The sequence below is a fragment of the Myripristis murdjan genome, chromosome 21 (genome assembly GCF_902150065.1).
Source record: "Myripristis murdjan chromosome 21, fMyrMur1.1, whole genome shotgun sequence".
NCBI classification, from domain to species: Eukaryota; Metazoa; Chordata; class Actinopteri; order Holocentriformes; family Holocentridae; genus Myripristis; species Myripristis murdjan.
In genome coordinates this window covers 15,481,439-15,741,914 of record NC_044000.1, presented here as the reverse complement: position 1 = coordinate 15,741,914, position 260,476 = coordinate 15,481,439, and the positions used below count along the sequence as shown (strand labels likewise).

General features: G+C 39.8%; 8 protein-coding genes across 12 annotated transcripts; 5 read left to right on the top strand and 3 right to left on the bottom strand.

Moving 5' to 3' along the window:
• The first annotated feature begins 19,408 nt into the window (after window positions 1-19,408).
• Window positions 19,409-43,005, top strand: csrnp3 (cysteine-serine-rich nuclear protein 3). The gene is made up of 6 exons (XM_030080733.1): window positions 19,409-19,628; window positions 20,776-20,816; window positions 35,404-35,572; window positions 38,455-38,714; window positions 38,907-39,203; window positions 39,499-43,005. Exons 3-6 carry the CDS (start codon window positions 35,410-35,412, stop codon window positions 40,648-40,650), a joined length of 1,872 nt encoding a protein of 623 aa, XP_029936593.1. The 5' UTR covers window positions 19,409-19,628; window positions 20,776-20,816; window positions 35,404-35,409; the 3' UTR covers window positions 40,651-43,005.
• A 175-nt stretch (window positions 43,006-43,180) lies between these two features.
• Window positions 43,181-52,824, bottom strand: galnt3 (UDP-N-acetyl-alpha-D-galactosamine:polypeptide N-acetylgalactosaminyltransferase 3 (GalNAc-T3)). The gene is made up of 12 exons (XM_030080732.1): window positions 52,705-52,824; window positions 51,803-52,085; window positions 50,925-51,464; window positions 50,021-50,193; window positions 49,168-49,317; window positions 48,655-48,889; window positions 48,399-48,516; window positions 48,034-48,234; window positions 45,488-45,619; window positions 45,113-45,214; window positions 44,861-45,013; window positions 43,181-44,748 (listed from the first exon to the last, which is right to left on the bottom strand). Exons 3-12 carry the CDS (start codon window positions 51,419-51,421, stop codon window positions 44,635-44,637), a joined length of 1,875 nt encoding a protein of 624 aa, XP_029936592.1. The 5' UTR covers window positions 51,422-51,464; window positions 51,803-52,085; window positions 52,705-52,824; the 3' UTR covers window positions 43,181-44,634.
• An 870-nt stretch (window positions 52,825-53,694) lies between these two features.
• ttc21b (tetratricopeptide repeat domain 21B) lies at window positions 53,695-65,461 on the bottom strand. Of its 2 annotated transcripts, none has more exons than XM_030080289.1 (29): window positions 65,208-65,461; window positions 64,674-64,803; window positions 64,448-64,558; window positions 64,166-64,332; window positions 63,884-64,006; window positions 63,281-63,438; window positions 62,446-62,530; window positions 62,196-62,294; window positions 61,861-62,053; window positions 61,653-61,750; window positions 61,019-61,219; window positions 60,493-60,622; window positions 60,246-60,403; window positions 59,767-59,991; window positions 59,389-59,627; window positions 58,262-58,334; window positions 57,887-57,997; window positions 57,661-57,799; window positions 57,243-57,349; window positions 56,936-57,124; window positions 56,549-56,659; window positions 56,386-56,467; window positions 56,088-56,238; window positions 55,835-55,996; window positions 55,488-55,683; window positions 54,478-54,702; window positions 54,194-54,314; window positions 54,026-54,093; window positions 53,695-53,908 (listed from the first exon to the last, which is right to left on the bottom strand). In XM_030080289.1, exons 1-29 carry the CDS (start codon window positions 65,229-65,231, stop codon window positions 53,831-53,833), a joined length of 3,954 nt encoding a protein of 1,317 aa, XP_029936149.1. In that variant the 5' UTR covers window positions 65,232-65,461; the 3' UTR covers window positions 53,695-53,830. The 2 variants fall into 2 exon arrangements, with proteins under 2 accessions (XP_029936149.1, XP_029936150.1); XM_030080290.1 differs by having other exon boundaries at window positions 54,478-54,699.
• Window positions 65,462-72,712: 7,251 nt separating this feature from the next.
• On the bottom strand, window positions 72,713-97,667 carry scn1laa (sodium channel, voltage-gated, type I-like, alpha). The gene is made up of 27 exons (XM_030081303.1): window positions 97,605-97,667; window positions 93,081-93,397; window positions 92,617-92,732; window positions 92,288-92,380; window positions 92,003-92,131; window positions 91,177-91,268; window positions 89,964-90,212; window positions 89,654-89,717; window positions 89,346-89,487; window positions 87,783-87,989; window positions 86,808-87,077; window positions 85,649-86,020; window positions 85,109-85,241; window positions 84,749-84,987; window positions 84,439-84,612; window positions 83,976-84,332; window positions 82,938-83,432; window positions 80,055-80,187; window positions 79,428-79,582; window positions 78,627-78,800; window positions 78,310-78,432; window positions 76,091-76,363; window positions 75,877-75,933; window positions 74,911-75,048; window positions 74,394-74,498; window positions 74,011-74,281; window positions 72,713-73,908 (listed from the first exon to the last, which is right to left on the bottom strand). The coding sequence occupies exons 2-27, from the start codon at window positions 93,342-93,344 to the stop codon at window positions 72,713-72,715; spliced, it is 6,021 nt and encodes a 2,006-aa protein (XP_029937163.1). The 5' UTR covers window positions 93,345-93,397; window positions 97,605-97,667.
• Window positions 97,668-99,253: 1,586 nt separating this feature from the next.
• Window positions 99,254-103,559, top strand: slc38a11 (solute carrier family 38 member 11). The gene is made up of 12 exons (XM_030081057.1): window positions 99,254-99,360; window positions 99,452-99,575; window positions 99,990-100,064; window positions 100,155-100,289; window positions 100,472-100,537; window positions 100,703-100,809; window positions 100,903-100,982; window positions 101,162-101,232; window positions 102,248-102,409; window positions 102,538-102,650; window positions 102,917-103,048; window positions 103,252-103,559. The coding sequence occupies exons 1-12, from the start codon at window positions 99,349-99,351 to the stop codon at window positions 103,489-103,491; spliced, it is 1,317 nt and encodes a 438-aa protein (XP_029936917.1). The 5' UTR covers window positions 99,254-99,348; the 3' UTR covers window positions 103,492-103,559.
• Window positions 103,560-104,000: 441 nt separating this feature from the next.
• cobll1b (cordon-bleu WH2 repeat protein-like 1b) lies at window positions 104,001-127,364 on the top strand. 2 transcript variants are annotated; one of them, XM_030080838.1, is made up of 14 exons: window positions 104,001-104,269; window positions 104,481-104,570; window positions 116,426-116,614; window positions 118,545-118,752; window positions 118,869-119,094; window positions 119,258-119,302; window positions 119,391-119,485; window positions 119,700-119,936; window positions 120,062-120,191; window positions 122,506-122,728; window positions 122,824-122,912; window positions 123,084-124,549; window positions 126,472-126,621; window positions 126,783-127,364. In XM_030080838.1, exons 1-14 carry the CDS (start codon window positions 104,229-104,231, stop codon window positions 126,831-126,833), a joined length of 3,240 nt encoding a protein of 1,079 aa, XP_029936698.1. In that variant the 5' UTR covers window positions 104,001-104,228; the 3' UTR covers window positions 126,834-127,364. The 2 variants fall into 2 exon arrangements, with proteins under 2 accessions (XP_029936698.1, XP_029936699.1); XM_030080839.1 differs by lacking the exons at window positions 104,001-104,269; window positions 104,481-104,570 and adding an exon at window positions 110,967-111,096.
• Window positions 127,365-127,572: 208 nt separating this feature from the next.
• Window positions 127,573-163,136, top strand: grb14 (growth factor receptor-bound protein 14). Of its 3 annotated transcripts, XM_030081399.1 has the most exons (15): window positions 127,573-127,637; window positions 134,521-134,735; window positions 136,162-136,291; window positions 150,464-150,620; window positions 153,413-153,534; window positions 153,698-153,772; window positions 153,906-154,043; window positions 156,124-156,234; window positions 156,423-156,518; window positions 157,035-157,097; window positions 158,276-158,392; window positions 159,172-159,241; window positions 159,336-159,423; window positions 161,309-161,402; window positions 161,586-163,136. In XM_030081399.1, exons 2-15 carry the CDS (start codon window positions 134,548-134,550, stop codon window positions 161,730-161,732), a joined length of 1,596 nt encoding a protein of 531 aa, XP_029937259.1. In that variant the 5' UTR covers window positions 127,573-127,637; window positions 134,521-134,547; the 3' UTR covers window positions 161,733-163,136. The 3 variants fall into 3 exon arrangements, with proteins under 3 accessions (XP_029937259.1, XP_029937261.1, XP_029937260.1); XM_030081401.1 differs by lacking the exons at window positions 127,573-127,637; window positions 134,521-134,735; window positions 136,162-136,291 and adding an exon at window positions 144,415-144,653; XM_030081400.1 differs by lacking the exons at window positions 127,573-127,637; window positions 134,521-134,735; window positions 136,162-136,291 and adding an exon at window positions 149,737-150,056.
• Window positions 163,137-236,121: 72,985 nt separating this feature from the next.
• Window positions 236,122-238,358, top strand: fign (fidgetin). Its single transcript, XM_030081149.1, has one exon. It carries the CDS (start codon window positions 236,130-236,132, stop codon window positions 238,356-238,358), a length of 2,229 nt encoding a protein of 742 aa, XP_029937009.1. The 5' UTR covers window positions 236,122-236,129.
• Window positions 238,359-260,476: the final 22,118 nt, after the last annotated feature.

Sequence of the window (260,476 nt, the reverse complement as noted above, 5' to 3'; positions counted from 1 at the left end):
ACAAAGCTAGGTCTTTATCCAACTGAATGTAATATCAACAATGATGTCAGCAAAAAGGCTGCTAGACTGCGGACGTGAATTTTCACTTCTGTATGATGATAAATGGCAACAAAGTGCAGATTTAATCATTTCATATCCTTTTTCAAAGTATTAAAAATTCAGTGAAGAACTAAGTCAATTAAATATGCCAAATCAAATCAAAGCACACCATTTTTTAATCAGTACTTTGAGTTGCAGATAAAGGTGATAAGCTATTCAAAAATACAGCGAAAAGTAGGTGTAAGAATGATTAACTTTTGTTTTCCAAATATCCTGGTCAAATTAATTTTTATTGTGACCACTGCTGCCATGTTCCATATGCCTGCAAACTGCTTTCCACTGGCATATCTCATTATTTTCCCTGCCTGCTGCTTTTGATTTGTAGCTTACCAGACTACTGAAAGGGATCTATTTTAGCCAAGGAAGAATGATGGGTATGTTTGTGTAAACCAATCAGTCCATGAAGATGGATGAGGGACAACCAGTCTTTGAAAATGTGTCAATTTTAACTTACTCTAAAATCTTGACTTTAGCACAGAAACATCATCGTTGGAAAATTCTGCACTGTAACAGCATATTCCTTTTGGTCTTTGTGGACATATATATGCTGTAAATGTTTGGCTAAGACTTGAAATTTGTAGCCAACAAATGTGTCAACAGTCTGGGGCTATCTCATGACATGTTAGGATGGGTTGAGAGCTCACATAACAAGAAAGTGGAGGAAACTAGGCGCCAAGTACTTGCAAAAAATAAATCAAGCCTATTTTAAACTTTGCCATGTAGACTCGTATTTCTCTGTGAAAGATGAAGAAAAGCTGGGGGGTCAAGGCTCTCCTTTCACAGCTGAAAATCCATTTCAACAACTCTTTGGCCAGCCCACACTGCATTGATAACCTTGTGTGGGTGTCTTTATTTCTAATTACTCTTCGGTATTCTTTATTTCATGTCTTGCTTGATGGTATGGGAGCAGAACAATAAAACACCTAGAGATATTGGCCTTGGTACAACAAATTCAGCAGCTCTGAGCTCCTATCTGGAATTAGTTGGGAACAGAATAAATATAATCTCTCCTCGAGCAAAACTTCCAAGTTCCACAGCTGACTTAATATTTTAGTCACAGATTATTTATCCACAGGCCTGACATATTATTTACATTTTGTCCCTGTATTCTGGGTGCAAGGACACTCGGTGTGAGGACAATGATAATAAATTTTAAGAGTGCAACAAAGACATTCTAATCACTGCCGAACTTCAAGGAAAATCTATGAATCCCTCTATCCTTTTCTCAGCAGACATTATAACTGGTGTTTACTAGTTGTATAACCAATCAATATCTTCCATGCACATTAAATTAATGCCTTATAAAGAGGCAGCCAGGCAGAATAAAAATTTTGGCAAACTCCAATTATGAGGCAGCAGGAACACATGCTTCTCTCACCTACCAGGTAAGCAGGTTAGTGAATAATTAAAATGTGAACTCAGTTGGTAGAATCCCACAGGACGGCCGCTGCACCCCTGGCCCGCAGGGTCTTTCCAAGCGAAAAGCAAATCCCAGTCAGTGTTGGAGACCAGCTCCAGTAGTGTGTGTTTACCTCTGTCCAACGAGCAGACAGTGGCAGCTGATTTTATTTTAGACCCCCCGCCCACTTGTAAAAGATGGGCCAGGACTGCTTTTTTTAGAGTGTGAGGCCTTCGTGCCTTCCATGTCAAGTCCCCAGAAAATCCACATGGAAATGCTTCCTGTGACTGCACTGCACTAATAAATCAGAACAGCCCAGTTTCATCATCACAGGTTATCAGAGTTCATTGTAAACTCTGCCACCAGCAGCTAATACTGCCTGCCCTGATATGCCAAGTCATAAGTATCCACATCACAACAAATGCCTCAAGAATTTCTCATTTTTTGGCCCTGCTAAAATCCCCTGTAGGCTGTGTAAAGTGGATGACAGAGAGGTGCAAATTTGAGTGACAGTAAATGCTCGAGAAACATGTCGGCCATGTGATATGCTTTGCAGCGGGTATGAAATGGGGTCAGTGATGTAATGCCATTTGGTGAGGAGGAGGGCTGCTGGGGGCTGTATACATGACAAGGGACACCTTGAAGTGTGGAGTGCCACTGTATCTAGCTTGTTCTGCTTGGCCCAGTTGGAGGCAGTGGCGCCAGCCTGACTCTGGTATCTTCCTGGAAGCTGGGCCAATGTTTGGGGACCAGACATGTCTGCAACGTGTGTAACTCATACCTGCCTTTCAAGAGGTCACCTGTCTTAAAGGGACTCTGTCAGATCCCCGCTCCAGCCTGCACAGAGGACTGAGATGCCAAAGGATCCTATTCAGCAGAGGTTCTTGGATGATTCCTCACAGATACAAAAAATAGATTAATATGGAAGAGATATGCACGCTGGAGAGTGTAATGTTCAGCTAGCTGGCATATTCAAGGAAGGTCTCTAGGGGTTTCCCATTAAATCTCAACAACTGCAAGATAGGATTATAAAGGAGTTGGAACTTTAGAGTCAGAAGTTTTGAGGTCTCATGTTCTTTTCATGGCACCCCTGCTTTATTCAGCTTGAAGTCAGCCCTCTGTGATCCATAACAGTGTTAAGCCATGCAAAGAGGGCAAAAGGCGGACATTTAATATGCATACACACATACACGCATACATGTACACAAAAGCCACACACACACACACACACACACACACACACACACACACACACACACACACACACACACACAGACCCACACACAGTCAGATGGGGGAGCCCTGACAGCACAGGAGATATGAACTGCCTTCCATCAGGCATGTAGAGCCTTTTACATATCAGCGGACACATGCCAAGCGTGCCAAGGAGCAGACAAGAGTAGTCTCACTCTCAGCCCAATAGGAATAATGTGCCAAAGATTTTATTGACAGAATCTTTCCACACTGCTTTGGCTGCAGAGGACAGCGACCTTGCTCTATTCTGTATGCCCCCAGACACAATGTCACAGTGAATTACTATTTCTACTGTATACTGGCAGCTTTACTATGCTCTCGCAGAGCCCTAGGTAGTATATTCAGCATAATAACGTGGGCCACAGTTGCCAAGTGAAAGTTTATTAGATACCATAAGTGTAAGTTTACTTGACAATTAGGAGAACGTAATAAACTTGTCATTTTCTGACACTGATGATAAGCCTTGGGATTTTGTGCAGGACTGAACGAAGCACATTTCCTTTTCTATGCATCTGACTGACACTCTAATCCAGAATGATTTATAATGAAGATGCTGCATAGGGTTTATATGTTGAGAAAGTAGTTTAGTTTTGAAGCTTGGAAGTGAATGCTCATTGCTCCCTCAGTAGCTTCCACCAACATGCCTTCGAGCAAGGACTGAACCCCCAACTACACAGTGCTCACCAACACTTCAGTAGCACTGGAGAGCTTTGAAGAGTGACTGTGTGTAAGTCTCTTTCTTTTGCAATGACTTGGTCAGGCTCTTGCTGTAAATATCAGCGAGTTCTTTGTCATTTAAATTAGGTTTTTAAAAATTAAAACGTATGCCGTTGAGTATGAGAGAGGCCAAGACAACATGCCTTTAAACTATTTAACATACACTGTGAATATACCATAGATTATAGCATAGCAAAGCTTTCAGAATTTCTGTAGATTTATGAAAAAAATGAGATATCACATTTGCTAATGATGACAGACATTTATACTTGATATATTTTGCTACTGATGAACAAAAAGTCTTCTGTCGATGCCAGAAGAAAAAGGAGCATACTGTATCTATCATGCAAGTGTATTTTATTGCCATGGGGGTCTTACTATGTACCATCAAAAGGCTGCAGCAAAATAAATCCTTATCCTGATAGCAGAATACCTAATATCAAAATATTAGAATGTAATTTTAGTACAAATATCTGCAATGATTGCATGGTCATAATGAATTGCCTTCTAAATTATGAATGCAAGAAAATTTACATCAAGCAGAATTTTCCACTGCAATAGTTTATTATGAGTGCAAATTAGATTCCCTGAGCAAAAACACATTTATTTGTTTAATGTATGTCAACAAGTACTCATTGTATTAGACTGAATGCGAACATTCACCCCTGCATCAATTACAATGTGTTCACCTCTACTGTTCTGCAAGGTACTTTAATCATCTTTGAATCATGCAGAACTTTGCTGCTGCTAATTAACAGCACTGCCATCAGTAACATGACATTTACTACCACAGCATTGCTCATTTAAACCCACAAAGGCAGTGAGTTGTAGCAGTCCCTGGGTGTCATCTCCTGTCCTATGTGATGCATGAACTACAACTACACAGCTGATGAAACACATGGGACTTTTACATAGGTTTCATCTGTATGGTTTCAGTCAAATTTATTGGATTGGTTGGATGCCATCCTTCCCCATTTTTGGAAATTCTGTAGAAGACACTACCAGCAGTGTAGTCATTTTGACTGTGCCCCCCAGAAGAGGCTTGGTGTAGCTCACTTCAGTGAGCACTGCATGCGAACCAGAGGCAGATAGCACCACGGGGTGCATGACAATGAGCCACATCTCTGCCAGATGCCATTAGAGGTGAGCCTATGAATCACAAGGATTCTTGGATTCATACACTTGCAGAGAGCAGCTTTTTGAGTCAGATTTTATTCTTTTTGATTCTATCACAGGTTTCGCATTTAGAGATTCTGATAGGCATGCATGTCCCTCAAAGCTAGGAATGACTATCTAACTACTGTAGCTTTCTGGCTCAATGGCTGGTACACTACACATTATATCAGGCCACTTTTTTATGTTTTCCACATGCATGATCCTGCTGGCATTTATGTACCCATTGCTTGTTATTTTGATTAATGTGAAACCCTATACATTAAATTTGTCTACGATGAATAATGAAAATGCATGAAAGAGCCAAACAAGTCTAATGGATACTGTCAGGTGTGAGAAGCCAATGATATGCTGTATTTTACGAAACAGCATGAGGCAGCTCCACACTGTCTGTGCACAGTGGCGTCATGCAGAGTAGCAGCAGCTTCTTTAGGCTTCTCGCGGTCACGGCTCTGTGTGTGGTGAGCTCTGTTATACACAGAGAGTATCACTATGCGCTCCCGAGGAGGCGCTGAACGCTGGCCACCCAGTCGCACTGAAAGGAGCTACACACTGACCCAGTGAGTGTCAAGCAGCTCTGTAAGCCTGGTAAAGATGACATGATTTATTTGTATAGAGAGATTTACAATGTGAACTGAGGAAGGGAACTTTACCTTTAGGTGTTATACATGAGCAAAATCCTCTGTTGAACATAACAAAAGTCAAAATGTGCCATTTTGGAACACTATGAGAAAATGGAAATTATGTGTTGCTTTGTTGATTAGTACAATTTCTATTAGTGTCAGAAGATTATGTTCCTGGAAACCAGATATAAGAGAGGACTATTTGTTCATCAGAATGGCCCACATTTGTGTGCACAAATGACAAGCTGGGCCTCCTGTGGTTCAAAGACACATTACAAAATGTGACATTTTCCAGCCTGCTCTTTGGTGATGATTCCTTCTACTGTATGTATGGAGAGAGACTGTGCAACTAAAGTGGCCAACAGGAAAAAAAGAAAAAAATCTGGCAGCGACACGGCCTTGTAGTTTCTAAAACCTGTTTTTTTTTTTTTTATGTGTTAGCCTCTTTCAATGACAAATTATACTTTAGTCTCATGTAATTCTTTTTTTTTTTTTTTTTGTATAGGTTTATTATACTTTCTAATCAATTTATTTTATTCACCACTGTCAGTTTGTGGGCCAAGATTAAATAATTATGCATTATATGCACAACTTATTATATCAAATGATTAGAATAATTTTAACATAATTCAAAGTTATAATAATTATGGTAGTACATGTTACAGTTGTAGCAGTAGTTATTTCTAAATTGTAAATGTTTCTGTCAAAAATGGGATATTTTTGTTCTGAGGCTATCTCTTAGCTGTGAGTCCTGTAGCTCATTTAAAATATATTCAGAGTAACAGTTCAGAGTAAAACAGAGAAACAATTTTAAAGTTGATTCTTTTGATTGGAAAAATTGGTAATTACACAATAAAGTGCACAAACAAAGTAAAACCAAAATACTCCTCTCCTGTTCTTACTGCTATTCACTGTGAAAGGCTCTATGTTTGTACCATGCAATGGATGTCATTGCAAATGTGATCAAATACAGCACTTGCACTAATAAAGGAGGCTGCTACAATTGAACTCACTGCTCTTCCACCCTTGGATGTACGGTGTGCACACAAAAACAAAAACATTCATCACTCTCAGAATCCCTGACTGCATTAGAGCTCGACCTTTACATGAATTCATGTGGCATGCAACTGAGGGCCAAGGTGACCCTGCAGCCACAAAACATCGACAAAAGTGTTCCATACTTTATGTGAGATTTTTGGAATAATTTTTATCATAAACGTTTGTTTGCTATTAAATTTCTATACAAAAAAAAAAAAAAAAAAAAAAAAAAGTGGCTGTCACATGGAAGGACGACAAAGGGCTTTATAATGCTCTTCACTGTGTTATCGCTATGGTAGACCCCTAAATATGACAAATGATTTTAAAGTGGCATGCAAGTTAAAACTATTGACAGCATATATTTGCCCCTGCATTTATATTTACATTTACAAATTTGAGATTACCTAATGCTGTAAACAATGAGTGAAGTCTTTCTCTACTCTAAACAAGCATGTTCATATATGTTTCAAGTGTTTCAGATCTGCACTCCTGCCATGAACAACCACAGAGACAGAGGGACAAATAAAAGATCAGACTTGCTTTTTGTCAGCCTGGCATCAGGTTGTATAATATGTGATGCCACATTACAACTGTTCCAAAAGGGGAAGAACATGCCCGTAAAAGAGAGGAGCGTCCTAATCACCATGACAGTGACATCATCAGTAAAAATACGCTTCTATCTTTTTATATACTGTACGTAAATACTCTCAGGGGGCAAGGGGAAGAAAGCAGTGAGGATATACTGCTTAGCTGCTAATCGGCACCACAGGGCTCAAAAATACCTCTCCTTTGGTTTTCAAATTGTTTGCAAATTAAATATTCCCCTGAAGGCGTTTCCCCAGAAGCCTCTCAGGGGAATTAAGACGTCTGTGATCGAGGCAGCGGCAACCTTGTGCTGGGAACCTGCGGCAAGGAAACCTGCATACAGAGAGCTCAAACCTCACAGTGGAACTCTGTAGGCTGAAATCCAAATCTTGCAAGATAAGGAATGCTAAACAGGCATCCGAGAGACTAGAAACAAAGCTGAAAGCCGAGCTCCTTAGGAGGCTTCTCCCACTGGATCAAATTATTGCTTTTCTAACTGTCTTCAAAATATCTATGCTTAGTTTCAAAATGTCTCAGCTGTGATCTTGTATCCCTCCCTCTACCGCTCACACAAAATAACACAGGTTGTCTTCCATTAGTGTGTGTTGTTGTTGCTTAGGGCATGAATACAGAAAACCTTTGCAAACTGTCATACTCACATGCCTGTATTTGACAGTACAGAGCTGCTGTGTACGGATTAGATATTCATTTTAGGCTGGAAGTAGTTTACAGCATTTAGAAGGCAGTTTAAGTCTGGGAATCATCAGCTTGCCCACCTCTATGTTTGTCCCTGATATATTTAGGCTGGTGTTGGGTCACTGCTACTGTGGAAAGGTGGTTTCCAGGACCATCACCTAATCTGACTACAAATGACATACACACAAAATAATAAACAAAAAATGATTATAATAGGCATTGAAAATTGTGAGGACAGGCTTGGTCCACTGTATACACTTTAAACTTTATGTGCTGTCTGGATAGAATATAATCACAGGTTGTGAACCATGACACAAAACTACTCTATTTTTAACACGATTATTGAGTTGATGTAGAAATTAGAAGTAAGCTTTTGCAACAGGCCATAAATGCGAAATATAATGCAAAAATATTTACCTTCACAAGTCATTTTTGTCTCATATTCAGTCCTGAAATCATGTTTTTTTTGTTTGTTTGTTTGTTTCTTGTTTTTTGAATTTCCTTGAATCAAGTGTCATTTTGTTGATACCAGTTGCATGATCTCATTTATCCTGTCTTGTTTCATATATATTAGTACTCCCAGAAAACTTCACCTCAAACTGCATTGGAAAGTGGGATTATATCATCCAACTGGCAGACATTTTCACTTATTTTATGAAAACAAGTTTTTTAAAGACTGGATATGAGACTAATAAGACTAAATGACATGTTAAGGTGGATATTTTTGCAGTGTGTCGAGCTCCTGGTTCACTTTCAGTGGGCCAGTCAAATAAACAAGCAAACAAAAGTAATCACATTACAGAGTCTCACACAGACGTCAGGAAGAACATTCTCCTCATGCACCAAGAATGTAAAGATTTGTCTGTCACTTATAAAGCGTGTGCCTCCAGATTTCCACTTGTCATTACTTATTTTCACACCAGCAGGCAGGGGCAAACTGTGTGTTTGTGGATGTTTGAGCCCCACAAGTGACTGAGAAAAGGAGGGATTTGTGTGAAAGCTTCAATCTCTGGCTCCCAGCTGTCCAAAGCTGGCCTTTAGGAAAAGCGTCATTTGAGAATGCTGATGGACAGAATGGAGGCAGCTCATGTGTGACTCTCTTGGAAAGGAATGCCTGATTTATATTGCAGCTCTCTCCCCTCTTTCATGTATCATTTTATGCATAATTAGCCCTTTATGCATAATGGCATGTTTTTTCTGGGTTGAGGTTTGTGTTTTGCTTTGAGTGTCTATCTCACTAACCACATGTGGCCGTGTAATTTTCTATAACAATAAAATTCAAATTTCAAACTTCAAATATCATTCAAAACTAATGATAGCAACACTTTTCTGAGACATTACATGCAGGGTGTGCTAGGTTAAAACTTGCAATACTGAGGAGAAAAACATAACTATCTGCATTGTACCATTAAGTGAATAAAATCAATGACCTACAGCATTTGCCAGTACAGCATGAAACATACACAGCAAGTATGAAAACAATCCAACAATGGTTTGCTGTTTTAAATTTTAATTCATATCGTCAATGCACACTGAATGCAGAAGATGCATCAAAGCGCGCGCGCGTGTGTGTGTGTGTGTGTGTGTGTGTGTGTGTGTGTGTGTGTGTGTGTTTATGTGTGTGTTGGGAGGAGGGAGGAGGGTGTAGGGCCTGCTTTTGCTCTCCAGGCAGTGGTTCAGTGTGTGTATGTGTGTGTACATATCCATAAGTGTGTGTGCACCCGTGTGTGTGATGGTAATTGGACACACACTTTGGTGCAGCTGTGTAGCTGATCATTCTTCATGACTGGAGTGAGGAGTAAGCAGCACAGGGAAAACGAGCTGGCTGCCTTCACCAAAACAGAGGCAGAGACACACACGCAAACACACGCACACACACACACACACACACACACACACACACACACACACACACACACACACACCAACAAACCTGCTGCAGTGCAACCAGATGCTGTGGTTTTGTAGCTGTTCAAGCATGGAATAGATGAACGTAGAGGATTCACAGACTGGCATGGTTTGTTCAGGATAAGGACTTTTGGGTGACTACCACTCAATGTGACACTTAATTTGGTCAGACGTATGCATTAACTGAGAAAGCACAACATTTTCTGTTGCTGAAAGCAATCACATAGTTGCTCAGCAAGGGCAGAGGCCATTCTAAAAGCAGGCAACCTTTAGTGCTATGCAGTAGATCTCCCGCATCTGATTATTATGTGTGCACTGAGTGAGCTACAATATTTTTTGCCCTCTGTGCAAAATGCATGTAATGGATGTAAATTACATCCTATGTTCTGGCTTAATATTTCAGACAATACTTATTCATTTGCAGAAAAACATTTTTGTGCTGTGTGATTCTGTGGCATTCGTGAACTGCTTAAGAATATGAGATGAATACAAAACTCAAATAAAGTGTGGTGAAGGCAAAAAGACAGGATGTAGAAATATGCAATAGGCAATTCACTGAGCTATTTTTGTACAAATAATTACTGTGATGATAATCAGTTCAATCATGAATTTCTATCATGTTGAAAAAATAAACCTCAAGGTTACTTTCACATTTATTCAAGATACCTGCTGATATCACTTTGCTATGGCAACAAATCATGCCCTCTATGAAAAGGGTAGAACTGAAAAGTTTTAAAAACCTGGAATCAATGGGAATTCACAATTAATATATAAAATGTTAAAAACACCAAATACAAAGCGTTTCCTTGAGAGTTACAAATCAAACCCTCGGTGCTGAAGGTTAACATATAACTGGAATGTATTGGAGTGTGTTAAATATTTCAACATGTTTATGGAATCTGGCCATGGGATTTGGGTGCAGTGACCCTAACCAAAGAGACGACAAAGTGCATTCAATAATACCTCAACAAAATGCCAAATGTTATGTTCACAATTTCTTTTGCTACTAAAAAGGAAATTGGTGGCTTTCATCCAGAGGTCAAATTGGGATATGTGAATTGTAATGCAGGCCTAATGTTAAAAGCATTATCATTAGTAACAGGAATTCAGAGCACACTTTAATAGAAAACATTTTTTTCTGAATTTAACCATCTCTTTCTTGAATACAAATAAAAACTATCTAGTCTCACAGCGCTGCAGTGTTTGTCTGAAAACTGTACCTTTAGTTGGAATAATTAATTCTGAGGCAAAGAGCATACAGCCAATACTGTTTGTAGCAGCCTTAGCTTTGCCAAGAAATAGATGTATTAAATGCTGCAATATGTTTTCAACTCAGTGATATTAATACAAACTATTTACTGAAAATAGCCAAAATAGCACTTGGACAACATGAGGAATGATGACTTTGGAATATCCCAGGATGGGCAGAATTACAGGCAGAGGGCTGGAATTATTTATGGACTGCATGTTTTATTCAAATAGTGCCAGGGGCTTGGAGGGTCAGTTTTGATAGGTCAGGATGTCTGCTTGGTCCCCATCTCTCCCACCCCCTCATTCCCCACAACCACCCCACCATTAATGATTGGCACCACATCATAGCAGGCTGGGATTCAGCTCACAAGAGAGAGAAGAATGGAGAACTAAGTCAAGTACAAACCATTTCTCACCTTAATTAGAACTGTGATATCCAAAAGTGGATTATACAGCATTAACAATTAAATGACCTGATTTCTTTAGAGGATTACTCCTTCGAATGATTAAAATGACACAAATAATATCCAGTGACTCAAACGGAGGTTTCTCTCCGGTGCTACACTGCTCCATACATTCCAACACTTTGCCATCAATTCAATCTCTGTGGGGGAGAGAATTTTGCAGAAATAAATATCACAACTTGCTTGCATCTGGGTCATCCTACCTTAGGAGGAGCATCATTAAAACGGAATGGCAGGTATGTGTTTCCTATAATCGTCATGCGGGACTGCAACAGATATATGGCTCCTGAGTGCCTCCACACACAGCTGTCCATCAGTGACGGTGCTGGGTTTCAGTAAAATAATCACTCCACACTTTTTACCCTGATCTCACAGAACTTTCAGAGCGGGTGCGGTTCTATGTAACCAACATGCTGAAGAAAGAATAAAAGGATGATGACAGGCTCAGGTTCAGAGCATGCAAGCCTGTCAAATCCTGCCTGAGGGAGGCATCTATCAAGGGTAGTGAATGTTGATACAAAGCGGTGACAGACCCTGTAAAGTGGCCCAGCATATCCCAAATATCTCATTCCATAGCTCAATATACCTGTAACAGCTCAAACACCTTTGATACAGAACATTACAAGATGTAAAATACAACAGTGGCCTCTGAGACAGCAGTGCAATCAATATGAGGGAAAAAAAGGCTAAGCATCACCCACATTCATAGCAACAGAGCATATATTTAGCCCCTGCTTGTCCTATGACATAGTCATGCCTGACACCCAATCTCGGCACCCAAAGCCACGACGGAAACTCAAAAAGAACCTAAAAATAGCGGTCTCAAGTGACAAAAGACTAAGAGCCATGACTCAAGGAAGGGTGACCTACATTACTGTCAATAAAATGATCAGTCTGGTCAACTGCAGTGACAAATTTATCTACTTTTATGTTGGTGTCTGTGTTTCTAAATAAGAACTGATAGATGCATTAGAAAATAAAATATAAAACAAAGTGAAAAACCAGATTTCAAAGGGTGTTGGCAAAAGCTGTTAGTGATGATGGTCAAATGACAATGGCAGACAAAAATAAGATGAGAGGACAAAACAAGGCCACACTGTAGGCACACAGAAGTATTAACAATGACAGCTTTACATATCTGCAACACCCTTAAGGTGGAGGATATAAAATAAACATGTCAATTTGGTTGATTTGTGTGCTCACTAATTATAACCTGTTACTGGTCAAAACTGTTACATCACTTGTGTTTGTCATTGTTAATGCTTCCATTCATAGATAATCCACAACCCACTCATTGCACCAAATTATGTCAGGCAACCATTAGGTTCATAGAATAATTATCCAATAATGATCCATTCCATTTAACATCAGGAAACCTGCTGTTCACCTACACAATTGTTACCAATCGTCTGCCCAAAAATATTCAGCCACTGTGACTTTGGGAAGAACTGATTGAGAATCTTTAAGTTATGACTATCTAGTCAACATAAAGCATTTGCCATTATACGTCACTGACCCGGAGCTCCTCAGCAATAATCTGTAAGCTTTATAAATTGTTCATAAAAGGTGTATGCCTACAGTAGTAACTATTCAGTTCAACACTATGCTACAAAACTGAAAGAACAGTCTTTTGTCACTGCAACTTATGCAATCAGTATTTCATCCACACAGCAATGTGAGAATTAAATTTTATCCTCTCATAATGGTCTGCTGCTTTATATAAATAGAATATGGTGTCATATAAAGCTACAGTGATACAGTAATAATGATGTAGTTAAAACACAAGGATCACTTAATAAGCCAACGATGATTGGTTTAATTTGGCTGGTGTCAAAACAGCAAGGGATTTCCATTAAAGTATAGTAGAGTAACTGAAATGAGCAAAACAGTGTATCATTTTTGAAGCTCTTAAATATCATCAAATCTGCAGACATTTGAGAGATTAATATGCATGCTACAACAATCAGGTACACATTTTCCTCAGGCCATGTTAGAAAAGATGAGCAGCCTCTACACACCACCAAGCACCAGGACAAGCCGCAGCAATTACAAAAAATCAAAATTCAAAACTCTGACCAACTGCACTGAATGGGCCGTCATCAGGGACTCTACGCTTCATAAAACTGTGGTAAACTTGTGGTTCACAGATATGGAGCTTAAGTCCATAAATACATAATATCAGATACACAATACATTATGTCACAATAATTAATGGGGCAGAAACTGTTTTTAACGCAACATTAAACCATTGATTACACGTTAGCAGTATGGGCATAATGATCTGAAGGTACACTAGCTGCAGCCGGCAGTCTGTGCAAGAGGAGGGCCCTCAGCTGTGATTTGGGGAATTCCAAGGATAACCACAAGATGAATTTTCCCCTATACACCAATTGTCACTGCCCATAGTGATTCATGCTACTGTAGCTGACATTTGTTTACTCAACACAGTGCCAATTATGCAAATTACACTGAGCTTAATTAAGCTCTGCTACAGTGGCAGTTCCTTGTAGTATAAGCATATCAAATCATGAGGCACATCAACTGGAACTCAAGTGCAAACACTGGTCAGCATCTCAGTGCAATGGTTTGGTTCTAGTGGTAGGACATAATGGAGTCAGTCGATTGGCATTGGAGTCATAAATCAACCAAAACAGCATATTCATACTGTATGTATGAATGTTTTATGGATGTTGCTTTTGCTGAACAACATATTTGAATTCAGTATATTTTATTAATAACCCATTGGCTAAATTCCCTCTTAATGGAACACAATACTGTACATTATGTTAGGCAGGTAATGCCAAGCCCCTGAAGCAAGTAGTTTCTAAATGGTACTTTGACAGTTATGACCACAAAGGGAACCAAATCATCCTCATAATCCTGTACATTTTCTACTGTACATTAAAATTTTTAAAGTAGGTTGAAATTGTGGGAATCAATTTAAAACTTGCATACCTATCTGGTGCTGTTAATGGCATCTTTTCTATTCCAGTAGTCACAGTATAACTCAAATAAATCAAAGAATGATCAAAGAGTCTCTCTCTTTCATAAGGTGGTCTTCAGAGTGTCAGTCAACAAAATATCCTTGTCCTGCAATGGCAAGGTCTCGTCATGATTTCTGTGAACACCTGACTGCCACCTTGTGGTAAAATACCACCATTACATAGAAGGAATTCTCTCATTTTCTACCCACTTAATCCTTTACACAGTTGTAGGGGGCTGCATGCAGACTTTCCCAGTACAAATTGGGTGGAAGGCAAGGACACAATCAGGACAGCCTAACACAGACAGACACACAATTGGGCCATCTAGACTCTCCAATCCACCTGACATGCATGCAAGGGCAAGAAAAGCAGAAAAATGGAGAGAAGATGCAAACCCCATACAGAAAGGATTGAGTATCACACTAGCATTCCTCTAGCTCGAGGTCACAGTGCTAACTACTGAGCCACTGAACACAGATATTGATCGCAGATTACAATCTTCAACCGCTCATCAAATTGCAGTTTTTATGCTAATAGGAAAGAGATTTCTGATTTCAAGGCAGTCCGTTCTTCATACATATCAGTTGTAATTTGCCATAGCCCCATAGTCTGACATAGAGTGGATTATGTGCATAAAGCAAACCAGCCTGATGAAGTAAAGTTATTTGCTGCTCCCACACAGCGCAATGCCTGCTCAGTATTTCAGATCCATAACTGGGAAATACTGTATGGGCACTTTGTGATGGGCCAACATGTCTGAAAGATGTCAGTCCAGGTAATAAGCTATATGTGCACGGCTCATTGGACATACAGTACATGCTGATTCCTTCGAACTAAACAAAGCTTTGCTAGAGCTCAGACATTCATTTGTTGTAGTTGTCATGGACACCCTGTCATTCAAATTCATCAGCAGTTCACAATGCTGGAACATGACATGATTGGCTCCCCCACACTAGTAATCATGCATTTCTGTATTCTGCCAGAATGCCTCTCTCAATTAAAATCATTCATGTTAGACTAATTGTTCTCACTGTTCTCCTCACAGTATAAATATATGTGAACGATAGCATGGAATGAGATGAGAATTCATTGCACTATTTGAAGCGAGAAGGAATATGCAGCTAAATTGTGTTAGCTCTAGTACACAGAACAAAGTAACGCTCTGACTTTACTCAAGGTACAAGGGTAATAAAGAAAGCGCTGTGAGCAAGATCAACCATCCTGTGCATCTAAAGCATCTTTGCCCTACACCACAGGCATGCTCATGGTTTAGACATGCCATTTATGCTTATAAAGTCTGCTTCCTTCAGAATATCCATCAGTCCAGAAAAAAAGCATGTTATTCTTAAAAACCTACAGTCCTATGCTGCTAAAAGTCCATCTGATTTCATTAAGTCAGGGCCAAGCCCCTTAGCAGTCCCTTAAATTTATTCCTGAGGGCGCTGCTCAACACGTAAATTCCTCTGATGTATTTATTACAGTATAGTACATGCATACTGTAACATGTAAGCATAGCATATCAAGGTACTGTATGTAAACCATCTCTTTGACCAAGGCAAGGCACTTGAATTACCCTTACTGGTACTAACATTGCAGAAGCCTTGCAACAATTTCTGCGACACACAACACTCAGCACTACTGTCACTGTACACTTGAGTTCACTTGACTTAATCAACACTGAATGAACAGACCATCAGTGTGTTTTGCTGTATAAAACGTGAGTAGTGCTGATAATATGGTGCATCCCTCATACCTGACTGTAATTTTCCGCTCCTGCAGCATCGCTGCATCCACAAACACACCAAGAATCAATAAATAAAGAAAAATGACAGGCAAAAAAAAAAAAACAAAACAAAACTTGTACTCACTATTTGTGACACTGTGACGTTAATGATCCTCTATCCAAACTTTTCAAATAGTGAAGCCTCTTTAATCCAGATGCATTTGAAGTTCCTCCTCAGATTAATTGATTGATTACCAGGGGAGCTGGAGAGGGAGACAAGTGGTTGCTGCTCACTCTAGTCCATCTCTTGATTGAATTTCCATTGTAGTGGAACTGTATCGCCCTGCTCCAGGTACACTGACTACGGGAGGGAGAGAAGGACACAGGTCACTACACTCGACAGGGTTCCACTTTCTATGCAGTTGAGAGGCCTCTATCAGCAGAGCTATGAAGTCAGGGAACTGACAGGCTCCAAACAAGAGCTTCTCTAACCCTTCCTAAAGAGAGACATGCTTAGTCATGCATGTACAATGTTTTATACAAACCACATACACAGGTACACACACAATTATTTATCATTAGTAACACAACTATGAATGTACCAATAATTTCAGCTTGATCAAACTGTGGAACAACTTCAAACGGCTTGTATGTAAAACAATGAATGAATTTAAATACAAAGGCTCACCTCTTTCTTTACGTTGTTTCAGTTCTAAACATCATCTGTGGGAAAAAAGAAAATAAGGAAAAGTGTTCACGATGGCTCTATCCAGTGTGGTGTGTTGAATGAAGGGACACCAGATATCCTCTGTTCACCTGAGAGGAATGCATAATTCAGGATCGGCAAAAGCGCAGTGTCACATAGAGCCTAGTCCTTTATCCATTCACAGCCATCAGGTTTCACTGATAGGGGGCAGCTGTCAGTTAGACCACTTTCCTCACAGTAAACTTTGGTTATTTTAGTAACACACTAAATAAATCTTAATGCCGTGGCGGTTGAGGGTTACCCTGAAAAACACTCCAAATTTCCAAAAATGACAAAGCTTAGCATTTTGTTTTAATCGAAATGTGAAATGTAAAGAGTGCTTTTATAATCATATGATTTCAGGGGCTATATTAACAGGCTCTACACAGACAACATTTCTCATTAGCACTAATGAGGATGCCAAAATAGAGTCACGCGGAACCAAACAGAAAGAGGATGCAGAAAAGCATTAAAATACATTTGGAATCCTGAAATAAAAGGCACTTGATGTCACAATAGTTTGTGTACTGTCAGCTGTCAGAATCCAATTTCTTGACAGTGTTTGCTTATTGTTTCCAGTAATGCAATAGTGGCTAATGCCTTCGAGAAAATCAGCCTGCAGTTTTGATGTAGCTTTATAATAGCTTGGCAACTATCTGATTAATTATGTATATTTGCCGAGACAAATAAAAACACAGAATCCTTCTGAGCTCTGTCTTCATTCTATAATTTGAAACAGTGTTTCTGGGGCTTAAATCCCTCTTAAATGATTTCCATTAATTAGGACAATTCCTTCTCACTTGATGTGAGAAATTACCAGTCACCACACAATGAAGAGGCGAACGAAAGAAACAGCCATTATAGCAGCATTCAGTACGTAATACACAAATACCCTCAAACCAATTGGATATAGTACATATAAACTGGTCATCTTCAGTCTTGTGTCATGATTGACATCTGTGCCCACACATGTATTTCTTGACTGACAGAAATTAGTATTGCATACAACATGGCTCCATGCCACATGGTACCCTTCAAAAGACGCAAAACAAATATTGGAGCAATGTGGACACCAGCCTTGAGAGTACAGCTGCCTTCTGCAGAGTTTATACAGTAAACTACGTCTGTTTACTTTATGTCTGTGTTTTCTTACTCAAAGGAATGCTGCTGGAAGGGAGCTGTTTGTGTTATAGCTGCTCATTCAGCATCATGCACTTCTGCAGGAGCAGTCTAGCATCATCTACTGTTAAGTGTAAGAAGCACAGGCACTCCTCCTATCGGATCCCAACCCAACCCTGTATCAGTGATTCAGCCATGTTATTCAGCCCTTTATGAGTAACCAGTGAAACACATGTGATAATTAAAAATGTGGATGTGATAACCAGGGTGGTGTTAGCCTAGAAGTTAGAGTAGTGGGCTTATAACTTGAAGGTCACCAGTTTGAGTCCCTTGAGCAAGCGGGAAAATGCAGGGTGGGGGAAATAGATGAGATGATGTGCCCTTGAGCAAGGCATGAATTCGCTGACTACAGCTGTGAAACTCTTCATTCCCTGACAACAGAAGAGTGTGGTTATACAGCTGGTTGGCAGATGCGGATATTTGTGACTGTGAAACATTTGTCCTTAAAAAATGATATACATGCTTAGTCACATTCCCCAGACAAATAAAGGTAATGAAATAACACTGGGAGTGATCAGTCATCAAACATCTGCTATAACCCATGCCTACAATAATTAACAAAACCATCACCAAAACAAATGTTGTACAGCAGGCTAAAGCATAATTCACTTTACTCTTAATATCAACAGGCTCAGAAACAGCCATTAGCAGGCAGCTTTTGCCAAGGAAACAAAGATGACGAGAGATAGTTGGTCAATGCAGAATGGTCTGGGCCTGCAGAACAACAGTAGATTCACACTGTATCCACTAGATGGCAGTGTGCCTCAGTTATATGTTTCATATGCGACCACTGGCATGGTACTGTAGGCCCTGAAAACCAAATGCATGTAAAAGTTTACCCTAGATATTCTGATTTGACTCAACAGAGAGGAGACAAAATAAATACACTTTGTCTTAATGTGTACTAACCAGACCAACATAAAAGAGCTCTATAATAATAAAGAGCTCCAGACTACAAGGGCTACACTGGACTGCAGGGCTTTTATAGTCAATAAATTAGTGATTAATTGCAGGCCAAGTGTTTAGTAAGGCTGCTGCTGTATTTCCTTTCTTAAGTGCTAGATTGATTTATCAGTTCCTCAATGTCATCGCAGTGTTGGACATGTTTGCTAAATCTATCCAAATTAATATCCCTTAAGTAATTAAATGGAAATTAAATTGCATTAAAATGTAAAAACAAATAGTAGCATACTGATGGCTACCGATATAACAGCAAAAATAAGCTCATTAAGGATTATTATAGTGGCTTAGAATAAAGGCACTGCAAATGGTATAGGATTGGTATAAGATTATAACTAGATTGTGGCGTTGCATATACTATAAATCCATATTGGATCATTATAGGAACGTTACATGAATCTCACCGTGATATTTTTTTTCTTTTAATTTAAGCCCACCTTCTCAGCCACATTAGCCGCACATGACACAGTGAGAGTTACATTCAAGCCCACAGTAGGCAGTGCTCTGCGGCTGATTCCTGGTCTATAAACACATGATTGGACAGAGGGAGTCACGTTGTCCGTGAAGCTGTCAGTCCGATGCTGCACCATTGTTCCCCCAGCAGCCGGAAGGAGTGTCTGTGACGGCACTGTGGATGCGACAATTGTGCCGGGTAGTCACACACTAATTGGGGGTCGAGCAGCATTGTTAATGATGTCTTTTTTCACAACAGCGGAGCCCTTCCATAGATGAAAAGCGTGACATGGTCTAGGGAGAAATTTGCAAGTTCATTGAGAGAGGGGCGTCATTGGCCGAGCATTGGTTACTGGTGATAGTAAACGAAATGAATGGTAAGTATGGCGATTCTGAGCATATACTGTTATATAGGCTGTATTTGTTTATCACATGCATATTGACTTGAATGAAAGCTATGTGATGTTTGCCTCCCATTTTTGCTGTGTTGTGTAAAGGAGATTTTTAGGTTAGTTTTATTCATATTCATATCCATATGTTCTTGGCCATTTTGGGTATATCACTTAATTGTCAATTTCTCAAGCTCTTTGGGGCACCATACTTATATTGCAACTCTGTGCTCTATCCTATTGCTGCAGATAAAGTGATCACTGAAGTTTGAATAGTATGCCAGTGCATCAGCATAATTATGTCTCTCTTCCATTCAAAACATTGAACATGGTTGTCATTTTGTTGATCAAGCACTTTGCTACAGAACAGAATGCAAAGTGTTTGTATATATATGTGTGTGTGTAATTGTGTGTGTGTGTGTGTGTGTGTGTGTGTGTGTGTGAGAGAGAGAGAGAGAGAGAGAGAGAGAGAGAGAGAGAGAGAGAGAGAAAGCCAAATAGATCAGGCTTGTTAGACTTCTCATGCCTTTGTGCATTTTTTTTTTTTTTTTTTTTTTGAGCATCCACATGTGTGTCATACTGGTCACTAGAAGCCAACTGACTGGTATGAAGCCAACTGGCTGAAAGCCTCCCATGCAGCCCACTTGGGAGCGGGGAGCCTGGTTCCCTGTAGAGGCTCCTGGAGAACAGGCAGCTGTGGCAGAGAGTGCCTACTCCCCCTCTGCCTCCCAGGAGACCTCTCCCCCTTTCTGCAAGAAAAAAAAAAAAAAGACTGTTTCACAAAGAGACTTAGAAACACCTCTGTCAGTCATCCATACATCATTACTGTTAATGTAAAGCCACACTTCCCTGACAGAGTCTTTACATTGCCATAGTGATAGCAATGGTGTTAGAAAATAATGACTTGATTTTGTGTGCGGTGCCAGTGCATCTTGTTGTGGAGCCTTGTACCAGCTGGTACATGAAACAAAGCACAACAAACAGCATGACAACAAAATCACTTCATGTCACCTTTTGTATGATCTCTTCTGCATCTAGAAATGACATGGTTGTTACATAGTCAGTTAAATACTCTGCTTTCCCGGCTGTAGAAATAACATATCATTTATCATTTATATTTCTCTACTCTTCACAGAACACAAGTGGATTGCTGCAGTGTAATATATTTTATTTAAGGTAAGACCACTTCTATCTCCTCCTTTTTTTGCAGTCTGAAATATCTTTGCATGACACTGGCAGTCTCAACAAAACACTACCATATTGAATTTATGACTACGAGATAGGTGGTGTTAAAAGCTCGCACAACTGTTGCCGCGCTGCCACAAAAGACCTTCTGATAAGGAGATATGATTTGATCTCAATGCAGACAACAATGTTCACTCAATACAGATAGCTGCTCCAGTCACACTGGATTACACCAGATACTAGATTCCTCTGATATGACAATGACAAAGAAAAAAAATCATTTTTTTTCCTAAAATATGATGGATTATATGCTTCATAGAGTATTTTGTCTTTTAGTCAACCAGTAGTCCAAATGAATGACTTTCAGGCCTTTGCAGTTTACAAGGCAGTAAAGAAACAAGTTGGCTTTTTGACTAAAGCCACAGAATGTTGACATCTATGTATGCTATCAAAAAAGATAGAACTGGCACTTTTTTGTAATATGCTGTCAAAATGATTGGGGTCATTGTTTAATTATATTTGAGTTGTTAAAAATAATTTGCACATATCGTATTACTTATAGACATCATATAATTTGGAGCGTTTGAGTTAATAATAACAATAAAAAATGCTGCTGCTGTGGCCTCGTGCATAAGCATGCAACTGCATACAAAAATGTAGTCCCTAATGGATTTTTTTTTTTTCGATGTTGCAATTTAAAGTAAATCAGTGTCTTGACCGTTGTTTAAAAAAGGCTACATTGCAAAGGTCATGTAATTTGATGTCAGTCTGTGGCGAGAGCAGGAGACCCACGCTGTGCCGCTGAAGTGGTAATATCAGGTTTGAATATGGCAGCATGTCTCATTATCCAGCACTGCCTTCTTTGTTGTTCCTCCACCAGCCTCTTTTGTCAAAAAAAAGGAAGGAGGCTCCAACAGTCCTGTGCTGTGCGCAGACACATTCATTCACTCGTGCACTCAAACATGAACGTGAACCACACACACACACACACACAACCCATTCCATCTTTGTGATTGAGATCTCAGAGGTGAGGAGGGTGGACGCTGTATGTGTGTGTGTTGTGTATGTGTTTGTGTGTGGTGGAGGTGCAGTGGGGGGGTACAAGGGGGGTGCAGGGGATAGGTCCCTCTGTCACTGTAGCTCTGTATTTTTCCTCCTCAATCCATCTGTTTCTCCAATCTATCAGCACTCAGTCCTCAGAGGAATAGGATTTAATTAGTACATGTGGCATAGAGTTAAAGGACACTGAAACATTAAGTAGATGTATTTACTGGTGCAAAGCAGGATCATTAAGCTGGCTTATTTGAATAAATGAATCGACCATGCTTTGGTATTACATACTGTAGCACAGATGGCTGAGGCTCTATAACAGTGAATGTGATCCATAAAAGATTCACGGGAAAGGTGGCATGGCTTAACAGCACTGAGAGGAGTCTCCCTGCATGACTCTGGCGTGGGTGAGTTGTCTTCACACAGAGGTTCACATTCACAGCCAAATCAATTTGGGTTTCCTTTCATGTGAGAATGACAAGGATCCACGGCTTTAAACTTGACCCGCAGGTCCAGCCAGATTCACTTGTAGAGTCATGCCAAAGGTCAAATTGTGAAGTTATTCTGGGGAGGATGAGCTGGATGGTGCTTTACATTATGGATTTGTGTCTTTTTGATCATTTGGGCTGTTCTGCTTGATATACAATGCCTACCCTCAGGGCCATTGAAGCTCAGACAAAACAGCAATTGGCCTTTTCCATGTTCCATATTTCATTTGTTTTTCAATAATTCCCATTGTGCATGTTTTAATTAGACTTTCTTTTTGCAGATACTGCGCTAAAAGCGTAAGCATCAATTAAATATAGGAATGTAGTGTGAACTAATATCAACCTTTTAGATTACAGAGCAACATTGTGTGTCTCAGTGGGACTCATCGCTCCCAATTTAGAAGCTTTTGATGTGACTCTTTTTGTGTCTTTGGCTCCATCCTGGCTGAGCTCTGGGCTTTCATGGTTTCATGGATCATGCTCTCTTGAGATGTTGCCATGACACCTATTTGGAATGTTCTGTCTGTCACCACCTAATTAACTGTAAAGAAAGAAGTACATATTTTTTCTATTTGAAGGGGGGGGGGGGGGGGGGGGGGGGGGGAATCCAGCCTAGAACACAGTAGCGCTGTTTAAAAACAGGAATTGGTGATTTACTTTACATTTCTGGTGCAGGTTTTTGTGTGTGTGTGTGTGTGTAGGTTGCAATTCCATTTTCTTTTTTTTTTTTAATCTTTTTGTGGTAAAATATGCAGACAGTGCATATAGAGAGCATCAGCAGTGTGCGACAGAGCTACAATGGAGCTTAATGTGTGAAAGAAGTGAGCCTTCCCTTGTCAATGCGGGATTTCTCCCTGTGTGTTTGTTGACTTTGGTGTAAACTGGTGAGTCTACAAAGAAACACTTGCTCCTATAATTTCAGGAGCTGGCATTGAAAGCTGACAGCTAATGTTTTTGCTTTGAATTGTTTGTTTGTTTTTGCTATTAAATGCCAATGTAGCTGTGCTGAGAATATCTCCTGATGACTTTACTGGATTCATCTCTGCCTAGTTAGCTGTGGAACAACAAAATATGCAGTACCAAACAAAATGAAACAAATGTAAATCACCAATCCCTGTTTTTACAGCGTTAACTGTGTGTTAGTCTGAATTTTTCCTTTAAATGAACTTGACCTATCAGCACCACTTATAAATGCACAGTATAGGCCACTGTAGCCTTCTGTTAACCTTTAAAGTGGTATAACTCCTCACCTTTCATCAGTGTTTATCATATTGGTGCCGTATTTTTAATTTTTTAATTTTATAGTTTATATAGTCAATCAATGATTCCCACAATTCATTCAGTTATAATGCCGCTGCTGCATTGTTATGGAAAGCTTCAGTGAAATGCAACAAAATCAAATTTGGATCAAATCATTAAAGACAAGATAAGTTACAGAATGGCCAGTACACAACAAAGGAGTGCGGTGCAAGCTACTTTGTACAAATGTCATTCAGCAGAGATGTTGGCGTAAGATTTTGCATAATACAAAAACAGAAAGGGATATTTAAAGAAGACATCCCCCTAAAAAGGATCTGAGAAAGGTCTGTAGTGTGGTTCTGCTGCAAACTTTTTGAAATCTGGGCCTCAGTTTTTTCCAATCTTTTTTTTTTTTTTTCTCCAGAAAAAGTGGCTAAGTGACAAACAATTTAGTGACGCAAATTATTTTATTATTTTGCCTGTGATGGTATAATAGAACCAAAATGATGGTAGTTCAGTGCTCCAGGCTGTCGAACTGAGAGAAAGCCTTGTAAAAAGTAATGATAGTTCATGAAATAATAAGTGAAAAAATATTAGGTTCAACAACATTATTCCTTGTGATTTGTACAGTTTTGTCACGGATGTTGCTGTTAAAGGATCCCAACATGGTTTTACAATCCCAATCCTTAATCCAAACATAATAAAATTCTGGTCAAATAAAGTCAAAATAAATAAATATTTTATCTTGAAATTGGTGATTGAGTGACAGACAGTTCATACATATTGCTTTATGTATCAGCCAAATACAGTGGCGGTTCTGCCCATGTTGCCGCCCTGGGCGAAATTACTGCCTTGCGCCCTTCCGTTCTAGCCGCGCGCGCGCGCGCGCGCGCGCGCGCGCAGCGAAAACTTCCAAGCGATAACTGCCGCTACCGGTGCCCCTCTGGCGGCTACACGCGCCCCTCCCAGAGCAGGGGCGCCAACACCTGCACAAATACCTTTTTTGGAAAAATACTTTTTATATGGACAAAATCTTGTTTGTATAAAAAAAAAAGCCACCGGTCAGCATCAGGCGGGCCGGCCGCGGCACCGGCTTGATGCTTACAGGTGCCGCGCCCACCCGGTCAGGTCTGTCGGATCTGACAGGTGAGCAGCACACACATACTGCCATCCTCTCATTATAAATCAACTTTTGTTCATACGCGGCTGCAGCAGCACAACGGACTGTGACACAGACAACATGGTTGATTATTGACTGCGCAATGCGGCCATTCGCCGGTAATTGCGGCATCAGGCGAGCCTACCTACTGGTTTATATGCAAGCACAATACATGTGTGTTTGCTTAGACCCCAATATTAGACGAGGGCGTTTTTTCAGGGCATTTTCAATGGAAAAAATATTGTCTTATATTCAGATAAATACGGTAATAGAAAACTGCTTTGCAGCGAGGATGATTTTTTTTTTTTTTTTTTTTTTTTTTTTTTTTTGCGCTCATGCCGCCCCCCACGTGACATGAAAATATGCCGCCCCGGGCGGCTGCCCGCTTCGCCCGTGCCTAAAACCGCTACTGGCCAAATATCATTTCTTAATTTTAAATGGTGCTATAAATACATGTGCCTTAGCACTGTTTTGGTACACTTTGGAATATAAAGGAGATTTAATTATTTTAACTCACAATAATGGAATCTAATAGCATAACCTTGGACAATATGAACAGAATATTACCTTTTTCACACATAATCTTGCTGCCTAAGTGTTACAGTAAAATTTAAAAAGGGCTTCTGTCAGAATATTTCAGACTCCAAAACATTATATTGGAATTATATACCATAATTATGAACCTTTGAAAAGGAGCCCTTGAATAACACCCTTACAGAATATTTTGTGTGTAATCTGAACCACCAATCATATTCATTTTTCTCTGGAAATGCTTTGTGTCACTTTGTTTTTTATATCAGTCTAATTCACCTTACGGTATAATCACATACAAGCCTGGCCTATTTCACAAATTTTCTCAGATAACAGCGCTGATGTTTTGCATATGAAAATGCGTCAAGATCTCAACAGATACTGGCTATATATAAATGATAAGGCTTGTCTGCAGAATATGAACCCCACATCCCACTGCTTTCCCAGCCTGTGTGAGAGATGAAAGCATCCCTGTCTCTATGAAATGCTTTGGCAGCTCTGTTTCTGCCAGCAAACCGGCTTCTGCGAACTTTCAGGTGGCATGGGAAAATGCAGTCATAAATAAAATATAGTGCCATGAATAATTCAGGTGAGCATTGTGATTGACATGAGGGTGAAAGTACCTGATTATGCCTCCACTGTGTGTGACTCGAATTACAGCAAATCAAAACAAAAGTTTTGAATGTGGAGCGAGTAAGTTCTATGTGTACTTATCTGCTGCGGTGTATTTTGATCATAGCTTATGACACCAAAGACTGTTGTCTTAAGAGAGAGACGTCGGATGAGATATTTGTGTTTGCTCTGAAAGATTAAACCCTGATTTAAGCGTGGAGCTGTATTTCATTCAGACACTGGTGATGCTGGTAGTGTAATGTGAAGGAATCAAAGAGCGATATCATCTCAGGGCGTGAATGACCTGCACCTGCAGCTCACAACAAGTTGATGTCAGCATATTCCATTATGAATATGCCTTAAAATGTATTTTTAATGGTGATTATCTCTAACCTTAGGTGGTGTACTCTGAGTCCAGGTACATATTTAGTCGTGGTGCTTTAATCCTTTTCCTTAGTCACCCTGGGCTCTGGACCCATATGGATAATAGTGAGCTGTGCTTCCTCTATTGTTCTAAGAGGAGGAAGAGGAGATCAGTGGTTCCCAGCACAAGGCTGTTCTCTAGCTGCAGGAGGGAGGCTGCAGCAGGCATCACCAGGCTGCAGCTCCTCCGTGTGCTGAGTGCTGAACAGTGGGCTGGACTCCCTCCCTCTCCTACCCTCTCCCTCCCTCCATCCCTCCATCCTCCCTCTCCCCCTCCCTCCCTCCCACCCTTTCATGTGTGTGGAGCAGATCTGTCTGCACCCTCAGGCAAGAGCAAGTTAACAAATGTACAGAGCGCATGTGAAGCCTCATTTGCATAAATCTGTAGATGTCGCTACATTTCCTTAAATGGATTCCTTTGTGTTTAATTGTAGAATGTTTTTTTTTTTGCCTTGCATATGTGTAATTCTCCCAAAGCTGACTGAAAATGAATATCACCATATTTGACAGTTGATGTTCTTTATTTCTGTAATTTGTCCATCTGATCTTTATTTCCCCGTATAATAGGAAAACAGCTTCACCAAATGGTTGTAAACAGTGCCAATTGAAGACATTACAGTTAGGTGTCTCTCCAGCTGACTCATTATAAAGAGTAACGACAGGCCGGTTTTTAATTTGGCTAGGAATTGACTACACTAGTGCTGAATGTTTTGATAAAGCATGCTATACCTTTCTGCAGGTTTTGCTCATGCACGAGCAAAACACTCTCTCCCGTGGGTAAGAGTATTTTGTTAATAATTAGTGATTCATGACAGTACAGCCATGTGCTTTATTGCATATTTTGCCGCTGCCATTTCTATTGTGCTCATTATATTTTTCTATTAGGGAGGTAGAAGTAATCCATAATGCTTTCATTTAAACCATCCTTTGCATTGATTTGTGTTTGGTGTGTGGTCCTTGTGGCTTCGCATCCCCCCGGGGACATGAGGATGCAAATCACTGTGTATATAGTGTTATCCCTGAACATGTGTGATGACGGCACACACGCTCAGTCAGAGAGTGTACTAGAGAGAATGCCTCCTGACCTCTCACCAAACATATTCTGCTGTGGCCTTTTCATGTATAATTTAGGAGTCTGTCTCAACCTGCGCTACAAAACAGTGTCATTGAATATGTGAGCAGTGTGTTTGTGTTCCCTTAGTGGCAGGGATCCTCCATTGACATCATCTGTAGCTGTATAATCATCCAGGCTGCAGCCTCTCCTCAGGGGAACCCAGCTGAGACCTCGCCTCTCTCTATCTCCCTCTGTCTTTCTCTCTATCGCTCTAACCCTCCCTCCCTCCCAAGGTTGCCGTTTATGGCTGAGTGTGACACCAGTGATGGATGAGGTTGAACACAACCTCAGACTGCCTGCATGGCCCAGGATCTTTTGTGGTTTCAGGGTTTGTCTTTGCTGTGTGATCCCATCACTTGGTTACACTGGAATGCACCCTCAGTGCTTAGACAGTCTGGGTGTACTGGCAAAAAAAAAAAAAATATTTCTGCCACTTCAAAAAAAAAAAAAAAAAAGGATCTGCCAAGCCATCTGGGCTGTATAAATGTGTGCTGCATCACTGTGGAAACACTAGTACTCTGTGATGGGACCAGCCATATTGAGTGGCATAGGCGTTTGGCAGAAGCAAATACAGATATAGAACAAGCAAAGAAAATTTCCTCTTGAGGACAATAAAATATCTATCTATACAGGTGGGTTTACTTTGGAGAAATCAAGGCATGGCTTGAAAATTGTGTCCTGGTTCACCTCTCTTCTGCTTAGTCGAGGATTTCTCTGCCAAAACCCTCTACCCACCGCACCGCCACCCTCCACATCTTCCTATAGGGCACCTGTGTCGCCAGTGTTACACCGTCAAGGGACCCTGGGAATAGCTATTGCAAGAAGTACCAAGCTTTTTATTAGGAAGGTCATGCATCAGAGTTCATGCTGCGTATAAGGCTGAATTTCTTAAATGATGCTTCTCTAGCTTTCACTTTGTTCATGCTCCCTGAAACACAAAACAAGTGCAAAGGCCAAATGAACATGTATTCATTGTTCTTTAAAATATTATGCGTGAAACGTTCACATTATCAGCATCCAGAGTGAGGACAATAACATCTGGTATTTGCTTTAAACAAAGGGATACTGTATTTGGAGATGTTATGATAAGCCATGTTTCAGAATTTCCCTTGATTTTCTTTTTTCAGTGGGAGTGGGGCAGATCATTTGCATATGACCTCAATACAACATCACAGCCTGGCCACACAAATGAAGTTTGATTAATTCTAAACCTTTTGTATGTTTATTTCTATGCTTGCTGTCTCCAATTTTCTTCATTGAAATAAGAAAGCCAGTTGAAAGTCAGAGCAAATATAGGTCACCATCACTGGCGCAATGGTGTTCTGTGTAACAAATGCCATCTCTCCAGCTTATGTTTTGCATTTTTATGTAATAGAGCTGTGTATGTGATGCTCATAGAAGAATCATAAAAGGAATGCAGATGAGGTCTTCCAGTAATACAAATGATTGTATCAAAGGTTCCCGAAGACGTGATGGAAACAACAGCCAGGTTGTGAAATTAGACTCATATGTAATGTGTATTGTCAGCATGCTTTGTTCTCCTGGTTACTATGTTCATGCAGCCCTCTGGAATCTGTACCATACTGGACTGACCCATTTTTGCCCTATTCACACAACCAAATGTTCAAATTTGAAGTCAAACGGTTGCTTGTCCAACGGAGTACAGCAGAGTTTAGTTTACTTTGCTTCAGTGAGTTTTTTTTTTTTTTTTTTTTTTTTTTTTAGCCCCTTCTTTTTTTTCTCCTAACCTAACCTAGTGACCTACACCTGTACCCTGTAGTGAGGTCTTGCAAGGACAGATTACCAAGGACAGATCAGGTTTCCTCCTAGTAAGGCCAAGTTGGTGGTTGGTAGTAATTTCAATTCAAACAGTGGAAGTTGGTGCCCGTTGCATTCAGCAAGGGGAGTGACACAGATTAGTAATATCAACAAACAGGTCCATCACAGTTTGATTAAAAAATGTGATACTTCACTGAGGGAATGCTTACATTGGAAAAAAAACAAAACAAAAAAAAAAACAGCATCTACATCTTCATTACTACCTGTAGGTAGCAGCTTGTTAAAGAAGTGGGCAAAATTGATAATAACCATCATCACTCAATAATCTTACAGAGCTCAGTGTAAAAAGTATACATCTATATGAATCATCCATTTAGATTTATATATCATTGCAGCTGCAGCAGTAATATTATCTTTACTTGTTCTGTGGCCCATCTGGTTCAGCTGTTGATTAACTCTAATCTTGTACTCAGCAGTGTCCGCCTGTGTTGTCATGGCTTTTGGACTTTGACTGGCTTCCTGTATGAAAATTGCATATTTAGAAGGAGGCATTTCAGTGGCCAAAGTAGCCTTAACCCTCGCTGAACTCAGCAGGCACAGAAACCCTTTAGTTCAACATAGATTATATAGTGCCTTGAAGAATTAGGAAACAGCCTTGTTCTTACTAAATACTCAATTCTGTCCATAGTAGTAATAATTTCACAGTAGTGACGTTTGGTTTAACAAAGCTGTGATTTAAATCTGTGATAATGTTTGAAGGCGGTGCTACCAACTGAACTCATTGCTGGTTGCTAATGAGGCTTTGAGGGTGGCTGGTGACTGAATGATGTTAATTATATCATACAGAGGTGGTATGAACAGTGTTAGGGAGAGGCGGCGTGGTAGTGGGATGGAGGAGGAAAGCAGTGCTGTCATCGAAGAGGTTCAGTGCGAATACTGGTGGCTGTTTTTACAGGAGCATAAATGAAAGGATACAAATGCCATTATATCAAACTTTTAATGAAAGGTGACTCTCTCAGACACTGCAACCATCTGCCTAAACCATAAGGTATTTAAATTATGCCCTTAATAGTCATGTTAAAACCTGCCAGTTTGTGCCATTGCCTCAAATTTTGCTTGGCAGTGGTGGAGGTGAAGTGCAGGCTGTAGTTGCCAAATAAGAAGTATAGTTGATTGACCTTTTCTTGCATGGGCCTGTCCCATAATTCTGGGTATGAGGTATTTATTTTAGGACTTTAGGAAATCATTTTCTACTCCATTGCATGTTGTGGTTGTGCTCAACAACTGTCATTTGTCTGTAATAACTGTAATATTGTGCTGGCCATAGAAAAGCCTGCAGGCTTAATGCTGTCCTGTATGAGGAAGTGCAGAGACTTTATGTTGATTCACTGTCCAATTGAGTGCAAGAATGATATCATGGCTCTTTGACTTCACAGGCTGGGGCCTCACTAACTCTCAGCAGAACTTCCTGGCATAGGAAGTGTTGGGCCCACAATCACCTCACTGCTGACAAATGCTATTGCCTGTGGTTGATTAGCACTAGCTTTGGCTGAGATTATGATTACATGAGATAGCATATATTGGTATTAGCTTATAGACCTTTAACAGGCGTATGCAATATGTTCAGATTTCCTTTTTTCTGTGCAAAGCTGCTCTGCAGCTGGCAGTGCTTCATTGCCAGTTTTGCGAACATTTTTTTTTTTTTGGAAGAACAATATGTAATGTTTTCTTCCTTGAGTTTTTGTTTCTAGTCGCTATATAAGACATTTTTGCACTTATTTTGTAGTTTTATGATTTGACCATTAATATAAGTGGCTTATTGTGTTGTTCTTGGCATCAGATGTTTCTCTCATTCCTGCTCCTTGCCCCAATCTCAACCCTTTCCACTTCCCCTCTTTCTGTGGTTCTCACTCCACCTCTCCCTCGTTCGCCCCCTCCCCCTTACTATTCCCCTCTGAATCCCCTCCTGTCTGCATCTCTCTGTTATACACCCCCCTTTTTTCCCTTGCCCTGCATCTCTCATACTCCCCCCCCTTATCTATTTCTCCACTATTCTCTGTGTCTCTCTCTCCTCCTGACCCCCCCATACCTCTGCCTCCTCCTCCTCCCTCCCCCTCTCCCTAGCTCATGTTGGTAAAAATATCTGCAGACAGCAGGAGCAGAGGCACGCCTGACTCTCTCTCTCTCTCCCTCTCAGACATCCCACCCATGTGATCTCACAGGCTGCCTCTGCTCTGCTCCACTCTGCTCCAGTCAGGCTCCTGCCTTTCAGCCGGCTGCAGCTAATGAGCCTTTGTGTGGCCACAGAGAGAGAGAGGGAGAGAGAGAGAGAAAGAGGGAGAGAGAGAGAGAAAGAGAGAGAGACAGACAGAGTTAAAGTGAGAGAGACTATCGTCATGCAACAATAAAGCATATGGTACCGGCAGTGGAGTCAGAGCTGGAAAATTACAAGTCTCTCCCACACTCCTGCACCCTTTTTCTCATGCCCCTTGAGTACAGGGGTCGCCGCAAGTCAGTGGACTGAAACAAAATGGGAACCTCTTCATTCATCATGTTTCACCTTTTTTGAGTAGCCACATTTATTATTGTTTGACTGTGCTACTGTGAGAAGAGGTGAAAGGAGTCGCAATCTGCCAGTGGACACAGGTCAGTTGTTCCTGTAAGGGCTGGCACACAGAGAAGTGTAATGTATTCATTGTAGGACTGATGTGTCATGACTTGCTCCAGATGCCATGGGCTTGTTGGCATCACTTGGAATGAGTGTTTGAGCCTTGTGTTGTCACATCAGTTTACTGTGATTGTGGGAACCATGTGAATGAAAGGGGGAAGAAAAAAAAATAATTGGATTCAGAATGCAAGTGTTGTAGAGTGCTGTGAATGCTGTTGATTAAGGACTGGAGTTGGTTTCCACAGTGCATGTGTGTGCTCAGAGAAGCCAACACAGGGAGGGGCTTTCCAAGCAGGCTTTTGCTGCATTATTTTCCCTGGGATTTTCTCTCTTGCACCATGGTGTATGCTGCCCAGCCATGATTAGTGGGGAAGCAACATTGAAGAAGACAAAGAAAGAGCTGTTGGAGAGGAGGAACAATCTCTGATCTCTGGTTTCTATTAAGCCCTGAGGATACAGGCTCAGCCTACATTACCCACAGTTCTGTTGCACGTGATGTCATACCCATCCAGTGTCAAGATTTTAACTTTTCATATTAGTTCAGTTATAGATATATCACTGAACTGACAACATTTAGATATAAATGAGCTAATAATGCATTAATTTGCTCTAATGTGAATGAATGCATAGATGAATTATTTTTATTCTAGTAGTATGTTCAGTTCATAAACATAATTAGTTTATAATATTTATTAAATACTAGATTTGCACTAACATTGATGCTGTAGTATGAAGGGCCTTCATATACAAAGTGTAACGCTGAATGCACTGTCAGATGGGAAATCACTAGTTGTGTGAGAGTACATTAGAATCTCCATGGAAACCACTTTTGGATATCAAAGCCTAGTGCAGCATCTGCTGAGGTCTAAGCATACGAATCGGTCTCCAACAATGGTATCTAATTAGGATCCTTGCTAGGAAATAGACAAAAATTGCACAGGTCTTTCCTTGTGGAAATTTCCACCCATGTTTGCTAGCAAATGAAGTATGCTAAAAAAAAAAAAAAAAAAGAAAAAAAAAAAAGAAAGAAAGAAAAAAAAAAGCAATTTGTTTTCTCTTTTCATTGTTTTGATGTGAGATTATTAGTTCTAGATATTTTAGATTATGAAAGACAGTTTTGACTAATTTAATATGTTTCAGGAATATATCCCTGCAGGATATTTTTGATGCCATTATGTCTCATCATGATCATTTAGAAGCTACAGTAAATACATGATCTGTCCCAGTTATTGCTTTCAGAGAATGTGGTAGCAGTTGTCCCAGCAGCTGTAGCTTAAGACAGAAGATGCTGATGTCCATTTGGAAGGCAAGTTTTTACAATGGGCTTGTCCTCACTGACTTCCTTCTCTTGCACTCTCTCCCATGTAAATGCCTCACATTCCTTAGTTGTAGGTAGAGCTGTTGACTCTGGAGGTTCTCCAAGTGCTAGCGGTGCCATGTCACAGCACTGAACAAGCACAGTCTCCTGGGAACAATGACCCTCTGGCTGGCAGCGCCAGTCCTCTCTTGGTTCCACCTCTTTCTCTCCGGCAGCATGTCTCTCAGGCAGCATTTGCATCTGTAATGAGTCGATAGCAGAGCCCAGATGAAACACTGTGGCTCTCTCTGAATGGAACTCCCCCACAAGCTGCTCTGGCAGATAGACAGACTAGGACTGGGTGAAGCTGTATGCTGTCTTTCCTGATTCCAGTTTCCAAGAGAAAAGGGAGTGAGGGGAAAGCTGCCAGTCATAGCACTCCTTGCCCTGCTACAGCGGCTGTGTTGTGGTTATGGTTTTATTTTAGAATATGACATGGCATTCCAACTACTGCTGTCACAAGAAGGGAGCACAAGGCTATGGCAAATATGAACTAAATACATTTATGGAAAATACTGAGACTATAAATTCATTGGTGTCTAATGTTATGAGCCCTAATCAACATCAAAATAAGTCCTGTTACATTACAAGCCATTACGACTCCAGAACGAGTGGCAGCATATTATTCAAAGAGAGAAGGCAGCAATCAAAATAATATATTGTTTGACAGTTACAATGCAGCACTTATTGGAGCTGGTTTCAGTATAATGGTGATTAGTATTAGGGTAGTTGACTGATGAGCTTGTTCTTGTTTATTTGTCTAATTGCATCATCAGTCAGAAGGAGTTAATGGCTCATCTCAATTGGTATTGAAGTGGTCTGCAACAATTTTGTTACAACACTCCCTGTATGAAGTGCTATAAACATTTATTTGCACCTTCACAGCCATAGAAGATTGTAGCACTTTATGGTAATATTATCGCTGCTAGGATGTGTAGCTGGGATAAGCTGATAGTTGTCTATTGGTCTTTTGTAGCTATTAGTTTTACCATGCTTTATAATACTTGACTTGATTATTGACTGCATCTGTAAAAGATTGGATGGCAGTGTAATAACCCAGCTAAATTATAGCCTGTCCTAGTATAGATTTTTACAGAGGTCTGCTCTGACAGCGGCTGCATTCAGCTGAGGCTTTTTGTTATTCTCTGTGGGAGAATTCTGACCCTTTCACTTTAGCAGGAGCTCTTCACAGACCTACAGGATGTCACTCATTATTTCCTGTCAACAGCTGCTTCTTCACCTGTTCCTCTTCTAATGCGGGATTATGTGATATATTTACAAAACATATTTTGTTTTGCAGATGCTTGCCAAACATATCATAATATAGTCATATAACGAGCCATATGTACAAGGAAATGCATAACATATGTGCACACATATACACTACATGCACATATATACACACACACACAAGCTCGCACATAGGTACACATTCCCACATGTAACTGTACCCCAAACATACACTCACACATTCACACAGAACAAAACATATGCACATTTGAATTCATTGCATTCCCTAGAACAAGCTGTGTTTTTTAATTTCCCATAAGATGCCAGTTAATTAATTTTGAAGCCAGTGGATATTTTCAATCAGTTTTTTGATGCATTGTGTATTTTTTTTAGGTGAAACAGCAATTAAGTGCAATCACATAATTCCTCTGTTTTGCTAGAGGCTGATATAAACCAGCTTAGGGCATACAACACAATTCAGCTGTTCCTTGTTCACAATTAACAAAATCTTAAGTGTTGCATGAAACAGTCAGCGAGTCTTATTTTATTTTTCTTCCTTTTTTATGATTGCCATGCTGACCTGTAGCAGTGCAAGACAAGTTGCTCAAGTCTCTTTTTTCTCTGGCCACTCAATCAAAGGCAGTGGAGTGAACTTCCTGTGAGGCAGACGTAGTATGCAATTAGCAGCTTTCTCCTTCCATCTCAGCTCCTTTGTGCCAAGGTGATCAATCGCCCAGGGGACGCCTGGGAGCTGGGATGGCGGTAGGGGAGGAGTGTGTGTGTGTGCATGTGTGCGTGCGTGTGTGTATGTGTGTGTGATAGGAGGGGGAGTGTGCGTCTCATAACTAATTGAGTGTATTGAGGATTGTGGAGGTCCTAAGCTGGATATTAGATAATGTGTGGCCCCTGTGCTGTCGTTCTGTTCCAGGTGCAGATGCGGAGGGCCATGAGTGGAATACTGAAGAGGAAGTTTGAGGAGGTGGAAGCCTCCTCCTCGCCGTGCTCTTCCTTGAGGGAGTCTGATGATGAGGTCTCCTGCAGTGAGAGTGGGGATAGCAGTGACAGTGTCAACCCCTCTGCCTCAGGCCCCTTCACCCGTGAGTACCCGTCTCCAAAATGCACACATTGTATTTTATACATCTAACACTTGCGCTGACACTGAAAACCAGTACGATAAATGTCATTATTTCATGTTGAGGAAAACAGTATGAGAGCATTGAACTGGTTTTTATTCAATGTGGGAATGATACCCAAAGCCAACCTAATTCTGTAACTCAAAATAAAAAGCAGCGGACAGGTAAGAAAAAAAAAGCAGCAAAACAAATCTGCATGTTTGTTGATAGAGGAGCTCTTATTATTACTGTGTGATATGAGGTTACAGTCATGGCTAAACAGAGGAGGAGAGGGGAGGAGAGGAGAGAAGAGCAGAGCAGAGCAGACCTGACTGACTGTAAGGGCCCAGTGCTGTAATAAAGGAGAAGGATGCGCAAGCAGCCTCTCTCATTAGGAACAGCGTCAGCATACAGGCCGAGCCAGATGAATGAGCTGATGCAGTCTCTGGCTGTGTGTGTGTGTGTGTGTGTGTGTGTGTGTGTGTGTGTGTGTGTGCTCAACATTGCTGGTACATGTACTATATGTAACTACTGTCTAAGAACATTTAGTACATTTACATATACCTGTGCTCTGCTGCTTTTTTTCAGGAGCTCCTTGCTAACCTGATGTCTTAGGTGACTGTTAGGAGCTGTTAGGAGGAACTAACCTTATTTTTTGGCACATGTCTTTATTGTATAAATAAAGAAAACATGACAAATACATGCATAAAATGAGGTGGGAGGCCATGGAGGGTAAAAATAAGAATACAAAATAATATTTAATTTAAGAAAAAAAGATTAAAGTAAGTAGCAGCAGTAGATGTGTTTACCTCGATTAAAGCTTTGAAAAAAAAACATTTGTGTGGGTTTACTTAAGTTCACTTAGGTCACAGCTGAAATTCTATGAAGCTTAGCAGTGCTACTTATTTTAATACACAAATGCCTCAAAAGTGGGGTGACAGCCAGAGTAATTTCATAGTAATTCCCATCTTGAAGTGACTTTGCATAAAAGAAAGCATTTTGTTACTGGTGATAAAACTACCACAAAAAGGATGTTTCCTCTGCAGGTTCAAAAGGACATTAGCGTCATCTCTGAGGAGCAGCACAGTGCATGTGGGAATCATAAGCTCAAAGAGATCAGACAGAATGCTAGTGAGACAGATTATAGAGAGGTGCTTTATTAATCCCTGGGGGGGAATTTTGGAGCATCTAGAGACTTGCCTCCAAACATCTCAATAATGGGATACTCATAAAACAAAAGACATGACTCATACTAGAGAATATGTGTGTGTGTGTGTGTGTGTGTGTGTGTGTGTGTGTGTGCGCGCGCACGTGTGTATGTGTGTGTGTGTGTGCGCACGTGTGTATGTGCAGTGCTTACATATCTTTCTTTGCATGTAGGTGCGTGACTTAGCTGTGGGATTTGTTTTTGGAAAATTCAATAATTGCCAAATACATCAATTCAAGCTATCACTTGAAAATAAATCAATTTAGGCTATTACTTGATGTCAAACACAGCTTTGCTGCAGTTTAAATTCAAGTCTTGAAGATGCTTTTTTTTCTGTGAGTGATGGGCACTTGGGTGACAGGGCCCCTCCCTGTAGAGAGGGGGCTTGGAGACATAAGTAGGGTGCTGCATCCCTAGGGGGCTGAGCTTGGCCTCTGTGTCAGCTGCAGTTGCTAGTAGCTGGGGGCTAGAGAAGGTCAGCTAAAAGGGACAAGGGAACGAAGACTGCACTCTGTAGTGAAGTGTCATGCATGCACACTAATTGATTGCCGTGGAAGAGATACGGATAATCAAGTCTTGGTTGGGCTTAAATTGTTGTTAGTAGAGGAGGAAATGTGATGTGTTTGGTTTAATGTCTTTGTTTTTTTTTTTTGTTTTTTTTACATCAACTGAAAGCCATTCAGGTCTGAGAGCTTTAATATAATGTTTCTTGGGTAAAGGAACATCTGCTGATATTAGCTTTCAAAATAGGAATATACCTGTGAGACCTTTTTCTTAAAAGCTTTAATATTAGACATGAGAGGTAGACGGGAAAAACATCCTCAAAAGATTATATAAAAGTAAACATATCCTTTTACTGTTTTGACACCTAAAACAGGCTGAGCGCTGTTTTACATTCCTTTTTGTGGATGAATAAAACTAGGTCCTGCTCGGCATCCTCCGACTGACAAGTTGATTTCTGTAATGAAATGCATTGTCCCTCTTGCATGGGGAGGAGAGCTGTTGGAACCAGATGGTTTCTATTTGTCCTGTCTGTCTGATATGGGGTGAACGCTGGGAACACTGCGTCTGTGAACCAGCACTCGACATCTCTGGGCCAGGCAGGGGATTATTTATGCTCCACCGTTGCCCTCCTCTCTGCCCCTCCCTTTTGTAGAACTGTCCTTAAAAAGACACACTGAGGACTTGCATGCCAAGTGGAAGCACAGAGACATGATGAAATCCTTCCGTACAAAGCTTTATTGAGTTAAAGATATGTGAAGGCTAGCTGTAATGCTGGCAAGAAGGAATCAGTCAGATTTCAGGCAATAAAGGACATTACCGTTAACAAATATGAATGCCTTTTTTGCCATATGATGCATCAATTGAATATCTTAATAGGCTTTATGTGGGTATATAAAGATATAAAATTGTACTGTTCCAGTATGAAAGAATATATTTATTTGACCATGAAAATGATTTAAAAAAAAAAATCTGGTATTCTGAAAGAGTTCTTAATGGAATCATCTGTTGTACAGAGATTTTATTCTTACCAAATGGAATTGATATGAAATTGCAAATGCTGATTATCAGGATCACACATTTTATTTTACTTTGGTTGATGCAGTCGGACTAAAACTATCCCATTGTTAACACTTCCACTGGTTATTTTCCTTTGCAGCTGACTCAATATTGAAGCGGGAGAAGCGCCTGCGGACAAGGAGGGTGCATTTTGAGAATGTGACAGTATACTACTTCAGCCGGCGGCAGGGCTTCACCAGTGTGCCCAGCCAGGGTGGCAGCACGCTGGGTATGTCCAACAGGCACAGCTGGGTGAGACAGTACTCCCTTGGAGAGTTTGCCCTGGAACAGGAGAGAATCCACAGAGACATGCTGAGAGACCACCTGAAAGAGGAGAAACTCAACTCAATCAGACTCAAGGTAAGTGTTTTTTAATCAGTGTCTGACTCTACCTCTTAAAACCTTAGTGTATTAGTCTTGCCAAAATTTTATACCCTTTTATATTATTTAATAGAAGCTAGTATCAAATGCATAATGGATTTGTGATTGGGCTGAGCTGTCTCCTTGCTTACCCTTCAAACTGGCTTGAATGTGATCCCTCCTTGTTTTCAGCTGACTAAGAATGGCACAGTGGAGTCGGAGGAAGCCAACACACTCACAGCCGAGGACATTTCTGACGATGACATCGATCTGGACAACACAGAGGTAGATGAATATTTCTTCCTGCAGCCCCTCACCACTAAGAAGCGGCGGGCACTGCTGCGCTCCTCTGGGGTAAAGAAGATTGACGTAGAAGAGAAACATGAACTGCGGGCCATCCGGATGTCTAGGGAGGACTGTGGCTGTGACTGCAGAGTCTTCTGTGACCCAGAGACCTGTGCCTGCAGCATAGCAGGAATCAAGTGCCAGGTAAATCCTATGACACTAACAGTATATCCTCATTTGGTGCTATGTCCTCTCCCTTGTAAACAGGAAGTATTCATAATATAACAGAAACAGGTGCTGCACACCAGCTCGCTAAAATTTAAAAAGAAAGGGCAGAAATTAAGAACTATTTGTATTGTAACCATACTAACACACATTATTTGTATGTTTTTTTAATCTATGGCTGCAGTCCATTTCATTCTTAGGGTATTGCAAAACTACATTGCCAGTCTGTTTAATACCAAAGGTATTGCACAGTAAAGTGTTATGTTTTCTTTAGGTGGATCGCATGTCATTTCCATGTGGCTGCACGAAGGAGGGCTGCAGCAATGCAGCTGGAAGAGTGGAGTTCAACCCCATCCGTGTTCGGACCCATTTCTTGCACACCATAATGAAGCTTGAGCTGGAGAAGAGTCGCGAGCAGCAGCAAGCCTCCCCCACCAACGGTTACCATAGTGAAACCAACGGCCTAGGAAACGCCAACTCTCTTGTGCAATCCCAGCACAGCTTGGAGTACTCCCTGTCAGACCCCGTCCCACAGACTACCATCATGCACCTGCAGACCGCAGACGAGATGGATGAGCCACTAGATGACGAAGAGGAGGACGAGGATGAGGAAGATGATGATGAGGAGGAGGACAATGAGGAAGATGAGGAAGACGAAGAGGACAGTAGCAGCGTTTGTAGCGGACTATCTGACTCCAGCACCCAGAGTTTAGCCAACAGCGACTCTGAGGACGAGGACGATGACGAGGACGATGAAGAGAAGTCGGAGAACTTTGAGGATGGGATGACGACCCCGCCCGTGTCCCATACCGAGGTGGTCCCCCTGTCTTCTGTGTTGTGTTACACCGATGGCACTGTGGCACACGATAACCATATGAATGGAACCTCTTATTTAATCACCCCCTCTTCAGCTGAGTACTATCAGTTGGAGAGCTCCAGTGCTGTCTCAGCCAATGGCCCAGCCAGCCAGCCCAGTGAACCCTATGGAGAGGCCTTAGCATTCCAAGACGCAGTCAGTACTACCAATGGAAACATGCCCCAAGGACCATTCAGTGTGGCAACTGAGCAGTACACAGAATACCCTACCCAGGCTGAGGAACAATACACAGCTAATCACCATTTCGCTCTGTCCAATGGCACGCCAGTCACCCCGCTGGCCTGCTGCACACCTGAACAGGAGAAGAAAGTCCTGTCCAAAGCGGCATTTGTGGAGCAGCCCGGGCCACAGAACCAGAACCAGACAGATTTCCAGAACTACCTGAACAATAACACACAGGATTCCTACAGCAGTAATAGCACTTGTTCAGTAGCAGAGCAGCCGCAGCAAAAGTCCAGCGTCAATGGCCATTCTGACATACGCTTATTAGCAAACAACGCGAAGAACCTCCCATTACCAGACCATTGCCCTGAGGTCACAGCCATTTAGTGGGCCTCACCTTCTTAAGTGTTCTTTCATTCTGTGTCTTTACTTGAGAACAAAGCCTGACCAAGTGGTATTTTAAGGGAACATATTCATGGCCTTTTACAGTATCTGACCTTAAATTTCAAAAGCAATTTACAGAACCATATTACATTTTCATCTGTAACTGTTAAGCCATAGGTTCATGATGGAAATGTCTCTTTGAGGATTTATCCGCTCTTGAGGTTGCTCCAGTACTGTAAACTGCAAGATGGAAAGATCAAAAACGTCGAAACAAAAATGTTATGCTGTGCAATGTACCTTGTAATTTCAGATGTAAAGTTCTAGTTTTAAGCAGATATTGTACTGTAGATGGAACTTTTCTATGTCTACTGTATGTGTCAAATGTGCAAAAAAAAAAAAAGGTTTATTGTCACAGTTTATTTATTGTTTCTGAATTATGTGTATACTTATATATTGTAAATGTTTTGATAACAATACGCATGCTGTTTGGGGGATCTCAGTGGCATTTATGAAAAATTGACCATTGTTTTATAAAAAAAACCCAACAAACAAAAAAAACATGTCAATATACATAATGTACATTTCTCTTCTTTTTGTCACTAATCCATGCTTTTCTATGGTTTTGAAAAGCATGAAATACCCTGACTTATACTTTGTATCTTTGGAATACAATGTCAATAGCATAAAAAGGTTTCAGACATGTCAAAAATCAATTCATAGCCTTTTGCACTTTTGTGTAGGGGTCCAATGGCATGCAGTTGTTTTTAAATGATACATACTTGAACAGTGGAATAATGTGCCCCCTCAGGTGGTTATGCTCCACTTTTTTATTGTTCACTCTTTTATTGTTGTCTCTTGGAATAATGTGGTTATGGGGTGTCACCACAAATGAAAGATTTACTCTTTTGAAGCATTCACTGATACAGGGATATTACTAAAGTAGCACTTTGACATATCTCCAAAAGTATACGATTCATTATGGGAACAACAGAATATAATTATCATAAGCAGTAAATTGGCACATGGGGCTTCCGTTGACAACAGTAACCAGTCTCTGTCAGAGAATATGTACTAGACATGATTTTATTGATGACCCAAACAAATATTAATTCCATAAATTAACTAGCGACAACTACTGCTTATGAATGCAGTATAAGATCAAAAACACACACATTCCTCTCAGTTACCGTTACGTTATTGATAATTGAGATGTTTATTTATGCAGATCTAATAATTATGCTGGTTTGTGCGATTCAAACGTTAAGTGCAATAGTTTGAGTGGCTTAAGGCTATTCAGTGGTTAACTCTCTCTTAGATGTGAAACCACCATAAAGCGAACTGAAAATGGGTATTGATGGAATATGATGTCAGAGTGCAGATGTCAGGGTACTCCAGTATTATACATGGAAGCACCATCCGTTTAGTGAAGAGACTGACCCACACTTTTGTCATTTATATGAAGAGAAGAAACATTCAAGGTTGACAATCAAAGCTTATTATCAAATTTCATTCATATCAGTACTTAATAACTATATGACTGAGTTCTTTGAGCCATTGAAAATGACTAAAGAGATAAAGGGAAAAAATATGATTTACCAAAAGTCTGTAAATAACCTTTTAACACCTCTTTATAAAATTACTGACATGAAAAGGAAACTGCTTGTGATATATTCAATGCCTCATATCAAAATTGCAATTGGGGGACTGCAATAATTTAGTGCATATATTTACTACTGTAATACCTTGCTGAAGTTCTCCACCTTGAGCTCTTTGCTCCTGCATGAATAAGGATATTTGCCCCTCTTCCAAGCTTGCAAATAATGCACCCCTCCATTGAAATCAGAAGGGTCAGTACTGAAATTGTGTGACTGTGCAGTCGCTGGGACCTCTCATGCCACCTCAGTGGTAAAGTGTACAGACTGCTTGCAGGCAATCAGTGCCATCAACATGGCCTATCATACAGAATAAGTGTGCCAAAGCATATGAGAAGGCTAGATACAGTGACATTGCATCCAGTTAAGTAATCCTGTGTTTGATTTTTTCAGTATTTATTATGAATGATATATTGAAATGTGTATTTATTGTGGTTTACTAAAGCAGTCTGTAATGAGTAAATTGCTTCTCTGTCTTAAAATTGTCCTATGTTTCATGCTGGTTGTGAGTTGTAAAGCTTCATGTGCCTGATTTCTTTATTTTGATTCTATTTCATATTCTGTGAAATGGCATAAGTTTTGCACAAAATGGTATAAATGTTTCAATGTGTTTGGTTTCTAACTGTAGATAAAGCCGACTTCACATTACAGTATGTTGAGTTGTGTCATTTTTAACATGATTTTGAAATAAACTGAATTGAAAGTCATTTCGATCTTTATCACTTGTGTGTTAAGTTTCTTATATTTATGCTAAATTAATTTCACACCATTGGGGAAGTCACTGATAACACCACCTTGTGTAGGTTATTCAACAGCATATTTGGTGAATTTCTTAGTAAAAAGCGCCCTCTGCAGAATACAGTGAGAAACAAGGCTCAAAGCACTAACAAATTAAATTTAATCACCTCAAAGATAGGCTTAATATCAAGGTACTCTCAGAGAGTGAAAAGCAGTAGACAATTATTCACACACATCAGATTTGTTTCTCACCCAGCCACAGATGTGAAGCAATTTACAACACTCTAGCCATTTAAACACTAGTGCCTGCACCAGAAATCATTTACTCCTATGTGTTAAAGGAGCTTTTCAGGCACTTCACTGTAAATCAAGGAACAATTTGATCAACAAATACCAACCCTTAATCATGTAACAGATGTTACAGAGAAAGCAAAATCCATTTGATAGCCACCAATCACACGACTTGTAACTATAGAGCCAAAAGTTGTTACATTTTATGGGTTAAAAGAGTGATTCATCTTACAAGTAACTTACAACTTTGTTAAATATTTTTAGTCAAGCAATTAAAGCAATCCAAAACTTATTTTAAATTTCAATAATGTCTTGTCTTGGTTTTGCACTAAAGTTTCTCTCTATTGTCATTAAGATCTGCACTGAACACCAGCTTAGCGTTCTGATTCATTACAAATAATTTCGCTCATCTGAGGCAGCATTGCAGCCTGCTCACTTTCAGTCTAACAAGAAATTATCATATCAACTGTTATTCACAAGATGATATAGCCTTCATTCTTAATATCTTTAGAGATGCGTTATTAAAGCCTCTGTATGGCAAAAGGTTGACAGGTTTCCAACAGAGAGAAAAAAAAAAAAAAAACACTGGAGAACTGTAACACAGAGGAACACTCCCCCCTAGTGGTAATTATGATTATGTCCAAGGCACTGGATGGTAAAAACAGAAGACCATTGCAAATAACAAACCAGTTATGCATAATATAAAAAAGGTAATTCTGCACAAGGAAATGTACATCACACTCATTTCTTTCAAGTTTTTGATTTCAGTGTCTTTGGTGCACAATGTTTGGGATTTTTTTGTGTCCAACTTGCACCTCATGGGTCTAATGTATAGCAATTTTATGATTTGCAAGAATTTTTGTGGCAATGTTTTGTTTTAGATTTCTACACAACTCTTGCCATATTATTCAGTATTATAAAAAAGAAACATATAATATACACCAAATACTGCATCTGTTGGTTGTATGGACTAAAAATAGTCACAATATCTCAAACACAAAAGAGGCACTTGTCAAGAGTGCATCTTCATTGTTCTGTGAAGCCGGATTCAGTCACCTTGCATGAAAGTATCCAATGGACTTGTTCTCAACCCAAATAAAAAACTTAGATAGCAAATGTAAAAAGTCTTTTAAAAAATCAGTTTGAATGCTTCCTTCCAGCAGTGGCACACAATATTTTCTCCAAAAGTCCAAACTTTCCAGCAGCAGTTCACTTCTTCTGTGTATAAAAATAAATTAAAATTCAATGCGTCGATAAATCTAAAAAATAGTGTGTTAATATCTTTGTGCACATGGTCCTGGTATATTCACATGAAGAACCAAAGCTGGTATCTGTCTGATGGGTTGCACGGGACCAGAGAGGGATGATCGTGACGGGCACTGAGACACATGCTCCACCCTGGGATGTAAAATAACTGGTTCTACATGGAGAGGACACAAACACAGTTATACTTCCCTAAAAGGAAGTGATGCCAAAGTATCTGAAACTCCAAATCAAAGCACGAGAGGAAAAATGCTGAAGACCATACTCACATCTTTTAACTCCCATTTTTGCTCTGCTCCCACAAAGGTATTCTTGCCTTTATACTGACAGTCCTCCAGCTTCACAGTCCCCTCTGCGCCATGCAAGCACAGCTCCTTCTGAATGTTGTGTCGAATCTCATGATGTGTGGAGTACTCAAAATACTATAGCACAAGAAACAGAAAAAAACTCATCATCCATGCCAATAAAAACCGATTCATATTTTTGCAAATCAGAGATTAGATGTACATTCTCTAACTTACCTGGTTTCCTCCTAGGCCATGACATGGGTACATAATCAGCTGTTTCCCACCCTCATTGTTCTCTCCAGCATCCAGACATGAGTCTTTACCAATATTTTTAATCTGCAAAGGGGTACGGGGTCGGAGTATGCCAGAGGGAGAGGAAACAAAAATAAAATGAGAAAAAAAAAGTAAAAACAACAACTACCATATAGTGCAAGCTGTTCAAACAACACCAGTCTCTCGAGTGCTTTCAGTGGTGTCAAACTGGAACTCTCAGTCCTAAGCCCACCTCAGAAGCCTCTAGAGATCCTAAGTGGAAACCCACAGTGGCTAGACAGTGCTCTGAGGTTTTGAGAGAGGAGGGGTGGCGGTAAAGGGGGTATGTGGTCTTACCGAGCCAAAGTGGAGCGGGTTGAGATCAGGCATGAAAACCTCTGGATAGACGTTCTTCAAATACCAGGAGAAGCTCTTGCACTGCAGCCGCTCCCGGAGGTCCACACGTCTCGAGACGTCTCCAAAGGTCCTCTATACAAACAATTCCAGGCCACCATTAAAACACAGGAACTTCCAGCCACGATGAGAGCAAAACAGAAACTTCTTTACCACATCCAGTGTAACATGGTGGCTATTGACAATGGGAGTCATACAGTTTAAATGGCACACTTCCATTAAACCCTGAACTGATTTTGGACTATCTGCAGAGGTACTAACTTAATACATTTACTTGTGTTATTGTTATTGAGTAGCTTTTTTGTGTACTTGCACTTTTGAGTTTTTTTTTTTTTTTTTTTTTTACAGCCAGTAGTTTTAATTTTACTTAAGTGCATTTTTGCTTGAGTTTTGGACTTCACTGCATTTTAAATCACATCCATGACAGAGAACAAATGATCAGTGACAGCTTGTGGAACTTTTCACAATGAACGCTCACTAAGCAAAGATGAGAAGAGGAATCTGGTTCTTCCTTGCTGGTGCACTTTTTGTCATTTCCAAATTTCAAATAAAAGGTGCACAATGAAAAACTACAGATGGTCTATGGAAGCGAGGACTATATGCATATTCTGCATTTGTCAGTTGAATCTACAGGGTCCTCACTTCAATCAGCCCTCAGCAGTTTTGCACAATGCCCCTCTAAAAGAATGTAGTTCTCTCCTCCATTTAAAACTGAATGGAAAAGATCACACAGAACAGTTACTGTTTTGAAAAAGTAACTCAGCACCTTTTACTCCAAGCATTTTAAATGAGCTAATTTATACTTTTACTTAAGTAGATTTTTACAGCCATACCTCTACTTCTACTTGACTAAAATATCAGCAAGGTAACAGTACATCTGCTTGAGTAACTATTTGTAGACCTTTTTCCACAACTAACTATTTGCACATTCAGAAAATAGCTTTAGTGAAGCAACATAAAGACAAAGAAACAGACATGCATGGACCTGAGGGGACGAGGGTTGGCAGTACGGTTGTCGAAAGTATCGATTGATACTAAAAATTTGGAATGGTAACATAACTGCTTTCCAACAGTATCGATATCCGCAGTGTTTTCTCTACAAAATAAAACTTTCCTCGCTCCACATGTGCCAGCCACACACATCTAATGACAGAACAAGTCACACACTCCAGCTTCAATGCAGTGTCGATGTAATGTGTCTTGCTCTACTCCTGTCTGGGGTTGAGCTAACTTACCTAAAACTAACAAGTCTGCCTGAGTTGGAAAAATATTGTTCACTAGTAAATACAGTGAGTGCTTGCTAACACACAACACACAACCTCTGTTTCTAACAAACCATTAATACACAAATATAAATAGCTACTCCAAAATTGTTAGATTAGGTAGCCTAGTTAAAGAAGTTTGTTTTTAAGCGTTATTTAAGAATAAGAAAACATCTTTGTGCCTGAGAAGTATTTTCTCTTCTAGTCCAAGATGAAATCCATTTTATGCCCATTTTTCCACAGTATCGAAAATCGCATTGAATATCGATATTTTCCTGGATAATATATCAAAATTAGACATTCTGGTATCAGGACAAGCCTACTCCACTATGAAAATATATAATTTTCTCATTTAATTTTCAGCGGACTACTTTAGGGGTTCTAACTGCAATGACTGTGTTCCAGTGCTCTAACGACCACTTTTTTAAACAAATGAAATAAATGAAACAATGAAACAGACAAGTGTTCAATCACTGCTCCTCTTTAAGTGCGAGGTGTAGCATGTTTAAATGGATTTGGGGCACTTCCAGCTCTTGAGTAATGAGAGCACTTACTATAATGACGAGGATGCTGTTAACACTAGCACGCACTGATAGCTACTACAGTGAATTCCTTGAAGCTGTTGAAGACGGTGTGTCTGTTTGAAGCCAGCAGGAGAGGGCCGGCCCAGCTCTCTGAGGTATAGCCCCAGGGGAACTGTTTATGGCACCTATGAGACCATGTGTTGGGAAATGCTGGCAGCCTGTGTCATTTACCAGAGCAGACTTCCTTTGGGCCTCTTTTCCTGCCGGTTAACAGCTTTCAGCCTCTAATAGCATCTAGCTGAGGGTTTTCAAGACAATCTATTTCTATTACTGTTTCAAAGAATGCATTTAATTTCCACAGATTTCATGCATTGAGAATTACAATGGTGAAATGCTATGGTTTTCCAAACTCCATGGTCTCCCCTGCAGGATGTGTTTCTACCTGCACCTCATGTTCAGACTTATGTTCAGACTTAGTGCTGACTGTATGTAATTCACAGACAGGAGCTGGAGTCGCCCAAACTTGCCTTATGGGGGGATAATGTAAAAAAAAATAAATAAATAAAATTAAACATACTTATGGTCGTGAGTGATGGAGCTGCAAGAAAAAAAATTCCAGAGCAAATTGCTACTGCTTGAAACTTAATGAAATCAACTTTTTTATGGATGGCAGTGGATAGTAACACACTGTATTTGTACATACATCTTTTGCCATTTGCGCAGCTTGTTGGTTACGACGGTAGAAGATCTCCTTGTAGTCATCCATCCAGACCTCGGCCAGGCGTACCTGGTTCCGGGCAATCACCTGCGTGCCCTTGGGGAAGGTGTGTGGGCTCTTGGTCCGGAAAACGTGGCCAACAATGGAGCAGGGGATGATCTCCAGCTGGCCTCCACACTGCCACACCTGCAGAAATCGGCAAACAATAGAAGCATATGAGTTAAGATGACATACAATTAGACACACCTGTACAGCTATGTTGATGGTGAACACATGCAACAAGCACAAAGCCTCAACAACAAAAGACAGGAATGCTGCACTTTCAGAATGACAGCTCAGTTATTTCTTACCCTGAAAGACATTTCAATATTCTCTCCACCCCAGATTTCCATTTCCTCATCATAGCTTCCAATGTGATAGAAATATTCCTTTGAGATTGAGAAGAGCCCTCCCGCAAATGTTGGTGTCCTGTAATGGAAGACAGTCTTTTAAGAGGCAGCATATTTCGTTCACTATTTTCAGATTTTTGATGATTTGCAATCTGAGCAATAAAAAATGGGTTCATGTAAAGTTCACATTGTACATTCATGAAAACTGCCTCCTTACTTTATAGGGTATGTTTCATCCTTCCTCCTTCGTTTCTCATGATCCGGTAGACTTTCCCAGCCGAAGGACAGGCCCCAGTCAAAGTTGCCCCGGTTGTGGTTCTGGCCATATGGAGACGGTTTCATGAACTCAAAGGTGTTGAGATCAATAGTGGTGATGTCAGGGCTGACTACTGCAGTGGAGTTCTCTGCTATCCTGGTCAACAGAGGCTCAAGCCAACCATTAAAGCATTCACCTGTTAAAACACAAAGCGCCTTATCATCAGCATCAACGATAACTACTATATGGCTAATCTTAAATAAAAACCAATATCATAAACAGTTGATAAAATCCTAAACTAAATACACTTAAATTTGATTGCTCTATTATTCAATTTTAAATAAACAGCCGCCATTGGTGCCAAAGTATTCACTGCATTGTAAAGGTGGGTGTGTAAGAACAGGTGTGTCTAGTGTTTAACTATTCAGAGTGTGTGAGTGACTCAGTAATTTGACGTCAGTGGCATTGACTAACAGTGGGCATCCAGAAAGGTGAGTGTGTCACCGGTGGCCACAGAGGCACCCAGCAGCCGCGCAGTGATGAGTCCTTTCCTTTCTCGCTGGCGGACAACCCGCACAATGTGGAGACGTTTCAAATACTCATCCAGCTCATCCTTCAACACATCTGAAAGTACAGGATATACAGTGGAATTACTTACAGACACATTATCTATCTATATTATTTAGCAATTTATATTGTTAATATCATGTTGTGACCATAAAACGTGATCATAAATGATGCACTATTTTGATGAGTTACAGCTCCAGAGGTTTAAGTTTGATGTGAAAAAATATCATCTCATGAAAAAAGCCATGACATGACGAGATTCATGGTTATTAAATTGATAAATACGAATTTCTCAGTAGCCTTCGGCATGGAAGGTAAGAAGAGAAAGCTGTCTGCTTTCCATTCTCAACATGGCTGGCTGTCAAGTCTGCCTGACCAGCTCCTGGACTACAGATCTAAGGAATTGTACTGCAGGGCTCTAATAGGGGCCTGCTCCCAACAAATAACAGTGTTTAGAGTATTAGGTAGACTGCATTCCCTGAACCCCCGCTCCTTTCCAGCATTTTGTTTCCCCTGCCTGGGACCTGTTTACAAGAGCTAACTCTGACTCATTTCTAAGCACAACCATCGCTAACTCCTCTTAGGAAAGTATTCACTAGCAGCCCCTTGCTTCCTGTTGTAACCCTCTTCATGAGCCACAGAGCTGGAGCTCCACTCCGCACATTTCATGGAACACCAAAGGGCTGCCCACTCAACAGGCTGCCTGAAATTAAATCCAAAAAGAGAGCTGGGTGGTCCTAGTGAGCCTGCTGTGCGTTACCGTCCACACTGGCGTCGTCCACTAGGATGATCTCTTTGAGGAGAATGGCAGGGGAGGTGTGGAGGACACTGTATACTGTCCTTAGCAGAGTGCTCCATGCTTCATTGTGGAACACAATTATGACACTGGTGGTCGGCAAAGGGGGGCATCGTTTGAAGGTTTGCTCAATACATCTGCAGAAAGCAAAAGAGCACAAAGATCTAGTGTCTATATAGTTCCTCAGTGGCACAATAGTCTAGTTATTACATCTGCAGGCAATCCCCTGTGGGGTGTCCATTTCAGCTGTGACACTGCATGCGCACCAGCCATATCAGAGCAGGAGAGACTTTGTAAATTACCCCAATAAAAAAAGTCGGGACACGGATAGACTTGTGTAATTAGCCAAACATAACTTAGCTTCTTCCTGAACTGGCCACATTAACTGGGCAGTCGTGCTGAAACAATGTTTCAGACAGAAAAATCATCCCTGTGGTTTTTGTGTCAATTTTCCCCCAGTTGCTAAAGACAAACATTGAGGATTTGTTTGGGTTAGACAGACATGTTTGCATTTAACAATCTATATCATATCACCATCTGTGTTTTTTCAGTATGTTACTGATTGTATTACAGGCCAGTAAGACAGCCATGGGGAACATGGGGGTTTTAATCCCTTCTCTACAGCAACAGAGATGGTTTTACCACCACTAGGTGGTGCAATTCAATTCATGAAGTGATTTTTCTAAGTCTACATAATTTTGAGAAGAAAATCTACATTATTTGTTCCACTGCGTTCACTGACATCATGATTCTCTTGTTCTAACTTGTTCATTTTAATCAAAGAATGTGGCTACTACAATGCATTTCTTTGAACGTGAGGCAAACATTGTCTTCTGCAGAGCCACAAAGACTTGACAAGATGACATACTCTGGTGGTCTTGTATCCGGACCCAGGTCTCTACTTAAGGAGATTCGGTCACTGGCGTACAGGTTAAAGCAGTGTTTCTCCTCCCCCCTCTCCTTCTCTTTCTGCTCAGCAGGGCTCAGAGAGTCTGTGTGAAAGGGCTTCCCAGAAGCCCCAGGAGCAAGAGGGTTCTGCGGTGGGCGCTCCAGAGCTGGCCTGAGCTCAGCCGCAGTATAGTGGCCTGGCAGACAGGACATGCCGTCTGCATTGTCCTGCTGGCGGACAGGGGCTCTGATCTGCATCTTTGGCATTGCATCCCTGAAGTTATTGACCGCTCCCATCACCATGCCCAGCACGGCATCCCGTTTTACTGCCATCTCCTTCAACCATGGCTCCTCCTGTGGGCTTTGGCTTCCAACCTCCCATTGTATGAAGAACACAAATGTGACAAAAACAAGGGCCACAATTGCCAGCTTAAGTGGGTGCAATCGCCTTCGGAGGACTCTTCGAAGAGTTGTCATGCTTTTTGAATGGAGTGAGGGTTGCTTCAGGATTGAATTTCACCTACAATAAAATGAAAACACTCAAGTCATTTAAGGAATCGTGTAACCAACAACATCAAGACCTTTGGTTTCAAAGAAAAAAATGGCCTTTAAGTAAAGTTAAAAAAAAAAAAAAAAAAAAAAAAAGTTTGACAATGAGAAATTACTTGCCATGCCACCAAACCAGCATTTTGCTGCTGAGAGCACAAATGAGACAGTTCTTTTTATACTGTAAGATGTATAAATTGATGTCTGTTAAGTTGCTTTTCACAAATATATGCATTAAAACACACGCAGCCTACATACACAAGATCAAACAACCTCTCTGCTCTGGATTACTTGGAGAAAATGATCACGTACCATTAGACTGGAGATTGTTGGAAGAGTTCTGTAAATTGTTTCTGTCCAAAGAATGGCATCGCGCTTTGACTTGAGCCACTTTCTGATTGTTTCGTGAATTCCAGACTAACTTCTCCTCGGAGAAGAAAAAAAATCCAGTCAGCACTTCCAGCCCGTGTCTCTGTGCGCGAGCTTTTCAGAACTTCCGTCTCGTTGGATCATCCAGGTGCGCTCCTTCAGGTAGAGGGAGGAGACCTGCTGGTGCGCTTGCGCAGAAAGGATCCAAGCGTGTCAAAATCCATATCTGGAATTCAAATGAGTAAACATTAACAGCTCCACAAACAAACTATTATAGATGATGCCTTGTTTGACATGCAACCTGACCTACTGCCTGTTTGACTCCGAGGTTGCATCTTGTCATTTAAAAACGCTTACACACTAAAAAGCAGTCGATTTGAAGTTTGATGAAAGGCCCGAAGTGGTACAGGATTACTTTGTTTAGAGCAGTTTTGGAAATGGTGTTTTCCGCGGAGTTCCTCTGATTCAATAATGGTGTCATTTCTTTAAGTAATAGGATTTGTTCAGCCAGCCATTCACTGGGACAGTTGCTGGGTTACAAATAGCGGAGGAACGCACTCTATACCCCTCGCATAGGCTACCGCATCCAATCAGGCTCCCTCGGACAAAATGCCACATCTCCCACCTAGCGACAAACAGAAATTAATGTTTGAGCCCGCCGGTATTACTCGTGAACATGAACACTGGGACATAAACTGAAAACAGCCTGACCTAGAAAAACTGTCAGCAGGATAAATTTTGATCGATCGTCTTTTCGGATGAATACTGTCATGGAAAAATATCCCCCCAAAAAGACAAAATGCCTCAACATGTGCGCTTCGGCTGTTATTGGAGAGTTCGCTTACCTGGTGAAGTTTATCCCATCCTCAGGTTTTCCAAGTTGCTCATAGCAGATGGTCCTAATAGAGATGAGATGCTTGTGAGTGTAAGGACGTGGACGCTGAAGCCATCCGGTGGGAGCCTGCTCTGCTGCCCAGTTTGAGCTCTTTCTTGTTAAGTATTGCAACCAAGATCGGACTTGCACAATGACTCCGTGTGCAGCGACTGTGTTCCCCATTCACTTTATTTTGCCCATCATGCTTAGAGGAGCTCAGTGTGTGTACATCTTCCCAGTCACGCCTGTGAATGCTTATGTGGCAAAAGTGACTGTGGGAATATTGATAGTAAAATTGTTCATTCAGATCGTGCATCCACTTCTGCCCTTGCGATTTCACGTTTGGCAGCATAATTGATTGCAACGTGATGTATTTAATTAAATCAATAGGAGACAATGCCTGGCCGTGCGACAAATCTAAGAACCACATTTATATTATTTTCAAATGTAATTCAAAATAAATCCGTTCAAATAAACGCAATTAATTCTAGACCCTCGTCGCAAAATGGTATTCATCACATCCATGTTTGTATACATGGGCTGTCATTTGAAGGGCAATATCCTTTATGTTATAAGGTAGACTAAAAGAGCTTTAATTGATTAGAGGAGCACAATTCTGTTCAGTAAGCTTTACAGACATGTAACACATATCAGATTGGACTCTGTTGTGCCCCTCTGCTAGATCCCTTGCATCCTTGTAAAGTTTGATTTTACACTCCTCTCCAAACTCATTTGAAATAAACATTTGGTGCCTGGTTAACAAAACAAAACAAAAAAAACTCTCAGTGGTTCATAACGTTTTAGCATTTTGATTTACATCAGAGTTGATGTTCTATATTCAGATGTAAGGCAGGTACAAAGTGTATTGGCAATGTGTATAAATCAATTTTGGAAAGAACTAATGTAAGTAAATGCACGTTCTGTCCAACTGAAATAAAAAAGAAGCACCGAGTCCAATGTGGTTCATAAATTTTATTGCAGAAACAGATGTTACATTTATTTGATTGGTCAATAAAAATGTTTACCCTGTCTGTCTCTTTCTTTCTCTCTCTCTCTCTCTCTCTCTCGTACACACACACACACACGCATCTCCAAATCTAAGATCTTAGGGCAGCACGTGCCTTGTCCAAAATGTCCTTTCTCATTCTTGGATAACTTGGATGAGCATCCAAAACCTATGAAAAAAGCAAAGAGCAAAGACAATACACAGTATAAGAAAAGATTAAAAAATGAGAGAAAGAGAGCCCTCTCAAAACTAATAACATAACTCATAACATCAAAATTTGTCTCACCTTATGACACACATCTATGGCATCAACATGCCTTTTGGCCTTTAAGTAGTTGAAAGCAAGCTTGTATCCTGGAATAAACACAGAGATGATGAGTTACACATCTATTACTAGTCATCTAAATTATTTTTTTCTCAACTGGAATTGGACATATGATTTTGGTTGATGTACCGATGGTAGGATTAGTCTGATTTCCATATTTCCAAGCCAGTTCATAGTTGAGTGCAGCGTCACGGAATGCCTGCTCTTTTTCCATTATGTAGCCCAAATATTCATAAGCTTTACAGCATGACTGGAGAAAAAGTGGAATTATTATCACCAAGTGCCAAAATACTTTACATAAAAGAGGGTTACGGCATCATAAACATCTATGAACTGCCAGCATACAAAAAATAAGCATAGATGGTTATACACAGATAATATTAGAACAGCGTTACAATATTTTCAGTACGGACCTTGTTATGACGGAGGCATCTCTTCAGGAGGTCCCCAGCCATGTCGTACTTCCCTGAATGGATGTAGATGTCTGCCAGGAGCAGCCAGCTCTTCTCAAACTCATCAGCGTCAGCAAAGGTCCAGTTCATCTTGGCTATGCGTTTGAGCTGGTTCCTGGCTCGAGGAGTTTGTTTTAGAATCATGTAAGCTGTCGCCATGGCCAAGAGCGCAGGCACGTGGTCCTTCTGAACCCAACCAAAGAATTCATGTTAGATGTGGTCTTACAAGACACACCTGGCATCACCTCCAGTCACTACCCAGTCCTTACACCTTTACCCCATACCAACTTTATGTCAGTTTATTAAGTTAAATGGGCAACGGTAATGTTTCATCAGGGTTCCCACACATTTTCTTAAATCAAATTCAAGCACTTTTCAAACACTTTCAAAATGCATATTCAAGCTTTTCAGAACCTTACAGCTGTTTACGGCTACTCAAAATGATTATTCTACTTCTTCATTAAACTAAATCAGCTGCTGATGCTATTGTGCTATAAACAAACAAAATTATGTTTAGTGAGAGCATTCTACAGAAGAGAGACAAATTACAAAGAGAACACAACAAAGTTTTGAGTTTTAAAATTTGTCACCGACCCATCTATTTACTATGAAAGTAATACAAATGCAGTTCCAAGCAGCTTCAAACATTTTATTCAAAATCCAAGCATTTTCGAATCTTGAACATATCACATTAAAAGTCAAGCTTTTTCAAGGATTTACCAGCACCAGTATGAACCCGGTTTCACTAACGAATGAAGTTCAATAAACTGACTACAAAAATAAAATAAAAAAAGAATTCCAACATACTCCAGCAAAATTTAGCAGGGCACAAAGTGCTGTACGGTTGTTAGCCAAATGGGAGGAGTAAAGCTAAGAGAGAGCCTGACATAATGCATATCTCCTGGTGAGGGTATATTTACATGGGAGGATGTGATGCAACTCATCATGTGCACCATCTGGAGTTTACTTACCTCACTGTTTGCAATCTCTGTGAAAACATTGAGGGCTTTCTCCACATTGGCCTTCTGTTTAGTAGCCAGGAAGCAGTAGTTCTCCAAGATGCGAAGCTGTAAGTGTCCGCTGGCTGTCTGGGGCTTTAACTCCTTCAGCAGCTTCTCTGCTGTTCTCACAGCAAGCTGCTCTGACTCCTGCTTCTCTGTGGAGTTGCTGGGGAGAGACAAAGACAAAGCATTTTAACATTTGAGGCAAGTCTGTCGACTGTGGGTTTTAAAATGCAAGATTATCTAAAAGGTCTAATATGGACTAATAAAGAAATGCTTTCTTTAGTGTGCTGCTACTGTGCAATATATCAACTCACCCGATGTCACCATCTAAATTCTCAAATACTTCTCCTCCAATAGTGTCATTATCAGGGTTGAGGCAGATTTCAATCATGTTGTACACAGCGTTCTGACCCCAAACATTGTCTTTCCGTGCCTTGTTAAAATGCCGCAGACCATCATTAGGTTCTCCCGTGTACCTGAACAGCAAGCACAACTTTAATTGGATAATGTCTAACAGCTGACATTGTAATCTTAAGGAACCAGTGTACTTTGATTCAGTGGCTTTACCAAAGATAAAGTCCTTTGCAGTAGTTAAAGCCAGGGTCAAACTTAGCCCTGGAAAAATGTTTTTCTGCCATATCAAGAAATCTGGGAACTTCTTCCAGCTTCCCAGCTCTCCTCAACAGGTCAATAAGATGTGTCAGTGTTGAGTAGTTGTCTGAGAACAAACAGATGTGAAAGTTGTTGCACTTTCTATTTAAAGAGGGTCAAATAGCAGTTCACATTTACATTCACCTCAAGTTTCCTTTGTAAACTCAGAGAGCTCTACTATTTCAAGTCTAAGGGAAACGGGGCCCTGTCACACCTGGTTTCCGCTCCAGAAGTTGCTGAAAGTGGAAAACAGCCTGTTCATAGTCCTGCTTCCTGAACATGAGGTCAGCCATCATCTAAGCAGAAATATAAGTGAGAAATTAAAGAGTTCAACAAAGTTTCTGTTAAAACTGAGATGGCATAATGAGAGAACAAACCAGTGTTGCTTCTTCATTAAACTGGTCATTCTTCAAAATGACGCTGCATTGCTCCTGGCAGGCATCCACCTCATCTAGGGTAAGGTACACCCGTGCCAATTCCAACATCACCTAAGAAAAGGGGGTGCATTCATTTAAATGAACTTAATTCTACAACTTTTTGGGGGGAATAATGGAAGGTAGAGTTTTTTGTTTTCTTTTGTTTAAATTCTACATGGTTTAAGTATAGTGCTGTGTGTAGTTGTGTGTGTGTAAACCTTTTGCCTACAGCAAAAAGTGAGACCAACACATTTTAAAAACACAGGGATGAGACTCTAAAAGATGCCAGGGCCTGTCAACTACAGCTGCAGTGAGTACACAGGACGTTTTTGATTCAGCTGCACTGACCTTGCGATCACTCTCACAATACACAAGAGCTTCTTTGTAGAATTTGACTGCTCTCTCATAGCCCTTCTGACTTGTGTAGTATTTAGCGATCTCAGCACAGATCTCAGCAGCAAGCTGCTTCTGCATGGGGACGGCGTCAGGCTGCTCCAACTGCACCCGTTTCAGTACCTTGGCCTGCACATCCCGAGCCTTTACACAGCAGAGACACAACCTCATATGCAATTCATTCACACAAAATTTTGATCCAAAATGTGAAGGGATAGTAATTTAAGGGCCCAAGAGAACCAGAAATACTGGAAACACTTACTTTTTGTAATGAAAGCAAAGCTTCTTCATTTTTGTCAACCTTATTCTGGACCTTTGCTAACAGAACCAGATAACGACAGTCATCTGTGAGCGCTGGCAATTCATTCACTGGGAAGATCAAAAGGAAAAAGTAACATTATGAGAACAACAAAACAATAAATTCACCATATCAAAACCAAACAGCAATGTGTTTCTTATTTGTATGTGTTTTGATCTGGTTTAGATATTCACACTAGTTTGGCTTGGAGGTAAACAGGATTTCCTATCATCTTTTAACATGTTTACATTACTGCACCACATAATATTTACATAATTATGTCTGTGCACAAATTATCTGCCCTCTCTTCTTTTATTTTATGCCAAGTCTGAAGTCAGGGAACCTAGTCCAGCATGAGGTATCCATAGTAGCTGCACTGTACCTGGGTCATGGGCCAGAGCTTCATGCAGAACTTTCTCACACCGCTCATACTGCTTCATCTTCATCAGCAGCTCAGCCAGGTCATAGCGCAGGAAGTTCTGCTGCTCGGTCTTCAGAGCAGCTTCATAGTAATTTATTGCCTGTGTAACAGAATCTCTGTGTCAACACTAGCTTGTCCCTCAGTGAGTCTTGAAGTGTTTATCTTTCACTTTGTGCGCACTACAAACCTTGCTGTAGTTATGAGTCTTGACGAGGGCTTTCCCAATCTTGCTGGCTAAAGCGCCGTCTTTGGGGTTTTTCTTCAGAGCCAGCTCATAGACCTCAATGGCTTTCTCTGGCTGAGGGTAAACACAATTTATCATAAGTGATGCAATCAAGATCATTATCTGCAATGGTAGTGTATTTTCCATGACATAAGATGATGTTTGTTGTCGCAGTTTTTCTAAATATTATTTTGATAATCCAATCCATTTAGATGAGTAACCCATAATGTAAACACACAGAAAACACCTTAAAAGCTATTCCAAGTTAACCAACATCTAAACAAAACATGTTATTAACCTGTTAGTAACCTAAAATGTTGAGTCTCATCTCTTACTTACTTCTTGAATGTTCATGTAAGCATCACCTAGTAAGAGATATGTGTGAGGGCTGGGCAACTTCTCCACCATTTCTCTGGAAAAAGACAGAGATATCACATTAAAGTTCAGTTATGGCACTTTATTATACAGATGTGTCTCTGCTCCTCTGAGGCAAAACAAGTGTAACACCAGAAATCAGGAGAGGACTATCAGCACCCTCCTGGAGCACTGGAGGCATCTTGGCTGCCTGAGCGGCTATAGTTAAGGTTTCCACTTCATTTACTTTGAGCTTGTGGCCTTCTAACCAAAGCCAAATGCTATGGGTAATACAGGCAAAATCAAATGTCATGATATCTTTGACCAAATACCTTGATCCTGATCTTGTGTTGATACTGTTTGGATGACTAATGGCACTTTCATATTTACTGTTATGACCCGGCTCAACAAAAATGGGAGACAAACCAAGAGGGAAGTTTAAGTATTAAGTATTATTTATTAAATTAAAGTAAATAACTCAAGAAAACCTAAGAAGTATGGGGTGTGGATGTCAGTGAAGTCAGTGATGTAGGTGTGCATGATTGAGAAATGAGTGCGTGTTGTAAGGTGTAAAAAGCATAAATCAACTTGGCATCACCGAATGACCAGGCACCTGTGGAGAGAAGCAAAGGAAGAGAGAGTGAAAGAGAGAGTGAGAGATTGGCAACAGCCAGGCTTTTATATCCCGGGAACACTGGGGCCCTCAGGTGTTCCCAGTTGAGCTGACAAACCACCTGTGGAACAAAGATGAGCCATGCCAAAACCAAACTGACCAGCAGGGGTCATCACATTATACACAGGAGATTTTTAAGAAACGAGCATGCGGAGTAATGTGGATATGATAACCAACCAGATAAAGGCAAATAATAACAGCTGCAACGTGTTAAATCAGTTACAAAAATGCATCCTTCTACTGAGAAAGCATCCTTTAAAACCAGAAAAAGATAAGACATATGCTGTACGAGGATATCACAATATCCAAAATCCAAGACAACATCAGCTAGTATCTTTGGTCACGTTACAATGTAATACTCCACAAACCTATTTCACAATTTTCTTTTATTATTATTTATTATTCATTATTTTCGTTTGGATCCATATTTACTGCTCACCTGTAACAGCTAGCATACAGACGTTTCTCCTTCCTGTGGTTGAGATATATGTCTGCCATTTTCTCCTTTGCTTGGACATAGTAGGGCTGCTCAGGGGTGATGTTTCTGAGCATGCTCAGTGCAAGCTCTGTGTCGCCACGCAGCAGGGCCAGGTCAGCATTGGCAATGGTGACACGAAGCTCCTCGGGGGTGCCCGAGAACTCGTTGATGGCATCCTGCATCACTTTGGCAGCTTCATGCTGAAATGTTAAGTCCATCAATTTATGTGCTTCCCTTCAAAGCCAGTCATATGTGGAAACACAAACGGCACTACTAGGGGTGAAAATTCAACAATACTCACTACCCTATGAAACAGCCATATAAAACATGTTTGTTTACCTGTTCGCCATTGAGCCAGAGGGCCTCGGCTAATTCCAAATAGACAGAGACGCAGTCAGCAGGGCTCAGCTCAGTCTTTTTGTTCTTAGACTTGGATGAGGATCCCACCCTGTGGACCCCTGGAAGGTTCATGGCCATCTGCAAGGTCTGGATGGCTCCGGGCAACTCACCCATCTTCTTTTGGGCCTGAGCCTTGATCAGGTGGTACATGGGGTGTTCTCGAATCTGGAACAGACAACACACCATAACCTTTTGGTAAGTCCAATCAATGTAGAGAGAATGCTTGAGAAATATGGTTACCCAGTATCATCATATATTGTCCTTTCTACATAATTCTGTTGTTGACTTCAAGATTCAAGTGAACACACACACACCACTAAAGATGCAGATTTATATCTACTGCCTTGGTTAAAATAAGATCCTGAATGCACACAGGCATTAGACTGCTGATAACATTGTCATCTGGAGTTTGATTGTACCTCAAAGTTATGGCTGAGACAGAGTTCAAGAGACTGGGAACACATTTTAAAATTCCCCTGCAGCAAGTGGATCTGTGCCATCAGCAGATGAGCATCTGCATGAGAAGGACACTGTTCCAAGCAATGATGTAGACTGCTCTGAGCGGCTTCAATATCACCTGAATAAAGACACCAGCAATCCAGTTAAAATTAGCAGTTGCAGAAAAGAAACAATGTAAATTTTCTAACATTTTAATATAACACACACCAGACTGGAATCTGACTTTGGCTGACAGAAAGACCCCTGGAAGGAGACCGGGCACAATTTTGACCACAGTATCCAACACAGAGGCACAGTGCTGGAGCTGTGGAGCAGGAGGCTGGCCCAGGGCTGGAGGCTGGATCATAGATAAATAACAGTTATTATCTACCGCACAGATTTGCAAACATTTTAATGGTGTCAGTATTATGCACACACTCACATTGAACCATGTGCACACGTACACACACCATCACCAAATGTAAAGCATAATCGAAAAGAAATAGCCTATAGGTTTGTGCTGCTGAAGTGTTTAGTGTTTTATTGCCACAAAAGTGGCCACATGGCTGGAATTTTCTAATTCAAATGAGTTTCCTTGCAGCACCTCAAGAGTTTATTTATGCACTGTATATTCACCTTTTCAAGATATTTCTAAATGTACTTGAGACATACCAAAATCTAGAATTTAGACAGACATTTTCAGACTTTCTATGGACCCACTAAGACCCTGTCAATGCTGAGTCTCAAGTCTTACCTTCGCAGGACACAGTACTAGGTACTCTCTGACGATTTCCAGCAGGAAGTCAGGATTGAATTTCTCAAAATACTCTACTCCCAGAGGTAGACCCTGCAGCGTAGAGAAATGTGTGTCCACTGCATCATTGAGCAGGTTGGTCACCTCTTCTTGGGGCCGGCGCTTTTTCACTGCTAGCACAGCACGCAGGTATAGAAGATCCTATTACGGTAGAAAGAAAAGAACAAAAAGAAAAAGATTAAATGGAGGTATAAGGGGAAGATGAAGAAAATCTGTGGCATGAAGAAAAGAAGTAAAGGTGGAGGGGAGTGAAACTTAATAAAGGTTTTCCCCTCAGAGAGAGGGATCTAAGACACAAATACAAAATGAAAAGATGAAAAGACTCCCAGGAAGAATGACTGAAGTCATAATACCGAAGACCTACAGGACCAGCTGTTGCTCATCCTGCCGGATACCACTAAGTGCTTAACAAAGAGTTTTTCAAAGTTGAGTAAATGATTTAGAGCCATGGTAACCCCATGGGTCATAAGCCTCTAGCTTCGTCATGCCTCATGTTGTCATTTGGTGGCTATTCATGATATAAAGAATCGTCCTCAAAATTGATTCAAAAGCAGAATTTAAATGTAGACTTTACCGCTGATTTTCCAATAGATTGTTGGATCTCAGTGAGGAATTCCAGCTGCTGTTCTGCATCCTCCAAGTGGCCCTCTATCAGCTGGCAACGAATAATACCTACAAGAGGGTGAAATTTTGTAACACACAAAATATTCGGAAATAAGAAAACATAAGGATATGGAATATCCAGTAGACAGTGGATTAATAACTGTAACATGCTCAGGTACCTGTCAAAGCAGAAACACTCGTCTCATCCAAAGTCATAGCAGTCTTGTACCACTTCATGGCCTCCTTGGTTTTGCCCTGAAGCACCATCTGGTAGCCAAGCTCTGTGGCCAGATCCGAGTCTGCTGATGCCAGAGAAAAGGCTCTTTCCACCATTCTGTGGGTCTGCTCAATCACCTTCTCATTCCGTCCACACTGTAAGGAAACAATTAGAAAAAAAAATTGCAAAAGGTCAAAGCTGAAAAATCATCAAAGTTGAATACAAACTCTTCTTAACTGAAATAGTGTAAGACTATAGCACCAAAAATGTGAAAAGTAAATACTGAAGCCATCTTACAACACGGGTGAAGGCTAGAGACATCCTGTAGAAAAGCTCAGAGTTGTGTGGCTCTAAAATGTCCAAGCTGCTGATGAGGTTTGCAAGCTGCTTTACTGACTGGAAAGAGAGACATAAAAGCAATTTCCCACAAATTGATCAGCACTTTGCCATTGTTACATAACAAATTACAGTATTAAGGATTTTCTTATGATTCCTGCTGATTTGCCACATGAGGTCAAGGTGTGAATATATGATGGATGAGCTTTACCTCAGCAACATCTCCATCTCTACATAACGAATGTAGAGCTAGCATCCTCAGAGCCTCCAGGTTATTTTTATCCCTCTGTAAAAGCCTGAAATATGACACATACAGTCAAGAAAATGAACACCATGGCCAACAATACATCTATATAAGGTTAGATTTCTTTCATTAGTGGTAATAGAATATCTGATATTGCTGAGGTGCTCTGTGCAGTTCATAGACAAGTAAGATTCAGACTAAGAGGGGATTAAATTTGTTCAACATTGACTTAGGAATAGCCAAGGCCAGCAAAGGATGTGAACTGTGCACTGCTTGCACCCGTCCCGATTAACAGCACCCTAGTGCTCAGCAGGACAACTACAGTGGCTCTGGACCTGGCTCTGTGCCTTTAGGATTTGACTCCACCTGAGTGATCACTTTTCCCCCTGTTCATAGAACCTGAAGCAGTGAATCCTGGGAAATGTGTGTGACTCTAGTGCTTTGGCTCAAAGGCCTTTTCATGCTGCCTGGCACTGGCCAAGGTCCAGAGGGGCAAGCAAGCAGGAACAATGGCTTAGTCAGTATGCACTGGTTTGAGACATCACGCTAGTTTTTCATTTGCACTTGAATGCTGAGCCATTTGCAAAGGGTGACTGTGTCTTTCCTTACATCGCTGACACTGATTACAAATGCTTTTATGTTTTGTGATCTCACAAAAGAGAAAAATTACACTCCTGTTGTCAGATGTATAACTGTTTGAGTCTGAGGAGGAGTTAAGGTGAGTTTGAGAAAAATGTGTGATAACGCATGAAATAACCCCTGCCTCTTGTGTATGTGTATGATTTGATAGTAACTTCCAAACCTGTGTGCTGCATCTATGGTTTGCTCCCAGTCTTGCAGGCTGAGTAACAGTTTCATTTTCTTGATGAGGGCAGGCAAGAACCCAGGGAAACTAACAATGACTTGGTTAACCGTCTCCAATGCCCCAGAGTAATTCTGACGATATTCATAGTATTGTGCCTGCGAAAGACAAAGTGCCACTTGTAAAACATCACATTAAACGTCAAACATCAAACATCAAACTTAAATGTCACTGCGTCACATGCATGATGAGAGTGACCAGCATTAATTCAATATGAATTTATTTTTTAAATCAAAAACAACACAGGCAACTGTGAAAAGAATGTTTAAGAAGTTATAAAGGAATGAAGCAAATAATATATCCTATGTCAACAAACATCCTGACATTTCGCATACTGAATGGAGTAGCTGGAGTAAAGTATAAAAACACAGCAATCACAGTGATGGCAAGGGACACATTAAATGCAGCAATGAGTCAATTAGCACCGAGACATGGTAAGTGCTGTAAGAGGCATAGGAAATACGAGAAACGACAGCATTGTTACACCAGCAGCTAATGCTGAAGAATACTATTCAGACCCACAGTCTGCGTTTTCCATCTTACCTTTCCCATCAGGGCAAAAACATCTGCTCTCTCTTTCAGTCCCTCGTCAAAGTATTTTCCAGCCTTTCTGGCATACGCGTCCTTACTAGACGTCAGATCTATCCAGGCTTTTAGGATGATCCCCTGAACAATAGACATAAAGCCAAATTTAACAAAAGGAGACACAAATGGCCCCCTCATCATTTCCAGTCACATTATGAGAAGCGTAAGATCCCACATGCATATGGAAACGGGATACTGGTTCAGTTTCTTTAACAGACCTGACAGAAATCCAGATTTTACCTCTCTAGAGCCATTGGAGAGTTTGATCATTCTCTCTATGTACTCTCTCGCTTTATCATTTCGACCCAGCAGCCACAGAAACATCCCAGCATAGTAAAGACTCTTGGGGGATGCACTTTTACGATCCTCTTTCACCTTTGCATCAAGCTCTTGAATGACTTCCCGGTCTGCCAACACAGAGACACACTTCAGGATAACACTAATCACCATGCAAGTGCAGTCTATTCAAATGCTTGGGCAAAAGGCAAAAACATTAACATGGATAAAAGACTCTCTGTGTACCTGGGTTCGCCTTTTTTTTCTCAGCATAAACCAGGGCCATCAATGTACAGAGGGACACATCTCGACCGTCTCTTATCATCTCCAACTCTGCTGTGGCTTCTTGAATTTTATCTGTGGTAAAATAATAACATAAACACAGAAATACACCACAGGGCAAAGTCACAGTCGCATACCTAGAAAAGCATGCCTCTTTGCAGGATCATTTCAAGCAGACTGATGTGCTTACCTTGCATTAGGGTCCCATATGCATGGAAGAAAGAATAGATGGGATCATTGCTGAAGTTCCTTTGAGCAGCAGCTGCACTGTTCGCGACGTGGTTGTAAAACTTCTCATAACAATAGTAACTGAGCAAACCCTGTGGGGAAAACAGAAACAAGACGTTGTGTTTACGGGAGTCTGGTAAGTTACTGGTGTTGCATTCTCGCGGCAAAAAGCAAAAACTGTTTGAGTGTCATTCGCCTTTTGTACCTCATTGTAATTAAATGCTACACTGACACTGTTCGCAGGGAGAGCTGGGGCACAACAAGGCAGAGAGGAAGCAGCTTCGCCAGGCCGTAGCAAACTATCAAATAGTTAATGTATCATGGTAAATAGCTGGAGGGTTAGGCCTTACGAGCAGCTCTCTCTCTCTCACTGAGGCTCCTTTGAGTCATTTTGTCTGCAAACGTATTTCGCTGATTATGTAAGTTAACTGAATATGGTCGCTGTCATCTGGCTCCTTTACTTATCCGCTATCATTATCAAAACATGCCACCTTACCAACGTCGTCTCCTCATTCTCCATGTCGGCTAGCACCGTCCGTGTTACTTCAACACCACCGACACAAAAATGATGGTTGTTTCTTCTCCTTCGGGCGCTGGGCTGACTGGGCTGTGCTCGCTGAAATCAAGACAATATTATAATTACTCTGCTGAGGAGAATATCCTGCTTTTCCCGTCTGTTTTCGCCATCTTGCACCAACTGTTTAGCGTTGCTCGGTAACTTAGTAACGGCCTCAGCCGCCATCTTTATATTTTCAGTCAAGCTAGTTCCTCCTTTTCATCGCCAGGTGGCGCAGTCATTCTTTTATTGAATTTAAAACAGAGAAGAAAAGAATGAGTATACAGATAAAACATAACTATCTATGTATAAATAAGCAAATAAATAAATAAATGAGTAAATAAATAAAATAAAGTAAAATAAAATAAAGATAATTGTTTTAGTTTCATATTTTTTTTGGATGTGTGCTTGTTGTCTGTCTTGAAATGTGTTATGATTTGCAATGATCAGGAGTAGCGCTCCTAATTTTGTCGTGCTTATACAATGACAATTAAGGCTATTCTATTCTATTCTATTTCTAAAATTAAACAAAACAAAATTAAATTAAAGTAAATTCAACAAATTTATTTTAGAATTTTAAAATAAAAATACACCAAAAAGCACATACAGATAAGTTTGCCTGCTTTGATTTTTACAGCCTGGTTTAAGTCTGTTAGAACTAGGTTTATGGGACAATTGTGCATAAAAACTCGCTAAATTTGGAAGGTGGCTCTTTTAATAAATGTTTTAAATCTCGTAATAAATGTTTTATTAAATAATCCCCCAAAAGGTGCACTCATCCTGGACAGATACAGATCAATCACAGCAAGGAAAAATGCTAATTATTAACTCTGTCCCCAAGGCATACTGACATGTCAGGAAGTCTGCTGATGTGTGTTCCCTTTCAAATATGGCTGAACTAATGAAGAAAGAGAGAGAAAGAGAGAGAGAGAGAGAGAGAGAGAGAGAGAGAGAGAGAGAGAGAGAGAGAGAGAGAGAGAGTTTAGTTAAATTGCACATAATGGCCTATTCTACAATGTAATGTTTTCCAAATCTGTTAATAATGAAACTTCATTAATTTTTCCATGCTCCACAATATTATATGATATCACAGTTTGATGGCTAAGGCATTGGAAATGGCATACTGAGAAAATAATTGCATGTAAAAGCAAGGTTAACCTACTTTGAATGTATGGAAATAAATGAAGCCAACTCCCAGGACTGAATTTCATTTGCAGAGGTTGGACTGCAGAGTTTCACTGGAGATGGGCTGTCTGTCTGCTTGCTCAGCACACATGTTTCAGCATCATTTGAATGTAGGATAGAAAGTTACTCATCAGCTATATCAATGTTACAAACTCAAATATCATGGTAATTGTTATAGACAATATAATCTCTATTTATTAGATAAAACACATGGCCGAATTCAACTCACTCAAACCGCAAATCATAATCTCACTTACTATCATCGTTTTATCCATCTTGTGCAATGGAAACATACTCTCACCCAGCCAGTGACAATTGGTGGAGCAATGTTATGCAATGCAATGCATTGATTGTGAAATACTAACTTTTATGTCTAGAGTGCAGAGCAGGACTACATCTATGGCAGGAGTGGTCAATGTCCAGCATGGGCACAGGACAACATTACTGTCCCAAGAGAGACCTTTCCATGCCTTGTCAGATACTGTTTAGCACTAGCTCTGGCACATAATCATTACTCTCGGCAGCAGCCATCAATGGAAGAATAAATCAGGTTGGTATTGAGCACTGACCATGTGCAGCACTGGGAAACGACTGTGTGCTTTACCACAAATTTTAGTACATACTCATATGGCTAGCGGTTGTTTTACCAGAATAAATAACTATGGTAATGCAACAGCATAAGACAGCACTTTACAATTAACCTATTGATTAAACATGTGACAAAATTGTTTATTGTTCTTTTATTTTAACCTGGAAGCTGTCTTTTGAATAATACCTATAGTACAAGTAGTTACATGGTAGATAGTAGAGGTGTTGTGCTCAGAAAAGAGCAATAAATACTGCATGTCTTGTTGCACTTACAAAGAATGCATCTGAAAACCTATTAGAGCAGAGACTGTGGAATATGTATCCCATGGGATATGCTGCTATAGCATTCTAATGGCTATATCCATTGTGGTTTGTTCAGGCCCTTATTGATCAAAGAGTTATGCTCAATAATAAAAGCAGCTCACTTGCTAATGAACTCTTTTATTTCTTTTTTTCATGTGTGCCAAAAAACATGCATCAGATTTGATTGTGCTGCATTTAAATACACCCATGGACAAGTTCACTGTTGTAGTAGATATTTCTTGGTGGGCACAGATTGTGATTGGTGTCTGTGGCTCTTACTGTCAGGGCAATTGTTGATATAGTCTTTTTGGTTGTAATATCTGGCAATGAAACATATATATTTATGGCACAATTTAACATTTCTGAAATTTAAAATTTCTCTGGCATCTGTGTGTTTGTGTGTGGTTGTATGCATGTGTGTGTTTGTGTGTACATGCGCACTTATGAGAGACTGAGTGAATGAACTAGCAAGTGTATGTGTGTGTGTATGTGTTAGCACACTGGAAAGGTAGAGGGGGAACTTACCAATCCCTGTCTAATGGGATTTTCTTCCCATCTATCCCCAGCAAATCAAATTACAGAGCTGTTATGGATAGCTTTCTCAGGTTTCTCTCCGATTTTTTTTTTCACTATACTTTTCCATGCATACTCAGGACCCCCATTCTGCCACCAAACCACGCATGCTTTCACAGATTGGATTGTGTTCACATAGTATTGCCTGACTAGGTGGACACTGGGGAGGGAAGGGCAGAGCAACCTTCCACTTTCCTCCCTGTTCAGGCAATGTGGAACGAGCTGATCAGTCAAATGCAGGAGCTTGATGTCATGTTGCTGGGCAACAGGCGAGGAGAATTTGCAGAATCACTCTTGATTTAATGGTCGTTCAAAATAGACGCTCTGGAACCCCACCTGTTGCCGTCAGTGGGGCTGCCTGTTCGTTTCAGCCTTGGGACATGAGTTGTAGTGTATTACATCAGTGAGCCTCACCTATTTTTACATTAGCCTGCAGTATAGCAAAAAAAAAAAAAAAAAAAAGAGTACAAAGTTGGAATCTTTTGATATTTTCATTTAAATAACAATTTGCTTAAATTTTATTGTAAGACTCTGAGTTTTGAGTGCAGGTTGGGCAACATTCAGAGACAGATCAAGCTGTTTTTTCTACAGATGATGCTTGTGAGGAAAACAACATGTGAACCATAAAGCACCGCGAGTGGGTGTGGTGCAGACTGATAATCACATCATCACTGTGAAACAATATGGCAGAAATAATCAGCACTTTGCCATCAGTGTCTTGTTTACTGCCCTCAAGACTCAGCAGCCACACTAGGTAAAATCAATGTCAGACTGTGTTGAATGTTTGGACTATGATTAATAATTAATAAAATGTTCCACCCACTTAAGATGCTAATAGCTTCCGGCAGGAGCCAGAGAGCGCCACTCAGAAACCAGATTATAGCCTCTTGACAAACAGATGTTTGCTGATACATACTGTACACAAAATTAATATAAGTCACCATATTTTTATTCTTCTAAAATATTCTTGTTGGCCGGTGCTGATCACAAAACAATGCCAAATTGATCATGAACAAAGTTCTTCCATATATTGTGGTGTCAGTTTTCTTCTTCCATACAATAATGTCACTCAAGATAAAAAGCTTGAACTCAAACAATTATAAGTGCTTCCAAAATCCCAAGAGGCCCTAGAGACAGAGCTCAATGAAAGTTAGACCATTAACAGCTGAGTGCTCATTACATTTTGCACATGAAATGGACACTGAGAAATTAGACTTTTCCAGATTCTGAAATGACACTAATGCTGATTGCGGCTTGGTAGCTATCAGCATTGTAAAAGTCATAAAGCTTATAACTGGAAACGCTAATGCTTAATGCTTCTGCAATTATCTATGTGGTTAGCACTTGAGATACATTTTCCAAATTAAATCCCCTCAACGGGAAATTATCATGACAGTCAGAGGATTATTCATCCCTATCTGCCTGACATCCATGACATTAGTTTACCAAACTAAGAGGGAAAGTTGGAATAAGGTGTTGGTATGTTTAGCTGCTCAGAGACCTAACAAATCATGTACGTGCATGTGAAGTTACAAAATACAAACATTACAGCTGAACCCATAAATGTTGTATGTGGGAAAGCAAAGGTTCAGTGAAACCACATAGCCAGCCTTTGCCAGTTGACTGACACCCAAAACAGGGCAAGGCTTATTAATCAGCCTTTCTTGACCAGTGTGTTGCTGGTGAAATTAGTTAGACCTCACTCAACCAGAATTATTGGTATGTAACACTCCATACTGCATACTGTATACAATACATGAAAAACATTAGCTTTTTTTTGGTGGACAAACTAAGATCCATGTCAGGGAGGTGCAGAATGCAAACAGTATTGCTGATGGTATCTTAGAAAATGCCAAGCAATTCTACAAACTTAAAGCAAATATTCAATAAACCTGAAACTGAGTCTGCACAGCAGAGCACAAGCAATGGCTATTCACACATCAGCATACAGCGCTTCAACAAAATTACACCAAACTCCACTAAAGTCTAAGCACTTTACAGATTGAAAACAAAAACAAAAACAAAAAAACCTACAGTACATATTAGCACATGACACAAATACTAATAAATGGAACTGTTGCTGAATGTATGTAAATTTGATGTTCTTTTGACTTCTGGACTCCAACAATTTGGCATCAGTGTATCATCCGAATTTGGCAGAAATTAGAGCAATTTATGTAAAACAGCAGAGAACACTAGATAATTTTGTTGAGTTATGTGTTATTCTGGCTTAGAAGCTTCAGATATAAATATCAACGTTAACCTCTCATTCACTGGATAGTCAGATCAGAGAAATACATCTAGGCTTTTTAGTTTCCATCTTGTATTCATTTTCATTTACATGGACTGTCCTAGACAGTAACCATAATCATAATTTAACAACACCAACAACAATAACAATAACATCAAATTAAGAGGCTATACTTAGTAGCTATCAGTTGCACTTTAGACTGGTCATAAAGGAAGGTTACACAGGACAACATCTTTGTCACCCACTATAATCTGTAAATGTGCTTGTTATTTATTTATTTTTAGTTTGAATATAAAATTCTGACTCAAGTAAGATGTTACAAGAAAAAACAAACAAATGAAACAAACAAACAAATGTAAGTGCTACTATTATATATCCAAACAAAGTTCAGGTAAATGATGTTATTGAATGCAACTTGTGGTTGAAATAACAACATATTTTTCATACAGATGCAATGAAATGAATGTTTTACAGGCATACTTGAGGTACATGTAATCTTTATTCTTTTGGCTTTTCAGTGAGACAGGTTATAGCAATATCTTGCATGCAGTTTATTTATACACTACAAGCACAATGCATATGAAAGATGGGAGTTGTTAAATTCTATGTAATCAAAACATTCATTATTTTTGTATAAAGTAAAGTACACATATTGAACGTTTTCATTACATGCAAAATATACTTATAGAAATTTTTATTATAGTTCTATAACATTGACCACCAGACCAAGTTCAAGTGGCACAGGTTAAGGTGGCTTTCATACTATGGGAAGAACTGACAAAAGTAACACAACTATTTCTATGAAATGTAAACAATAGTCGGAAACAGCCAAGGGCACACAAGATGTGTGATGCTATATCCTTGAAACAATCATAGAAATGTCCTGAAAAATATTTTATCCAGCTTAGATATCCAGCATGATAAAGATCGAGAGGTAAACTGCAAAAACAGTTTACAAAGTACACAAATATTAAAAAAAGGAGAAAGGAAAAAGAACAATCCACTTCCCTTTTATCAGTTTTCAAATAAAAATGTACAGGCTGAATAACAACAGCTGTTGTGGTACACAGTATGGCCATATAACAGTGCCAGTAATGAAACACATGGCTTTGTTATAAATAAAACTTATCATTCCATATATGTAACAGTATTTATTTAGACATTTATTTATGGAGCAGTCATCTTTCAGTCCCTGTTAGATGTATCATATCCCTGTCTATCTGCATACAGCATCAAATGAAGTATACAGTATATCTGATTTTATATTACATATAACAATATTGTTTCAGAGATTCCATTACACATGAAATACCACATAATTTAACTTTTGGTGTATTTCATATATTACAGAATGTATACTGAGGTTCATTGAAAAAGAAAAAGAAAATCAGAGAAAATTAAGAGAAGGGGATGAGAAGACAGAAGCCTGTATTTGGGAAATGTCAAAGGAGATTTTGAGCACTCATCAGTGATGGTCCTTCACCAAGAACACAGCATATACAAGCCAGTGCTCCTGGGAAAGGTCTCTGCAAACTGTAGCAGTGTTTGGTTGATAAGAGGTGTGTGGTTAACTGAGGTAACGTCGACCACAGTCAGTTCGAGTGTGCAAAAACACTGGCTTTGTCCAGCATTCCAGTTTTGAAAGGCAAACCTGCAGATGTGTCAGACACTGCTTTAAGCAAACAGCTGTATGCTAAAAGTTGTACACAGCAACAGGGTGATTACTAAGTGTTGTACATAGTGCTGACGTGAAGCATTAATTAGCTGAATGTGCAAAGTATTTCTGCTACTTACTGTACTGAGGTTGTGCACCACTGACCTTGTTTGCACTGTATGCTAAACTGTACTTTACATATCATCATCAGCATGACGGACCTGGAGAGAGCTTGATGGTCGTAGTATAATATAGCATGCATAATCATGAAGGAGCATTCATGCAGGTCTATATTTCCATTCAACTGCAGCAACTCCCTTCGTCCCCTGAATTTGTCAAGTATGTTAAGTGCTACCAGTAAGCAAGACTAACCTTAAAGCAAAACCACAGTTTTTCTAGACAACCCATGAAGCAGTAACCCTGTTAAAAAAAAACACTTTATAAAAAGTTGTCTAACCAATACATTCTAAAAGTAATATAATTAAAATTGCTTATTTTCCCTGTTTGAAAAATAATTTGATAAATAATACAAGAGTCATTAACATAACGATAATTCAAGACAATGGACAGCAGATCTAGCTGCAAAAGAAATTAAAGCATTGGCTAACGTTTCAGACTGTAAAACACTAAAAATATTGCCCATTCCCACAAGTTGTCAGAGCCATTCTTGCTCTTTGACACTACCAAAAATTCACTCCAACAGCAACCTGAATCTGATCCATCTCCTCGCGTTAGGCACCAACCTTCAGACTCCAGTAAGCATGGTCAGTTTGGCATAGATATCCATACTACAAAGGGAGTCCAGTGGATGTATAAGTCATCTTCAAAGGCTGTAAACGTTTTGTCATTAATTGAAATGTCTTTGGGGCACTTCCAGCATTTGTTTTTATATTACATATCTTGCTTCTTGACATCTTTGCCAATTATCTCCTTTTCATTTTTGTCTTTTTCATATTTGTTTTTGTCTGCTGTTGCCACACTGTTACATGAGGGCGGCGAAGCTGTGGGTGGCGTTAGGTCATTTTTATCTGTACTAGAAATGCCATTCAATTTGTCTATAACAAGATCCTCCTTGTCAGTGCATGATTCCCCACTCTGATTTTTTTCACTGAATGTGTCAGTGGACTCAACTGCAGCACGCCTAACAGCATAGTGTCTGTATGCTCTTTGAATGACAACGGCCGACATGTCCTCCTGTTTACGGCGGAGGGTACTGGTGATAGGTTCGTAGGACACCTTGGAGGGATTGGAGGCCATGAAGCGCTCCTCCATCTGGCCCCTTAGCATGTCCATCTCCCCATCCTCCCCCAGGACACGTTTGGTGAATGCGAACAGGATGTCCAGGCAATGAATGCGCTCACCACTCACCATGGGCAGGTCCATAGAGATCAGCTGAACCTTGTTGGGTTTCGCTATACGCAATGGCGCGCTCAGGGCGTCCGCAAAATCTGACAGCATTTTATACTCCATGAACTGGGTTGCCTGAGGATCAAACTTCTCCCAGACCTCATAGAACATTTCAAAGTCATCTTCACTTAGCGGCTCTGCACTCTCCTCAGTGGCCACACTGAAGTTTTCCAGGATGACTGCAATGTACATATTTACAACAATAAGGAAGCAGATAATGATGTAGCTAACAAAGAACACAATTCCAACTGAGGGGTTTCCACAGTCTCCCTTAACAGAGCTGCCAGGATGCTCTGTGTCATTTTTACAGTCAGAATTGTTCATGTTGTTGAGAAGGGGGGCGAGTAGGCCATCCCACCCTGCTGAGGTGGTGATCTGAAACAAACAGATCATGCTGTTGCCAAACGTCTCAAAATTGAAAAGGTCATCAATGCCGTCTTCCTTCTTGACGTAAGCAAAGTTTGACATGCCAAAAATGGCAAAGATAAACATCACCAGGAAGAGCAGGAGACCAATGTTGAACAAGGCAGGAAGTGACATCATCAAGGCAAACAACAATGTGCGGATTCCTTTGGCACCTTTAATAAGACGGAGGATGCGTCCAATCCTTGCCAGTCGGATGACTCTGAACAAGGTTGGTGAGACAAAATACTTCTCAATAAGCTCTGAGAGAAACATACCTGGGAAAAACAAGAAGAATACGTTCAATAAACTGCAACAGTACAATTAAAATGAAAAACTGAATGGCTATACTTGTAGTGTTGGATGGAGGTAGGCCATACCGATGATTGACAGAATAACTACGATGAAATCAAATACATTCCAACCAATGGTGAAGAAATAATGGCGGAGCGAGATCATCTTTAGCACACACTCTCCAGTGAAGATGACAATGAAGACGACATTAATCCTGTAGAGAATGATGTTTTTTTCTTCTGTTTGATCATCAGTTTCCACCATCATGGTGACCATATTAAGACATATGAGGACCATTATTACAATGTCAAAGGCTTGTTTTGTGGTAAAATCAAAGACAAGTCCTTGAATCTTGTTCTGAAATAGATATGAGATAAAGAGACACAAGCAAAATGAATTGCAAACACTACTTAATAAAGATTTATGAAACAAATGACATGCATGTGTCTTCAAAGGGATTCTGACATACTGCTGGTCTAGGTATGGGCTTTTGTGGTTTCTTTGAGCCCAGCTTTTTCATGGCATTGTAGTATTTCTTCTGTTCCTCCGTCATGAAGATGTCTTGACCTCCAAAGTAAAGAGGGGATGCAAGGCATGTTAAATCACTGCAACATACTGACAAATTGTTCTCCAAACTGTAAGTAAGGTTTTCAGATAAAGCAGTTGCATGCAGTCAGTCTTCAGAAATGATTATTACTTAAATAATTGGTTAATAAATTATAATCAAACAGGTTTTATAGATCAAATGAATTAGAGAATAAAGATAATCCATTTGGCTAGTAATTAAAGTTGTTATCAAAATACAGAGTATACTTTTGCATTTATATATATATATATATATATATATATATATATATATATATATATATATATATATATATATATATATATATTTGTACACATTTAAACAAAAGAAGCCAATAGTGTTAATCAGATTGTTACAGTCAGAATATCAAATTGTCTAAAGAGTAAAATTAGACACTTATCTTTTTCTTTTGCTGATTAAAATTGTCTATGATGACACCAATAAAGAGATTGAGTGTGAAGAAGGATCCAAATATGATGAAAATGACAAAGTACAGGTACATATAACGATTTATCTCATACTCAGGTTGTTCCTCCTGCTGTAATAAGAAAACAGAACATGAATTCAATCAGCCATAAACTGTAGTTAATTACAATGTTAGCAAAAGAGAATGTTCTACTCCTTTCCTTGTATAATTATGAGGACATAGCATATTTTAAGAAATCATACAGATGCTCTGTTACTGAAGACTTGTAAGTAGACATGCCTGACTTCTGACAATCAATGGCAAGAAGCAGTGTGTTTAATCATTTTATTTAAATTATCTGGTGACACCTCTCCTTCTTTTTAACAGTCAGCAAATGATTAGAGAATTGGGAACATAGAGATAATGCTATGATACAACATATTAAGAATACATGTTTCATTTTTATTACATTTATATTTGAATAACATCATCTGTACCATTTCAAAATCTTAAGCAAACAGGCCCAAACCAAAATAATGAATTATTTGCTACTTAAAAAAAATGATCAATGTTAAATAGTGATTAGTAATAGAATATAATAGAATGTATGAACGTGGGAAATTTGTCTTATCCGGTCACACAAACAGACATACATACATACCTACAAACTACATATAATTCATATAAATTACTGAGGTTACCAAAGTCCAAGATCTAAAAAGTGTAATGTAAATATCAGTGTCAATCTAGTATCTAATGAGTATGTAAAAACTAGCACAGAAAAACTGTAGTTGCTGTGTTGTAATTAATTGCACAAGTCCTACAGATTAAAAAGAAGACAAATATTCAACAGATGCACACACACCCCAGTATAATGTGCATAATGTGCATACTGTGCATAATGCATATTGTGTTACAAATATGGAGGAAATACCAAAGTAAATACAAAAGTTTGATTACCTTGGTTCGAGAGTCCACAGCAGCATACATAATATCCATCCAGCCTTTGAATGTAGCCTGTATAGATATGAATAATAACATTAACAATAATATCAATAATGTTACTGATTTTTTCATCATCTAGTAAATGAAAAAAATCAACTTTTTACGAGGTACAGTAAGTACAAATAGTTCAATTCACTAATCATTTTCAGAGAATTCAGCATTTACTTACCACCTGCAGCAGTGCAAGGTAACCTGCACCAACATTATCAAAGTTGACCTTGACATTCTTCCAGCGAGAACTGTTCCCCATGGCTAGACACTCTGACTTGTTGTTCACCTCATACATACTGAAACTTTCATCTGTTGTTGCATTGACACACTTGTAGTACTTTCCGGCAAACAGGTTGACTCCCATGATGCTGAAGATAAGCCAGAAGATGAGGCATACCAGCAGCACGTTGAAGATGGAAGGGATGGCCCCCAGCAGGGCATTGACAACCACCTGCACATCAACACATGAGAACATCCCATCTTTACAGTGGGCAGAGCTAAAAGCAAGTGGAGTTGATGTACAATACTGTATACCTATGGTAACGGTGAAAATAGGAAAACACATGAGTGAATGTTTAAATGCCAGCGTACACATCAGCATGAACTCATAACAAGTACCACTAACACCAAAGCTCATTCACATTAGTAACAGCTGCAAGGTAAAAAGGTGGGGAAAGAATAAGGAGAATGGGGAGGGGACACTGATCAAAGGAAGTATATGCATGACGTATCGTAAACTTTTTTGATGGGTAATAATTACAAAGCTAAACAAAACATCAAAACAGAAAACCTTGTAGAGGCAGGAGGAAGCCACAAAATGTGTTTACTGTAAATGAAAAAACAAACACATGAATAAAAAAATGAATAAATTCATGTAAAAGGCACCCAGCAAACATCATCCAAGCAGTGCAGTTGCGACACATATTGGTGTAGAGCTAGTGAAGTAAATGAAAAGCCAGTCATGCAGATGGGGCAATTCATTGGCTAACATGTGAGGAGAGACCATTGTAGCAGTGTTTGAAAACTGGACCACCACAACATGCATGCAGCTGGTCAATACCAGCAACATTGATTTCAACAGCTGACAACCCTCCCCTGCCAATTACATAAGTTATCAACCCATGCTTAGAGCACACTTCCATTGCACAGCAAAATATTGTCGTCTGTGCATATTTAATTTATGTTACATATACGTCTATATGAAACCACTAAATTAACATACTGCAGAAACAGAGTTGCATACAGTGTAAACTAGAAAGCAATCAGTCAGGTTATTCAACAACACTGGTTACTTGTGAAGAATTTTTTTTTTTTAAAGTCAGTCCCGAGAACAAATAACAGCCGGACAAAGAAAATTAGGAGAGGATAGGAATGCCTTATTTGCATGCATTGAATTATTTGTTTATCTATTCTGAAGGTTTTGTGAAAGTATGTGTTCTACTCTTGGGGCTCTAGTTTTGCAGACCAGGCGAGGCGAGGTGCGGGTGTGGCCAAGTGGATTTTGCAAGTTTGGCAGGCCGTGCGCCGTGGCGCAAGTACTGCACCGTTCCTCCTACTGGCGCAAGGGAGGAGAGAAGGCATGGAGTGGGTTTGACACAGCTGATTCACTTTAAACCAATCAAATGAGCTCCTGTCCTCGCCTTTAAAATGCACTGCGTGAAGGCGTAATGAACGTTTACACAATTGACATGGAGGTCAACTTCCGCAGGCGGAGCGGGGCCGGCGTAGTGGAAGTTTGGCTGACGGGCGCGCAGTGCGCACACGTCACCAAAACCTCACAGGCAGGTTTCCAGAATGTCATGCACATGAACAATGCAATAAATACCCACAAAAGCCACTATTCAATGCTGCTATCTCAATAAGCACATACATTTATCTCCATATCAACTGTCCTGTCACAACTGATGTCAGATCAAAGGAGATTGGCACCGTTTGTGCTGATTGTGAGGTGTTGGTGATGTGTGGGCACGGCGCGCCCGTCATCCAAACTTCCACTACGCCGGCCCCCGTTGTGCCTTGTGCTGAAAGTAGACGTGGTTTCAGATGGCGAGCTTTGGGCACCCCTCGGCGAAGCCTTTTGGCACAAAGCTGTCACTGCGCCAAGCCGAATCTGTCGACACCTCCCTCTGCTGCGCTGCCACTCCCATCTCAGCGCATGTTGGTCTGCGAAACTACCAAACTGTGCGCCCCTCGGGTTGCGCTGGTCGAAACTAGCTCTGCGCGGGGTGCGTCTCACTGCGTCTCACTGCGCCACCCTGCGCTGTGCCAGGAAACTAGAGCCCTTGTTCTGCAGCAGTGCAGTGAACTGATGGTAAACAGTGTTAGGCCTGCTGGTAAAACACACACGGTGATGTGCACTGCGAGCCAGGACAGTTGAGGGATTCTGGTGTTTCTTACCCTCATGCCCTCAAACCGTGACAGGGCTCTCAGGGGTCTTAGAGCTCGCAGTGTCCTCAAAGATTTTATGGGACCCAGATCTGCATAGCCTATGGCGTTTGCAACCAAGCTGACCAGTGAAACCTGCAACAGAAGCACATATGTGAGCACAATTTAAAAGGAATGCTGCCTACTGACTTAACATGAACACTGTATACAATGCTCTAAATAACCTAAAACAAGCCAACATATTGTTTCAACAAATAACTGTGACACTAAAAATTTGTATGCCTTCCTGTCTCTGTATGAGCAGTGAGGTGTTTCAACGGAGAACCTACATCAACAATTAGGAAGTCCAGCCAGCACCAGGCATTTGTGAAATATTTGGCAAAGCCGTATGCCACCCACTTCAGTAACATTTCCAGAATGAAGATGTAGGTGAAGATTTTATCTGCAAACTCCAACATGGTCTTAATGGTCTTCCTCGTCTCTATGTAGATGTCTTCAAATGCCTGGATGTAAATGCAGTCAAAGTAAGTTTAAAAGTTAGTGTTGATGCTATTGTTGTGTGAAATATAATTATGTAAATGGTTGGCATTTGGTAGGTAGGTAGGTAGGTAGATACTTTATTCATCCCGCAGGAAATTCACATTTGTGACTTTGGCTGACTTTCTGGTCTTTTCAACAATAAAAAAAAATGGTTTTCTTGGCCAACAACCCTGTTCTCATACAACTAAACTGGATTCTTAATTACTTTTAGGGGTGTAGGTATTTTATTGTGGATTCTCACAAAGGCATTTTTGTTACTTTAGCCACCAAATATACAGGGTTAATGCTGGGGAAAGGTTAGGTTTAGGCATAAAAACAACTTGATTAAAATTAGGGAACGGTTAGGTTTAAGTATAAAAACATTTTGGTTAAGATTAGGGAAGGATTAGGTTTAGGTATAAAGCCACAAGGTTGTGTTAACATAATGTTGCCGTTTGCAAAAAACGAATATCACTATCGCTATGCACTGGGCGTGAACCCACAAGAAAAATACAATGTCCTCAAAACGTAATTGAGAATAATTCAGAAACAACCTATTAACAGCTTTTATCAGATCCTTCCCCTCTGCATCAACAGCTCTTGAGATTTACCAGTGCTCCGCTGCTAAGCAGGATCATGAAGATGATGAAGCTCTCAAACCAGGTGTGCTCCACTATCCGGAAACACGTTTTTCTTAATGTCCACCACATCTTCCACCAGCCCACCTCCACATTTACTTGGCAACACTGGAACTTTTGCACACATCCTGAGCAGGGGCAAATGGTTAGATGGTGTTTGAGTATGTCATATGCAATATCAGATCATTCTATCACTGATGTGGTTTGAAATCCCAGAGGCAAAACTTGATGCCAGCATTAGATTAAAGTCAGCTATAAATCTGTTTGATATCTTTGTTAAGAAGAAACTCAATAAATGCAGTCTCATTATCTTTTTTTTTTTTTTGGCCAGAGGGGGGGTGTAATCATATTGCTTATACAGCAATATGATATACACAGCCCATGCCTTCCCTGATGACGATGTTGTCAGTGGTTATTTTCATATTTTTTACAGCACTTTGTAACTTTGCAAAAGGCTATAAAAAACATACAACATGTGGGTGATGAAGTGGAAATGTGAATGAGCAAGTCAAACACAATGTTGCATAATAGCACAGCACAAGAAAATAGTGGGGCTGGGGTTGCTATATAAATTTTGTTAGCAGTAGTAGCACTACTCACCATCAGTGAAGCAGCCGTCGGGGTCCACAGACTCTTCCAGCTCTATGTCCAAAGATTCTCCTCCCTCTCCAGGAACCCTAAGGTCCACCGTGCTGCCCTCAGAGGAGCTGAGCTGGCCGTCCTCCTCTGGTATCTGCAGATGTAGCCATGTAAAACCAGAGTTAACTGAACAAATACCACCAATAGGGCTGGGGATGCTACATTTGAAATGCAGCACCTACCCAGAGGCAACATATAGAGAGCATCCGGCTCACAGGAAACACATGTCTCTATCAAGACTTGTATTACTTCATGCATAGATGATCAAAAATACCAAGAGACTTATAGCACAAGACACATCAAGTAATTGTAATGATGGTTTAGTTTTTGTCGGTCTTGATTGTTGTGTCTTGCCAAAGGCTGTTGGTAACAATGACTTCACAAGTGTCACTGACATACGTTCGCTGAGAGTGTGTGTGTCATTCTAGTCTGTGATGACTAAAGACGATGTACAGTATGGTCCAGTATTTTCATGTCTAGTACTTTCATAACCAAATATTGCACTTTGAGTAAGAAGATTTTTGCAAATACAATACATCCATTGATATGAAAACACATGCCCAGTTTCTAGACAGTAGACAAGTCTACTCAAAAAATATTCAAAATTAAAACAAAGCAAAAACAAAGCAAAATATGAAGGTACTCTCATTAGCTTAACAGCAGAAAAGCAGTGCTCTGCTTTTGACCAGAGAAGGCATTAAGGACTCGCCATAACAATTGCTACTGTTGTCTAGTTTCCTGATCACCCCCACTTAACTTGGGAGGAGAAATCCAACTCTCCCAGACAAGATAACTTGGGAGGGTAATGCAATCAAGGTGAAGGTAAGACACTCAATTTACTTCCTAGAGGGCTTTAAATAAACCATTGTGATTTTCTTCCAGTTTAAATCACACAATGGCCATCATACCGTATATTCAAAAACACAATGATAAATACCAAATGCATTCTACATGTCGTACAGCACATGTATGCCCTGCTTATAGTTGGCATAGACACAAGAGACAAAAGCTGCTGCATGTTGCATCTTCACAGCCACACGAATTTTGCGTACTCAATGAAGGCAGAAATATCTAAAACCGTTAGTGATTTTTGATGATTGGCAGTATTATTCAGTAGCTACACAGTCTTGCCTTCAGCCTTTTGTTTTGTGCCTGTCTACAGGGTGTGTCTCCTAATAGCCATGAGATGAGAACAGCCTCAATGCCTTCCTGAGGATGCAGTAGCACTGAGCTGTCCTGGGACCAGCTAATGCAGAGCAGGGAATGATGTAAGCATGTTACTGTGATATACTGTAAGCACTAAACTCAGTGTGGTCCTCTAGAGGTCTCTGCTACCACTTAAGCTTCAATCTACCCGTTCTGTTGCTGTCAGATGTGATTTACACTTTGTGATATCTGAGAAAATTCTTAGGTAGGCTGGGGAGGGCTAAATATTATGTCTCATTTGGTGTTATCCAGTGTGTTTAGCACATTGTCAGTGCAAAATGTGTTGTACCGACAATGTGCTTAATTCAGGAAATCACACTAATGCCAAATGTATTTAGCAGAGGTTGTTTATACCACTACTAGAAGATTAAAAAAAAAAATGCTTGGAAACTATCTAAATACTAAGTTTAAGGCTTGTATCAGAAAATCTGCTGTCATCATCCCATTATGAATGTTATTTTCAAATGAAAATGGACCAGTCCAGTTAAATGAATTTTGATGTCACAAAGCAAAAACCATTGCTCTTGGCATTCAATGGTTATGTATAGCAGTTCATATGATTTTGTGTGACCACACTCTACTGTGGTCAAAGTTTTCTTTTTTAAATCACTTTGCAGCATCAATACTGTTACAAAAACAAAAAGCTCGTATGGAATGAAGTAAAAGATGAGTGTTCCACTGAATAAGTTGATTGATGTGGATGGGACAGGCAATCTCCATGGTAAATGTTATATGCAGTAAAGTGTTCTTACAAGTCTCCGTTTACTGACAACTTTGCGAGCATCTGTGAAGCAGCAGCAACAGTAGCAAAAGGCATTAAATCTACAAAAATGCTACACAAAATGTTCCCAAATAAAATACTATGCCTCTAAGCAAAAATATCACAAGATCTGGCAAAGGACATTCACAGTAAAAACAAAACAAAACAAAACAAAACAAAACAAAACAAAACAAAACAAAACAAAACAAAACAAAACAAAACAAAACAAAACAAAACAAAACAAAACAAACAAACAAACAAAAAACATATAGCAATAATAAACCAATTAAATGTTTTGAAAATGTTACATAAAAATTACATAATAGCCAGCTGTGTGTAACATTTCTTTCATACACATCTTTCCTTGAAGAGAGCTGAAATAAGCCTATCTCCAGCACAAAGCAACCAGCAGGCTTCAGAGGAAGATTCAGCTCGCCAGCACTCAGACTTAAATGGCACATAATGTAATCTGAACACTGGTATTTTCCTGTCTGTGCGGCCTCTCCTTGTTAAAGGGTCGTGGTATATGGGGTCTCTGGGGGAAAAATCATGTCACATGCTCATACCTTGTTGCCATGAACAATGGGTCTAAGTGCTTCAGCGTGACCGCTGCAATGGAACATCCTACTTATATTAAACAACAGATGTATCTGCTAAAAACCACAACCAATATTCAAATCGTTTGTCTTCCATCATCCACAGTAATCTCAGTCTTATTTCCCTTTGTCTGAATGTGATATTACTTATAAACATGGTTCAAAACATTATCTAAGACACCTGTGTAAAGTTACCTTGACAGTATTAGAAAAGCTCAGGTAACTATGGAAAATGCAATATTAGCATAATGAATGTAAATGTATCCATGTAGGCATCCTTACCACTTTATTTCCCTCTACTTCAGAGCAGTCACTGCTGAAGTCCTCTGTGTTGAGATTTTCAAAGTCTGACTCTCCCACAGCGATAGGCACAATGACCGTCAGACTAGGGTTGTGGATAAAGGACATCATAGAATCCTCACTCATGCTGCTGACTATGTACTTGTCTCCACTTTTATCCACTCCGGTAACATCCCCATTGCTATTCTTAGGAAAGTCTTTGATGAGCTCCACAGTGTTGTTGTGATTGGGGAGAAAATGACCAAGAGGTTTGTGGAGATCATCATGAATTTTCTCCTCATCCATGCCCTTCTTTCTCTTCTTCCTGAGACAGACACTGTCGAAGGTGCGCTGAAGCAGGGACTTGGTGAAGGCGATGCCATTCTGGATTCTTCCAATGGCAATCTGCAAGTTGTTCATATCGTTGTCCTCATCTGCCGGCGTTATCTTGTCAGCACTGAATGAGCTCAGCAGCAGGGCCAGGAACAGGTTCAGCACCTATCAGACATTGACATGACTTCATATAATGACTACAGTTTACAATGAGTAATTCTACCATATGATAATAAAAACATTACTGCACAAGTGTAACTGTAAAATTGCATCATGGATGGTAGCCTGGGAACCAGACAAATCTCTGAGCCCTTGTTATTTGCACTAGCAGATTGGTCTGGCCCTCTTCCCGTTCAGACAGATTTCCAGCCGACGTAGCCCAGGTTGGGCCGATCACAACCATTTATCTAATAAGGGGTGGGATTGATGCAATGAATAATGTCTTTGAGGCTCAACAGCCATTCAGTGCCACATGACATGTTTCCAATTGCGTCCAGAGGCATTTTGGTCTGCAACCACAGATAATGCCCATTGACTGTCTATGATAAAGCCCCTTGGAAATCAAATCGGACCTTAGAGTTTCCAGACTAATTTGCATTTGCAAATTGGTCGGGAAATGCCAGGCTGGTAACTCTTATACAAAAATAGCAAAATCTACTATAGCAGGTGTTTTTCATGAATTCATCATTAGAGGTGACAACAATGTACCACAAGGTTTCCAATGACCATGACCATCATGAAGACGATGATGCACATGCCCTGTCCAGCCACCTCCATACAGTCCCACATGGTCTCTATCCACTCTCCACAAAGCACTCGGAATACGATGAGGAACGAATGTAAGAAGTCGTGCATGTGCCAGCGGGGCAGAGTGCAGTCAGTAGAGATTTTACACACACAGTCCCTGTAGCTCTTGCCAAACAGCTGCATGCCCACCACAGCAAAGATGAAGACAATAATGGCCAGCACCAGAGTTAGGTTGCCCAAAGCCCCAACTGAGTTACCAATTATTTTAATCAGCATGTTGAGCGTGGGCCATGATTTAGCCAGCTTGAATACCCTTAGCTGCAAAAAAACACAGACAAAGTAGTGTTTGAGTCATCTCATGTTTGTGTATTAAAAATGTACCTGAAGATACTGGCATTAGTCTGTCTGCGTGTTTTTCACTTACCAGTCTGAATGACCTCAGAACGGACATGCCAGACACGTTAGCCAAACCAAGCTCCATCAAGCTCAAACTGACAATCATGGAATCAAAAATATTCCACCCCTCCTGGAAATAATAGTATGGGTCCAAAGCAATGATCTTGAAGAGCATTTCAGCAGTGAAGATGCCTGTGAACACCTAAATAAAAGACAAACTAACTATTAACACACAAAATACCTTTTTACATCGGACAGTTTATGTTAACAATGAATATTATATTTAATATGAATTAATACAGTTAGAAATGCTCAGCAATATTCTGCAGTCCACTCACCAGGTTCCCTACAGTGAGCATGTCGGAGAAAGATTTTTTCATTGGATAATGTTCCATGGCCATAAACATGGTGTTTAGAACAATACAGATAGTGATGGCCAGGTCTACAAATGGATCCATTACAATAAGTTTCACCGCCTTCTTGATCCTCAGCCATAATGGAGAACACTCCCAGATGAGGAAGGTATGGGCAAACTTATACCAGCACGGAGGACACTTCTGCCTTGACTCTTCAAGCTCTGGTGCACACAGATTAGACAAAACCAAAGCATTATCTTTAAATATGCCACTGCCCTTTTTGAATATCCAAGATGTCATGATGTTGTGATGTGTTATCAGGCTGTGGCATCTATTACCTACCCTCCACTGTGTTGGTGATAACACTTGCAACACTATAAGCTCTCTGTCTGGCCTCTGGGCCTTCCAGGTAGTCCATAGACTCCTGGTGTGATCCACAGCCGGTCTGGCTGTACTCTGTTTCCGTGGTGTCACCCTGAAGACAGATGCAGTCATGTGTTACAGCCAAGAAGCTGCATATTTGGAAATGTCTACAACTGTATTGATCTAGGAGCATACATAATTAAATGTGTCAGCAGTGCAAGTCAGTTTCAAAAAATAAATAAACAGCACAGGAAATAATGCAACATAAAGCAGCCCAGATGTGTAGAAACTTGACCACAGTAAGAATGAGATAGATTTCAAAAGACAAATCTGCTCATTTCTTATTTTTGATAAAACTGTACCTCACATGTTGAAGGTATATGTAGTGAATAAAACACATTCAGACAGCACAGGGTTCAAAGAGAAAAGAAAAGAAAACAGAACCACACTACTGAGGATGTAGCAGAGCTAAAAGGAAATCACAACAGGCGCTATCTATGCTAGACTATACTTCCTTACATTGTCATCAGTAGAGGCCATATCAACTGTCACCTCAGGCAGAAGGAGCCCAGCAGGTGATGTTGGAAGTGAAGTCCTGCCCACCAGGGACACCACCCCATTGCAGTCTACAGAGCTGTGCTTCTTCCCATTGGGTGGAAGCAGGACATGTGACAAAAAGCTGCCCTGGCTCATGCTACTGTTGCGCCGGCCATGTGTCCCAGGGACAAACAGGGAGCCTCTTCTGCTAAGGTTGTCCTCAAAAATGCTGTTCTCATCATCAGCAAAGTCATTCTGTGACCCCATGTCCTGCATTTGGTCCCGGAAACTGAAAAGGCTGGCCCTGCTGTTCCGTCTAGGTGAGAACAGCGGTCCACGGAAACTCAGAAAGGACTACAAGAGAGAGATCATCTCAGTGGCTGGCACTGGTACATGTTGAATGTGAAGACAAAAGAATATTGATGATGATGATGATGATGATGATGATGATGATGATGATGAGGGTCGTGTAGAAATGTAGAATTTTTTATTGCATGGTGAAAATGGTAAAGATAAGTCGATTTTTTATTGCATGGTGAAAAATGGTTGTAGAAGTAACCCAACAAGAAAATGCAGGCACTATAGATAGTGAAAACCATGCAGAATTCTACTAAGAATGGCGATAGCTTTGATGATGATGATGATGATGATGATGATGATGATGATGATGATGATAATGAGCACTAGAGGGGAAAAAATCGGTTGAAAAAAAACGCATCTTGATGATTCTGGTGATGATGATGACGACAAAGACAAAAATGAAGGTGATGATGAAGAAAAAGATGATGATAGTGATGATAATGAAGATGGAAAAGAACTATGTCTCTTAGAGGCAGCATAGAAAGAACCTTCAAATGAGATATCCCTACATGTGTTATTGTGCCTTGACACATGTTCTCAATTTTTTTAATAGATGTTCTGAAGATATTAATATTTAACAAATTATCTTTATTAATCCACGTGTAAACTCACACCTCACACATTATAAAAAAGTAAAAGAAAATGCACACCATAAAAGGAACCACGGAATCACTATGCACCAGGAATAGATAAAGGTTAAAATTTAGGAACACTTAAGATCAACTGAGACTGCATAATGTCACTATTTTGACACAGATTATACTGCTAGATCATACTGAACCTGATGAGCAGGTGAGCACTTCATGTCATTGGAAAGAAAGTCAGCATCCACAGAGAATCGGAAGCGAGTCTTCTTTATACTGTCCTCCGAATCCGATTTAGGAAACTTCTTATCCCCCCCTTTACCCTCCTCTTCCTTCCTTTTCCTTCGTCTGTTGCGTCTTTCTTTAGCGCTCTTTGAGCTTAACTTCGATGCTTCAGAGGAGCTCTCTGTGCAACCATCTTTGTCACTGAACTCCCTAGTCTCAGCAGCAGCCGCCACTGCTGCAGCCTGGAAGTAGACAGAGGAGAAGAAGAAGAAGAAGAAGAAGAAGAAGAAGAAGAAGAAGAAGAAGAAGAAGAAGAAGAAGAAATAGAATCTTATTATTTTTCACAATACAATCAGAGTTTGTTATTTCACACCCATTCAACCAAACACAGACCTACACACAGGCCCTACACATATTCATTTCTACAAAAATACTGGTGAGCCATGTCATTTTCAGTAGCTGTGTCCATGGAGTAATTTAGGTTCAGAGCCTGGCTCAAGAGCACTTCAGCACTGTAGGCTGTGGGCATCCAGAATGATGTCTAGAACCGGATTTCTTACAGCATGGAATTGAGTCTGCTTTGGTGCCATGGATAGAACTGACTACCTGGTTATTGGCCGACCTGTCAACCTGTCTCTCTCTACACCAACTTGCAGTCCCACCCCAACCAATGGGTCATCAACTGGAAGCCAATTCAAACAGACACAGGAAAACTTTCAGCTGACATACAGACCACTTGAGACTATCCCATGAAGATATGATATCTACGGTGGGAGTTGAAAATTCCAGTAACTTCAGTCATTTCTCTAATTTAATAAGACATGAAAAGACTGACTGTGTGAAGTTATTTTTTTCTGAATCAGTCACAATTAGAGGACCCTGTATTGGCAGGATGCTGTCAGAAAAATAACTGATGAATGGATATTGGACTTGAAACTGTCCTGTACCTGAGCATCCTCCTGCTGTCGCTTCAGCTGCTCAAGCATGGCCTGGAACTCCTCCTCCTTTTGCTGGGCCTCCTCTATGGTGGCCTGGTTCTGCTCATCGTAGGCCATTGCTACCACAGCCAGGATAAGGTTGACCAAGTAGAAGGACCCAAGAAATATCACCAGTACAAAAAAGATCATGTAGGGTTTTCCAGATGCCCGCAATGTCTGGAAGGAATGCAAACAGTGATCTCTCAGAAAACTGATGACAGTTATGGTTAACCACCAGTGTTCGCTTGTTTCCATCAATACATCGAGACTGAGGAACACTCCTCTGAGTCAGTGTCAAATTCTGAATCACTTTTCTTAAGGTTAGGTTTTTAATCTTTTGTTGCTTCTTATTTTTCATTTTCAATCAAATTTTATTATTGTTGTCATTTTTGCTTATTTTTTCTAAACCTTAATCTACTCCTGGTTGTGATTTCAATCTTATCTCCACATTATGTATTTTACTAGTCTTGTCTTGTTGATCCCCTGCAAAGCATCTTGAATATACTATCTATTATTGCTGTAATTATTTTTGTTGTTAGCATTTCTTTTCTCGTTTTCATTGTTCTTGTTGCAGTTCTTCTTGTCCGTGCTGGCTTTCTTGTTGTAATTATTATGCAGCTAGTATTATTTTTAAAACAGAATTATTACTACTCACTAGAACATTAATTTATAGTAATTTCACTCAAACAACAAAATGATTGTCTACCAAAATCAAATCTCTTTGATCAAAAAAGAAAAAATGAACAACATCATTGTTCTGTACCATGACAAAGAGAAATGTAAATAAAGGAGTGCTTATTGGTGGTTAGCTATGCTACCCAGTAACACAAAATACAATCTCTGATGGCAGCCTGAATGGTTAATTGCTTGCTTTTCTTGCTGAGATTACGATGTTTAATTGTGCTCTATTGACAGGACAGCTGTTCACCTGTGTAAGGCCATTCATCTTGACTCATCTTTGTTCTGTCTGGCCAAAGTGCACCTGCACTTTATTTGAAGACTTGTTTAAACAGGATTCACACAATAATCTCTTTCATAGCAATATTGTAATGTCAGAGAGCATTCTTTTTCACGCAGTCCCTTCTGAACCCAGCAGACTCTGGCTGTTCCTATATATAGATCAGGAGAGGAGACACTACAAAGACAAGATCCTGAGGTACCCACAAGGTCAAACATTTCGTCAAGCTGCCACTAAACAGAAAACCAATAGGTGTTCTTCATATACTTATCAAATAGCCTCACAGAAGACAAAGTTGGCAAATACCAGTCTCTCCCGTGGCACTTTAAAATAACATCTGTAGCTACATCAAGTTAGTGCAGATTGAAATCTTTGTAAAGATTTTTTTTTTTTTTTTTTACTTTTTCCAGCCACGTTATGTTTTTTTGTGTGTTTGTTTGTTTATTTTTTTTTTTATAAAACCTAATTCAGCCTATCACTGAATATTGTATAAAACACCCTTTTAAGGGCAGATGCTTTCTGCTTTTCATTCTGAAAGTGTAAGTGCTTCCGGTCTCTATGCTTCCACTGCCTACCTGCTGGTAAAGGTTTTCCCAGAAATCCTGAGTCATCAGTCTGAACAGCGAGAGAAAGGCCCAGCCGAACGAGTCAAAGCTGGTGTAATTGAAGTTTGGGTTGCGTCCAGCTTTGAAGCATCTGTACCCCTCTGGGCACTGCCTACAACAAATAAATAGCCTCTGAAGCCCAGAAGGTGTCACCCCTCTCCCCATTCATAATGTCCAGTGGTGCGTACATGCAGGAGCACACACATCACACAAACGCTATCAGTATTGCATTAAACAACATTATGTGCTTTTTGCTAGAAGTTTGAGTTTAAACTTACCCGGCTGAACTGCTGTTTCCACAAAGCAATGGATCCCGTTTGCCTTTGAGGAAATACAGATTGCCTGGTGGGGACAGAATTAAAGTCACTGTTTTGCTATCTGGACTACAGGAAGGATTGTGGTTATCAGCACCCAACAGACTGTCATACTATCAAACAGGTAACTAGGAAACATGCTTGGATAATTACAAAGGAGCAGTGTTAAGATTGTTCCACATTCCACAATGGATACCATTTCTCCCAAGTGGTGGGTTCAGCTTCAAAAGGTCTTTCCCATCACAAGGACTAGTAAGGAAAAATGAATACCCACTCTTATTCTCGCTGTAGTCTTTCCAGATTGTTCGGTTGTCTTCCATGCCTCCTACAAAGATGTACAAGATTCCTTCTGTCACATTTAAGGTGGAATTATCTGGCCATCGTACACACTTCTGCCGTAAATGCCCCATGAACAACTGTAATCCTATTAGGGCGAAGACGCTCAGGCAGAAAACAGTGAGGATCATCACATTGGACAGCTTCTTCACTGACTGGATCAAAGCGCCAACAATGGTCTTCAGGCCTGCAGGACACAGTTTCATATGTTGTTTATCTGTTATCTTTTGCAAGCTACGACATGGACAAATACTTTTGCAAAGGTGTTCCATAAAGTGATGTCTTTATGGAATTTATGTTATGCTAGAAAATGAATTGTCTTTGAACACACACACACACACACACACACACACACACACACACACACACACACACACACACACACACACACACACACACACACACACACTTTCTTCACATGGATGCATTACATGTATCTTTTTAAATTAAGAGTGTAAATAAAACTCGGGTGTTTCTAGACAACAAAGAATTAACTGATAGGCAACAGACACATCCACCCATCACAGCAAAAACTACAATCCACCTTCATGAACTAGATACAGTAAGAAAACAGCAAACCACATTCAAGGAACAGTCCACAAAGAAACATAAATCCAGGGAGAAGACAGGAAAGGAAAAAGCAGATTGCTCAACAGGCATAAACAAATAGGACAGATAGGAGAGATCACAGTCTTTATGGAAACAAAAACTACATTTCCTCCAACAAGTCCTTATGGAGAAATCATACAAAAGGAAAGTAAAATAAAATTCGATTAATTAAATTTAGATACATGCTTTTAATCGCATGAGAGGCAAAAAAAAATGGACCAATCCAGCTTGCTAGACAGCGAAGTGATGATCCCATTTGGCCTGGCTCTCACCTGGGATGACTGAGATTGTTTTTAGAGCTCGGAGAACCCTGAATGTTCTGAGCGCTGACACATTGCCCAGGTCCACAAATGCTGTGACATATCTGTAATCAGGATGTTGGTGTGTGGGGTTGGGGAATATCACACCAACACACCATGACAAGACAAGTAGGAGTGATTGCAGGAGGTGAGGAAATTGGAGAAGGTGGTGTGGGGTGAGAGGAAGGGGGAAGAAAACACACACAAGTGGTTAGCTAACATGTATCTGCTTGCACGGCTTACCTGGAATTACTGAAATAGTTTTAAAGGCTCTCAACACTCGGAAAGTGCGAAGAGCGGAAACATTGCCTAGGTTTACAAACTCAGTTACATACCTGCAGGGAAATTCACAATTAGAAACATTGACTCTGATGGAAAACAGCAATGCATGTAATATTGATTGTGGCCAAATCTTACACAGAATTACATGACTACATTATGATCCTGAACATATCAGACAAAGAGGTTCAGCAAACATTTAAAACTGAGGGATGCATTTAAACTCTTAGATATGGAGGTCGCAGTCACAACAAACGTGAAACAATATAGTTTACTGGATGATGAAGGCTGACAGCAAGACTTAAAACTGGGGCTTTGGAGGCCAGTCACCAGGAAAAAATGTTGGCATTTTATGTTTTGGCAAATCAAGGATACGTTAAAATGTCTACATTTTCATAGTTCATGAAGTAGTATAAAGTGAGCAACAAACTGCATCTCAGTGTTACAAAAGTTACAATGTGTTTAGACAGACAAATTGGAATGAATTTAGGCAAATAACCTCTACTGTCAACAGAAAAAGCCAAAAATATTCTGTTCAGTGTTTTGGACTCTGCAACACCTCAGCAAATCATTGCTGAAAGAGAGAAACACTTTGCTGAGTTTCATTTCTTACAGTATTAGTAGTTTTGACATTGTGTTCTGCTTTTGCCTGATTACACTGAAATAACGTGTAGTAGCATCAATTTAGAGGATCCCAAGCTCCACATTCATAACAAAAAAGGATATAATAACTTATTGGGAAACACAAATATTGTCCAAAATATTGACAGAAAAAGTAGCAGATACTTACGCCATGACAATGACACAAAAATCCAGCCAGTTCCAGGGATCTCTCAGAAAAGTGAACTTGCCAATACAGAATCCTCGAGCTAAAATTTTTATGAGGGATTCAAATGTATAGATCGCAGTGAATGTATACCTGTTGGAAACAACATGTATACATGTCACTTTACAGAAATACCTTCACAAGGTTATATATATATATGTATATATATATATATATATATATATACACACACACACACACACACACACATATGTATTTTGTGATTAAAAGACAATTTACTGCACTTACTCCACATTCTTTGCCCAATCTGGTGGTTGACTCAGGGTCATAAACGCACAGTTGGTAAGTATAGTGCACATGATCACCATGCTGAACAATTTGCAGGCATCTGTCAAGGAAGCCAGCTTGTCCGGATTGGATGAAACAACATAGTGCACACATCATTTACAACACAACTGCTGATGTGCTGTTGAGGTGGCTCTGGAAACAATTCATCATCCTTAAAATCATGTCTACAAGCAGAAGCGGATATTGGATACCAGCCAAAGATTTACTGTGGCTTCTAAATTGACATGACTCATGCTCATTAGATTAATACCATAATGAAAGGATATGAGTGCACCAAAATCTTAATTGATATTCCTCTAAGAGGGTTGAAGGGGCTTAGGACATACAAGGCAGGAGTGGCGTTGAAACGGTGGATGACCTTCCCTTTGTTTAATACTATGAAAGTCTGACAGAGAATGAGAAAGAGAGACAGATAGGTATTAAGAGGGTAATCAGAGGCTGATCTAGCTTTCTCTTTATGATCTATACCACACATTTCAGCATACATATCACAAATCACATGCTGTAGATTGGTGATGAACCTGGTGTAAATCCTGTTAATTGGTCTTGTCTTTTTGTCACATGAGATCTACCGGCTGTAGCAGGATGACGTCACCCAGACAACGCAAGGCCAGATAACAGAATCCTAACACCCATGCATTTCACACTTACAACAAAATGAAATGCGCCCTCCAGGTAAGCATCCAATCTAATACATTTTCAAAGTTTCCAGTTTCAAATCAGGCAAACTTACTTTCTGATTGTTGTAGAAAGGGTCCAGGTCCTCCAGTGGTGTGGACACCATTCCTTCAGGGATGTCCCCGTATATGAAGGGGAGTGATTTACCCGCCTCCAGGTCACTGTTGGGCTTGGACTTATTTTCATCGCTGCGTTTTTTCTTCTCTCCCTTGGGCTTCTTCGCATTCTCCTCAGCGATCCTCCTCTCGATGGCATGAAGAGACTCGCGACAAAATGGACGGAAGCTGTCTGGTCCTGGTGGCACAAGCAGTTGTTCCATCTTTTCATCCTGTACCTTCAAAATGAACAGCTAGGCTCCAACATGAGGAAGAACTGAGGGTTCAAGTGAGATAGGGAACTCTGATTAGAAGAGGAGAAACCACCAAACAGTTGTTTCAAACAAGTGATAAAACATCAGGCTTGATTTAGTGGCTGCAGCTCAATGTCAGTCTGCAAATGAACTCTACATAATGATAGCGCACAGGGTAGAAGCTTGGATTAATAATATACCACTTTACAACTTATGTTACTGAATCCTAATAAGCCTCTCACTGGTCATTTAATTGATTGTCCTGGCCAGCAAAAATACTGACATATTAGATCTGCTGTAAATGTAGGAGAGGCAGGTGGGCGTGGCTTGGTTCTTGGACCAGAGATCATCATCAACTCAGGAAATGGCAGGCTCCAACAACACTAGAGATGTCTGTTATACCCATCAACTCCCACCAGCAATGGCAAAATTAGATCTAATGATCTACACCCCAGTGAATTAAATGAGGATTTGAAATGAGAATCATCAATTCAAGGTTAGCGTCTTCCTCCTTGGGGAAGACGCTAACCTTACTCAGCATCTCAACAGAACATCTTTCTTTCTTTCTTTCTTTCTTTCTTTCTTTCTTTTAATTTCAGTGCCAGAGACAGACCAGTGGGAGGAAAAGTCCTATCCCTGTTAGGGTGATAGGTCTTTTCGATAGGTTAGGGCAGAGCAATACAATATAAAATATGAATGCACTACAGACTGCACTGCATCAGTTTGCATGTGTCACATCACTGAGAGCTTTTGCTTAATCGGAATGCCACAATGTAGTAGAGTACTTCCACAGTTTGAGCTGCGATGCAAGAGGTCAATCACACACACACACACACACACATGGGATTGGGCATTACATGTTACATGCAATCACACCAACGAAATGAGAATATTCTTAGGAATTCATATAAAATACTATTTGTCTCAAGAAGTCCATAGTAAAAGAAGCATGTAGGGTTATTTGCTTTCAAAGCTGCTAAAACTTCTGTGATGAAAAGAGAGGTGAAATACTTCATTAAATAGTTGAACAAAGACACTTGTAACATAGAGGGTAGTCTTTGATTTTTTCCATATTCTGGTCAAAATATCTCTGGGATTGTAAAAGGTAAGCTTCTTGTACATAATATAACCCCATATCAAATTTCAGGACAGGCACTTTGTCTTTGATTATTATGACTTTGGCCAGCATTTTCGCATACACAGTGTGTACAAATGGATGAGCAGCATGAAAGCAAGAAAGGAGACAAATGAGTGAGCTATTCATATTAAATGTGGTAGCCTGAGCAGTATTAAGAGGACCTCATATCTATGCTGTTGAAGTAGAAAACATTTGCATAAAACTAGGTTGATTTAAACAAAAACAGCTGTAGATTATCAAATGGTGAATGTTAATGTGTGAAAGAACCGTTTCTTTTTTTTTTAAAAAAAACTATCAATGCGCTATATTCAAAAAGCATGAACATGAGGACTTCCTCTCAGACTTCCTTTAAGCTTCATCAAAGTTTCATAGAGGATTACAGGAATGCCATTGGGAGAGCTCATTATAGTGAAAGGAGTGTCAGGATGTTATCATGTTATCAACCTGGTACCAGCTTTTGTCTAATACCACAGGGCTGGGCTCTCCATCAATATACTGTACATTTTATTGCATCTTAACTGTCTTTCGAGAGCCTCTATCACAAAATAGGCCCAATTCACAAATTCGCCATGACAATTATTCATTCTGGTTTCTAACAGTACATTTCAGAAAATAAAAGTGAACCTTCATAATACAACCAAAACTGTGTATCAATAATAGTCACATTTCACAGATAAATTGTTGGTAAACAGTTGAGTGATGTTTTATAGATGGGTGAAATCGATTTGGTCATATTTGCCAACTTGCAAAAAGTTACAGTAGTATCACTAATTACTCCATTTGGTGCATAGCGATGGTTTCTGGGTAAGATCGGCTCTTAATTTTAACGTGACATTTGAACAACCGATGAGGAGAAAGTAACACCGAAAGAATGGAGAAACAATAACTTATGCAAGCTCAAAGTTGTAATACTGACTTTTGTATAGCTGTCATGTAACTTAAAAGATATCTGAAAATATCTGAAAATTAAAAAAAAATAAATAAATAAATAAAACTTGGCGTTAGTGTCTAACTCATGAAGGTCAACATACAGTGACTAACCCCTACAATGGTATGCATCATTCATCTGCTCCTTTCTCATTACAGACAACTTGAGATATGAGCAGCCACTTTGAAGCTTCAAATAGGCCCACTTCAGTTTATCTGTGACCTGTCGACATCATGACCTTGTGATAGCTAACCTAAAATGGATGCATTTGTTTCCTCTGTCTCTCACTGGCCCAGAATGTCAACACATTGTTTTGTCTTTACCGAACACCATACATTTAGCCGCGTCCTGGTGATCAACGCACAGTGATGAAAAGCTTTGACCTTAGGCCACCTACTCCCCCTACAAGCATATTAAACAACTCAAACAATGCCAAAGGGAGGCTCAGTTTGCTCATGTGCTCTCAACAGAAATTATATTTTTCAAAAATGAATTGTGTTGACTAGAATATGTGTGTTGATCCCTGGCTGAAGAAATTAATCTTGTTTTTGACAGACTGTATCCTACTGCATTTTTGTCGGTGAACTACAACCAGTGGTGCAAACAGGAAGTAAGGAAACTGTGGGCAGAAACAAAATTAAATCAAATTCTGGGTTGGGCATTTCAAAATATGACTGTCACTCAGATCAATGGATGAAAGCAGAACAGTTTATAATGATGGCACAACGTAATTCCCCTCCTACTCTGTGTGGCTCACTGGCCTATGTTTTAACTATGGTCTGATGTCAGCATTTTGTCAACAGAACATAAATTATAAGCACAATAGGATATGGATTCTTTTTTTTTTTTCTTTTTTTTTTTTACAGTGGTCAAGAGACAGAGGGTCTGTTACAATATCTCAGGAGGGATCAGAAACAGATTCATACATTTCTCAAGGGTCCCATTCCCAGCTACTGTCCATGGTGCTGAAAATTTGTTTTGCACAACAAACTTATTAGAAATGCAGCCGTGGGAAACATAAATAAGTCTACAAATCGCCGGGATGGATCACGTGTTTATTCTTGGGTTGATACTTAACAACCAGGACAGTTCATAATTATAAAAAAGTGATACTTGATCACTAGGGGATGCTGGATTGACATGTATGACAGCAGACGGAAAGGCATGGTCATCCAGCGACATCACCAGACAGAACAAATGGGTTACAGAACATTAGTTAAAGCGACAGATTTCCATTATGAGCTGTATGAATCAGCAGGGTTAATTTACAGCTCTCGTGTATGGAGAGTGGTCACGGATCTATATAGTCCCGGGGGAGCTACACACTCAGGGTCCTCTGTTGGTAACTATCCGCTGCCCTGTCACAGACCAGAGAGTTAGGTCTGGGCGAGATGCTAATTCAGGGCGTTGGCGAATTAGCTGATGCTGAGGAGCTGAACAGGACATGATTACTTTAAACAGACTCATATTCTTATATACCGAGCAATAAAAAATCTAATGGCTAATGCCTACATTCTGGATAGGTAAAAACTACACAGCACATCTGTAATTAATAGAAATTTGGCAAATTGTGCTGGAAATTCATGTGAGCAGGGCTCAAGTCTTCTGCCCCAGACAGGCTAATAACTATTGCCATGCCCAGTAACTAAAGCAGTATGCAGTAGCCCATGATTTGGACCCTGGCTTTTGTCCATAGGAACAACGGGACACCAAATCAATAACTTTTTCATGTGAGTCCACCAACACTGGTCGTGCCTAAAACGATATTTGAGTAAAGGAGATACAGGCTTCAGTCTCGATTTCTTTCGTTTAGTCAAGTATGCAATATTTGGGGCGCAACTGCTCCTCCAATCTTGGGCCTTGCCTCTCAACACCAAGGCTGAAAAAAGGCATTTGAGATTTTTTCACTCTATTTTAAACTTTCCACATTATTTGAATGCATGGCCCTCAAACGGCACCCCAGTAAGTAAATAATAGTCATAGCTACAATCCAAACACAAAAACAAGCCTCTCTCCACTACAAAACTCCAAAATTATTTCGCTTTTTTTTTAAGTAAATAAACATCAAACCCACTTTTCAGTTGATGCAAAACCAGCCACAGTGGAAGGATACAACTTTCAAAACCTCACATCATGACAGCCGCACTCATCCTAGTCCACTCACCGTCAGTTTTTCATCCTCGGCAGGTGAAAGATACAACAGAATATTGGGCGAGGCAAATCTTCAGACTAAAAAAACAGTCAAATATAATATAAAGACACCTGTTGGTTCACTTTTGATTGTTGTTGTTTCTTCCCATACAGAATCCCAATTAGAAGTGAAAAATAGGAGCCCAGTGAGTGTGGTCGTAGTGACTTATCCGCCCTACCACAGGACTCTGTTGTGCTTCTGGATGTTCCTGGGTACCAAATGAGTGGAGAGACTGAAGCGCGTCGGACTGACTGTTTCCCATCATGTTGCTGAACATCTACACGCGCACATGTCGGTAATACAGAGATGGAGTAACACATAGTATAATTACTACTTATCCCCTACAACGTCATTGTTCCCAGACTTTATCGTAATGTTTAGAAACGCGCGCGCACGCGCTTTTGTGTGTGTGTGTGTGTGTGTGTGTGTGTGTGTGTGTGTGTGTGTGTGTGTGTGTGTGTGTGTGTGTGTGTGTGTGTGTGTGTGTGCGCGCGCGAGTCACTTTGAAGGGTGTTTGGAGAGTGGCATAGATGCAGAAATATCTCTAGTAGGCAACTCTATGTAGTTCCAACAGTCTGATAAGACTGAGTCTGGATGACGCCAGCTCAGGCTTTTATTTAGCTATTCTTTATTTTAAAACCTGGCCTATGACGCGCGCAGTGTCCAAGAGACATGACCCCGTCTACGAAATGACATGACTGTATAAATCCATGAGATTAGCAGCCATAAAATATAATTTGTTAAATGAAATAAGTTAATTTCCTTTGGATGGATTTGACTGTTCCAGGACACTCACTTCCAGGGATCTGATGGCCCCTGGTGGCTGCAGACAGCACTGTAACCAATGATGTGTTGTAGCTCCAAAACCACATAAAGTTTAATGTATGACACCCCTCCACCCCGTCCCCACTCCCCACCACACACACACACACACACACACACACACACACACACATACTGGCCAAATGCAACCATTGTCGGATAGTGATAACGGATAATAATAATAATAATGTGTTTATATGCCTACCATAGGCTATATTCACTGTTTCCTTAGAATAAAAATAATAATAATAATAATAATAAAAATAAAAAAAATACAGACTTACTCGCCTGGATCAGAGGACTCGCAGTTACTGTAGATGAAGCTGTAAGGCCTCTTTAATTATCTGTATTGTGGTCGTCTGTTCTTGTACTGCAACCAACTGAACTTTTGAGGGTAATTTATTTTCTTATAGACGAAAGATGATCTTTTGATCTAAATTGTACAGGACATTTCAAATCATGACATAATATGGAGATTTATTATTATTGCAAATTATTGCATGAAAAAAATACTGCCTCCCTTTTTCTAAATACCTTTTTGAGCTGTTGCATTTTCTGCTATTCATAATTGTATATTGTTCTTTGATTGCATTTTTTTCCTCCATCCCTCCACCCCCACAATGGAGTCTTTTAGCTGTATATTCAGCTTTATAATCCTTTAATTCCAAATTTCCTGCATCATGAGTCTCCATGCAGATTTTGCAATCAGGTGTCAAACACTGGACCCCCCTTCAGGGGCGCTGTTGCGGTGATTTAAATAGGCTACGGTTGGACTAAAATGACTAACTTTCTGAGTTCCTCTAAGCCAATTCCATGGCAGACATGTGCGAGCACTGAGGATTGATTTTGACTCCCGTGAATTAACAAGTAAATCGGCGACCAGCAGGTGGACAAGATGGCTCAGCAGGTAGGCCCATGATATCTATGTTTTAGCCAACCACACGAACTACAGTTTGATATGGTTTCCTTTATTTTGTCTGTGTTATTGTGCTTTCCAGTTGAACAGTGACGAGGGCAAGACTTTAATAATTCTACCCCAACAAGTTGCTGGCGAAGGGAAAAGTTCAATGATATCAACGTCGTTTAATTTTATCAATTCCATCATAGGATCTGGAATAATAGGTAGGCTAAATAACTGACATTCATAATTTAGGTATATTACCAAACAACCGCAAATAATTGCATTATATGAAGTCGGTATGATGTTTCTTTTTTTCAAGTTCTGTATAGATATCCCACAAATTCTGTGACAATCCCGTTAATGTGTCAGTAGTCATGGTTGATTTTGTTGCAACAAAAAACTCTCATTCAAGCCCTCCAGTGGTAAACCCTCTGCATCATATGACTGGCGCCTGTTAACCCCAAGTACCCCCTTTAACTCCTTCGTCCTCAAAAACTGCATAAATCCCATGCATTATTCAACAAAGCATTTCACTAGCAGAATAAAGTGGCATGGTGTTTTTTTCTTTTCATCTGCATTTATTTATTTATTTATTTATTTACTTACTTACTTACTTACTTACTTACTTATTTCAGGTTTACCATATGCATTGAACCAGGCAGGCCTTCCCCTTGGCCTTTTGCTTTTGATAGTTGTAGCTTGCATCACAGGTGGGTTTTATAAATCTCATTAAGGTAGAGGTGGCTTGATTTTTTTATGAAATAAACAAACAAATAACATGATATCCTGCTTCTTGGCAGACTACTCAATCATCTTATTGATTAAAGGAGGCAATATATCGGGGACAAACAGTTATCAGTCACTGGTTCATAGCACTTTTGGGTTCCCTGGATACTTAATTCTGTCTGGACTGCAGTTCCTTTACCCTTTCATTGGTAAGTCATGTAAAGTAAGTAGCCCAGTTTGCGCAACCTAGACTTCTATTCTATTCTATTCTATTCTATTCTATTCTGTTCTATTCTATTCTGTTGCAGTAAACTAGCATTTGATATAGTATTGCAGATAGACAGAGATATTGTATACCAATGTGATGCTTCATCTCTGTCTTCCTCCTCAGCCATGATTAGTTACAACATCACTACTGGTGACACGCTGACCAAAGTATTTCAGAGAATACCAGGAGGTACGCTGCATGAAGTTTGTTCCATCTAAAAGTCCCAATTGACACTATGTTTGCCGTTAAAACAAGACTTTACCAAGTTAATAACTAAAGATTGATAGATTTTTGTCACAAAAGTTATTTTAGCATGTAAAGCTGACTCCAGTTAACCAGTGATGTTGTTTGCAGTTGGCCCTGACCACATCCTTGCAGAGCGTCACTTTGTGATCTTGGTGTCGACCATTCTCTTTACACTGCCTCTCTCACTTTATCGCAACATAGGACGGCTTGGGAAGGTAATTCATCTGATCTGACATGGGTCAGTGTTGTACATACAGTGATTTCTGAGTGCACAAAGTGCTGCATATAAAACATCTCTGTGTTACTAGGTGTCCTTCCTGTCAATGGTGTTGACCCTTGTCATCCTCATCGTTGTAATCATCAGAGCAGCCACCTTTGGACCTCAAGTGTACGTTCTATGTATTTGCAATTTGTCAATTTTCAGTTAATCCAGTTGATGTTAATCTGAATTTCTTGGAATTGTGTCATAATATTTTTTGTGGATGTTCCACTAAAAAGATGCCATGTAAGGCTGTCTTGTGTTGTATTCATTTGTAACTGAAATATGTAATTTCAACCCTTCTCTAGGGTCCCTACAGAAAATGCATGGGCATTTGCAAAGTGGAATGCAATTCAGGCAGTTGGTGTAATGTCTTTTGGTAAGTTTGTCAAAGTGTGATGATGATGATGATGATGATGGTGATGATGATGATGATGATGATGATGATGATACTGCTGCTGCTGCTGCTGATGATGATGCTGAGTGTGATGATGGAGACTATGTTGTGGGGAAGAAAGTAATGGTGATGTTGGTGCTGTGTGCCGTAGTGTTATGTTATGTTGCTGTTAGATGAAAGCCAGGTATATCCAAAGTTTCTTCTGCAGCCAAAAATGAGACTCATACAGCAAGCCAAGATGACTGCCAGATAAACTTGAATACACTTCCTGTAAATCGGGGGAGAATATTTCCAGGAAAAAATGGAATAATAGGGATAATATCCTTTCTTTGCACTGCAGGTCAAGTAGATGTCTTTGGAATGAATGTAGACATCTCAGATGTCACATGAGCTAGTCTTAGAAGAACAGTCATTGGGTTGTCCTCAACAAGGAGTCAAAGCCCACTGCTTCCACATATTTTGCTGAAAATGCTCCACAGTCAACTAGGACAACTGAGGAGATCTAATTAATTCATGTGATGAGCACTAAGTCTCAATGGCTGAATACTGCTATGCTTTGGCAAATCAGTCCTCGGCATCTCAAATAACTGTATGTGGTCTTCACCTTTCTGAATGGGACTTTGTCGATGAGTGTACACCAGGAGTGAAGAGCTGGGTCTCTCTGGTCATCCAAGGCTTTCATGCACAGTATGGTGCCATAAGGGGCCAAATACTTTGAGGGTTCTGGGCGAGTGGCTAATACCCATCTATTCAAAGGCATTTAACCGCTGTTAAGGAGTCCATCAGGGCTAGTGTGTGCATGCACTGGGGAGAATGTAGTGCTGTGCAGCCTGAATAGAGACAAGCACAGTTGGAAACCTCTCAAGCAAGTGAGTGAAAGCACCATACTGGAGTTCTAAGGCTTTCATCCAAAAGCAGCAATATGTTCAGTGTTTTGGTTTGTATGATTATGCAACCCGATGGGCGACAACTGAATTCTGTCCCTGTGTCTCTTTAGCCTTTATATGCCACCACAACAGCTTTCTGATGTATGGCTCTCTGGAGCAGCCAACTCTGACAAGCTGGTCTCGCGTCACCCATGTGTCTGTTGGCTCTGCCTTCATAGTCAGCGCTGCTTTTGCTGTGGCTGGCTATACCACCTTCACTGGCTACACACAAGGTGGTGTACAGCTGTTTCAGTTCAGAATATGCAGTAAATAGTAAATAGCAACATGACAGACATTGAGCTACATACCAATTACTTACGTGAACTCATGTTTTTATAATCATGTGTTCACTCTTTTTCAGGAGATATCTTTGAGAACTACTGCAGAAATGATAACCTGGCAACATTTGGTCGCTTCTGTTTCGGCCTCAGTATAATAACCACTTTTCCACTGGAATGTTTTGTGACGCGAGAGGTGAGCCACACTCTTATCATGTTGAGATGCCTCAGCCATGGAATTAAACATTTACTGATGTTAGGGACAGTGATTTCCTGTTCCTAACAGTCGTACTAGTAGTTTCCCAGTTATTCCTCTGGTGTCTGTGTGTCGCCTTCTCTTGACTTGCAATAAGAATGCAGCTTTACATCAGAATGTATTCTGTCAATTTGCACAAGGTACACATTTTTTAATATATGTTCATTAGGACACACTCATTTTCATATTCTCTTTTATGTTTTCAGGTGGTGTCCAATATTATTTGCAGTAGAGATCTTTCAAAAGCTGAGCATGTGGGCATAACTCTGCTCATAGTCTCAGTGTGCACAGCAATATCCTTGGCATATGACTGTCTTGGGGTTGTTTTGGAGCTGAATGTAAGTCATCGTGACTTAATAGAAAAACAAGACATCAGTCTGTATTTAATCCTTGTAGGTTTCAAGGCTGTCTTTACGCCCATTTAGATCATTAACAAACAGACGTCCATATTTATATATATGTGCATGTGTATGATTGTGTGTGTACCCATATCTGTGTGTATTGTATTTAACGGTACATTGATCATTTGCCTACATTCCAGGGTGTGCTGAGCGCCACGCCCCTTATCTTCATCATTCCATCAGCATGCTTCCTCAAGCTCTCCTCTGGCCGCTGGTTCCAGGGTGAAAACCTGATACCTACCATCCTCATCGTGATTGGGTTGTTTGTCATGGTAACCGGTCTGACCATGACTGGCCTCTACCCACAAGACTGCTCACATGGCATGGAGATGTTTTACTGTGCGGATGCCAATGTCTCCAGCACTGCACCTCCTGTGTAACAAGACAGCTGGTTTTGAAGATCAGCTCTGAACAGTATTGTTCTTGCATGTTTTCACATGGTGCTTGTTTCAGGTGCTTTAGGATATTTCTTCTTTCTTCTTCTTCTTCTTTACACAAACAAACAAACAAAAAAATATTATAATAATATAGGCTGTGTTCGTATTGTTGTTGTTGTAATTGTAATGTTACCTCTTGTGGATTATTCTAAAACAGCCCACACGATGTCGCTGTAGCCAAATGAAGAATTAAGAAAATAAAAAGTACAAAAACAAGAAGTCTGTTGCATTGGTGTAACTTATATATCATTAATACCTGATTAGCGGGCGTTAAAGTTTTATTTTCAGGCCCTGGTGCTGTTCTGTCGCTACTTTGTGTCTCTCCAGCACACTGAAACATGCAGGAGACATGTTATTGCCAAGCCCCCTGTGAGGATGGTAGGGAGGTAAACTGAATGAGATAAACGCCCCCGGCGCGTATAGCTGCGATGCAATGTCTTCGATGTGCAGAGAAAAGTTGGCACAGTTGTATGCAGTGTAGTTTGAGCTCTGAAGTGTCTACATGTGGGTGAATGCATTTAACTTAATAGCGGCGAAGGACAACTGCGGCACTCCGGCATGTAGTGAACGGTGGAAATAATGCGAAACTTCAGGACGGAAATTATGGATCACTTATTAGAACAAAATCAAATGCAGTGACCTCAATCTGCTAATGTCACCTTTTTTTTTTTTGAAGACTGATGAAAGTGGACAACTGCCCCGAAAACCAGCGGCATCCATGGTAGGTGGATAACTAGATAAATAGCCCACTTTTGAGACAATATGAGCTCTCTCTTGCATAATGAGGGAAAAAATGTTCCTATGACTGAGAAACTGATGACCTCATGTGGGATTCGCCCATTTGCATCACTTGAAAGCGGCAGGTTTGTAGAATCTGCAATGTAAGCTGCTATTAACAAAATGAATTGTCATTTTTGTTTGTTTTTGCCTAGTCCAAGGAATTTTGTTAAACCTATGGACTCAGTCATGGATGATCATGGATCCCAGGGTAATTCCCATCGACGACGCTCTGCTGGTATGAGGTATGTTGGCTATGAATTGTCATTTGGGTTGCCAACCCTCGTGATTATCTGTATGTACAGTGCTTTATTTGTCAGTGAGATAAATAGTGAATTAGACCTGTAGTTTCTGTGTTTGCACAATAAGCCTTTTGTGTCCCAAATTAAAAACGCACCCTTGCCACTGCACTGACCCAGCTTGGAAAATAGCACTGACAAAAGTGGTGAAAGTGTGAAATATGTGCATAATAACCTGTGCTATAACATCACCAAAACCGTTTTGTCCCACTTGGGAAAAAAAATGGAAATATTCACTTGCCAAAGACAAGCTCAAACGCAGTGAAAAGCAGTGCATCTTCATAAGCAACATTCCTCTCCCTCAGTGAAGTCTCAGTAAGTGAAGTCACAGTTGTTAAAGACATTTCAACCTTTGAACTCCACTCATTTCCTGCTCTCAAAGTTTTACTGAGAAATTGCCTTGACCATATGTAGAGGTCATGGGAAGTATTTTGAAGGCAGCCCGTCCGACATCCTCACAGCAATGAGCTCCAGTGGATAGTATGAGCCTAACTTTCCTCGCTGTGCTCAAATCTCTGTGTGCATTTCTTGTGTAAACTGAGATTCTATTAGGTGCTGATTTGTCATGTCCAATTGCAGTCAAAGACAATCACCTTTAAAAGTGCTGGGAGTGCATGACATGTTGGAATTTCTCATCAGTCTTGGTAGGGATTCGGAGATGATGTCAGCTGGTTGTATTCCAGTGGTTGGAATCATTAAAAGTGAGGAGTGAGTTTCCATAGGTTTTTTTTTTTTTAAAACTTACACATTTTTTTACAGACTCACTACTCACTCCTGTGGCATTCAGAGATTTGCTGAGCTTTTGTGATTTTTAGATTTGTAGCAATCCCTGCAAAGTTTCCAGTCCTGCGTTCCATGACAGCGATCCATGCAGAGTTTCCAGTCCTGTATTGTCTAGTTTTCCACTTATAAAAATAGTATTCAGGCACTTCACGTTGAAAAATATACTGTCTTGGTATGACGCTTATTCATATTTCACAGCTGTTGTGTAATTTGGGAGCAAAGCCACACTCCCTGGCAGTGGAGAGCAGCAGACTACCTAAATCTCTCTGTGGTTTGACTATTATTTGGAAAAGAAAACCAACCTCTCCATAAGCTGTTGTGGTGTGGGGGAAAGCACATGTTCTCTGTCTTATTTGTGGCTTCTTGTATTTGGAGCCAATAAACCGCTGCTCCTGAAAATGCAGTCATAGGCGAAGATTTGATGTGACCCTCAGTGCTATGCTACATTTGTTATCCAACTACTGACCCTGCCAAAAATACTAGGCTGGCTGTTCTCCAGGCAGAGCAGTTGGTAGCACAGATAGATGTATTACTGAAATGAAAACATAAGGCAGTCTTTTCAAAATTGCAGAAGAGGTTTTTAAATTCCTACTGTCTGCATGTGCTGTGGTCACTGGAAAACTGCTCTCAGGGCAGTAATCTAATTGTCAGCACTGTGATCTTCCTGTTTAGAATGGCATCTGGTGCCTTTTGGACGTTCGACTACTTGGCAATAAAAATGTTATTTTCTTCATTATGATTGTGTATCATTAAGCAGCATTGTCTGTCTGACCATGCCTATTCTAATGGTGTAGTGTTTGGAGCTGGTCCTGATAATTGGACACACCTTAAACCATGATCTCACATGGCTGGCTTTGCTCAGGGCAAAATGTGGAATTGGTTAAGGTATCGTGAATCTCCACAGCTGTTTCCAGACATGCAGGCAGTCCAAGGGCACAGCTGCTCGTATGAGGCCAGTGATGAAAACTATGGCTAGAGGGATGGGCCAAACTTACTACAGATTGATGCAAAGATAATGGTGCCTGAAACGATGGGCTATGTCAAATTGAAATGCTGCCCATAGCAACATGTTTTAGTTACTTGTTATTTTTACAACAACTATGAACCGTGTCAGAAACAATATATATTTGATCACCTTTAAGGATATTAGGACCTCAGTGAGACCAAAAGAAAAGTGTGGCAAATTATCGTCACTGTTTTTTAGGACATCGTTAAAGCATTCTCTTCTTGACATTTTCTTGACACACAACAAGTGGGAAAAAAGAATTCCCAGCTGGATGAGTAGTTCATGAAGTATAATTTAGCCCACAGTGTACTACCCTCAGAAAGCCTTTTTAACATTTCTATACTCAAAAAATCCAGATAAAGAGTGTCATTGAACGATATGCACCTAGTTGATATAATGAAGAAAATATAATATAAGCATGTACTGTTGCTGTGTGTGTCTTAAAGGCACAGTTTATCAAATGGATAATGTTCTTTCTGCCTCACATGGCTAAAAGAGACAAAATGGCTAATGTCCAGGGAACTGGGAATAATGGGTAGTCTTTGTTACCGCATTGAAGCCAACGCATTGACCGTAAATACCAATGAATGCTTATCACTGGGCTGTTATGAAAATTATGAAAGACAGTGGGTGAATTATTATAGCTTATTTTTAGCATAATTTATAGACGGTGCAATATTGTTTATTGATATTGTATGTTTTGCAAAACCATTTTAAATTGTGTAAGTCGATTTGAAATCCTGCCTGGACACTGGCTAGAATGCAGATATGTAAACAGCTTGGAAGTCTTGGCCCTCTCTTTGTTTCTGTTATGCGCTCGTCCAGCACATAACAGTTGGATGCCTCCCACCCTCAGCCTTCATAAGACTCTCAATGACCCAACATGAATTTGCTCTTTGTATGCACCCAGTCGGACCTTTTGCTTATCTGCAACAACATGCAATAGTTTGATGTTAACAAATTGTCCTGATTTGTTTGACCTCTGTTATCTGTGTTTGCTGTGGTTAGATGAGATCTTTTACAGAAATGTTCGAGTCAGTCTTGGGTTGTGTTGGTTGATTATATCAGACAGTTTCCTATTGATCCAGTAAACAAGAACTTCACAAGTTTTCTAAAATCTGGCCAACTGATGACAAATCATAGCTTATACCTATCACCTGTCAAGTATTACCTATCACTAAGACAGCAAACAGGAAATATGAAATTGGAAATAAAACAGTACAAACTTTGAATCAGTTCTCTAGATGGCGCTATCCTCATGCACATGTTCATACCCGCTGTATCAACCCAGCTATTTGTGCGTACAGGAGCTATAGTACTAATGCATGAGTTGAATTTGGCATAATATCAGACTACTAAAAAGTATCTAGATCCAGCCTCACACTACATGACATATGCTGCAGTCTTCTAGCATTGTGCAAACCGACTAATAAGTGTTTGCAAAGTGTAAGATCACTGCCTGCATTAGTGCTGTCACAATAACCGGAAATTCAGTACTACTGCAATACCAGTACTGATGGCTGAATAGAATATTGAACCTCCTTAACATTAAATGCTTTAACCTAATGTGTTCTGCAAGCTTAAATTCTATTCCAACATGTAGGCTGAAGCAGGTATAAGTAGAAGGATAGGAAAACACAGAGCTGTAATCTGGCATTTGTCACTGCACTGCAGCAGCCTGTGTCAAACAGTTGAAAACATTCAACAGGGTCAAACAGTCCACTGCATCTTGAATTGAGGCCACTTCAAATTGTTGACAAAACTGGTGCTTGGAGCCAAATATAGCTTCAGTTTGCTTATAGCAAATATAAGCACTCAAAACTATATATCAAGCCTCACCCCCATGTAACAGTTGCTATAAAGCTGTCTAGGTCAAGTGTAGTTCAATAGTGCTGGGTGTTTCTTTTTGTTGTGGCATCATTCTACAGTATTATCAAATCTTTAAAAATAACAATTAGTGTTGAGTACTGATTATACTGAAGTCAAAATGTTGCTGTCGTGACACCAGTAGTCTGCATGCTCACTTTAGAAACTTCAGTTCTTCATGTGACCAGCAAAACGGGAAAAGCATGCTGGTTTGTCTTTGAGAGAAGCCTGACGGTACACAATGCTGCATTGTTTCAGAAGAAAGGACTCAGTGTGATAGTTATAATTATGACTCAAGGGGAAAATGTCTCTCTTCCCAGGTCATTTTATGTAAATGTTAGTCTCACAAACACACACACACACACACACACACATGGTGAAACATGCAGATATGAGAGCGATAATTACTTTCTCTAATGTTGACTGTCTGGTGTTTCTAATGGTTATAAATACATGCAAGCCTAAACAGTCCAATCTAATTCCCCCTTCTAAATGGACTGCAACACACAGCTTAGCTTTTTGTTTTTTCTTAATCTTTGGTGTACAGAACAATATGTGTACCATGTGTTTGTGTAAAATCACAGGTTTGTTCTGTGGGCAAAGCTTGAAGTAAGAACATTTGAGCTCCCGTGAGATAAGGTAAAGGGAACGGTGCAGACTCCATTTCACAGGCTAGGATGACCTCTGCTGTTTGGGGTCACGTACAGGGAAGAGAGATCACCCTGAATGATCTGAAATCTCATTACCAACAGACTTACTGACTCTGGCTGCTTGTAGGAGCTGTACAATATGGATACAGTGCAAGGCAGTGAGAAGTGGAGGGAGCAATGAGCACTGAAAGAAAATGAGGCAGGTCATATTAGAAAGTTACTGCATACTGTGTTGGAAAGCTACAGTAATCACACCACAAGCCTGGTAATGTCCCCACACTGTATTTATCAGATTTCTAAATATTGGTGCGAAATACACCCTGAGAGTTTGTGTTTGGTTTGGCCTGCGCTACAAGTTGTTGTGGGAAAAAGGCTTTTGTTTTGCCTAAAATAATAAAGGATACACATAGGAAGTGGGAAGTTCTCATAGGGTCCCTGTGCTCTTTTTTCTCCCTAATCTCTTTCCATCCCACACAGCTCCTGGAGTAATGGCCTTTCCAGACCCTCTTTAAACAGCTTGTGTTTACTGTGGGTGACCTCTCACCAAATTACCAGCTGTGGCCTTGGCTCTGTGTTTTGTCTTTCCATAGGGATTACCCCTTCTGTTAACTCTTCAACTCCACCCCAGTGGTCAGTTCCCACCCCCTACCATCTCCATCCACACTCACTCCTTATCTTCTGATGGGAGTCATTTGTGTTATTGTAGAGGGTAGGGCAAATACTTTAAGTGAAAGTGTAGGGCTACTGATAAACGATAAACAGAAAACTGGTAATGGCCTCCTGTTTCAGAATAGAAAAGTAACTGTATTGTTTCCCTTACTCATGAGGCAAGGGACAAAGTCCACTTTTCTAAACAAAGGCACAGCTATTATGTTACATCAAGCACTTTTAAATCTGCAGAGAATAACATTCTCATACTGTAGGGCATGAGGTTCAGGGAAATACCTAAGAAACTTTGTTGATTTCATGGTCCCATTGTACCATGTAATGTAGGAAGTATACCTGAATAATAATACTGCTGGAAGCCAAGGTCACAGCTTCCTGCTTTTTGTTGCAAATAGACCTCTTTCACTGACTTTTCAGCTGCCGTCGTGTTTGCATGTCACTCCTCGACTTCTCAGGAAATGAATGCTTTTTAATTTTCGTCTATTGTTATGTGTTGACTAAATTAGCAATGAAAACAGAGAGCTTGATTTGTAAAGTGACAAGTGCTGACAGACCCTTTTGACTGCTTTAATTATTTACGGTATCACCCATCTGTCTCTAATAAATGTGTCTGTTGACTTATGGATATCGTCTTAGTCAGAGCTTTTCACATTTATTTTTCCAAGTTAAACTGTACTATGTGCAGTGAGTCTGTGAAATTTACAGCTCATCTATATTCAGTTGTTAGTAATTGTTTACATACTGTTTTATGTTATTTACAGCATGTATTTGTCACATATAACCATAATTACCATAATGTGCAGCTAACAAGTTTTTTTAACATGATTGCAGAATGAGTCAGTACTCAGAGCTAAGGTGTGGTTGTGAAAGGTTGGCCGTGTTTGTGGTAATGAAAGAGAAACACAGGAGAGCAACCTGATTAGGTTAGGGAGTGGGGTGCATTCCATGACTTGTTCAAAATTGTCAGAAGACAACACCGGGTTAGAATGCCCCCTGGTTTTCATGGCTATTTTCTTCTCCTAATTCCATCATAACCAGTATGTTCAGTTACTCCGAATTTTCTCACCATTTGCGATTCAAAATACATTCTAACAGCCCTGCATTTTTTTTACTCCACTGTACCTCTGAGTTCTGAGCCAATAAAGAAAGTGTTTGCCCACATGCTGCAGTGCATTTCAGTGCATGGTTTTCCACTGGCCCTGCCCACAGGTTCATGTCTGCACAGGGAGGCAAAGCTGATTACCTTCCTGCTTATTACTGACTGTGGGAGGCGTGCCTCTTTACTGACACACTGTGCGTAAGAGCTGTCTGAGACTCAGTGAGGGGGCCTCAGTGACAGGGATTTAGGTGCAGGAGACAGATTTCTGATGTCACAGCTTGGGCGTGGCATTAAGGTAGGCCTGCTTCAGCTATTCAGATAGAGCTGAGTCTGTCTGTCTACCCATGGGAGATACGCAACAGCATGGGAAGTACTTAAGCGGGGGCAGCCTCAAGCACAGAGGTAAGGGAACAGCATGAAATATTTGCAGTCTGTGAGGATGAGTGGGTCTTTCTCATAGTCACACCTGGCTTCTAACTTTTGCTCCTTTTGATGTCTGTAGTATTGTCTCTATGCAGCACAGATTGGCTTAATCTGAAAGTGAAGAGGACCTTCATGAATTTAGGTTAGGGTCTCTTTCTTGCTCTGCCACTTTTGAATTCAAGAAGAAGTTTTGATTTACACTGTGCACAATTGTGTAGCTTAAGGTAGAGGGTGCATTTGAGTGATTGTGTGGTGGCATGTTTAAGCCTGCACAGTTGACCAGCCAGGAAACTATTACAAAGCGGAGTAGTTGTGATGTGGTCGTTGGCATTTATGCATTTTTGCCCTTGTTTCTTAAAATACTTGGGGTGTTGTCTGAAGGGGGGGAACAAGCAGGAAGGCCTCTTTGAAAACGTGTTTGCCTCTTTGTACATGAACCCACCATTCCCCAAGGGGCCTTCTGCTACACAGCAGCTGCTAACATACCACAGCAGGCATTCTTGCTAATCTTTAGTCCTCTTAGAAACTCTGAGAAAAGGAAAGTCAAATTTCTACCAGTGGCTTGGTCTGGTGACTTCTCCTGGCTACTCCCACCAGTCCATTGTTATATTTATTCCCAAATCTTGCCCTAAGGGCTTTGTTATTGATTGAGTGGAAGAATTACATAGAAAATGCCTGAACTGGTTCTGGTTAAAATCTCACCAGCTGGAACAATGTGCAGTGGAATGTAAGGAATTTGGATATTCCTTGGTTCAGCTGTTTAACTCCTTTTTGTAAAATGATTATTTGTTCACTACTATACTATTGCACATACTTATATATTTATGATTATTACACACATGTGTTCCAGTTACCTGCTACAGAGTGTTTACACTGCATGAATAGTACAGGTAATTAAAACTGACTTAATTGAGCTAATTATCTTAAAAGTTGCTCTTGATCAGTTAAATAGCTTTCTCATTTTTGATGTTTTGAGAGTTCTGCAAACCCTCTGTCTCTCTGTCTCTGTCTCTCTCTCTCTTCCACACATAAGCACATAGGTATTCCAAGTATTTTTACATGAGAATCAGCACTCCCATGTTATGATAAACCTGTGGTATTCATTTGCCATTTCCAGATCTGTCAGAGGAAGAATTTATTAACATGCATGAGGTAGTACTCAAGTGAATGAGACTTGCAGTCAGTCACACATTTGGATGAATATTTTCAGTGATTTTGCCCTGTCTACAGTTGTTGAGCACATTTCTCTCAGGTGTGGGGCAGAACGCCAGATATCTGCACATCTGTTTTTGCCATTTCTCCATTTCAGCCGCAGATTTACAGATCAATCTGTGACCGAATTCAGGCCACAGTAGCTGGCATGTGAGCTTTCGCCTAGATATGCTGTGAAATACACGACCTTTCAGTATTTTTCTGTCACAGTAGTTGCATCAAAGGCAAAGAGTCCATTTGTCTGTGTTAGTGAAGTTCATAGGATTATCTTACGATGAAACAACATATGGCACAATGACAACAGCCCTGTTATTTCCTGGTACTCTATGATCATGTCTGTCAAGCATGTCCTGTGGCATTGAATGGGCTTGTTTGTGAGTGTCAGACCTTCTAAGGAAAACCCTATGAATGAGGCATCAGCCCAGTCAAGCTTCAACACGTCTCCCCTCATTCAGCAACACACCCTGGGCTTCTGAAAAAACATGGGTTTGGATGGCAAAAACAAACCAGCCTGTGTCTTAGTGTCTGTCACCTGCACTGAGATGTCTCAATAAAACCACTGATGACACAGCTATCTAAACTGCTCCGACCCTCAACCTAAGGCATAGCTAAGGCAAAGCATTTCTTATGGTTTGTTTTGTCTTAATTTATTGATTTATTCACTTTAAATCAGAATATAGGTTTCTGGTCCCAAAGCCAAATTTCACATGATTCACACATGTCATCATAAATAAATGTTCTTATTAGGTCCATTTGTGGTTGTTTCAAATGTGTGGAGAACAGTAATCCTCACCCTAACCCTAGTGAGACAGTGTGAAAGAGTTATAATCTGTTTGCCAAATAAACACCCACAGCACTGAAATGTGGACTTTGTACCCCAGTTGTGACCACAGTTGGTGTGTCTGTTTTAGCTAGGGCCTTTCTGACATATTTACTGGCACTGAGGTATTCATGATCATATCTGATGGTTCCAGACCAACTATGTGCATGAGCTGTGCGTTAGTATTCGCTCAGCCTAACGCTCTCACCAGCCTGCCTACTCCACACTACAACTCCACATTAGACCTCCCCTTGGTATTGCAGCACATTCATGAGTCTAGTTTGGGACAGCAGCTATTTGTATGCAAAAAAAAAAAAAAAAAAAAAAAAATCTTAAACAGCTTTGTATTGTAGGTATTTTTCACAATACCGTATCACATCTTTTGCCCCTTGTATTGAGATGTATCCATGATTTTATTACATCTGCATTTTACTGCATTGTGTTTAGGAGTGAGTCAAAATATTGAAATGATACTTATTATGATCTTATGATACTTCCTCTTGTTGTACATTATCAATACGCTTGTGCCAACTGTTGATGTTTGAGTTCTCAACTAAATTTGTACATATGCACATCTGAGTACATATGAGGTGTATTTGTTCCCTGCCTGTAGGTGTTTGAACTGGAACTGTTTTGTCATGTTTATATTGCAGTCGCTGTGCATAGTAAAACACTGAAGAACACGACCGATTCCTGCTTAGTGGAAAATTATTTTGCCTTTTCCAAGATATTTGCGTTTCTTCTTCAGTTACAGATATGGTGATGTATCACAGCTGATTATCTTACAATATATTGCATAGCACAGAATCGCCTGAATTGTGATATCATTATTATCATGGGAAAAATATCATGATAGTAGCATATTACCTAGTGATTCCTACCCGTAACTGTGTTAAGTGAGTGCATTGTGTTAATCCTGTTTGTGATACATACCGATACATATTGTATTGTGAGAGCATTGCCACTACACAACTCATTTATGATACTTTCCAGCACAAGATACACAGTGACAAAACATATTTTGTTTATGAGCATATATCGTACCACAGATATTTTTAAATGTTACATCCCTTGTTAGAGTGTACATTCCTGACACTGGATTCATAATCTTTGAATGTATCATTTCATCAACCAAGACTGAGACAGGAATTGATGTGACAGGTGTGTCTATAAAAGTGAATGTATCTTGTATGTATATTGTATGGATGTCTTTCATGTAGTTATGCCATGGTGTATCATGTATTAATGCACCTAAGTATTCATGCCAGGCAATATATCGATATCTTATTGATATTGTGATATGCACCTCGGATTTCAGATATTGTAATATTGTCATATTGTCAAGTTATATCACTTACGCCATATCACGGTTTTAAAGACTGCATTACAGTAAAGAAATGCAATTTTCTGAACTTATTCAAGTCTTCTAGCTTAGTTGTCATATCCACATTACTAATGATTGTTTAGCAAAAATCTCTTGTGTATAAATATCTTATCAAAGCAACAGTTAAATCTATAATATGTTACAACATCAATATCAAGGTATTTGGTGAAAGATATTGTGATATTTGATTTTGTCCATATTGCCCAGCTCCACTGTGTATTTATGTGAGGCTTTGTACAGACGGTGGCTACAAACCTCCTTGAAAAAGGAGAATAAAGAATCTGCCTGTCTGTCCATCTAGCTAGCTAGCTCGCTGTCTATCTAACGTAATTCTGCTTCACATGCTATAGGGTCACATACATGTATTTAGTGACTTGAGTGATGACTGGCTTATGATATCTATAGAGAAAATGTGATTTAAAATGTAATGTGTTTGTATATGTATGTGCATGTGTATGCCTGTAAGCTTCTGTGTGTGTGTGTGTGTGTGTGTGTGTGTGTGTGTTTTCATATCTATCATAGTGTCAACATAAGGTCAGCAACCCCCCCCCCCCCCCCCCCCCCCCCCAGGAAGAGTAATAATCTGTCTCTAGACGTGGCATAGAGGTGCCTCTAAACTTGAGACATTGCTCAGATTCCTCTAAGTGCCCCCAGAAGAGACTCGGTGGGCCGTAATTCAGGGAGCTCGGTCTGCAGGGCAAAACTTGTTTTCTTATGCTGACTAAACAATTTGATGTCTGAGTGTTTCTGAAATGACTTAGATTTATAGGCTCTCTCACTGAGCCACTGAACCATACAGTATTTCATGTTGTTTGCAGTACAGTAATTTATGTCTCTCTATTGACTTTGCACGACCTTGTGTTTACCTCGTTTTTTCTTTTACATTGGGAGTAGTTTTGTCTTGTCAAAGGGAACAGACACACAAAATGTGTCACATCTAATTCACTATAATGATGATCCTTTTTAAAACAACCTAAACAAAGTTGCTTTTCGTAGTTCGCCGTTTCCCAGGGGGCCTAATCTATTTAATATGATAATGGTGTAATTGTCTGATTGTAGAGTGCTTCGCCGATTTCCTGTGTATGTCTGCCTAACAGATGGCCAGCTTGTGCAACCAGAAAATCATGCAATGAATGAAGCAAGCGATAGTATGTGCAGTTGTTGATCCAAGATATTTTGTGTGGCATAATTGCTCAGCCTGTAATTCTCACATGACTGCCACTTCTCTCTTTCATGCAGCACTGACACAGATACCGTGACCCCTGAGTCCAGATAGACATTTAAGAAATGCATGTCTAAAATGAAAAGTGTTTGTGTGTAATACATACTTACACACTTTCAATTTATCAGGATTGCCAAGTTGACACTGATTAAAACATGGGATGTTTGTGCTACATTTAAAAAGAACTTGTAAAATGGTTTTCCTTCATCTTGAAACATGTTGACATACAGTTGTCGATGGTGATTCAAACTGAGGTCTTATGGGCTTATTTGTCAGTCTCACATGTCTGTATATTCAGAGCACTTTCTTCAGGCCCAGTGAGTAAATCTCTCCTCTTGAGTGTCTTGTGACTTGTTTGCAAAGTGGGCTCGGGCTCTTTCATGCAGTAGCCTCGCTGCTTACTTCAACTTGAGGAAGAAAGGATTCCTTTCATGTCATGTTTGATGTAGTTTGATTTTCAATCAGATTGTTGTCTGAGATAGAACAAACCTTTCTAATGACATTTTTGAGAAGAGCAATCAGATAAAAGTGCAAATGACATTGACACAGTCTCTTAAGCGTTACCCACCCGTCTGACTGCCTCAAGGCAATGGTCAGACATTTGTCAAGCTACTGAAGCAGTTATGAGAATTATGTACACTTTCTTATTCACTTTCTTGTGCAACTACAGGGTGTCAACTAAAAGCAAAGCACCATCTCCCCCAGCACTGAAGAACCTGGATTCCCCTGGCTTTTCCCAGAGGTACCCAGGATACCCTCATTTGACTATGGACCAGAAGGAGAACCTGGTTGAACAAGAGCTCTCTCTGGTTGTGGTTCTGCCTGGTGGAGTGGAAAAAATGACTACGGTCCATGGCAGGTAAGACCACTGAACCTATATCTAATCTGGGTGGAGCTTACTCAAAGTCTGCTATGCACAGGCAAAAGCTAGTGACTTCATTTTTGGTCAAAAATGAGCTATTGTCATTTTTGGAACAGATAGAGACCTGCTATATTATGTGGGCAAACATCCTGTGTGTACTAGTTGTTTTTTGAGAGAAAATAGGACATTGCATTTGTAGTAACTGAAAAGTGATTGAGAAACCAAGGCAAAAATCACGAACTTATTGTGTCTGACTATAACATACTAATAGATCGATCATCAGCAACAGCATGAAGTTTTAATGGAAAACATTAACTGGTATTTATTAACCTGTGGTGCCGTTATCTCTTTTGGCATCTAGTTAACAATGCAACAATATTCTATAATTATATCACACTTTTATATTGAGATCCAGAACCAGGTGAGAGATCAAATGGAAGCTGCTGCCTTTTTTCCTTTGCATGACCCCTTGTTTAGTTTGTGGATTGTGCAAAAGCACAATGCAGAAACTTCCCAAAAAGGGTCAAATGTCAAGTCTGAGCTCAGGGATAATACAAAGATAAAAATTGCTTCACAAAAAGACAAAAAAAAAAAAAAAAAGGTCACATTTCCAATAGTTTGTCTAAAATGCAATTGTCTGGACAAGAGGAAAGTTTGCTCAAGAAAAGTCTTTTTTTTTCCTCAGCTCTACTCTCTGGGGACTTGTTGCCTTTTGCCTGTGTAGGGCAGATGTGTTGTGACAAAAGAACTCCTGACTTGTACATTATGCTTTTCAAGTTCATACAGTAACATACACTATGAGGGACTGGTTATATTCAATTTTGGTGGTGGTGGTGGGGAGGCAGCGTCATGTGTTTTTAATGAGTGAACACTTAATTAACATTTTAGATGTACAACTGAATCACGAGACCAGTTTTGTATTATCTCATCTCACAAAGTTAAGTTCCAATTAGATTGAGTCAGATAGGTGGAGTAGCTGCAGTTGTGGTTTTGGTTAACATTATGTGTGCCATTTAAAGGATCTGGTTTGGTGCTCTTGACTCTTGTTCTCTGCACTTGGTGACATGAAAAGACAGAAGTAGGTTTTCATGGGCAGTTCACTGTCAAATGACATGGGTTTAATATTTTGGGAATACATGATCTGGATACATATTCAGTGTGGACAAATGAAAGTGTAACTGTTGCAGGCGTAAGAGAGCAACTGTGACTCCACCACCTAATCAGATCAACATGTGTCAACATATCTCCACGTCAATGAAGTTTTTCAGAACAAGGTCTTTGTGTCCTACAAGCCTGTTCACTCACAGCTCGGACTTTCCATCAACAGAGTTTACTTAAGATATGATTAGCCCTTTCTCCCAGTGCACACAATTTATAAACATTCCTTCTTAGGTATCTTTTGGCCCTTGGCCTCTTGAGAAATGACCAATTCAGTATAAAAGGATTAAGCATTAAATTCTTCACCTTCTTTTCTCCTTCCGCATCCTTGAGGGCCTCAAGGAGGACTGTGAACACATTATTGTGAAGATTAAATTCATGTTGTTATATTTCAACAGTTCTCAAAGTGTCAGGAACTTGTGAACTGTAGGGCAGCTTCACACAGTTACTGTGGCTACTGTATTGTAAAATTACATTACATTACATCAATAGCACATTCTGCGTGACTTTTTAAGCTGGTGTTTGTTACAGATCAGTGTGTCAAGTTCTCAAATACACTAGCACAAAATTGATGACTAGATACAAGTGCTTCCTGGCTTTTTTCTCAATAACTTGAAGCATGTCAAATCATATTTTTCATCAGTCTCCTAATTGGTTTAATGAGCGAGTCCCATTTTGCATTGTGTAACTGGCTGTAAACCAGATTTTACCACGGTTCCTCCCGTTGATGGCCTATATTGATTCTCGTCTGCTTTTGTGTGTCTTTCAGCAAACCCCTGATGGATCTGTTAGTGATGCTTTGCGCAAAGTATCACCTGAACCCGTCCAGCCACACCTTAGAGCTGGTCACTTCCAATAAAAACCATATCAAGTTCAAGCCGAATGCTCTCATAGGAACTTTGGAGGCAGAGAAGGTCCTGGTTAAGCCTAAAGGAGCGGAGGAAAAGAGTAAGAAGACAGGCCCTCAGATGCCTGAGGTAGGGTACAAACTTGAGACATGTCGCTTGCAGATAAATATTGCTATTACTGTAATTTAAACTTTGGATTGAGTAAACATAAAATCTGCCAAAGTGTCACTTTTTCTATTCTCCAGGCTACTGTTCGGATGGTGATTAATTATAAAAAGACTCAGAAAACAATACTACGAGTGAATCCGCGAGTTCCCCTGGCTGAACTCTTACCGGCCATCTGTGAGAAATGCGAATTTGACATGGAAACAACAGTTCTGTTCAGAGATGTCCAATCACAGGGCCCCTTGGACCTGTCCAGTTCTCTTAATGATTATGCCATAAGGGAGGTTTATGCAAAGGACACAAAAGGTAAGTACTAATTGGTCAAAAAATCAAGCTTCAGCTGCAAATTCTGGCATGGGATTTTCAGCCTAAGCACGTTAACTGCAGTGTGTGTTATGCCTCTTCATCTTTGTTACTGTTGTGTATACAACTTGCTCTGCTCTCAATCTCACATTCACTTGCTCTGCAGACCGAACCGCCTCTCCAGTGTGTCCGGCCTCACCGACACATACAGGTAGTTAAGTCTTGTTCGCCGAATAAACAATTTCAGCAGCACTATCAGAATTCTGACTAACACCATGATATAATGATTCTCCTTGCAGGTACAGTTACACCGAGCAAAGATAAAAATCAGAAAGAGAAAGAAAACAAAGGCCTCTTCAGCATGTTTAGAAAAAGCAAGAAAAAATCTGAACAGGTAGAAGTTTCTTTCAATAATGCAATACTGTTTAATTTTTGCTATCTTAAGTAATATCATTTGACTATGCAAAGATACTGCTTGGTCGGCAAATCTATTCAAATGCACAGAGGGAGGATTGTTTACTTATGTTTGCCATTGGTTGACGTGCAGTGCACCTTTTCTGGAAACAGGACCTGTTATCATGTTCTGATTGGATGTTTGTTTTTTAAAGGCAATGACTGCCAGTGCCCCAGCTTCCCCAGTCCTTGTGAGCAAGCCTCGACCCCTCAGCATGGCCTTGCCCAGCTCAGGCTCCTCTCCATTCATCTCCGCTACAATGCCCACCGACATGCCAAAGAAGAGACGTGCACCCCAACCCCCGATTGTTGTGTCCCAGAGCTGCCCCTCGGACATCAGCCCCCGCCAGAGACTCAGCTCTGAACCTGATGCACAGCTGGACAGTGACCAGGTGAGTGGAATCATTACTGGTTAAACAGCAGCTCTGACTTCTTCACAACATTTACCTCTTGCATGACCTTTATGAACAACATCTGTGCTCGTTTGCACTGATTACTGAATGTTGTTGTCATGTAGATGTCTGGTTTAAGTCGCGGGTCCTCAGCAGAGTCATCACTGAAGAGAACCAAACGCAAAGCTCCTCCACCCCCGACATCCCCTACTGTTGTTGTCCAAGACAAAGCTCCGCTTGAAGAGAATGTACAAGGTTTGTTTTTGTTTACATTTCTCCCTCTGGTTAGCACTGTTTTTACATTATGGTTTTCATTATGGTTCTGCATTCTGCCTGGACTCTACTCTTGAAGAGTGACATTTACACATGTGCACTTTGGTCTCAGAGTCAACAGTGGAACACCATAGCAGATCAATCCCTTTTCAAACACCGCAGATGGAGTATTGTCCTTTGAAATTATTTGACACTTGCACCATCTAGTGGCTGTTATAAGAGCAGCTCATTTCAAACCCTTTTCTATGAAGCCGTGCAGATCATTTTTAGTTTTATGATTTTTATGTTGGAGTGAATGATTATGATGTTTTGGGAGCTGCATGGAAGTCAGAGAATGGAAAATTATTTCATTAAGTAGGCCCTCTGTTTAATTTCACAGACTCTGAGTCATCAGTGGAAAGTGAATAAGAATCTGTGCTGCACTGTTCCTGCTGCCATCTTCCTCTGCCTGTTCTGTGCTGCCTCTCTCATTCCTTCAGTCCTCAAGCATCACAGCTCCTGTCCTGACTGCCTGCTTTCCTCCTCCACCTGCTCTCTGCCTTTTGTATCTACATGTGCTGACATGTGCTGACGTGCTTGAGGCATACTTTCTGTTTTCTTCCTTTGTCTCCTCTATCAGTGTATACTGTAGGCTCATGCCATTTAGTTGGATATCAATTCATGTTTAGACAAATAGCATAAAGATGTATTTATAATGACCATCAAAATCACCTTCAAATTTGGACTTAAAATTTGAGTGGGGAAAACATTTAAAAAAATACTGTTTAAGTGTAACTTACACATCCAAAGCATAAGTACTTGCACATTCCAAATCACTGTGAATTTTACAGTAATCCTCTAACCTTTACTTGTCATTGTTGAGTTTAAGTTTCTTGTTTGAGTGTTCCATTTTCCTGGTTGCTGGTTCAGTTTTCATTTTAATGTTGTTTCTCTAGAGCTTATGTTATCTACTTATTTAGCTTTTTATTCATTTTGAAAATATTTTTTTGTAAAATTGTCTGTTTGCAAGTATGAGAATGTGTTCTATTGTACTAGACAAGTAGACATTTTTTTTCTTATTGTGGTGTTTTAACCTGGTTGGAGTTTTAAATGGGTAGACTGCCATGTCAGTGCTATTTAGGCACTGTTTTTTTGATATAATAAACTCACTTACACATACTTGTAATTGCCTTAATAGATCAGGCACCCATTGTATTTTCCTATGTGGCAAACCACACCCATCCTCCACACTCACTAGTTTACCAGACATTTTATTTTTTGAGATTGATGAGGTGATAAACGCAGGACCAAGTTTATCAAGGGAGTTAAAGGTGTTACAGCCTTTGCTAAGGCTGAATTGTGTCTTTCTTTAAAGAACTTCATCACTTAAAGCCAGTATGCAGCTAAACCCTAAAGATAGAACTTTTTCCCTCTTGTGGACTATCCTCTTCGCTTTTAAATCTTTTCCCACATTGGAATGTTTTCTTCTCTGTTCTCTGTCTTTTGGCAATGTCTTTCAGATTCTTTGCGCTTTACATTTTTGTACAGTGCACAGTGTTGTTACATGCAGAGTATCACACAGATCTTTTGTTAGCTATTCTGTAAAAGGGTCCACTCACTAGCACAATGTCTCCCAGAACTTGTTAATAAAAAGTGTCATCATAAAAATGTGACTGCTCTCTCCATGTGCCCAGCATCATCTGCCTCCATTCCCATTGCTCCCGATTTTTCAGAGGCATCAAGTTCAGGGAGAGAGATCACTGGCTCTTGCTGTTCCTCTACATCTCATTGCTCCTCCGCTCACACAGAGATCACAGGCATGAGTGCAGTTAGAAGCTCCAGCTTGGTTTAAGTAGCCTTGAGTATTCCTTCTGCTCTCTGCTCTTCTGTGTTGCACACCCTTGAAGTGCTGAATGAAGAACTAGACAGGGGGGAGAATGAGATGTGAAAGATGGCTTGATTAAGTGGGATTCACTTGCCAGAGGTACTCACTGCAAAAGGAACCATGAGTAGTGACATGAATCTTTAGGATGCAAAAAGAAGGGCTTCAGTTTCAAAGTTTGCGGGGGTGTGGGGGAGCTTAAAAATAATAATTTGTATTGAATGAACTAGATGAAATGCTACACTGAGAGGACTTTTTGAAAGATCTGTCAACACAGTTTAAGCTGTTTTTCAAACACTCCAGTGTTTTATTATGCTATTTTATCAGCATGGATGTAGTATGATTGTTTATAGATTATCAAGCAACAGCTCACATGTGATACCTGTTTGAGTAAATGAGGAATGCCTTTATTTGAGATTTTTTTTTTTTCTACAGGGGGAGCAGCTACCAACACACTGGAGGAGATTATGGAGCAAGAGGAGACAACTGCCTCCATGATCTCTGGAACTGCAAGTGATATGCAGGAAGAGGACAGCAGTCTTAATTTGTCAGCAGATGTCTCCTTGCACTCTCCATCCCCAGATGCTGAGATGCTGAGCACACCGTCCATGGAAGGCAGCGGGGAAGATCAGTCTGGTGATCTGTCCTCAGATGGCAAGTACGAACTCTAGAAAGCTTTCTAAAAGTTAAACCACTTTGTTTGAATGGTATTTGCAGTGCATGTAATGTCCCAAATTTGTGTGTGTTGTATAGTCAAACGCAGAGCACAGTGAATGATTCTGCAGAGCACAGTGATCCGAGGACAACTGCTGAGACAGACTCATCTCAGCTGGCAAATAATGGTGGGGTTATACTTGTATTATATCTGCACTGATCATGTCTGTTATAAATGTTGCAAAGATGAGTACTGCTGTATTTTTTGGACTAGGCCCTAATGTGCTAAGTTCAAATGTGTTTTGCTCCTCACAGTAAATCAGAACAAATTTGTCACAAATCCTTTTTGGTCTGTACAGATAGTGGTTCCTGTCAAGTTGAAGATGCAAGTCAGCAGCCCGCATGTGAGGAATCCACAGCTGAAAGTGTCAAAGGTGAAAGCAGTACTGTATGTTGTGACGCACCTTGCTTACCGGCCCAGCCTGTAATGCAGGATGCAGAAGCACAGGCCTCTGTTCAGGCAAACATTGAAACCCCCCGGGAGGAGACTGACAGGCTGGAGAGCCCAGCAGCCACCAGCACATCATGCCCCACTGGAGAGGATGCTCAAGTGCAAACAGATTTCACACCACTCCCTATGCCTTCACAACAACAGGGGGACCAAGTTCCTTCCCCAGCTAAGCCACCTGGCATTCGATCAGCAGGGGACAGGAGAGATATGGCCACTTTCACAGAGGAACTAGACCTCCCTGACCCCAAACTTACCTTATCCCAAACCTCCGAGACCTCATCATGTCAAGAATCAACACCATGTGCCCCTGCTGTAACAAAGGCAGCTTCTATTTATGCTTCAGATTCTGAGCCAAAGCCCAAGCCTTCCAACGAGCTGACAAGGGACTACATTCCCAAAGTGGGAATGACAACATACACTATTGTGCCTCAGAAATCTCTGGAGAAACTGAGATACTTTGAAGTCGAGCTGACACTGGAGTCCCCTACAGCAGCTGTAGAAAGGGAAATAGATATCGCCTCTCTTCAGATGGAGGACTGCACAGCACAGAAGGAACAGCCAGACGTCTCAATGGAAAAACAAGAGCTGCAATCTACAATGCCCAGGGAAGACTCACTGATATCTAATAGCACTACTACTACTATGCAAAGCACTGTTAATGGAAGTATACCAGAATCCAGTCATTCACCGGTAATGCCAACAAGTTTACCCTCAGCCAATGACAAGATCTCATCCCCGTCTAATGGGGGATCCCAACCAGGTTCACCAGCAGAAGTCAAGGTGAAAATTCCACCCGCAACAAAACCGAAGCCTGGTTCTTTCCGCTTATCACAGCACAAAAGAACACCTGGGTATTATGTAACTTCAGCGGCCGTCAAAAGTCAAAGTGCCAGTCCTGGGGTTGGCCAGAAGGAGGCTCAAGGAAGTCTAGAGAGAGCAAAATTGCCACCTCCTCCTCTTCCACCTCCTGAACAGTGTCAACAGAAGACTGTAGGGGGCGCTCATGCTGAGTCAAGCCCTAAGGAGGATGACAAGAAGGAGGCACCAGTCATGCGTGTGACTAGGCAAAGTAGTTTGTCATCTAATGAGCCAACTTTAGGGTTAAGCTTGGAAAAACTGAGGAGCTTTGCAGCCCCAAGACCCTTTTCTCCCACCACCCCGTCTCGCTTTGCCCAGGCGGTGTCCTCTGCTGTCAAAAGGACCCAGTCCTTATCCCATGGACCAAGGTCACCTCAGTCCCCAGTGTCACCACCCTTCTCTCAAGTTACAGGTCACTTTTCAATCAAAGAGTCAAAAGGATTATCTAAGCCTGAGGTGAGTTGTGTGAAACACATGTTATAGTGTAGCATTCTTAGATTTAGATATCAAACAAAAAGTGGAAGCAGCACAAGACTGGTCTTAAAGCTTGGCACTATTCAAACTGATCATAGCATTTTTTAAACATTTATTTGTACACAATAATGTGTTCATATTAAAATCAAAAATTCTTCATTTTACCCATAAAATCCCAGAACTACAGTGCCACTCGTTCCACTACCAATGGTGTCTCAAAATTAGCATAAAACTTGCAGATATAAGAATATTTTGCAGTACTTCCTGCAAGCCTTTGATTTGAAACAGTCAGTCTTTAAAATAAGATGTGTCAGCTGTGTTCCATTGGGATCAGCTCTGAAACTGACTCAAATGTTTTGTTTGGTTTTATTTTTTTATTAAACCTTGATTTATCTTTTTAATCCCCTTGAAATCAAGGATCCCTGTTATGAGGGAGACCTGGTGAGAATAAAAGAACTATTTTAAACTCACTAAAAGTAATCATTTCTTTGCCTAATTCTCTCTGCAGGCTGTTCATGAAGGCCTCTCTCTCTGAGGTTTAGGGATAGTCAGCAGGAATTACTCTTGGGTCTTCAGACTGTACAGTAATCCACATTTCTGTGTAATGCAAATACAAAAATAGCTTTTCCAGTATGGTCTTTTAAATGAAGAAGTACCCATGACTACGACTACACATGGACAGAGATGTTCCACCAGTCCTGGAATTCATTACTTTATTAAAAAAAGGGCACTGTATGGTCTACTACAGTATTCAGCATGTGCACATGCTGAGTTCATATGTTCCGTACGCAAAACAGATTTCAATAATCAGTTACAAGTGAAGTGATATCATCAAGCAATTTTTTTTTTTTAATAAAACTGAGCTCATGCAAGTTTTAGATCCTATAAGAAAGGCTGTCATCACCAAGCCTAACAAGACATTGCTGTATATTGCTTTCCATCTGCTTAAAATGCTCTGGCTGAATGTGTGTCTTTGAGAGACACTGTATCGTGTACATATACACAAGTGTACATTTGGCTTTTTTTTAACCAAAGCTGTTGAGATAAATACTGATTAAGAGTGAACCCGGGAATAACCGGTGAGGTATGCCTTGACATCTGATCCACCTGAAAAGAGCCCATAATAACAAACCACAGTGCACCCTCATCTTATAGCCCAGTAGTGGTTACCTTGTGCTTCTTTGTTTTCTCTGCAGCAGTATTGAATGCCATAGATAGATAGGTTTCTCTCATTGGAATCCACTGCACAATAAACTTTTGTTACAGGAGAAAGTTGGAGCCCAACCATATGGCCTGCCACAGATATATAATTCACTTGAATAATATGTGGATGCACAGCGTAAGTTTTTTTTTTTTTTTTTTTTCAATTGCTGCTGGTCAGAAAGTCAGTCAAAGAAAAGCAAGTGATGATATAATGCAAAGTTTCATGCTGCATTCACAAACTAAACAATGACAACATTTTGCCTTACCGCACACAGCCTTTTTTTTTTTTTTTTTTTTTTTTGCATTGTAACATGTGTGGGCAATCCTTTACTTTTCCCTGCTAAAGAACTGAGTGTGCTGCTCAGGCCTCCTTGACCTGTGGCATTGTCTGCTTCCTGAGAGCCATATTCAGGCTCCACATGATGCTGTCCGTGTGAGCTGAAGAAACACCACAACTTCATCATGATAGTCTTCAGTATATAACTGTTTTGCTGTGTTCACTGGTGAAGGACTCTGTTTTGGTACACACTGTTCTTGTGTACAGGTGCTTCAGATACCTCTAAAATAGGTATTACATAGGTCTTTGTTAATATTTCCAAATAAACAGTGCTAAAAAGAAAAAAAAAATAGGTATTACAGTGCCTGTGTTCTTTTTGCCTCTTAATGTTGAGCAGCTTGTGTCTCCTCTCTGCCACACACAGGATAGTGACAGCAGAGAGGTGGATGAAGACAAAGCGTCCACACTTCGAGGAGAAGTGGTTGAACCATCATCTCCTGGTGGGATTGTTCAAATGGAAGGAAAGAGCAATCCACAGCCGTGCCTTAGCCCTTCGGAAAATATATCACCTACTGTAAGCAAAACAAAGTATTATGATCCATTTAAAAAGTTGTGGCAGTTGCTTGTGGAAAATAAAACAAACAGTCTTATGTGGTTCTGTATAAATGTGCAACAACAAATTTGTATACAAAAAAGACTTACCATATGTTTGTTTGTTTGTTTTTTTTCTTCCAGGAGGAGTCCATGATGTCTTCTCTGAGTTTACCAGAGCCTGTCACCCCATGACACACATGATGAAACTCTTTTGTTTTACCTCTTTTGGTAGTCTCAGCAACAATGTACATATGAAAACAGAAACTGTTTTGATAATTATTAATTGCTGTAATTTGATTTTCTCACACCACATGTTAACAAATAATGTTACTCCGACTGAATTGCATCAGCTTATTGAAATGCCTTTATTTTATTTTGTGTGATGACTGTAATGCATTTAATGCATCACTGGTGTGAATGGACATGATATATGAAATGAGAGCGGTTCTATAAATTATTAGACAGAATTACTGAATTGTAATATTATTGAGTTTATCCAGAAAATTCACTATCTAAATAATACTGGATACGAAAGCCAGACCTGGTCTGACTTACTGGTACTTAACTATTCCTTAGATTACTTCAAGTCTTTATTTAAGTATCCCACGCTTGGTTTTGATTAATCTATGTGCAGACACACACTGATGTACAGTAGGTCTCTTTTCCTGTCAGTGCTGTTATGAATAAAGTTTTTATCATTAAAGGTGCCTTTATTAGAGTCAATCATTGCTGTCATTGTCTTAATAAAATACATAGATCTTCTGGCGTGTTAGCTGAAATGACACTACACTGTGGTAGTGTGCTGTATACAGACGGCTGCTGACAGTGAGCTACAGGTAAACGTGATGGCTCCGTGTGACGCCAGGCACGTCGCTGCAGCAGACCGTAACACCTGTCCGACACGTGTCTCCAAGGAGAGCCATTCCTCCCGGGAGCAGCGACATGAAGACCAGGGTGCGCGACTCAAACACGCAACCGCACTTCAACAGGCAGACGGTAAGAGTCAAAGCAGCTCTAGTGTTTGAAACCAGGTCCGGAACAAAAGTGCTTTTCATTTCGGACATGGAACTGAGTGTGCATAGGCTATTCTGTCATTAATGACGTTAACCTGTCCGATTTTGTTGGGATCAGTGCCGGCAGGTGAAGAACACCTGCAGGAGTTCACTGTTGCATCTGACAGGTTTTTAACTGTTAGTTGATGAAAAAACAAGTATTGTCTTAAGAAGCACAGTCTCTTTAGTCTTAAGACCAATTAGTTAAAGAATCAAAATGAAAAGAGAGTAGTTGATCCTAGAAGTTCCTGCGAGGTGGATATCCGGATAGAAATAAGATGTAGCCTAACCTCGGTATCTTAAAACTTTATGAAAGTTAAAAAACATCCTCTATATTTTTAAATGTTGAAATTCCAAATGTAAAGATCGTGCTTACTCCAACTTAAATTATGTTTATAAACAAGAAATCGCTTGCGTCGGCAGATCTGGCTCAGCGCAGATCTGGTCAGGTTATAGGCTATTCGAGTCTGGCTTACAAAAACAAACGCAACTCATTTCACGGTAACAACAGTCTCCACTTCTTAGATTAAGTGTTGCAAAACTATCAGTGCTGATATTGACTCTCGTGTTAAAATTAGCACTGTCACTGTAGGAGTCCATAGTCCAATAAATATTTATTCACACTGGCAAATGTTTGCGTTTGTTAAATTGTGAAAGGTTTTCTTTAAAGATTGACTTGTTCCCAGTTGTTCGCCTATTGCAGAATCACAATGCCATTTGTACAGGATATTATAGTGTCATCAGTAGTGAGTTAATAGTGACCACCATGAGTCATGGCATTGCTATAATATCCGTTGCCTATAAGAGTTTTGATGAAAAATTTGTTATGGCTTCCCTCTGAAATTTATGGCGGAATTCCTGTTTTTGTTTTTTGTAAGGACTGAATATCCAGATTATCTAGTGTGGATTAATGTGAAACTGATCAGTTGCATCCCTGAGCTAACAAGGTCTGGCCAATTTGAGATCAAGGAAGCAATAAAAATAATGATGGTAACATACAGCTCATGTAAATAATAGCATACATAACATGTGATGGTCCAAGCAATAGGATCCAGGCATGGGGCTGATTTTGCTGTATTTTAAAGCCAAGACATTTACAGTGCAGTTTCATCCAAAGTGCTGAGTTACAAAGTTTTGCCTATTAATTCAGCAGTGCACAAAACTATACACTTGTACAACCAAAACTGTCTCTGGAGCATCATAGTGCCAGTACTTCATTTTAATGCAGCATAGGTTGATTTAGCAATATACAGATGGATAATAGTCCCCATACGACTTTTAACATTAAGTGTAACCACTGTTTTCCTTTGAGGTCTCTCTGAAGCAGTTGGTGTGAGACCAGCTGGGAGAAGATGTGTCAGACCGCAGAGAAAGTTGTCCTGTAAAGGTCAAATAAGTGAGATAGTGTGTAATGTGTTCTGTGTTTCAAATGTGAGATTATGTTTATACATGGCAGGTCTAAGAATAACTGTTTCTAGTGTATCCATAAGCCCCAAATAAATAAATAAATAAATAAATAAATAAATAAATAAATAAACAAACAAACAAACAAACAAACAAATAAATAAATAATAAAATAAAATAAAATAAAATAAAATAAAATAAAATAAAATACCATATTTGACCACAAGGTATCAGTGGAAACTGATGTTGCCTTCCCACGCAGCTTTAAGCACAAAATCCTACAGGCATGCAGCAATGCCATCCATCTCCTCATAATTTCACATAATTTGGTAGTGAAACAGTGTGTGCCATGTTACAGTACCTGCTGAACTTGTCCCAGTGGGAATGGTTCCCATAGGAGTTTGAGACACTTGGGTTCAGGTCTCACATCACTCAAGGGTAGAAGAGAGCGCTTCTTAGAATTGTTTTATATGTAATTATTATGAAGAAATTGAGCATCCTCTTACACATAAAATGATTCAAAGTACACTGTTTTACAATGGAGAAGGTTTATTTTATTTTTTAGTCTTTTTTCCCCATATACTAGGTTATGTTGGCTGACTTCCATTCATTTTGAATACTTTTTCATTTCCACTCCCTTATGTCTATGTACATTATCACTACTGGCAAATTCCATTATGGCACTAATGGAGCTGATCGTGTTTTCCTTGCTTCACAAAGAAACAAAATAATGGAAAGCTGAACTAAGTATGGTCTGCATTTTTTTTTTTTTTTTTTTTTTGTTATTCATTTATTTATTTTTTATTTGTTTATCCATTCATTTATGCATCCATCTATCCATTCATTCATTCATCCATTCATTGTAAAGGAGCTCTAAGTATAATAAGAATTCCCCTCAACAATATAAAGCAAGTATAGTCAGTTTTAACTTTGATCATGGTTAAATGCAATCATTTTGTACCCATGTTCATTTACAGTGTAGAGTGAAAGGGAACAGTATCCAGAAATCCTTATGTGGGCCAAAAAAGTATTTCACACTTGAAAAGGTGATTGTGAGAAATTGAAAAGAGAAGTGGCTGTCCACTTTAACATATGCAGGTCTTAAATTTAATAAGATATGTGTCCTAGCACAATGCTGTTGCACAGTCTAAATACAAAAGAAGTTAAAATGTATAATTTTAAGCAGGCATAACGATTAAAGACTGATAATGATTAGTAATCAATAATTTATAGAGTGAGACAGTCATGGTCATAATAATGTTCCTAGCTGCCAATAGTCCTGACTGTTGGTTAACGTATCTGCCCAGTAATCAGGAACAATTTTCTCTCTTGTAAACTTACAAATGGTCCACCAGTGCTGGATTGTGAATAAGATGTATATAACTGTTATGAAAGAAAAGTTCAGGGAGTTTATCTGTCCGCCACGTTGAGGGTAGCAAGTAATGGTGACATTCTTCAAGGACATCAGTCTTTTTGAAATATCTTTCCTTTCCATCAGAAGTCAAGCGAGATGTTTGCTTGTTGGCGGTCACTCGTGCAGTCTGTTTACACCTTTCTGGGAGTCAATATGGCAGCGTCGACAATTTACTGCTGGTTCTCAACATCTATTGATCCTTAATTCACATTAAAATGATTGACAACTTGTCGGAACCAGGAGAGAGTTTCCTAACAATTGATTTTAATTTAAGCACCTCCCCGCCTCTTGATTTGCTGTATTGATTTTGAAGTTGCATTGAGATGTGTGATTGTTTATATCTGTTGATTACGCAGCTGCATTGATTTGACTGATACCCTGTCTGACTCGGGAGAGAGTTTTCTATCAAGCAGTGATGTCATTGGCTCTCATCATCTGGTGCCTATCTGTCTGTATTGGTTGTCCATCCCAGAAAGTTTTGATCACCCACATTGTTTGATCCCAAAGTAACACTGATCTGAGTGATGGCTCATGAGGTTTATGAGAGTTTCCTGCTTGTTGCTGGTGTCATTAGCTCTACTCACTTTACTGACTGGCTATATTTTGATCATCTATATCTACTGATCCAAGTTGTACTTGTGCGTCAATATTGTGCTTAATCATTTATATCTGCTTACCCCTAAAGTTGCATTAGCACGAGTGACAGTTTGTCAGAGTGAGAGGCTGACACAGAGTTTTATGTCCATTAAATGTTAATTATGACTCTGCCATTTTTCTAATTATCCGCTTTTAATGTGTCAGTCCACATGTAGGATTTTAGAAAAGCATGGGAAGTAGGCAAGATTAACCCTTTGATGCATGAATTATGAAAGCCTGAGTCAAGATTTTTTTCTTATGTGTTTTTACTCTTCTTAGGGCATGAACACTTTTGTGAGTCTCCATACTTCTTTAAGGATACAGGACTGGCATTACTATGTCATGATACTAGTATTAACATGTTTTCAGCAACAAGAATTGACAGTCTCTGCATAAACCTCAATGGAGGGGAGCAGCAGAGAGCATTCTAACAGCTGATATGCAATTCCACCGTAGAAACCATTGCATTTAGGAGAAATGACTTTAAAACAGCTGTCCACTATAGAGACCGCTATGCGCCAAAGCTTTAAATTGACAGTATTCACAAGGTGCCCTTGACCTCATGATCTTTCCATCCTTGGGTGAGATGACTTACACTTTGACCCACTGAGTGCAGAGTTTGTCACATGCCTTCTCTCATCTGGAGGGAGCAAAATGACAGGCGCCAAACAGGAGCATTTTTGTCATTTTAAACCGAAAAAAAAAAAAAATCTTAGTAATTTAACTGTTGGGATAAAATTCTGAAAACATATCAGATATTTGTTGTTTCATCAAAGATTTGGTGAAATGCAAAATGCTTACAGTGCTAAATATAGTAAGACATTGAATGTCACAGTGGACTCATTGCTTGACAGATCTGAACATCATTTGAAACGTGATATCTAGTATCTAAACAAAGTCTGTGTCATTTCACATAATGAAGACTTGTGTAGCTATACAGTGGCTGTATATTATATCATATTTAGATACAGACTTGTCACAGTTATGGTACTCCATAGAGGTGAAGCACAATGCATTCTGACATGTAAATTTAGTGAAAACTCCTGAACGTGTGTCTCAAATTTTGGGTTGATATCTCAACACATTCATGAGTCATTGCAATTTTTTGAAAATTAGCTATTTTGAAAAAAAACGAATTTCCTTGTATAATAAAAACGGACTGACATGTGAAGCAGAGTCCATAGATGATCGTGACTAAGTTTTGTTACGAGTGGACCAGTGGTTTTGGACAAGATGTTGAAAATAGGATTCACTAAAATCAAGAAAACGTTGCACAATTTGACAGTTTTCGAACACAACACCATTTGAGCAAAGATGCAGATGACTTGAGAGACTAAAATGATGAAAGAATTTTGACACTAGGCCAAGCCGTTTTCAAGATAATTACGAAAACATAAACTTGATTATTATTGTGCCACCTTGAGGTCAGTGAGTGTCATTTTTTGTGCTTGAGCAGTGGGTGGAGTTTTCAACCCACGTTCCAGTTGTCATGTTTTTCAGTCTTATAATTTCATAAAAACTTTTATTAGAGAAAAAGAAAGAATAAAAAGGGAGACCAAAAACAAAAACATAATGAATTTGGCTGAAAGGAGATAACACGTGGTTACCATGTTGCTCTGCTCTATGATGGGTCTTATTTTATTCACATTAACTCTATGTGCAACCATTCTCTAATGTTGTAAACTCATAAATATGATCTCCTCTACATGTTGTTCAGGTTTGTGGTCATCATTGTTGCATGGCTATGTCAGACACAGCATTACCTCCTGAAAATAGATTTGGCTCTCATCTTATACTAATGTAATTAGCATTTGCATTGACTGATACCACAAGAATGTGTTCCCTGCTAGGGTTATTTCTGGAGCTCTCATGCTCCCTGGTCCTAATGTCCTTGTATTAGTCTACTACAGGACTTCAGCTGAACCATTTCCGCCGACCCATCCCCCTACTACTCTCTACTATTGTTTTAACATCCTAATATTAACTAACCCTAACCCTGCTGCAGGTAGTCCTGCAGCAGCAATGGAATATGGATGCACAGATTTGACTGCTGTTAAATTGTTCCTCGTGTGTTTATGCCATGTTTTGTAAGTGCATGTGTCTCCCTAGAGAAAAGACTTTTTTTATGACAGTGTCTAGGTAAAAAGGTAACCCAAGCCAGGTGGAGCTGCATTATTATGAGGCCTGGTAAGAGCCAGATAGACTATACATATCATGGAGAGTGCATTAAAGGAGAGAGACAGGCCTACCTCATATGGATCAGTCTGATTTCCATTTACCTCAATAACAACAGAGACAAGGAGACGTGAATGCTCTCCATATCCAAGAAGCCCTTTTTGTCAGTTATCTTTTATTTTAAATTGATGTTATTTAGATGCAACATGACTCTATTTCCTAATTTTGTTTGTCCTCATTTTTAAAGTTGATTCATCTGGGTACTGACCACTGCAACAGCTTGTCATATTTATCAAAGTAAACAGAGTAGTACTGGAGATAAGCAAAAGCTCATTTGTTAATGAAGTGAGTCACTGCTTTAACCCTATGTTGCTCACCAGTCTGTATCTCCAGTAGCCTGTCAGCCCCTGGTCAGACTCTGTTACACATTACCTCTCAGATAGATGTTATCATCCCAACCATCCCCCACATGGAGCCTATCACTGAATGACACAGCCCACAACACAACCCAGCCACTCTGCCTGGGCTGGCTCCTCTCTATAACCACATGCCTTCGGCAGAGTTCTAAGTTTAAAGTGCAATTGGGATCCCAGTGCGAAGTCCGTGACAAAGGAACAGTTGGTTTTATAGTACTGGCGCCCCTCCCGGACTCATTACTGAGCTAAGTTGCAAACAGTACAAACAAAGACAAACCTTTTGTATAAGTGTGCTTTGTGTGCACATTTCCTGCCTTCCAGGTTGCAAAGGGAACAATATCTAAGAACAAAAACAAAAGGAGGGAAAATTAAAAGTAACTCCACAGACAAAACACAGGCTTAAGGATTTCTAAAACCAGAGGGGGTTGTGGATTATAATACGCCACTGTGTCAGAGCAAGGAGGACTCTTTGGGGAGTCATTGCGTTAAAAATATCTTTATTGTGGTGGATCATGTTTGGGTAGGAGGGATCGTTTTGCCCCACTGGGCCTGCCTCGTGGGCAGCAGATGAGCCGGAGAGGCTTGTGTGTGTGTGTGTGTGTGTGTGTGTGTGTGTGTGTGTGTGTGTGTGTGTGTATGTGTGTATGTGTCTGTCTATGTGTGTGTGTGTGTGTGTGTGTGTGCTGTACTGAGCTGTGAGCAGAGGAGCTACGCCAGCCAGTTTGCTCTAACTGTGCTCTGCACACACTCCAGTCCAACAGCTCGTCTCTTCTCTGCTCCAGATGATGCCTTGGATTTAGCCGGCCCACATGAGTGATATGAATAACACACTGGACGACATACACTCTTCTGGAAGCCTCGGAGAGAAAGCAGAGATTTTTCAGAGTGGTAAGGGTAATGTGAGTGGCTTTCCCAGTCCAGCCCTCATCCCTCTGCGTACTCCTTTACTACCACCAAATGCTCAGAAGACCAGGACTACTGTCTGCAAGGGGAATAGGTATGATTCATTTCTCTTTTGGAAATGGCACGAATGACAGAGAGCCTTTTCTCGCATTAAATTAACTTGAACCAAAACTTAAACCAATGCTTTCTGCTAGAGCATTAAGCAAGATATATATATCTTAGTTTATACTGTTGCTCACTACTTTAAAGTTAATCTTTAACGTGTAATTAGAGAGTACATACAATGTGAGCTCTGCTGCAGAAGAATAGTACACCCTTTGTATTTGCAGTTTGAGTAGGGCACAGAGGTCTAATCGAAAGCTGTAGACTTTGTACCTGTAAACACTATTGGCTCGATCCATACACAGCTGTCAGTGAATTGTGATACATTATTTCAGCGGTACAGTTGAAGAGCTGGAATCAAATCAGGCACCTGTTACTTTGTGGGAGATAATTAGTAACTCAGTAACTGCTGTGTTTACAGAGCACTAAAGAAAATGGCAGAGAGTGGCTACCTTTTGGAACTTGAGGCCTTCCCATCTGCAAGTGTGCCAAGCTAAATCTGAAATTTAGCTCTTACAAAGATCACAAGCAAAGATCTTGAATAGATCTTTGCTTGTGGTGTATAAAAATCTCATATAAACGTCGCTTTGGATAAAAGCATCTGCCAAAAGTAAATTGTAATCTTCTCATGATAACATTGAAAAATGTCCCAGTTGGTGCATGTCCAGTCCCACAACTTTTTCTGCTTGATTTCAACGTGAGCGGATTAAGTGGACATGCTTGATGCATTTTACAAGTGAAAAACAAAACATCCATCATGGCTGCTCCCTCATGTCAAACACCCATAGATAAGATGGGTAAGACACTCTGTCCCCTAGTCACAGGAGGGGAATAGCTATGGTTAAAAAAAGGAGACATATAATTATAATCTTTTGAGATTACAACAAAACATTTCTTTTACCAATTGATTAGAGAGTTTCAGCCTGCCAGTCGCCCAAGAGCTCTCTATGTGTCAGTCAGCTGTTATATTATAGTGTTTAGGTGAAGGGCAGTTCTCATGTGCATTATCTACCATCTTATCAAATGTCTGTTTTGTTGGTGAGAGGGGTGTGTCGTCTGATGGCTGAAAGCACGAGGGGGCCATGCTAAGACGGCCTTGTGATCATTCTGAGGCTATCACCTGCCACGTTATACTTGTCTCATGTGCATGGGACACATATTCACTGCAACAAAAGCACCAGCCAGCGAGGGTATAGGCTGTGAAATCTCATGGCTCAGGTGCACAGTAAAGATCCCATGACTTGCTGCAGGCCCTTTCAGCTGCAAACTGTCTAGCCTCCAGTCTGTGGCATGGTAGGCAAAATAGGGAAACAGGGAGTCATATTGTTTGTATTAAGCAGTCTAGCTCTTCCTCAGTGGCTGTTGTCAGTGAATGTTTTATACAGTCTGTGCCTCTTGCTCTCATTTTTGTCTACCAGGAGTCATAAAGAGGGAGAGGAGTCATTGGCTTCCCCTGTTCCAAACCCTTTTCCTGAGCTCATTCCCTCAACCGTCTCCCCCCTCGTCTCCGAATGTTTATTACCATGGACCAAAAGCAGTGCAACTCAGGTGAGCGTTCATTACATTATACTATGGGCTCTTTGTGACATAAAGAGGCATGTTATTTGAGAAAACGAGGCCTTTGTTGTATCCTTTTTCCATGTAGCCTACCACCTCAAGGGGAATAGTCATGTAAGTCTAATTGGGACAACTGCCAGAAAAACAACCACACGACATGTGTAAATTCAAATTTGGCATAGCTGCAATGTGTTTGGCTTGTCTGAAACTTCAGGGCATATGGAGGTGGAACCAGTTGTGTGAGTATGGAAATGAGTTGCAGTGAGGGGATGAAAATGCTATGTCAGCAGACTCAAACAATCCATGCACACTATGTTGTTACTGTGAGATCCCAACTTTGTACCTGCATACATTAGTTTCTAAACAGCATAAGCATGGGCACTCCATGTGGTCTTGACTGAAACCAGCAATACATGTTATATTTGTAATATGTGGCTTTCTGTAATAATGTCTTTCTATGTTAGCTGTGGAATACCTGGCTCAGTTGTCCCACAGCCACCCTTGCAAGTTTGTTTTAGCATAGGGTGTGTATGATCTGAAAGGCATTGAATGTGGGGGCGTACCTGCTAGTGCTGGATAGGCTTTCACTCCACTCTGGATCCCGAGCCAATTCTTGGAGCTCCCTTTACACTTTCAGATCCTGTCTTCACAGGTTGAATGTTGTGTCTTTTTTCTCTTGTGCCACAAACCTGACTGTGGTCGCCTGTTACCACTGATTAAACAGGGCTGCTCTTTGTTTTAATTCAAATTTTCATAGGGAAAACAAATTGTGTTGTGTATGCTGTTATGATTTTTTTTTTAATAATATGGAGCATTTTCGTTAATGCCATACTGTCTGAATTCTTCATTCTTAACTGGTGATCTTATGATTTCCATTATAATTCATTCTGCAGTTCAGTATCCTGCATTAATGTAAAACCATATCATAGGTGAAGCATCATAAAGAATTGTTCAGTTTAATTATAGCTTTTTAACTAAGTGCAAGTAAAGGGCAAATGCATAATTCTGCACAACAAATTTGATTAGTCCCCATGTGTGATCTGTAGTTATGATTTATGAGTTTATACAGAACTCATTGCCACATTCTAAAAAGGGAGCACATTCATTATGTTGGAAAGCTAACAATTATGGGTATGCTTCAAAAGTGCATGGGTTTCAAAATGGAATTTTTTTTCTATACATTTTCCCAGAGCTCAGTCTGGTTTGTCGACCACTGAATATTCCCTGGAGGTGGATCCTTATAAGCCAAAGTTACTCAGTATTGTGTGTGTGTGTGTGTGTGTGTGTGTGTGTGTTTCTCATGTGCATGCATGTGTGTTAGCAGCGGGGGGCAGCTCACAGCTATGACTCATAGAAAGCTTGAAATTACAGAGCTCAGCACTAACCAAGGACTATCAGCAGCATTAGACATCCCTTTTGGTTTTAATGTGTAGCTTTCAGGCAGAGAATGAAAAATATATACCAAAAGTCTGAGCGTGTACTCATAATTTCTCAGTCCAATTATCTGCTTTTTTTCTGGAACCTTCTTCTGTGCAGTTTACATGCGGTGTGAATTGCAACAGGACAGTAATCAAACCATTGATTGTTCTCCTGTATGTAGCCTGATAAGATGCCCAGAGCACTTGATTATCTCTTGACACTGGAGTGTCTCCACTTTATATACAAAATCTCAAATGAGCCCTTGCATTTTCTTCCTTCCCCACTCAACTTGGGATCACGCAGGGGAACTAACACGCAGTTGTTAGTTCCCCAGTATTCTTTACTGGCTATTGTTAAGACAGGTCAGGGATTTGCACAAATTTGGCAATTTCTTTGATAGGTGCATGATAAATCCTCTAGCTTCTCAGAGAAGGAGCTAAATGACACCCAGGTGACCTCGGTATTAAACAGCGTAGCTTCCTTGCTCACAAATCTCAATGTGATCCTTATGTAACTCACTGATGAGGCCTGTGCCTGCACCTCATGGGCCTGACAGGCTCTCACTTAGCCTTTTCAGCAGCAGAATTGCGAAGACAAAGGGAATATGTCAGACTTAACAGCTGTTTTTGTGTCACAATCCTCATGTCACAGGGTTATGACCTGCCCTCAGTAGCACTCAAGAAACCAATGACATCATTGTTCCAGCCACGCAGCACCCAACCCCCTCATCCACCCTTCAATCTTCCCTATAAAGGAAACTTATCCATTGAGTTCCCCAGTGTGTCACTGAGGGTAGTAATCTTCTCATCATTTCCAATTTGGCTCTATAGTCTTTGTAATGAGTGCTCAGCTAGGCATTTTCCTGAGAAGTATCTTCAGATTATTTTCTTTTTCAAATTAAAACCTTCTAAAAAGGACAAACTTAGATTAGAAATTGTGTAGGCAGTGGCTTCCGTAGCTCTTGTGGTAATTTAGACAACTCAGTGTCTGGCTCACCAGGTTTTGGTTTTACTAGGGGTTGATTTGAATGCCTTCTCTGAATTGTGGCAAGGCCCTTTGCTTGACATTGCTTTGTTTTACACAGGCTTAAAAGCTATTCCAGTCGTGAGAAACCCATTTGGCTGAGCCCCCTGTCAGCCTTGCATTTGCAGTGTCATGGTACATTTCCATAACAAAGCCGCCAAGTCATGGCTGCCACATACATCTGTGGGCAAGTGGACTCAGATTTGCTGTCAGCACAGCAGCTTCACAGAAATAACCACTGTCTAGATGGGCTTCTAAGATAACCAAGCTGTCAGTTTCTATTGTGTATCTTACATTATGATTCAAGGTCTTTTAAATTCCTTAGGTTAAGCACAGCTGAGTTGCATGTTTCCCAATGCACTTATAAAAAATCTTCATCTTAAGTCATGTTGTCTCATATTACATCTTAAAGAGAAAAAGAAAAAATCTGCCAGTGGGATGAGATAATCCCACTTATTTCCAATGCTAATCAAACTGTTTCCAGAATTTTCATCAATCTAGAGTCATTTTCTTGATACTAGAGGGCTGATCTTCCTTATTCTGCTTTGTTTAAAAAAGTAGAATTATTCCCAGTAATTAACCTGACACAAGTGAAACTTCACTGGAAACGAGTCGTACGATGTTGTCCCACTAGCAGAATTTTTCACTTGTTTTAAGTAAACCAGATTTCAAGACTAAAATATGAGGTTTAATAACCAGATAAGCTGAATATTTATTTGTGGTAAGTGTATAAAGTGTAGGTATATGATGGTAATTTCTGATATAAGGAAAAAATCTCTTACATACATATGCAGCCAGTGTGTAGCCTTGTCACGTCAATTACATGTACATTAAAGGGCATTGTTATGTCTACTGTGTCAGTTTATAATTACATTGGATTTTTGTATAAATATGGACAACTGTAATTGTCAGGACAAATGTGTTGACACGGTGAGTAAATCAGTATGTGTCCTATACTACCCCAGTCGTCTCAGCCATATAATAGCTGCATATGTGTTTACCTTGTGAAATATAATCCTGCTGCACTTTCGGGTATGACCTCAGGAAAGTTCTCACCGGCACTGCCAAGGGCTCAGCTTCTTAGGCTATTAGCACAGCACCATGTCAGCTCCCGCATCACAGCGTTTGTTAAATTGGGAAACCTCTCATGCTGCCAGGTTGTCATTGTGCAGATGATTAGGTGTTTGAACTATTGATATGGGCAATATACCATAACACTGCCCTTTTTTTTTTAAAGAGTGCAGTGCCCTGAACGTATTGGCATGTCTTCATGGTACAATACCAAAATAGACTGTCGACTGTTTTAGGTGAAGTCTGAGATGCTGGCACAGGCTCCATGCTCCAGGAGTGTGCTGGTGGCAGTCATGCTTGGACTCCTACCAGACACCAGGCACACACCCAGACAGACAATCTGCATCCAGACGGTGCTGAAGTTCAGTTCAGCCATATGACTCAGAGGGAATGCCTGCCCCTCTGGAGCAGTCACTGTCATGTCAGATGCAGCAGATACTTGGTCTAGTCATGTGTAGGTAGATCACTGATTATGTCAAGATTGAGCATTTCCAGGTCCCCAGACAGAAACCTTTGCTTCATGAGACTTGTGTATGCTTCAGTCACTGTTTTCTGTCTCTATGATTTTGTATAACACACTTAGCACAGTAATATTACTGTGTTAAAGTGATCTGTACTCAAAGTACAAAGTGCTATGACATGAAAACAATTTATCTAGTTATCAGCAATAGTCAGTGGTGTTAAGTACTGAAGTACAAAATAATCCTTTGCTACTGTACTTAAGTGGGTTTTTGACAACTTTTTACTTTTACTCCTCACATTTGAACACAAATATCTATACCATTTTCAAAACAGGCTTGTTACTTTAATTTCATGCATTCCAGGGGAATCATTCATTATATTTATTTATTTAGTTTATTGTGCGAATTCCCAACATCAATTGTGATTTCAACCTAAATGGAAGGGACAATAAGACACAGACAAGACCATCCCTTGGTGTATTCATCTGTGCATATCACACACGACAAACTTAAGACAAAACAGACAAGAGACGGAGACTCAACCGTGGAGAAATGGTGTCTAGAAAATTTGATGTCTGTGACAGAGAGAACTAGTGAACCAGCCATCGTTGCCGAAGGAGCAGATTCAGAGCAGCAATTTATAGCCAGTTGCCAAAAAAAAAAAAAAAAAAAAAATGGCTGTAGAAATGTCCTTCAGAGGAATACTATTTACTTTTATACTTTGATGACATTTCCGAACTTTTTACTTTTTACTTTTTACTTTTACTTGAGTAAAGAAGTTGGAGCAGAACTTCTTGTGTGTGTGTGTGTGTGTGTGTGTGTGTGTTTAACACGAGTATCTGTACTTGTACTGAGTAAAGAATGTGTTTACTCTTAACACCTCTGGGAGTAGCTCATTGAAAGAATAGGTCGGGTTATGCTCTGATACCTCCACACAAGGCATTTATTCATTTGTGCTTACCAGAGACTATGTGTTATTTGCAGTCAGTCATCTGGGGTTAGATACACACACCTTTTTCTCTCTCTCTCTCACATTTGCGTGCATGTCTCTCACGCTGCACGCATGCACAAACACACACTGCATACAGTATCCACACACACAGTTACACACTCTGTCTCTGTGTGTGTGTTCAGCCTCTCTGGATATTTGCTTTTAGTTAACGTGATGTTTTAAAGTGTAATTGTAAGACTGATAAATTCTCGGGGAAGCTAGTAACTCAAGTATTTTAAGCCATTTTTAAATAATTTCGCCCAGGTCTGGTGTTTGTGGTGCTTGCATGCTAGTGGGTCTGAGGCTTGTGGCATTGACAGGGCCTGTGGAGGGGTCTTGTTTGAATCAAACCCCCGGTCAAGGACAGTGCGTTTGGAGTTGGACTTGTTATGGGAGTTGTGGAGACTTTGTTATCAATCTGGCTCCATTAATTCCAATTCATTTTAGCGGTGTGATAACTTGCAGCGTCTGCTTGTCTGTGCTCTCACAAGTCAGTGCACTGGGTTTCCAGATAAACATGAAGTCAGTAAAGGGAGGGACCTCTTGTCTGTTCTCATGAGTGGAAAAAGAGGACAACAATTGGTGCCAAACCTCCTGGTCTAACGCTGTGAAGGAGGATAATAGCAGGAGAATAATGTGTGTAATTCTTCTCCCTCCCAGTTGTATAGAAAATGACACACACTCTATTTGCTCATAAGGAGAGGAGATAAAGCAACACAGAAGTACACATACCCTACAATGCATTGTGCAGCCACAAACCATTCTGCCTTCTCAGCTCAGTAGTGATTTTGGTGGCAGAGAGGAGATCAGTGATCATTTCTAGAACTTTTACTGACTAGTTTGAGGCACATGTTCTTGTGTGAGGCAAACTATCCATGTAGATTGATTTTACACAATATAGAAAATACATTCATTTTGACATGTATATGGTGGGAATTGTTGTCTAAGGCCATGTTCACGTCATGTTGGGAAAAATGTCCACATCACCCTCCAAGTGGTCTTTTTTATCTGTTTATTGGTATTTTAGTTAACAAACAGCAAGCGCTGTGCAGAAACGATACAAAATGTTACAGAAATTGAAAATTTAGATACACAAACACACTTACACTTAAAACAATAGGACACATACAGTACATATACAGTTCACATGTTAACCAAGATATTGAGCTACTTTACATGGAGATTGACATCAAACACTGAACCTAGGTATTATAGTAAAGAGGTAAGAGGAAATTTATTGCCTAGCCTCTACATAATCAATGAAGGGTTGCCAAGTCTTACAGAATTTCTCAGTGGAACCTGTAAAATGAATCTGAGTTTTTCCAGTTTAGGGTGTTGCATAACATCCTTAATCAGCATATTATAGGTGGGAGGCTGTGCCTATATCAAGTTCAATAAAATGAATCTATGCGCTAAAAGGGTTATGAATCTTGCCACAGTGGAAGTGGGTCCTCTAAAAGGACTAGCCTCTCCCAGTACCCCAAATACAGGTAACACAGGGTCCGGTTCTGCTATGTGTCCCATGGTATCAGACAAGGTTTTAAATATAGAGCTCCAAAAATTAGTTTTGGGCACAGCCAAAGCATGTGGAGGCAGGATTCTTTTGCCAGCTGTAATATTTCCCAACACAAATTCTTAGAAGTGTGCAAATACAGGTTGCAAACACTACAGCACATCCGCCAGTGTCAACAGTCCAAGATAACCCAAGTTAGTTATATTCAATACAATATAATCAATTCTACAATCAGTTTGCTTATGATAAGTGAGTAATGTCAGAACATGTTGAATTCATAAGTAAAAGTTATGTTGGAGGTGGGTGTTCCAACGTGTCAAAGATAAAGAAATGACGATGTAACACCGAGATGTTATACTCTTCTTTTGCCTCTTCAGATATGATGTGGGTATATGACGTGATATAAATAATATGATGTGTGGCATTAACTTCAGCAGTCCAGAGCAGGCCAGATGAGCCTGTGCATGTGCGGTCCACATCAGACACATTTTCTGTTGGATTGTGATTATTTGTCGCTTTGTTGCATTAACAGGTGATATGAAAGAGCCTCTGTCATTCACAGGACTTCCTGAGTGCAAACACTTGTTCATATTAGGCTATAACTCAACTCGATGTCATTTGTGAAAACCTGAATCCTCCAATCTAACTCTGTTCCATATGGTTACTTTTTGTGACAGTACAAGGTCAGACGTGTTTTAAGGGAGGCCAGCGATATAATGGCTGTTTGACCCATAGCCAGTATATTGCTGACCCCCCTTTTGATCGTTAGTTTTATTTGACATTCATCTCTTATCTCTAATAAGTACTTGTGATATCTGCAGTGGCTCAAGCTTTAAAATGGGCGTTTCTCACAAAGACAGTACCCTCATTTTCACAAGGCCTCTTTGTCTAGTCTTACAGAAAAACAGATGTGGATTGTGAATTGTGGCAATTGTGGCTGGGGAAGCGAGAGCTATTTTAGACCCCTGATTCTCTCTTTCTCTCTCTCTCTCTCTCCCTCCTTCTATCACACTTACACACACACACACACACACACACACACACACACACACACACACATAGATAGAACTTCCTAACCCCCACCCTTCCAGCGTTTCCATATATAGCTAGTAATATCAAGCAGATCTGATTCTCCGGGATATTGCAACTTCTTCAATTAAGAAAAAAATAATCTCTCTGTGCCAATATCATTGTATAACATCAGCCCACATAAATTATACAACATTAATGTGGAATTTGCATGCTGTATGGCTGTTTGATTTGAGAAAATAATTCAGTCTTGTATATCTGTGACTAACTATAGTTGCATGAGGCTGACCGCAAAGCCAGTGAAAACAGCCTATAGCTTGTACTTGTGGAAAATCTTCATTTTGTCTCTAAAAATGAGCTGCTTTGCTGCAGATTTCATAGGGCAGAATTTACGGCCTTGATACTGAATATTTTAGCCTCCTCCGACCTTGTCTATTATAACTCTTTTCACCATGAGAACTATTTTTATCTAGCCTTGTTTATTACAAGTGTCTTTCTAAAAAAGAGAGAATAGAAAAAAAGTTTTTACAATCCCAAGGACAAAGGAGGAGTTTGTGTCCTGGGGAAACAAGTTATCTTAGTTTCTCACACTTTCACTGTGCAGGACTTCACTTAAGAGAAAGCTTACAGTAGCATAATGCAAAAAAAAATATTCAAGTGGATATCTTAATATACCATAATTTTCCATTACGATCAAAAACCATAATTTGGAGATTAGTGGTATTTACAGTTATAATATATGGATATTTGTCACTTGATTTGTTGTGCACGCAAAGGGAAAGCATGAATTTCCATGCAAGAAGAGCCACCTTGCCTACTATCACTCCTCTTTGTCTGGCGAAGCGGGTAAGAAAATCTGCATGTGCCTCCTTCTCTTTAGTGACATGTTAATGTTTTTCTTGCATTAGTGAAGGATTTTCTGCCATTTGAATGCTTCCCAGTCATTCTGAATTGAAGCCATGCATGGTGAATGTGTCCTGTGAAATCGTTTGAATTCAATTTACTCATCATATGTGTGAAACTGACCCAAAATTTGTCTCTTTAGCTCCCTGAATACCTCTAGTCTAAGGTTTATGATGTGCCTATGCTGTTCTTACGCTTCTCTCTTTTCTTGGTACATGGTCAGTGTTATTGTTAGTCAGGGTAAAACACATTCATTGGATCACTATATTAACATGACAGTTGAAACATGGTGTTTAAAGCAGGAAAAAGTGAACATTTGTCAACAATCTAGCATGCTCCTTCTGACGTCATTTGAAATGTGAAGTATGAGCGCAATGCAATTTTGAAAATAGCAGAATGGCAGAAGTAATCTCTCATAACCTGACCACAGAAACACTCCAATTTCGAGGGGGGTGCCAACATATTATACAAATATGCCAGACAGTTTCTTATTTACCGTCTGCCCCAGTCCTATCCACTGGTTTATGACACAACAGATTCTTGCTGCTGTGATTTCTAACTGTGGCCAAGAGTTGTTCATGTGTGATGGATGCCATATGTATTTTATAATATATATTTTATTCTCTCTTTATATTCTCCTTTGACTTACTGTGACTGTTTAGTTTGACAGTGGGATGTTAACACTAATGTCACACTAACAATGAAATCACTGTTGCTGACAGGGCTGACTTGGAATGTAAACCATCTGACAAGTTGAAATATGTGTCTGTAATGGAGTGCGAACCTGTGTGACAAATATGACGCCTTCATGTGAACCATGTATAGGTTATATGTGAGGAACACGATACTCCACAGAGCCACAGTTATAAAGCTGCGCCTTTTAATGCTTTTTTTTAAAGTATTTAACACACATTGAATAATGGGCAATGTTCATAAATGCCACCCCCCACTGCCAACTTTTCAGTCTCTCCATCTGCTCCGAGAGTGAAACCTGGTTTGGGATATGTTCATATTCCAATGATTAAAAAAAAAAAAAAAAAGAATCCACAGAATTATAAGTATCACATTGCAGAAAAAACAGGCTCAAATGGCAGAAATGACAAAAAGAAGATAGAAATTGTGTCAAAATTATAGTCATTTATATATTTGCACTAATAGCTAAACGCTACAGCAAATCAGTTTTAAAAAGCTGTGGTGTAGTTTATTGCCTGAGTTATTTTTATTGTGTAAAGTAGCAGCTAGCTCTCCGGCATGCTTATCAGGTTAGCTTGATATCATTTGGCTTCTGTTGTAAACATTCAAACACTGCACTTCACCTCCTCCTCACTCCAGAGCCCCCAAAGTGCACCCTAACTGCTCTGTATATGCAAATAATATTTCGGACAGTGCTTTGTTTGACCATTTAGAAATAGGCAAATTCTGTTCCAGCTCTCAGAGTGCCAGTTATATATAAACTCAGTAGATATTCGGAAGCAGTCATCTGTAACCAAGCAATAATATGGCAGTCAAAGCAACCGTTACAGCACAGATAGGGCTGGCTGTGACCATTGCAAAGATGTTTCCATATGGAGCCATGACTCTCAGCTTATCCGAGTTGTTGCTGTGAAGGGCATGGAGGAAGCTTGGTGGTTTTTCAGATAGACGAGGCCGGAGGCCACATCTCCGCCGCTCAGTGATAGAGCTGCAGCTGTGGGAGTGCAGCTCAAGGTAAAACCACAGCAGTCTAATTGGCAAAATGGCCCGCACAATCCTGTCCTTGAGATAAGAAGGACTTAGAGAGGAGTTTTTTGCTCAACCTATATTTAGTGCCGCATACTCAATGTCTGGATTTCCTCTGCCTTCTTCCGACTTTATTTTGCAGTTCACTGAAAGGACATTGAAACACAGAACATTATATTCTGCCCCTTCATCCCCTCACTCCCTCACCTCTGTGTTGTATAGTACTAACATTTGAAAGTTTAGACAAAAATGTTATCTGATATTCTTTGTGCAGACACTTAGGTCCCAGGCCCTAAAATGTAATATTTAAAATTCCCAAGGCAGCTAATGCAGTAACTTGAATAATATTGCACAATGAGTTTTACTTCTATTTCACCAATGTAGTTTGTGAAGCTTTTCTAATTTTGGAAGGAATCTCGTCAACTGTTACTGTCGCCGAGCCTCTGTTATCTCTGTTATCATTGTTGCTGTCCCTCCCTGTTACTTTCCTTGGCTCTTTCATTGGCCAGATCCTGCACAGTGTGTCATTGTTTTAAGTCTCTTCAGTTCCACAACCCCCATGATTATCTGAAGTTAATCACATGCACACATGACATTTTCCTGTACTGAAACAACTTCTGTTTGTAGTTGGACAGTCAGAAAGCAGTCACGTTGCTATTTCCCCCCTTAAATTGAAGAAAGAACAACCTGACAGATAAGGGTAAAATACGCAGCTTCATAGGTAATGTTCTCTAAAGTGTATGGCCACATAAAAGGTAGCCTGCATTTGATTGACATACTGTAGCTGGACATGGAGGCTGTTCAAATAAAAGCAAGTCCACACTTGGATCAGAGCTACTTGTGGATGAATGCACCTCTTTGTGTTCACTGATAAAAGCAGCAACAGTTCCCTGCAGCACATTACCTAGTCTGGCCATTCATTAGAAACTCTTTACCAATGATTAACAGCACCATGCACTGTATGCTGTCAGTGAGCATGCTTTGAAAAATGATATACAATGAAACATAAATTACTTAGTATGAGTCAGAGCGATTACAGTGTAACTGAGGGCTGTAACTGCCTGTAGCTTGGCTGTAACTTGCACCCATCTGTTGAATTATGTGTTGCAGTGTTATTAGCATAATATGTTACTTATGGTTGCTGACGGTTTTCATTTACTTTTAGAAATCTGCAACACAACAGTTGTGCTCTTTGAAAGCGGAAGTTGCATGAAGCTTCATATGCAAATGATAAGCAGAATCACAATAGTCCAGTGCTGTTTGGCCATATATTTTTCTTTCAAATAGTAATGGTATTATGAGAAATATAATAGTTGCAAAGCATGTTCGTATTCCAGCACTCAAATACAACCTGCAAAAATATAAATATAAAAAGTTACATGTTAAAACTCCTTGAACGATAACATAGAAAAAAGTTTTGCCTCCTATTGATCTGGATCCCACAGATTATGCTTTTTTCTGCAGGGTGCTTAATTAATTAAAAATCTTTTGACATAAACTTTTTGCACTTTGTACACCCAAAACAAGGATATTTTTTGCATGTGATCACAAAAGCTTATTAGATAGCATGGCTCTTATTTCCTGAAAAATATTGAGAAGGACATCTGATGCTGTGCTACATAAACAAAGTTCAACATAAACACTTGTAGCGGTAACTTTTACATTATTTGCAATCTTTGGATTACAGAAAAGTATTTCAGAGCTGGTGTAGTTTTCTAAAGGGCACCAAGGAAGTCAATGAAAATGGATTAAGCAATTAGATGATTCCATCTCGCAGTAACCTTATCTTGAAATTTGTATGCCTGGAAAAAGAAAATAATTCCCTCTAGGGTGCAAAATAGATTGTGAAAAGAAGTATTCCATCATCATTCTCTGTTGCATTTCCATATTTGCAAGCACACTTCACATCCTTAAAGCAACATATCTGATATTTCCGTGAAATCTTCCTCAAGGATGTAAGCAGGTTAAACACAGGGTTGATCCAGAACTTTAAAATACAATAACACGTTTTATTACATAAAGACTGCTGTAGAGCACACACACTTTATAGTTCCCCTGTCACTCCCTCTCATGAAATAGTCATTATAAAAGGTCGCTGTATGCAGTCCAATATACAGGCCATGGTCTGTGTGGTTGATTGGATTAGATTCATGGTTCAAATTAAATTTCACCTTCAAAGGCCTTTGAATGTCCTTGTGTATGTACTAGACATCCAAATTAAACCTTGCATGAAATAAACATATTTTCATTTGATTTGTACTGAATAATGTAAACACAGTCTGCAAGTCTAACACACCGAAAGGCTTCTTCACATTCTGACAAACGCTGCCCTGTTCCTGGTGAAATGTGATCTCCGAATGATTTGATTTGGCCAATTGTCAGGAAGTGAGTTCCTTACAGCGATGCAACTGGAATCCACTCTAGATGCATTTTCCACTGGCAGCGCAGTAAATACACATATCGCCTCTGCTTGGTTTGTTTATTCTAAATGAATATGTCGCTTTGTGCCGTTGTGTGAAGTACTACTATTTTTAGATTTCTATTTGTTTCGGTCTTGTGGTCAAATTTGACTGAGTCAGTGCCAAAATATTTCAGCTAATCAACATGTGGCATTATTACACAGTATTAACCCTGTGGATGAACGCCAGTGTGCTGAAGTAATCTCTGTAATGCAGGCCTTTGTCTTTGCTAGGTGTCTGCAAAATGAGATCCTTGGCTGTTTTGTCTTGTAAATCTCCACATGCACTGATTAAACACCAGATAGTTTACTTCACTGAGAGGTGATGTCATAGCTGGAGGCTCTCATTCGCTGATGGCTCCTTAAGGGCTCTAACCCCAGCCCTGTTGGAGAGCTCTGACCTCCTTTTTCTCCACAAAAGAGGGCAGGCTTGTCCTGCCCAGCCGATCCGCCTTAAACTACCAATAGAGCTTGCTGAGAGAAAAGAGGCAGCCAGTTGGTCTTTACTGTGCCTCTCTCCCTGCCCCCCTCTCCCCACCCACCTCTGTCAACTTTAGGCAGAGTTGACCCAACTAGCATTACATTTAACCAGCACCTTTGTAATTGCTCTCAGGGCTCTTGCAGGGCTTTATGCTGGGAGCTCTGCTTGCCATGGGTGTGTGAATGTGAATAGGGAGGGGGTGGGAGCCTTGTGACTCTCTCTCTCTCTCTCTCTCTCTCTCTCTCTCTCTCTTCCTCTCTCTCTCTCCCCTCCTCCTCCCAGTGAATGGAGCAGAATGATCCCTGGCTTCTTGACTCTTGGTGGTGGGGAAAGGTAGCAGGTGATTGGGTATTGAGCCCCAGTGACACAGATCTGTGGAGTCAGGAAAACGGTGTGCTAAGAGGCAGCTTCGTCTAATTACCTCATTTCAGCTCCACTGCAGCACAGAGCAAGAGAGAGAGGAAGAGAAGGAGAGAGAGAGAGAGAGAGAGAGAGAGAGAGAGAGAGAGAGAGAGAGAGTGAGAGAGAGAGAGAGTCTCATCGCTTCCCAGCTGACACTCGCTGTGCTGTCTGATGCATGTTTTTATGTTTCTCACAAAAACCCTCTTTTGCAATGCTGTACACTCAGCCCTATATAGGCTGCAGAGCTTGCCCAAATTCACAACTCTGCTTGGCTCCAAACAGAGGGGTAAGTTCTACTTTTTAGATGAATTGATTAATTTAAGTCTTTCATGTCTTATGTTGCGTTGGAAGATTACTGTAACTGCATTATCTTACCAACAGGCTAAAGTCTCTGTAACCTGTAACACATCCTCGCATTTTTCAGTACTTTGTAGGGTTTTGTTCCACTCTGAGGCTGGATATTTTCTTGGAATCTTCTGCTGTTACTGAAAATAGGGGTTACATGATTATGTGGGTCAAGCTGATTATTTGTATGATACCTTGCCACACATTTTAATACTGTTCTCTGTGTGCTTCAAACTAAAAACAACACTTTGCTTGTACTTCTAACCTTTCTTGGGTTAAAAGCACACAAAAAAAAGTATCCTTTCCTGCTCTATAGTAGAGACTGACAAGTGAATGCTTTTGTTGCAGGTAATTAAAGTGTACAATGAAGACAACACCAGCAGAGCAGTAGAGGTTCCCAGTGACATCACTGCCCGGGACATATGCCAACTATTTGTCTTGAAGAGCCATTGCATTGATGACCACAGCTGGACTCTTTCTGAGCACCTCTCTCATCTAGGCATAGGTAAGATTTTGTGAGCTTGAAATTTTAAAGTTCCACCTGCCAAAACTGTTATGTACTTTTGACATATTTAAACCATAATGGATTTAAAAAAAAAAATGTATTACACAAACATATGTTCTTATATGCAAAGATCATAAATATGTGGATAACTCACTTTTGATTACAAATACTTACAGGTTTATTTTCTGCAACATCGTCATCATTATGCACATTATTTTATCATTTTGCACATTATTCTGTTACTGTTGAAAAAGTAAAATCTTTTCTATCACTGTGGTTATAATCAGAATGAAATCTCTGAATAAAGTGGCACCTAACTCAAAAAATGCCACCTAAAACACAGTTTATTTGGAACTTGGACCCACAGGAGTCTGAGTACATTTTGACGAACTCTCAAGAGGAGCCGAAACACTCACATCTTTCTTAGTGGCATAATTTGTTTACATCACTGAGGCTTTGTTGTCTAACTCAATCTTGGCAATGATTCTAGCATTGTGCTTTGACAAAAAAAAAAAAAAAAATTCGATTCACACAATTTAATGTGTGAATCGACTCAAAGTGTTACTTTTGACTCTTTGGCATGGCTTTTATGTCCCATTATGTCATAGAGTCACATATTATTTCCTGAGTGATTTTGTTCTAAATACAACCTTTAAATTTGACATATTTATGTATCTGTCTTAATCATGTGATGCTGATGTCATCGGTCCCAAATGGGAGGGGTTTTGCCTTTTTTTTTTTTTTTTTTTGATGGGGTGAGTTGTGGTTGGTGGTGGTGTGGGTAGGTGGGTAGACTAACATGCAAAGTGGAACAGAAAGCTGTCCACTGTGTGATCTATTGAATCCTAAGCAAATCCATTTCACAGTTGCATCATCCAGAAGAGGAGGGGGGTTGATTTAAAAGCCCAGGGGGGATCTTTAAAACTGTGAGATGTGACTTATTGATCTCCCTTGCATACTGTAATATTACCCATCCTACATTGGCATGAGTTCATCTGTAGAGAGGTGGTCCAGGGAAACCTTTGCAGCCGCACAGTAGTCTCATTTTCTGCCCCTTTTGATGTGTATAAAGACATTAATTTCTATATTACAAGAGTTTCTCTCATCTCTATCATTTCTAATCCTCCTAGACTATTGTTGAATACATACAGCTTGAAATCTGTAATTGTAAAGTGGTGTTACCTACTGCTGCTCAAAAATCCCATTTAGTTTAAAACTCCCATCAAATACCCAATTGACTCATACCCTTTTCCATTTTCTGTCAATTTAAAGCAACTATTCACCAATCTAACCTGAGGAGCTTCTGTTTCATTGCAGCTCCCTTTCTGCTGGTAGGCAATGCTTTTGATAAATGGCAGCAAGTTCCTGCTGCAGATAAGTAGCATTTGAAACAGTGCACCAGACAATTAGCTATTAGACGTGATTGCTCCAAAAACATTTACTTAACACACACTTTGTCATTAATATTTGTGAATTAAAGAGACATCCCCCTCCTTGGCATTGGAGACATGCCCGTAAATGAGGTAAATTACAGTTGTGGTCAAGAAAACAGTGAAAAAGACACATTTGTCATTGATATTAGAAAGCACTCATCTGGCAGAGGATGATGTGTCTGCAAGAGGAAGATTTCTGAGGAGCATCTTCACACTGTTGCATGCATTGCATAATTCATCCGTCTGTTCTGTTCGAGTCATTATCCTTTTTTTTTTTCTAAAGCTATATACAGCTCTCACCAGAATAGTATTAAGGCTGTAGGCTGTAGTTTGTTTCTTTGAATCCTGCTCATTACTGCAGATGATATGAAAGAGCATTACTATAAATGTCTATATAATGAAATGATTGACAGTGCAGAAAATTTCTCATTTTTCATAGTTTATATTTTGGTAATTTGGCAGATGCTCTTCTACAAAATGACTTACAGTGGCTTCAAAGTGGAATAGGATTAACTTAAGCGATAGCAAACTTATGGCAATGTGACAGTTCTTTTTGTGGCCATTGATAATGGCCTTTTGGGTATGCCTGGGTAATAAATGATAAATGAAAAATGGAAACTCAGATGACAAAGTAAATAGGCTCCAACTGCTGGTGTGTTTTCTGCATTTTTTACTTTAAGATATTACTTAATTCCTGCTAAATTCCTGCTTTCATCAGTTATTCACCCCTGAGTAGTTGTTTATGGTCTGATGGCTGCTTTGCCACGATTGTTGCAGCCATACACATACTGCTGTGAATATTTCAACTTCAACTTAATAGTTCAACATTGCCCCAGATGGCATTCTACCAAAAAAAATTCCAGGAATTCATCTCTCATTTTGAGATCAAGGAATTAAGTACTGTTTAGTTAGGAAGTGAAGTAATACCTCTTGACTTGGAAATGATCCTCCCATCCACATGTTACACATTGATATGATGTTAATAATCAAACCCCATGCCCTTAAATCGTTAATATTCACTTCGTGTTATGAAATCTGGTGCAGGAAAGCACTGCTTTGTTAATTCTTGACCATTTAAACTTATTTTTAGCCTTGCTTTTCATAGTACAAATCCACATTATTCAATCACTGAATTATTGTGATAATATAGATTTTTTTCCCCCATGTTTCCCATGTTCTGTGAACTATGAGTACAGTTAGCCAAAGTATGCCTCTGTTTTAATCATACTTCAAACAATTTGGCATCTAACCAAATGGTACCACCTGGTACACAACAATTAATCTCTGTGCCTTATCCATATAGCAGAGCAAAGTAAAGACTAACCATTCATTAATTTTCTTCCCTCCCACTCTCACCAGAGAGAACCATTGAAGACCACGAGTCTGTTATGGAGGTGCTATCAGGCTGGGGGATGGACACAGACAGCCGTCTGTATTTCAGGAAGAACTATGCTAAATATGAATTCTTCAAGAAACCTCTGGTGAGCTCATGATGAAATAATAGTGATGGCTTGATTAGCCTCATTTTGCATTCTGTCAGCCATATGTTGCAATCACTCATCTGATTTCTGTGCATTGCCATTATAGTTTGACATAATTTCTGTCGCCTGAGAGTTTTAACTGCTGTTGTTTTCATACTGGTAGGATTTTTTCCCAGATCACATGGTCTCTATATCCAGTGAAACCAACGGGATGATGAATCACTCTCAGCTCATACAGGTATCACTCTCTCTATTTGTCCTTGAGTCTTGGGTGGAGATTTGGAGCTTAAATTTTGTCTTTGTATTTTTGTTAGCTCGATAATCCACTGTACACATCCATCTATGGCCAATTATTTCTCTACCCAACGCAGACCTTTCTAAACTCCAGCACTTGTCCAGAGGTCCATGGCCATCTCCATGCCAAAGAGCAAGGCAAGAAGTCCTGGAAGAAGTTCTACTTTGTCTTGAGGAGGTCAGGGCTCTATTTCTCCAATAAGGGAACCTCCAAGGTCAGTAAACCAAACTTACTGATCTATGTATTGTTATCCATCTATCCCATCTATTTTTTATGCCTTCATATTCCTAAAATGGAGTCTGTCCCAGCATGCATTGCACGGGAGGAAGATTAATTGTTATGGCTTATTCAAATCACACTTCAAAAATATTCATGTTAGCAAGAGAATGGTCTAATATTCGGCGTTAAAATCCAACTCAATTTCCAATGCTAATCAACTTGTTTCTAGAATTTTCCTGAAAACAGTGTCATTTTATTGATTCTAGTGTGCTGGTCTGCCTTATTCTGCCTTGTGTCAGCATATTTCTACTTGTCCCTGAAAAATTCCTGAAACAAGTGAAACTGCATTGGAAACAATCATATCTCTTCCCACTGGCCGTTTCCCCCCACTTGTTGTAATACAAACAAGATTTTAACACTGAATGAACGATTAAATGCCAGCAGTGCAGTTGTTGTGAAGAAGTCTCAGTAAAGCATAAGTAGGTAAATACAAAGGCTCTTACTGTGTTTCGTTTCACGATGTCACATGTTTAGTGTGTTGTTTTAGTTTTTGTTTCTCAGCTTCTTACTTGTCATAAATGCATAATCTGTATAGTAAACACCAGGACCCACAAGTATCTATGCAAGACAAATGATCTAATTCAAGAAATCCTTTTGCTTTAAGACAGATTTGCAATCAATTCCTGCTGCAATTTGATTATCACTTATTCCCTCCTGCCTAGTTGCTTGTGGTCTGGTGGCTGCTTTGTCTTGATTGTTGCAACCGTGTTCATGCTGCTATGAATATATCAACATTGTTCCAGATGGCTTTCTACAAAAAAAAAAAAAAAAAAAAAAAAACAATGCTTTCCACAATTTCATCTCTTGTTTTGACAAATTATTGAATTCAAAAAATGGCACAGGCACCACCTGGAAAAAAGGGGGAAACAATATCTTGACTTAATCCCTGATACCTCATAGTTCTTCTCTGTTTGTACAGTAAGTGGGGTCATCAGTTCACCCTCTGTAAATATCTCCGTCAGGTTGTGAGAGGGGAGTGCACTGTGGAACAGGTTGAGCTTGATTTTCCTTAGGTCAGCTGGCATGCCAGCCAGACAGAAGCGGTGCTCTCTGTGCTGCTGACAGGTGAAGCTTATACCTAGGCATCAGCCATGCCAAGGCAACCACTTTTCAACTGCTTTCATTCCCCACAACAGAAGAGCTTTTGTTTTAGAGCACAGGAAGGCTTTGATGTAGAGCCTAGTTTTACTCTAGTTGGGTTACCATTCATCTGTGGTCTTGGTCAGACACATTGCTAGTCAGTCAGCACAGACACTAACTGTTGAACCTTTACTTTAAATAAGGAAGTGGGAACTTTGTGTCATATGAAGGCAGAACAATGGCTGTCTTTGTACTATTCAGCTTGGGAAATCTATCTTTGGCTCAGTGGCTGTTCATACTGTCTCAATAAAGCCCCTATCAATGTGTCATATAATTCAGGCCTTATCTCTTTCATTACATTTACATACTAACCACACCCACAATGTTCCTGATAAAGCTGTGATATATAGATAAATGCGTATTGTTTGAATTTAAGTGCGTAACCCACCTCTTTACCCTGGATGAAATGAGCCGTTTTGTTTTGTTCCCTGTACCCAGAAGATTAGATTAAAAGACAATGTTTGATTCAGCAAGTGATGAGATGTTTGATTTTTTTTTTTTTTTTTTTAAGAATTTCAAGGGTCTAGTATGTCTACATTCAACTCTGATTCATTCCCCCCTGCTTTTTTGTGTTCCTCATCACAACTGAGTGACTACACTGTAAAATGATCCCCATCTCTTTACTGAATGAAGAACCCAGACAAACAAACTCAGACACGCACACACACACACAAAGCTCACATGCGTCTCCATCCCTCACATAGCTGGATTTGTAGAGGCATCCAGATCTGTTCCAGAGAGGAATGCTTGAGACTCGACCCCTTAATACAGAATTTGACAGAGGCAGGAATTGGATGTGGCATGAAAGGGCATATCATGCTGTGTACAGAAAGTTTTTTTTCTGTTTTTTATCAAGACATCCCTTTGTTTTACAGGAACCGAGGCATCTTCAGTTCATTGCTGAGTTCACTGACAGTGATGTCTACACCCTCTTGTCAGCCAAAAAAGTACACGGCGCGCCTACAGATTATGGCTTCTGTGTCAAGGTACCACGGCTTTCCTTTAGTAAACAACTTAACTAACAGCTATCATTTAAAAATCTGTACCTACTGACAGTTGCTTACAAAGTGAGAACAGGTAAGACAATACAACTTTAATAAAGGAACCGCTGGACATTATCGATTGCCAGTATTATAAAGTAACTCCTGCCGTGTCTTTATAATCTTATTTCTAGTCAGCAAAGTGTAATTCAGCCCGAGACCTGAAGCTGCTCTGTGCAGATGATGAGCAGACCAGGACCTGTTGGGTCACTGCCATGCGCCTGTTGAAGGTTGGTTTGTTGCTCACTTATCGCTGATTCAGTGCATAATATCAACAATGCTGAATGTCTAAAAGGAAGTATCAAATCAGTAGTCAAACAGGCAAATCAGTACTAGTCAGTTATAACTTTTAAGTCATAAACAATAAGTTGGATACAGACAACATGTATCTTTTTCACTTTTTTACATATGTTTTTGTTTATTTATACTGAGGCTGTGGGTGTTTGCCTCATTCTTATATTTGTAACTTGTTTTGAGAATTGCAATAAAAACAAGTTCACTGACTTTGTTCCTTACTCAATAATCAGTGACCTTAGATCAGCATTCCCACTCATGATACAGATTTCATGACCTGGATATCTGCCACATAGAATGTAAAGCATTAGTTTATGTGTAGTATGTACTATATTAGTATAACAACAAAACGCATCATATCAGGTTATTATTCAAGTTTGTCTCTATGTTGTCATCGTAAAAAAGATGGTTTGAGATTTGAATTTGAAATCCTGTCATGTTTTATGTTTCAGCACGGGATGCAACTGTACCAAAACTTCATTCAGCCACACCAGAAACAGAAAGCTTCACCAATGGTAGGCTGAAGGTCTTGTTCGTTTTCCTGCTTAATAACTCTCCAAAGTGATCGTGCTGTCACTTTAAAAAACAAACAAAACAAAAAAAAAGGTCCTTGTTTTAAATGTGTTGGCAATGCTATGGTGGAAATAACACAGATGCTAAGACACCAATTCGTTGAAATAGTATGATAACATAAAATAACAGTGTTGGACAGATGAGGCGCAGACTATATGCGTTGATACTGGATTCATGTCCCAGAATAGCCTCCGTCACCACTGGGAGTATTCTGTCCGAGTGAACACAACCTATTTATGGGTTTCAGACGTGTACATGGACCCTCTGCTTTCTAAAAATACACAGTGATCAGCTGCTGTCAGATTAAACAGCTCATCACCTCTATTCTGCTGTCAGAGGGGCACATGCGATGGGCAGTCCTGCCAAGAGCTGTTCTGTGAGCACAGAGGCTCGACTCACTTACAGAAAAAGATAGATCATACTACCTGCAACACTTTTCTCCATAGGATCACATTGGAAAGCGGATGAAAGCTGAACTGAATCATAGTATGAAGTAACACTTGTTTAAACAGGGATACCTCATAGTTCATAAGGTATCTTTACATCATCTGAATTGGGCCAGAGAGGATAAGCAGGACTGGAATGTCTCTATCCTTAAAGTAAACACTGCTCACTTTGTTTTAACCACTCCTTTGAATGTGAAGCTTAGTAGGTGGTAGAAGAACGAACACAGTGATTTAAAAGCTTCCTGGTAATCCTGATAAGAAGCATTTTCTTGAGTGTGTGTGTAGTTATTTAGAGGCACTCACTATAACAGCTTAAAGGACCACAATGTGCCCATGTGTCATTCTTTTCAAACCCACTCTAATCCCTTTTCAATGAAGTACATTCTGCCTGGAATCATCCAGAAATCATATGGAATCACGTTACTCAGACACTAGATGGCACTACAATACCACAGCACACCAAAAGCCAATCTTCTCCCTTTTCACATCACACAAAGGAAATTAGAATAGAGAGGAAAAAACTATGGCTGTTTAATAGTGTTCAATGCACACTGTAAGACAATTGATTTTTCCATGAACCTAAATGCAATGCAAGTGTCATATATTAAAACAAGCATACATTACCAACTCATACAGTTCAAACATTTCAATTTATTATAACTGTGTCTTTTCAGAGGAGCATTTCGGAGAACTCACTGGTGGCCATGGACTTCTCTGGCCAAAAGAGCAGAGTGATTGAAAACCCATCTGAGGCACTGTCTGTGGCTGTGGAGGAAGGTCTCTCATGGAGGGTAGGTCAGCTGTCTCTGTCATAAAGCCTTCCCAATAAGACAGAACCCCAAATTATGTAAGCAAGAGAGGAAAAGATAAAAAAAAAAAAATAGAATTAGAACGAATGTATAAGTGCACAATCATACTTTGTCAATACTTAGTTTAATAATGTACTTACGGGGATGTAACATGAATCTGGTATTATTTAGAGCAAAATTCAGCCAGTGGGCAAAGAGTATGTATTATTATTGAAGTTATTATTGTAATATTGGATTAACATGTTAGTTATTCAGAATGTATACCCGTATTATTGACAGGTTATCAAAAATAAGCCTACCTGCACATCAATGTTGGAAATACTTTCGGTTGGGGACAGGTCACCTGTCTAGTTTTCTTGTCTCTGATTAATGATTGATGTTGAAACACTGCCAGCTAAGCTTGCTGTCCAATCAAGCCTGGCTAGATTTCGGTGAGAAAATATTTCCAGCAAGAACAGTTGGCAAATTTTGCCCAAAATTCATCATGTATCATCAGCTTAAGGCTGTTACACCAAGTATTTACATAGTATTATGCATTTAAAATTTCATGGGGTACTTTAAATACCTCTGCAAATGTTTAATCACAGAAATACTACGCCTACTGTACTGGTAAGTGTTACCAGATTTCTTTGGGATGTGAAGACCCTGTAATAACTTTCCAAGAATCTGAATTGAGGTTTGTACATATGACGTGAGATGTGTCATCGCATCATGTGCATCACTTCAACTAAGATTGTGGCTATAACTCATTTCTCCCTCAGAGGAAAAGCTGCCACCGTTTGAGCTCCCATGGGAGTCCCTCCACATCACAGAGCTCCGTGTTAAGCATAGGTTTGTGAGATATTTCTTATTATTCTGATTTGCTATATGAACACAACAGGAAGACTCCTAAAATTGTGACATATTGTCTTTGTATCTTCTCCAGCGCTCCATTTGGCCCAGCCTTGGTTCCACAGCAGACTGTCTCGGGATGAGGCTCACCGCCTAATCACTCAACAGGGTCTTATTGATGGGTATGTCGCTTGCAAAAACAAAATTTTCTTTTTGTTGATATTGTGTCATTAAATTCATTGGGACTGCGGGCAGGGCACTGCGCTCACAGCAATTTCCGTGTCATCCTTAACACAGAATGCCTACTCAAAAGAATACGGTTGCATTCAACAGTGAAGGTACTTTACAGCACAAATATCTAATCAGCCAATCACATGGCAGCAAGTCAGTGCATTTAGGCATGTAGACATGGTCAAGACGATCCTCTGAAGTTCAAACTGAGCATCAGAATGGGGAGGAAATTTAAGTGACCTTGAACGTGGCATGGTCGTGGGTGCTAGACAGGCTGGTCTGAGTATTTCAGAAACTGCTGATCTACTGGGATTTTCACGCACAATCATCTCTAGGGTTTATACAACGAATGGTCTGAAAAAGAGAAAATATCCAGCAAACGGTATTTCTCTTGGCCTAAATGCCTTGTTGATGCAAGAGGTCATAGGATAATAGCCTGACATGTTTGAGCTGATAGAAAGGCAACAGTAACTCAGCTTACCATTAGTTACAACCAAGATATGCAGATGAGCATCTCTGAACGCACAGTAACATCAAACCTTGAAGCAGATGGGCGACAGCAGCAGAAGACCACACCGGGTGCCAGTCCTGTCAGCTGAGAACAGGAAACTGAGGCTACAATTCAAACAGACTCACCAAAATTAGACAACAGAAAATGGAAAAATATTGCCAGGTCTGATGAGTTTCTGCTGCGACACTCAGATGGTGGGGTCAGAATTTGGCGTCAACGACATGAAAGCATGGATCCATCCTGCCTTGAATCAACAGTTCAGGCTGCTGCTGGTGGCGTAATCGTGTGGGGGAGATTTTCTTGGCACACTTTAGACACCTTAGTACCGAGAGAGTATCGTCTAAATGCAACAGCCTATCTGAGTACTGTTGCTGACCATGTCCATCCCTTTATCACCACAGCGTACACATCTTCTGATGACTACTGCCAGCGGGATAATACGTCATGTCACAAAGCTCAAATCATCTCAAACTGGTTTCTTGAATGTGACAATGAGTTCACTGTACTCAAATGACCTCCACAGTCAGCAGATCTCAATCCAATACATCGCCTTTGGGATGTGTTGGAACGGGAGATGTGTAGCCAAAAAATCTGCAGAAACTGCGTGATGCCATCATGTCAATATGGGCCTGACCTAAAACATAGATAATAAATAATAAATAATAAATCTATATAAATAAATAATAAATAATAAATAGAATCATTGTGGAGTGCAACCCAGTTCTTGTAAGTAGACATGAAAACCATTTTAGCTGTCAGTACAACAACTGAACAACTGTACTCTACAGACTGACCACATAGAGTGTTCCTTTCTCTGGCAGAGACAGTTGCAAAGAAAAACATTTTTCTGGTGTTTTGCTGTGTCTGGAGGTATATAGACCCATGCTGAGCCGAGGTAAAATCCACTCTTGAAGTGCCTCGTGGTAGTTTTGTGCACAGTTTCAAGTACCCTAACGGCAAAAACAAGGGGGACAAGACTGTAACATCTAGGATCTAGTAATCAAAATATATAAATTGCAGAGGTGCACGTAATTTGATGGTTTTGTCCGCATGGTTTTCATTGTCAGAACAATACACTGACCGATTATGTGCTTATTCCACATTTTTGTCAGTTGAGAGAGCAGACAATTTGTATTGGACCATGTTTTCACTGTTCCTCAAGATGTCTACAAAGATATTATTTTATATTGTTATACATGTATTGCCTGAAATAATATCTGTTGGGTATTGCCTCAGATGTTTTGTTAGACATTAAGAAGTCTGGGTATTTTGCACAGAAGTGATAGCTTAGGTCTGCAGCAATGAGTTTTCCTTTTGTTTTTCAGAGTATTTCTTCTGAGGGACAGCCAAAGCAATCCTAAGACTTTTGTACTGTCACTGTGCCACATGCAGAGAATCAAACACTTTCAGATCTTACCTGTGAGTACAACCTGCTGTTTTGATGTTTTACACAGCCATGTGTTGTTTTACTGGGTATATCCCAGAAACCACCTCAAAATATGAGCCTTGTGTTCAGCCAGTCCCCTGTCTCCAGTGTGTGATTCCTTTGTGTGGGTCCTGTGCCCATTAAATGTTGCTGTATGTGTGCACACTGTGCTGTAGGTGGACGATGAAGGGGAGTTGTTCTACAGTCTGGACGACGGTCACACTCGCTTCACTGACTTGATCCAACTGGTGGAGTTTTACCAGCTAAACCGTGGGGTGCTGCCCTGCAAGCTCAAACACCACTGTGCCCGGATCACCCTGTGAACAAGGGCCCCACGGGACCTCGGGGCCCGCATGCACCTTAACTACAGGGCCTTTCTGGACAAGCACTCCCAGTGTTCTCGTGCCTTGAGAATAAAGGACACACAGACTAACTCAACAGCCATGCTAACTGAAACCACTGTTATCACCAACTAGAGGCAACTTCCACAATGTGGTAACTTGTGATTTTTTTTTTTTTCCAACAAAACATCAAACTGACTCGAGCAGTACAATAATACATACTAGCTGACCACAGGTGCTGCAGCAGTTGAAGATAATACTAGATAGTGCTGAGGGTAATCTGTGTTTGTTACCTTGGTGGATCCCGATGTGGTGGCAGATCCCAAATAAACCCCTGTGGTGTGAATTCCAAACTTGAGTTATTGTACTGTATATATCGTAGAGCTGAATTCTTATGGTAAGTGGCTCATATGATTCACTCTAGCATCTCGACATGAATGAATGAGAAAATCCTGGAAAATAACATGCCTGATATTTGACAGCTTTCATTCAGAGCGTTTCATTAGACTGTCTGCTGCGGTATGTACAGCTGTGGATCTCGTCAGTCATTGGCTGGATGTTCTGAATCTGGACAAGGGCATCATTGCCTGTTTTGCAACCACGTCATGCTGGGAACACCTCTGTCCTTTTTCATTTGAGTAAAACTAAGCTATCTTGGTTTTTATTGTCGTTGTATCTCTAAGTATTCAGGTATTTTTTAAAGAAGATTATTGTTGTCGTTTTCTATTTGAGAGATAAAATGACCTCTGAGGAAGTGACACTGTGCATGTCCTACAAGCTGAACTGAGACTGCTGTAGAAGGAGAAAGAGAGGTAGAGAGAGAGAGAGAACTTGCACACAACCTCACTAGCCTGCACTGTACATTCATTTGAAATGTATGCATAACATTTAATTTGTTGTGAGCTTGCTCTATGGCAAGGGCCGTGAAGTATATTTGACTACTTTCAGATTTGAACCATGAAGATGAAATCAAATTTGACTGATTTTGATCCTATCTGAAATCACTGTATACTGAAATTGTGTTTTATATCAGCTTTTTTCCAAGATTCAGGAAGACAATGTGCAACACCTGGGTTGGTTGTATTTTGATGTTATTACCACTACCGTGAATATACAGTGTCAAATATTGTTCTTCATTTTTGAAATGCCATGAATGCATCGAATTTTAGAGACAAGTTGTTCTGAGACAAATTGTAACATACATTGACATTACCAAGTTGTGTTAGTGAGTTGTTTTATTTGTTTCAGCTGGAGAACAGTGCATTGAACAATGAATGTCATGGACTGCAAAGTTTTATAAAAAAAAAAAAAGAAAAGAAAAGAAAAGAAAAAGAAAAAAGAAAGAAAGAAAAAAAGTGTGTTTGCACTGTATTACTTTTTTGTAACTGTTTTAGAACAAGCCAAAAGTTGAAAATAGCAAATAGCATCATATAAATTCATGAAAAATGTGTATGCATTTTGATTGATATGTCCATTGCGGTAGGCTTTATTGATGTTTAAGGACTGCCAGTAATGTTTCATTTCATAGTAATTGCTGTAGCACTACACATCATTGTAAACTGTTAGCCCTGCAAGCCAGATAAGGTCTCACAAGTTACAGTGTGCACCACTAGACTGTGTGGCTAATAAACTCAGCCTTCAATTACAGAACCAACACATAAAACTGCACAATATATTACCATCTTCATATCATATTATTCTCTTTAAGCAGAGCGTTCTGGATCCATGATTTTGACCTCACACAGTGTTTGTTCCCTGCTCTTTTCCTGCTGTCTTCACTCTAATTGTCTCGTACCTGTTCAAATAGATAGCCTCAAATAGGTGTATTGTCCACTCATCTTAAAGCAACCTTCAGATCAGTGCATTCAAATGCATCGGTACACACTGGATATGACTGTAAAATGAAATTTCTATGTATCACAGTGTGCAGTATTGCACACCATATTACACACAGAGGGGTGCTTCTGTAGTCGGAAAGATACATTTTTACAGCAGTTACACAAGTAATGGTTTTCTCATGGGAATCTGTGCACAGTTAAACACATAGTCATACTATATAGCTCACATTAATGTCAGAAGACATATTAGTTTAACATTAGAATGCTTTCATATGATATATCATATGATTTACTGTATTAAATGTATATATCTTCATGTGTTCTGTCCACAACATCCCCACTGAAACTGTATTTTTATGACCAGTAGATGGCACTAAAAGTATTGTGCTTTAGCGTCTCCTGTCCTACATTTTGAAATCATTATGAGTATAGTATAAAATTTAAATTACATAATAGATATAAATGTGAAGTATGGCATATTAGTATACCATTTTTTAAATTCTGAAACATAGTTTCAAACAAAAACATATGATGAATGCTATTGTGTAACCCAGAAATAGGTGGAGCTGATTATCGATAGCATTTTGTGTGTAAAAAGTGGTATTGGAGAATACACTAACATTGGAATAACAAAACGTATTTTCCACAGACAACACCAATAATCTAGCAGCACCTACGCTTACTCTATTGATGTGTAAATCAATATTACTTTATGCATGTAATGAATTTGACCTGATCAAATATGTTTTCATTTACAGCTGATCTTCAGAGCTGTCTGACGCTGTAAGCCGGAGTTTCTATTATGGATTATGAATAACTTTGATAAGTGAAAATACTGTGGTTCTCTCCACTGCAAATGGCAGAATGTCTTGTCTTCAGGCATCTGTGTTAAACAATCCTCTCTGCTGTGATACAAACACATTGCCCCCATACTTCTCTCGACTTCAATACTACACTTTGAAACACCGCTCACATCCAGGGGAGATGTGCACACACAGAGAAGTCTTAAATGCACCCCTGCTTCCGAGGTCTTGTGCTAAATGTTGTTTTGGATGTATTCCTGCCATTGATCCGTGTCTGGCTGCAGGGAGAGAGATGGCAGCTGGGAGAGACTGCTCTTCCTTTAATGAATTCATCCAGCTCTATCTAGCCCAAACGGCCTGTGGATACAGTGTTTCTCCTAGCAAAGGAAGGGTCTCTGCACCCTGCCTCGGCCCTCGTGGACAACCACCACCATTCCTCGCTCTTCTCTTCCCCTTTATCACCACTCTGCACTAGATTTACGCCAGCCTGCACCTCCACTCTCGGGTCTTCAGCTTTTGTGCTTGAGAATTGTCAACTTTTCTCTGTTCCTGAATACCCCACTTGTATTGCACTAGTCTGTATTCAATTATCTCACTCTGCTGTCCTCAACCAGTTACTGATGATCTCCAATGAAGTGACCTAGCTGTGTATCTCCGGTCTTGATACACATACGGTGAGGGCACTGCCTGGCCTGAGCTCTGAGTTTGAGGCAGAGTATATGAGTAAGTGTGGTTAGGTTTGTTTAGGGGATGTATTGTGCTATAGGTTACAGGCTTCCGCTATTCATCAGCAGCAGGAGAAGCCAAAGCTGGAGGCGAGTCCAGCAGCTCTTTATTGTTGCTATACTGGGGCCTCAGTGGACCGGAGCAAAGATAATCATTGGCTGACGGAAAAGAAGGACCAAATGAGTTCAAGACAAGCCACCGTTTTCAGTTTTACCTTATTTCCAATAGCACACAATACAAATAAGTGATGAAATACATATCAAACAATGGTGAACTAATGCTTGTATCTGTGCTATCACGTTATATAAATGCATCCAGTAAGAGGTCACCTGTGAACTATGCATCACTTTGTAAAAGCCTGCACTAAGAGTACGTTAAAGGGGAACGCTGCACAGTTTCCGTACCACAGGGAATTCCTCTTTTTTTACACTTCCTTTCATTTTAATGAACACTTACCTATTCTATAGATAGATATGGGCCAAAGACATCACTGCTAAGATAATGACATCAAAACATATTTGGATGAATATCATGATATGGCCAGGAGGGTCATATGCACACACGGCATGTTTTTTGTCTGTTTAGACCCACTTTTATGTATGTATCAAAAGCCAGAAGTCTTGCCTCCTGACTTTGAATCAGTGCCGTTGCACCAACCTAAAGATTTACTGAGAAGGAAAAGATGAGTTGTATACGAATGATAAATTAATTAATGATTTTTTTATTAGTGTCATGCCGTCAAATAGTTCACCCCATATGGAACTGCATGACACCTTTACACAGCATGACACTAACCAATGCACATTTCAACAAAAGAAAAAGAAAACAGCTTGCAGTGTGTATTCTGCACTGAGCTGATTATTTTCTCTTTTTCTTTATGCTTATAAGGTAAATGAAAAAGAGCAGATGCAAGAACAGAAACACATTACATGGAACTCAGAGCTTTCCCCCATGCTACTCAAGACAATGTTTTTCTTGTGTTTCTGTTGTCTTTATTGATAGAGAGAAATTATAAAAGCCAATACATACTGGGTATACATCCTATATATGTTGAAAAATATATATATAATTAACAGGAAAAAAGTGGGAGAGGCTTTATGCTATATTTTTGGATGAATATGTTTTATAATAGCAGCTAAAATTTCATAATACTCAGGACTTATGTTTTATATATATATATATATATATATATATATATATGATTCAGAAATCTCTAAGCCAAAGGTAAGTGGCAAAACCACTTATATGCACTATAGCTGAGGATTAACAAAACCTGCAAGAAGTGTTTGTTTGTAAGTGTATGCTCGATTAAAACCGAGTGTTGAAAAGATGCCAGACATTGAATATAAATAGTGAATATAGAATATTGAATTGGATATAAACATGTAAATTTTAAAAGATGTATGTATAGTGACAATATTGTTAATACTGCTAAAACTATATGACTATTACTAACATACTACAACTACTGATAACAACAACAACATTACTACTATTACTACTAATAATAATAACAACAACAACAACAATAATAATAATAATAATAATTGTTGAATATTCATCTCAAAATACTTAACTTGATGTTAATACTAAAACTAATTGACTGCTAACACGGTTTGAGTCTTTCATCCCCTGATTTATCACACTGTACTATATTTTTTGTGAAGGTGATTTTCTTGGTTTACTGAGCATGTTTTGTGATGTATTTTGTCTCCGATAATTGCCCAGACAGTGCTTGCTCTTTAAGTCTCCTTTCTAACCCCTGATATATTTTTCCAGAGGTCTTGGAACTGGCGAATGGCGAATGCCAAGCTTTGTTAATTACAAGGATAACACATTCACTCGTCAAATAATGGATGTGGTTTGCAATTTCAAGTTTTAATAATCAATTACTGGCAGTAATTCTCTGTGGAGTCACAGGAGAGTCATTAAATCTCAAAAGGCGCGAGACACGTAATGTAGCTTTTTCCAAAGCCCTATTTTTAAATACATAAGGGAACGAGGTCTGCTTTAATCCTATGCATTTTGTTGCCTTATTACAATGTAAAGTAGCTCAATTAGACAGTTCAGCTTGTAAAATAACTGTTTCAGACACTGGGTGATGAATACAATAGTCATATTAAAGCTAATTCCTACAGGAACAGAGCCAACAAGGACAAGAGCATAAAGATGCTCAGTTAATACTGCAGATCAGCTCAGCCCTTTAATACAAATTACTCATGTTATTATGTAGTATCTAGAAGATCACTTAAAAATAAGCCCATAATGACACAAGATTTCACATTGAACAGACATATGTGACTTTTGTTGGTCAGCCTGCAACACTTTTAGTAAACGGCCTCCTTGAACTTGGCAAACAAGTGAACACAGTGTTATCCTTTATCAGATCACCGTGTTCTTTTTCCCTACAGCAGGGATCCTGTTATTGTCTTCTCTGTGCACCTTCAAAGCTGAAACATTACAGAGGTTATTCTTGACCTTGAGAAATTAACATGGGAGGACTGCCTTTGCTCTAAGGGAGCCCTGTGAGAGGCCACATCCCCTCCTAATCCTCAGTTGAAAGGCATGCCTTTACTCCTCTAAAGAAACAGTAACATCCCAGCAGGCCAAGTGTTGGTATGATATCAACTGGCACGTAAATAATGGAGGTAAATATGACAGAAATGTAGATACTTTACAAATGTCAGTGGGTTTTAAGGTCATTCATTGAAAAAGACAAAAACTATACAGCATAATTTACATGCACAGATATTTTTTTTTTTTCAGGTGCCCTCATTGTTCCTGCCAAGTGAATTGGTCAGGTTCTCTCTGTGAGGAATTGAGATTGTCAGTGTGTGTGTCAGTGCATTAGGAAAAGAGAAAGAGACAGAGAAAGAGAAAGAGAAAAAGAAAGTCAGAGAGGAATGGAGCTTCAGCCCTGTACAGATGAACAAACAGTGAATCTGAAGTGCAGCACCCTGTGTGGCTGCCCACCAACTGAGGAACATTAAGGCAGTCCTCCATGTAAAACCTGCTCACTTCTCCCACAAACACTTGAGTTTGGCAAACGGGCAGCAGCCCAGCAGGGAGGAGCTCTCACTGGAAGGCAGACAGTGAGCTATGGACAGCAGGGAGACACAAACCACAGCTTCTGGTAGTGATGGACTGATGTTTTAGGTGATCAAAAGGATGGATAAGAAAGGGAAAACGACAGGGGTAAAATCAGGAGGGGGTCTTGGAGAGGAAAACATTTTGGACTTTAAAGGTAGGAAAGACATGAAAAGCAAAGTAAAGCTGAGATGTTTGACAGTGCAGCACTTGGGGTATATATTCTTGTACATAGACTGTATAAAAAAGTAGGCCCAAACTCTGAGATACACTTTGCAGCATCCCCTATCATTCATACTATAACATGCACCCGGGCCAAGAGTAGAGAAAGTTGAAAACAACATGATATATATCATGGGCCAATTTACTTCAAGGTTACAGTGCAGAATTTAGGATGATATATCTCCCTTGCATTTTTCTGTAAAATAGGTCAAAATGTTCACAGTGGCACACGCAGACACACATGCGCACATGTGCACAAGCACATTTACACACGTATTGGATCAATTTACATTCCTGCCTACTTTTTTCTCTCATTTACATGGTGTGCGAGTGACTCCTGAGCAGAGTAGGAAGCCTTGTGGAAGAACTAGGAAATGGTCCATTTCTCAGAACACAGTGGAATAGAAGCGGAGCAGCATATGTTGGGATTTGAATGGTCAATCGATGAATAACCCAGAGCGGTGTTTTTCTGGACAGATTGGCAGGCATTGTGTGGTGGTATGTGTGTATGTGTGTGTGTGTGTGTGTGTGTATGAGCGAGAGAGAGAGAGAGAGAAAGAGAGAGAGATGGGGGCATGGGGGAGTGGGGATTCATCCTTCCCCAAAGTATTAGGCTGTAGTCAAAAATATTTGCAATGCCAGGAGGTATTTTGAAAAATATTCGAAAAAATTCAATACCGAGCTGACCTTTCGCTGGGCATTTGTGAACGGTTTCCTCTCCCTATCTAATCTTGTTCGGAGTCAGGGAAGATCTGTATCTGTGTATCATTTAACCGACTCTAAATCACATGAATTCATTTGTTTTTTTTACATTTATGTCATCATTAAACTTTTCTTGCTTTTTTTTTTAAACCATAGAATTAAGAGATGCATTATGAAGTTATAACTAAATGCAAAATAAAAATTAAATAGGTGTTCACATGATGAAAAGATGGCATGTTTTTATCTCTTCAATAACGTGAGAAAATGAATTACATTTGATGCGAGTTTACTAAGTTGTACTGTGTGCATTTTTAAAATGTTAAATGTAATGTATATAACATCTCATTCATTTTCAGAAAATGAGAATAGATAACGAGAGAGGGAAAAGTTTTCTTATGTTAATTTATTCAGTTCAGTTCCAGTTAGTGGGACTGTTCATTTCTTCACTGATGAAGATGAGAAATGTGTCTCACGCTCTGCAGCAGCACCACAAGAGGGCAGAAAGTATCCAACCAGCCAGCCTCCCTGTGAGGAGCCACAGACTCACGAGCAGCTTCACACCTGAGCCTACCGTGTTTCCTCTATGTTGTTGGCCACACTTTGATTTGTGATTTTCTTCTATTCTGTGATATATAAAGGAATGCAGATCTGGGCACTTACAGTGATACTGACAGAAGTTTGCTTTTTGAGCTGTAAGGCAGATAACATGCGATAGCCATCTAAACTCTATTATATGTATCATGAAAATGATAATTGACCATTTGCCAGATGAAATACCGATTTATGGGTCACTTTTGTCAAGATATTGACATCATAGTCTAGTGGAGAAAATGTCCATCATCCCTCAAAAGAAAACATAAGCAACAAACAGGAACAGTAAGTGTCCAATGTAAGTGGTTTACAATGTATAATGTTTTATAGAGAGTGAGAGGGTGCAAAAAAACGGTTTTAAGTTGAAGAATGTGAATCTCAAGTATACCATTTGTTTTTTTTTTTAATTATCACATGCTGCATCACCTATTTGATGCACTACATAATGACTGACAGCAATCTGGAAATATATATACATAATAATATGAAAGTTGAGCTTTTAAACAAGACAAGAAGAGATTGTGCCACTGATTTATGCGGAAAACAATTTCCATCTCCATACATTTCCACAATATTTAAGTGACTCCTCCTGTTAAAGGACAGGCATAAACATGCTGTCACTTTTAATGGCACTACACAGGTTTCTGTCCTCACTCTGGCAGAGCTGAGACTCTGCTGACTAATCAGACCCTAATAGTGATCGATGCTCGCTATGCTTGCTGGAGTGGCTACTCTTCCACAAGTTCTACTGCAAAGTGTAGGAATGAAAGCAACACACCCCTACATTACACCCCATTGATTAACTATTATTTTCCTCCCAATGACACACTAATGACACAGTCCTAGGCAACAATGATGCTGACTAATTGACTCACTTACTATTACAGGTGAGGGCATGTGATTATACAATATCTATACACTTTAGATGCTGTTTGAAAAGTAGCATTTCTATGGCATTGTTCCAATGCACTGTGATGCTGAAAAACTAACACATGCAATAGTTTTGATATGGAAATGATAATCAAAATGAAGTTGCCTGAAAGCCCACATTCGATACAGGTCTGTTGCACTGTTGGAAAAGTTGGACTCTAATGTCATTCATGAGGCGTGAACATGACATGTATCCCATCTTACCACTGATGTTTGTCTCTTCGATTTAGTCGTTATCATTTTGTAGAGTGGATGTATGTCTCCCAAGCACAACCGTCACCAGAACAACAAGGACTAATACATTCTGTAGCTGTGAAGGGAAAAGAGAAAGATTGTGAAATGTGCAGTGAAGTGAAACATAAAAGGTTTGAGACAGGATCTGACACTGTGTCATTCAGCAACACACACACACACACACACACACACACACAAAAACCAATTCGTCACCGAAACCTGATGCAACTTATTCTCTGCAAAGAACTATGAGAACCCATGTACAAAACCACTGAGCATGCCCACCATGATCAAACACTATTTGTCACCATTTTCATGTAAATGAGAAAACAAATCAAGCCAAGAGAATAGTAACAAAGATAGCAGAAAAAGTTATGATATTATGAATATAAACATAAGATAAAATTATGAAATTATTATTACTGAAATTGCCAAATGCCCCGTCAATGTTCCTTACTCTTAAGCATCTATTAAAGATGACCAGAGGATTTTTCTTCATTCAGATGGAGGGCAATGTGAAATACAGTGTTTGTCCCTCATCTCAGAGATTTACAGCAGAGCTCACTGACTTATTCAATTCATCAGCCCCCACAATGCACGCCCGTCTCAGCGCTGATCCTGTGGACACTACAGTACTTTATGATCAAACATCATTTTATGGTACGAAAAAGAAAATGGGTTGATTCCTCAAAAAAAGTGTTTTGGACATGTGCCATTGGTTACACAGAGAATGTTTTGAGAGCATGCTATTTGTTTACTTAGCTCTTCCTTTCATGCTGAGGTTGAATGGAGGCTAACGTCAATCATACCTCTGGACCTTAGTTGTGCACTGCTAACTCCCAGTCTTTGCCCCTTATTATAAGACAAGTTAATTGAATCTGAGTCCAGTACTGCCTTCCAGATGCTTCTGTGTGTGTAAAGGTACAAAAGTGATGGAGCGGGTGTAGCAATGTTTGCACTTACAGTATTTCCATTGAATATCAGTTTGCTCTGGTCAGACGTTTAAGAGAAGAGTTCTAGCTTTGTAAATACCTTTCATTTAAAACTGGGCAGTATTCCTATCATCCTGTTTTCAAAAGATTCCTCTTTGACCCACATATACCAACAACAGAGAGAGGTCTGAGCTTCAGCACACGGTTTGCTTGGCTTGCTAAAGATACACCAAGAAATGGGATATGGGCAAAATGGCCATGACCCCAGATGCCACTGCACACTAAAAGGAAGGGAATGCATCTTGGTCCATAACAGACTGTTGAACACAGAGATCACAACACATTTATGTGTAATGGTTTGCAGAGGTGGTCAACTCGCATAGTGGTAGAGTAATTGCTGTCATATTTCTTCAACGATAGAAACATCACACTATGAATGTACTAGTTGTGTGTGTGTGTGTGTGTGTGTGTGTGTGTGTGTGTGTGTGTTTGTGCGCAGCTGTATGGTTTTGCATCGTCAATGTTCTATTTATCACTCTACATCCAAAAGTGAAATATGTTATTTATCGAAACATGATTTTTTAAATGTCAGTGATGTTGTTGTAAGGCAGCTCTAGATTTTTATTATACGCTCCTGATAATGAAAAAGCACTCGTTAAAATCTACAAAAGAGTCATTAAAAATTGTCAGTGGTTGATGTGACATATATGAAAGCTAAAAAAAAAAAAAAAAAAAAAAAAAAAATTGGGGACACCATCTGACATGCAGTCATTGCAGTTGCTTTGTGCACCACAAATTTGCAAGTGTTTGGCATTCAAGGAAACATTTCACTACAGTGTTGCTTGGACTTTGATTTCGCTGGACTGACAGCACTCGCCACACCCCCAAACAAACACTGGTGAACCAAAAACAAACTCAATGGCGAGAACTTAAGCCGGTGCCATGTAACATCGGCCTTATGCTGACCAAGTGTGAACAGTGTGCGCCTTTCCTCGGATGAGTTTTGAGATTTTCCTCATTTCATTTTGCTTTAATATAATCCACATATCTACTCACAAAAACGTTGTCTTTATAAGCTGCTACTCTTGTGAACTAGCTAGCTAAGTGGCTTCAGCTATTTGGATGTGATGTGATAGGCTAGAAAGCTGGCAGCATCAAACTCAAGTATGTTTTGTAAAGCAATGTGATAAGTGTTTAGTTACTTTATTGCTGCACATCTGTTATAGCTGATAATCTCAAAAATACTCAAATGATAATAACATTATGCTGTCAAAGGATAATTCCTTTTTACAGTAACGTGGACATGTGCACTTACATCTTCCAGGCTGCAGCCCAATTTAAGCACTGGCCCATCGTAACAGCTTTACTGCAGCTAATAACAGACAGAGAGACATACCCATCCAAAGGAAAATGAGTCACATCTGCATCCTTCCTTTGTCCCCTCTTACTGAGTGAGACAGTACTTTTAGTTGGAGACAGCTGCTCTCCTTTTAGGGGCTTACCTTCCTCTGAGTCACTAATCTGGTTATTTTGCTGCTCATGTGTCCTACCAGCTTTTTCTGTTTGCTCCATATAAGCGACACCTGTCTGTAAAACACGGTACATTCACCTGAAGATTTTCCCAGTGAAGCAGGTACCTGCTCATAGATGTTCTCAATAGGAAATGTAGAAGCTTTTTTTTTGTGGGTAGGCTATATGGTAAATAACCAGTATGTCACATCAATCAGCAATAGCAGCAGAGTGGAAATATATTTTATTAAAACATAAATCACTGCATAGTCATGGAATTTGTCCCAAATGCTGAATTGAAATTTGTCATTAAATGTTAATATCAGGTATATAATATTTGTAAGAAATGCACTCTATTACCAAATCCCTACAAATTAAAATCTATAGGAATTTGGAGTGCAAAATCATGCAGTGAACACAAAACTTCAGAACTTTAACTCAAAACTTGGAAATAGTACATAACTATATCAAAAGAGGTGGACAAAAGGTGTGGATTACATGTTGCTGTCATTGTAGTGCTGTTATAGATGTTCACTGTCAGTGGACTACTGTATGTTCCCCCTTGCTGCAGTGCAGGCGATGATGTACGACTGCTCAGGCATGAGGTTTCTTTATGCTGCACCAATATCCCTCTACCATACTGTATTGTATCTCATACCAGGTTTGTCTTCATCAAAATGTGCTTTTATAGATATCATGGTACAGAACATTGACAATTTTTCACTAGGTCAACCTTTGGCTAGAGGATGTACTATTCATGTTTGAGATCATTTATCAGGTGATCTGGCTCTGAAGGCGGGCTAGACAATATAATCATATCTCACGCCTTTAAAGTTCCTTTTTGAGATCATGGGATGAAAATTTGTTATCTCTGATGCTTATTTTTGTCTACATTGTTCTTTTTCCCAGCTAGGGGTGTAACAAATTTGCATTAAGTTGTATCTTCCTCTTGAATGTAAGAACTGCGTGATCACTTTAAAAACAGACCCATTTCCCAAGGATTTAAGTGTCCTGTCGTTGGAAAGGAAATTACAGAACACTGACATTGTTTTCACAAAGCAGACCACTCCTCATATCTGTGAAGCAGCACTTGAGATAAGGATAGCACAATTTCAGCTTCAATTGGCAGAGGGCCTTTTCCCCAATGCATAAGCGTACACTTCCTCTACCAGTATATGTTACTGAGCACAGATTTCTGGCTGCTCAGACACATTTTGCCACGTTCAGTTCTGCACATTCTTCATAGAGTCTCATCAAGTCTGCTCAAAAGACAGTTTTTGGAATGTGTGCTCTTCATAGGGAACTGCAGGAACATCTGAATATAACTTAAAAAGTATTGTTATTTTGCAACTGTGCTAATAACAAATTATATTTACTCCAGATACTGTGACTGCATAGCTTTTTTTACACTGTGTACTTTTTCCAGTATTTTCAAAGTCAGCAATTTTACCTTCACTTAAAAATATTCTTTCAACACAGACATCAGACAACAGACAGTAGTCAACTGTGGAGACGTTCACAGAGAAAAGTAATGCTTGCTTGTTTGTTGTTTGTCCAATTTCTTTGGTAATTTCTAATCAAACTGATCTTTTACTGTTTCCTCTTAGAATCACATGGAAAAAAAATCAAAACTGACAATGCACTCTTGAGCTACTTTTCCATTACTTTAGTCAGTTTTACAGTGATATTTCTGGTTCTACTGCTCTAACAGGTAGTACTTCTTCTTATGGAAACAGGCAATTTAAAATAGATGATGAATAACAGACAATTATGCATACCACTCTACATGTACATTTAAAGCTATGGTGTTTAATGGCAGCACTTCTGAGCAGTGGAGCAGTATAGTAAGGCTATGGCGTACTGTAGTTACACTGAGTAGAAAGAGAACCAAGAAATAAAATATGATTGTCTCATACAACATAAATTCTTGAGGCTGCGTGGAAAGTATGGACTCAGGGTGGGTTGTAACATTGTACATAAACCACTTGGCAAATAATACATTGCATGAGCTCATAACATACAGTTGTACTTTAGTGAATATGAGTGCAGAAATAGTGGCGGTTTACAGGGTGTGTGTGTGTGTGTGCAGAGAGCTGTCTGAGTGAGGCCATACCTCACTCAGGTAGTCGCTGTCAACTTTTTTTTTTTTTTTTTTTACCTATTGACTTAAAGACCGGCTACCGAAACTATTCACTAAAATCAAATGATAATCTAATCTATCCATTCCCTGTTTGCCTTGTTGTTAATGTGAATATGGTGGAACAGCCACATCAAACAACTCTGATATCCTCTCAAATTGCTGTTGACAGGGTAATGTCAAAAAGAATAAACAGAAAATTGCAATTGAAAGATGGAGGAACCTTGGACAAGGCAAATGAGTTAAAGTGATGCAGAGTTGGCTGTTTTTTTCTCAGGAAGGTATTTTGCAATTGATCAGATAACACCTGTTATCTGACAGAGCTATGCAGAGCTAAACAGGCTAATGTTGAGTTAAGCAGCTGCTCTGCTGTACTCCTGTAGAGGTTGTTAGAGTTAAAAGCTTCACAGAGAAATTAAAAATGAAGGGTCTAGATTTGATATAGCTTAATATTGTCTTCTATGTTTTACCCTGTAAGTATGAAGAGAACAGATTTACCTAACACAGCACATAGGGGAGAGATAATATTATCACCCATCAGCTATTTATGATGATCAACTGGTCCTATGGCAAAAGCCTCACTAACTTACATGAATAACTGGAGAACGTGATATACCAGAGTAAAATTATTCTTGATCTTGATATCTTTATATAACACAAGCCCTAGATTGTAACCCACATTATCGTGTTTCATTTTTAACTGTGTCATGCACAATGTTTATGGTGACTTTGCTATAGATGTCATGTCACATGGTAACGAGCATTTCTTTAGGGCTTTGTATTTGTACATTTCTCCTCACTTGCTTTTATTGTCATTGTTAAACCATTTGAGAGGGGATTTTTGTGTTAACTGCTGTTTGGTGTTTGGTTTTTGTTTTGAAGCGGAGTTGTCAGCCTCCTTTGTGCCTGCAGGGGCTGCTGTTTTCCATAAATTCCACATGGTATGCTAAAAAATACTTCACTGTTGTCACATTATCTTGTTGAAATCATTCAGTGCTTAAAGCAAACTGTTCATGCCTGCATGTCAACAGACAAATATCAGATGTTTTATTGCAGTGGCAAAATGTTGGGGATAAAGTGTTTACCTTCCCATAGGACTGACATGATTAGAATGGCCGTACCTCTGATGGACACATCTGATGGAAATTTACAACTTTCAGTGTGTCATGCACTGCCCACAACACTCATTTGCATATGACCATAATTCCATGGCAGCCACGTTGAAGTGTACCAAAACACACACCTGTACCTTGACGCTTCAAGAGGCGGCCTTGCTACTCCACCTGTAACTGTTGTAGCTTTGTTGCATAACGTGTTGTTTGCTGAGTACGGCACCATCAATTAAATACTTCTTAGACCTGGATATTTGTCTTTGATCAGTCATTTTGAGAGCTCTAGCCAAGGTTTATTTTTCTTGAATAAAGGCATTATTATACTGATACCCCTAAAAGATTTTTAGTCCATTAATTGTCTAAGCCCACTGAGGCCATCCATGCTAAAACTCTATGCTCAACAGTGTTGAGCATAGAGCTCTTGGCTTTTGAATAAAATGTCACCAAATGCCATTTATTATGTTTGGAATTGAGACACAAGTTCAGCAATTTGACACTTTTCTATTTAATTACAGCTATCAAATCACCATACACACCTCAGCTTGAACTTGCCCCAAAATTGTCACCCTGTTTTATTTTTTTTATTTTTTTTAAACACATTTCAATTTAAAATGTGATGGGAGACAAAGAGAAAGAACAAGCCACTCTAGCTTTCTGAGGGTATTTTTGAAATGTCTTTACTGCTAGCATATATGCACAAAGATAATTCTCAGTAAAGTGGCAAAACGCATCTGATATTTTTGCCCCATCCAACCGACCACAAATTCACCCAAGGCAATTCAAAATCTTCCAAATCTTCCATCTTCTAAAATAGTCCATCAAGATTATCTAAACAACATGATTCCACACATTCCCCCTGACCAAATATGTGCTGACAGTAACTAAAGATTAAATGTATCTCAGGAATGCTGAATGTATGACTGTATGAATGAATGGATGACATGGGTACAGTACCACAGTAAAATCATATCCAGGCCTCAGTCACACTGATACGGCTCATACCAGCCTCGCACAGAGGATCCCAGGTGAGGCTCTCTCAGCTCTCAGGGTCCCTTGATGTTGAGAGAATGGAAATACATGCCATCAGGATTCAACACATGGGGTCTCTGTGATCTAAATTCAGGACCATAGAGGTGACTGAATAATAACATTAATGAAATTTTTACATTGACTAAAAGTCAGAGTTCCCCCTTCATTAATTTTGCACTCACTCCTCAGGACTTGGAAATGCAGCTCAGAATTGCCGGCCTTCAGCCTGCAGTGGCAAGAAAAGTGGTTCCTCATCGGATATTTTTAACAAATTAAGCAAAATTATAACTACTAGACTGGGATTATGGCACTATTGGTTGAATGAACACTCATCATGAGGTAGATAAGAGCTCATAAATGCAATCAGCGTTTTTGAAATAAAGATGACAAACCTGCAGGAAGACACAGAACACTGATTATCACACAAAATTGCCTTTGGCTTTACAGCAAACTGTTTGCTGGCTAATCTTTTTACAACCGATGGCTGTGTAGGCTATTTGGTATTCAATAAAAATGTTCTGCAAAATAAATAATAATAACCTTATCTCCTGTTGCCTCTTTGTGCCTAAATGGAAGATGTAGGTTTCCATTTTTCTAGTCAGGGTTGCATTGTTCTAGTTAGATTAGGGTTCTGGATAAAGATTGACTTGATCTGCCCGTAAGACGAATAGACCACAAGCAGTGTAGCCACAGTTTAAAGGATTTCCATCCTGCCTATCAGAGCACATAGATGTAATTGGAAATGTATGATACATACATCAGTTGATAAGTAATAAGGTAATGCAAAGGATTTACATGAATCTGGACTTACATGATGCCACCGATACAATAAGTAGATAATTCTAATATTGCTTTTTTCTTTCTATAAAAAGCAAACTTCTTTACTTCTGTAAGGGACACAAGGTTACCATCCAAACCTGAGACCTTCTTATTTGACCATGAATAGTGCTTTCCTCATGAGCCTTACAATGTTATTGTACAGGATGGCCTTATTCCTCTTAAAGGCCTAGAGCCCAGCCTGGGACATCTCTGCTTTAAATCAGCTTTGGGATCTCATAGACTGCACTGATTTCCTTGTAGGCCTTTGTGATCTTAAGAAGTGATCACCCTCCTTCAATGCCCCACGGATTAAACAGGGCAGGCTGGTTCACTCCTCTCTCTCTCTGCTCCGCAACTACTCTACCTTTGTAGTCAATAAAAGACTAACTAGAAAAGAATGAAGCGATGGGAGAATCAATCTACTGGAAGCCTCCCCACAGTTTTCTCATCATTTCTAGTGTCGTATGTCATCTTGGATTGTAACACAAAAAGCAAAACTCAGTATGTGGGATGGTTTCTCAGGTATTCAATGTTCAGAGAAGCCAGAGCGTGAAAAGGGGTTTCATTTCAGCAGAAGTGTGTGATAAGTTGCTCTTTAGGAGTTAAGTGGAGTGTGTGGTTGTCTTTGTTTATAAATCAAAAGTGACAGCAGCAGCTCTACCCAAGCTTTAATATATTACAGCTGTTTTACAGATGAACACTTCAAAAATGATTTTTATTTATAATCAATCAATAATCAGTGTACATATATCTTGATGATGCTATCCAGACTGGGAAGGTGCTGATATTGAAGACATGACTCAGCATTATTGGAAAATACTCAATAATAATAAGTTCAGTAATATCCCAGTCAAGCTCCATCTGATTTTTGGCGTTATTCTAATACACATTGTACATTATTGCTCTTAAAAGATTCTAACAGACTGTCCAACTTTATCATATCACATCATACTTTAATTAATTACTCTCTTTATGGCACTCCAAGCACATCACAACATTTACTGAGATAACAGTAATTGCATGTGTGACTTGTAATTGAGTCTGTTTGTTTAGATACAGCTTTAGACATGTAATTATTAATGAAGTTTGTTAGTATATAGGTGAATAAGGAAAAATTAGAATCTGTATTTACATTTCCACTATTGTTACTGTGTATCTTTTGTCCTTTACCCCTATAAGAAACATGGAACATTATTATTACTATCTTATGGGCATGGGACTGGATTTAGGTTTGAACTTATATAGGAGAAGATGTGAAAAACAACTGTTTATGATGTATTATATATGAATATATATAATTATATATGATAATATATATGAACATGTTAACACTGCTGTATATTTGTTGATTTTTAAAAACTTGATACTGTTTGCATAACAAGTACAGAAATGCAGAATATTGGTATTTTAAAAACACACTTTGCCTGCACTGCAAGTCTAAGTCTTGCATAGGAGAGTCTAAGATGAAATTAAAACTGTCGGCTTTTTGTTGCTTTTTGTCCTTTTGTATTAACACCACCAGTGAATGTCTGTAAAATAAAGTTTTCATGTTTATAAGATCTTGATCTTTTGTGACAAAGATCCTAGTCATTTCCATGCAGAAAAAAAGAAATCATTTGCATTCATCATTGTTACATGAGATCACATTTTGATTCCAGTCTTGAACACTGTAATGTAAATGTGAGCAAAAATGAATTAAAAAGGTGCTAATTCTGATCCATCTGGCATTAAAGAGCTTTTTTTGTATTATTTTCCATATGTGACTGTTACTGTACTGCACTATTGTATCGCCTTTGGTCTGCTTGGTTCTACTGTGTGACTATTCCATATCAGGGGATGAAGCTGTCTGTTCGGGTGATTGACACAAGCCCACATTAAGAGGTGGTTTTGGAAATTAGTCCGTGGAGACCCTTTGGAGCTGAGCTGGAGAAGGAGAGCTGTCTCTGAGAGGAGCCGTGCCTTTTTAACCCCACTCATTGGTATGCCGATGTGCGAGTGGCAAGCTGCTCTCTAAATGGCTGAGGCATCCTGGCTGGTACCCCCTCGACACGTTCCTGCACAGACAGACCCCGTGGAGAGCTGCCAACAATATGCAGCCCAGAATCCTCAAATTACAATGGGCCCAATTAATAATCACATAGTTAGTTCATATTTCATACCTTATACAGCGCTCAGCGAAACAATGTTTGCATCAGAAATTGAGCACCATTTTTTTTTTCCCGAACCATGACCAAGCTTTACCTTAACATTGTGAACTTCTTGTATTTTCTTTTCCTCTGAATACTTGAATTTGGGTTTTTTTTTAATGATGTGGTAGCTTGACCATTCTTTCACCCTCCTTTTAATTCACTATTATGGTCAGATGTGTAAAAAATACATAATAATGGTACCACTAAGGAATGGTCATGAAATTTGAATGAGTCTGTGTTTCTCGAGGAATACACTATGAAATAAGATGTATCCATAAATCATAAAATTTATCCAAATTGTTTCTCTGCTCTTATCATTTCTGATATACTAGGTAACTATCTAGCTCTATCCAGAGGGGCTGTCAGCAGCTTAATGTTAGAGAGACAAGTTTATGACTGGTTTGCAAAATGTGGCCAGAGAAACTATTGCTCTCCCCTGCATTAAAAACTGCTGCTGATGTGCCTTTGAGCAAGTATATGCCTTGCTCCCACAATGTACACCTCAATTTTCACATTACATTTCTCAAAAAAAAAAAAAAAATGTAACAAGACACTGACATTGTTGATATATCGCTAGCAGTGGTGGACAGAGGAGAGGTTTTTGAGGATCTTTACTTTACTTGAGTATTTGTTTTCCTGGAAACTTCTGAGTTTTATTACAAAGGCAAATATTGTACTTTGGACTCCACTACATTTCTCTGAAGGTTGTCTTTTCATTTGAGCGTAGCTTTGAAGTCAGCTGTTGAATTTTTTTGTACACGTTCTGATCCTCACAGCACACCAATCTCAGTAGCTGCTCTCAGCTGGGTTTGGTGTAAAAGCAGAAATACGTATGATGCCTGATGTAATATGCAGATTTTTTTTTATTTTAATTTTGACAAACGTTTTGTTAAGATAGCAATGGTATGAACTAATTGATATACATTCATTCTCTACAGCCTTTCCCAAATGTTAGCCATAACCAATTGACTAACCCTGGCTTTAACCTAACCATAACCTGACCCTAAACTTAACCTGACCTCAACCAACAAGCCAAAATGACCACTCAAAATGTAAAAAAAAAAAAAAAAAAAAAATTGTCATCTTCAGAAAAAAATTTGTCAGTGCATTCATTAGGTGGTTTCAGAGCGTTATGAGCTACTGTAAATACATTGTGAAAACAATACAGCAATGCCCAGCTATTAAAAAGAAATTGTGGCTTCTTTTGAATACTGCAGTACTTGTAGTGGAGTAAAATGTGACCTGGAGTATCTTTACTGTGACTCGAGTAAGGGGGCTGTGGAATTGTCCACCACTGATCTCTACTCAGCATTAACATCCGTTATCCCATATCATGTAACTCTAATCACAGTTTATGTCCAGCATTTTGTAACACTATATTATATGGCACAGACTCGGTGTGGTCCTCTCTGTGTCACTGATGAACAATTTTCAGATTTTGACATGTTCATTTAAAGTTGCTAATCAGACGTAAATATGCGAAGCAGTTTCCCATGGGCTCCCTTTGAAATGCAAATAGAGAGTGCAAACAAAGGTGGGGTGGATATAGGTTCTGATGCAGCAAAATCATGCAGGTGTAATACTGTTCATATCTCATTAAAATATGAAAGACATCAGCTATGTTCCCCCAGCCCTTTATTAATGGACTTGCTGTGATTTTTTACCCCACCCTAATTTGTTTATGAGATTTGACTTTTTTGGAGTAATTTCCATCACACAAGAAGAGGAGGCCTGTGTCAGTGTGTATTAATTGTTATACTTAAAGCCATTCTTTTCATTAACAATGGTGGGAGAACCTAATTGTGGTCAGCAAGACAGATCTGGGTGTATCATTAGTTTGTAATTATTACAAATGGTATAGAACATGTATGTCTAGGGGTAAATACAGCTGTAAAAGCTTTCATTAGAAACAAACAGATTTTGTTTACTCCTGTCTGAAACACGAACTCTGATAAACATTTATCGATGAAAGTCAGAAAAATATTTTACTCGTGATATGAGGCTTGGCAGCTAGCACATAATGAAAAGATTAAGTTTGACAGATTGTGTGACATAGATTAATATTAATTATAACTGTGTTTATTATTGTTGTTGTTGTTGTTGTTATCATTATTATTAGTACTATGAAATAGCAGATCCTGAGATCAAGCAGGGGGTTGTTAAAAGGCTATCTGTGAAAACACACACACACACAAAAAACACCCACTCTGAATTATATTAACCTCTTTTTATGGAGTACATTGTGTAATTTCTACAGAGAATATATTAACATTATGTTCATATCCTCACTTACTGTAAATAAATACCCAGTTGTTATTAGATTATTGCAATGTCATAATCTGATGTTATGTTGTCTCTTCCCATGTCTGTTGTAAGGTTTTAGCAGATTAGCCATCTCTGAAGTCGTGTAAGCCTAAACACCTCACTTGAGGGGGGATTTTCTTTCTCTTAACTGACTGATCGCTTTTTGGTTTCCTGCACTGGTCACTCCCACTCTTGAATCCTTTTGTAATGCACTAGCCTGCATGAGAGATACTGATGTTATTGTTAGAGGAAATGCAAATTCAAATATGTTTACTTGCATGGACCTGCTCCATAAAGAATGATATCAGTCCTCTTGGATTATCCCTCAAGACCGCATACATCCAGTGTTACCAAGTGTTTCTGAGGACGTAAATGCACCTGCTCCATTATACAAAGGGTATGTGAGCCAGACCAGCATTCTCAACTGTGTTACACATGCATAGTGATGTGCAGTATAGAAAACGACAGGATGTGGCATGATTAGTGTTGTAGTGGTAGGCAGGAATATGTGGACAGTTCAGTCCAGCAGGGCACCTTGCCACCGGTCAGCCAAAATGTTGTTGACTTTATTTGCACCACACTCTCATGTCTACACATTTCCAATTTCAGGAGGCAAATTGGGATTCCTGAGTGTCTGAAGTACCATTTTCTGACTCTATGGAGTGGAAAATAGGATTCAATTCCTGTTCAACACCTCTTCATTAACTAACTACCAAATGCCGACCACAAAAAGTGCTCGTATCAAAGAACTTTGATAACTGTACTTCCATGCTTCTTAATAACATTTTATGGGTATTTCGCAGATGTTTCATCGCTTTTTCTCTTTTTTTTTCCAAAAAAAAAAAAAAAAAAAAACAGTGCACAGAAACACTAGAAAAGTCAAGTTATGCGTAATTATTCATTGTGGCTTTACAGGACTGGTGGTGAAAGCAATTTTGTTAAAACAGAGCAGCCCTGACCAATCCCTCTAGAGAGGCGTTTCAGCTCCTGGTGAGTACAGCCACTTAACCAGACTCACAGACATTAGCCACCCATGACTTTACTGCCAATCCAGATCCGACACCCACTGTACTCCCTATTAAAATTTTACAGGTCAAAAATTTAAAAGGCAGTTAAAGAAATGTTCTTTTTCATTACAAGTGACAAAAAATGAGTAGGTCAGCCTGTGGCATAATGGCACAGTAATTAGAGCCTCTCTGCTTGATAAAGTGTGACTGTAAATCAATGTAAGACTAATTAATCAATATTTTAATTATTAGACCTTTTAACGAGCGTTTTGTTGAATTCCCCTGGATCTCGCTGCCATATTGGCCTCCTCTGTCATCATTAGCGAGTACTGTGGTTTTACTGTTGTGAACGTGCCATCATCTTACAATGAATACTGACATCAAAGAGCCGTGACTCTCGGTTTGCTTAAGCATCACATCGCTGCATGTCTTGATTCTGCAGATTCCCATTTCTGACATCGTAATCTATATCATTAAGGTTCCCTTTTCCCCTCAAATCAACAGTTAGCCATTATTATCTAATTACAACCTCACCCACTCAAGTAATTTAATTGTATTTATCTTAGAAAAAAAAATCTTTTTTACAGAAGTATTGACACTGTTCACACATGTGATTTGAAGTGATTCTTGATGGTAAATTGAGACAAACTCAGCGCAGTGTGCTTGTCAGGTCAAATTAATTTAGAGCAGAGTAGTGACAGCGTGTTGTTGGATATAGACTCAGGAAGATGTGCAAGAGAAAATGGCAGCCTTCAATTAGCTGGACTTTCCATGCAGTGTGATGTAAAACTTTAAATGAAATCACACTTTATTAACTTGTTGCTATAGTGTGAGGGCTCAGAGGCTGAGCAAAACAACTAAACAAGGCAAAGAGCCAGGAGTAAAATAAAATTTATTTGAATGTTTTGACCCAAAATGCTAAACACAAGTTCACAGTCTTCAGCTTTAGGTAGAGGCACATAATAAGATCAAACAATAAATTGTACTTGGTTCACATTTAGGGCCCTATCTTGCATCAGAGTCCCTAAACCCATTATTTGGGGATTTAGCATTGCGTAAGAGGCGTTCCCCCGCAAAAGTTGCTATCTTGCACACCTGCCTTTATCCCTAAAACACTTGCGCTACCCGTTATATTATGCATAGGCGTGGTTTGGGCGTTACGCCAGTTAAACCAATCAGTGTGGCAGGTGCCATTGCCTTTAAGAGCAGGGGCGCTATCCCAAATCCTCAAACCGAAACCCATGATGGAGAGAGGAGGTCGCGATTTAGTACTATCTCTGCCATTTTCTCAGGGGTTCAACTGAGGCTAAAGCAAGGTGGCTTTTTATTCAGGGGGTGGAGCCGCATGTGCACGCCCACGTGTGTCCAAGTGAACGCGCATTGAAGCTGCCTGGGCGCGCTCTTGTAAAAGCCCAAATGGGATAGCGGGTGGTTCTGAGGACCCGCTATCCACTTTCCCTAACGTGTGTGGTCAAGATAGCAATTGTAGGGAAAGCGCATAACCACGTCCACGGGCACAACTCCAGGCGCAAATAATGGAGTCAGCATAATGTATAGCGGGTAGTGTGGGTGCAAGATACTGTTTATTGATAGTGGAAGCTGCTAAATGTGTAATTCACGGGTAGCGGGTAGTGGCAACGGGTAGCGGGTGGCACAAGATAGGGCCCTTAGTCTTCAACTGAATATGAACTTATGAAGAGTTTGAATGGGTGCTATTTAACAGGGCTTAAAGGAACAATGCTTGATAGTTTTCAGTGCTGTGCTGGATTTGAACCCACAACCCTAGAGCTGACAGCTTACTTTACTATATACTGAATTTGGAGGGAAAATAAAGTGTTGGTGGGGTACAGAGGATTAACTTTTGAGACAGTCCAACCTGCATTACATGGCTCCAAATCAATATTTTCTCTTTATTGCCTTCAGCTATTATTCTAGTAACATATGGATTTTCAGACTTGGTTTATATACATATCATTTGTATTTAGTTTAATGAAGACAAGTTGAAAATATTGCACTGACAGCTAATCAGCCTAACTACAAAATATCATTGCAATTTTTGGTTTGTTTTCTAAATAAGGTAGGACAATTTCAAAACTAGTTTGCTGGTTTTGTTGAAAAAGAGTGCAGGACCTGAATCAGTTTTTGTGAGTGCAGTGACTTAAGAATCTGGAGCAAGTAGCAATGTGCGAAATATTAATCTCACTTTATCCAACATGTCCAGAAAATTTCAAGTCTCTACAGGACATACGGGTGGTTTTTGAAATTATTTTGTTCAAGTTTGGAGTGTGAGAGATTTGTTATAATAAGCCAAGCCTGTCAGTGATTACCGAATTTTATGCATCAACTGAGACATGAACCTAGATCATGTATGCCAAATTTTTCTTGCTCTCTCCCTCTCTCTTTCTTTTTTTTATTGAACCCAGGACCTTCTTGGTGTGAAGCACCAGTGGTAACTGCTTAGTCACTGTGTCACCCTCGGTCATGGGTCTACATCGCTCTGCCAATCACATCGAAATTAGAAATTGGAAGTACAAAATTTAGATAGCCGAAATTGCAGTTTAATAATGAAGAGTCAGAGGAGGGCATTGATCAAGATAGGAACTCCTATCTAACAGTTTGAAAACAGAGCAAAGTGAGATTTGAACCGTCAAAACTCAGGGCCAGGGACAATTGGTCAATATTACCAAAACTTTTAGGCACAAACATTTAACATATTGAAATAATACAACTTTGATCTATTTGTGTGTGTGTGTGTGTGTGTGTGTGTGTGTGTGCGCGCATGTGTATGTAAGAAACCGAAAACAGCTTAACAACAATACAATGAGTTATAATTAAGTAACCTTACATAAAGGAGTAAACAGGCAGATGAAAGGCACTGGCATATTTTGCTCCAAGGCAATTGAAGGTTTTTCTCTGAAGAGATATTGCATTTTCATCTGGTTAGAGAAAGTCTTTACATTTGTGTTTTATTTTGGGGTCCTCAGCTCAGTATATGTGCCGCAGTGGAGCAGGAAATGTCTTCTCCAGGCATCCACGTCTGTCTGCGTCGGCCCATCTCTATGCTCAGGTTGTGGTTACTGAGTTTCTACATACTCAGTGCACTTCTCAGTTTTGGATCAGTAACTGTGCACAGGTATTCTACCAGCGAGGACCATTTAGAGCCGTGTAACAGTTGAGTTTGCCCCGGGATTTGTGGAGAATGCACACTAATTTTGTTTTCCATTGCACATTTGGTTGGTGTTGTCTGAGGGTTGTGGGTGGAGTTGTGCTTTAGGACCAGTGGGCTGAGAGGACTTCTCTCCATGTTCTGCTCTCCGCAGGGAAGGGCTATATACTGGGAAGACCTGGGGTCTCTTGAGAATTTCACAGATCTTTTGTGAAATCTAATTTGAAGGCGAAATTGGCCTAAATTGACATGGTGTCTTTTATTGGGTGTGTTTCTGTGGAATTTGAGGATATATTTTGTATGTGTAGTGTTTCACTAGGGTGTTTGTCCCAATTGTTAAATTCTTGATTACTAATGGGGCCTCATATACCTCACTTCCATGCAAGATTATTGGCTCAATAATACAATGTAGTCATTTTTTTTGCAGGGTTTTAACAGGAATATCTGTCATTGTGGATTTTTTTAATGGCACTTAGAAAGCCCGTCTTCCTTTGTCTCTGAGCTCCCTCACAGCCAGGTTGAAGTTTCCCGTGGAGGAAATTTTTATTCCCAATCATGTGTAGTTGTGTGTGTTGTCTGTTGGTGGATCCCAATAAGAATTTGTATTGATTTCCCTGCTGCCTGGACCTTTTCGGGAATATCTTAACTCTGGTCTTGTTCAGATAAACAGTGACCAGGGCCCAGGTTCTCCAGAAGTTCTGTAGATGATCTAGTTGCTGTTTTAGTGCTTCTTTGGATGGGGCGAGCAATGTTAGATAATCTCCAAAAAGTAAACACTGATCCGTTCATCACCTGGGATAAGACCGGGGTTGTTCTAGGGGCAAAGCCAATTCATAAATGTTGAACAGTGTGGGGCTGAGACAGCAACCCTGTCTCACTCCGTAGCCTTAGGTGAAGAATTCTGTTACTTTTAGCCAATTTTGACTACACATCTATTGCTTTTATACATTGTTTAAATTATGTCACAGGTTTTTGAACTATTAACAAGCCCCTCTTCACCAATCATGACCAAATTTTATACAATGACTTCAACATGATCAGACAACATGTGGAAAACGTATCATGTAAATTCCTGCAGCTGATTCTGAGATATAAACTTTTTACAGTTGGAGCTCCATCTATTGTTGCAACTGGAAGCACTTTGGACATTAGCTAAGCTGATGAGTTACAGCTGTTTTTCTGAAAGCTAGCATTTTATGTGAACTTTGCAATTAATTTGTGGGTGAATGGTATGGAATATCAAGAAGAAAAGTAAGAGCCACAATCATGAAGGTTACCACAGTAGGTGAGTGAATTTTGGTGTCACTTGGGCAATATTTGTCAGAGAAGAAGCAAAAAAAAAATCTGTTTCTGACAAAATGCAAAATATACAATGGGCATGGCTTACATGGATAGATGCATCTGGAACCATGGAATAAAGGAAAAAAAAACTGTTGGGTAATATTTCCAACTTATATGCAAACTTTGGTCACTGTAGGTCTGACAGTTTTGGAGACATTAAATTACAAATGTGCTCCAACATGGAGATGCACCATTGGAAGAGGAGAGCAGGTCCAGGTGAACAGATACAGTATATTCCTACCACTATGCATACAGCAAAGGCTACAGTCACTTCTCTCTTCCTCACAAGCCACATTGGCTTTACAGGTAGGATGCAACAAATAGAGGTATTGGACAATAAAAAATAAGTAAAAGTAAGTGAGTAAGTAAAAATATAATTTGATGTGGTTTGGAACCTGGGGGAAATGCTTTTTTTTTTTTTTTTTTTTTTTCCTTTTGGATCCCCGGATGAAAACTTTTCAACGGAGTCCCAGCCTCTAATGTTTAAATGTGACACTTATTGTGTTTAGTGTTGTGAAGAGAATGGACACCGGATTCTGGTGATAATTTGCTTTAATTCGTATGGCAGGTAGGCTGAGAGGGACAGGTGAGAAGGTCTTTGGCAAGATTTGATTCTGCTCCATCAGTGTCTCTGGGGTTACGAGGGGGTCTCGACCACTACCCCCTCTGTGACAGCTCTGATTGTGGGACAAGACTACATAACAAGTGTCATGTCATCATATCTGCTATGGAAAATATTTTTATAATCAAAGGCCAATTTACGCGCCATCATGAAAGCATTCCCTTGTCATTTTCTTTTCTTTTCTTTTTTAAATTAAAATTCAGCAAAACACAAAGCATGTTCAGTGAAAGACTCAGTTCGTGTCAGTTCTCTTGTCAAGGCTCAGCAAGTAAATCTATGAATGAAGCAAAGTCATGAAATAATAATTAAAAAAAAGTTCTTACATCAGAAAAGATCATCTTAAAGGGATTAATTATATGACAATACCTAGACTGAGCTTGTACAGTTGCAATAGTACAATAACACAATTAAATAAAATAATAAATTGGTCAGATACTTAAGGATGAAAAAGCTGGTCCACAAGCTCTTTATTTATTTATTCATTCATTTATATTAATTTCTGATTAATTTCTGATTTCTGAAGTGGTCATTAATGTGGCGTTTTTGCTCTGCATTTCCCAGAGAGCATGTGGCAATGAAACACTGTGACCAGGACTGTGACTCTTCTCCCCCTGGATTTTCTGCTAATGCAGTTTGAGGTTCTGTGAGAACTGCTGTTTTCTTTCTTTTTTTTTTTTTTTTTTTTGTCTGTTCGGCCATGGTGGCTATCACTGCTCATGCGAACTAGCCATCATTCCTCCCATTTATTCCAAACAAGCCACTGTTGCTGCTGCCAGAATCGTAACATGCATCACTACACAACAGAGAATTTTCCCAGGAAATTTTCCCAGGAAGGTCCCACACAATGCAATAATGATTTTAGAGCAGCAAATGTAAGACTTTTAATGGCATTATATTATATTAGTGATACAGAGTAATAAAATGAAGACTGGTTTGTATAAAAAAAGGTTCACAATAGAATTTTAAGCAGTCAGTATTAGAAATTTGCAATTTAAATTTAAACAAACTACACAGTATGACAAAAGTGAAATATGTATACCAGCTAGAGACTACATATCAACCTAAATAAAAATAAATAGTAGGGATAAATGTAATGATCTTGAGTGAGATCTGTATAGTAATATCAACTGTAGTGCAATAACAATCAGTGCTGTTTTTGTTATTGTTGTCAGTGATGATGATGATGGTTATCATGATGTCAGGCTGATAAAACATTATATCATAGAGCATGATGGCAGGTTACCGGTACTAAATAAATTCAGTGCACAAATTTTACACTCGGCTTTTACAAACACTTCAATTTGCACTTAAGTTGGCCTAAGGCTGCCTCATTCATTTCATTTTTAAAAGTGATTTGTGTTGGAAGCTAGTCGCTGCACTGTTACATTACAATACCTACCCCCTTCCCCTTGGTTATTCAAGGGGATTCAAAGTCTTCTAAGAGTAGGAGGGGGCATATTAGGAGGGCTATGAAGTGGAAGAACAAGCAAGGTTAATGAGCAAGAGTAGACAGAGCAGTGCTGACATTGGTGAAAAAAGAACACAAGGAGAGGTGAAAAGGGACTGCCTTTGTTTTCTGATGGTTGAAACAGAGATAAAAGATGGTATTACTTGTGTGCTCCTTCAAAAAAAAAAAAAAAAAAAAAAAAAAAAAATTACCAGTTGACTTACTGCATGTGAAAAATGTAATGGCCCTGTGTGGAAATTGCATTCATCAAAAAAGCAAATCAAGTTCCTTCTGAAAAAAATGCATATATAAGTTGATAAAAGTTAATATCAGTTTTGGGACTTATGAATTGCCTGTGGGATGTGCCTCTCTGAATGGGATTATACAACTCATCTGAGTGTGGCCAGTGAGTGTCAAGCTACATCTTAACCACGACTGACAAAACTGTGTGGAGCTCATCTCCGCTGAGGCAGAACTAAAATCTGGAAATAATCAGCTAGTGGGGAACATGAGAAATTCTCCAGAAAACACTTTAACGCCACTGGAGCCCACTGCTCCTCAAGATTGGATTCAGGTACCTAATCCCAGGCGGCAGCTGCCCCCCTCCCCCTTGCCTTTCTTTCATACGGTGGAGCAGAGCAGCCATGGGGTGTCGAGGGGGCAGTGAGACCGCTGTGGCTGACACCTGCTGGGCGCTATAAATATAAAAAACTGGAGCTGCCATTGTTAGTTTGTAGTTCTCTCTCCCAGGCTGCTCTCTCTCTCAGCCTGATGTGTACTTTAATACAGGTTGAAGGCGTCTGCCATCACCAAACCATTGGATAATCAAAGCATCCAAATGACTCAACTGCTTCTCCCCAACAGGAAAGATCTGATGCCTAGATGGCAGAGGAAAGCTGTTGCTGTAACTTGTGGTCCATAAACCATTTGACATCAAAACAGAGACAACTGTCATTTCACACAAGTTGGAATCCAGTTTCTCTGTATCTCTACCTCTACAATGAAAATGTGTTTCATTGAAACACAGAAAACTATTGATACTATCGATATTGCTGCAGGTGCATTGAGAAAACTGCACATGAAAAAGAAGAAGAAAAAAAAGAAAATTCAAAGATGCACTCTGCCACAAATGAGCTGCACAAAAATCTAGTCCCCCTTTGCATAGTGCATCCTTAAAAACTGAAATGAGGAGGGGACTCAGCTGAAAAACAAATGTGGAATAGGAATGTAATTTATCAGTGAACCAGCTGATGATGAAAACCATGTAGACTCAAACAAAACTGTTATCAAAATGTCATCAAGTTTGCATAGTGTAAAGCACTTTGAATTGCCTTGTCGCTGAAATGTGCTATACAAATAAACTTGCCTTGCCTTGCCTTGCCTAGTGCACCTTTAAGTTTCTCACAATGTATTTGTGATAATAAAATATTTTTTTTCAGTAGCTAATTGATTGATGCCTTTTACATGTTTACTTGGTCAATTTATGAAAATATGAACTATAATTGGTGTGTCCATTAGTGGTCAAGCTTGCCAACTCAAATGCTTAGATCTATTACCATGAGAGAGTCTGATTGACGCAGTATTTACATATGCCCTCCCCTCTATTTTAGAACACATACTTCCATAGGAGTTGGTGAGAGGTGCACTGTATTTAGCTGCCTGCATCTGTAGCTGTCACCAATGTTTTTTTTTTTTTTGTCTCTTTTGTCACCTGCATCATTTTGATAATCAGCTCTGATGATTCCAGTTCCAAAAGATATGCAATATCTGGCTGAGGGAAACCAGGCAATTGCAGACATGTTTTTTGTTTTTTTCAAGGTAGCACTGAGCCATGCAATGAATAAGCAACCATTCTGGTCACCATTTCCCACAGGCCCAATACACTGATGGCTGATGGGATGAACTCATAAGGATATACTTCTGCTAAGAAGCCAATAAGTGCTACCAAAGTAAGGCATTGCTTTATTACATGTTGTTAATCTTTGGATTGACCAGGTCAAATTCCTTTAGGTAGTGCAATTTGCCCCACATGCTCTAATAAATACTCAGGGATCCTGGTAAAACTCAACATCCCAGCAGATGTCAGAGGGATGGAGGGTAGTTGTTTGAAGGCTATCTAGATGGGAACCACACGCTCCTGACAAAAAGTGTAATGGTCTATGTATCCATACATGCCACAACACATTACCTGTTCCATGTTGCATTCTTTCGTCTTACAGGAAAATTGTTAACAGAATCCCTTACTGATTGGGATTTAGGAGAGTTTTACCTCTGAAGCCTCCACGGTTTTATTTTGCAGCCATTAGAATTAACTGAAATGCCTCAATTCACTTTATGCTAGCCTGTTTGCTTTCTGTCTTTTCTCACCCCCTCTTCGGCTCAGCTGTATATACTCGCAGTGGACTTGTTCTTTACAGATGATCTCCTCTGGATTTCCAATTTGCAGTGCTCTGACTGTTACAGGCAGCAGCAATGCTTTAGCAGGGCCGTCAAAGCAGCACTGCCCCCTCCACTGTCTGCCGTGTGACACCTCCATTCCATGCTCTTGTCAGTCTACAGCAGAAAAAGTGGATTAATGTCAGTTTCAGAGAGCCTCACAAAGCAAAGTGTAGCTTCAAACATGGGTGTGATTTCTTCTTGAGACGGTCATCTGCAGCATCTGTCGGAGGGGTTGGAGAGAGAGAGAGAGAGAGAGGGAGAGAGAGAGAGAGAGAGAGAGAGAGAGAGAGAGAGAGAGAGAACTGGCACTACAACATGTCAGGGACACACACACCAGCAGGGTCATCAGACGCAGCCTGTTTAGAAGCCAAGCCTTAATCACATGTAAGCAGCATCAGAAAGCCGACGTCTCAAAGTGTTTTGTAGATGTGATGCCTGTGTGTGTTTTCTGCCAGACCCTCCCCCATTGCCTTCCCCTCCCCTTGATTCTCCCAAGAGACATCCTGCTGAGAAAACGACAGGGCAGCAAAAATGTACAAAACCAGCTCTCTGCTGGCTTACACCACCTTTCTCCCCTCATAGAGAAAACGTCTGCACTAAACCGCAAGAAGAAAGAACTGACTACCAACGCTCTTGACTCCAAAGAAAACATTTTAAGCTTTTAAACATGATAATGCAATGCACTCGATTTTACGCTTCTAAAGTTACTGTGTGAATATTTTTTTTTTTATTATGATAATTGATTTAAATATTTAGTTGGGTTTTTTTTATAATAAATAATTTCAAATAAATGTACATTTGTATATTATGTTTTCCAAGGATAAAATACAATCATGCAAAATCATTATTTATCATCCAGGAATTGAGTTCTAAATTTCATGAAATAATAAGAACATGAAACACAAATATACCACAAAAATCCTTCATGGATGATATTGAATTTAAAAAAAAAAAATGTAGGATGCACTTCAATTGCCTTACCTGTATCAAGGCTTTATATATTTGCAGAACTGAAATTACCATTTTAGGTTTTTTTCTAGTTGGCTGTCAGCAAGAGTGAAGGTGAAACATGTCAATAAATATGTATTAGATTTTAAATTGCTGCTCTCTAATAGGTCATACGTGCACTTGTGTTTAGGCCCTCTCCTTGATAGTGCACCACATATGGCCGGGCTATTTATATCCTGACACTGAGGTCTGAATGACATCAGCAACAGCTGTGTAAAGATGCGTATTAATCTGTAATTGATATAATGTTCATTCAGGCCAATATAAAGGAGGGTTTCTAGGCTGCTTCACATCTAAGATCATTTTACTATGTGTGAAGCGTTGTGCTACATGCATTTTGTCACTGTTTTGCTTCATGTGCATGTAACAACAAAAGCTCATGTGCAGTAGTATGTTGTTGGTATATTTGGTATTGTTAAATGCTAAATTTGCTGATGCTATGCTCCACATATGAAATATGTAGCATGTTTACTTCAGGGTCCTAGCATGTCATTTCCTCTCCCAATTCCTGTTGCAGTTGCCATTTAGAAATGAGCGCATTATTGAACCACCCCTGTACAGACTGAAGTGACCTCGTTTCATCGACACCAAGGTCCTGGAACACACCCTCCACTGACATGCCTGGCCATTAAGACAAACAGGCTCTGCTGCAATTGTTTATTTATTGTTTCTTTTCTCCAAAAATGGCCAAATTGTAAACAATGAGAGAGATGCCTTGATTTCAATACATAAGGTGCTATTGTTTCAAAGCTGGACTGAAAGCAAGGTGGAGAGCCTTCCATAATGTTCACACCACAGTGTATGAAACCATTAAAAGTGCTCGATTTAAAGTTGTGACAGTTCAAGGGAACCTGGAGCCATAACATATTCAGAATGGTCCATAGCAAGGTCAGTGTTTCAGTACCTCTCCATGTCTATGCACCGAAGCAGACAAGGATGCAATACATTTCATTTGGGACTGCCGGGGAAGACAATGTAGAGCCATGACTTGTCTAGACGCCTGACACTCATCCTTAGCACGACAGCGCTGTAACAGCCCCACGCTGGAATAAATGTGTGCCCCAGTCTGTGTATAAATAAAAGCCTAGCGGATTCTTCGCAGCCTGACTAGGCAATGGACTTCATCTGCTGTGTAATGCATATGCTTTGTATACATCCTGATGTATACAAAGTGTATGCATTGGCTTGGACTTGCCTGATTGACCTGCATTCCAGAGCCAGCCCCCTCTCTGTTCACCACACCTGGGGCCAGGGGCTGGCGTGTGGCTGTCACCAGCCATCGCCACACCATGCGATTGATGACAGCTATTCACTGATGAAGCTGTATTCATCATTCCTGTCCAGGGCTGCACTGACCAGATGGACCCTGACCATCCATCCACTGTCAGGGACACATCTGTTCCCGTTGTTGCTTAGAGTACTAACAAGTCACCGGCTCCCTGAAAGGCTGGTGTCAGCCACAGAGGGATGGACGCTGCTACATGCTGCCTGTTAAAGACATAGAAGGATCCCCAACACAAAACCAGTGGATCCTCGCTCCACACTTGCCAGGAGGGTTTTATCCAGCATGACGGTGCAATCAAGCTTTGGGTGTTTACTTCTCACCAGCCTGTGTTTGGTGATGTATCTTACAAAAGGGTTTCTTTATTCTGCCATTGTTCACTCATCATGTTTTCTCGTGTCTAAGTTGAAAAACATTTTTCTCGCTGTGGATGTTTTTAGCAGGGCATCTTTTCTGGGCGCCTGACAAGGACACACAGAAGTGCTTTAAAGAGAGCAGACATTTTCCTCTCTATCTCTCTGTCTGTCCTATTATCTGACAGGCAGACATCAATAACAAGAAAGTAGCTTTAAAATCTCTAATCTGCCTGTCAATCTTGCATTATCTCTTTTTTAATGTAGTGGGCAGAAATTAGCATAGTATTCTTCAGAAATCACATTTTAAAGGTACAACAATGCCTTTAGAACGTTCATGCGAGAGTCAAAAGTTCTTAACAACCAAAATAAAGACATAATGGCTATAGGTTTGAAAACAACCTGATACCCTTGTCTACTCATCGATTCCACATACAAGGGAAAAAATCTGTTTATTGTGACTATGCTGTGAGTGCAGTGAGTCACCTTTCTTCTGTGAGGTACCCCTGCTGTTTCTGTCCATGCAGCCCCCTTCCAGCACATGCCTTCCTAATCCAAACTCTACGCACAAGAAAGAATGATTCATAAACGGGCTCCATGTGAGTTTCCAATGGGAATCACTGCTGTTGGTTATTAATCTCTCTCTGTTGTATTATGAAAGGTTACAGTCTTGCTGCTTCTGGCTTCTGTGTGTGTGTGTGTGTGTGTGTGTGTGTGTGTCTCTCTCTCTCTGTGTGTTGTATGTGCACACAGGTGAGAGCTAGTGAGTTTGGCAGCTCTGCAGGGCCACTCTCTCAGGATCTGAGTTGCTGTGGTTTGGAGGCCCATTTAGTAAATCTGAGTTCATTAGGCTCCCTGCAAGGAGACTGCATGTGCCGGAGGAAGCCCCACGAAGTTATTCATTGTCTTAAGACTCAATTGTAATCACCTTACTCAGCGTGACTGACAGAAGAGCTCTCTGGCATGATTGAGAGTATTGATCTCTTGGCTGCTCTCTCCGGGCAAGTTGGGGATGCACAATCACAGCCTTCACTTTCAAAAAATCTCTTCATCTGCCTTAATCATCTGATCAATAATTAGCATTAGGACAGTGGGGGCTTTAACCACGTGCTATGCTAGACCGCTTTCAGTTCCCTGCCTCCTCTCCTCTGTTTCCCACCGGAGAGGAATCTGCTGAGTAAAGCTGATCTGGTGGACTGGGGCAGTGAGGGCAGGGTGGAAGCCCTAACAGCGTTGACTTTCAGATTCATAAGCTCCTCCCAGCCTGCTCTGTCTATACCCTCTTACTGTCATGCAAGATCGGCAAGATTTCTGTCACCTTCAGAGCTGGCGAACAGCCAAGAACTCTTGGAACCAAAATCCATTCTCACAGCATCCCATCGCAGCAGCATGAACTTGTTAATCTTCTGATAATTGCAGCTTTAAAGGAATATCACAACTCAGGTGGTGGAGAAACCATTGATGTACTGGATCACAGCGCGCCATGTTGATAAACATGGTCATGCTACATTTGTTTAACTGTAGCTTATAATGATGGAGACCTCTAACTACTTTTTCTAAAATGTGTACAAGCAGTGATATTTTCCCTTAAAAGGAATTCATTTGCCCAGGCTAAACTAGCTATGGAGCAGCGTTGCAGTCTGGCCGGCTAGCAAGACAGCCAATAGTTTGCAGAGCTGTAAAGGAGCTTGCAGCAACATTTATCCTCGTTAAAACTATGTTTGCGCCACATCTTTTCCATGGAAACGCAGTAATGACTGCCTCGCTTGCTGACCAAGACCATGACAGTGTTCTGTGGCGCTGCCTCCTTCAATGAGGCTGCCCTCAAAGTGGGACTGAGCTAGTGCCTGGTGACAGCATGCATCAGTGTCCAACACCTCAAAGAGGAGATCTGGAATCCGTTATTACTGGCAGTGTTGCGCCAAACTTTTGATTTAAATAAAGCTAGTGAACTCTATTATAGACCCCTAATCTCTTGTTTGGATAGTGAGGAGTAGTAGAGCTTGTTGTTTGTTAGTCTGTTGTTCTCTGGACTCTCTCCCTCTGTCTCTGCCTTTCTGCCTAGGGGCCAGGCATCTGGGAGTTGAATGAATGAGCTAATTCTTCAGGAGGGAAACAAAAGAGCCTCATGCCTCTTGGTGTGGACGTTTCGGACACATGGCAGCAGACTGAAAATCTACTCTGTCTGTGTCCAGAAAGTCTTTCCGCTAAATGAGTCAAGAAAACAGTAATGTCTTACTCTTGTCTGTGTGTGGGAATCAATAATCTGTTGTAAAATTCCTCATTTTAGCCACAAAAAACAGTCTAAGAGGTAAATCATTGTAGAGATGCAAACCTTCCATTGAGTTTAGTTCTAATGATGTTGCTGTACTCATTGTATATCTAGCTAGGATTTGCTATGATTAAAATTTGTTTATTTGTTACCCCTCATCAGAAGCTATTTGATTATTGTGTTGTGAGGTGAGGATGCTTACGTCCAGTTAGTACCTCTTCTCAAAAGCCTCCTTGTGTTTCGTGCTGATTGCAATTCTATGATACCGACTCGCAGCATAGACAAACTCATCAGCTAATTGGTAAGGGTATATAGACAGGTCACCACACAATTAAGAGAAATTGAACCTGCAATGGACTGTGACATGTGTAGCACAGCTCTCAGAGATTTCACTGGTAAACACGACATGAAAAGCATTAACCTGTCTTATGCAGAAAAAATTAAAAATATCTCACATGAATTGGATGAAAAACGGAGGAAACATTATTAAAAGGAAATAAATTGCTAAAACCTAAATCTGTTATGTTTTCCTTTTTTGTGTGTGTGTGTCAGAGCACGAAAGTGTCACTTTAAAAAAATGTATTACTTCTCTACCTCCGAGAGATAGTGTTAGAGTTTTTTTTTTCTCTCTTAAAGCAGATTTCTGTTTAGAGAGGGAAGGACAGACAAGTATTATTCTATTTTCACAAGATTGAGAGTTGGGCATGAATCCTGCTGTAGAAGCCACAGATGCACTTCTTTCCAGCACAATAAATGCTTAGCGTATTTTCTGGTTCAGATTAAACTTTACCCAGAATGTTTTATTAATGAATATCTGGTCTGCAGTACAAAAGTGTGTGTAATTTTGAGGTGTATATCCAGTATATGATTCACCTTCCCACAGGGCTATTCAGTACCTTATTGTCAGCACAGTGATAAAGGTAACAATGATAAGAATATAAAGGGAAAAAAGTCCTCTGTAAAACCAAACATGAGTGTTTCATGTGTTCATGATAGGTTAACCCTGCAATGACTTTGGAAAATCGAGATAAAATTATGCCAAACCATATATCAATATGAATTGGACTGATTTCTACAAAAACAATGAGATAATTCCCCAAATTTAAAAAAAAAAAAAAAAAAAAAACATTTTCTGCATCAACAAAAAGTAATTTTCCTTGTGCAATTTAATTCATTTTCAATCCACAGTTACAGTACACTTATTACCTACTGCAACTGCATGATTGTACTTGAGCCTGAAAAACACTTGAGAAATACAAGTGCCCTCTTTCTTATTGATGCCAATTATGGTAACTTTGAATATCATTTCCACCTTTTTGAAATACCTACTTCTCTACCTCTCTCCAAAACTTCATAAAGAATCTCTTTAAAAAAGTTTGAGAAAATCAGGCATTGAAACAATGGTTGTATAATATAGAGGTGAATTAAGCTCTGTAGCTTATCTCCCCATATTCCTTTAGAGCAATTGTTATATAGTTTCAAAGGGCAGGCTGCACAAATGTGGATTTTTTTATGTTTTTGTGTTTTAAAAATAACTCAGTATCAAACCTTGTTGACAGTGAGTTTTGTATGAATAATTAAATAAAAGATAGTTGAATCAAGTGTCATCGGTGTCCCATTGTTACTAAGTGATGTGCACAATCCTTAAGACCTTGTGGGCTTTTCCCCCTGTTCAGTCTGAGGACTTTGAGTCATAGGACGCATGCACTTATACTGTGTTGGTGATGACAAACAATAGGCAAGGGAACCAATTAGTGTTTCTGACGTCAGGGAATAATAATGGAACAAAAAAAAGTCTTATAACATATGTACTGATTTTCCTCTAGGAAGCATTTAGCTGCGTATTTCTTTGTTTGCTTAATTGTAAAGCTACTGTAGCATTGCGTTCCCCTTGGGGCATGACTTGTTGGAGATATGCCAATTTTGTTTCACTTGTTGAGCCCATCACTGTTTGTCTGTGCTAGCTCAAAAGCAAGCAAGAGCGCGCAGATGCACCGGCCCCAGCACACACAGCACTGTCTCAGAGGTCCAGAGAGCTGAATAGTTATTATCTGCTATTCAGTAACAACAGATGACTGCCATATAGTTATCAGCGGGCTACTGCTGAATATCCCTCTATTATTAAAATCTGGTTTCTCTCATAATGCATTTGAGTTCTGGTGCATGCAATGCTCACAATTAAAATTCTACAACTTGCAAGATTTGATTATGGTACATACCTCTTAATTGTATAAGAACAGAATAAAATAACTTGTATGTTGTGTTTAGTTGGTAATTTCAGGTTATCTCTATCTATGAGATACAAAGACATTTTTTTTTATTTAGTTAATGATTTTTTGTTTGTTTGTTTGTTTTACATGACAGTAGAGCTAGACAAAAATCATTGATTTTAATATATATGTTTATGTAATTGTCTTGCTGTAGTGAGACACAGCTTACTCTGTTGTACTCTGTGTGTGTGTGTGTGTGTGTGTGAGAGAGAGAGAGAGAGAGAGAGAGAGAGAGAGAGAGAGAGAGAGAGAGAGAGTATTATGTGCTCATGTCTTTATATGTGACAATTTGGTGTCTATGTGTGTACTACAAGTTCCTGTCTGAACATGTGACTGTGTGTGTGTGTGTGTGTGTGTGTTCATGTCAGTGCTTGCGATGATGCCTACGTGTATGTGCATGTGTGCATGAGTGAATGTCTGCAATGTATAAGGCTACCTGTGTGTGTGTGTGTGTGTGTGTGTGTGTGTGTGTGTGTGTGTGTGTGTGTGTGTGTGTGTGTGTGTGTGTGTGCGTGTATGTGTGTGAGACAGAGAGAGAGAGCACGTGTGTTTGTGTGGAGATGATTGTTGATGCTTATTCTGTGCTCTTCTCCTCATGCACAGGCACTCCAGAGATGTCTGCAGTAATGGAAGCTGGAGCTGTCGTGGCTGTATTGATTGCTCAGACCTGCAGATTATTGCTCTGAAGAGTGACCAACAGCAACCCACTGAGGTAAAAACTCCTCCAGCCAACAGGAGTCTGGCTGCTCTACCCTGAGAAGCAACATGTTTAATTGTTTGTGGTGTTCTTCGGCCCCTACTGCTGCAGGCCCTTGGGGAGAAGGGCTAGTTCAGGGCCTGACCTTTCCTTTCCATAGCCAGCCTCATGCACACATGGACTGGGAAATGTATCAATGCTCCTCACTTCAACATTCCTCCAATTACCAGACACAAACAAAGATGGAGCCCTTATCAGCAGAAATAGGAATTGAATTCTTTGGAGACCATTGGGCAGCTTATGCACTGAATTCCACAAAACCGAGTCAAATACACAGAGAATGAGCCATTTTGAATAATTGTGATTTGGTTATTCTGTGAATATTTAATCTCTGAGCTCACATCTTAATGTTATAACAGAGATGTTTCATAAAGGAAACTATGACTTCTAATTTCTCCATGTCGTGACTGACCATACTTGATCAGTCAGTAAGCTTGAGTTTATTAAGTTTATTGTGGGGAAAATAAGTTCACATCAGATTGCACTCTAATAAAGATCTTCCTAAATACCTACATTTATAGTCGTGCAAATGCATTGAGAGATACATTAAAGACAAAACAGGCCTGTGCTGGCATTTGAATACACTCAATCAGCATTCAACCCAGTAGTTTGCAATTATAATGAATATTAATGACTGTTTTTCTCGTACATAATATTCTCATAATGACTCTACAAAGTAAATGCAGCCCTCCTAAAACAACCATTTATCATAACTATGTACCAAAGCAGTAACACTGTCATGTGCAGCTGAGATAAAACTATCAGCCACTTTCTGCTCTTTTAACTGCAACATGAATGCATATGACAGAGTATACATCTACTGCGCTATAATTAGTGTCAAGAATTTAGATTTTACATTGTTATCACACAAAATGTGTAGGTTTTGATGCTATTTAACTGTTTTTTTTTTTTTTAGCATATTATCTTATTTCTGGAAATCTATTTTTAGCTGTACGAACTGTATGGGTGTTACTGCTGAATTTGATTGAAATGATTTAAGGCATCTTAGCACAACCATTACAATGCTCAATCATGCACGTGTTTGATGTAAGCATTCCTCTACTATCCAATGAACAAATGCATTCCAGTAAATAAAACAAAATGAAATTGAGTGCTGTGTGTGTTTAACAGTACTTCTTTAGTTCCGTCAAATACCTTTTCCCATGGGCCTTTAAAACAGCAGAGGAGCCGAGCTCAATCCACACAGACATTATCTGTGAGCGACTGAACCCTATTTGGGAATTGGTAAAGCGTACAGAGAAATAGACTTGGGATAGAACACCCCGGCAAATTCCATTTCACATCTGAAGTGGTCTACTTGTGAAAGATCATTTGGTTTGGAGTGAGTAAACAGAGGGGACTCCATCGCTCTCAATGACTTATGTGTGAAAGCTGGGGATTACAGCTGATCAGGAAGTCTTGGAGCTGTTTGGAAAAGCAGTGCCTTGCAAAATGAATCTGACTCCAAGTCTTGTGTTTCTCAAGCCTCTGCTTTTCTCATTTTTTTCTCCATACTATGACACTGTACGCTGCTGTGAATCACACTGCGCCGGTGCCGCATTTTACCCTTGGAGAATAAGTTATTGCAATTAATGTTTTAAATTACTTGCATTTGAATTTTCTTAAGTTGCTGTGAAAAAGCATAAACAAGCGTTTGTATGTTTTCATTATTTCTCCTCATGTTAGTCAACCACAATTACAGGAAATACATTGTGTGATCGTGGCGGGGTCCAGTCATGGGCACAGAAGCACTTTAGTATGATGGGCAAAGTGGCGTTCAGTCACTATGGAGCTACTAAAGCTGATGAAAGGGAGAGACATTAATTGAATGACCTTGGCATCACTGGTTTTAATGAGGAGACCCACTTCAATGTAAAAGGCATACAGCTGCAGAAAATTGTGTTTTAGTGGGTATTTCAACACCTAGGTCTTTGACCATGTCTTGAATGCTGTTAATTGTTGGCATAAATAATGTTAAACTGTTAACCTTCCTTTGAGTCAACTGTTGAGTCGAGTTGGGAAGAAATTATGCTACTTACGATCATCCATCCATTCATGACAAAAGAGTGACTGATAAACCATAGAGGAGCTTAGTCTCTTCTAAGATGCAGGTAATATGACTGAAAACTGTACGAAATTCTTGATTCAACAGATAAGTCACCCTAAAAGTAGTAAGAGGTATTGCCCTTCAAAAACATCAGGAAAGGGGGATAAACAAACTATAGTTTGCAGAGAAAATGTACTCACACTCCACCGTGCTATAGTAATGTGTTATTGGTGGTGGATACCTGAACCCCTACTGGGGGCAGACACTGGCTGCTATGACAGATCCATCAAAGCAGCGGAGGCTGTCTCTCCTGATGTGGACTCAGGCATGGGCTCTGCCTGCTGCTGAGAGCTGAGGCCCGCTCTGCATTGTCCACTGGCACCCAGCCAAACTGGCCCTGCTACTATTGTCCTTCACCCTCAAGCTCATGCTGAAGCCTGCTATTCAATTAAGATACAGTAACTTTCTGATGCAGGCTTTAAGAGATTCATTACTGCATTAAACACAGTTAAGGGGAGCCATTTGATGCAATCCAAATGAATAAGTAACTACAGAAGTACTTTTAAGTTAATTGTGGTGAAGAGGAGCCAGCACAATTCCTTTATGAAACTGTCATGCTTTCTTAGAGACAATATGACACAGTGCTTTACAGTACGCCTTGGACCAGACTTTCGAACAGTCTTTGAATCATCTGGTGTATCTGTCACATCCACAATTACATTATTGCTGTTTCACTCACAAGAGCCACTGTGTCAGAGCTCTCAAAACCAAACAGATGGAGCTAGTTGGCAACAGAAGGCATGTAAATCATGGATCATTTGATTGGAGATCTTATTCAATTATTCAACCAAGTGGCCATTTTGGAGAAGACTCAATAAATGCTGCCTACTGTACAATATGTGTAAGCAACTGTTACAATGTTCCACCGATAATGAATTATACAAAGATTAAAACAAGAAACTGTGTTTTTACAGTCTTTGGCGTATGCTTGAAATATCTGCAAGAGGCTTGAACATTCTACTCTTTATTTAGCTTATATAGCACCGAGTCCATCCAATGTAAGAGCTATTGAGTGTTGTTTAAACCATTGGACATTTGGTCCAGCCAAGTTACACTCAGCTCAATTTTACTTGGTAAAACATAAAGCAGTGATGTGGAGGAGGAAACTACAGCACTTAGCAAGTGTGCATCTGATTGACTCCTCGATGGCTGCATTGCAGTGCATATAGAGAAAGCATACTTCTATTTCAAGCACAAATAGAAGTGCAACTCATAAAGTATCACTACAGCCACATTCAGGTGTGATGTTCACTTTATGCGAGCTTGATATGAAGCCTGAAATTGGAGGATAAGAGAGTAGGAACTGGAGAGGCAGCTGTGACAATGAATCAAAATTACAATCATGTAGAACGCGACCAAGGATTTCAAGTAGCTCAGTAAATTGAATGAAAATTTGGCGTTGGCTGAAATAGTTTGCAGAAAAACAAAATGAGCTGTATTTAACATTCAGGCACAATGCTGAAAAGTGACAATTGCTTATCTCCATGGAGATCAATAATGGCTGCAGGATCATTGTGTAAAGTGTCTGCAGGTTTAATGCAGATAGGATGTCATTATTATTTTCTTTCTCCTAATGACCATCATTATGCATGGACACTGATTGAATTCCATTTGTTACCTGCGTTTGAGCCTGAGTGGAATAATTACCATTTAAGTATCTCCATTAAAATTCATGCACGAATGTTCATACCCAGACCTCCTTTTAAAAATAACTAAAATATTCTTTGAATACAAAATGTATTGGACACAACTCAGCACTGCTTTAATACTTGAATTCTAAGTACAGTATATGTAAGTACTATGAAAGCACACTTTTTTGTGTGTAATTTCTGAAAAGTTGCTAAAAGAAAAGCTACAAACAATTGATATTTAGCTGCTATCAATGCAGCACACTTTCTTAATATTTAATTAAAATGGATCTGCTGGTGAGTGTAATCAATACCCAGCACCCTGTCTAAATTGCATTTTGAACCTCTTGTGTCACTTAAATAAATATTGTGTTTTTATTGTTGCATACATTTCTTATTCATTCTACATCATGGCTTATTGTATTATGAAATAAAAATGCACAAGTAAAAGCATCTTACCTATTTTTGGTGCTATTTGGACATTCAGTTATTATTAAAGATGTATTGTTCTAGCATTGTCTTTTTTTATATTTCAGAATAAGAGGTGATTGTGCTGCATTGAGATATTCACAATTCTTCCCTTCTTAATTCCACTGTGTGGTGTGCAGGCTGATAAGACTGCTTAATGTTACAAATATGGGTGACAACCGAGGATGTGATTTCTTCTTTTCCAAAACAACTCAGTCATTGGTCTACAAGCCTGTTTGTTTATCCGTTGGTGCATGAATTCAGCACCAACAAGAACATGTCACTTCTTGTTTCTTGTTTAACTGGCGGTCACCCCGAGTGTATAGTCACCCAAGTGGAAGTAACTATGTTTATGTTGCAGGTAAATAAGGCATACTCTTCCCTAATACAGCCATCTTTCTGTAAATACACAGCTGTGGCTGAGCATTGAGTCAGTAGAGGAGAACGGAGAGGGGATTTGGCCGCACATAATCAATCACTGACAGATTACTGCTAAAGCCACTTCCATACGCATTAAAGAGGGACAAATGCAGAATTGCAACTGAACAACTTCTAGTTTTAAGCCAACAGTGGGACTTCCTGGTTATTTATCAAAGTCATTGCTGGTAAGCAGCATGCCTGTGTGAATGTAGTTCACAGCAGATAGAACTGAGGCACAGCATTGAAAGGAGTGTTTATGCCCTCAGCTGTGGCGCTGTCAGCCTTGTGGAATTTACTGTAAATCACATTGCTTTTATTGCAAGATTTAGTAGCTTATCCTCTGTGGGCTCTATTCACTTCAAGCTTGTCCCTATTAGGATTTTAGCCCCAGTCCATAAAGGGGCTTGGCTACACATCTTCAAATAATGTGGGAAACCAACTCTTTAATTTTTCACTTTTTGTCCATCTTTCTGTCTATAATACCTGGTGCTCTGGTGCAGTCAGAAAGTTTCACTGTGGAGGCAAAACTACAATGGCTTAATCTCAGTGTGTATCACACAATACATTACAGTGTTATTTTTATTTTAAAAAATCTATATATAAAAAAAATCTATATCCCAATATCAATATCAATATCCCTGTGGTACATGGTCTCTGTAAATGATGTTATTTACAGCATTACTGTCCAAATTCTGATATGGTTAAGGTGTGTAATGATACAGAATACAAACACAGTTTGGTGAAAGCATTTCTTCTCAATACCCGTGGGATTAGCTGCTACATTTTATTGGGTTTAAAGATTGATGCCAGGGCCTTTTATTATTACACAATGTTTAACAACAATCACTGAAAAGATAAGTCAATAATTCTACAAAGGATTGATCAGGGGAATAAAAACACCTCTTATTTGTTTGATACATCAAGATGCAGGCTCCTGAGAGAAAAGGCACTATGCAGCTGCTTTCTCCAAAGCTAGTGTTTCATGGCAGAAATAATAAACCCCCAGCAACATTGCTGAAGTGATCACACATGACATAAGAGTCTGTAGGCAGAAGGTTAAAAAACAGCCAGTCACGTGCCTCTGTAAACCCCTAACCTCATTCCTGGGGAAATGAACAATTTCACTCTGGGTGTGTGTGTGTGTGTGTGTGTGTGTGTGTGTGTGTGTGTGTGTGTGTGTGTGCAAACATTCTACAGACACTCAATTCTCATTGTATCAAAGAGCGATTGCTCATTATAGGTGGCTGTAGCCTTAGAACTATAACCTAATATTCATCTAAAAAGTGCTCTGATTTCCATAATTCAGTGGTTAATTCGCACACTGTGAATAGGACTGTTCTCTGATGGCTAAACTGTATTCTTATTATTGTTACGGTTATGCGCTGTTTAACACATGATAATATGCCACAAGGAAAAAAAGGAAGATGCTATTTTTATTGAACAATGCAATCAACATTTGAACATCAGTAACTCTGTCAAAAAACTATAAAAAAGGAGAAAGCAAATTTCTGATCTGTTTTAATCTGTTCCTGTATAACCTGGACCAGTGCCATAGACAATATAATGAAGACTAACACTGTGGATCTTTGTTCAAAATTTTACTTCTGAATTTTGGCTTATTACCACTAAAAAGATTATATGGGCGTTGTAAATTCATTCTATACAGAGTTGCGCCTACATTCCATTTATGAGTGAGGACAAACACTTCTCTTATCTCTAACAATGGAAAAGAGCACTTCATGCTCACTTATATAATCTGGGTGTCAGAATGCACAGGAAAGGCATATTCTAAAGCTGAATTTCAGAAGTGTTTCCTTATATTCTTCCAACGATTAATCTTTTTAGACAATTATATTTCATGACATTAAACTGGATCTGAAATGAACTCTGAAGAGAAAAAACTTTTTTTTTCTTAAGGTTTGATCTATGTGTCAAGGAGGTTTCAAGTGTGTGATAGACATGAACTGTGATCCCAGTAGCTATATGTGCGGGTGTCTGCATGATGTGTGTATTGACGTGCTGTAGCAAGAGTTCAGGGAGGCAGCTGAGCAAAATAATTTAGAATGTCCTGCCTGCTGACACAAGGACAAAGGCACAGACTGAACATGCCCATATGAGGAAGGAGACAATGGACGTGGCTACACCTGGAAATGCACTGCGGTTGTTTTCTCCCTGACCTACACAGCACACAGAGATTTTCACAGGCAGTTCCTATAAGCACGGACACACACTACTGGTCTAGCCAGCTGAGTATTAACAGGCCATTATCCCACTATGGTCAAGAAATTGTAACTCAGATGAGTGTCAGCGCCCACAGGTAACTAGGAGCTGATCAGGTGAACTCATTAGGCCTACCAGTTATTGTAAAAAAAAAAAAAATTGCATTGTAAAAAAAAAAAAAAAAAAAAAAAGGACAGAATCTGCAATTGCTTATATATATATATATATATATATATATATATATATATATATATATATATATAAAAAAAAGAGTGGGAAAGGTTTGGATACAAAGACAAACCAGTAACACACAGAAATCAAGGCTCTTGCTTACAGTGTCCTAATCAAGTCCAGTGTTTAGGCTGCACAGTAGCACCACAGCATTACACTGTGAGTGTGCGAGCTTCAACTGTCATTGTCCAGAGCAGCTCAGAGGCTGCTCGGCGTCCTGCCTTATGGGTAGGATTTCTCCAAAGAGCTCATGCAGTTAGAATTAGCATGGGGCAGTCAAGGGAGTAGCCTACTGAAGGCTAAAGCAATGCATCACACTGAGGGCCTTGGGTATGGAAATGAGAGGGCATTATGGGACTTTGGGTGCCAATCCCCATCATGTGTCTAAACAGGGTCCTCTTACAGTGTATCCTCAATGGTGCAGCAATCACTTCCCTTCCTCAAGGCCATATAAGGATAATAGAGAGGTGCTAGGGTATAACCTGCAATTGCATGTGTCAATCATCCTGTAACACATTGTATGAAAACATTTTCAGGATCTTGGAGAAAATAAATACATTGTGATACAAGTGATAAGATTAAACTTTAATTATCACCATGGGGAAATTGGGTCACTGCAGCAGCAAAGAGAGATATATATAGATACTAGTATAACAAACAGATTTAAGATAATACAAGTATTACACAAAAGAGCATAGATGTGGAATGATGCAACAGATAGGCCTACCTTTTGAGCACTTTTGCTGAGAGGGATTTACACGTTAGAAGCAGATGTTCATGCACGCAGCTATCAGGTATGCAGATGTAAGAACATATGCACAGAATTGCGTGCACCCATGCAATTGTGTCTTCAGATGTAGGCCTGTTTACATTATCCGTTCATATAATCACAGATGGGAGTTGCATGCATTTAAAAAAAAAAAATGTCCAGAAATCTGTTGGCACATATACAAACATGCACATGTGCACGAAGCGGAGCGGAGTGTGCCAAGCAGGGCAGACACATACCGCAGTGCACAGTGCAGGAGACTTTAAAAGCGGCCAGCAGAGAAGTCCATGCAGACACAGTGCATATAATAAGACAAAATGCTTGTATTGATAGGCTGCTTCTGAACTGCTGGTCGTTAAAGTTCATTCTCTTTGAATTTGGCTCCTGCAACAGGGTGCATGCGCAGTGCGCCGCGTGCTGCCTTCAGTCAGTGGAGCAGCTGTCCAGGGTTTGGAATTCCAACATGGCAGAGGCTGTGGTCAGTCTTCCCCTCACTAACTTGGAATGGTTTCAAATCGCGAGCAGCCGCGCTTAACCCCAGCAAGCCATTCATCTGCACACCCACTGGATCGATGTTACTATAAACCCTGAAGCTGCCCTGTCACGTACACAGGTAAGTGTTATCATGTGTATCACAGATTTGAACAATTAAAAAGAAAAAAAAAAAAAAACGAAGCTGCACTATACGCAAGAACGCTCGCGGAGACTGGGTCGCGCATCACAGAACTGCAGCGCAGTCTTTGCTCAGTCATTCTGCGTTTTGCAAACAAATTTTTAGTTGACACCGCTTCGAGGTAGAAAAAAAACAGACAACATTAGGACTGTGAAGTTTGTTTTGGATCGCGCTCACTTTGCAATTAATGTTTTACCTCTGCGGCTCCACGAGCATGTTAAATACGGCTGCGGTCTGTCTCTTAAATAACTTTCCTGCAAGGATAACTTTATGCATGTCAGCCTGAATAAAACTCGCCGCGATAACTGCAGGCGGGAGGTTAATAGATAGGTTGTCATTACGTTCTTAGTGGGACAACTGCTGGCATGTAATCTATTTTAAAAGTAAAGGAGGGGGGGCATCACGCTGGTTTAGCCTCTTCCTCTAATGGGCGGCAAGAAGAATGTGTGTTTTATGTCATCTACAGTCACTCACATGCTTCCTATTCTCTCGTTTCAACTCGAGCAAGAAGTGACAGGCTCCAGCCGTGCCTATGGCTTATGCGTCTCCGTTCAAGGCTTATACCCGCATGTTTCTGACTTTCCTGGGTTTGCGCTCTTAATTATTTGCATGTAGGCCTTAAATGAATACCTGACGAAAAAGGAGCCATACGTTTTAAAGCAGTGAAATCCGATAGCAGTGAGGAAAAAAGTGCCTGTAATGAGAAGCAACCTTTGGAATTCCTCCTCGTGAAAATTCCGATTCTGCTGTTTTCCCTCTCCTCTTGTTTTTAGGATTGAAGACATGATCACTAGCACCAGTATTTATGGTATGTTCATTTTGTAATTATTATCATTTAATATTTCTTACATATGCAGTTATTTATACCATATATATTATACATTTTTTTTTACTCTGTGCATGCATGGTTCATCTACAACAAGTTTCCTGGAAATGGGTTTAGAGGAATTTAATTACCTTAGTTTGAGTACAAAAATGGGCACACATCACGTGCATAGTGCCTTTTTAAATGATCTGAATTTAATATAATTGTTGGCACTAGCAATTTGGTCCACAGCAATATCTACATTATGTGTAGGCAAAACATTTTGCTCTCCTATTTTCTACCTGTTTAGTTATCTGTTGCTGACATTCATTATTTGTGTACAGTTTTAACTCTTACCTCCCTGAGTGTGCTGCACTCATCCGCTTTGCATGTTTAAGATAACACAACGTTTCATTTGTCTAAAAGAGGGTGGATGTGAATTCATCCAGAAGGGCTGCAATAAGAATGTAGCCTAAGTTTTAAATTGACATAATGTAAAAACATTTTTTTTGTGTGTGTGTGGGGCTACACTCTCTGCTAAGAGAGTGCAATATAAAGATGAAGGCTATGTTTTTCAAAGAAATTCTTTAGAAAATATTTGAACAGTTACAAAGAATTGTAATTTATATTAAAATCCAAAGTATATGTGTGCAGCTCCAGATCCATTGTAGGACTAGTACCTCTCTAAAATATTTTTATTACACCTATTGAAGTGCCTTTGTCCTCGGGGCACAAAACTGGTGTATGAAAACAGCATAGAATAAATCTTAAGAATTTACAATCAGAATTTCACATTTATACCATACCCATGGTATTACCATGGCGACTATTACTATGACCAGTGATTATTATATGAGGAGGTGACTGATAAGTATGGCAACATGACCTGCAGTTAAGGACAACATCCATACTGAAATGATGCAGATAACTTTGTATGTGTATGTCAAAGAGCCTGTAGGTCTGACAAAAACAACTTTCAGAAAGCGCACAAGTTAGCACTGTGATGTTCCATTTACAAAGTGGTCATTCCCCTCTTATGAGAATGTCATTTTTTAACTGCCACGCTCATTAACATTACACTGCTTTAACTAAGTCAGATTTACTCACAACTAAGCTCGGCAATTACTAGTCTTGGCCATGGCAATTTTCCTTAACGAGTTAGTAAGTAATTCTGAACATGGATGCAAAGTGAAGAGATGAGAAGTTACAAGTTGTGAGCTCTCTCGCTTTTGCATAAACTTTGTCCTTATTGAACCTTTTTACCCCCCACTACAACAATTTACTTACAGCAATTGTGCTCACACATTTCATTTGCATGTTTTGCTTTGAGAGGAAATTCATCAGCAGCAGTGAGCTGAAGTATGTTTTCATTCCTCTTCAGAAATAACAGAATTGAGCATCCATCACTCAGCAGTAAAAAAAAAAAAAAAAAAAAAAAAAAAAAAAATGTGCATTACTACTACATTCATTATGTTTGAGTGTTTGGCTGTAATGTGTTTTTGCAAAAGTAGGTATTAAATTTGTTGGTCAGATTTTATTTGTATCATTGTTAGTTACCCCTCCCCTCATGCATACATAGTGGATTGTTATTATAAAATAACTTCTTTTATTTGAGCTGATCAGATAAGGATACTGTGAAGGGGGTTAAAAGGTTTGAAACAATGGGTTTTATTTGAATTGCACTCCCATGCTGAAATGCCCGATACAGTCATTGTAAATTCTATATTTTAAATGCTTGTAATTGCATAAGTCATAAAAAACAAACAAGCCAAAAAAAAACAAAAAAAAAACATTGCAATTGTGCATATTAAGGCAGAATATATTTTCACACTGGCATATTTTTACTAATTGTTCCCAGAGGTTTGAGGTTGGGATAAACAATTGCACTAGGCGCTGTTATCTTGGGCTACATTATAACTAGAAGGCAAAAACATTGCATTTGTCTTACTACAATATGCTATCATATTTCATATTAGACTTGATGAATTCTTAACAATATCAGTGGATAAATATCCGAGATGAGGTCCTGTGTTGTGTGTTAGGCGTTTCATACAGGTCCTTACTTAACCCCAGACCCCTCCGGTGTGCATGGAGAGAAGTTGGCAGCTCTGTTTATTTCTGATAGGACAGCACTTACGATAGCAGTCTAAGCTGCTGCTTGACATGAATTCCTGTGCTGAATTTGAAGACAAACGCTAACCCCTCCTCTTTTCAGCACCCACTTTACTGTGTGTCACGCGTGTTGACTCTGCAGTTAAGTAATACTGTAAAGTAGTGTGGAGAAAAGTTGATAATTGAATAAGTGCATCCGCCTGTTCCCCACTGACACATTGTTATAGAAGGACTCTTCTTATATTTAGCCATGTTGTTGTGACAGAGAGTGTGTTTGAATGGTGCACAAAGCAACAGTTCTTTCTTGCACAGTGCTATGCAACTGCCTTGTTCAGTGTAGTAAGTACAGATCCTACATAATATTCCCACTTCCAAAAAATGTAACCCTTTTACTAAACCATATTGATAAACAGGTGATAATTTCCACGGTGTGGATTGCTGTTTTACAGGTTGCAGATTTTTGCAGATTTATGATTTATCTGAGTACAAACTACACAATACCAATCAAATTGATTTTGAGAAATTCACATCATTATACAAAAGATTGTTTATGTTTTCTGGTGGATTGTTGTTGCTATTCATCAGCAATGTCCCTATCATAGCTTGGTTATTGCTGGGGGCTTTATTTGATGCAACTGCAGAAATACACGGCTGTGCATACTCTGGGTCTTGTTTCTCTCATATAGAGCGAAAATTAGATCCGTTATTAATACCTGATGGGAAGTTACTTTGTCAAAGCTCTGTCCAAGAAAACATGTGGAGACAAAAACCAACAATTAAAATAATCACTTCATTTATGTTTAATCTGGGTAGTGTTGTGTGTCTGTGCATCAGTTCAGCTGCTTTTCCATCTAAATCATCCATTTCTCCCTCTGTAAGCTCAAGTGTGCAGTAGTGTCAGTGATGGCTAAAATTGATAGCAGTTGAAGACGTGACTTGAGCCAGTACCTGGGGGAGGCCGTATATGAATAAGACTGGCAGTTTTTGTATGTACGCTAATGATGACAATTAAAGTCAGCTCCTGACTAACTTGAGTCGTCTCTGTGTACACCCCCCCTGGGATGTCTGCAGGGCTGTTGTAAATTGATGAAATGTTCATCTGTACAGACGGATCCATTTGTCAGTAACTACAACAAATCCCATTTCAGCCCCTTGTCTATATCCTGTGAAATCAGCACAGGGTTGTCATCTTTAAGCAAATATGTTAAGTGTTCTCTTTTCCTGTTTTTCATCTAAAAAGCGAGGGAGACCCCAGGGGAGCGAGACTCATGCAAAAAAGGACAAAAAAAATCCCATCTCTCTTCCAAGTATTCCCTCTCTCTCTCTCTCTCTCTCTCTCTCTCTCTCTCTCTCTCTCTCTCTCTCTCTCTCTCTCTCTCTCTCTGTCTCTCGCTCTCTCCCTCCCTCCATCCACATCTCTGTCGTCTCCCCCATGGCTTGCTGTGTTATCTTTGTGTGTTTCTCTCTGCACTGACAATCCTCGTAGTGATCTAAGTTGGACTGCATTAGAAAGTGGAGGCAGCTGTCTGTTGCTATACTGAGGGACGTGTTTGCTCTGCTGCAAAGATGAAGGACCATGAATCCTTGACATCCTCCCTTTCTCTCCCCTCCTCCTTCTACCATCTCATTTAGACACAGCGACTGTCTGCTCGGACTTGTTTTTTTTTTTTTTTTTTCCCTGAGTGACAGCATATGGCATAGAGATTTTCTAAAATGCATGTGTCTACCATTGGGTGCTTGTACTTACCCTTCACATGTCTCCTAGCTGCAGGCCCGTTTTGTTTTTTTTTTGTTTTTTTATTTGTTTTTTTTTTTCCCCTCTGATTTAAACAACATACTCACATTTTTTGTTAGTATAACAGTGTGATTCTGTTGGATGAAACAACACAGTTTCTGTATTTGACACCAAATGGATATTTACAGTTTTATTTCTATGTTGTAACATAGAAATTCATCCTAATTGTCTGGATATATTGTATCCATGTGCATTTTTTCACCATTGTGTTTATGTCGATGTATGTCCGTGCATGTGTGTGTGTGTGTCTGTGTGTCTGTGCATGTGAGTCAGTCTGTCTGTTTTTTCTTTGTGCTTGGTTTTTCCATAGCCCGTTTGAGGGAGAATACAATGCATTGTTCTGATTTTTCTTCTGTAATTCAGAAAGTCACAAATCCTTCACACATATATCCTATAATGATATTATACTTCATACCATCATGCATAATGTGCTTATAGAGCTTAGGGCTCTCTAAATGACAGAATTATAACAGAAACACTGCATAAGTTGTGTACCAAGGGGTGGGCTATTCAGGCCACATATGCCATGTATATCATTTACATTGAGCATAGCTTTTTTTGCCTTAAACCCAGTGTTCTTGTCATTTCCAACACACTGAAATTAGAGGCTTTGTTTCATCTCCTTCACATGAGGTGTCTCTGCACTCATAAGGAGATGAGGCAGCTCGGAGCCTGTTGGGGATTGGCTAGAATAGACAATCCCCAGGTGTACTAAACTAGGTTTAGCACTAAGGCTTTTAATCTGGACTTGTAGGAGATTCATGTGCATTCATAGATTTGCCTCAGTAATTATCATACCCCCAGTGGCAGCCAGAGAGACGTTTGCCTAAATCACTGATGTCCTCATTACACTGTTTACATTTTAATTAGACATGCTAAACTTTTGATTTCCAATGGCCACAATGATTGGAGATTTTCCTTTCTTTAGTTCAGCAAAGGCAGAGGGCTAATGCTGTGCCTGCAGTGATGCCTAGGCTGTCAGCTGGAATCACATACTGTTGGTGGCTCATCATGCAAAGTTTGATCAGCTTCCATATCCCCTCCCGTGTTAATGTGGTTTTCTCGGCCTTGTTAAAATAAGCTATATTTCAGCTTGTTGTGGCTGAAAAGGTAATTCATAGTTTGCCTTATGAGCAAGGTCTGAATGGTGTGGCAAGGGAGATGATTGTCAAACAGCTACAGGGCATTGTCATGATCAAATTATTCACCCATAAGAATTCATACAGCATTATGTCCTCATGACTGAATCTGACTCCAGATCTTTTAATTCTGGCTTTTGGCCAGAACACTCAGTATCTACTTTTTTTGGCAGGCAGGAAATATCCAACTCTCAAGGTCTACGTTTAACAAAATCTAAAATTCCATGACTTTTGAACATAGCTGGCACTTGTAAATTGTTTGAGCCCATCATTGTGTGCCTGAGTACTGTAGCTTATCATTGAACAACCTTGGAAAGGAGTGGTGTGTTTTTTTTTTTTTTTTTTTTTTTTTTTTTCCTGTCCTGCTTCCAAGGTGTTTTATTGCATGCTGTTGGGTAGTTTTGTATTGTGAGAGACCGGGCCACTCACAAGAGGATAGGAGAAAACTCAATATTTTACTGTATTGAAATTCCTCTTGTGCTCTCACAAAACAGTGTCTGTCTAATCTTGCAATCGAGGCCACCATTCTTGGTTCACTGAAAGCCGCATGCATTCAACAAGTTTGCTGTAGAGAAGCTTTACAAAGACTATTTTGCAGGACTACTTTGTGAGATCATCTATAGGTAAATTTGAGCTGTAATTGATTGAAAACATATAAATGTCCACATCACCTGACAGTAGTTTTGTAGGCGTTTTATATATGTTTTTTAATTGAAATTTTCTTTTCTGTCCATAGTACAGAATTAGTCTTAATGCTGCCCTGTCTTAATTGGTGTTAGCCTACCTCTGTGTAGAGTTGTTAACAAAGACAGTTATCATAACAAGATGTCATCGCAATGCTTTAATATCTACAACTTGAAAAAAGGCTGTATTTTTGAGGTTGCATTTGATAAAGAAGGAACATGTAACTGTCAGGAAAAAAAAATGTGAGGCAGTCCACCTGCAGCAAATTATTTTGTCATTGCCCTAATAATATGATGGTGCTTCATGATATGATGGTGATTCATGCATTGAAATAAATGCTTGAATTAAGTTATATATTTCTATTCAAGCATGTGCATGGATTTGCTTGAATATGAAAGTCAATGTTGTGGCTGGTTTTCAGTCTCGGGAATCCTTCTGGGATGATGAATAGAGTCATCACATCCACTGCTAATTGTCTCAAATTGATATTTTGATGTTCCGCTGAAGATCGCATAAAGGAAGTCAGATCTTAATTAGAAAGATGATCAGAGGAGATGCGGGCTATCAGTGCTTCTCGCAAAGTTCTCAGTGATTCATTCATCCTCCGTGGAGTCGGGTGGCTGACAGGTTGGCGGCATGCCAGGCGCTGGCAGAGGGAACCTTGAGTGCTGGGGACGGGAGAGGATGGGTTGAGGTCTGCCTGACGGAGTGGAGAGGAGGAGAGGAAGAGGATGGGCGGAGGGAGGGGAAGGGAAGAGGAGAGAGGGGCCGCTATACTGCCATGGAGGTTTAAGGTGTCAGGCTGCGGCAAGGCAGAGGGTGTCTGCAGTGACACTGTGATGTGACCACAGCAGCCTGCGCAGAGGTGAGGCAGGACTACTGGACATAGGTGGGTAGCCAATGATATTATGTACTGCTGTCATATGAGCCAGATGTAGGGGGCTGCGCTTGTTAGATGTATAGACTGAAAATAACCTTGGTTCTCTCAACAGATGCTGTATATAGAAATAATTATGTGAAACAGTAAGAAAACATTCTCACTAGATTGCTGTTGGATTCCTAGACTATTTGAATTCATAAAGTTGATGAGCACACTCTTTTTTTTTTCTTTTTTTTTTTTCTTTCAAACAACCTGAGTCCCACTTGTCCACCCGGAATTAGATTAATTTAAATCAGAAAAGTAGGAGTGCAAAAAACAGTGCTCAAGAGTTCAGCATCATCTTGGAGCTTTATGAGGGCTGACACTTCTTTTGTGTTCATTATCAGGAAATCACCTCAGGGAGTCGTGTTGACTTTGCATGGTCTAAAATAGCTGTTACAGTGGACTGCCCCGCGCTCTCTCGCTCACTTCCACTCTCGGTGTCTAGGGAGGCAAGGTGGAAATACCAAATCAACGTTTTGCTGAGAAAAGCTAAACATTGTTTAAACCCCCACTTAAGCAAAGGAAATCAAGCCATTTGTCAGTTTGCTCTGTCTGCTATGTTGTATGCACTGAACAAAAGATAGACACATTGCTTGTTCCTGTAATACACAACTCTCAAAATGTACATCTGGCAGAGAATGCAACATCAAATTCATACTTTGTGGAAATAAGCAGTACACACATAAGTTTCAAGTTTTAACTGGTACTTGCTGTGCTGAGTTTCTCTGACCTCAATCTAGATTTGCAATGAGGCAGCCTCAGAGCTTGTCTTTCCTTGGGTGGAAATAAACAGATTTATATTTTTATTATTACACTTTTACTCTTATGCTGTCCTAATTTGAAGGAATGTCTTAAAAATCATGCAATTACCAGCATTTAACATGGCAGTTACGCACAAACACACACACACACACACACACACACACACACACACACACACACACATATATAGAACAATAATAATTTCATTTACTTGGCACATGATGTTTCTGCAGTCCAAACCCTGACTGCATCGCCTCTCCCACATCTTTAAATGGATCCCATGAGCCCTCAGCTCTGTTGTTTCCATTATTCATTTCAAAACTTCCATGTAGCATGGAGAGGCTAGAGGGGTGAAAAATAATTTTGTGTCTGAAAAAATTTATGTAGAGCAAAGTCACTGCTTTATGCAAAATGTGCCATGCCTTGGGAGCATGTGAGCTGGCGTACTGTAGGAGGAGTGAGCGCTTGGACAAGAGATGAAGTGTAAGAGTGTGTGTGTGTGTGTGTGTGTGTGTGTGTGTGTGTGTGTGTGTGTGTGTGTCTGTGCACACGCGCGGGCAACTATGTGTGTCTGTGTGTGTTTGTCTGTGCCTGTCAGTCTGTCAGTTAGGTCTAATGCGGCTCCCTAGAGGTACCTGGGGGAGACCCATCGAGCACCCAGTCAGCCTCTGCTGGCGGCCAAGTGGTGACAACGGGTTCCCACAGAGAGAGGAAGTGTCATTGTATGTATGTAAACTAGTGACAGATGACTGGAGACATGCGGCCTGTAGACACTGGGCCTGAAAGTAAAGCAGTTTTGCCTCTTCGCTTTCCCCTCTCTCTCTCCACTTGAGACTTCAGAGACCGAGCATCAGGCTTCACAACAGCATGGAATACATTGACAACAAGTCAAAGATATGAATAAAACGGATGCAAATCATTTGGCATGAAAAGACACATGCTATGCGTAAAGGTTTTGTTTTCCTTTCAAAGGCCGGAGCAAAGGAGTGAGGAGTTTTTAGTGTGCAGAGCTTCAGGCAGCTTTTCTAGGCCACAGGTCATGTGGGTCAGTGTTACACTCCCTGCAGCCTCACTTCAACCCTCGGTCTGGAAATAGAACGTGCAACGTCACCCAGCCAGAAGGGAGGTGGATTCCAGACCTCAGCGGCCACGGGCTGCACATGTGGAATCTGCTTGTGTAGTTGACCTCAAGTGTTTGAATCTCAGAATGCTCCCAGTAGGATATTGTTATTTCATGCATACCCAAATGAACAGGGCTATGCGAATTGCCTTGTACAGAGCAGAGCGGACCAGTATACTTAGACTCGCGGCTGTCGGCTGTTCACTATTCATCAAGGGAACTCACACCAGCCAGAAGCAGATTTGTTTAACATTATGCACACAACCTGTAAGGGAGGCAAAATAGAACAAATAAACCATGGAATGGTTCCTTTGTATTACCTATTTCAGCCATCATTTGTCTCCTTTCCCTATTCAGCACTCGTCTCGTTCTCTGTAATGGAAGGTAAGGCAGATAGAAGACAGAAGTTCAGCCAGTGGTGATGAATACAGTTTAGGATGAAATGCATTTTTAAGGCTCTGTTACAAGCCCTGCAATCTTAGGCTTATATTTGCCATAAAGCATATCTCCGCTTAGATTGTCACATACAGGCAAAAAGCACTTGGAAATCTGTTTTAACTCAACAATCAATCTACTAGAGCTGTCAGGACACAGCTGATTTTTTTTTTTTTTTTTTTTTGTCAGTGCTTGGATCCAACTTCTCATGGCAAGTTTAGTCTATTTTGAGGAGTGTTTCCAGTATGAACATTTATTGAAAACATCTCATAAAAACAATAAAATCCCAGTAAAATGCGCAATGATTTTCTACCAAAGATGCAAATTCAGACCAACATCACCTGATAAGACCTGAGAAGTTGTCAATAGCTCGATAAAGTGCAATTAAAGGTCACCCATCAGTGCAAAATGCTAATTTCGAATGTAGGCATAAGACATAACGTGATTTCATTGATAATGGTAAACAAATATGTCACAGGTTCTTTAAGTCTTGAGTTCAAACACTCTGAAGCTGCGCCTAGAGAGTACTAACTCATTTTGACCTCACCATATAGCTACCACAGAGTTCAGCTGTGCCTCACTCACACCAGTTACCAAATTACCAAGTTTCAGAATCTCCACATTGGTTGCACGCTGTGATAGTTCAAAATGAGTTGTTGTTGTTGTTGTTTTTTTTTGTTTGTTTTTTCCATTTTGACTGGTCAGCAAACTCAGCTATAAAACTGCCAGGCTATGTCGACATATATAAATATTGTGCTGTTTTTGTCTGTGATGGTGTGACATTGGGATGGAGAGTGCTGTTTACAACAATACTCTTCCCAGTTTCAATGATATAATTCGAAAGCAGATTAATGAGCAGACATCTGTTGCAACATGAATGATCATAACAGAGAGTGATGGAGAGAAGTTCAAAGCTCTGGTGTTAATTAGATGGCACAGCATGGTTATTTGCATGAACAATTTTATCTGCATTTGATCATTAGAATTGGAGTATGATTGCAGTATTGTGTGTATGATGGCTTATGGGCATTTGTGACTCGGTATATTGCACGGCCTGTCCTCGCCTCAGCAGTGATCATTTGAGAGAATGCTGTATGACTAAGCGATGCTTCCTGGTTTCACTCTCTACCCAGGGAAATAAAATCTATCAGCACTGATGAGTTCCTGCTCCATCGAATATGTCCATGCCAAGCTGTTTATTGTAAGCTCTAATAGTGCTATTGTGCCATTCTCTCGTCCATGTGATGCAAAGAGCCAATTCACATTTGAGCAATGGCTGACCCTAGGTTGTGTATATTGATGAGTGGGATTTGTTTCTTAATAGCATTGTGTCTAATTAATTAGCTTTTAATTGGTTGAACCCTGAACATGCAAATGCAGCACAATGCAGAGCAATCATTACTTTAAACTGCATAAAGAACTGCATATTGAAGTCTAATGAATTGTGGAACCTTTTTTTTCTCATTCTTTCAGTGATAATTTCTGTTGCGTTGCACATACTTCAGTTTGCTCATACTTGCATGTAAAATAAATTCATAAGACTAACAAGAATAAGGCAAATATCAAAAATGTGTTTTTAACATAGAAACATTTAATTGCCTACCTCTCATCTGCCATTAATTGACAGATTTATTTTGCACCATTGCTTTGGTCCGGAGATTAATTTATTTTCTCCACCATTTCGTAATATGTTAAGGAATGCTCTGGAATAAGTTTCATTCCGCTGCCCTCCCTGCCTTCTTGCCTCATTTCCTTCAAATTGGTGAACTCTTTGAAGGCGGCATGCCCTGCTCTCATCCACCTGGCTCACATTACCTTACTGTTAGTTTCAATGGACACTTTCAACTCTCAATCAGAACTTTACTACCAATAGTCATCGCACGATATCTGCAAATTAGACTGCTGAGATAATTACAGAGACTGTGGATATTAAAGTTTATGTATGTTTATGGTGTTGTCTCATATGAGTGCTATGCATATGAGTTGTGTTGCAAGGCTTAGCATGAGATGTTTTAATCAAAATACTCTCAACTTTAAAGGGCCCCAACACTATTTTTTGTATGTTTTAGCCCCTTTATTGTAGTTTAAGCATTGTTGACGTTACTGTCGACCATACTTTTTTAGATGCTTGAATGCGTTTCCTAACCTCAGTGCAGTTATTTGTTTCCATTCATTTCAGTATGGCACAAAAATCAACTTACAGAGACTTGAAGTATACTTGAGATAGGTAATCCATCACATTGAACTTGCTGCCTGGGCTTATTTTTGTCAACTCACTTACTTTATTGTTGTGTGGTAATTTAGTTTAACACCTGCATTGATTGACATCTTCTGGTGCACTCACATCCTTGTTGGAAGCTCCAATACGCAGGATTTGAAAGTCAGCCTCCAAACAGCATTGTGTTAATGCAGCATTTGTTTGGAAAATCCAACCGAGAAAACAAACTCTAAGCAAACATGGACATTGTGAAAAGGATGGTGTGAATGTGGCTGCATCTAGCTTTAAAAAAGTTAGGATATTTATCCAATTGTACATGAATGCAAAACTCACCTTTGCTTAACAGGGAAATGCTTTCCATGCAGAGACACCCACACAACAGAATGCACGTCTCCACCAGAAGAGTCCCTGAAGAAAAGATTATTTTACAAACCAAATTCAGATGTCCACAAATGTTAGCAGAATGGAGAATTTCAAGGTAGGTTTATCCCATGAATGTTTGGGGGAAAAAAGATAAATAAAGGAAGCAAGTAAACAAAATAATAATAATAATAATAATAATAATAATACAAATTACACTTAGGAACATGGAGGTAATGTAAATTGTTAGTGCACTGTTCAAATGGAATAAAACATGCAAAAACTCTGGCATGGTCCCGTAAGATTCAGTGCAACAGCTTTTATCAGGGCTTGAAATAAACCTCACTAATGGTTTTGATGATGAACAAGTTGTAAAGTCCATTATAAATCCTAACTTTTGCACCAAGTTGCTGGTTTGAGAAGATAATGTACTCAAAGTTAGGTACAGCATGTTCACGGCTCATCTCAACATAAATGACTCAGGAGGTGGTTTGATATCCGTACTTTGCTTTACTTCACTGAATAAAGCTGGAGTTATGTGTCTGTCCCTAAACAAAGCTGGAATGACAGCTTAATGCGGGCAGAAGGAAAGGCTATTTCAGAACATCTCTTAATGTTAAGTTAATGGCCTACTTTGCACGTAGGAGTTTCTAATTGTGTTTAAGGCAATTACACATATACTCTTTCTGCTTATCTGATGACTCTGGGCTCTATGTTACAGGGCTTTTTGATTGCAGTGAGTTCTTTTATTACATAAAAAAGCTAAAATTAAATTTCTAGTAAAAGCAAACTTATTATTTCAAAGCAGATACTGCAATACAGTTTGATGGCACCATACTGACCATACCACCTGAGCTCTTGCAAGCCATTGTTTGCCAGTGGGCGAACCAATCTCCTAGACAGCTCTTTCCTTGTAAAAGTTCCCCTTTATGGTTTCACTACTTCACTTCAGTAACTTTATTACAGTATAGCTGAGAGATTTCTATTTCATATTGACCTAAGATTGCTTCAGTTGTCTCATTTCACCTTTTGTCTGGCCTGTGTTGGAGAAGTGACCTTCTTTGAGACCAACAGTCGATACTCACCACAGAATGCTTCAGAATGCTTCAGCAAAAAGTTGGTAGTGGTTATGGGCAAAGGTCCTTTTTTGGTCTGTTCAGTCAGATGTTTTCAATTAGTGTTCAACCAAAACTTTTTATGACTGTAACATATGGGACACAAGATTCAGCTATAGATATAAACCTTGGTTTTCTTTTTGTTTGCATAATTAATTTTACTTTTGAACTTCATAAGTACATTGGCATCAGTTTCTGTATATACCCATGGAATCTTAAATTGCATTGATGAAATTTTCCAAATGTGTTTATAAAACTGAAGTCAAATAGCAATTTTGACAAGTGAAACTGAAGTTAAATGTTTTTGGTAAATTTCCTCCGTATAGGGTGAATTTGAATTTGATAGGCTTCTTTATTAGAGTCAGAGGATTCACTAGGATATCAGATGAGTGCTGCCATAGAAGAGGAAAGATGTGTTGTGTTACAGCAGCATCTGTGTGGGAATATGTGGACTGTGGAAGAGGGAAAAGTAGGGAATCGGTGTGCTTAGCCTTGAAGGGTATTTGTACTTGAAGAGGGCTTAAGGCTAGGCTGAAGTTTCTCATTCCACTGCCACCGTGGCTTTTGTGTGGTGTCTGTGGTGGTGTGAGCATTTTAGAGTTTTGCGCCAGTGTTCCTGAGCTGCCCAATAAGCTGCCTGACTGCTAGATGTCAGTTTTATACATTGTTGCATTCAAGAAGAAAAGTGGATATAGGCATCCTTTGAAACAAAATGCTAACAATGGCAGCAGATTTCTTGGAACTGAAAATGGCATTGTTAATATAATATAATGATAATGCTCACCGCAGCAAAAAACTGTTTGCAACCAGGTTAGAGCAACAGTGTGAAAGGGTCTGCCTGTTTGATCTCGATCGGCATGGTTACACTCGACTTGATCAAGCTAGAATAGCTGTTTGCACCTGGATCGCCTTTGGTGCAAATGGCTGACAATGTACCTGCTTTTAACAAAATCTCTTCCATTTACCCAGGGAACCTGATGGTCTCTCTTTGACCTGTACCATGTTATCTTAACTAGCAGTAGAAACCAGAACTGTAATAACGCAGGAGATACAAGAGAAAATGCAAAGCAACCCAAGCAGATGAATCACAGTTCATGCAGTGCAGCATTACCAAACGCACACTTAAGGTGCCGTCAGACTTGCAGTGACTTGCAGTGAAGTCATAGTTGAAACTTGCAGTGAAGTCATAGTTGAAACAAAAACTGTGAGATGGCCTCGAGAGCAAACTTCATTGCTTGTCTTTTTGACAGTTTAAGACCTGTCAGCAACTGGTCCACAAACTGGTTGTATCACAGTGGCATAGCATTCCTTGCAAGTCATTCATTCCAAGCAAAAACAAATGATTCGTCCATCTTACAGTTCAGGTTGACTGCAATTCTCCTGTTTATTGTGATGAGACATTTTGCTGACCAATGAATTGTGACCCATGTCATATTAGAATATATTATTGGAATACAATCGAGCTGAACTACATGTGAGCTGTGTCTGCCATTTGTAGTTATGTACTTCTAAAAAAAAAAACAAAAAAAAACAAGCCATGTTAACAATAATACATATTGCATTGTCTATAAAGCTCACACACACAATTACTTACAAAATCTCAAAATGTCTATGTTTAAGCTGACATTGTGGTCTACCACAGTAATGTGATGTGAATGATGTAGTGCAACAGCGTGGTAGAGAATATATTGTTGAGACTGTGTTCACCGGCGTGTCTACATGTCCAAATGACTTCAAAACAGCTAGGCAGTCAGCTTTAGGGCCAGGGCCCAAAAAGATGTGAAGAGCTATGCAGGCTGAGCCCAGTAAAGCCCCATTTGGCCTAAATACATTTCCACTATATATGGGACTAGCGAGGCTCTGGTTCATTAGTGTTCTGTTGCAACAGTGTTGCTTAGTTACATTGCAGTGGCTCGCCCACACAACCTCTAACCAGGCCAGTATCAGATATCAAACCGGGCTGAAATCTTTCACAGTTTGGACCCGGAATCAAGCAGGCTGGTGTAGTGGAAATGAAAACGGAACCGTGCATTACAGGGCGCTGCATGGCCTGGCCTTGTAATGGAAAAATGCCAGAAGACTGCAACTGTTGACCGAAATGCAGAAATCATTTTCACAGCACTCTGGATGTGTTCAAACAGCTTTGTCACATGGCTTTAAGATGGTTGGTTAGCTGTAGCCCCTTGTAGCTAGTTAGCACAGTAACAACACAATCTGATTTCTGTTTCTCGTCTCATGCTATGATTTGCTTCTGCTGAACAACCAATCAGCTGTTCAGCCTGCTGAACTGGCCTTGTTGGCCGCTGAAGAGTGCCAGTGAGGGCTGACGGTGTGGGACCCATCGCACAAACTACAGTGATTGTCGGCCACAGAGATGTTCCAACATGAGCTGATGATCGACTTGATGTGTAGGGGCTTTGGATTTTTGTAGATGTTTCATGAAGCTACAGTGGCAGCCTTTGTGAGGTTTGCCAACAGTGCAGACTACAGCACATTTAAAACGTAAATTATTCTTTAACAAACAAACAACACTGTTAGGTCTAATACCAGAATGTGTGTTCTTTCATTCAAGACTGACCCCTGGAATATCTGTCATAGAAAACAAACGTGTACGTGCTCAAATCTTGCTTTTGGTTTATTAAAGTATACGGTAAATATCTCATTACATAGGCTCTAGTTTACAATCTGTGCGGGGCAAGTATGTGTTGATACATTTGTATGTTTTTGATTAAGAAATTGGTGCGCAGGAACTGCCAGTTCTACAAATTTCAGAGCATAGCAGCAGTGTTCCTGTGAGATTGAAGTGATTCCTCATGTTGCAAAGCCAGTCCAGCCCCTCGTCAACAAAAATTCATATGCTTTTTCACACTGGTTTCATTCCCTGGGATCACATTGCGAAGAATTACAAAGGATTTCTCTCTCTTTACCAGTTTAAGATGGCTGTAAAGTCTAATGGTTGGAAGTGTGAAGTAATCACAGTTGTGAATCGGACCAATGAACAAGGTAATCTGTTAATTTCCAATGGGGCTTGGCCTATTGGTTTGTAAATCAGATGACTGCTTCACATTGCCATTAAACTGCTGCCTCACAGTAAAAATCAGATAAGTGGTAAATGTGATAAAATCCCGCAAAAAGCCAAAATTTCCTGTTTCCTCTACATTTTTTTGTACCAGTTCGTGGCTCTGTGGAGGCTTCCTCCGGGGAACAAGACTTTGGGGAATGGGTCTGTTGGTGAGAGTAGGTTTTGGTCAATGAGCCTTCATGTAGCAAGGTCACAGTCCTCCTCTCTTCTCTTTTGAAGTGTGTAAGTGATCCCTTGAGAGTCAGAGTAGCCATCCTCCAACAGATTTCATAGAGGCTTGCAAAACCACTGCTCCCTGCTCTACTGTACATGTGGTGTATAGTTAAACAAGTTTCACCAAGTACTTGAGTTCAAGGACTGTTCTTTTAACTAACAAGCCATTTGAGTATTCATCAGTATTATGCAGAACAGAACTCGATGAAAGCAGTCTACTGTAATTGTCTTAGTTTTATTCAGTGTACAAGTTCTGCTTGTGTGTGCAGGGCCGTTAGTTTAGCATGTGTGTGGATTTAGCTCTACTTAGGGTAGTAATGGAAGACGTTGCCTTGGGGGCCTCTTGGCCTCAAGAGTCATGGTTTAATGAGCATCACTGAGACAGAGCGATGACAGCTCAGAAAAACTCTCAACCTCATGATTTACTGTATTACAGGAGAAAATGAGAAATACAAGACACTTGTTCCCCACCATCCAGCCAGCAGAGTTTATCATCAGCTTATCCTAAAAGCCACTTGAGTGTATTAAGGATGTGTAAGAATACAAAGAATACATTCACAAAAAATGGAGCCTTTTAAGATCTGCTAATACCCAGTCAGAAAAAAACAAAATCTGCCTCAAGGTTTCCATATATAGTTATCAGCCCTTTACAGTTCACAAGTCTGGTCATTTCAAGCACGGTTTGCACATTTCAGCCGTGTTGACCTTTGTGTGGTTGCACAGATGATCTGCAGCCTATAAGCTCCAGTGAGTTTGTTTACATATGTCAGAATAATATGTTATTGTGTTGTACTGTACATACCAGTGTGAATTACCTTGTTTATACTGGTCCATTACCGTCAGTTTGGACACAGCCTTTTATGAGTTACAAAATCAGTAATTAGAACCCAAAGCAGGTGTTGGCACAGTTTAACTATTTATAAAATGACATGAATTTGAACGTCTGAGTCAAGTGTGAACGTTTACATCTTCTCATTACATTACAGATGAATTATTCAAATCATCAACTCCTCTTTTGGTTTGAGTCTGCCAACAGACTGCCAGAGTTTTATTCTGATGAGCAGTTACTTCTGCTGCTTGTAAAATACTGAGTCATTCTGTTTGAATTGGCCACAGGTTTTCCAAAACTATTTGACTTGTACTTTACAACATCATTATTTTTTGTTTATGACATAATCAAACATCATTAAGATAAATGCAGTTTTAGGGTTTCAAGGTAGAACTGTAGGAGGAGGCTCAGGTTTCATCTACCCAGCCGATGAGTAACAGAAACACTTGCATAACTTAAGTCATAAGAGTGTATTTACTGGAGCTGCAGGCAAAACAGGCCAAAAGGTATTGCTGACCAAGGATTAATTTCTGTTTTTTCAGAACTGAAGCATATGTGCCATTCAACAAGTTAAAGAGAGAATGGCATTTAACCATTGTACTGCACATAATCAGGGTGAGGAGAGGTAATATCGCAGTGAAAACAAGCATTGCTGTGGTATCACTGAGTCCATTCAAATGTAATCAAATCAAATATCACAAATGAAGCAAAATAGCATCATCCAGAAGAATTTTGTGAGACACTGAAACATTGAAGACATTGAAACAATCTCCTTGTGATTATCAAGCATATATGATAAAGGGGGGGACGAATAACTGGTCATGATTTGTTTTCACAAGTAGATTGTGGACAATATGATAGTGCTCAGTACAAATGGGGAAGTTCAGAGTACAGAAGCAGTGTCGGCAAGTAAATGTGAGGAATTATATAGATAATGTGTCTATAATGTGGCATTTTATGTAAATATCACTGTATATCACTGTTTAAATTTATTAGTATATAACCACCACCAAAAAAAGCTATGATATGGTAACCATTGTTAATAAATGATGAATTGATCATTGTTCAACAGTATTTATTGGTGAATTTAACGTCAAATTAATGAATAATGATTGACAGTTACTGAATTCCCTATGTTCTAATTAGTTTCAATGATATAATGTTAGTTAGCAATCAATGGTATGCCAAGAAATCAATCAGTCAATTGATTTGCCTGTTGTAGTATAACTGTTGGAAAATGAAATTAATAATCTCTTAAGTTGACAGTTTCTTTTTGTTATTACCTAACTAAGCGTATCAACTTCTCTATAATGTAAAGAGGTTCCCACCGGCTAACTTGCTGACATCATTAGCTCACTACTCCATGTGACATTTGGTAATTTACATAAAGCCAATGGCAAACGGGTTACCTCCTTTGCATAAAACATCAATTCAGTCATTATTGCAGTAAAAAGAACAGTGGAAAAAAAGAGGGTTTTGCACACAAGCTATGTTTCAGACATCAACTGTCTTTTCAGTCTGTTTCGGGACACACACACTGTAATAAATTACTGCTGCCATATTAGTGCTTAAAATTGTTGTTTTATGTAAAGTTAAATGAGAAATGTCAGGTATGAGATATATCAAAAATAAGCATGATTTGTAGGAAATGGCATGGAGAAGGCAGTCCAACCACTTTGACGTGCACTATGCGATTTTATCAGGCCACTAGATGGTACTGGGAGCAACAACAACCCTGCCTCTCCCCCACTTCAAAACCGCACATCACAGAAATATAGAGCCTAGTCTAGAACAAACTTTGTTAATCTCTGTGCCTCCAGGCTAATTCCTAAGCTGGACCGACCATGGTGAATTTTGTTACGTTTTCTTACCATGTTCTCTTTCTGACTCTGAATGTGGTCTTTTCGGCTTACTGCCACCACGTGCATCTGTTGTTATGCTCACTTGCTTCTTGACTTCTTCCATCATGAATTTTCAGGAGTAGGAGGGGCAGAGCGCTTGTTTTAAACAGTAGGGGAAGGAGCAGAAGGATTTTGAGTCCTGCATGGATTTTGGCAGCAAACTGTGCAAAGCAGGACAAAAGGGCTGAAAACAGTAACAGGGCTGGTGCATGCGAGTTGGTATTGGTTTATATCATTTTATCTGAAAATGTCTCAACATGTTAGTTTTAGGCTTGTTAATGTGTTCTGAAACTGCATAGTCAGTGTAACGTAATTTTTTTTCCATTGTGCAATCATTTCATTGTGTTTTTTTATTTCACATTTCTCACTGGTCATCAAATACAGCTTTATAGAATTTCACTTATATATATATATATATATATATATATATATATATATATATATATATATATATATATATATATATATATGCCCTATTTTGTTCTCCAGCATCACACAGTTCCCACCATCTTTACAAATGCCTGATGCATGATTTGGCTGTACATTATCAATGCCCTTATTACAAAGATGCAGCTAATGTTTCCAGTCGTTTCAAGTTGTTTTAAGCAAAAATGAAAATTATCTATATATATGTATATATATATATATATATATATATATATATATAGATAGATAGATAGATAGATAGATAGATAGATATTGTTCACCAGTGTATGGCTGGCTTACACTTTCACCAACCTGAAAACCTGCCTTCAGCTTGTTCACAGGAGGCCTGCAGTGACGCGTCACTTACTTTGTGTCACAGTGATGGTTCATTACAAAGAACCACATCATAATAATGGTTCATGCCCGTGACTGCCCTTCTTTTTGCATTGCTGTTTGTATTTCGGCCTTATTTTTCCTGCTATCTCTTAAGCATTGTAAAGGTGATCTATAAAGTAAATTGTTATTATTATTCTTGTTGTTGTTGTTGTTGTCAGTCTTAGTATTATAGTTGATTTAAATAGCTGATTAAATTTTCCTCCCATGGTTTTGCCCTTATACAACAGAAATCAATGATTTCATAAATTAGACTTAGAGTTTATCAAAAACAATTGATACAATGTGTATAAAGTTATCATTTGAAACTGTGTTTGTGTGTTTTGCAAATGGGAAAAATCTTTTTCCAGTGGTTGATAACTTTATCTATTTCTCATTTAATGAATGAATGAATACAATTTTTACAGGGGTGACTACAAACTTTGTCATCATGTGTGTGTGTGTGTGTGTGTGTGTGTGTGTGTGTGTGTGTGTGTGTGTGTGTGTGTGTGTGTGTGTCTTGCTATATCGTACATCCATACTTGTCCAGCCAGTTCTCATGAGAACATTGTTGGTAATGATTTGTAATTGCTGCATTTTCACTACAGTATATTGCAACTTGCTTGTTATCTCAGTAATGAGCAAATTTCATTTCTAATGATAAAAACATGCAGAAAAACACTTCTTCAGTTCTGTTATTCTCTTGGAAAAAAAAGAAACTGAACCTGTCATTGTTTGTAATTTTTTATGCTCAAACAAATGTGCTTTTTTAACATTTATGCAAAAATATATTGAATAATTCTGGTGTAGTATTTTCTTTTTTTCAGATTCGTGAAAGCGTTATGTTATACAGTATGTTTTAGTGGAAAAATCAATTGTCCAATACAATTTTATTTTGTCTGATTTAGAGTCAGTTCTGCAAATCCAAATATCAATATTTGCATCCACCATTGTTTTATAGAGGAGCAAGTTTCATTTTCCCCTTTCATGGAGAATTCAGCGATCAGAGGCACTGAGCCCTCTCTTGAACAAAGTACATCTATTCAGTTAAAATGGAGCAACAAGCAGTGAACAAAAGGAACATACTCAGTAAGCTTGGAATAAAAATACTGTAGTAACATGACACCATTTAGCCCGTTCACGTCAGAAAAAAAAGTTCATTTTCGGTGTGTGTTTTTCCCTGTTTTTTCAATATTATCCAGCATACACATTTAATTTACCTGTTAAAGTGGAATTGAAATATTATGGTCAGATTTGCCTCTATCAATCATATCAATCATGCCCATTTTCATGTAGCACAATATTAAAAGCAATCACTGTTTAGTTTTACCATTTTACTGCTAATTTCAATCAGAGACAGTATAATGTATATAAAACAATATGTATCCTGTCAGTGAGGAATCAGATCGTATCGAGTTATATCATAGTGTGTCATGACCCACACTATCGTCACTGCATTGTATTGTGAGGGCCCTGACAACACACACCCCTAACGCGTGATATGGTTTGAATTGCTAATTCAAGAAAACAAAACAGTGAATTCGCTCCACAGCAACATGTCAAGTGATTCAACTGAATAGCAGCGTTACGTGTGCTCAGCAGCTCCCCATGTTCTCCACCGAACTTAATTTTAGCTGAGACAATTATCCGTGTGGGATGCCACTGTGCAAGCTGTTTGGACTTGTAAGTATATTTTCAGATACAGAGTGGTGTTTTGTGGATAGTTATCGCTAGTAAACACAAGCACATGGCTGGGCAAATGCCAGTGCTAGACCCTTGGCTACATATATATATTCTGCTGTAGTTTTTTTTTTTTTTTTTTTTTTCTAAGAAAGGCAGGAGGAACACCAGATAGAGATGATTATAGCTCTGTTGCAACAGACTGTCCACCACACTGTCTTGGTTGGGAATACTGTCATGAATATTATTGTGATTACAAAGAGAGGTCTTGTCACAGGAAATTGACTGCTTGACTGACAGGCGAACTATAATAAAGACAAGTGCACATGCTACACTCATCTTCCACCTTTTGTTTGGATTAGTATGGGATTGGTGGACTTTGGCTCTGGAGACGTGTGGTAAATCTGCTGCTGCGGGTGGTCAGGCTGTGAAATGTATGGGCAGTAGCCCTGGAAAAGACAGTGACTGAGGAAGGCGTATCTTTACTAAATGAGGGGTTAAATAGTGCCCTGCCGTCTAAAGATTGGAATTACTGCCACATGGAGCTCTAAATTGAGTTTAAACAGTCTTAACTTGATATGTGAGATGAATGAGGTTCTGTCGCGATGCCGATTACCATTACGCATTGTATTAGGATGTTTAGCCCCACCTCTACTTAGAATATTTCCAGTGAATTTGAATATGAATATGAGCTTGTTTTTATTTATAAATGTAATTACTGTCTGTCTGCGGTATTTGCACGCTTGTCAAATAGAGTGGTCTGTGTGTGCAGAATAAAAGCAAAAGCTCTCATAATTATGTTTACATCCGCCGATGAAAATCCCAGGGTTGTAATGATCAGTAATTATAAATATTTTTCAGCATGTCTACTGCCTCAGCTGGGGCTATTGTGTGCTGTGAAGTGCAGAGTTTGTGCAGCTTAATTATGACATTGTACATGACTAAATGTACCAGTCTGCTTCAGCTCTGCAAAACACTTCCAGTGCATAATCACGCTCAAGTCTGACTTTAAAGAGCTCATTACAGTTAGTTTTCTAAAGAGCGGCTTATTAAACACAGTTACCTAATAAGCATCTTTGGTGGTGCAAATTGGTGAAAATGGTAATGAGTCTGATTAGGCCACGTTTCAATTACGACAGCTACCACTTCCCTTCCCCCCCTCGCCCCCGCCTTCCCCTCCCCCTAACCAAAAAGAGGAAGGAAAGTCCAGCTCTTTATACTTGGGAATCCTCCTGGAAGGCATTTTGCTGTCTCTCCCTCTCTCTCTTTCTCTCTCTGTCTCTCTCTCTCTCTCTCTCTCTCTTTTGCACACAAACTCACATACACACACACACAAAAAGGAAAAGAAAACCGCTCAGCCACCTCTGTGCTTCCTTTCAGCAGCACAGTAATGAATAGAGAATTGTGCAAGCGGCAGTCCAATTTACGCACTGGGAAATTGGATGGACAGAGTGGAGGCCCAGTCCTGTTTGCTTAAAAACGGCCTAGGCTACCAAGATTAATAGTTCCCAAAAAGGTCAGCGTCTCTGTTTCATCGATGATGATCACTGAAGCAGAAATTAAACACCATAGCATCACTTGTCAAACGCATTTTGTCTCCACCTGGTCTTTTTTTCCCTCTCTAATGGGTGTGAAATTGTGTATGAAATATACAATATAGAACAGAAAATTCTGAATGAATTACGAAACATCAGGCTTTGACTTTCTTTTTTTGTTTTTGTTTTTTTTAGAAGTGCGGATTTTAATCATATTGATCGTGCTATGCGTTTCGTGCTGACAAATATGTGTTTTCTCAAATTAATCTCAGATTTAGCGCAGAGGATCATTCAGATCTGTGAGTTGACCAACATGGTAGTCTAACAAATCACACAAAGGCTTTATTTGTGAGTGGCTGATCAGTGGAATTTGAGCTCGAACCCCCCGGGCTATCTGAAAACATTCCACTAATGGAGCACTCCATAATTATACCGTTTCAAAGAAAGACAAAGGAACCTGTGGATGTTGTATTTGAATTTCCATGCAGGTTGAATAATGGACAATGTTTTACCATAATACAAAAGCACTAGATCATTATGCTAATGCACCAACTGTGTGTGTGTTCGTGCTCCTATTTGCGTGTGGGTGCACGTATGTGTGTGTGTGTGTGTGTGTGTGTGTGTGTGTGCATGTGCGTACGCATATATGCATGTCTATATACGCATACCATCTCCTGGGATGTCTTTATCTTCCATTCTATAACCTTTGTCTAAATCCACATATTTAACATCTCTATAACCCAGTGTCTCCCCTGATTCTCTTTCAGACCGCATGCTTTAGATTTATCTAACACAGAGATAGCAGGTCGACACAGTGTATCATTCCACCGCCATCCATGAACTATGTGCTGCAAAATCACCATCAGATTGAGTTATTGCTTTGCCATACTTGTTGTCTTTTTAACTGTCTTCATATGACATAGTTGAGATACCCCTGTAGCATTTGGTAATCTGCGACTGTATAGGAAGGTTAAATGTGTCTCTGACTTCTTTGCTGGTTGAATAGAAAATAATGTGTCTCTCTTACGTTGGTGTTTTGTTACTTTTTACATAGCGATTGATACATCTTTCTGATAGTCTGATTTTTTTTTTTTTAACAGTGTGCTGTATTTAGATAATCCTCTTGTCTTGGATGGTTTCCATTTCATGAAATATCTAATGCTCAGAGATCTCAAGTACACTTTGCAAGGAGCACTTCTTTGATTGTTCAAAGTGGCACATTGACAGAGAGGATTAACAGTAATAGAAGAAGCTCACTCAATAAGCTGTATGCAATTTTGTTATAGGCAAAAAGTGCCTCGTGTGCTAATGAACCCCATTACATGATTTTACAGAAGGTGTTATTCTGATAATAGCTGCAGTAGCACAGAGATGTCAATAAATGCCGTGGTTTTTGGTGCAAACAGCATGCCTGGATTTTTCATTTTTCAACAGACAACCTAATGTGAATTACATAATGTGAGCTCAAATAGTGTTTTGTAAAAATGATTTTTTCTTCTTCTTCTTCTTGCAAGACTACAGCCAAAAGTTATATTGGACAGTTAGTAAAAAGGTATTTTAATGTTGCTATAACAAGAGGTTAAAACATCAGGTATGTCTGTTCAGGCTGTGTTGGAGAAATAATTTACCACTTAAAATGCCTTACTTTTTTCAGTGCACCCACCTACACACATCACAAAACAGCTGACCTAGAACATAGTGGATGACTAATACTACAGTGAATGTAGATGCGCAGAGGTCTGAAGAAGTAGTCAGTGAGACTTACTTCTAGTATTCTCCAGGGTGTCAAGCTGTACATTTTTCTCAGTACGTACCCATTTTAGGCGAATAAGGTTTTGATCCATCTCAAAGAAATTTCTTTTCCTGTTGTTGTTTTTAATCGTTTTTCTATGATGCCGCCATTTGTTTTCCTATTTCCTTTTATTTTCTTTATGGTGAAGAGGCTTTCTGTTACAGCACAGTATGGCTACCATATTTCAGCCTGCCAGGGCTTTTTGCCTTGGGCTTTTTTCTTAATCATTAGCTTGGATGGCTGACAACCGTGTGAGCCATAGCATGGATCTCTTTGACTAAAACCTTGTAAATTAACACAATTAGCGCAGCATCATCCTGCTAATTAGCTCCTGGTGTCTGGTGTGGCGGGTGGGCAAACGGCTGGGAGGGAGTCAGAAGGGAATCCACAAGCCTTACACTTTCCAGACAAACACTGCGTTTGTAATCTGCCTCTGGACAGTAGCTGTTTATTGCTTAAATCCTGCGATTGGGACTCAAGCTACTCGAGCGTTAGGTATAGTGCTGCAATGCCTGGCCAGAAAAAGCACAGATCATTATAACAGGCAGCGAAAGTTTTGCTATATGCCTCTGCTGTTATATCTCCCTGTGGCTGTCGGTCAGATTAGTGATGATGTAGAACTTATGTTAGGCTGTCTGAACACTGTCTGTGATTGTTTTAAGCTATAATCTCTCTAATAGTCTACATTCTTTGGGGGTATACTTTTCTCTGATAATCCCATGCAGCGTAAGATGACAGCATATGTAGAAATGCTTATTTGCAGATTGCATTTAGGATTTAACTTGACTATAATGTCGCTCAAACCTTTAGGCTATATACAGAAGCTGGTAGAGGCTGTGGAAGAAAGACAAGTGAAGCATGTTTTTTCCTCCCTCACTCTGTGCACTAGGAAGCAGTAGGCAGACATGGTGTGGTTGTAATTCATGCTGGGCTGAGGGGTTTGTGTGATGAAAGCAACAGAGCGCTGCCAAGAAGATTGCTTTGCTGCACTCCTCCAAGGAGATTTGAAACTGTCTCAGAATACCTCAGATGAGAGTTGGATTATAGACTGACCTGCGATGTCTGTGTCATTCTGCTCAGTGTAGGGTGGATTATACTGCGCTAACCAGGTGTTGGGTCCCACATCCTCACACTGACCATGATGTGTGTTCTGTTAGTGGTGTCTATCATATGGAAGATATTTGGATATCATATCACTAGGTGCATTTGAAGCATTTTCTGGGGGATATAGTTTTGAAAGCATTTTTTTTTTTATCCTATCATTTCAGCATTTCTACATGCCTACTTTTTCTCCACCCAAACAGTTAGGGAAAATAACAAACAGGTCATGCATTATGTCAGACTTTTGCTGAATATGTTTGATTGACAAACAATTAGCCAGTGATTTTATGCATACTTTGACACATTTCTCTTTTTTGTGGAATGTCTAGGCCTAAAGATGCAGTGGACCCCAGAGCACACACAATGGGCAGAGCAGCATTTTGACATCTCATCCACCACCCGCTCGCCAGCACACAAAGTAGAGGCCTACCGGGGGCACTTACAGCGCACCTACCAGTATGCTTGGGCAAATGATGACATCTCTGCACTGACTGCTTCCAATCTGCTTAAGAAATATGCAGAGAAGTACTCTGGGATCCTAGAGGGCCCAAATGAAAGAGCCCTGCTGTGTTCGTACTCTGATAGCACCACTGGACTCATGAATGGACGAAAGTCAGAGAATGAGTCCTGGCAGGAGGGGATTTACCCAATGAACTGTGCTCCAGATGTTATATCTGTGAGCAAAGCTGGAATGACAGCTGCCCTTCCCCCTACAGATGTGTCAGCTAGCATAGGCAGCTCCCCAGGGGTGACCAGCAGCCTGTCTGAGCCCAGCTATTCCAGCAGCAACTGTGGGAGCCACACGGCTACTAGTCTCCACTCGGGTCTCCCCTCTCAGGAATATACTGCCAGCTACAACGGTTCCTACCTGCATTCTAGCTACAGTGGGCAGACCACCCCAGCCCTCCCCTCCCCACATCCCTCTCCTTTGCACAGTGCTGGGCTCTTACAACCACCACCCCCACCACCGCCCCCTACCTTAGTGCCCAGCTACAATGCTGGGTCTCCAAACCTTTCCAACTACAATTATCCTCCAACAGGGTATCCTCCTCAGAGTGCTGTTGCCCCTGGCTATAGCCCTGGGGGAGCCCCCCCTCCCTCTGCCTATCTGCCATCTGGTATTGCAGCTCCTACACCCCTCCCTCCCTCCACACTGCCTGGCTATACCTACCAGTCCCATAATCACACACCAATTGCACCAACACCTTTGAATGGCAGCACAGCCAACTCATTAAAAAGAAAAGCTTTCTACATGACTGGGCATGGAGATATGGACTCTAGTTATGGTAATTTCAACTACAACCAACAGCGCTCTTCACAGAGCCCTATGTACAGAATACCAGACAGCAGTGTCTCAGACTCAAACAGGGGAAATGGCTTTGACAGAAATGCTGAGGCATCGTCTTTAGCATTTAAGCCAACAAAGCAGTCAATATCCTCTGATCAGCAAAGAAAATTTAACATTCACTCTGGCAGAGCACTAAGTCCTCCATCCTATGGCTCAACCAAAAGCTCTGTAGGTGATCTTAGAACAGGTGAGTCCTACGGTAAGTTTGGATCTCCCATCATGAGCGAACAAAGTGAAGAGCACAGACAGCAATTGTCCCACGCCATAACAGGGCCTGATATTGGCACGGCTACCTCGTCCATACACGCTGCAGAGGAACAACTGAAGAACAGTGATGCCAACCTGGTGGAGATGGTCACCACGGAAATCCTTCAACAGGGCCCTCCAGTGGACTGGAGTGACATTGCAGGTCTGGATATGGCCAAAGCAGCTATCAAAGAGGAGATACTGTGGCCCATTTTAAGGCCAGACATGTTTAGTGGACTTGCCACATTACCTCGGACCCTCCTTTTATTTGGACCTCAGGGAACCGGTAGAACTCTGCTGGGCCGCTGCATGGCCAGCCAGCTTGGGGCTGCCTTCTTGCGGCTCAACAGCTCAGCTCTGGTAACCAAGTGGCTGGGGGAAGGGGACAAGGTCATCCAGGCTTCTTTCCTGGTGGCCCGGTGTCGTCAGCCAGCAGTGGTGTTCATCAGTGAGGTGGACATGCTGCTGTCAGCCCAGCTCAGTGAGGAGAGCCCGGTGAACCGCCTCAAGAGTGAGCTCCTCATGCAGCTTGACAGTGTTCTGACCTCTGCTGAGGACCATGTCCTAGTCGTCTGCTCCACCAATAAGCCTGAAGAGATCCCCGAGTCCCTAAGGAGGTACTTCACCAAGCGCTTCCTTATCCCCTTACCTGATGGGACAGCACGACACCAGATAATCAGCCAACTGCTCTCACAGCACAACTACTGTCTCAGTGACAAGGAAATGTCACTACTAGTCCAGAGGACAGAGGGCTTTTCGGGACTGGATGTGGCCCAGCTGTGTCAAGAGGCTGTGGTGGGTCCTCTACATGGCATCCCTGGTACTGACTTGTCAACCATCCATCCTAGTCAGATGAGACCTGTCTCCTACCAAGACTTTGACAATGTGTTTTGCAAATTCCAGCCCAGCATATCACAAAAAGAACTTGACATGTATACTGAGTGGAATAAAATGTTTGGTTGTTGTCAATGAAAGAAAAATATTTAACACCGTCTGTGCAAACCCAGTAATGGGATAAAAATAAGTGTTTTCCCTTCAGTGAACAGGTACTGGGATACAAAAATAATGTCAGACAGTGATGACGCCCTGCATACTGCAGAGGGATTGTTCAGGAAAGGCCGCTCAGTACAAGGCTTTAGACAGACGACAGTCTGGGCATCACATATTGGGAAATATTAATTTGATGCTTTATATGGCCAAGGCCATATACCCACTGTCATCAGAGGATGGACCCCCTGTTTGTGTGTGTGTGTACACACACACACACACACACATATACATATATATATATATATATATATGTGTGTGTGTATATATATATATATATATATATATATATATATATATATATATATATATATACATATATCATTCTGCTGATCTTGAGATTTAGTTGCTATCAAGTGCCTGAGGTGGTGCTCTGTTATTTTATTTTTATTTTTATTTTTTTGCCTCACAATCTGCATTGTTCATGTGTTAATATGAAAAAGCTTTAAAATAAGACAAAAAAACTTGTTTTTTTCTTTTCCATAAGAATAGTGTTCTACAGCTGCGTCTGTTTTTGTTTTCTGCGAACAGATGTGATTTTGTTGAGCTGAACTCTAAATTTATTGGCATCAGTTTAGTTTGGCTACAAAATACATGAGTTCTCTTTCTCTCTCTCTCTCTCTCTCTCTCTCACTCTCTCTCTCTCTCTCTCTCTCTCTCTTTCTGTGAGTGTGCACGTGAGTGTGTGTGTAAAACATAATTACAATAACACTGACACTGACATTCATATTTGTTTGTTTGTCTGTTTTCCTTGCTAGAAAATGTTTTCTGGCAAACTTTAGGTAAATTTGATTGCTACACTAGCCTCTCCACTGTAGATGAAATTACAGCAACAAATATTTTGCAACATAACTTCAAATTAAACAATAAATTACTATGTCATTGCTGTTGAGATACTGTTCCAGTAGTAATCACAGTGTTTCACAAAATGTAAAATTTGTACCATTATTTCTTTTTATGTTCTCTATTTTTGATAACTCAGGAAAGTGATTGTGATATGTATAGTACCTCAAAAGCTTGTGTCAAAGCACTACACACTACAAGAGCATTTGGCTTGCATTACAATTTGCATTATCAAACTGCGGAAGGCTAGCGCACCTCTAAAGTCTCAAAATGAAGTGATCAGGTTACAGTGAATGTATGAGTGGAGTTCTTCAGATTAGTTAGAGGACAAAAGAGTATTTTGGTTTTCTGCTTTTCAAAATGAAAGTGTCATTAGAGATTTCTCTTTGATAGAAGCAGAGACATTAAGTAACAATGAATTCATAGTCATGAGGCAAATTTCCCTCTGCTAGCTAACACCTATCAGAGGGAAAACCTTCATTTTCATCACAAAACAATCATCCACTTCCCCTAGTTTCCTGTGTGCAGACAGAGGTGTTCAGCTTGGGGTGACGCAGTGCTGAGAGAAATTGTAAAGGTTTAGACAAGCATCTTGAGGTTGAGAAAGACAGCTCCCCCCAGCTATTTCATTCCATCCTGCTGCTGTTTTATCATTAATGAAACCTAAGGATTATGTATAGCCTAAGTTCCTTTCTACCTCAGTTTGTTAGTTATCTCTGAAAGACAAATTCATGAACACAGAAAATGTCAGAGCCTATTCTGCTTGTATGGTGGTGACACCTATTGAGAGAGCACACCAAACAATATGCCTGTATACAAAATCTATTAGCTTTACATTTTTCATAACACCCAAGAACCCTATCTCTCACTACATGCTTTACTTAAAGGGGAATACCACTGAATTTTATTCTTTTGCCTTTGGACAGTTGTTCTTTGTATCAGCTAAGATTCATTAGTGAATCCTGCTGTCATAACTTAATCCAAGTGAGAAGAGTTTGTCTTGCCCCCTGAATCTGGGATGTCAAATAGATTTACCGTTTCATAAAAAAATCTGGAAATGATGGGAAAGCTGACTGTGACCATAGTCTGAATCACTTTATGGAGAGGAGGATACATCTTCTGGTTTGAAATTAATTTCACTATAGTATCTTAAGGCTCTGCGAATAATTGATTTGATTTCTTAGGCCAACAGAATGACATAATTCATGAACTGAGTGGCATTCCTTTTTAAGAACATGGTGTTAAGGCTGCTCTCACGAGGCACATACAGCACAATGCAGACATTATTTATTTAAAATCATTTACAATGCTATTATCGCTGTACTTCATAGCTGATTTCCATTAATCAGTGCTTATTCCAGACAAGGTCTGACAACTGCAGTGACAAGTAAACTTCTTATTGAATGTATTATTTCTTTCAAGCAGTAAGCAAACTTTTGAAAAGCACTTGCACACTGAAAAAAGCCACTAAAGTAGAAACCACTGAAGGTGTTTCTTTAACAGTGCAGGGGCACTAAAAGGCCTTGTGTTAGGTCCCTTCATTTAAGTTGCCTATTGCACATGCACATACATATTTTTTTTAAACTTATTTTTAATAGACAGTGTGCATAATGATCACTGCCAGCAGGTGCAGTATCAGGTCTATCAGCGTTTGTGCAGAGCATCCAGTTAGCAGCTAAAAAAGCTACGTAGCTACAAAGAAAGCTAGCTAGCTTCATATCTAGCTCTGTGGTACCAACATCTTGGCCTAGTTTCACTTTTACTCTCGTTTTGGACTCATAGATCTCTGCTCTAGTCATTAGTAAAGTGACAGTAGTTTCACTAAATAGGCCCAAGCTACCAAGCTTATCGGTTACCCCACCATGCATGATCAGTCGGTCATTAGTCATTGGGAACTAATTGTGTCAAACCTGTTAGCAGGCGTATTTCATGCACTCATTAAATTAAACCCATAACAAAACTATAACAAAACTTACGTTGACCTGACAATTACCACATTATGTGATTCAGCAGGAGATGGTATAGAGAATGAATGTCCAGGTGGATGTGTATCTGAATTTTTTCAAGTAGTGGCTTTATGGTTTTGTGGACATGCTTTCGACCTATCTGTGTAAATTTTTCACACATTTTTGAACATCCACATAATGCTCACTATTGACTGGCTCAGCTAGTCTCCATCTTGCATTAACCCTCAGTTTTTCCACTTAGCAATCATCAACTATGTCTTGGCCCAAAGGAACCAAGTCGTAGCCACATCGTAATTTTCCAGTTAGATTCAACTTCCAAATATTTAGTAGTCTGAATGAATTTAGAGTATTTTGTTGTTGTTGTTGTTATTGTTGCTTGTTTGTTTGTTTTGTTTTGTTTTGTTTTGTTTTAATTTTTGGTTTTTGATTTTGTATTTATGTAAAGGCTAACTAGATTCATACTAACAGCAAATCCAGGGGGTCCAGGGCCAAAATTGTTTTCAAATGGGAGTGAAAATACACAAATTAAATTAGGCCAGGTTTCCATACAAAAAAAAATAATAATAATACATTTTTGAAATGGTGTTTTGACTGTTGTAAAATCGATAAGAAATGTAGAAAATGGGCAAAAAACTCAAATATAGTGGAACTCCTCTTTTCATAAAGTGTTAAGTAATGCACTTTGTTTGTGACCCAGCACATTTTGTTGAATCTCTCTTGAAGCCAAAGTAAGACGACAGCTTTGATCTGTTTGTGACGAAGACGGATTTGAAGAAGCTACACATTTCCGTGTCCGCTTTGTCACAGTTGAGGCAACAGACGTTTGGAATGGGCCGATTTACAGCCCTCTCAAAGTGTGCTGTAATGTTAAGTTAGGATACTTCAGATGTCCTAAAGTGATATTTCACTTTATTAGAATATTTCTAGTATTTAGTTGTACTCCATGTGAGTCCGTGAACAGCCAACCACCAGTATCTGTTGTATGTGATGCCAGTCGAGACACAACTGACTTGTTCATTTGAAAAGCCCGGTGTTGTAAATATTAGCACAAAACAAAACATCAGGTCCTGTGCAAAGGTACCTTGAAACACTTTTTTTCTGATTCTGCAAATAATAATTCAGCAGTGATTCTGCCTGTTTGCAATTTCATTAACAAGAAGGTGTTGAAGAAGCCATAAATACCATCAGTAACCACAGATTTCAATGCATTATTATTATTATTATTATTATTATTATTATTATTATTATTATTAGTTAGATAAGGGGTTGACTGTTCATAAACTCCTGGAGACATGCATGCTAAAAGGGGAAAAGTTCCACTCAAATTAAAACAACTCCAGATCACTCATTGATATCAGATTTGAAATCAGCTGATGTTATCATGTTTGCTCTTTTTTGGTAATCAGTTTCCCTGACGGTGCAATGAAACACACTGTAACAGGACAGTATTACCAGGCATATGGATAAGAGGTTCCATTTGTAAGTTGTTTTGTTTTATTTTCCATCACAACTAGACATTTAAAGGCATATAGCAGGATATGGTATGAGGACAACAATTCCACATAATATTCAAATGAGTGTATATACTTCACATACTGTAGATGTTATTGAAATTAGTCATTCATTATAAAGAGGACGTTGTGAAGAATGGGCCTACAGTGAACAACAACACTTGAGCAGAACCTTTATAAGCACATGGAGTCTCTCATTGCTGCCAACTAAGTCACTTGAATTTTTTTTTTTTTTTTTTTTTTCAAAATCTGTCAGTATCTCTGTTACTACATTTTGTAGAGAACTGCTTAAGATTTTGATTCCATCCTTATGTAGTTTTAAAATATCGGTTTTATATTCAGACATTCTTTATAACCATTTCTACCTCATTGCTACATATTGTACATGTAGTACTTATGTCCTGTCATTTTGAATGTCATGCATTTGTGGAAAAAAAAAATCTAAAAAGAACAAAAGCTGAAGAAAAAAGAAAAAAAAAAAAAAAAAAGCTTGCCCTTGAATCTGAGCAGTCTACCTCAAAAAGACTGTCTTTACACTGTCCAGTACAAGTCACAGAAAAGATAAGACACCTTGAGGTGACACTAATCTGCACCTACTGACTTTTACTTACAGTATATTTACAATGCCACATTTCTGTAAATTTATTGTGGACTGTGTCTTCTACAAGGTCTCCAATGCAAATCCATTTCTTAAAAGTAACAAATTGCTTTAATCCTTCGTGAATTGTTGTAGTGCGCATGTTAATGTGTATGTGTGTGCACTTGCAATTCTACATCTAAGTATGAGGGGTTAACATTAAGATGTGAAAAATTTGAATTTTTACTTTTCATACACATGTACAGAGAATAAACTTGCACATAGCTGTACGTAATGTATATTTGCTAACAATATACAATACACATACTAAAATGCACCACATACATGTTTATATGTGTGTATGTATTGCCATACTTACAGTACAGTCAATGTAAATGTATTTTCATCTATTTCAAGGTACATAACAAAGATCATTGAAATACTGAATAAAGATGTTTTTTCTGAAAACCAGAGGCTGTTTGTATCATCACTTGATCAAATTTGCAAAGTTGTGATTGATTTCAGCTCAAACTCTATTTCAGACTACAAGCTGTTTCTTGTGGAAAATCTGAAAATCTGCAGTCCATAATTTTATCCAGCAGCATTTGTTTATGAATTGGTCTTGAAGACATATGGTCTGATCTGAAAACCGATTACGTTTTTTTTTTTTTTTTTTTTTTTTTCTTTAACCAAACCTAAGTTTTAGAGTGTGATATTTTTTCTGCTGCATCTAATTATAATGTTATGAAGTATTTTTCTCTCACACTAAAGCCAAAGGATTAGGCAATCACTTCTACACCTCTCAGCTTGTAAATCCACACTGGCTTTTTATGTAAAATGAACAGTTATGCATAAAATTCCTTTTTCATGCTATCATTAAGTAGTAGGTGGTATGTGCGTAGGAAGTTACCGTACAATTAACATAAAGGAGAAAAGTCACAGAGCATATTGTGCCAGTGCTGGCAATTCTCTTTTTTATCCTGTGAGCACATCAATACCAGCTTGAACTGGAGTGGGTGCATTGTAACATAAAATATACTGTATCTATCATTTCAAGAGCATAAACATGGGCCAGATAACAATGTTTATCACAGATGCAGAGACACTATCTATATCTAATTTTTGTTCCTGTCTTTACAGTGTGTCATTTTGTGCCAATCATCAGAGGACAGAGGAGACAATTATGCATATCAACAGCAAAAGAAATATGTAGATGAAAAGGGATCACTGTTATTTGGGTTTTGTTGAATTATTAATAAACATCAATGTTAAGTTTGGAATAGAATTAACCAGCTCCAGCTGAGTATTTGAAGGTGAGAAACATAACTAAACTTCAGCACTTTTTAAACATTGCCGTTTTATAGCTGGAGCAATGTTTCGAGAGGGGGAAATTTTTCATCACTGTGAGGAAGATATTCTTACTCAGCATATGTGTTATGCTGAAGCACATTGCCTGATACCGTGAAAGTGCAAGCACTTTGTCAAAAATGTGTTAACCTTTAGCAGTTTCATGTCAAATGCAAAATAATAACAACATAAGAATAAATAAAATAAAGTCCTAATTTATAAAGGAACTGCAAATACTGCAATCCATGTATTTAACTGTTTTATTTTATTTTATTTGTGTTCAAAATTAAAATGCCAATTAAAATAAATATGTGCATGTTTAGAGTTTAACATGCTATGTCGATGAATTAAGTGTAAAAAATGCTTTTAATTACGGTTGAATATATGTGTGTTGCATGATCTGTGTCCCATTGTTTTGTTTTAACCTTTTACTAACCTTTTACTTCCATCCAATAACTTCATGGAAAAAATCTGATTTTACAGGAAAATTTGGATCCTGACAGTGCTAATTGCAAGACGATGACAGTGTGAAGACAAATCATCCTTAAATAATCATTTTTTCATAAACTCTCTGCCACTCCCTAATAAGTAAAGCCTTGTGGCAGTTTCTAGCAAAATCTCTCCCTCACGTTGTGTCTGTCTGGCAGCTTCTCGCTTCCACAGCATCAAGAGTAACTGTGTGCTGAATGAGCTTATATTAATTCATACTGAGTATGAATTTAAATGACCATTGTTTTCATTTCATCAGTAATAAACAGTAATTCAACAGTAATAGCCTAACAAAGCCTGTTGGATTGTGTGCCACAGCATCATGTCTGATAAAGGAGACAGAAAACCTGTTTATTTTATATTCTATACATCCTATCACTCTTCCTTCCTCTCTGAAATTCTAGTAAAAGCTACAGCCTTTGTTTCTCCCATTGAATTATTAAACAAGAGCCATTTGACCAGGGAAAAAAAATCAGGACTGATAAGAGAAAAATAAAGTTGAGTCAAACAAATTACACTCAAGTTATTAGTGGCTATTTTGTAAATATCAAAGATCCACTTGTCCCAGTGTTCTGTGCTTCATTTGCATTCTGATGAAACTGGAGTGGATGTGTGTGAACTCGGGGGTTATCTGTGGAGCTGCAGCGCTGAGCAGCCGAATCAGACAGCTTCACAACCACATGGCTCAAGAGGATGAGCCACAGACCTCTCTCAAATCACTTCCTTCATAACAATTAAAATATGCAAAGTGATAATTTTCCTTAAGTAGCCTTAAATGTGCAATCTATTTAAATGTGAGGGAAATTGCCTAAAGCTTGCGGTGTGTGTATGTGTGGGGGTGGGATGGGGGATAAATTATGCAAATAACAGAAAGGACTCTTGAAAGCCTAATTTTTCTGTAATAAGCATACTGTTTCATTTAATTTTTTGCCTCTTATTAAAAGTGACAGTTCTTTTGCACTGTCTGATGGCTATATCTGACACAAGCCCATGGAACTGACTGCTAGACTAAATGCTAAAGCATTTTCGTAGCTTTTAGATGATGGTTACATTCACAAAGTAATTATGCACTAGAGAGTCCAGAAATAAGGTTTAATTACACAGTAATCGCTTCTGATGGACACTAGGAAGTGTGAGCACTGCCACACTGCAATCCATCAATGACAAACCTCTGGCCAGTTTTAATTCCTCCTCATTTGCATCATAACCTCCGCACCAAGTTGCACAAATGCTGTTAAATGTTAATAGGACCTGTCTCTCCACTCAAAATGGATGCTTAAGCCATTTCAACTCTCCCTTTCTCTCTCTCTCTCTCTCTCTCTCTCTCTCTCTCTCTCCCTCTCTTTTTCACTCTCTCTCCCTCTCTCCCCTCTTTTTCTCATGCACACACACACACTCTCTCTCTCTCTCTCTCTGTATCTCTCACAGTCCATATCTCCTCTCTCTCGCCTCAATTCTCACATTCTCACGAGTCCTCACATAAATAGCCCCTCTTCAGGAGGAAAGCCGAGCACAGGAGACAGTGCATGGTCACTGCTGTGCTAATTGGGAGCAACATGTAAAGTTTTATCTCTTGAGTGCTAACAAACCATACAGACAAGTATAATTCTTTGCTTCTCTCTATGTGTGTGTGTGTGTGTGTGTGTGTGTGTGTGTGTATACAAGCAAGAGAAGGCTGAGCAAGTGTGCCTCATATTCGCACACACACACACACACACATAGCCACAGAGCACGAAGGTTTATCCACATTATGTGCTATGTGTGCTCGGGCCCCCAAGTTATACCTAATCCCCATCCTAAGGGACTGGACAAAATTAGGTTTTTATTAATTCAAAATTGTTAGTGGTGCGGCAGACACATTTCTGTTCCTCATCAGACTTCTATAAGGTTGATTAGAACCAGTACGTCTCATTATCAGCCCATCTCTCCCATATATTGTAAGTACACCCTTCATTATACACGGGACTTACTGGTGTACGGCGGTGTGTTTTCAAAATGTACATCGCAGCTCTCAGAGGGTGGGCATTAGACCCAGTGGAGCACTTCTGTAAATAGAGTCGACTGTGTTTAGTTTTTGTAATAACCTGGAAGACGGCGCATTTTGTACTTCACTAATCCCTTTGCACCATCACAACCACCATATACTCAAAAAACACTTATATGATCTTGCTCCTCCCCAGGCGTTCAAGGCAATTTTATCTTGATTTGAAGAAATAATGAGATGTACGGAAGCAAAGGAAAAAATATTATTCACGGGTCAAAATGTGAAGATGTGTGCCCATTAGAAATAATCATAGTGTATGAATGTCATGAGTGCAATATTTCATATTTGGCTGCTAAAAATCTTTACCTGACTCTCATATGTGTATCATCATTCAAATTTTGCAGTCATCAGTCATAGCATTGAGGAAGTTTCACAGTTCTTCAGTTTCTGTGTTAACAGATTTTTAACCAGCATTTGACCAACATTCAGCAGAGTCGGAGAGCTGCTTTCTTGCCCTTCCTGATGTGTGAGATGCAGTGTTGCTGGCACTATTTTCTGCTCAGGCACCATGATCCATATCCGGTATTTTACAGCTATTGGGTGCTAAGCAATCCCATCCCAATGGCATCCATTTCTGCATGCAATCAAGACTCTTCATTATGTTTATCCTGCAAATCCCCCCTCACTTTTCCTCTCTTACCCAATTCTGCAACAGTTACTCCCTTAGGTTTCTCCTAGAGTGCTTCTGTTTTAAAGCAATACCCTTTGCCTTGTTAACACATGTCCTGATGCATTTTTAGTCACCAGGTTTGTTGTGATGATGGCGGTGGTAAAATTCACCTCTCTCTTTTTTGTAATTATTGTAATTTTCTCTAGACAAGATAGCCAAATGATAACAAAACTGATATAAGGTGTCTCTAGGCAAGACTGAGAGAGAATCAGAGGGGTCCAGCATGTCGCCCACTGCCCACCAACCAATTAACAGACAGACGCTAAAACATTCACAACTTTTGCCTCTCCTGCTGTCACAGACAAGGCAAGCTGTCTGTCTCGAGGTCTAGAGGTCAGTGTCATCAGCTTTAACAGCCAACAGCCAACAGCAATAGGCAAAGTGAGAAGAATCTGGCTGGAAACACCTGTAGTTTACAGGAGCATGATGGGAAGTGTTGTCTGCAGCACAGGGAGAGATGTCCCTTTCCCTCGGCGCGCACGCTGCTCAATAACAAGCCAGCCTCGGCACCAGTGTGATCGCATCCAAATGGCTTTAGGTCAGTGCCTACCACCATCTATTTCCTATATTTACAACAAATTCTGGGTTGTGCACTGTGATATACCCTTACAAATGCACCTCTATAAGGCACATTCCTCTATATGATTGTCTTGAGATAATTCCTCTCCATATTTTCACAAAGTGCTCAAAGTGGCATGTGGTTACAGTAGCCCTTACCATGGTGTGATCTGCTTTCGAGACAGTGCGATCACAAACTATTGCAGTGTAATGGCACGGGTGTAGAAGTTTAAAATAGGCTCATATTTAAAAGCTTGGCTGGAGAGGAGGGTTTTTTTCTTTTCCTCTTCTTCCCTTTTTTGTTGTAAGTAATAACATTCTAAATTGGTGTCAATTATCTTTCTGTATTTAGGTGCTGAATATCAATTCATGTTTTAATTAAGATCTATAAATTAAAACACAGCATCAAAAGTGGCCCAAAAGTCTGAGAGATTTTTTTTTTCATTAATATATTAATTACTATTACACAATCCCTAATTGATTGAAATATTTGATTATGTTATTTACTGCAAGGTCACCACAAATACAAGAACTCAGAAAAGAGCAATAGGGTGGGATTAATGAGGTTTAGCTCAGTTTAACCATTTCTTTACTTACAGTTGAGTGCTGCTGAAATGCCATTGCTGACAGACGCAGGCTTTGACTGCATGGACTGGTGGATCTCTTTAGTCTGTCTTAACCCCTGGCTGGGAACAAGTGGAGCTAATGGGGAGCAAAGACAGAGGAGTACATGTCCAATAGCCGCACATCCTCCAGCCAAGGCAATCATCGGAAACATAGAACGTCACTCTTTCAATTTCATCCCTTCCACTGTGCAAGCCGCCCTCTATAACGTCATTATCTCCAGCAGATCTGTGGGTCCTCTGACAGGGCCATGTTATCCAGACACCAGGGAAATGCAAATTGATTTCATATCGGCCATGGCATTTTTAAGGCCTCTACATGTTACATAGACTGTCATTTCAGGCAAAGATATGAAAATCAGAGGGAAATGTCAAACTGTGGAGGGACTGTATTATCCCAGGTTTGTTGTTTACTCTGATCACCAACTCATGGAACAAGATACTTTTTAATGCCACATTGCCAGTAGACTGTTTTAGAGGTCCCCATTATGCTTTTGATCTCTAGGATAGAAGATAGGTTTCTCACATCAGAACATCGGCACACAGTTGACTAGACCACCTGCCAACAGGAATACATGTGATGAATGTGATGCAAGAGCATCTAACAGCAAGACTGAATCTGTAAAAGGGGATTTCACAGGGATGGTGGGTTTTTTTTCTATATTTTTGAGGTTCAAGATAAATAAATGCTAATTGCTGTCCTCGAAAATAATTTAAAGCCACGCACCTTTGAGGCGAAACCTGACTGGACACAATTTCTGTCAGGTGAAAATGTATAGATGAGGAGAAAGGAGGGGAGGGGTAGCAGGAAAAAAGAAATAGTAGAAAGCAGATGGCTAAAGATGAAGGTCAAATCCAATTGAGAAGTTTGTCAAAATTTGATGACATAAGCAATCTGTAAGCTGTTATTGCACCCAAGCTTGAGGTGCAGAGAAACATATTGAAATTACAAAAAAACACTGCAGCTGCCAGCGCACTGCCAGGAATGATTGCCCCAAGTGTTTTTTTTTTCCTATTTTGCCTCTCTTTCTGTCCTTTCAACACCCCCACCCCTCACTAACACCCCCCCTCTCCTCTCTCTCTCTCTCTCTCTCTCTCTCTCTCTCTCACATGCATGGCTGCCTGCCAGATGTGAAGAGAGGCATATCTGGATTTAATGATTTTACAAATGCCTTTCTTCATGCTCAATAATAACTCAATTTTGATTGATACACAACTGTCATCACCCTATCTTGATACAAATGGAGTTGTCTGTCATCCAGTATTGAGTCATCAATTTTAGCTGGTGATGAGGCTTGTTTGCCGCACCTAATAATCTGTCTCGTTGGGAAGCCTCTGAGGTTGATCAGATAGCACTTGTAAATACTCAGCGCAACAGCCATCACAACACAAGCTTTCTGTGAAGATTGAGTGGGTCCCATTACAGCTTGTACTCGTAGCAATGTCTGGGATTTCTTTGTACATAAAGCCTAGCCTAGTGTAAATCACTCAGTGCACCCACATTTCTATTGATTAAAGTCATTCCCATGCCTGCATCTGGTGAATTGTCCGCAGAATAAAGAGCAGCTTTATATTTGTTCTGTCAAAATGTTAGGGCATTCTATCAAGGCCACGGAGCCGTACAATAGCACAGTAAGTCTTCTGTTGAAAAGCACCAGAGAATGCATTCTTTATTTCCGCAGTGGGAACCTGTCAGGAAATGAGTGTCCTTTATTTTGTGCACGAGATTACAGATATTTTGGGCCTTTGCTAAATATTTCCACATCTTTCACACAGATAAAGCCTTTAACATTAATGGTTTTGTAATATTAGTATAACTAAGGTGTTTTAATAATTTTATCTAATAAAAAAGTCATATTTTTAATTCTACTCCTTGTACTAGTTAGGTGACTGCTATTTTTGTGGCTTTTACAATGAGTTGTTATTTGTCAGTCATTACTAGTTACTTCATAATGTCATATGTCATGATTTGGTAATTACCTTAAAACGGGTATACATTATTACACAAGTGAATTTGTCTTAATCAGACTGATAGCAAGCACCGCCCAGGTCCTTTCAATCACTGTGTGGCAGTGTACTGTTTTGAAATGCATCCTATACAATTATCCTGATGAGAACTTGAAAGACCTCTGTTAATGTGGGAGTGTGAGAAGGCCTGCAGCCTATAGACCCTGCTTTCATTCATCTCACTAACATCAGGGAGCTCAGGCCTGGCGTCACTCAAAGCTTTCTTCTTTTGAAATTCTCCAGGCAGACCCACAAATTAAGCTCACTTCTGTTTGACCAAAGATGAGACCAGCCCAGAAGTGAGGCGGCTTTCCCTGTCTTTTCTCAGAAGAGTTTGCAATCTATCCCTTAGAACTCCACGGACATATAAATCTGTAGAAAATCTCACTATTCATTGTCAGCCTACTATGAAGAAGCATATGGGAAACTTGTTTTTATTTATTATTATTTTATTTTATTTTTTTTTTTTTTTTGACCATCTGTATTTCAATCATGCACAAAGAGCAAACGACCAACATGGTTTGATTACAAATGTCAAACATACTGTGTTATAGTCTAGTGAATTATAACACAAATGATTGCATTGGGCTAAAAGGATGTTTTCTTCATCTGTGATAATGAATTATAACTGTTACTCAAATCTTAATACAGAATCTTGCACATTATAAAAACTCATAATTCCCACACAGTTTTTTTTTTTTTTTTAAGTCAGCAAGGTTTTGTAACAGTCTCCCAGTAAAATCACAAATATGTTCAAGCAGTGAAAGTGAAAGTGAGAAAGGGGGATGCAGAAAACATTTAGGCCTACAAGCTTGTGTAGGGGAGTATGGAAAATGTGGCATTTCAATCCATAAATGTAAATGTCCCCCACCCCACCCCTCACCCCCTCATTTTGTAATGATAATATATTGTTTGGATGAAAGCTTTCAGGGAGAAAAAAAAAAAACATTATATAAGCTGTGTGGGTAGAATTTATGATGAGGATTCATGCAGCCTGCAAATAAATATTCATTATAATGTATGATTTTGAAATCGAAAACTTGGATGGATCAGTTTCCTTGTGGTTACATCCACATCACATTTTTGTGTTTTAAAAGAACTACACGGCGTTGAGGGCATGTCCTCAGAAAGCAAAGAGTATGTGTCCAGAAGTTAAACCTCCCCAACTCGGAGGACATCTCATGAAGCAATCCTCTTAATAAGATTTTCTTCCCCAGAAATATTCACAGGAAAGATTATCGCATCTTTCTGAGACATTCAAGGCAAGGGACCGTGCACTCCCCTTTCGAGTTCATTATCATTATCATGTTATCCAAGGCCAGTGAATCGGCGAATAGCACAATGAATTAGGAGAATTAATAAGCTCTGTGTGGTTTCGAAAACCTATCCAAATCTCTCCAAGATGAAAGGCTACATAGCCATGGCTTATGCACCGTCGCTCTCTTGCCTTGAGCCCCCATGGAAGCCTAGTCTACAGACCAACACCGATGCCCCCACCCACCCCCCCCCCCCCCCCCCCCCCCCCCCCCCCCCGCCCCCCCCCCCCCCCCCCCCCCCCCCACCCCCCCCCGCACCCACCACACACAACCCCACCCCTACCTGCCCCCCTCAACACCCCATCCCCCCTTTTGAAAATGGAAATGGTACAGGCAGTTAATGTTGCCTAACGTCTCCTGACCGCAGGTTTTGTCGTGTGGGAGAAGTTGAGCTGGGCCGCAGGACTGAGGCTGCCATTGCTGGCGATTAATTACAGCACTGTGGTGCTGGCACCACGGCATGGTTGATCCCTCTGCAGGCAGGCCTCCCTCTCATCTCAGCCTCTCTGTAGCCTTCAAAGAGCTCTTCACTGCTTGCAAGACTGAACCTGGGCCAGGTAAGAAAGATGCCGTGTCTCCATTGTGACTGTACTTTGAGTATTTCAATAGGACTTCAGTTGTAGACTTTGTCAGTATCACTCCCCTGTTGTTTAGTGTGCTATCACAGGAAGCTCTTAGCCATAACAAAGCTGGTAACAGCTAAACTATTGCATTAAATGTAGTGGTCTGCTACAATTGCAAATAAAGTGATACCCTCAAGATATATTGACAATTTTAGGCTTTTTACAAGATATACCTATTTAGTTTTTTAAAAAATGATTTCTGAGTGGCTTTGAGTATTTATTTATTTTTGTTCCACAGCAAATTCCTACATGAATTTCACAACTACTTTCTGTCTGACAAAATAGATGAAATACAGTAATGGTCTGTCTGTGCTCAGTATTTTTTCGTGCTTCCCTACCCGCCAGGCTGGGCCTTTGTAACAGACTGCAGAGGCTGCCTCTCTCCCTCAGCTCATTCAGCATCAGACCCTGCCCTTGTGCTGGACATCAAATGACCAGCTCACCCCCTGAGGAGCTCTCAAGTTTCTTCATTTCAGCAGCCGCCTGGCTCTCCCCTGGTCAGCAGCCGGCCACGCGGGGAGAGGGGACATCTGCCTGTCTGAGGATAAGGGACAGGCTGGCTCACTATCCGTCTGTCAGCCCCTCAGACTGGACCCCTCACGTCATTGCTCCCCTCCCTCCTTGTTATTCTGGAGAGAACGCAGGGATCTGATATGTGGCATTGTTTGTGCCACACTGACCAGGAAGGCAGAAGGGACTGAGGCTGATGTACTGTAGGTGTGATAGGCTGAAGAAAATGCTGCAGCTTTCAACACATGATAATGCAACCACATTTTAAAACAAGAATAAATCTGAAAATAATAATAGATTCAATCAGTGTGTGACTATATAAAAATCAATCATTATGGTCTCTAACTAGTTTAATAAAACTATTGGAAAATTGTTGGTATTTGTATGTGACAGATAATTCTGAGGCTGATGTAAACATGACCTGTTCTATCCATGTTTATTCTGTAATGATTATCTCTAACTAATTACATGTGGTTTTCTCCAACCCTTTCCGTCAAAGAAAGGCACAGCGATCGATAGAGACATATTTGCATAAAAATCTATTTCACCGTAACTGAAGGATCAAGATTGAGCTCCCTGGATAAAGATGCCTTTGGCCTTCTTGCCCATCTAACCTGCAAAGTAATTTGTTTGCTTCCTAAACTTAATATTGGTGTTCTTCCTCCAGTGATTTATACATTGGGTTAGAGTGCAATAGAATGCGGTTAGAAGAAGGGAGGTGTCTCACAGAAATCATGTGCAAATGTTAATTACCACTCAAGCTGGTAACCCACTGCCTGAGCTTTTCTTTAATTAGATTATTTTGGAACACTAAACCGTTTTAACACATCCATGTAAGATTTATTCAACATCTGTTTAGACTTGTGAAGTCCTGCTTTTACCACATGAAATTACATGATTCAATTTCATCATTTTGTCTCATTTTGTTCCTGGCTATTGCCAAATCTAAACAGAACAATGGCATGTAGAGCCTGACACCCGAGTACACAGGGAGAGAAGCAGTGTACTGTAAATGATCCTGTGGGTTTGACTGCTGGCCAGCAGCCACATCTATATGAGCAGAGCAGGACCACTCTGAAGAGCCCATGCCTCCTGGACCGAGCCGGAGGTGAAGGAGAGAGTATCACACTCTCCTTGTCAGCTGCAAGGGTAATTACTGCTGGCTGAAATTACTCAACATTTGTTTATTAGCTCCCCAGAGCACACTGTAAATAGATTGTCTGTTATAGTCCGATCACATTAAAACCCCGCGCCGCGTGAACCCCCCTGCCTCCTGTTTGCTGTGAGCCAGCCTGCTGCTCACTTATTGAACAGCTAGAACCAAGGAGCCATGTTAAATGTGATTGTTTTCCATTAGCTACATCCTGTCTAATACCTCACTTGTGCGTTGCAATTACTGAATTCTGCCATGCAACATAACCTTCATTAGCTGACTGTAGGGTCCTGCAGCTCCAACAGCCCCCTTACCCAAACCCCGCTTTTTTCATTTTTGTTTTTTATTCATGAGCAGGGGGTGTTTTAATTCAATATTGATTTCTACATAGAAACTCCGTGCTTGTGCTTTGTCTACTGCACGGTTACCATGCATAGGTGTATGCAGTGATTGAAAGAATTTCGGTAGGCCATGTCTATCCTTGTATTCATTGTGCTCGATGGTTCCTGTCAAAGATGACATTCTGAAACATTTGACCCACTAAAATGAATTCTTGGCCAGAGCCCAGTGACAGTGGAGAGCAATTCATTCCCCCGAAAATGTAAGGAGATAAAAAGCAGAGGCATGCAATAGTGCTGTCAAAGGGAGAGAGAGAGAGGGAGAGAGAGAGAGAGAGAGAGAGGTGGAAAAGAGAAAGGGAGTACATTAATGTTGAAAAATGTGAATGAAATGTATAAGTGGGGCTATCTGTTCAGAAATCCTTTCACACGGTTTAAAACATTACGCCACATAACTCATCTACAGATAATGCTGGAACGTTTTGGTGATAATAGCCTGAATGTTGTTCTATAGACAGATACATTTGTAATAGAGATATTTAGCTGTAAAATGAACTAAAACAGCATGCCCTGTGTGCCTGAGACAGGTACAGCATGACTCCCTGGGAACCAGAGTAATAAAACCCAATCTTTCTGTGGCATCCTCCCTCCCTTTTCCTCTAATGTTACCCTAATAAAAGCAACCGCTGAGGTGACTGTGCACAAATAAGGGCCTAAAGCTGCTGGACATCTATCCCAGCCCCCTGGAGCCACATTACGCACACCTAATGGCCACTCGACGCTTCATTAGGATATTAATTCTCCGCGTTTCTGAAGTGATTTCATCTGTAATGTGACAGAAACTGGCTGCTAGCAAGCCAACTTGTTGTTATCCCACTTCCTCCATTCCTCCCATTTTATTCTACCTCCCCCATCCCCTTCCTTCTCTAAGCATATTGTTATTCTTATAGTGCCACTGTCTCAGTTTTTCTAGGGAAGAGAAATCTGATAATACTGGGTGTCCTTTGAGATGGAGGCCAATGGAACAGCTCTGAGCACTGCCAAAAGCAAAGCTCCATCTGACCAGGGGAGCAGATGGCCAGGTCCACCCCGGGTCTGGGAAACAAGCAGCAACGCAAACATTAGATGTCATTTTGCATTTTTAAATACATATCACCTCCTCCCACCTGCAGGATGTCAGAGTCCAATCCTCACAGCTAACAGTCATCTGGAGTGCATGTGGCAATAATGGATTTGTTTCTAAATGACATTTGGAAAAAGAGCACACACTCCAAAGTTAAATGAGGACAACAGAGTCAAATTGCCTTTGAAGACTTAATGGCTATACTGTGAGTCTGGTATTTTATTTAGGATAATTAATTTGGTGAAATTACCAATCTGAGACACTGATTACCTATCTACAAACTTCAAAGGCCTATTGACAGTCTTGTCAAATCCAAATATTTACTTATTATTCATATGTGATTATTATTTCCTGAGACAAACCAGCATACATGCATAGATATGCAATAGCAGCTTGTGCAATGTATATATTTGGATGCTGTTTTTGTCTATAATTTTCTAATTCATTGCTGTTCTGTACAGCGTTATAGTGTAGTACAGATGAATCTTGACATATTGACTAGCAAAGGCAGTGTGTGGTTGGTATAATTTGTCCAATGTTCTTATAACAAAGTTCACAATTTTTCGCTGGTTTTCACAGTTTACATCACTTCAAAGACAGAATTTATTCTATATTGCAAAGATACCATTCCACAATCGCAATCACACCAACTGAACCCAGAACCTAAAACCTCTCCACTAGTCAGATCCTATCACTTCTGTGCTCACATCCTATATCTTAAAGTAACGCAGCAGTTTCTTGGAGAAAATCAAGGCAGAAGGAAACGAATTAGGAATATTTAAAATGCAAAGAAATTCCTCTCTTGTTTCAAAGGCTGCGATATCAGAAGGGTTGGAGCTGGGTGGGAGAGGGCTACTCATCTTTGTCGGTGAAGAATTTCATTCATCCCAACAAGGCTCCTCAAGATACAACTGAAGTGCAGGATTCTGACATCTCTGAAGTGAAATGATAATTGCCTTTAAAGACCAAGGAGGGAAAAGAGAGAGGAGATGAAAGATAAAAGGTTGGAACTAAAGAGAACATTAGGATGGCAAGAGGGAAAGCAAGCCACAGAGACCAGCCACATAAATAGTCATGAAATGAGAACTTTCTGCTTCATATTGAAGTTAAGAAAGAAACATTCACGGAGAGGCCAGCAGGCCAGACTAAATAATCCTTGACTGAGCGTCCCATTCTGAATCCCATATTAGCTGCCCAGATTTTAATGTAAATATGCCATTACACTGTCATTACAGTGATCAGACTGCATGGCTTACAGGTCAGCCCAGCCACTGTTAATTTTGCAGGCAAAAGCTTTTTTTCTCTCTCTTGAAATGTTAATAACTTTCTATTAGTTAATGTAGCGTGACTAAAATTCAAATTAGACATAATTTATTTTAATATCTGTGACTAGCTTGTCTGACCATTTAGCAATGGTCTCCCGCTGAATACAAGATTCTAAATTGTGGTAATTTGCATTAGATGGTTGAGGCACGCCTTGTCTCACTGTTGTGCCATTGTGAAGTCAAGGATGATTCGTTTTTGCTCCTTGAGGTGCAAGTATTGAAAATTAAATAATACCATCTATCACATTTAATGCATGCTCTTGTTTGCAGGACAGTAATTCCTACAGATTTTTTTGTTGTTCTTTTTTTTTTTTAAATGGGACATCAGTCACTAAAATACATCATATTTTACAGCAACATACAACATATATACAGTTTATAAGTTTTGTCCCTTCCTACTCTGAATCTGCTATATGTTCTGATCATTTTTAAAAAGTGACTCCACTTTCACTTTAAGGCAACTTTGAGCTCACAGCAATGCTATCTCTCCAACATTTTGCACAAGGTTAAAATATGTTTTGCCCAAAGCTATTTATGCTTCGCTTAGCAGCATACTATCTAACAAAATGATACGCATCATTTGCTTATTCTCTGAAGTTAGCCCATGTGTCTGCTTTGTACACACAGGCAAATTTCATTGTACTGTTAAAGAAGATATTAAGTGGTCCACTTCACACCTTTTTTCAATCGCTTTTTTGTGCTATTATTAGTAATTAGTCCTGCTGCTGTTTCTATTTGACTTGTAGACAAGGTCACTGGATGGGAAATGTCGACTTGTCACCTATATTTTCTGCTGTTACCCATGCAGGAGTGTCAGAAAGGTGTAACGGATACATTGCTACCTCTATTTTTCATTCAAATGTAACCACAAGCAACTTCAGTGCACTGTATCCATTCTCACTAAGATCAAGAAATTTGCAAGCTGTGAAGTGCACTCTTTTTTTCCCATCATATTTGATCATCTCATTTTGTGTTGTAATACAAAAATAAATGGGTTTGGGGGAGCTAATCAGCAATCAATCATGCTGATGGAAAATGCAGTCCAATACAGGCAAATGTTCTGTTGTTTAGTTAAACTTTCTCCAACTCCCGGCGCACCCATATGAGTTTCATATGAGTCCAATATATAGAAATTAAAATGCACACAAATACAAACACACCACATGGAGACATTTCTCCCTCTCTTTTCTATTCTCTCTCTCTCTCTTTCACACACACATGCACACAGCAATTATAATGCATCTTAAATTGTCAATGTACTTTAAATAGCAAATACACAGGGAATAAAAAAAAAAAAAATCAATATCATTAAATATCTGTAATAAAACCAAGGCTCTCTTATTGCCCATTATCTACCCAGTCCATTTCTCTCTGCCTCTCAAAGGGAAGGGTAATTTACCAAAACTTAAGGTGAGTGAGTTGGAAAGAAACACGCCACATGAACGGAAATGTCAGCAGCCATTTCAATTAATCATATTTTCTCATTTACTACATATAAATAAAATGTTTCCAGCGAGTGATGATGGCACTCCAAATGTAGGTGTTGCAGAAAGCGGGTGAGCAGGAACGGAGAAGCCCAGCTGATTGGAAACATCTGGGCGATTGTAGGGAGCACTCCCACATCATCCAGCGCTGGCTGAGATTTGACAGTGCCCTCTGAAGTGACAGCTTTGACCTCAGCCAGTGTGCATGCGTGCAGCTGCCAGAGACTGGTCTGGCTGAAAAAGAGGACAGAGCCAGACGCTCTAGGCACTGGATGGTACCACTGCTTTTGATGGGAGCACTGTTGACAGCCAACATTTCAGTAGGGGTAAAATACAACCAGCTTGTTGATGCATATGGTACTGTGTGTAATGAAAAAGTGACCATGCAAAAGCCTTTCAAAATATTTGGGGCGCTCTGTTGAGATGTATGCCATGTGGATTTTTTTTTTTCTTGTTTGCTTTTTTGATGATAAACTTCACTACTGTGTTGTTTTGTGTAAGTACGTTCCCATAACCTTAAATTGTCAAATCATAATTTCACCTACAGATATATACACATTTCCTCATGTGTAGACTTTTCTATGGCAGGGTTTGCAAAAAAAAAAGAGAGAGAGAGAGAGATTTATGAAGCTAAAGAAAGAAGTCCATGTCAGCAAAATATAATAAAACATATATATTTTTAATCTCCGGAAATGTCATGGTGATATAGGCAGTGATCATGTGTTATGTTGTTGACTGGAAAACTCCAAGTACAAATCAAAAGCAGCTGCATCATATCCAGTCATACTGAGCAGATGTACATTGTTATTCCAAGCAGATGTTTCTGAGAGAAGCCAAACAATGGAAAGTGAACAGTGCCTTTTAGATCTTACCTACCCGCAACTCAGTGACATTGAAGCACAGACTGTGAATTGTAAACATGTTAATTATGATTAGGGAAACATGTTTTCCTTTTTTGGCCAAAAAAAAAAAAAAAAAAATGTTACAATGCGGCAAATTGTTGTCACAGTTAATTCCGATTCTTCCCAAAACTGTATATTCAAAGAAACAATGAGTATTATAATGCTTATTTTGATTTTCTGCAGTGTTTTCCATTTTCCATTTTTGCAAGCACTGGCATATTGAAACATGTCATTAGATAGTTTAGCTCAACATCACCACATAATGACATTAATATTAATGTTTATGGTAATGAACATTTTTGAAGGGGAACACTTATTCATATTTGATTCATTAATGTAATGAATGCAAGGAATGATCAGATAATATGTTCTTGCGTCCTTGATATGCAATGAGGAGTATTAGTCTGACTTTAAGTCAAGATAGGTATGCCTAAGCTGCATTAATCTATGCTAGAATATAGAAGCTATAAACTCAGTGAGAAAAGATTGCGGAGAACCTACAATGTTATAGATTAAACAAAACAGAGTGAAATGGAGTTCATTTGCATCACCCTCCTCTTTTCAGAAGAGCTAAACTGCTTACCATTATTCAAAGATATCTTTTAAATAAGGCCCAAATATGAGGGTGAAACC

Coding starts and splice junctions, on each gene's coding strand:
- ttc21b (XM_030080289.1), bottom strand. CDS start 65,231: ATGGAGAATGAGGAGACGACGTTG. Junction 62,531..63,280: donor ACCATAGATGCAGCACACAG/GTTTGGAAGTTA, acceptor GTCATATTTCAG/GCTTTTACAGAGGGATAAAA. Junction 56,468..56,548: donor TTAATGAAGAAGCAACACTG/GTTTGTTCTCTC, acceptor ATTTCTGCTTAG/ATGATGGCTGACCTCATGTT.
- cobll1b (XM_030080838.1), top strand. CDS start 104,229: ATGAAAGTGGACAACTGCCCCGAAAACCAGCGGCATCCATG. Junction 104,270..104,480: donor GAAAACCAGCGGCATCCATG/GTAGGTGGATAA, acceptor GTTTTTGCCTAG/TCCAAGGAATTTTGTTAAAC. Junction 116,615..118,544: donor ATGACTACGGTCCATGGCAG/GTAAGACCACTG, acceptor TGTGTCTTTCAG/CAAACCCCTGATGGATCTGT.
- grb14 (XM_030081399.1), top strand. CDS start 134,548: ATGAGTGATATGAATAACACACTGGACGACATACACTCTTCTGGAAGC. Junction 156,519..157,034: donor CTGCCATGCGCCTGTTGAAG/GTTGGTTTGTTG, acceptor TTTATGTTTCAG/CACGGGATGCAACTGTACCA. Junction 159,424..161,308: donor CAACAGGGTCTTATTGATGG/GTATGTCGCTTG, acceptor TTTGTTTTTCAG/AGTATTTCTTCTGAGGGACA.
- slc38a11 (XM_030081057.1), top strand. Junction 99,576..99,989: donor CATAGGATCTGGAATAATAG/GTAGGCTAAATA, acceptor TACTTATTTCAG/GTTTACCATATGCATTGAAC. Junction 102,410..102,537: donor CTTCACTGGCTACACACAAG/GTGGTGTACAGC, acceptor ACTCTTTTTCAG/GAGATATCTTTGAGAACTAC.
- scn1laa (XM_030081303.1), bottom strand. CDS start 93,344: ATGGAACAACTGCTTGTGCCACCAGGACCAGACAGCTTCCGTCCATTT. Junction 92,381..92,616: donor TCAATTAAGATTTTGGTGCA/CTCATATCCTTT, acceptor GACAGATGCCTG/CAAATTGTTCAGCATGGTGA. Junction 85,242..85,648: donor TGGCCTCTACTGATGACAAT/GTAAGGAAGTAT, acceptor ATCTGTCTTCAG/GGTGACACCACGGAAACAGA.
- fign (XM_030081149.1), top strand. CDS start 236,130: ATGCAGTGGACCCCAGAGCACACACAATGGGCAGAGCAGCATTTTGAC.
- csrnp3 (XM_030080733.1), top strand. CDS start 35,410: ATGCGGAGGGCCATGAGTGGAATACTGAAGAGGAAGTTTGAGGAGGTG. Junction 35,573..38,454: donor TGCCTCAGGCCCCTTCACCC/GTGAGTACCCGT, acceptor TTTCCTTTGCAG/CTGACTCAATATTGAAGCGG. Junction 38,715..38,906: donor TCAACTCAATCAGACTCAAG/GTAAGTGTTTTT, acceptor CCTTGTTTTCAG/CTGACTAAGAATGGCACAGT.
- galnt3 (XM_030080732.1), bottom strand. CDS start 51,421: ATGACAACTCTTCGAAGAGTCCTCCGAAGGCGATTGCACCCACTTAAG. Junction 49,318..50,020: donor GGACGACGCCAGTGTGGACG/GTAACGCACAGC, acceptor CTGTACTTTCAG/ATGTGTTGAAGGATGAGCTG. Junction 48,890..49,167: donor CACCTTTCTGGATGCCCACT/GTTAGTCAATGC, acceptor GTGTTTTAACAG/GTGAATGCTTTAATGGTTGG.